General features: G+C 41.1%; 12 protein-coding genes across 37 annotated transcripts; 5 read left to right on the top strand and 7 right to left on the bottom strand.

Annotated features, from left to right (window-relative positions):
• Nucleotides 1-18,447: 18,447 nt before the first annotated feature.
• Nucleotides 18,448-94,414, top strand: scfd2 (sec1 family domain containing 2). The gene is made up of 9 exons (XM_026305230.2): nucleotides 18,448-19,355; nucleotides 19,541-19,709; nucleotides 28,956-29,083; nucleotides 33,812-33,987; nucleotides 54,370-54,664; nucleotides 82,560-82,705; nucleotides 87,002-87,136; nucleotides 90,477-90,596; nucleotides 93,256-94,414. Exons 1-9 carry the CDS (start codon nucleotides 18,542-18,544, stop codon nucleotides 93,346-93,348), a joined length of 2,076 nt encoding a protein of 691 aa, XP_026161015.1. The 5' UTR covers nucleotides 18,448-18,541; the 3' UTR covers nucleotides 93,349-94,414.
• rasl11b (RAS-like, family 11, member B) lies at nucleotides 94,407-96,773 on the bottom strand. The gene is made up of 4 exons (XM_026305231.1): nucleotides 96,503-96,773; nucleotides 96,344-96,400; nucleotides 96,175-96,251; nucleotides 94,407-95,657 (listed from the first exon to the last, which is right to left on the bottom strand). The coding sequence occupies exons 1-4, from the start codon at nucleotides 96,615-96,617 to the stop codon at nucleotides 95,160-95,162; spliced, it is 747 nt and encodes a 248-aa protein (XP_026161016.1). The 5' UTR covers nucleotides 96,618-96,773; the 3' UTR covers nucleotides 94,407-95,159.
• A 12,832-nt stretch (nucleotides 96,774-109,605) lies between these two features.
• usp46 (ubiquitin specific peptidase 46) lies at nucleotides 109,606-120,864 on the top strand. 3 transcript variants are annotated; one of them, XM_026305303.1, is made up of 9 exons: nucleotides 109,606-109,976; nucleotides 112,744-112,824; nucleotides 113,167-113,380; nucleotides 114,365-114,603; nucleotides 115,053-115,129; nucleotides 115,232-115,315; nucleotides 117,032-117,229; nucleotides 118,199-118,277; nucleotides 118,380-120,864. In XM_026305303.1, exons 1-9 carry the CDS (start codon nucleotides 109,941-109,943, stop codon nucleotides 118,479-118,481), a joined length of 1,110 nt encoding a protein of 369 aa, XP_026161088.1. In that variant the 5' UTR covers nucleotides 109,606-109,940; the 3' UTR covers nucleotides 118,482-120,864. The 3 variants fall into 3 exon arrangements, with proteins under 3 accessions (XP_026161088.1, XP_026161089.1, XP_026161087.1); XM_026305304.1 differs by having other exon boundaries at nucleotides 109,936-109,976; nucleotides 113,195-113,380; XM_026305302.1 differs by lacking the exon at nucleotides 109,606-109,976 and having other exon boundaries at nucleotides 112,696-112,824.
• A 12,121-nt stretch (nucleotides 120,865-132,985) lies between these two features.
• Nucleotides 132,986-138,493, bottom strand: spata18 (spermatogenesis associated 18). Its single transcript, XM_026305187.1, has 12 exons — nucleotides 138,229-138,493; nucleotides 136,369-136,474; nucleotides 136,152-136,267; nucleotides 135,852-135,970; nucleotides 135,528-135,623; nucleotides 135,308-135,442; nucleotides 134,949-135,180; nucleotides 134,664-134,822; nucleotides 134,390-134,565; nucleotides 133,991-134,114; nucleotides 133,800-133,874; nucleotides 132,986-133,525 (listed from the first exon to the last, which is right to left on the bottom strand). Exons 1-12 carry the CDS (start codon nucleotides 138,313-138,315, stop codon nucleotides 133,469-133,471), a joined length of 1,482 nt encoding a protein of 493 aa, XP_026160972.1. The 5' UTR covers nucleotides 138,316-138,493; the 3' UTR covers nucleotides 132,986-133,468.
• A 770-nt stretch (nucleotides 138,494-139,263) lies between these two features.
• On the top strand, nucleotides 139,264-142,720 carry sgcb (sarcoglycan, beta (dystrophin-associated glycoprotein)). The gene is made up of 6 exons (XM_026304566.1): nucleotides 139,264-139,298; nucleotides 139,896-140,105; nucleotides 140,197-140,382; nucleotides 140,472-140,663; nucleotides 141,184-141,315; nucleotides 141,461-142,720. The coding sequence occupies exons 1-6, from the start codon at nucleotides 139,284-139,286 to the stop codon at nucleotides 141,659-141,661; spliced, it is 936 nt and encodes a 311-aa protein (XP_026160351.1). The 5' UTR covers nucleotides 139,264-139,283; the 3' UTR covers nucleotides 141,662-142,720.
• Nucleotides 142,721-142,998: 278 nt separating this feature from the next.
• lrrc66 (leucine rich repeat containing 66) lies at nucleotides 142,999-154,713 on the top strand. Of its 2 annotated transcripts, XM_026305214.1 has the most exons (6): nucleotides 142,999-143,101; nucleotides 143,307-143,753; nucleotides 145,057-145,226; nucleotides 145,414-145,747; nucleotides 145,836-151,513; nucleotides 152,135-154,713. In XM_026305214.1, exons 2-6 carry the CDS (start codon nucleotides 143,318-143,320, stop codon nucleotides 154,292-154,294), a joined length of 8,778 nt encoding a protein of 2,925 aa, XP_026160999.1. In that variant the 5' UTR covers nucleotides 142,999-143,101; nucleotides 143,307-143,317; the 3' UTR covers nucleotides 154,295-154,713. The 2 variants fall into 2 exon arrangements, with proteins under 2 accessions (XP_026160999.1, XP_026160998.1); XM_026305213.1 differs by having other exon boundaries at nucleotides 145,836-154,713.
• A 121-nt stretch (nucleotides 154,714-154,834) lies between these two features.
• dcun1d4 (DCN1, defective in cullin neddylation 1, domain containing 4 (S. cerevisiae)) lies at nucleotides 154,835-160,983 on the bottom strand. Of its 2 annotated transcripts, none has more exons than XM_026305260.1 (11): nucleotides 160,871-160,983; nucleotides 159,488-159,558; nucleotides 159,330-159,369; nucleotides 159,090-159,177; nucleotides 158,806-158,894; nucleotides 158,606-158,676; nucleotides 158,145-158,236; nucleotides 157,899-158,007; nucleotides 157,339-157,443; nucleotides 157,082-157,184; nucleotides 154,835-156,948 (listed from the first exon to the last, which is right to left on the bottom strand). In XM_026305260.1, the coding sequence occupies exons 1-11, from the start codon at nucleotides 160,887-160,889 to the stop codon at nucleotides 156,893-156,895; spliced, it is 843 nt and encodes a 280-aa protein (XP_026161045.1). In that variant the 5' UTR covers nucleotides 160,890-160,983; the 3' UTR covers nucleotides 154,835-156,892. The 2 variants fall into 2 exon arrangements, with proteins under 2 accessions (XP_026161045.1, XP_026161046.1); XM_026305261.1 differs by lacking the exon at nucleotides 160,871-160,983 and adding an exon at nucleotides 159,879-160,027.
• A 6,468-nt stretch (nucleotides 160,984-167,451) lies between these two features.
• fryl (furry homolog, like) lies at nucleotides 167,452-227,879 on the top strand. 17 transcript variants are annotated; one of them, XM_026305018.1, is made up of 64 exons: nucleotides 167,452-167,603; nucleotides 171,860-171,929; nucleotides 181,829-181,919; nucleotides 189,619-189,827; nucleotides 190,337-190,390; nucleotides 191,197-191,336; nucleotides 191,450-191,546; nucleotides 192,889-192,968; nucleotides 193,279-193,359; nucleotides 193,492-193,660; nucleotides 194,590-194,682; nucleotides 194,784-194,882; nucleotides 195,145-195,246; nucleotides 197,882-197,926; nucleotides 199,556-199,659; nucleotides 199,798-199,906; nucleotides 200,005-200,091; nucleotides 200,176-200,347; nucleotides 200,477-200,609; nucleotides 200,705-200,812; nucleotides 200,920-201,157; nucleotides 201,267-201,446; nucleotides 201,571-201,657; nucleotides 201,749-202,017; nucleotides 202,320-202,521; nucleotides 202,761-202,885; nucleotides 202,983-203,040; nucleotides 203,136-203,227; nucleotides 203,337-203,509; nucleotides 203,632-203,792; nucleotides 203,899-204,009; nucleotides 205,330-205,484; nucleotides 205,577-205,676; nucleotides 205,793-205,961; nucleotides 206,222-206,487; nucleotides 206,590-206,730; nucleotides 206,822-206,990; nucleotides 207,100-207,184; nucleotides 207,536-207,648; nucleotides 207,736-207,886; nucleotides 207,974-208,077; nucleotides 208,209-208,391; nucleotides 209,237-209,450; nucleotides 209,807-209,928; nucleotides 210,044-210,231; nucleotides 210,665-210,759; nucleotides 210,860-211,455; nucleotides 211,669-211,937; nucleotides 212,014-212,154; nucleotides 212,870-213,070; nucleotides 213,157-213,318; nucleotides 213,867-213,977; nucleotides 214,158-214,334; nucleotides 215,009-215,209; nucleotides 217,081-217,272; nucleotides 218,918-219,339; nucleotides 221,199-221,406; nucleotides 221,568-221,717; nucleotides 221,924-222,022; nucleotides 222,775-222,843; nucleotides 224,029-224,046; nucleotides 224,866-224,976; nucleotides 225,480-225,673; nucleotides 225,901-227,879. In XM_026305018.1, the coding sequence occupies exons 2-64, from the start codon at nucleotides 171,912-171,914 to the stop codon at nucleotides 226,139-226,141; spliced, it is 9,504 nt and encodes a 3,167-aa protein (XP_026160803.1). In that variant the 5' UTR covers nucleotides 167,452-167,603; nucleotides 171,860-171,911; the 3' UTR covers nucleotides 226,142-227,879. The 17 variants fall into 17 exon arrangements, with proteins under 17 accessions (XP_026160803.1, XP_026160806.1, XP_026160807.1 ...); XM_026305015.1 differs by lacking the exons at nucleotides 167,452-167,603; nucleotides 171,860-171,929 and adding exons at nucleotides 176,537-176,676; nucleotides 178,180-178,245; XM_026305017.2 differs by lacking the exons at nucleotides 167,452-167,603; nucleotides 171,860-171,929 and adding exons at nucleotides 176,625-176,682; nucleotides 178,180-178,245.
• Nucleotides 227,880-228,131: 252 nt separating this feature from the next.
• Nucleotides 228,132-229,912, bottom strand: zar1 (zygote arrest 1). Its single transcript, XM_026305233.2, has 4 exons — nucleotides 229,149-229,912; nucleotides 228,783-228,875; nucleotides 228,541-228,615; nucleotides 228,132-228,440 (listed from the first exon to the last, which is right to left on the bottom strand). The coding sequence occupies exons 1-4, from the start codon at nucleotides 229,857-229,859 to the stop codon at nucleotides 228,297-228,299; spliced, it is 1,023 nt and encodes a 340-aa protein (XP_026161018.1). The 5' UTR covers nucleotides 229,860-229,912; the 3' UTR covers nucleotides 228,132-228,296.
• A 593-nt stretch (nucleotides 229,913-230,505) lies between these two features.
• Nucleotides 230,506-232,402, bottom strand: slc10a4 (solute carrier family 10 member 4). The gene is made up of 3 exons (XM_026305283.1): nucleotides 231,876-232,402; nucleotides 231,493-231,703; nucleotides 230,506-231,033 (listed from the first exon to the last, which is right to left on the bottom strand). Exons 1-3 carry the CDS (start codon nucleotides 232,400-232,402, stop codon nucleotides 230,506-230,508), a joined length of 1,266 nt encoding a protein of 421 aa, XP_026161068.1.
• A 2,707-nt stretch (nucleotides 232,403-235,109) lies between these two features.
• On the bottom strand, nucleotides 235,110-251,543 carry slain2 (SLAIN motif family, member 2). Of its 6 annotated transcripts, none has more exons than XM_026304759.2 (10): nucleotides 250,819-251,543; nucleotides 248,187-248,329; nucleotides 243,374-243,541; nucleotides 243,105-243,278; nucleotides 242,658-243,011; nucleotides 242,387-242,536; nucleotides 241,176-241,259; nucleotides 239,371-239,409; nucleotides 238,712-238,919; nucleotides 235,110-236,812 (listed from the first exon to the last, which is right to left on the bottom strand). In XM_026304759.2, exons 1-10 carry the CDS (start codon nucleotides 251,301-251,303, stop codon nucleotides 236,749-236,751), a joined length of 1,869 nt encoding a protein of 622 aa, XP_026160544.1. In that variant the 5' UTR covers nucleotides 251,304-251,543; the 3' UTR covers nucleotides 235,110-236,748. The 6 variants fall into 6 exon arrangements, with proteins under 6 accessions (XP_026160544.1, XP_026160543.1, XP_026160545.1 ...); XM_026304758.2 differs by having other exon boundaries at nucleotides 235,113-236,812; nucleotides 241,176-241,262; XM_026304760.2 differs by lacking the exon at nucleotides 239,371-239,409 and having other exon boundaries at nucleotides 235,113-236,812; nucleotides 241,176-241,262.
• Nucleotides 251,544-251,933: 390 nt separating this feature from the next.
• anapc4 (anaphase promoting complex subunit 4) lies at nucleotides 251,934-260,704 on the bottom strand. The gene is made up of 28 exons (XM_026304757.2): nucleotides 260,460-260,704; nucleotides 258,892-259,007; nucleotides 258,697-258,802; nucleotides 258,466-258,598; nucleotides 258,310-258,384; nucleotides 258,186-258,212; nucleotides 258,028-258,072; nucleotides 257,825-257,909; nucleotides 257,286-257,393; nucleotides 257,016-257,186; nucleotides 256,876-256,940; nucleotides 256,621-256,663; nucleotides 255,331-255,407; nucleotides 255,135-255,235; nucleotides 255,003-255,054; nucleotides 254,857-254,912; nucleotides 254,685-254,731; nucleotides 254,534-254,590; nucleotides 254,387-254,443; nucleotides 254,207-254,300; nucleotides 254,016-254,113; nucleotides 253,489-253,550; nucleotides 253,358-253,396; nucleotides 253,169-253,270; nucleotides 253,019-253,096; nucleotides 252,771-252,917; nucleotides 252,527-252,650; nucleotides 251,934-252,321 (listed from the first exon to the last, which is right to left on the bottom strand). The coding sequence occupies exons 2-28, from the start codon at nucleotides 258,997-258,999 to the stop codon at nucleotides 252,082-252,084; spliced, it is 2,397 nt and encodes a 798-aa protein (XP_026160542.1). The 5' UTR covers nucleotides 259,000-259,007; nucleotides 260,460-260,704; the 3' UTR covers nucleotides 251,934-252,081.
• Between the last annotated feature and the right edge of the window lie 838 nt (nucleotides 260,705-261,542).

The following is a 261,542-nucleotide window of genomic DNA, read 5'->3' as shown; positions in this document are numbered from 1 at the left end:
GACTCCTTCAAATCTGTGGCATCTGTGCCCTGGCTCTGCAGTGTCCCTCTGCTTTGGTCTCTTCTCTCTGCTGAAAAATACCATACACACATGCAGCATATTTTTTTCCATTTGCTATTGATAAAACTGAAGGCTTTTTCATTGCAAAATAATACAAAGGGGAAAAAGAGCGTATTGCACAAAGGAATGAGACTGCAGGTCTTTTTTCCCCTACTCCACTGGGAGAGAGATAAGTCATAACTCAAGGGACCTAAACCTTAACCACAGTGTCTGCTGTTTGCCTGCCTAAGCTTTTGTAGCCTAGACTTTCAGTAACAAAGAGCCCAACACTTGTGTCACAGCATGCCCCTTACATTAAAGCCAGGCAGCAATACTGCAGTATAGTATCCTCTATAAGTTCGAAAAAGCTGTTCACTGTAGGACCTGACTGATTTGTCACCTTTTCTCCCCTTATATACCTTCTAAACCTACACACATGCAAAAACATATTCATGCAGAAGGTAACAGAAGAAGGTAACTATAAAGATTTCACCCAACCATCTTAATATCAAAAAATGTAGTTTTGAATCCAACTAAAAACTGTATAGTACAGTGGTTTCTGCAGTGAGGGCTAAGGGGCCCAGAGGCACCTTAGCTGTCCCAACTTTAATTTAATGTTTCACCACATAAATTAAAAAAAGCAAGGCGACAAAGCAACTGCAATTTTATATTACATTTTCAAATATATGTCAATAGAATAAATTCATAATAAACACTAGGGCTGCACCAAATACTTCAGTAAATCGATGAATTTGATTAGAAAAAATCGTCGAGGCAAAGTATTCGTTTAATTACTATAACTTGCATTATAGGGATCATTGTTCCACACGGACCGTAATCACTGTCGCACAACGCATTTCAGTATCAAAAGTTGGCGTTATGATAGAAACCGTCCGTAAAAGGCAGAAAATGTCCAAAGTTTGGGATCGTTTCAAACGTAAATAAGATGACAACACGGCGTAATGCGTGTATTGTAAAGTAGAACTGGTGAATCACAACACTTCATCAATGCTTCAACATCTGAACAGAAAACATCCGGTTGTGAACAAGACCTGCTCACCCAGCGAAGCCGACACAAGGTATCATCATAAATGTCGTTTACACAATAGTATTTAAAAATGCAAAGGTCAATTTTATCTGATTTCTCGAGTAATCGCTGAAATATTCAGTAGAATACTCGACTCCAAAAATTACTGATAGATGCAGCCTTAATAAACACGGAAATCATCATATTAAAAACCCTATTAAATTTTGCAGTTATGTCGCAACTAAGTCAGCAGTAAACTGCAACATGCTACCTGGAACACAAGTATATATAAGAAAATATGTCACACAATAGATATTTGCAATATATTGGGGAAGTGCCATGGAAAATATTATAGTGCCATGGTTCAAAAACTTTTAGGAACAATGAGTGTCCACCTTTTGTCTTTTGAAGGATGCGATCTGTTACCTGGTCACCTGAAATTCTGAGCCATCAAAATGAGATTTGCCATAACACCATTACATATTACAACTGCTGGTCCCTCAGTTAATGAGTTATGTACTGTTTTTGTACATGACAACTTTTCAGTACTCAGTATTTAATACAGACTTTTCAGTGGAAATGCTATTAAATTCAGCCTCACATATCTCTGCTCTGCCTGCTATTACACAGTGAGAATTAGTTGGTAAGGCTAGCTTGCTCAGTAAGATAATTTCAATAATTTTAATAATACCAGTTTACCCAGGTGAAAACATTGCTGTTACTCCTCTGTGAAATCTGTAATGCAAATATAACTGTTTTTCCCTCTCGTTCTTCCCTTCACCTAAACACGAGCCTCCATGGCACAGCTTGCAGTTTGTAATCTGAGAATAATCAACTTGACCTTAAACAATCATCACCCTGAAGGCACGTCTCTTCATCTCTAAAAGTATTATTATGCTCAAAAAAGGCCATGGGAAAAGTACAGATATAGCACTGCACCACTAACACATACACTCGGCTCACACATGGCTGAAGTAATTATTACCATTCCTTTTACTCAACACAGAAAAGAGAAGAAGCCTTAAGGGCTAAAGCTGTTGCAAGTACAAAGCTACACATATTCAATATTTGGAGACAGCTCTTCTGTTAGCAGCAGGGATTAGGACCTACAATAAGGCCCACATTTGTTCTTGCTCAGAGCCATTAGCTCTAACACAGAAACTTAACACCAACATAACACAGTCAAACAGTTCCCAAAAAGCAGATGTTAATAAGAGAAAAACATAGTATGGAAGCCTCAGGATTTCTTTTCACGCTTTATAATTTTATTCATCAGTAGTGCCCAGCCCTGTCACAGACTTCACAAGATGCCTGAGCCCACTACAGTATAATGATGTCCACTTCATCTCTGCAGTCATTTCACTGAGAACGCCAGATAATTTAATAAGTCTCACTGTGGCACAGTTCAAATGAATGTGCTATCACAATACAAATAGCAGCTGAGTATGGAAGGATAGAATGTAACCTCTAATGACTCGAGGAGCAGGGCACACTGTTATTTCAGATAGATTATGGCAGAGAATTTGGTCGCTCCAAAGAAAAAACTTTGCCTGTGTGGCAGTAAACTAGCTTTTCTGTAAAGGCCTGGGTTTGTCCTGATGAAGATTTTATAATAACCTTTATTCAAGACCAAAATACAACCCAAATAACATCATCTAACCTTGCTTGGCGTTACTGTCTTGCATTCTATGAATTTCCTCTCCTGTTTATACATACTATGGCTTGCTATTTCATAACAATGCACACTTTCTTTTTTCTATACTCTTTTAGGTTTAGTCCCTGAAACTAAGGCTTGTTTGTATTCGATACAAAGATTACTTGAATACTACAGGCCTGAGGTGACTAATAACTAGTTTTGACCACACGTGTAAATCCACTGCGACACTAACCAGAAGAAACAATTTTTCACTCTGCAAGTCTTTTGTATTGTCACCACTGACACCGAATGATCATAAAACTATAAGAAGACACAGAAGTCGATCAGTTTGCTCCAGATGGAATAAATATACTCCTTACAAACCATTATATGCGTAGGTGGGTGGATATAAAACTGAACAGAATTGGAGACTGGGGTCAAGCGAAGCCTAAAGAAGAAAAGACATGGATACTGCAGTGCTTGAGAAACAATAGTGCCCTTGAGAAATGCTACTGGCTGTTAGTGACAGGAAAAGGAGAAGCACATGATGAGGAATATATAGAATTTATATATGTAAAGTAAGGTAAAGTAATGTGTATGTTTAAGGAAAAAGAGAGAAAGTAGCATGCAGGGACAAATAAGCCATGTACAAAGAGACATTAAAATTGATTAGGTACAGACGCCAAGACTAGGACTGGAAAAAATTCATGCATGAAGTTAAGGCAGAAAGACAAAAAGTATGTCACATTCAGGAATAAAAAGTTGGGTAGAGGGAAAATAAAAACAGATGTAGGTGGAAGAATGCACAGAGCCAAAGACAGACCCTGAAGCCAGGATAAAAGTGGCATCAGGCAAAAATAAAACAGCTGAGGAAAATAAAATAAAAGGCAGGTTTTACCATACCCGTCTGCCTAAGGTAGAAGGAAAGTGGCAGTTTGGATCCTGCTATGCATCCTAAATCTAAAACAAAACCTGCAAGGGAGACAGGCGCGTTCCTCCAAATCACAAGGCTGCCATCAAAGTTGCACTGAGGATTATTTTTCAAAACGAAAGGCAGGACTAATGAAACTTATGAATATGTTATTCTCCAGATTCTTATACTAAGGAAAGAAATCACTGTATTGTGCATAAATGCAAATGGAATGAGACTGTTACTCTTGACTGGTGCAAATTCATCTGTAGCTGTAAAATGTTAGTTCCATTCCTCTGCTGTTCAGAATTAGCAATGCCCTCATTTTGTTTCAGTGCATTGTATTACAGCTGCTTTTCTCAATTATCAGTTCCTGCTCCACATTCAGAGTTAGCTAACACCTTTAACACTAAAACTAGCCTTGCAGCATTTTCTAATGAAGCTTTTAGTTTAAGCAGGAAGACAATTATCATTTTAATATGCACATTACACTGGGACTTCCAGTCACTTATTACCCAATGAACTCACTGGATAATGTGTGCAAACCTTTCCGTCAACCAGTATTCAAAAAAGCTGAAGGGTATTCAATTTCAATTTAAACCTCGTCAAATGTGTAAACCAATGCCATGTGTAGGAAATGGACCAAGACAAATTGATTTTGCATATTGCCATTATCTATGCTAGTATGTGCATATGTGCACATGAAAAACACAATAACAGCTACATTTATCATGCACAGATGAGATTTACAGCCAGGGGACAGCCAAGTGTTGACCAAATGGCCAGTCAACCTCTCAGGCTCAACACATTTGGAAAGGTAGAGGAGCAGAGGAAGAGGCTGAAACACAGCATATCACTCACTTTGGATAAACTCAGGGGTGAAAATAGTGGTAAGCTCATGGAATCTATTAGTGGTGGTGGTAAATCGAAGGCATGCGGTCACAACCACAGCTGATAACCAGTAGCTGATGCCTTGAGGGCTGCCCTGGCACGCTCTGCTTGTCTGTGTGTGACTCAGCGCAGGACATGTGGGCTACTAAACTCAGCTCCTACATCAGCAGCACAAAGTTAGTCTCACAATGACCTCGCCAATGAGCAGTAAGGATGGCTAGCAACAGTGCTATGGAAGACTCCATCTGTTTTCTCTCACACATATATATTGTCCACACACACATAAACAATGATTCTCTCCAGTTCCAGTCTAAAAATAGTCCTGAGCACACTCATAAATCAGCGTCGTAGAACACACATAACTTCTACATATGAGAATGCACTGTGTGAAGTGTGATCTCATGGCAAAAACACATTAACAGAGCCCAGAAGGTGTGAGCAGCACACAGTGGACTCTGGCCACAGGAATGGTCCTTTGTGACTGTGGCATTAGAAAGCATCTGCTGTATGTAAATGTCCAAACTGAAGTATTTCTTACTGCACCATATGATATAAATAGCCAAATCTACTGTGCATTCCCTGTGTGCCTGTCACACACATGTGATTCCCGTACATCCTATCTTCTGCAGAAAAGTCTACAGCTTCCAGCTGCCCCCATGTCCCACTTCCCTCATTTGACCCCCGAGACTGTTCTGAGCACCATATACAAACTTGAATCTGCATCTAATGCACACAAATGCGCCAGTAAAAGCACTTTAAGCAGGAATACTGAAAGGCAGAACAATGTGTGAGGATATTTCAGGAGTGCAGTGCAGCAAGAAATACCTCAGTTAGTCATTTTTGCTATTTAGCACTTATTTCCATGGAAGTTAATCAGCAGTGTAGCTCCAACACTAGCTGACACAGGACTTCATTGTTAAGAATGCCATTAAAAGCTTTTGCAGCCAAGTAATCCAAATTTCAATTGTACTGCATGTATTTGTAGTTTTAACTAAATGCACAGTATTCATTAATGCTTACCTCTGTGCCAACTCTGAATGTGAGGCCAGTGCCTTGACCAAGGCCGATGGTAAGAGTCTCCCTGATATCTAACATGTACAGGTTTTAATGAGAAATGCAGAGTGAAATGTCACACTAACCTTTATGAGCCTCAGGTCAACATAGTTGTATGTGAGGAGGATCTACCCATGTGTATTATAGATAATAATTAAATAGACATCTGGCTACTAGTCAACACTGAGTGTTCAGAGAAAATCTAGGACAGGACTTGACTTGGCTTGTGCATGCATGCGACCATGAGTGCTTGAATACAGAAACATCAGCACTCTGGCTGTCAGACTGTAGGCTAGTAGGGTACTATGTGGAAATCAGATCGGTTTATTCTTGAGCCAGAGTGAGGAATGACACATGCACCATGCAGAGGAGCATACACTCAATTATTTCCTGACGGTAACTAGCAAATCCAGCAAGATATTCCCTCATCTGAAATCTAGACTGCAACCTGGCTCATCTCACTGCACCAGAACAACTAAAATAGCTCTGCATATGTTGGCAATAATTTCTCCTGGCCTTGCAATAGTCTTGATTTCTGTCACAATAGCTTTATACTCTTGCAATAGTGTGCATTTTCTTTCAAAAGTCATAGCAGTTTACATTATTAAAGAAATGAGAGAAGCACCACTCTACCTTTTGCCAATTTATATGTTAACAATTGAGGGAAATGTATGTAGGCTTCTCAGACACCTGACTGACCTACATGCTGAGATACAGATAAAATTCTGTTATTCTGAGAACTACATAATTTTTCAAGATCTATAAATCTCTGAGTTAATTTTTAAATGTCCATGTGTCTTGAGAGTTTTGATTCTCTCTCCCTCAAGGCAGGCACTATAAACATCTATCACATATCATTACAGCACCATACCCTGTCCCAGCTGGCAAACAGACTCTTGTGTATCTCACACCACATCCCATCTTGATTCTTTGTTCTTTTTTTGTATTTTCATCTTGCATCTTGTGGCTCTCAGTCATCCCTCCATCCATTATCTATAACACTTATCCTATCAAAGGCTGGAGCCAATCCCAGTTAACTAGGGCATGAGGCAGGGTATGCCTGGAGAAATCACCAGTCTATCAAAAGGCTGACACACCGAGACAAACATTCACATTCGCACCCAAAGCAAATTTGGAGCCACCGGTTCCCTTGGCCACAACCTGCATGTGTTTGGACTGTGGAAGGAAGGTGGAGTACATGGAGAAAACCCACAGACAGTGCTAACCATTGCACCTTGCTGCCCCTGTTTTAGTTCACAGCAAATCAAGTATGGTCACTTTTGAGTGTATAAGATATCAAATGATTCATAATACAACATTTTGAAGATATTTAACGACAGATAACACTTTACTTTAATGCCTAAAGTTTTCCATTCTAAAAGACACAAAAAGGAGTAAGCCAGCTAATTTACAGATGAATCAATCAGTAAAAAACAGGTGGACTGGTCTGCAGCAAGATCAAAGCACTTTTCCAAATGCACAGCTGTGTTTTCCAACTGTTTGAAGTGACTGGCTCATTGTCAAAGCACAGTGTGAGCTTGCCAGCCCATGAGGAACGGATGGAGGGTATATTAGTGATACTATCAGGATCTTCTGCCAGTCCACGTGGCCTGGACACAGACTCACTTCCAATTGAAAACTTCCGAGTGTGCTGAAGGTGAAATGGGTGTGTGTGAAGCTCATCCAGTGGAGCTGCTTCCTATCAGGTGTCAGCCCAAACACACTGCACAGATCCATAATTCCCTGTGTTATGTCAGCATTGGTCAGGCCAGTTTTACTAGCTAGAATTTTTATTTTGGTCTAGCAGAGACACAGATTTAAAGACACCCATGTCTGTGAATGGAGACAGAATGAGTGAATGAAAGAGTGTGTCTGAGAGAGTAAGCATGGGGCTACTGTCAGAGTCCTAATGGGGGATAATAACCATATGCCTAATGGTTCATCAACACACTCTGCATTACTGTATGCTTACACTTAGCGATCTGTGTTTCATCAACATAAACACCGATTATTCTAACTTCATTTGGATATGAAGCACAAGTTCCTTGATGGTAAATAACATGCATTTTAGCTTTGAGAGAGACAGGTCAGGTCCTGAAAGCATAGATGTGTAATGCAATATTCAGATGGGATTGTTGGCAAACATAATCTCAATCCATAGACGTCACCAACTTTAGTTTTATGTGGTTATTTTACTGAATAATGTTTCGAAACTGGCATGTGCATGATCCACATTAAGCAAATACAACCCTGTCACATAACAATGAAATTAAAACAAAGAATGCAACCAAATAAAATGCATAACCGGAGGAGAGTTAAAGACTAAAATCTGCTCAAGATGAAATCAAGTTTCTGGTTTGTTTCCAGCTTGTGCTTCAATATTATCCTTGAATAAAATTCTGCTGTGGCACTGAACCACAGGCTTACTGGCAAGGAGCACAGTGGAAATAAGTCTAAGATTTTATTATGTTATCCTTGATATTTATATGCATAACCTGTGGACTTCATTCTCATTGTGTGAACTAAAGCAAGACTTTACCTGTTTCACAGTTTTTGTCAGCAAGGACATGTTTGACCTTGACAATATGACTTTCTAATTAGCATGTGTATTGCTGTCACCTAAATTTAGGCCACTCGCCAACTGTTGTACGAGAAGTTCAACCCCAGGCCTAACCACTCACACTGTGTAAAACATTAAACACCAAAAAAATGCTTAACGTGACTAGATATAGATTTTAAGCTACCTTGATTCAATCACCTCCAAAATGAAATACACTCGAGCCAGTAACTATCATTCTAGATTTCCTGTGTCTATGTCACAATAAATCCCGTAATCTTTCTACTGGAAAACTTTTTCTATCCCATACAGTTACAGTAGTTTAGGGCTTTGAACAGTATTTCATGATGACTGTACATAGTTTTTATGCTGAACAAATATGTTCAGCAAATATGTTGTGATTCATGTTAAGAGTTTTAAATTATGATTAAGACCTAGACTGGATTTGAGACTGTGAAGGACTGAAAACTGAATGTTTAGTAGCACAACAATAACTCTAATCTCCCTGCAAGGGCATATCATTTGGAAATCAACACAACCCTTGTTCAAATACTAAATATGGATGTTGGGAGCCTTATGGACCATTGGCCCTCCACACTGCATGGGAAGCCAGGGCCCAGGTCATGCCAGAAATACCTGCTGTTCCTAATATCCCAAAGGAAAAGGCTGTACTGCAGTAGTGAGGCAGGGACTACGTAGACACAGCACATGTGTGTCAGAGAAAAGTTAAAAAGGAAATGATTCATAAAGCATACGGGAGATGGCTGGCAGAGTTCATAGGAACAGTAAGTCCCTGAAGGATGTGAGGATTTGGCAGATGGACTGAGATGTGAGAAAAGCCATCTTTTAGGGGAGAGTGCAGAGTGAATTCAGGCACACGTAGACACATCAAATTAGGAGAGAAAGAGGAAGAGTAGGACTGAGAAAAGGGACAGGAGATGGAGGGGCAGGAAGTTAGAGAGACAGACAAACAGATAAATGAATTGAAACAGACTGGATACAGACAGACATCCAAAGTAAACAACATCAGCAACAACCAAAACCAGAGTAGAGCTAAATTCAGGGCTATGTAGAAAAATGGAGGAGCTCCTGATATTCACTGTGCCCCCCTTGTGATCTAGGTGGTGTAAATTAGAGTTGAAATGTGGGAGTTTGCAGACAAGTTGTGACATAGAACGGAAGAGGGGAGTAGGGGATACTTGGATACTGATAAACAGGAGACTGCAGGCACCAACAAGGTTGCTGTCTTGCTTTCTACCTTATTTGGCCATTGAACAAAGTCAAGATCAGCAGTAGAGCACAGTGTGCAGTGAAAAAAACTAATCCAGCTCAGAATAAAAAACAGTAATGTCAGAAAAAAAAATAATTTTTGGCTGTTCTTTGAAATAGATGATAGGTCTACCTTAGAATTAAAAATAGTAATTAGTTTGTTCAGTATTGTCAGAACTAACACACCTTATTATTAATGATCTGAACTCCAGTCTCTGACTGATGTTTAATTTGTTTCCACACTTTTGTTGAATTTTTTTATTACCTGAGCCTTGCACACCTGCATTTTTCTCTGATGCTATATTACAAGCACTACTTACAAAGCTTTTTGGAACATGCATACTGAATGACAAATTATTAAACTGACCTGGGAGAAGTAGCGACAGGGGAGACAGGTGAGGTGCTTCGTCGGTAAAGTGAAGCTGCATGGAATAAAAGAAAAGGAAATTACTTCAAGTTTCATATGATCCAACCTGAAAACATAAACCTGTTGTAAGAGCTGAGATAACAACTTAATGCTCTTCAAAAGGAGACCATTAATTCAGATAAATTCCAGCCTCTAATCCTTATTTATAGTGATGTGAGGTATTTGTGGTTATCCCCTCAAGCAAAAACACTTAAAATGCATCTTTTTATTCTACTTTAGTTAGTTTTGTTTAGTTAAATTGCCACTGGCAAACAACTACTGTACAACCATCATAAATGATGTTCTTTTCCTGCATATTCTTTGTTCTTTATTCCTTAGTTTGCAATATCTACTTCCCTGTGGACAGCAGTCCGTTTCACCGCCAACTCCACTGCCAAGGAAATGAGCAGACAGATAACATACACACACATCATTTTGGTATCATCAGACATATTTCATTTGGTCATTTGCTGCAGTAACCATAGGAGACCTCCCTCTGTTATCAGTCTGAGAAACTGGAGTTGATCCATAATTTAAAGTAAGGACAGCCTGAGCAAAAGTACAATTCAGGGCAAAAACTCAGGGCTTAATAGCTATTTGTGTATAGCTAGTTACTTTTTATATGCCTAATGTTACTTAATATTGTCTTCTTAAACTACTTGGATGATAACATGAACAAAAAAATATGGTTGCAACTATCTTAGTGGTGCATGAAACTTTGTGTAAAATTGCTATAGAGCAACATGGGATATGTTTTGTGCATTTAGAACATATAGTATGTTACATTCTCCTACAGGCAAATTGAATGCAAATTGAATAAGGTTTCAGTCATTTGCTTTCACTGACCTTTGTAAAATACTAAAAGAAAGACTAAAAACCTAACACTACATGCACTTAAAAATGACATTAGAGTAAAATACATTTGACAGGAGTCATAACACATAAAAACCAAAAGAGAGTCTATGGCAGAGAGAGCTTGTGCAACACAAAACAAATATTTCAGTTGGATAGATATGAAATATTCGATTAATGTGTCAGCATCAATATGGGGAACAAATAACAGGAACACAAGCCAAAAACTCAGAAACATTAGCTATTACCAACAACATAACCTAATAATTTATGGTGCTACTCCTTTTAAGGTAGAGAAATTACCTCAAAATGCCAGGGCGACGAAATGTAACAAGCCCTACTCACTCTTTCCTCACATCAAGAAAACAGATTGAGTTGAATGCCTGAGTGCACATTTAATAGTCCCACTTGTTATATTGTTTTATATATATATATATATATATATATATATATATCTTAGAAGAATCATTCACATCTGGATACCATCCCCTTCTTTTCTTTCCATAAAGACCCCTGACGTGCGACTGGCTTAGAGCACTTTTCAACATCATAAGGAACAAGAAAAATAGATGCAACAAGAGGAAGAATAATAAGAGCTGTTGGAAGTTCAATATTGAATATGAAAAAAGAGCACCAGGCTCCCCTACTTTGTAAGTGAAATGTAGAACCTCTTCCGTCCCTTTCAAATACAAGTCACACAGTGTTCAAGAGGGACTGGAATGCTCACTAAAGCAGTAGCGAGACCTAGTGATACTTACCATTACAAATGTGATGTGATTACAACACTGATTACAACAAACAGATGTATTAAAAGGTGATTTTAAACTGGAACATTTACTCCCCACAGAAAATGCTTGAGAAATGCTATGCATGTTATGTGTACTGTATGCACAAACAGACTCACATGCACACACACACACACACGGCATCAGTGTTAGCGTGAGTAAGTAATTGTTTCTACCTGTGGTGATCTCAAGTGAGTGTTTGATGAGGGCTGGAGTTCTATGCTTGGCAACATATGAGAGAGCTAATGGCTGAGGGTTAATTGCCACCAATTGTGCTTGCGTGGCTTTCTCTCTCATGATAATGTTTCACAGAGCTACAGGCTGGAGGGGTTTAGATGCAGTTGATATTTCACATCAGAACACATGCTGTTGTTTTGCACTACAGTAGAGGCCTGAGTTTTCTTTGTTAGTAAAGGCTACTGTCTCTCCCACTCTCAGGTGCAGTCTTTCAACAATTCTTGCAGGGGACATGGTTGTGTCATTGCCCTGCCACTCACAAAAAAGCATAGCAATCATCTGCAGGACAAATGTTTCCTGAAAAAAATTAAAGGCTGGTTTTCTCACCTAGTCAGAATTGAATTAATTGTGAGTGCTGACATTTGATTCAAATGATCCCTGCAATGATTAGAGCTGCTGAAGTCAGTAGTTCTCATCAGAGGTCCTGATCAAAGTGCATCTGCTAAGAGTATGTTATTTCAGAAAGAAATGTTCATCTGCTCATCTAGTCAATGCATCAATGCTAGACAAAAAGGCACTTGCACAGGCTTTATAGTGCAATGACTGTAATATAGGTGCAGAAGGTCTTAGCTACAGCGCAGAGCAGCAGACAATCTCACCAAAGATGTGAGCTGTGCTGCACTGATAAATGACACAAGTATGACCCTTCAATGACACAGTTCCACTCTTAAATTGGTGTATTTAACTGATGCACATTTGGCATCTAATGTGACCTTAGTGAGAAAGAAACAAAACATTAAAAAGCCCTTCCTTCCCTCTGTTCTATTCTCCAGGGTCAGTCTGTTCAGCACATTTCTCATGCCTCAGCCTGCTGGCCCAGCACTTTTCTTTTTACCAGAGCCTATTTTTATCATATTACACATTTGCATCACCAAAGGAGGTAGAGTCTATAACTTAAACAAGGGGGAGTGGCCTACATAAAAACTATACAAATACACTTCAAAGCTAGAAATGACTGTTCAAAGCTGCAGGATGTTTGATATTTTGATCATATTAACAGAACTGGCCTTAGTTCATCGGGTGGTATGGGTCTCACAGAGGGTGTGAGAAGGGTAAGACAGGGGGCCTAGGCCCACATCTCTATTTTGGAACCTTTGAAGATGAAGATATGGCATGTGCCCAGCTGTGTGCTCCTGTCAGGGAGCCTGCCTTGATTTTTTATCTGTTTCACTACAAAGACCAACAGAAACAGCAACTGATGAGCTCACACCTGGATGGCGCTATAGACACTTGCCTGCTGGAAACCTCTGTCCATACACTGTCTTCAAACAGATGCAAGCACACACACATGCAATCGTCAGTGTTCACCCCTGTTATTCAACTCCGCAGGATTATTTATTGACATTTGTTGCAGCTTCACAAACACACACACATGGTCAGTTAGCCATTAGTCATTTGTGCAGCTGCATGATGCGTGATATGGCCTACAGGGACTTCTCCTGGGGGCCTTTCAACCTGAAATCTCTGTATTCCACTCCACCAGCTGCTTATAAAAACAACTCGTCTGTTCATAATCATAGTGTCAAATGAGAATGAGCAATGTGCATTGATATTTGCTTATTACGCCTGGGTATATTGTGAATAAGCATATATATAAGGTAATTGTGATGTTTTTTTCACTGTGGTTGGGTGACTTACGTGGCAGAGGGATATAAGCAAAGAGAGGATTGAAATTGAATAGAGGGTTCAGCTGATAAAAAGTAATTCTGTCCTCGGGGTACATTTCAGCAACCACCTGCAAAAACATAGCGACAGTATTAATAACTTCACTGACTGTGTCTTTGACTCTCATTCACTCACACACATCACCTGAGCACTGTTCCCTTTACCACTGAGACATCGGTGCCCTTCCACACTGGATCCAGCTTGGCCTTCAGTTACATCACTGGAAAGACTTGAGTTTCTGTTAATCAGATAGTGTATTAAAACATCTATAAATAAATCTGATTAATGCTAAATGATTTGTCACTGTGCTAACAAATGGCAGGTGAATCTTTCTCAAAGATAACTCTTTTTTTCATAATAACCTTAAATGACTGAAATGCACTATATCATTTTAAAAACAGGACAATGGATTTTGCTAATCTTATTTCCCTTATCCCAGCCACAACCCTCTGCACATCCATTAACACGTTAAACCTCCTTATCTGGGTCATCTTGCCTTCTTCACAAAACAGTTACAGTTCTAAACCCCTCCACCCCCACACACAATAAAACATGCGCATACACACACACACACGCACACACACACACACACACGGGACACTAACCCCTTTCTGTCACTATGACTTAATCAACAGTAGAAAGACATATACAGAAAAAAGAGAATAAGGACTGTATCTAATGGCAACTCAGTAGGAAAGTGCTTTGGAGTTCCTTAATGCTTCTTCTCCAGCTTTGCTCACTCCAGCTTTGGAATACATGCCAAATTAAATTTTTAACACAATAACTTTGTAGAAAGAGTGCCCACAAATTTTGATACAGCATAATTTTAAAATAAGAGTAATATTGTGAATAAATCTTACTTAAATCCCAAAGAACAGTTATATCACATGTGCACTGCTCACAGATGACCAGCAATCACTGTATCACATTTTCAAACCCTAATTTGAAGATTTATGCATCAAAGCCTCATTTAGCACACGTCATCACATTATTTTCTGCTGGATAACAGAGCGTGTTTGTCTCTACATGCTACAGTATGACCTGCTAGTTCCCCTCCAGTCCAGCTCTGTCACATATGGAGAGGGAGATGCATGATGCCACACAGCACAAAGATCCACATGACCTCCCCTGAAGGGCAACTTTGCTGACGTAGAGGAGCATCATAAAGGGGAGGATCTTTAATTAAGTGGACAGTTCTGCCAGTTATCTTTAGCTCCACTGATAGGCATTGTCATTGGCCATTAAAACAAAATGGGAGGGAGTTGGTGTAAATGTGTTGTTTTGTAAGTGGAAAAAGTACTGAAACGCATACAACACCTGGTCCATAAATAGAAACAGATATGCATGCTGGGACTGAATGTTTTTGTTTGAACATGACAAGCATCTGCTGCTCGTGAACATATATACATAAATGATGAGAGAGTGTAACTGGGCTGTAAAACACCACGTGGCCCACGCTAACAGCCCTCTCTCCCACAGGCTTCAGCCTGCACTGCTGCTCAAAGTTTCCCCTTAAATGCTTTCTTAATGTAAGGAGACTGGAAACAGAGCAGTTTCACAACACACTGCTGACCCATTTTGATTTTTACCTAAGTACATTTCAGTTATTTTTTTATATTATCATCATGTCAAATTACATTATATTACAGTACATTACAGATAATAAAGTTTCTTTTTTTAATGCAGCTGGTCTTGATGAAATAGATCAGAATATTTATTTTAATCTATTATAATTCAGCATCTTTCATTAGTTGTTATAATCTAAAATTATTATTTGAACAAATAATTTTATAATATGTTTACATTCTTTCTGTAAAACTAATTTTTTTTTTAATTCAACCTTTAACAGATGAACACACGTCTGTGATTACCTCAACCCTTCTGGATTCTATACCATTACATCCTTAATATGCTGAGCCCATCTTAGGTTCACAGAATACAGATGTCATGGCAAAAACACAGAATAAATAGAAACAACCAGCTGTCAACTTCTAGCCCAATGCTGTGGCAATGAATGGCACATAGGGTGGATTAGGTAAAAAATGTTATGTTACAAACCTGGAAGCTAGTATGTATGAAGAAGAACAAGCACAAGAGTCTTCTTCTTCATTTTGAGTGTGCTCAGACTGAACCTAAGTGGAAGAACAACATGTTCTCATTCTGTGTTTTCTAATCTCCTCATTAGTTCTGGTTCAAATTAAAACAACAGCAGTTTTATCTATTGTGATAAATGTTTTCCCTCTGTATTCCAAAAATGGTTGACTAATGTATATAAATAATATCTTACCCTGAATGAAGTGTCAAATTCTCTACTAGCTGCACGGAGTTCCACCTGGTTCTTACAGTAGGTGTTCCAGCTTTCCTCATCAAATCCATAGTTAAAGTAATCAGAGATGTCAGCACCTAAAAGCAAATCACAGCATGCTAATGAACAAGTCAATGAATACACAGTGGCACTGAATTAGTTTCCATATAGAGAAAACCACAGACAGAATTACTAACGTCGACCTGTACCAACTCTGACTTACCAGTTTTCCTCCATGGTTTTTCTTCTGAACACTCTACATTAACATTCAGAGAAGAGGGTCCTTGGATATTGTCCAATACATCCATGTCTCTTCCAATTGTAGTACTAACTGTGAAGCATTTGACATGCTTCAGTGTGTCAGAAACAGTAAGTTCATAAGATCTATAGCTTAAATTAGGCTGAAAATAATTTTCCCACTTTCTTAATAATTAAAAAAGCATGCTTTTGTGAGTACAAGGCCTTATCATTTTTAATGCATTACAAAATAAATACAAAGGCCATTCTACCTTTGTGCTATTGTTGTGTTATATAGTGTTATGTCTTCTGGGCCCTCTTTAAAGGTGTAATAGAACACATACTTACCAACTGCATCCGTCTTCCTTTCCGCATACATTTTCTGATACGCAAGTGTGTGTTCAGGGCTGCAAGGAAAAAAGAAGCACACATATTATCAACACAGTTATCTGAATCATCATGACAATAGCTTGAACTACTGCAGAAATACTGCAGTCTGGCTTGAGTGCTGATAACCTAATTTCAAATAGCTCCTCCATATACATGACACTGCAAGGCAAAATATATCAAAATAAACATTGAAAATATCCGAAGGCTACATTTTAACAAGAATGGTTTCCTGACACATAAAGCACATTCATATTATGCCCAACAGGCAAACAAACACCATAAAAGTCTGAAAGTTTCAACATTGTTTTGACAGAAGTAAACACTCTAATATGCATGGCTGTGTGGTTACAGAAAAATCACTGCATTCATATCAACTGTCATTATCTTCATCATCTTGGACAGCTTTCAAATTGCCCCATAAAACAAAAGAAACACATTAAAATAGAATGTCAAAACACATAAGAGTTTATTTGACAGGTAACAAAAATACATAATAATGTAGATAGTACATAATAATGAGTATTGGCGATATGGGTCTATAGTTATTTTTAGCTCAGCGGTTCTTTCACACTAGTCTGGTCAATTTCAGTCATAGGTTAAGTGCCCACTTTCATATATTTTTAGACAACTATAATTTATTATAAATTCCACAGCTAGTTACTACATTGCACATAGGCAAATGCAATAAAGCCATGTGAAACCAGGTATCTCTTACATTATAGAGATGCTTTGATTTATTTTTTTTGTTTGTTAGAAACTTGCTTTATACAATAACAATACAATTATTAACTGTTCAGTTTCTATTTGAAATGTTGTGGTGGGTTATTCTCACCATTGGACATCCAAGCTTTATGGAAACCAATGACAAAGAGTGTTGTCCATTAATTTGCACATTCGGTTTAAGGCACAAAAGACTAAACTCAAAAATGAAAGCACAAAAAATGATTATAATATATAAGTTTGGGTGTATGTTACAGTAACCTAGTGTAATTGTCAGCTTATGCACTATTTACTCTTGAAGAATGCAGATGTTAGGTATTATCAGTTTTTCGGTTGTGTGAGTGCTTCCTTCGATTCCATTTCTCAGCTCACAAATAAACGCAGCTCACCTAATAGCAGATTTAATGAGCATCAGAATCATCTTCTACATGACTGGCTGCACATTCCAGGCAGCACAGGCAGCACTGTGACACAGCTAATGATCATGGTCATTACTCTCCTTACTATATCTGGATGCATTATTATTGTAATGCAGTTGATCCTAATTGGAAATGAGCATACCATAACAGCTATTTATGCTTTTGTTTACCACTTGCTGGTGACCTGCAATTATTGTGAAAGTCCTAATATAGATCAAACTATTAACTAGATGTATGTTCAGTGAAATAACACTTTCATATAGACTACTGTCTCACATCTTTATTTTATCGTGGTTAGGGGCAGATAGAAATGGTGGTTAGAACCAAATGTAGGCCTATAACATGTATTCCTGTTAAAATTCAAGAGGAAACAGATGGAAACAGATACAGTGGGGCCATAGGCTTTTGTAAGACACATACTTTAGTAGCCTACAGTAGACTATATAATGTATGCATGCAAATGTAATATACATACCTGGATGGGATTAGAGCATTTTCTTTTTCCTTCCTCTCCCTGTCACCTGTGGTGTAAGTTAATGTTAGCTACATGTCATAAATTACTGCAACAGACTAGATACATTTAAAGTAGCTAGATATCTTAACTAACATTCATTTTAATCTGTGTGGTGCATTAAAGGACAGTCACAAAATCCCCTTATATTGGCTGCTGAGCATGCATTAATTAAAATAGCAATAGAATAGTTTAAACTTACACTGCTGCATTTTTTTCCTCGTCTTTAACTTTAGCTTTAACGCTAGCTCGAGTTCGAAGATATTTTAATACAGTAACGATAAATGTAGATATAATGTGAATTTTCAGTGTATTTTTAAGAACTGGGTCTACTATTTGTTGTCTGTTTTCCTTTTTTATAATAACCAAAATCAACTCTAGAGACTTGGCAATAATACTCTAGCTAATCCAAAAAAATCATCGATAACTGACAATAACTAGCGTTAATCTTTCCAGTTGCTGCTTATTGCCTTAGCAACCGCTTGGATGACGTTTATATTCTGCGACGCGCAACCGCCACGTCACCTTTAGGAGCCCTGTGTGTTTGTTATGTTGGAGCCGCTGTAGTGCAGCTGATGTTTTTGGTGTGTTTTTGACTTTGCCGCATTCAGCTGACGCGGATAACTGACAGAATGTTGACGCTGGAGGAGTTTACGCATTTTCCGCTCCAGACTTGGCAGAAGGTTTTCTCCAAGGTAAAGAAAGCTGTTGTTTTTATGGATGACAGGTGTGCAGAGGCTCTCCACTGGGGCGGCGGTGCTGCCGCCTTGTTCGAAGCAGGAGCCAGGAATTTGAAGCAGTTTTCCAGCTTTGAATCCTCCGGTGTCGATGAACCGAAAAGTGTGTTTGTGGTGAGCACTGTGTTGAAGGGGAGAACAGTCGACATCCTTAAAGACATTATATCACTCAATCACTTCAAGTACTGTGTTGTGTTCACCACCGTCTCTCACTCCGTGCACCTCCTTGCCAACAACGTCACGGCAGAAATGGAAGGAAACCCTGTATTTGAGCAGTTTGAAGAAAAACTCTGCGAATGGATGGGAAACATGAACTACACGGCTGAAGTCATGCATGTTCCAGTGGTGTTCGCCCCTGTATCACAGCAGCTGCTCCTCACACCAGTGTTTGCGCATCTGTTCCCCCTGCTCACACCTGACCTGGAGAGAATAAATGCAAAACGACCCGAGAAGAAAAGGTTTGGAACCCTGGCTGATATAGATATGCATTCCCTCCCTGCTGAGCTGCAGATTGAAATCAAATCACTGGCGTCAGCCTTAAATGCAATGTTTGAAGCCACAGGCACCAAGGAAGAGAGCTTTGCTGTGGGTCCCATGAGCCGCATCATAGCAGGGGAACTGGCCGGTCACCCTCAAGCCAAAAATCGCAGAAAGACTGCCCCGCATAAAGCGTCAATCATTTTTGTGGACCGCACAATGGATCTTACAGGTGAATATTATGTGTTATCTCCAATCAGTAGAGTATAGTACAGTACAGTACAGAATAATATGGTATAGTATAGTTTAGTACTCATAACTAAGACTGCTGACCAGTATGTACTATGCAAATGCACATATTAATGTTGATATTCATTATTAGACACAGATTTAATATTTCGTCTTTTTAATTTTCAGGAGCTGTTGGTCACCATGGTGATAACTTGGTGGAGAAAATTCTGACTGTGCTGAAACCCTTACCTGGTCATGTGACAGATGTACAGGTGGACATGCTGGAGCTCACAACTCTACAGCGCACACCACACTCCCAGACCACCCTGGCCCCCGGCTGTCTCGCACAGACCCAGTGAGTCCATAACTGATCACTTACAGCGATAATACTTTTCTATTTAATTGGTGTAAGAGACACATACAGATATTACTCTGATCTTATTTAGAAACATTGCATGAAACATAAACTCCGAACAGTTTTTTTAAAATACCCATTACAAAGACTACCTGATTACCAAGATACCCGAAGGTACATTGTCCATGCGGATGGTAGATAACCCAATAAGATGTGAAAAGGGCAAGGCAACATTTTGTGTAATCTCTTACAAAGGTGTGTTTAGCAATCAAAAGGCCTATATTTATTTGTTTCTCTAGTTGCTGCTGTGTGATTTCATTATCACATCAGTGACATTTTGCTCTCATATAGAGCTTTAAAAATCAGACTTTTCTCTGTGCTTCATAAATAATTACAGTTACATTTATATACTGTTTTTCAAGAAATTAATTCTATCATAATTACCTCCAGAGCTATTTCTTGTGTTTCAGTGTATCTTTTGCACACAAAGAGTCTTAAATTAACAGATTAAATTAACAGGGGCTGCTGTAATTAGAACTACAGGCAGGAATTATGTCTTAGCTAGTCTGCCTTTCTATAAATCATTTTAACACTATGCATACAGGAATTACTTTTTACTAAATGATTCATTTAGAAAGAGCTATTTGAGTAACAAATAGACTGGGAGTCAAATCAGTCTGATGCCAGCCTGATGTGGCCATTATCTATGGAGATTCCATGTTTTCTCTGCGGCTGTGTTTGAATCCTCTGGTTGCTTTGGTTTCCTCCCACAGCCCCAAAACAGGTTAGATGAATTGGAGATTTTAGATGATCCGTTTTTGACAGTACCCATTTTTGATCATCCTAGTGTTTTTTATTTGTCAGAGACAGTGTTCATTTTCTCATCAAAATCCTAAGAGTATTTACTGATGATGTATTTTTCACACTAAAAACAACAAAATAAAAAGCAACATTTAAAAATGTTAAATTTTTTTTTCGTCAATATTAATGTCAAAAATGAACAAAAGTTCCCTCTGCCCCTCTCTTCTTCAAAAGTTGATTGAACTGCTTGTCCTGTTATATCATCTGAATGTGACATTTCTTGACAAAAATACATTTATGAAATAAATTCATCTATAATCAACTGAGGTTTTGACAATTTGACCTTTATAGCTTTTTACACTGGAAGCACATTTATGCTATTCACCCATTCACAGGCTCACTCACACTAATGTCACAGTCATCAGGAGCAACATGGGCTTCTGTGTCCTGCCCAAGGACACTTCAACATACCCAATGAAGAAGCTTCCACATAACAAGATGACAAACCAGGAAATGTAGTAGTACACTGACATTTCTTATAATTGAACATTTAGTGCTGTGGATGTGACTTTAAAGTTTCATTTGATATTGTTTGCATTGGTATGAAAAGAATTCATATATTTCATGTTGGCAGTCAACCATCTATATGTGGTGCATGGGTTTGGAGTGTGAACTGACACATTTGATAGAATAGACTTCTATCTATTACATGAGATGTGCAAAAAAAAAAACACTTTCAGTGAGAATTGGCCTAAATCTTTCAGTTACACTGTATTTTCTTTTCCCCCGCCTTTCAAAAGCAGACTGAAAGGCTAGCACAGTGCTAAATGTCTGTAAGTACTGATAACCAACATCAGAGGAATTCCCATATGCACAGGCACTGGAGCTTTCTTGAAGAACCTAGGAAGATTAAGTGCTCTGGCAAAGAGTGTTTATTTTATGTCAAGTTCTGTTCCCATCCATCAGGATGTGTTTCCCCTAAATGCATTAACCTGAATCTTACTTTATCCTCACCATAACGACCACCTGGGTGGTACGGGGATGGGGATGCTACCTGAGACACACCTAAAACAGTTTTAACGGGGAGAGAGACACATCGTGCCAGGTGAACAGAATTTAACATAACACTGACCCATTCCACCGACTGCCACCACAACTAGACCTGTGGGTACCATTGCTTATCCCCACGTACAAGTGCAGTATACATTTTTACATACTTTTCACCCTTAAGCACAAATACACAGTCACCAGTCAGAGCCACCCACCCACTGTGTGCCACATGACTAGCATTAGATGCCAGTGGTACAGTGAAACTTGCCTCTGGACTTGGCTGTGCGGATGCATGTGTCAGGGGCCTGCGGTAGGGCTGTTGTACATGGCAGGGATTAGTCCTACATCATGTGTTCCACACCCACGTTGCCCCTTCATGTGGTTGAAGGAGGAAAGGACTTTGACTGAGAAGAAGAGTTTTGTGACCGGAGTAGTCATACAGTCTTTTTGACTACACATACGCTGAAGGCAGCTGGGACGTTTCTGTGATAGTTAGGAGTTTCTGTTGTAATGGAACCAAGCTGAGATTTTTTTAGTCAGCACTTTTTTAGACAGTATGTACTGTAGCAGGTAATGTAAGCAAAGTATGGGCAGATTGCATTTATCCTCAACTGCAGGTCTTGGGTGTGGAACACGTAAGCCAGATAGCTATAGTACACCTACAGATTTTATGTCTCAGTCAACCTACTGTAGCTCTTCTGAATATCTCAGCTAGTCTCTGTTCATAGTTGAAATGCCTTATATTGTACAGCCAGTGCAGCAGCAACAAACTTTATCTTTCTATAATAAAGGGTTAAGTGTTTATTGATGGATAAGACGATATATTAAATTTTAGTCAAAGCACCCCACGGAGGGATCAGTGTCTCTGTAGAGATTGACATCACAGCAGCAATGTTTTGCAGTCAGTTTTCCACATCTTTTCACCAAACATGACCAGTCTCAGACAACCCCCTTATCTGACAACATTTAGATGACTGATTCAGATATATAAAGGTTCTTACAGGTGCCACACTTCAAACAGATCAACAAAGAAGTGTAGCTGAAAGTAATAATAATGGTAATGCGCCAGGGCCTGTATTTGTTTGGGGTATGTGTCTGATCAGGGCCAAGATCAGCAGGAGTGTTATTGCCTGTGCTATCGCTGAGCAGATGGCCCAGTTGAGCCTTATCACAGATGCTTAGGAGACTGAAGCACTGCTGAGGCACAGCAGGGAAGAAGCCAAGAGATCTCACTTTATTTAACTGCCTTCAAGTGCACAGCTCACCAAAGGCGACATTTATGTCAGTCACTCTAATACAGGGCTCTGCAGATGCAAGTTTTAGAGGTGTACAGTTCTTAAGTGTTAATCTCTTAGAGATTCAAAAACACAACCTTTCTAAAAGGGATTGTTTGCATTGTATTATGTGAACATTACGAAAAACTAGACCTTCTTGCTCTGTGTGGTTAGATAGTCTATATGATAACTCCACTCCTATTGGAAACACATCTATGAAATTTTGAGCTATTTTTAAAGCTAACCCACAGTGTTTTTTTTTTTTGGTTTTTTTGTGTAGACCAGACCAAGCCTTTAAATATTAGGTGTAAACCTAATTTGGAGCTTTTGTATAATATTTCCCTGACTAATTCCAGGATATTTTCATAGATTGTGTCCACAGTCTGTGGGTGGTTGTTGATTGTAGCTCTCCCAGCAAGACTCCACACTTACTTACTTTGCAATTATTGTCATATTGGCTTTCATAACTATATTTTCCTTATCCTACAACCTGACTTTCACTTTGTGGCTTTAATAATCATGCTAGAGCCAGAGTATGCTAGAGACAGTATACTTACATACACACGCATGCACTTTGCCTGTGGAGGTTTTTTTTTTTTTTCCTTACACCTCTCTTTTACTATGGTATTCCTTTTCAGTCAGTACGTATTACCAGAATGCACAGTTTGCTGTATATATATATATATAGAAGGATGTTGAGTGAAAGTGCCAGTGGAAGTGCTGTTTTGTTTGCCTGTGTATGAGTTTGTGGTCAGGTACCTTCTAGCCCAGTCTGTGTAATTAGCTGTGCCTGGCTGCATAGCCCTTTTGATCTTGAGTAGGACATATGAACCCCATTGGCAGAGGGCACCAAGTTTTCCTCAGTCTCACACTAAATCCTGCAACCCAGTCATCTGGCAGCCTTGGACCTTGATCCTGTGGTGGGGAGTGTATGCATGTGGGCAGACCTGAGTATGGGTGGCCAAGGTGCTCTGGGTCTGCCTGAGGAGCTGCTGAGTTTGAGCCAGGCAGAGTAACCGACCGCGCCCTGCCACGAGAAAACACTGCAAGGCTGCCATGTCCTCAAGTCTGCCCAGCAGATCCAGAATGTGTACCACCAGGAAGGAGGGAAAACACCTATTTCTGTCCCAGCTGGGAAATATGAGCATGAATAAAAAAAAAACATGCATGCTTATTTGAGTTCAGGCTTTATGGGAAAAGCGACAAATAAAAGGCAGAGATAGTAGAGTGTGCACGCAAATGACAGAGAGCTGAGGACAGCTATCTCTGTTTTTACAGCCCAACCATAATTAGGAACGCAGTATCAAAACTGGCCACATTCATTCTATGGTGGTTCCTTATAGAGCAGGGATTGTTTTGCCAATCTGTATTTAGACCGGAAATAGTGTCACAAACAGTTAAAGGAAGAAGTGATTTGTAGGCTAAACAACAACTCTACTACAGAGTTATTTACAGTATAGCTTTGGTTCCCATACAGGCCTGCCTATTGAGTATGCTTTGCAGATGAGGAGGTTTGTTTACAGTGGTTTAAAAGATATTGATCCTGGCCAAACAATGGGTTCCTTCGACTGTATCTTGATGAAAACCTTTTACAGCAACTGGTTTCCATGTTCCACTCCTACTATAGTTGAACATGTCCCTGATGATAAATGTTAGGCTGTGGAGAATAAATTGCAGCACTTACACCATATGGGAAGAGGATGTAGTCATGCCCAGAGAAAATAGCTCTTTCATTTTTAGAATCAAACTTTGACGTGCCTAAGTGAGATTCAATTTTGCTTTTATTTCATGTTAATACTGAATCAAGATGAATCTAGGATAGTCACATTTTGATCTGTAAGACTTTTCTCATCATTTTAAAAAAGGTACAGTTCTCCCCCTGAGCCCTATGTGTCTGTTTTTGCAAGACTAAGACTTTCATCTAGTAATATATCAAGTTGATTCTATCAGACTGCCCTAAGGTCAATGATGGCTTCAGGTCTTCGCAAAATACAGTTGATATCAGGCAAATTTGTGAGTTATGTGTAGGAGATGCAGGAGTTTGGCCATAACTTCAGTGTGCTGACATGTCTTCTCGCCCATCTGTGATGTCTGTTTCTTTTTTTTATACTGCCTCTCTCTGTCTTCTAGCATACAACAGATATTCTTTTGGACCCCACAGTGTATAACTCATGTATCTTACTATCACCTGAACAACTCTGTGTTTCCTTCAACAATGGGATCACGTAACCCATACTATTTTAAACGCTGTCCTTAGTTCTGTCTTTTTACCTCCAGAACGCACCTTTCACTTGGGAAAGTGTAACGGGTCTTTGTGAGCAGCAGCTGGAGCATAATATTATAGGAATGAGGACATTTTGGATAGTCCTCACTTTTTCGGACTCCTGTCTGAGGGTCAAAATTTGGTTTAGGATCAAGATTAGAATTAGATGTAAATAAATAAAGGATTGAGTTTAGGCATTTAATTGTGATGGATCGGTTTAAGGTAAGGGTCTACAGAATGCATTATGTCAGTGAATGTGCTCACAAAGATAGAAGTGCGAGTACATGTACACGTGCACATATGCATGAACATGAAAACTTCTTTCAAAAATAATTAGTGTAGTTTACAATTTTTAATTTGGTAGAATGTTAATGAATGTTCAGTCATCACTGAATGATAGTTGTCCAATGACAGCTACTGCTGCATCTATGTTTGTGTGTTTAACTTTTTTTGTGTATCTCCCCTCCTGTCCTCACTTCCTGGAGAACTCATCTCCCTCATTTTTTCTACATAAATCTGCTGGGTCATTTGTCCCTCTTGGCAGAACACAGAGACTCTCAAGGCCAGGTCTGGTTTTGGTCCACTCCTCCCATGTTATCTGTCTGTGCTACATAAGGATGTTTATAGGAAACTCACCAGTGTTTTTTCCCCTGTTAAATGCTCTCCATAAAGGAATGGGGCTGGCCTTGTACAAATATGCTGCATGTAGGTCTGTACACAGATAATCTGCATCTCCTGTGTTAGGGGAGTCATCCAGTGTTTGATTCCAGTGTTTTATGAGAGTATTAACTGTAGATTTAAAAAAACATATCAAATTATTTTTCATTTAGGGGTAGCCTTGATGTTAAGGCAAAAATCAGGCCAAAAAGTCCACTAAGCCTTTTGCTCTGAGCACATGGTAATAATTGAAGATGACTCAGATGAGCTTATCAACATTTTTGTCATTTTTGTCCTCTCTTCTTGCATCTATTTTATGGAGTCTGGACAATAAAGACTTTTATTGGTAAATTCAAACTGGAAATCATAGAAGTTAATTGGATGTTGCCAGGATTTTGAAAAGCAAGGAGGACATGCTCTCCCCATCCCAGTGGAAATTGCATCTTTAACCATGCAGATACTTTTGGTTTTATATGCAGAGTGTATCATATTTACCTCTGAAATTTTTGCCACCACATCAGTACTTTGGAATTTGAATTCATTTCATTTGTGGTGATCCTTCATTAAAAAAAAACTCCAGAGCAGTATGCCTTCTTACAAACCTTATATATAATACTGAGACCTCAAAGTTTTATTGGAGCTACAGTCTTCAGCAGAAAGATGCTCAGGGCATGTTAAGCGGATTATACAAAGAAACTGGGGCGCTTTCTGGAAAGAGATGCTGCTGCTGAACTTTTACGTTTCATTTTTCAATGCTTTGAGCATCACAAAACAAAATTATATCTTCTGGGTTGCGGTGGCAGCTGAAATCTCTGAAAAACCCATCTCAAGAACTGATCAAATGAAACCAAAACTGCATGGCTAGATACTGCTAGAGGTAAGAAATTTATTTATTTATTTTTTGTAACTAAATTAGCTGAATTTCTAAATACATTTAACCACTCAGCCTGCAGGCGTCATCAATTCTGCGTATGTAGAATGACTCAGGCCTGAATCACACCATGAATACTGACTTTTTCAGTGGGAGTCAGAGTAAAGAAATAACCACAAAAAGGTGTGTGTCCACATACAGAGTCGTGTGCAGTACGTTGATGAGGGAGCCCACAGAATGAGGAGTAAATGTAAGAAACCCTGAGTCAGAATGGTTAGACCCATTCTTTTGTGCTGCATCATTCACTTCCAGGAATACTGTCCCCCTCCTCACCCCCACAGTTATTAATGACTTGGACACAGCTAGAGGTATTTGGCCACTTTTAATAGGTCTTCATTCTTTCACATAGTATGCACGTCTGTCCTTAATTTACAGTATTTGGTGTTTTACTACTTTTTAGTGGTGCAACACTCATTACACATTTAGTGGAATTTAGTTTGAGCACAAACGCCCACACTCTCCAAACACACCCACTCAGTCTGGCCAAGCAAACCAGAGAGGACACTGGTTATGGTGTTCACACAAGTCAGGTGCAAGAGTGCCCCCTTCAGCCTGTGACCAAGCAGACTTTTTCAGAGCCACACTGCACTTAACACTTACAGATGGCCAAACACACGCGCCCCTCATTCCCAGCCCTCCCTCCACTTCCATAGTAGAGTAGTTACTCAACAAGGTTCCTGGCTGGTTATGGAGCCTGTCTCACACCCTGCCAGTATAAACCTCACCCCACAGCCCTCAGCTCTCGGCTTGCACCCCCTGCCTTCGTCTGACCAAATGGCCCAGGGGAGCGGGCCAGAGGAGGAGGGGTGCTGGGTGGGCAAAGAGCCAAATGAGAACCATATTTCCTCCATACTCTACTGAATGACCACATGCATGGATGCACAGGGTTGTGTGCAAACATGTACAGATGTGTGTGCACGTCCTCAAACACACACATGGCTACTCACATATGGTCAGGGCAAGTAACACTGCTGGTATTTCAGCCATGATAAGTATGGGGGACTATTTGGGATTTGCGTAAATGTACACATATTTTATCAAGAGCATGGGAGGTGTTTTTCTAGAAGATTAAGATAAGTGAAGTTTCCAGAAATGACACCAGCTCATGAACTAGTATCTACAGTGTATTACTTCATATTCACATCTTAATCATAAGTTAGGCAAACTAACAGGTTTCTGTTAAGAGCCTTAGACCTTTTTTTTTTTTTTTTTTGTTCCTGTATCCATCTTCATATTAGTCTCTTGTCCTGGGCTGAGTCGTGTTTGCTGGTCTTTGTGTCTGGTTCTACAGCGAAGATGGCGGACATCCCAGTGTGAGCCCCTCTCCTCCCAATCTAGCCTCAGCCCAAGGTCTGGAACAGATTACATCTGATATTAAACACATGGCAGCAGTTAGAAAGGAGAAAAGGCGAGAGAAGAAAAAAACTGGAAAAAAGAAAAGAAAAACAGAGTGGATTTGTCAACGAGCTCCCTCCTATCTCCCCCCTCTCTGTCCTTAGCCCCTTTTGTGTCTTTGTCTCCTTCTCGATTCAGTTTATGGTGATTTCAGTGAATGCAGCAAAGATCATGTCCGCTTTGGGAGTCTAGTTGTCAAAGGCACAGACAGCAGAGATGGCACAGGCCCAGAAAAGTGCCAGTGCCATTAACAAGAGATATAAACTATGATCATAGCTTGAATTCACATACTGTATAGGGCACATTTTATAAGAAAAAGTGTCTGTCTCTATGAAGCCAATGATGATGAAACTTCTGTGACACTCTTTGATTCTTCCATGAAAAGAACTGAAGCTGTTTCCACTGCTCATGGCAGATGGTAATAGTCTTACACACATGCCTTGGCCTCAGTCTCCCATTAGAGATGTGGATCAGTGTGTTTCATAACCTAGTGGATAATGAGACGAGGGATCGCGATGTGCCCTGAGATGGTATCAAGAGAAGCCTTGGTCTCCAGACTCTGCTGCTAACGATGTAAGGACAGTGCTGATCAGTCTAGAGGAATGTTGGCACACAGACTTTCAAGGTGCACTGAGAACATTCCTAGTGTTCCTCCACTAATTTCAGCTTTTTCCTGTGAGGGGTCTCGTAGGGGAGTCACCACTCCCCAGCCAGCCAGCCCTCTATCACTGAGATGAGCACACAGTCACGTCCATGTTGTCGTATTGTGTTTTCACTTGTAGGCCTGCATGCTCTTGAGTTGTTTTGCTTGTTACCCACCTTCTCCTGCAATGTGTTTCCATTAAATTGAACTTTTTGATCGGTCTACCTTTTAGGGCCCCTGAAGCACGGTCATTGTGGGAGGCCTTGCTGAGCAGCAAGCATAAAGAGGGGGTGATGGAAGTCCGTCGCCAACTGGTGGAAACTGCCAGTAAGGAGAAACTTCCAATCAAGATGAGCATGGGTAAGAAACAGAATTCCGCAAAGTTGTAACAAAGTCCAAGTCCATGTTTCCCATTTAAAAAAAAAAAAAAAAAAAAAAAAAAAAAAATCACATATCATACAAAAAATAAAAAATTAATGTATGTGATCTTTCACATCAAGTAAAAACGTGTGTGAATATTTTAATGTTTTAATCTTAATGTTGAGCAGAACCTTAGCGCCTCCTATGGAGATTCATGATCTTTGCCGTGTACTGGCCCATGTGGCCACAGAGGAAATCTGAACCAAATGTTGGCTCTGTGACACACACTCACACACACACGTACACACACACACACACACACACACACACACACACACACACGCACGCTCCATTGCACACACGCTCCTTTTGAAAACTTTTGTTGTTCGTTAATGAAGCAAAGGGAGCTGCAGCGAGGGATAAAAATATGTTTAAGCATGCAAAAATAAAGTCATTACATGCACAAGAATACAGTGCCCCTCATGCACGTTGAACCTTACATTACCTTCTGAATTACATAGGAAATGGATGCACACACACACACAAACACACACACATACATATGCATGTTAGCATCTGGCAGAATAGGGGGTGGGAGTGAATTACAAGAGAGGGTAGTGTGGTCCCTTAGCTCCTATAATCTGTGAGGTAAAGAAGGTCTTGTCTCTTGTAATAAGCAGGTTCTAATGTGTTTGTCTCACACACACACACACACCCTGTCATGCATGTGCATGCACATGGTGGTTTCCTTTTGCACATTTTTGCTAAACAGCAGTCCTTCTAAATTTAGATGGTTGCTAGACTGTGGATTTATTTAGACAAATGGAGGCTAGCAAGAAATGAAGCTGCAGAAATACAACAAAGCAGACAGTAAAAGTGTGAAGAAGGTGTAGCATTAAAACTACTCCACATCTGGTGACTGACACTTTGCTGACTTAACGTCTTCGCTGAGCAAGGGAAGAAGAGAAAAGTGGGGAGAGAGGGGCACTGTCAGACCCCTCACACACTGAACCTTTATACTCCACTGGCAGAGGACCAGACTCTACGAAGCCCCTGTGAGCTCCCAACACACCCCCATACAGTTCCCATCCTGCCCACCAGCCCCACCAGCTGAATTCTCAATCCATCATGCTCTGCTCATATGAGACCAAGTTAAACCCAGTAACACAACACGCTTAGTTTTAATAAGTGCCTGCTTTCATAGTACCCACTCTTGCAGGACAGGATGAAGAGACAGAGTAAAAGTTTCTCAGAGCCTCAGTAGGACCCATCAGTTTTCTCATAACACAATAGGATGATGAAATTCCCTGTGTTTGTGTGTGTGAATACATGTGATTGCGCAGTCATTACTTTTGGTGTTTTACTCTCAGCGGGGAATTAGTTAGATGCCTTTGCTCTCATTGTCCAAAATGTGCATTTATCTGTGCATCTGTGTGTGTGTGTGTATGTGTGTTTCTGCTTGCGGGTCTGCGTGCTTCACAAGGGTATGCAGTTTGTGTAAATATTGTGTTCACTGATATCGCAGTGTAAATGAGATGTGTTGACTTGAGCCTTTCTTCCTGTGGTGTAGGTTTGAGCTTTTAACTGTGAGACTTAAGCAGATGATTGATTCATTATTTCAAGCAGTGAAATTGTGTAATATCACAAAAGTTAAAGTATTCATGTATACAACATGGTCTCTTAAGTTAAGTGACAGCCAATATGTATTTTTGTTAAACTGTAAAAAATTCTTTCACTTCATCTGGTAATTATTTCTGGGGTTTTACCTTAATCTCAGGGATCAAGTCTGTAATTTAGTGGGACAAAATAATCATATCATGGGGCCTAAAATATTTTAGCATGACTTTGTATAAGGAAATTAAATGAAAGTATTGTATGGCCATTTATTTCACTCGAAAACCACAATATTTTACTGTATAAGCAAACGGTCAACCAACGACAACTTTATTAAATGTGATTTGTTGGACATTTCTCATATACACACAGATAAAGCAACAAATCGTCTTATTACTCCTAAATTGAAATAACTGTTATATCATAGGCTGCCTTAAGTAATTCCAAAACCATTCACATGCATTGTTGAACTCAGGCCATTTTTTTTAATATGTAAAAATAAACAGTGTGAAGACAAGAACAGGTCCCTAATCTGATCAGACATTACTTCTAATGATCAAAACCCAGTCCACGGCAGGGTCATTCCAACTGGTCTCTAAAATTTTTCTGTCAGTCTTGAAAGGAGCTTAAACAGGCAACAGGCAACCAAAGTTCCAGGTCTGTCCTCTTCTTGGAGTGCATAAATAAAAGACTGTCAACCTTCCTGTGTCCCCCATCTATGTAGAATTACTTATGAGCCTGTCCAGCCGCTGAGGCACGCAGGCCACCACTCAGCTTCATGCTGACATTAGACATCACTTAGCCTCTGAATAACCCTGCACACCTAGAATGCAAGTCATCTTCCAGTAACAGAACTAAATCATTGTTGGCCCCTGCCCTTTTTTTGCATTGTTCAGGACTTTGATCATGGCTGAACCTCAATTGCCACTTCTGCACATCAGGCTAGAATGGACAGCAGCTCAAGTTGTTTATAGCATGAGACTGAAAATGTGATTTGTTTTATGCCATTAGTACACCCAGAAGAACATTACAGGGGCCAAAAGGTTCACGCTTCTCCACCAGCTTATATACACTGAGTGAAAAAAGCCTGCAGTATTATATATACCTGAACCCTTTGGTTCTGTTGCTGTAGTTATCTTCAGTCAAAGTACAGTTTTAGTTGTAATAACTCTGGACAACATACTGTATTAAATATGTTTAATGTTATATGTGGCATCTGTGGCATTTAAACATGCACTCTAACATAAAAAGCCAAATTTTCAAATTGTGGCTTTAAATGCATTTGGTTTTACTAAAAAAACAAATGAAATCCAGCATGAAAATAATGATTTCATAATTAATTGCACTTTTCTCTTGCATGTGCTGTTGTATTTACTAAATTCTAGTTTAGTGAAAACTAGTTTGAAACCAGAGCTCAGCTGACACAAATTCTCCCTGAGATTCATTTTGCATCTGGCAACAAGATGCCTGAGGAATCACAGAACTGTTCTGAGGGAAGTTTAGTGACATAGATAAGAGCTAAGGCTCAGCCAGGGTTGTTTGATTGTGTAATGGAGAACAGGCTTTTGTGTAGCTTTCTTGTCTTAAGTTCTTTTTTGTGTTTTTTTTTTTGTTTTGTTTTTTTTTTTTCCCCAGTGTCTGACATTTTCTCACCTAGTCTCATCTGGTCTGCCTGAGCTGTAAAGTCTGATTACATTCAGCCTACAGTGCACCATTCTGGGTTGCCTATTCTCGTGTAAGACCATGCTTGGCCCTCGCTATGGATGTATTTCCTGGGTCTGTGCTGAATTATGGTTGGTACATCAGGCTGAATGAACCCTGGTTATACTGCCAAGGATTTTTATGACTGGGTATGTTCACAATAGAGCTTTTCAGGATTTTGAATAACTCTGGACTGAAACTCATTCTTCAAAAACACTGTAGTTTAATTTCAGTAAGAAACCTGATTCTGCTTTTGTAGGCATTTGTTCCATCTTACTCAAAAGTGTGCCACACAACACAGCAACTATTTCAGTTCAGCTTGGAAGGTATTTTCCCAACAGGCCGACTTGCAGTAATCTGTTTTGCTGTCGGGTTTACTTATCGGCTGCTGTTAAAATGAGTTTTTTGTTACTTGCCTCCCTAGATGGTTCACTCCAATTTTCTTTCTGAAAATATTTCAGATCCATAGATGTGTCATCCTGTTTGACAAAATTGAAAAACTGTGTTGTCTTTACATTTTAAGTGCCATGACTTTGTACTGTATTTAGTATTCTGAAGCTTTCTGCTCAATTTTTCGTTCTGCTGTCTGTTTCTGTGCGAGTCATGTGTTTGGCCCTGCTAAAGAAAACATTGGCCATGTAGTCGAACAGGAAATACTCCCACATCTGGTGCTGGTTCAGAACATCAACATGAAGAAGTAGACTTTATGGGGAGTTAATGTGTGCCCCCTCTCTATCCTAGCCTCTGACACAGCTCCTCATACCTCCAGCCTCCCCCCTCACCCTCCCCTGCCCTTACACTCTGCAACACTTTGGCCGGGAAGGGGTAACTGGTGTGTGAGGAGTCTTGCCTCTTTCTGCTGCCTCTGTATATAATCCATGAAAATCTGTCATTTGCACAAGCTGTTAGCAGTGTTCCTGCACCTCAGATGTATATAGACATGCTCAAGCACACACGCACACACACACACACACACACAATGTGATGTTTAGTCACATATTGTCACTCATAAACGTTTACCTTATCCTTCACATATAAAGAATGTTGCTTCCTGACTGGCAGGGCTACACGCACACATTTTGCTCATTAAGATAATACTATAGTCTACTTTGGGATCAGGCATTCCTGTCCGCCCCAAGCTGAGATAATTATTTGAAAGGCTTGAAAGGTTGTCTATTTGTTCTGCTTCCACACTTTATTCTTTGCATCAGGAAGAATAACTGTGTGTGTTCCTTGTAACACTGTAGATTTTTGTTTTTAACAGATGACACACTTTCAAGGCCAAACGGAGTCAGAGTGCATTTGTGGATTATATATTCTGTATGATGTGCCTTGACCAAAAGTGATTGCTGAGTGTGTAATGGCTCACTATTCCTCCCGTGATGATAACAGTAGCTTCTTTCCTGCTTTCAGGCCGGGTTACCCCCGAGCAGCTGTGCTCCTACATGCAGCTGTTCCGGAGCAGTTGGGTGGCGCTAGAGAGACACTGTGGGTTACTCCAGCTGGGCCTGGCCACGGCCCAGACGCTGCGCCACCCCTGCTTGCCTCGCTGGGATTCCTGCCTGGCTTTTGAACGTCTGCTGCTGCAGGTCCGTACTCATCTTACACAAACCTTTTATCCATATGTGTTACAGTTGCTGAAAACTAAAAAGTCTTTCAGTTTCAGAATGGGATATCCATCAGTTAAAAATGTGATGACTGACAGGAGGTCTTTTTGAGCCCTATAACTACAAAACAATGCTTCAGATGCAAGCATGTAAGGAGACCCCCTTTTTTAACACTAAATAATCTAGATCAAATGTACACAAAATTGTAAATTATGTAAATTATACCCTAAATAAAATAAAAGAAAGAATTAAGGACATTTGCTGGTGATTTATCACTAACCTACTAATTATTCTTTCACATCTTTCCCTCCGGTAAATATTTTATTGGCAGTGTTCAGCAGGTAAGTGGGTGCTCGTGGTTTGCTAGATGGTGGCCAAAATGTTGTGTTAAACTGACAGAGACAGGAAAAAACGCAGATTCCTCTCCTTCACAAACAAGGTCAGTTGTGTTTGTAGGGAAAACATTTGGATCCAGTAAACACTGCAGAAAACGCCAGCTTTCCATCATGTTGTTTGGAGGCTTTTTAGTTCAGAGGAGGTCAAGTTTGTGGGGGTGGACAGAGGTGGATGTACACGTGTGTTTGACTGTGGAAAGGTCAGAGGGCAAGTCTGATGGAGAGACAGAGGCAGAATGGATGGGGAGGGAGGGTGAGAATCAATCAAAAACTGGAGCAGATTCAGTTCAGTGGTGCACTGAATGTATTGTGAGCTAACTAATACTAAAGTCATTTCCTTCTCCTTTGACCTCTCTGTTTTCATGTAGTCACTTTATTTTCCTGAAGCTGTAAAGCAAGCAGTAGGACAGCAAAGTATTTAAGAACTTATTAAACTAAATCACGGAAAAATAAAACAAGCTTGCAGCAGTGCCCCATGCCAAATTGGAATTTCAAAACAACCTCATAAACTTTGGTCCTCGGTTGGGGCCATTGCTGCTTTATTAAATAAAGAAAAAATACTTTAAGGCTTATAGTTCTAGTATCTTACTTCATGACTCCACTTTGATCCACTCCGCTGTAGTTGTCTACTATACTGTACCTAGATAATTCGAAGTACGACTCTACTGCCACTCTTCTCATTTCAGTATCATAACACATCCTCAAGTGGAGTCATGTCTTGTTATACTGATGGTGACTGTATAACAGTTGTTATAACAGATTGTTGTTGTATTTAGCATCAGGGTATTATATATAGCACTCAAACCAGGTTCAAAATGGCATTCTTGAAGAATCAGCTCTCACAATCAGGCCTTGAGGGTGTATTAGTATTTGCAAAATAGGCCAGAGTTTTATTGAGGTATTAAGGGAAATGAGTTGTATGTCCTCTGTGCCTCCTCTGTTTATTTAATTTCCATGTGAGGCTTTTGCTTTGGCCCAACATGGACAGAGTGAAGTTAATTACATTACAAAATAACGGGATGAAATTCATTTCAGCTCTGCCTGGTGGTCAGGCCATGTTTGTTCTCCCTGAGTGTGTGCGGGCTGCAGTGGGTACGACCAGGCGGAGCTGGACTCGCCATAGTTGGTGAACAGAGTTCATTCAGACTAACTCCCATGTAGTGCTCTGGGCCTCAGAGTGGGCAGTGGCAGTACTAAGGCAAAGGACCATTGAGTTCAGGGTTTAGCCCAGTTCGTGTCTTTTCCAATGCCTTGTTTGTATAAAATACCATGCAATAGCTACTTTGTGACCTAGACAGCATTTCTTCGGTTGTAAAGTAGTGTTTTGCTCATGAGGTAATGCCTTAATATGCTGTAACACAGGTCCCACTGGAAATGTAATGTGCTTTTGTGGATTCATAATGGCAACCTTTGCTTGAAAAGAAATATACCTGAAACTTGGAGGTTATTAGGACCAAAACACTGATGTGGTTCTAGTGCTTGACATGTTAGTTGGACTGTGATATAGAAGCAGTTATTGTGATACATATTATTTACACTGCTGTAGGATTTATTGCCCCTTCCCCGTAGAACTTATGTTTGTGTGAGATGACTAGATATCTTCCTGGCTGGCACTGCAACCCTACATGCACCTATACCCCACCCTTGCTGCCTTGGACACTGGCCGTCTGGCATCTGACTGGGTTTTGGTCTGAATGGCTCAGATTCAGCAGACTTGGTGCAGCTCCAGCCCGCAGTTACAGAATGTGTATGCTAGACATGCACAGAGCTGGGCAGCGGGTGGCCAAGGCAAAACTCAACAGACTCACTCTTTCACCACTTCCCAGAACATCAGAGACGCACAACACTACCCTCCCATTAAATGAGCCAGAGCCTCTACTTCACCAACCCCAACACGTTGACTTCTCCTGGACATCCCTCCCAGAGAGATAGGTTGCAGCTACAATTTTTGAAATAATAGACATTCTAAGGCCATTATTGTCTCCAGGTTTGCTGTGCAGCCCACTACTGATCAGTCTGTCACATCACGGAACTAAGTAGTGATGACAGCAGTGCAGTAGAGAGAAGCTAACCCCTCTCACCCCAGCCTGTTGCTCCACTCTGCTGGGATTACCAGGGCATGCCTCTGCAAACATTCAAGCTCTGGGTTATTACTAGTCACAGCACTGCTCAGACAGAAAGCTGCACTGGGATGTATGTCCCCAGCTTGCATGGGTCTCACAAACTGCCTGTCTGGTCCCTGCCTCTGTCTCTGCTAAAATATTTTAAAAAGCAAAGTATTTAAGGTATAATCAAGCTATGAATCCAAACTCAATACATTTGACATTAACATAAACAGTAGTAGAATTCCATAACAGATATATATAGTGTGTGTGTGTGTGTGTGTGTGTGTGTGTGTATATATATATGTATGTGTGTGTATATATATATATATATATATATATATACACACACATACATACATACACACACACACACACACACACACACACACACAAAAAAAGAACATTCTCATTATTTAGGTACAGATTAAAAACCCAAATAAGTGCCATTCTGAATACTTCAGCATTTACCAGAATGGACCTGATTTCAAACCGAAAGCCACACTATTTTATCAGGACAACCAGTTGCTGGTTCACTAATTTCTTGATAACTGAGACACAACCATATATCTATATCATCCTTTGTCCAAATTTTCAACCAGGCTAAACATTGTGGACACAATGGACACATTGTATATAGTAATATAGGGTGCTGTGGGTGTCAGACCTAAGGGTCACTATAATGTATTATGTATAATACTATAGTGAATAAAAATGACCTCACTACCAGCTCTCATTTATGTCGTCTACAGTATTTCTCTGGGTCCATTTGGATTTAGTCCAGAAAACTTTTGCCCACATACTCCATTATCCCTCACCATTGTACAGTGTCAATTTGTGCTGGCCTAAATACTCATGATCTTTAACCCCTATCTCCCTGACCAACCTGCAGCAATTCAACATGCAGGTCTGCAGTATATCAGTAGTCTGACACTAAAATCCATGTCATCTCTTCTTATGTAAATCTGTAAGAAGACGCACCAATGCCTAGAATACTTAACACACAGTTATATATGCAACGTCTGGATTATATCATTTCTTATGGCGATAGAGGGAAAATGTTGATATTGGTCCCAAGTAACTTTCATCTTATCTGAGCTGCATGCCACAGACAGTCAAGGGGCTTTAAGCCAGTAATTGGTCTTTCCCCAGGGCAGGGAGCCTGTCCCCACATCCCAGACATTACCCCTGACTCTCCATCTCTGCTGTGTCCCTGATGGCCCCACAGGGTGGAGGGGAATGTTGTTGCTGTACTTACTGAAGTTTGTAACAAAGGGGTGTGAATGACTCTGGGACACTGCCCCAAGATGCCCAGCAATGACCTCCTCGAGTTCCCCACTGTTTAACAGCCTCACATCTGGACTGACCTGGACTGACTGTCTCCACATTCATCCACTTTCAGTACCACATTCTCCCTCATCCAGCCCCTGTCTTTTCTCTCTGTAGCTTACTCCACCCTGGAGCCACACAGATCCGCTCACAGGATGAGCCACAGGAGGTTCAGGATCAGCTCCTGTCTGTCTCTTTACAATCTGTCTTCTGTGTCTGTCCCCTGTTGTCCTCTGTTCATCCCTTTTGTCCAAGTTACACTGTATCCTGTACATGTTTTAAATGTTACTTGTTTACCCTGTATCTCTGTGTTTTCCAAAAATACATGTGCACACAAGTAGTGTCCTGTTCAATATGAACTCCTGCACTCCAGTCCATGCCTTTGTGTTTTAAAGCATAATAAGCTTTCTAAAGCTAGAGGAATATGCAGAGTTGGGAAAAAAATTGGGTTTATCAAAAGAGTGGGTTATTTACCTATCTCTTCCTTCCTGTGTTTAGTTGGAGAGGATTACAGTGGTAGAGAAAAGCAGTGACGGAGTTCATTCCCAGGAAGACCCAGGAATAGCCCCCCATCTCAGGCGCCCTTCCTCTCGCTCCGCCACCTTCCCCTGTACCCTGAGACGGCTGTGTTTACATTGTTCCACACAGCTCAGGCCTAATGTACTATCTGTTTAATAGGCAAAGAGAGGCCTGTTTATAGAGAGAGACCTCTTTAACAGAGGTGATGGGCTGGTAGGCCAGAGGGCAACACAAACTCATCTCACTTCCTGTTATTATTACCTCTTTCTTCTCAGACAGATAGGTGCTTGGCTCACTCTGTTTTCTGCATCACTTATCCTTAATCGTCTCGCCATCCTGCCGGCTATGATTGTGCGCAATCTGTCTAGCCCCGAAAAATCAAGGAACACGCAAACCCTCAATCTAGTTGCTTCATATTAAACCTTACTGGCTGCACTTCTCAGCTCAATAGTAATTTGCATGTGCTGCATTTTAAATGTTCTACTAAGCATCTTTCCACTAAATCTATATCTCAGCCCACTGAGCTGAAACTTTATGGGAATTGCTTTGGTGTTAATAGCTGTAGAATTATAGAGCTACAACTCTGAATGCTAAAGCTGAGGGAGTAAGATGGGCTAATCCGTGCTTAATATACTAAATGTTTTCTGTTTTACGTAAAGAAACCTTTTTCATCTGGTACTGCTCCATATCAAGTCACATTTGGATTCCCTTGCATATGCGCTTTTGCTGATATTTTCTGCATCGGTCTCTATTGTTTACTGTGGCTTTTTCAAATGTTGAGTCAGAACTCCTCGCATCAGGGTATTTTTCATGCAGCCTAGAGTTTTTTTTTTTATCCTCACAAATGTGTGTTTTTGAGGGTTCTGCAGGAGTGTTTTTCACAGACTTAGCCAAACGTTTTCTCACACTTTCTCAAACCCAATTTGCAGAATGAATTGGATGATCTTTCTTGGAGATCATCCACAGTGATCTGTCCACTGAAGGACACTTTTGATATGTCAGAACTCTGTTGTACTGAGCTACATTGTCATCTTTCAGTGTTTGAGTGAGGTGGTCTAGGGAACATGATCAGAGGGGGCTCCTAGAGCTCCCTCTAACACTCTCCATCCCCGGTGAATCAGGTCAGTGTGGTCTGCTGACTTGAGCCCCTGGCGTCAGACTTCATTTGAGCATGCTCCAACAAGACACCACAGACTGGGGAAAATCCCACAGTGCCCAGCATTCACCCTTGGATTGTTAACAAGGAAGGCCATAGAAAAAGCTGACCATTAGGGAAGATGGCGGGGGTTTGCATAGACCCAACAATGACCCAGTGTCCCAGACAGAGCTGGCCAACAAACAACTTCATACCTATATTCCTCTGATTGGCATATGACCTTGTCTGTTAGTGTAACATGTCATGTCTTACTGTTTATATTCCATTTTTTCCATGATGTATTGCATCTTAAAGTGCTGCCAGATGTGCTGGCAGGTAAATGTGTGTGCGGCCATGTGTGCACGCATGCATTCATGCATGTGCATCCTTATATGTGCCCATTCTTGCAACAGTGTCTCAACTTCCTGTTGTTACAAACAGGTTCTCTGTTCCCTGCAGTAAAGCTTCACCTCAGGACAGATTAACTATCAGGTCATTTGTCACTACCTGCTGAGCACAGGCCAGGGAAGGTCACAGCCCACAGGACATGGGACTTTTTGTCTGTTTCTGATCTGAAACAGAGACAGAGACACATTCCAAGACCACTGAGTGTCCTCTGTAAATACTGATTGACACCTTAGTGCCAGATTAAAAGATTTTTAGCCAGACTGAAGATTGTATTGTGATTGGTTAGCTAAGGGCAGCAAGTACATTAGCCACCAGTTGCAGAAGAGCAAACACTAATGCAAAGTTAGCATGTTTTTGCTGCTGCAGATGGCCACATGGCAGTACAGTTTGGCTATGTTTGGTTCACTGATGATGAATGCTCAGCCTTATAAGCCAGTGCACAGTGAACTCTCAGAATTTGTTTGGGTGTTTTCCCACTGGGCTACACATTTGGGGACACAGCAGATTGATAGTGCCCCCTACAGTCAAGGACGGGCAAGATTTGCATTTTATGTCCACAGATGAATGAGGTAAGGTGGGGGAAGTAGGGAGTGACCCCTTTAGGTCTTGAAGAAAAGGTCTGACAATGACTACTCTTTGCTGTAGCATGTAATTGTACCCATCTGAAACCCCAGTCTGCACCTCCTTCTCCACCCCCGTGTTCACTCATGCCCACACCACAGACCACCTTGTTGCCCCAGGGATTCACCCAGTCACCCAAAGGCAACGAGGCTGACCAGTCACCATGGTAACTAAGCAATGAGGGTCAAACCAGGTCAATCAAAGACAGACTCTTGCCACCCTTGCTCTGTCATTAATTACCCACAGTTCCCTGGGGCACTGCACCACGTATAACCACATAGCTGAGCAGGCTGGATCCAAGCGATTTGAGTGTATGATCAGGTGAAGCACACTATTTGTTTCAAATGTGCCTGTGACAGGGTCAGTGTTGTCTTTATTACCAGCTTTGTGACTGTGCCACCTTTGGAGCTTGTGTGTCAAATCGATCTGTCATGTTAGCAACAATAGCTCAAACTTGTTTTATGACCTGTGCAGTGTTACAGAGACCTTTGACTCTAAATGAAGGCTTTATTTCATTAAATGTTTGAAATGTTCAGGCAGAACAGCCTAAGACTAATCCAGCAGCATTGCATTGTTTGATTTGAGCAACCAGAGCGTGAAGGGCCAGTCCACTCTAACTTTAGATGTTTCACTGTTTATAGATTGTGACAACATTAGTTGTATCTGGTTTTGAGCTTAACTTTCAACTTGAGCTGGTATTTGCATTTGTTAGGAGCTATGTGGATGAATCATACATACAGCATCCCTCCTGTTTTTTTCTTTGACAAGGTTGCCTTGTGTTGTTCTTGGAATCATATTGTAAGAGCTAGAAATGAAAGTCATCTGTGGAGGGAGTTTCACAGAACCCACCACTCCGCTTCCCTCATAATGTCATTGGCATAAGGGTGGAAAGAATAGGGGGTCTTTGCTGGGGTCTGGAGCTTCTTGAATATCCTTACTACCATCCTCTTATTTCTTCTCTCCTCTTGTTCTCTCAATGTTTTGGATGTTCATTTCTTACAGCTTTTGTTTTGCGTTGATATATGGAAGTATCATTATAGCTGCCATTTTTGCAGGGCCCTCTTGAAAATGATTTAAACATAATGGAAACTTTGCCTAGTTAGATAAAGGTTCAATAAAAATATCAGTGTAGCCTTTATTTGTGACAGAAGGGTGTATGGTATCTGGTGCAGCATTGAGAAGGACTGTAGCCACATGCCGAAACATCCTGTAGGAGACTAAAACCATCAACAAAATATTTGTAAATGGATTTGTTCGAAATGCCTCAGAACCATAGCCAAAATACTGGATGTGTTTAGTGAAATTATGACAAATGAAGAGCGATTGCCCACATGTTTGCTCCATGCAGCACAGAAAGATGAATTTCGAATGAGCTAAACATGACAAAGTAAATACACAGAATGTGTTAGGGGTTATTGGACAGTGAGCCATTTCAATAGGCTTACAGGGTTTTGTCGAAAAGTTTCCACTGCGTGTTATAATATACACCAGTTAAAGCTAAAACTAAGCTGTTTCAGCCCTCAGTGCTTAATTTTATCCAATAGGAAAACTTGATTCGTAAACATGTGAGAGAAAACCTCACTAATTCCTGTGTTTTCCTGCTCTAGCTTTCATCTGGAGTGAACTCATATGCCCCACTTCTCTTCATCTATTGTTCTAAGCTTGGTGTAGCAGGAGACAGATGTGGGCCTTTTTGGGCCCACTGCTGTTTTCGTGGAAATGGGAAAAGCAATGAAAGTAACCCAAAACAAGCACCATGGCTGAACCGCTAATTATGAGTGGGAGGAGGGATTTTGGGTGGGGGGGTGAAAGGAAAGGGGGTGGTGCAGCTCCTACACCCACCATGTGCCTCCTCACCCCGCCTTCCAAATCTCAAATGTCCTGGTGTCCTGCTCCTTTTTTTTTTTTTTGCTTTTGCTTTTGTTCTAAGTTATTTAAGATGCTACACACTCTCTGTCAGTTTCATGTTTCGAGACGTGACATCTCTGTGTTCTCTGTGCCACGTCTAAATATCAGAGCATCTCACTCCAGGGACGCTGCATGCTTTTGGTGACAGGCTTTTGGGCCTTTTACATGCTATGCATTGTGTGTTTGAAAGGCATAATAAATCACACTGGTTATGATTTCATAAATGTGTGTTCAGTTTGGGTGGCCATGTTTGTGTTAAAACGGTCTTACGCTTTCAACTAAATTTCAGTTGCTTGTTGTGAATATTAGGAGTTGATTGAAGCACTAAATATGAAGCACTGACTCAAATGAAACATTAAACACATACTGCACATCTGGGTGTAAGGATCAGAAGTTCAGATGTCCTCATTCACACTGCTCTAACCACTCTTCCACATCCTGTGCAAAACATAACAATACAGAGGTTAAACTGCAGAATCAAATTTTTATTTTGCAAGTTTGCATTACTCCATTCTGCCGTTAGCTGACTCTGCTTGTATTCTAGTGTCTCTTTTTTTTATTCCTTCAAATAGAACATTTTCTAAACACATATTTGTCAAATATGCCATATGTTATAAAATAAAACAATTTTGTACATGAGTGCTGGTAACAAGTGCAAACGCCCCAAATTACACTAAGTTGCCGTAGACAGTTAAGTAAATCTATTCCAGTACAGATGTCCTGGTAAATTCTGAGCTTATGAAGCTCATCATATTCAGCTTGTACTGAGATTTTGTCAAAGGGGTGCTGACTCAGCTCTGTCCTCATTTTGGAGGCTGTAGGGTGTGGTGATATCGCACTGTGTTAAATTATAGTGAAAGTTGTTTGTATTATTTTGTCCGCTTTCATTAATGTCAGTGAAAGTGCACAAACTATTTTTGAGTAAAGAAGTTTTGCTTCTCATGTGCATAAAAGGTAAATGTTCTTATTCTTTTGTCATCTATATAACTCATGTTTAAAACTACACCTACAGTAAGTCTTCTTGTTGGTTGGGCGGGAAGAAGGTGATTCGTTGGGGTTTATATCGATCAGTCAAACCTTATTTATATAGCAACATGACTGACTTGATGCAAGTAATAAAAAACTTGATAAAGACAAGAAAGAAAATTGCTAAACAAATTTGATTTACTCAAATCTAATGTGCTTTTATTTTGTTTGAGTATTTTCTAATACAGGTCTGCAGCTAATGATATTTTTATTGTTGTTTAATATGATTTTTTTTTTAATTATTTAATTGTTTGGTTTGTAAAAATGAGGAACATAAGGAGATTTATTGCTCACAATTACCCAGAAGTTGAAATGACATCTTTAGACATGTTGTTTAACCGGCAGCAATTCATCACACTGTAGGAGCTGAAAATCCAAAATGTCTGGCATGTTTTCATAAAAAGATCATGTAAACAATTCAATGAAACAATTGACTAATTTTCTGATAAATACCTAATCAAGTAATCAATTAAACAATAAAAGTACAACATTGTCAAAACTGTAGCCTGTTGCTAAAGGTTCATGTATGTCAGATACTTGAGTAAATGCTGTTTCTGCCAGCACTGTCAGTATGAGGCCAGTACAGACTTCTGCAGACAATGCTGGGAAAATTACATATTAAACAATAGAACTAAATGAATAATCTTAGCTAAGTGGTGTACTATGGACACTCCAGCACTTAAACCATCAACACATTGACATTTGTAATCCTCATGAGCGTAGTGGTGTTTAGAAAACTTGCTCTGTGCCAGTGTGATGTGTTTAGTCCTTGTCGTGTAGCAGCGAGTCTCTGTGCTGCATCACAGGACAGACAGACAAGGCATTAGTGATGTGTTTACCATCTGTCCAGGAAGGACATACATGATGGGAGAGGGTGAGGAAGAGAGACATTTTCACGGTGTACAGAGAGACAGGTGGGGGGTGTCTGAGGATTTACCACCAGACATAAACCATTATTTATCAGAGAGGTCAGTCAAACATTGTTGTGTCCTATGTGGCAAACTGTCATTCTTAATGTAGAACAAACCCAAGCGTTGTCAGCGATGCTATCTTGTTAATAATACAAATAATACAAGACCCACCTGGGTCATTGACCCCAAATGTGACTTGGATGTAATTGCATTGGAAACAGCTGCCAACACCCACAAAAAAACGTATTGGCTCCTCATGAATGTTCCCTCATGGAGAAATTTTCCACACAAACAGTCAGGACGTGTGAGAAACGTTGTCAAACTGTTCCCTTCAGTTTTTGATGATCATGCTTTATCTATAAGGTGTACACAGTTTGTGACTGAGGTGGGACAGAGTAGGTTAGAGAACTGGCGTTTACTCAGTCCAGGCCTCTTTTCCTTCACTGTCTCAGCCCCCTGTTGTATAAGACTTTCTCCCAAAACCTCAGTGGAGCCATTATTTGTTTTGTATTATTGTACATGTGCTTTCAATCAGTTTAGACTTTTGTCGAAGATATAAGTTAGGATTTCTTAAAGTTATGATGGTCGTGGAGAGTCTGGTTTTTGGCCACAGGGCGAGAGGAAGAGCGAGGGATGCACTAGGGAATGGGTTAAGAAATTTCTGCAAAGGGAGAGAATAATGGACAGAATGATGTATTGTGTCCAAGATGGGAGTAAAAAAAAAAAAGGTGTTAGGCAGTATTAATGGTTGGAACTTGTCTCGTTGCCCCTCCTGGTAGTGTTTTTAGCTAAGCTGAAGGCTTAAGGCTCTGAGAATGTTTATGCAGTAGAAACCCTGAGTGATGCTCTTTGTATTCTTCTGTTTCGGCCTTTGCACCAAACCACTGTCAGCAGACCAGCGCTGTGTTTTCTTTTCACACGCACACACAGATACTAAAAAACATTCAGCCAAGCACCCAACACATCATCCTGTCTGCTTCCATCCTGACCTCTGTCTCTCTCTCTGCACCATCCCTGTTTGCCACTATTGGTCTTTGCCCTTTTCATGAAATGTGGGTCAGTGCTCAAATGAATTACCGAAAAAGATCCATCCGATATTCAGTGCTAAGAGATGGAAATCTGTTACAGCAGGGCAATGGTGTTAGACATGTAGTCTGGAAGGATTGCTGCATGTCTGGGCTCTCTTTGACTTTAACCTGCATGTTGTGCACAGCCCTCCATGTGACACATCAGTAAACACAAGAATAACACATACACCTTCTCTTGACTGTGTGTGATTCCAGCTGGACTGGATTTACAGTGTTTTGGTGGATACAAGCATTTTTTTTTCAATGCAACATGTTTTAGCAATTGCACGCTAATGTGAATATGTGAAAGAGGACTGTGGAGAATGCCACCCTGTATCAGGTCTTAGATTACTCACAGGAAAAGCATCCTGTTCACAGCCCACTGCTCAGATACACTGAGAGATGAGTCACCGTGCCATTAAGAAAATAATGGAAGAAGTTGGAATTAAACATTTTATCTCCTCTGAACTTTATTTCAGAAAGTCGTCACCACCACCACCACTGCTCCTTACTGTGGCTTCTATCTCCTAACTCTGTTTTCTCCTTTATGTGTAAACCATGGGTTTCCAGTAAAAAACGGATGGGAAACTTTGCCTGTAACTATTTATTATGCGGTCTTCACCCAATAATGTGTTTATTTCATCATTGTGTATGTGCATCATTGTGCATGTGACTGCCACAGACCTTTAATTGATCTCTTTTGGATTTTTAATGCTGCAATGGACTGGTGACCTGTCCAGGGTGTACCCCTGCCTTTCACCCAAAGAGAGCTGAGATAGGCTCTAATGACGTAGCTACGTTTCATGTTAGCCTCCGATAGTTAATCATGCTGATCCTTATTGACTAGTTAATGGAGAATTGGTCTGAGTGTGGCCATCTGAGAACACAGTCACACCACCATCACTGCACTGATATGATCTCTTAGCAGAGCTCTCAATACATTTCCTTCCCATCTTCTCAAAATTTATTCCTGTTTTCTTACTCAGTTTTTTCTGTGTTTTCTTATTTTGAGCATAATTCATCTCTACATCTTCCCAGGTGTGGGTCTGAGCTCAGGGAAATGATTAGAGATTAGTTGTTTTCCATTTCCCCTGTCTGTAATGAGTGTTGTATAAATGTTTGGGGAAGAGCAGCCGTGTGTGGGTGTGTTTGTCAGTGTCGATGATAGCGATAGAGACAGGTTGGCAGGACAGTCCAGATTATGATGTAGACCATATTTACACAGAAAGCACACAAGCAATACACAGACATCCCTTATTAAGTCTCAGCACTTTTTTGCCTTTAGCAAATGTGCACATTATCTCTTTTTTTCATTTACACATAAATACAGTGTTCCACCTTGGCCTCAGTGTTAATGCAAGGGTCCAAAAAGAAGCCTCTATACATTTGTGGTACAAGAATATTAGAGTGTCTCCTCAAACCACACACACTCACACTCAAATGTCCTCCTTTGAGAGACAGAGTGCAATAGCCGTATCCATGAGTAATGACTCACATCAGACTACAATAGTCAGTGGCACAGCACTGTTTATTTACATGTTGTATTCAGACTTCACTACTTAAGTTTGAACCATGACAGGGCTCTGCATCCACTACAGCAGTCTATGATAACACCGTGCCTGTTAAGACATGACTGCATGGGTGGAGAGGAGGTCAACAATGTAGAATTCAGAATTGCACAGCCATGATCTACCTAACATACGACTAACAGTTTAAAAATAGCCAACACTTCAGCTCCTGCCCATTTCCTGTCTATTGAATCCTTCTCCAGGATAGAGGGATGGAGTTTTGTAGAGAAAGAGATGGAGAGATGTGGTTCAGTCAGTGCAGGCTGAGTGCAAGCATCCCAAGGTTCGGTATGGTGCAACAGTGCCCCCTGATGTTTAAGAGTATCCACAATGTGACCCATATGAGAAAACTTAATCTACCTCTTGCAAATCTGCCCATATAAACTTAAAAGTGTATCATCCTTTACATAAAAGAAGCTGAGTGAAGGTTTACAAGCACACTGAATTGCAACCACACATTTACAAGTTTGCATGTAGGCTACTTCCATCCAGTCAAACCAAACTTTTATTTTGAAATAGCCTCCTTTCCTGCTGGTTAAATGTATTCACCGCCACACTTCTGTGCCCTCCCCTCCATGGGTGAGACAGAAACTCGAATCAGATGGACTGTTTTTAATTGTTCACATTACATGCTTCTTCATTAACAAAAAATAGATACAACAAAAAGTGATCTGTCACGTTTGTTTCTGATTGGCTGTGATGACAAAAGAAACTGAGAAACTGGAAAATGTTGAAGCATCTTGTTTTACTTTGAATCCCATTGGATAAATTGTGGTTGTTGCAGTCTGCTTCGTCTAGAAACAGCCTGTTTACCTCAGGATGTTTTCTCCCTGCTGGAGCCTCCTGAGTCAATTAGTAGTGGATGTAATGTACTGTCCTTGGCAGTATTAGAGGTTTGTGTGTGTGTGTGTGTGTGTGTGTGTGTGTGTGTGTGTGTGTGTGTGTGTGTGTGTGTGTGTGTGTGTGTGTGTGTGTGTGTGTGTGTGTGTGTGTGTGTGTGTGTGTGTCTCTGAATGCATATGATTCAGTTTCTCTCAGTGTGAGAAAAGTGCAGGAGGTTTTACATGGCCCTGGGGTTTGTGGCTGCAGAGCAGTTCTCATCTGGTGAATTACGCCATAATCTGTTGCAGCCTATGTGGCAAAAATAAAGCCTCATTAATTCCCTTATGTTTCCAAACACTTGGAGTGTGCTGCCTTAATGCGCGTCTTCACATTAAAGCTCATTTCTGTCTTGCTCATTTTTCCTTCTAGTACAGTACCAGAGGATTTGCAGCCGTGATTGCAGGGGTGTGATAAGCAGGAAGGGTGTCGTGTGCGAGGCAGACAGAGTCCGGCCGCAGTGACCAGCATGTGGCTGACTGGCGGTGGCAGGGCGGAGTGCGAGGACTGTGTGTTTGTGTCTGTGATTGGGTCCCACATCTCCTTGAAATTACAGCCTTGATGCTCTGAGCCAAGCCAATCTTTGACACAGAGAGTTGAAGAGAAAAAAAGAAGATAAAAGACTGAGATGCATGTGGAGGCAGTGGCTTACAGAGGATAAAAGGTGAAATGGAAGGACTGCTATTGAAAGCTGTTGCATGTATTTGCAGAGAGGTGGCTGTCCATCCACTCCTTCTCCAGTAAGATGACCTTCAAGCGTTGCATCTCTGTGTGATTTCTCCATTGATTTCTCTCCAAACAGTCCAGCGTGCAGCTTTGTGACCAGGCTGCTTGTCTGGGCAGAAACAAAACAGACCCACCTCACAGTCTGTGTGATAGTTCAGGGTTAATTCAAAACAAAAGATTAATGTCTTGGTGTTACTGCAAACAAAGCAGACATCAGGCTGATTGAGCTGGATCAGGGGTCCCCTTACCCTTAAACTCTTTTCTGTCTACCATGCTTGTCTCACACTTTACAACTCTCTGTCCAATCAATCACGGAGTCTTGTCTTTCATTATTTTAGTTTTCTTAGTGTTTTATGTGTATGTGTTTTCTGAGCTGGGACATACACTCTATAATTTACTGGGTATCAGTGAATTTGTCGCAATATAAAGTGTTTTTGCTTGGTCGTGCGGACTGTAGTGGCTATAGTTTGTATAAGTTTCAAAATAGAAGAGAGAGAGCAAAGAAATATTTAAACTGCTTTTGTACAAAGCTGAGTGATTTATTGATTTGTGGCCTTCCACTTTCCAGCGTACCGGTTATACTTTGTGTAGGCTTGCTCATCTTTGTGTTTAGTCACATTTCCGCTCCTTGTTAAAGACCTGATATTTTGTCCTCACCTTTCACACAAGACAGAATAATGGTAAGAAAAAGAGAGCCAGATGTAAACTTTATTTTTACGTTCCCGCTCGACTTAAGGCGAATTTCCGTCTTTTAATAAACAGAAATTTTCCGGTGAAACCGTTCTAGGATTCATCACTGTCATCACCACAGGTTACAATGAGCATGTGTCCCCTCTGAGGTACAAATGCACTGACAGGATAGGATAAGGCACACTCATTTCCAGAATGTCTGTCAAAGCGATTATGAGTTTGCTCTTAGTTTTGGTGTTGTTTACATATTCAAAATGCTGCCAGCTTATCTGAGTGTGAAGACATACTTGTTTGTTTTCCAGCTGTTACTACAAATCAATAGTAAGCTTGCTCTACATAATTTAGAGTCAAAGCTTAGTTGATGTCTTCTGACTTTTAGATTTATATATTTTGTTTTTAGAAGTTTGCCTGTATCCCTTCCAGCTTTGCATGTTGTTATTTATGAAAGCAAATTGGATCTGATTATATATTTGCAAATGAAGCACATGTGTGTATTTCCACAAAAATATGTAATTTTTTTTTTTTCTGATGTTACGGTGCTGATGAGCTGTCTGATATCCCTGTACAGTGACTCCTGGCCGGAGTATCTTTGGTTGACTAGAAGAACTGACCTATAACCAACTTTGCTATGCTCCCATGAGGGCCCCACCACCACCAATGCACACCCCTCCCCCTCCCGTCGGGCCCAGAGAAAGGTTCATTGTGCAGGCAGAGAGTGAAGCAAGCGTGGACTGGTTCTGGTTAGTGTGCTGTGCTGCATCTGAAACACTCACCTTCCTTCAGGGTTTGCATCTGGAGTTGGTTTCCTGTTCAGGCTGTGCTGGGCAGGCGGAGTTTGGCCTAGCTCTGTGATTGGGTGAGATTGAGCCTTTATAGACCCCAGGATGGTGGGGATTGCCAAAGAGTAATCTGTCAATCACAGGCATGTAGATTTGAACCAGAACATAATGCAAGAGCGCGGTTATGATTGGTGTAAAGGTTTGAACAACATGCTAGTGATGCCTCACTCTCCTACCAGTAATCCAGTGGCAAAAATCACCATCAGTCAATCTTCAGAGAACAAAGAAGTGTTATGTTCTATAGTTTTACTCAAAGTCAGTTTTTGTTTTGGTAATATGTCATGATGAAAAACTAGTAATCTAGTAATTTAAAGTTATTTTAGTAATTGCAAGCCCTGTCATTAATATTGCTTTGACAGAATAATGCCATTGTTATTCAGTCATTGTGTGTAATGGTCACATTAAAGCATGGTAGCTGGACCAGTGCATTCAGTAATGGTGTGTAATAATAACGTTAGCTTCCTGCTATTACAGCAGTAATGCTGTAGATCATGCCAGGGACTGTCCCTAAATTGGCACAGTTTTTTTTAGACTGGACCCTGAATGCCACGTCAGTTTAGTCTTTATGCCATTGAGAGTATTTATCTTGGGTTTCCTGGTGAAAAATGCTAGATGAATTTTTAGAAGTCAGTGTCGTGAAAAACATACTCAGATCCTTGATACCCTTGGCATTGGTAGCCAAATTAACATGAATGGTCTCTTTTTTCAGAGCATTTTTAGTGAAGTATGAAAAGTATTTTAATGTTGTAGGTGGTACAGATGGCACTTACAGTTTAATTTACTGTAAATATAAATGCTTATTCTGCAAAGTCAGCTACCTCAACAATCAAATAAAATCAATATTAATACATATATAAATAATACCTGAGTGTAATAGTGTGGTTGTGTTTTCCAAGGTGCAATGGAAAGCATGTTGTGTTCAGTCTGTGTGGCAGTGCCATGAGTCGGCCATTGTAGAGTTTAGCTTCAGTGCTGGAAAGACCTTTTAGTCAGTGGGAACCCTCTTCTGTACCAAAGACCTCCATTTCCTGCTGTGGCGCCATGGCGTGCAGCTGACAACAGCTTTTATAGATCTCTTGAAGGGACCCAGTTATAGTGTTATTTCTCCTCTCTCATGTGAAGGCATATACACTTAACTGCACAGTACACAGTTTACATATCGTGGTATGGTGCAAAGTCAGCATAAACCAAAAAAGACAGATGAAAGAAGATTAATAACATTATATTAATTACCTATTTTTATTTTAAAGTTGAGTTTTCCAAATTTAGACTCTACCAAGAATAGGAAAGACCAAAATAAAGAAGTAAAACTAAGTAAAATTATAGAAGTGAGCAACTTTATTAGGTTACAGCTGGTGGCAACTGGGAGTAACCAAGGGATAACACAATGTACACATAACTTGTGCTCACACGAACACCAAAGTTCTAAACGCTAAAAGTTCTAAATGCTGAAAAAGATGATCATTTCAAATTGTATACAGTACTCTGAACTGAATTACCAATCACTTGTAAATAGTCAAATCTCATGATGATTGCAATGATTATAAATGGCCACAGTTTCTGCTTTTAATCAACACCAGCAAGGTAGCAGCAAAATAAAACTGCATAACATAACTTTGATCAAACCAGCAACCCTTTTACAATCTGGCAGACAGGCTGACCAACCTGGAGCCTGTGAAAAAATAGTTTAGACCACATGTTGAGGAACAAAACTGGCTGACGCTTCCAACTAGAAATCTATGCTGTATACAGCTCCTCTTTCAGCTCCTATACTGCCAAAGTCACATGGCACCAGGTACTCCTCAAACTAGCACTTTTCGAAATGAAAATGTAATTACTTGAGAGTGGCATGTTTCTTCAGAACCTAGAGGATCACTTGATTATCCTTATGGGCATGTAGGGACAGAAGTGTATGAAACCATTAGTTCCAAACTGCGAGTTGAAAGAGAAGATGCTTAGACATTTACATTTCAACAAGAAACTGTTAATGCTCTTTGTCTTTCTCTCCTCACTGCTGTCCACCAGCATAATGAGCAAGGAAAAGATCCCAAACATTGTTTGGCAGTTTGAACGAGTACAACTTGGAGAGGTATTTGATTTCACAATGTTTAAGAAGAAAAATGTGTGGTGAGATTGTGTTTGAATGGTCCTTGCAGAAAAGTGGTTGGTGGGGGGTGGGGGGAGTGGAGGCCTTGAGTGAACAAACTCCCGGGAGAGTGGGTTCCTGTGATACCTTGCAGGTTTGGAAGATGTGACAGCTGCAGAGGTCACCTTCAGCAGTGTCTGTTCCTGTCATAACAATCGCTTTAAACTTAGCTTCGTATTTATGGTTCAGGAAATCACTAACGTCAACAGCAAGGGACAGCCATTTTGCCAGAAAGACTGCTCCTCAGCCACCTCTCCATGAGGGATAGTCAGTCAGTTCTGTGGCTTTGGCTTAACATCTTTGGGTCTGATTGTATTGCATCTTTGGCTCAGTCAAGAGTTCTGGGTCAGATACTGGATCCCCCCAGTGGGCCAACCACAAGGTCCAAAGCCCGTCATTCTCAGAGTCTGTTTGTGTTGATGAGTGGAACACAACGCTCTTTACAGAGGAATCCCTCGTTAAAATCAAATCTATCCACAGGGGCATTTGTAGCTCCATTTGACATCATTCTCTTTATACCATCATCTCAAGCTTAATTCATCTTATAATACTTTCTGTATCTTTCTCAACTTCCTTTTTTTTTTTTTTTTTTTACTTTCTCCCTCCCCTCTGTGAACGTCTGTTTTCCCCTTTCAGCAATATTTTTCATTTGATTTTCATGGTGCTCATCGGACAGATTAGATCCACACCCTTGTTTTATATCTATGAGATCACCCTTGTTGTAAGAGTTGCCAGTCAGGTCCTGTGATCTACAGCATGTTGAAGGCCTATTCAGACCTGCTCAGACAAATTCACTAAAACAGATCATTTCACCCAAACATTACCCCAGATGTTGGATTTGTAAATGTGTCTGTGTCTGTGTCTGTGTCTGTGTCTGTGTGTGTGTCTGTGTGTGTGTGTGTGTGTGTGTGTGTGTGTGTGTGTGTGTGTGTGTGTGTGTGTGTGTGTGTGTGTGTGCGCGCGCGCGTTTGTGTAAACATAGAGAAAATAGTTTGTTACCTTTGCAAAATCCAACAAGAGACTGAACAGAATTAAGCATTACCTCAACCATTTACAGAGCTGTAAAATGGAACATTGAGCTCACTCACACTTTAGACTAATGATTAATATCAAATAATGTAAATAGTCCTTGCATCATAATGCATACTGCTCATTTTTCTTTTTTGACTTTATGCCAGCGTACTGCAGAAAATGTTTGGTAGGATGTTCCAACAAAATTAAAACTCATAAATCAGCACTGTTAAATCTGCACCGTGGGCAGTAAGCATGTCAGCAGATTAGCTTGTTAGTATTAACACATTTGGTTACACCACCTTGGTCATGTGACCCTTGTCTGAGTGGTCATTGCACCCTGTCAAGCGTTCTCCTTTGTGAAATAGCCTATTGGATTCCTTGCTGAGAGTGGCACGAGAAGACTGATACCATTTTTATTGAAGGTGGCTATTTAAAATCTGCAAAACAAGTTCTATACATTGGAAATGTTTCAAAGCGTTTCAAACATCAGATATGAGGAGCCAGATAGCAAAAAGCTCAACTGCAGCTGTAGATGACACAGAAGATGGAAAGATGACGTGGTGGTCACAGGACTGATCTGTAGAAACAGTGTTGTAAACCTCACATCAAAACCCAAAGTCTCAAATTGCTTCAAACCAGGTTGAGCCTCAGTGCCAGGAAGTAAAAAAAAAAAAAAAAAAAAAAAAAAACAAAGTTTGTAGTTTGACATGGTGTTATATGTGCTGGACAGTTTTTAGCTATGTGCAATGACATCCTGGAGTCTAGTTTTGAGAAAACCAGCAACAACTAATGAAGTTATTGCAGCTGGTCAGAATATACTCATAAACCCCCTTAACCTCACAACAGATAAAACAGACAAGATATAACATTTTCAGTTTTTAATTTTTGTTCTTAGATTACCATTTCCAGATATGTCAGACTATTCCTTTCGTTAACATTAACAAAGTCATTGGGCATTTTGTGACAGTAAAAGTCTTAAGTTGTTGCACCTGTATTTCCCTTTACAATGTACAAATATTGCTCTTTTCTCTAACTAACCACAGGTTTGTTGTGGAATCTGTGCTTCTTCTCTGCATAACAGGGTCTCGGAGACTCAGATTTCCCTGCTGTGCTGAGGCAGCTGCTGCCCCTGATGAAGCCTCGTGGAGGTGAGTACAGCTCAACCTCGGGGTCGAGGTCCAGAGAGGATGAGTGTGGCCCTGATGAGCTGATACTCCTGCTGGTATACCTGTACTCCTTGGCCAACGAGGCACAGCTGACGGACCAGGATACTGAGGCAGAGGCGCTGGAGAAGCTGGAGAGGGAGCTGATAGGAGCGCTCACACTGGTCATCACCAAAGAGACAGAACTCAGCCCCTTGCTCCAGAAACTCACTGGTGAGATAAAGTTAATGCAATCACAGCTTCATGATTAACTTCCAGGTGCATGCTCACTTTGCCAAATTTGTTGGCGGTGTAAAGGAGAAAAATGAGAGGAAGAAGTGGGAACAGTTGACTGTTTATTTCTGCTTTCCAGTGCTGGCAATGGCAGAATTTTGATCAGACTCTTCACACTCCATCCTTCTCCTGGACTCCTCATATCACACTTTTTCAGGCACACACATAAACACACATTTTTAGTTAGTTTGGCAAGCAGCTACACAAATACTCGAGTGTGGGAATGTTTGAATTTGTGCATTCGGGTATGTGTGAGAGAAAAATAGTGTGGGAGAGAAATTACCCTTCCCTGCAACCTCTATAGCCCCTCTGCCATGACAGTCAGCTTTATCTGTAAAGCATACAGATTTGGGGAAACCCTTGTATTTGTGGTGAAATGCCACAAATAGTGTGTGTGTGTATGGGTACTAGTTTCTTTGGTTCCTCTGGGAGCCTTAGGGCCAGCTCCTAAGATGAATTAACCATGTACCTCCACACCACAGCCAGCTGTACCTCCCAGAGTAATAGCGTCTTTAACCTTGAGCTTGCACACACACAGCCTTCTCCACAGCCACATAGTTCATAATTAGAGCTACTTTTAGTTTTGGCTCACTCTGTACCTTAGCACACACCCTTAAATAATACACTGCTGTTCAGGTTTTCATCTCATATCACACATGGGCCTAAGACTATAAATAGGGTTGGTAAATCAATGCAAAACACTAATAGGTTGTTGATATATCTTGCTCTTTTTTTTTTACACTCCCTGTCTCACTATTTTCTTTCTCATACTCTGTCTCTCTCTTTTCCTGTTCTACTTGGCTAAGTGCAGGCAGGAATTGTGGGGCCTCCTGAGATGTGGCTCATGTTAAAAACCTGACTTGCTGTTATAAACACTTCATTGGAAATTACCCTGTCATGGTGTGCCAGGTGTGTTTTGGACAGGAAAAAAAAAAAAAAATGTCTGCGTGCGTGTGTGTACATGCACACACATTCGTGTCTTGCCCATTCAGAGTAATGGAGAAGTGTGCGCACCTTTCTTTTAACTTTGAGCATATGTATGTGTGAGAGATTTTATGGCAGCCAATGAAGTGCTTGGCTAGAGTAACATGAGGCGGGAGGTCGTCTCTCTCAGCATTCAGAGCAAAACATTGATTGTGATGTTTTCCCCAGTTAAAGGACTCAAATGGAAACCAGACATCGAATGCAACCTGGTCGCCATGAAAACAATGTTTTTACAAATTCTTCCATTTTGTTCCTTCTGGTTACAATAAGCAGCCGGAGCTTAGCTAACACACTGCAGATACACACAGTGTATGCACAAAAGAGATGCAAAAACACTACAATAATATGCACATGCAACAATTCCAGAAACAAAGAGAAGAAATAAGGACAAGTGAGTTTAGGGCAGCACACGGAACATGTCAGGTTAATGCAACACACCCTGAACCCGAAAACTATCTCCTTCTGGGAACTTTTATTTAAATTTAATTTAATTTAGAGTGCATCTTCAGGAAGTGGTGTTCCTTTACTAATTCCTAATGAAGGCCTAAATCTCCATATATAATTAAATATATAGGTTTACTGTTAGGAAAGTCCAGATAATTTACTAAAGCAGCTGGGTAGTAGTGAAACTGTTTTCAGTGTAAGAGTACTGGTTTGGCGAGTCCTGCAGCAGTGGGGCAGTGTCTGTGAGATTGACACCAAATAAACTGCAAGTACCCATGTTTGTCAAGTTGTCTATTAATGTGTACACAGTTTAACTTTCTCACCATTGCATGTGTCTGTGTGTGTAAAATGAACATCCATATTATACATTATATCTGTGTATTGTTGTCTCAGGGCATGGCTGTGATTAAAGAGCTGAACAGTATTTATCCATGAAAATGGTTCCACTTATTGCAGGCTGGGAAATGAGCTCTTAAGCCAAATGCTCCACAGCCAACACCACATGTGGGAAGAGCTGTATTGGTTATGGGCACCGCAGCGGAGGAGGAACAAACAATGGGATTGGTTAAGGAATCTACTTTTCTCCTGATACCTGAAGTCCAGTTGGTTGCTGCCAGGCAGTCTGTGGTGTACATGCGTGGTGTGTGTGTGTGTGTGATGTGTGCAGTTTGTAAATAGCTGTGAGCAGTTACTGTTAATCCCTTGTTCAGTTGTGGCAAAAACTACGCTGGTGCTGGTATGAAAGTAAAAACAAGTGTTCCTCGGACTACTTTAAGGATTTGTTTCCTGACAGCCCTTGTGGATTTTGGTTTTCTTTGGTGCAGAATCAAATCCTCCCTCTTTGTTGTATTTTCTCCGTCTTTTCTCTCAGTATTGGAGTATTGTAGGCCAAGAAAGAAAACAGGCCAGCCCAAATGTTCCTAATTCTTCACCCTAGTAATCCAGCTAGCTGAGGATGATGGATCATAGTTTGACTGTACTTATGTCATTGTGTGGGCGTACTGCTCCACTAGTGAGAATGAGAAATCCCCAGTCCCCCCGGTGGTGTTTACCAGCAGCAGTGACAGAGGAAGGGATGAAGGTCACAAAATAACTTAGAACAAGATCTGAATTTTAACTGGGAGAGCAGTGGGTTTCATGTCATGTACTTCTCTCTGCCCCAGATACACTTGGTTTGATTTGGTTTGTTTTTCATTCTGTCAGTGGGGTGTGCACAGGGCAAGAAAGAGGGGAGCAGTGGGAGTGTCAGACCTCCCCAGTGCCGCTGTTTGGGTTGGCAAGGCAACATGGACTAGTCAAGGGACATGAAGGGGATCATACTGGAGCAACCAACTCTCAGTTTTCCTACTTCTGAATTGTTACTTCTTTTTCTATTTTTAATTTCCTTTTCCATTTCTTTCTTATTCTTCTTCTTTCCTCTATTTTCTCTATTTTCCTCTGAGGCCCCAAAGTACTGAGCTGGTTGTAAGGGGAAGTGGAGCATAAGTTAGTCTAATGATTGCGCCTGATTAAATATATTTCCCCAGTTGCACCATTTATGAAATTAGTCCCAATTATTTTTAATTAGTGGTCTTTCTGTACTTCCTCTTCTGTTACAAAGCCACATACAGACACATACACACTTGCATGTATGTGGTAAAAACCGGAGACCCCAGGGTGAACAAAGCAGCCAGTGGCGTTGTTTCCTCTAGTTCACTTCATCAGATAAGCTGATGACACGGGGCTCAGGCTTTAGTTAACAGAGGTTCATCAGCTCTTCACTGTGGGGGCCAGACAGGCCTGGTTAACAGGCAGGCCCACACACACAGTGGGGATCAGACCCCAGGAATCATGCCCCACCACGTCTGCTCCCAAGTCAGCAGTTAGATTCTGAGTCTCCATCCTGTACTCTTGTTTTCTGCTACAAATCTCATTTTCTACTTTATTCTCCCCTGGGTACTATTGATTTCAGACACAAGGTACAGTGTGAAGTTTTGTTAACAGGTAATAGGCAAGTAAGTAGGCAAGGTCACAAATACAGTTGAACTTGAAATGAATTTGGAAAACTCCCCTCTGATTGGGAAAGAAAGACTGCAGGAGCTAATATGACGGACAGGGCCCTTAACTGCTTTCTTTCTCTACTCCAGTTGTTTTAAACTTTTTTTTGGCTTGTCACAGCTTAAAACGGAGAGACACCTAACTGTGAACCATCACAGATGTGCTTACCACAGAATGAATGTACTGCGTGTATGTTAGTTAGCACCAACCCTGTGTGTGGGAGTGTGTCTGGGCATCTGTTCAGCTCAGCCTTTGACTGAACTCAAAACTCATGAGAAACTCTGGTTCTTTGTGTTATTATCTCAGGTCTTTCTCCTCATCTCACTATGTTCATGAAGGAAATTTATAAAGCCCAGTATAAACACACATTTTACCACTGAGGTATTTTTGCATCGGTTTGCTCTGTCCCATGCTAATTTGCATCTAATCATATCTTTTTACTGACTTTGCATGCAATTGTGCTGCCTCAAAAATGAGCTTTGCATTCTTTCTGAGTACAGAGACTATTTCGCAAGAAAAAAAGAACCCTTTAACACACATCTTGTTTTTGCTGGGGTTAAGTTACAAATGTATTTTTGTTGAGAACCTATTACAAAAGACATGACGTAAGTAAAGGGCAGATACATGCTGTATGATGGATGTTGAATGTTTTGTCGCTGTTAATAGATATAGTAATAGTTTCCTAATAGATATAGGCTGTTAAAGTTCTACAGGTAAAAGAGAAAGTTTGAATAGTGCAATGATTGAGCTTTGAAAAAGCTTATTATTTCGCTTATTATTTAAAATATACACACGCTACAAAAGCTGCTGAACTCACTGTGAGCAACTAGGATATTGACAGTTTTAAACTGCTAGGATGGATGGATGCACGAATGGAGAATTGCACCAAGTAACAAACCTAGATGTGTTCTATCGCTCTAGGCTAGAGGCACAGTAATTACCTGATTTAAAAAAAAATAAAACGCATTTACCTCATCCACATCCAATAACTCTCGCATGCGTCCCCTAGGGGATAGGAGTCAGATTCATCAATTATAGCTTAGTTAAAATTTGTGTAGGCTTAACTCTTTCATCTTGCTGAGTGTCAATGAAACTGAAGAACTGAAACACAGCACAAACTGGGCTGATGTAGCTTGGTGAAAGAGTGGTAAAACCTTAACTCTATAACTTTAGTCTAATTGAGTCATTTTGCTCTAGGTAGTACTGCAGGTAGGTAGTTCTGTGAAGTACTGTACTGTATGCAGCAACAGATAAAGCAATCTGTAGTGTTGTCCCTAGGAGCTAACTATCATCTGTCAGTGTAGTCAGTAGTGGCCATGCTTTGTCAGGTAGATTTCACAGAGCTGGCCCAGAGCGTAGTTTACACCTCTGTCTGCTTTATGGAGTGTGTTAGTGCTCTATGGAGAATTCTTCTGTTCCTTATTTATGACAGGAAATGCACATCATAAAAGGCTCGTAAGCACTTATATCTCTGCTGGGAATTGGGCTTGTAGAATGAAAAAGGACACTATCACAATCCCACACAGTCTTGCAAACACATACAATCGTTGAACAAAGCAAATGCAGAAGTACATACCAGACGCACATACACGGGCCGGCTCCAGAGGGACTCTAACTGAGACAGCGGCCCCTGGCCCTTGCACACGCGTCAGTGCAGGCAGGGGTCACCCTGTGACCCTTGTCAGAGGGTCAGTGGAGGAGTCTACCCGCTTGCCTCCTTCGTCTTCTGCTGGAACAGCATTGGTTCCTTTGGGAAGACGTTACTATGTGTCTACATTCACAGGTTTCTACTTTGCGTTCTGTGCAGCACTTATGCTGAACGAATTTAATGAAGGCAGTTGTGTTTGTTGTCTGTTGTTGTCTGGGTCTCTGTGCTTTTTTCTGATGGCTACAAATGTCTTGTCTCAAACAATATTCATAAATAGGTCTGTGTAGATCTGTGTGTGCATGTGAATCTGTTTTGTACCAGACCCACTTGGTTTTTACAATATATCTTTGTTTTATCTGTTGGTGCGGAAGAACTTGTTTACATTTAGGATTCCAGTCAGCAGTGAAAGATGACCTGTCCTAATGTACCCGCTTTCCTCCCCAAACTGTCCCCTTGCTCTCTTTCCACCTCCTCCCACCCTAATCCCATGCAAGTTCCTTTTTTTTTCTTACAAGAGACTCTGTAACCTTCTTTTACACCATATTCCTCACTGGTTATCCAGCTGCAAACTTGGCAGGATTGGCCATCTATAAAATCTTGTGATGTGGTCATGTTTTTTGAGCTCTACAATAAAAGGCAGCAGATCGGAACTGTATCTGGCATCTACAGCCTCAAACTACCACAGGAACACATTGGTGTTTTCTACGTTAGCACCCTGTACATCAAAACCCTGCTCTCATTCAGTCTGAGGTTCTCCTACTCGGTTCTGAGTTCTCCTGACTGGAGAATTTCTACACGGCCTCAACACCAGATGGAAGCTCTCCTGGCGCTATGAGCTGGCCGGGTCATTTCCTGTCAAGAGGCCTGGTGTTAATCAAGCCAGTGGGAACGCCCTCGACTCCCCTACCTCCTCCTCCTTTTCTTTCTTTTTTTTTTTTTTTTAACAGCCCTTCTCCTTTTACATGCCCTCATCTAGCAGGGAGGCTTAGAAATAGTTTTTTTTTCTCTCACCCTCCATTTTCCCCCTTAGGTTTATGTTCTTTTGTCTTCCATACCTTACCCTCTTTTTGTTTAGTGCATGTCATACTCTGAGTGTCTTTAGGTGGTCATAAATAATGAGGAGATAATGGTCCATGTTATCAAAGTGTCCCTATGCAGGACTGAGGGTCTGGCCAATAGATAGAAGGAGATAGTAAGGAATGAGGAGAAAGGAGCCTTTCTTTACTTGCGGTCTAGTGTCTGGTCACTTTCTGTTGTGTCTGGTGGTGTCTTAAGAAGTGTGATGGACAGAGTCAGAGATAGGCTTATCTCATAGCTCCTCCTACTTGGCTGACCTCCACACTGACCAGACACAGGCCTACTGTCAGAGGGAATGTTTGGACTCCATCCCTCCTGCTACATTTGTCTTACTCACTTAATGGTCAGTGTGCCTCATCTGCAGTGTTTAATGGTGAAACATTGCCTATGCTGTGATTTCTCCATGGGGTAATTTATTTGCAAGGAGGACTCTGGGCTCACTGCTATGTAGTTCATATATCCCATGTTTGGGTTATATGTAAAAACATAATTTAATTGAACAAAGTTCAGTTAAGTTTAATATGAGAAACACTCCAAATATGAGCTGCGGACTCAAACTTGGGGCTAGTTTGGCATGAAAAAATAATATTTCATAGATTTCATTTCAGTGAGTGAGAGGAAATACAGCTATTACTGTTTTTGAAGGCCATGTCTTTGTTTTCCAATCAAGGTCACAAGCTCTGTCCAAACCTATTTATGTGTTCACTAAAGCCAGTTCTTCACATTTAGTCAAAAAATCTCCATTTTCATCTCTGAAACAGTGGGAAGACAATAGTTAAAGTGTCGAGCAAGCAAGCAGTCAGGAAAACCAGTGACTGCTAGCACCCATGTAATAAGCAAGTACAAAAAAGTGTAAAATCTTCATCAGGATTGTTTATTAAAAAAAGACTGACTTTTAGTTCTGTAATCTCAAACAAAAGTTAGCAGTAGTACCAAGTAATCCTAACAAGACAGTAACAAAAGTCCAGCTAGGAGACAGGTGACTATGCATACCGCCTTCAACACAAATCAAAAGTCTTGCCTTAAATTCCAATGACAAACGTAGTTACACTTGCAAACCGAACTACAGCCTCAAAAAATCCCACTGGGTTAAATAGAGAATAGCATTAGACTGTACATTGGTGGACGTGAAAAGAAAACATTGCCAATACAATTCTTGAGTTTGGGGAACAAAACTATCCCAATCAAAGCACTGACACATAGAGACACACACTTATTCTACCTAACTACCTGTGGGAGGAAGCCAGAGTACCAGGAGAAAACCCACACGGGCACAGTGGGAAAATACAGTACCAATGCTTACCACTGTCCACCGTGCTGCCCTTTTAGAATACTTCTACTGGCTTACAGCAATTACTCTAAAGCATTGAGCTTCAATAATCAGCCATGACTGAGTGTCCTGTTATTTTATCCACTTATGGTAGATGAGAATCCCTGCTGTGCTGAATTGGGGAAAATGGTTGGATCACTTATCTTAGTTCTAGAGAACCTATTTCTGCATATTTTGCCTTATCTTCTAATTCTGTCTGCAGGCTGATCCTCTCAGGCTGCCTCTCTTTCTCTTTCTTACACACACACATACTCCACTGTTCTTTGATGTGGACAGCTGCTCGCCGTCTGCACTGCATCTGTGAGCTCTGCGCTATCACATCCAGCTCAGCCCAGTCTGAGTCCAGGTAAACGTCTCTCTCTGATGCGTAGAGATGGGGGGGGGGTAGGATGAATGAACTGGCTCTTATATTGTTTCCTTTGCAGTCTCTCAGGAGGAGCAAAACATTTTGGCAAAGAGAATTGCAGCTGCCATTATCACCACCGTCCACATTGCACGGTCCACTGACTTGTCTTTGGTGACAACTGCCGCAGTGAGACATGCAGCCCCCCAGAAAATTAACACTTTGGAACACACACATATGCAAACTGTGCTTCTTGCCTTAAGGCCACACATCGTGTTGTATACTCCTCCTGTGCTCCGACACCTTCTCTAGTACCCATGACACGGAACACACAAACGCAAGCCTCCACATTAAAAACATTCACTATTTTTGGCCATGCTTTAATTTCCCTCTCTGTACAGTAGCGATAGCAGCGCCTAATAAAATCCACTGTGGTAGATGTGTTCTTTCCAGGTTGGGATGTATGGTTTTAATTTTCTCCTTTTCCTGTTCCCCTCTCAAGACTTTCTCATCACATATTGCTGCTGGAAGTGTTCACAGTTCCTTAGACAGACGTACACAACACTCTGTCCTGTAATGAAACACTCATTTATCCCCAAGTGTTGACAAAGTTACATTAATTGTGCGATTCTCATCTTGGAAATGCATCTCAGTGTGTTAAAAATGCTGTACTGAGACTACTGTTCAGTAATGAATGGATTCTTTTAAGTATTTATAAAAAAGGAATATATAAGCACTCATAGAGCTTTAGTTGATGTGCTATTAGACACACTAATGTGTATTTTATAGGATTACTGTGGAAAGTCCACCCCGTTACCTGTTTACCTGTGCACACACATGGACTAATGCACAAAACAACCATCTGTCTCTCAGGTGGGAGCAGCCACCCTCTGGTAGGCCTCCCTGCATCACTGCACCATTCAAGAGGCTGAGCACACACACACACACACATACAAACACACACATCATACTTCATATTTCAACTTCTGTAAATCGTGTTAAAACTTGCAAGGCTCAAATGTTTTCAGTAGTGATATACTGTGTTGTGGTTCCCGACCCGTCCGGGACAGCCCTCTGTTGAGATGTGTGGGAGCAGATTAGCTTGTTGTGTATTTTGAATGACAGGAGTGTTAAGTTTGTGTGTTTCTGTAGGGCTGATATATATGAAGTGCGTGTTATTAAGAGTGCAGTGTGTTATTTTTGTTACGCTAACCCATTTTAGTAAGCGGTACATCCCTTCAGCAGGGTTATTGTTATTATGGGATATTATGGTACACTGTCAGCCCTCAGGCTTGGATAATATTGTGATTTGACCATTGTGCAGATTACATATTTGTGTGTTTCTGTGTGTGTAGAAGTGTAGAAGAAAAGCAGACAAATACTTTTGAGCCCTACCCTTAAACCCATGGGTGGCGTCGGCATATCGAGGTCAGAAATTATAAGTGGTATGTCTGCTAGTGGACATTATAGTGTTGGCCTCATCCACCCTATAATCCACTTTGATGTGGACCTCGACCCAACCGGGATGTGATGTTTGTGTAGGATGCCTGCCTGGATGGGTAAGTATACAGTGCATATGATGCTGCTTGGTTGTGGGTATCATTGTGAATCCTTGTGCAATTCTGTCCAGCTTGGTGGACTAAAACAGGAAGTAGAGTGGTGATTAAGAAGAAGAGGAGCTTCCTCTGATAGGAGACTTCCTCTGTGTCTGTGGGATTCACCATCTTATCTCACCCCCATGCTCTCTCTGGCAATGACTACCTTCTCTTATTGTTCACTCAGTGTTCCCTTTCAGGGTCACAGAGACACAAAGATATTATACATGTATTTTCTCTTTTACTGCTGCATCTGCCTCTCCTCCAGTGCAATGCAGGTAAAGGGAATTCTCCATGTAGGCTGGCATATGCCTTTACGCAAAGTGGGTTCTGTCCAGCCACTCTTCCATAAAGACCTGATGGAGAGCTGCTAAGGTGTTCATCCTTCCAGCAGGTCCTCCCATCTTTGCATAGGCCTGAAGCTCTGCTGGAGTGACCGGTTCTTGGACACATTCCTGACCAAAGCCCTTCTTGACCAGTTACTCAGTTTGGCTAGGGGTCTGCAGTCCAGTCCACAAGGGCCACCGCCCTCCTTCTTTTCCAACTATCCCTGCCCATTCAGCTTCTGGCAGTTCACATATCCTGCCAAGCTCCGTCTGATGGAGCATGAGATGATCTGCCAGGAATAATGGGACAACTGCCCATATCCAGGTGTGCAAAGCTTGTAGCAACTTCCCCAGGAAGACTCAAAGCTGTAATCACATTGTCATTATGGGTTATTGAGTACAGATTGATGGATGAAACCCATATTTTATCCATGTAAAACTTAATCTACAGCAAGATAAAATGATCAGAAAGTGGAGTACTTTTGGAGAGCTGTATAAAGCATCACGTTCAGTGTTTCAGTTGTTGAGCTGATTGGAGGTTTAATCATTTTTAATAGAATCAAAATATGCATTTTAAATATTTATTACCACTGTAACTTTCCGAACTGCTGAAATGCTAAGGCCCATTGCCTGTAACAGCTGACTGGCAGTAAGCAGTTCTCGTGTGTACATGTTGCTGTAAATGAGCTGAAAAACAGAGGAGTCATGAAGTTCGGTCTGATGTGACTTCTCTTCACTACCTTCTGCTAACTTTGCCAGTGTGAAGCTACTTTTAGCCTTAGGGTGTTTTGGTAATATGACTTCAGCTTGCTATGTAAAGCTTCCCGTAAAGACACTGAGTGTCCACATTACTCTGGAAAAACCACAGAGCACCTTTTATTGAAACCACATTCCACCAAAGAAATATTTCCCCTAAAAAAATCTTCATAGTGAATTCTGTGACACTATGACGTGGTGCCTTTACATTCCTGTTTTCAGTTCCCATGAGGCACTTAACAACTTGAAAAGTGAAAGTCACACTCTTTCCCATGTCAGTGTCCCAGTTACTCTGGAAAATCCACAGGCATCTCTTCAAAAACATTTTCATTTTAACTACTTTCTATTTAAGAAACAAGTGAGGCTCGGTGTGCCTTTCCTTCATGCCCTTCAAAACAGTTTTCATACCTCTGCAGCCTCATCACCCTCCACACTCAGGGACTGAAACAACTTGTCCCTGTAGCTACTGTCCCCTCAGAGCAAAATCAGAAAGTAGCTTCTCTCCTAAGTCGTCAGCGGGGAGGTAATCTTGTCAGAATGGGGCTCAGAGATGAAGCCTAAGTCTTGTTCTCTTTCTTCCCCATAGTTATGGTTTGTGAGCGAAGCCCCACTCAACACCTCATTGCTCTCCTGTGTGGAGAAGACGTGAGTCATTCCGCAACACAATAGCGTGTGTTTGAATGAGCAGATGAGTGTGAGTCACAGTAAAATATACAGGAAGGAAAGAGATGGAACAAAAATGAATCTTTAACATGTGAGCAGTGCGTTGTCATCCACTCTGGCTTTGCTGCGTAGTTCTGTGCTTTTTGGAGAGGAAAGAAAAAACATTCCAGATTAATCAATCTGCGTGTGTATGTGTGTGTGATGTGTGCTGCGCCTCAACATGTGGCTTCAATCTCTGCTTTCTGTTGGGTCCCACCCCTCTTTTACTCTTCACAGAGACTTCTTCGTGGTCAAAAACAAGTCATGTCATACTGAATTTCACATCCAGTTTGTCCTTTCTTTTTTTTTTTAACATCTCTACAGAAAAAGGATCAGATTTGATGGAGGAGTTTTAAATTGGAAAGATTACTGTTAGAAAGCCCAGGTTCGGATGTGTTTGTGTGTGTATGCCGTCGTGCTGTGTTGACAGATGAGCCTATAAACAGACCCAGCATCTCGGATGTCAGTCGAGTTTATTGCTCTGGGTTCAGATCTGGCAGTCTGAGTTGTTTATTTGGCTTTCAGGTATCAAATGAAACCTGCAACTCTCTCTCACAATTGCATGCGTTTTCCCCTGATCTGACTATGTAGTAATACTTTTACAGAGTCAATAAACAGTCATGCATACACTTGTTCACACAAATACACAACTCTTTGACCAGGACGTATAGAAACTAATCTCTCTTTTCTGCTTTCCCACAGACACACACTGACATTTCCCTTTTTTTCCCTTCATGATTCACTTTTTCTGCTCTGTCTCACTTTGACATACACTCTATATACATACACAGGGCTGCTGCGTTCCCATGCTTTGTCTCAGGTCAGCAGCGATAGGTTTCAGAGGTCAAACACAAATCCTCCTGTGCGTAATTCAGGCCAGCAGCACCCAGAGGGTAGAGGCTACACAACCACCTCAACCAGCATGTCACCCGTCCATTGGACGCACACACACACACACACACACACACACATATACAGACTTACACAAACACACAGAGCCACCACCAGCAGCCTCCCCCTCCTCCATCCCTGCAGCCATTATCAAAAGATCTGAACAGCGTCACCAGTATCTCTCTGTCTCCCATGGGAACAGCTGGGCACATAGCACAGTTATCATTCAACAAACACACACATACACTCTCCCTCTCACGCTTTCTCTTCACACATACTCGCTCATATTCTTGCACACACACACACACACACACACACACACACGATATGGAGCAAAGATCAAAGGTTAATCATGTCTTTTCATCAGCTGTGCCACCCTCTCCTCTATCTGTCTTCCTCCTATCTATAATGGTTCTGTTTATGTGTGTGCGTGAGTGTGTGAGGTTGTGTGTACATGTGTATGAGACGTTTGTCTGCGGTTGGGGCAGCATTTCTGTCCTCACTAGTGGATGCTTTGGAAAGGCTCTTTTCTTGCTGGCAGTAAATAAACAGTCCTGTCCTCCTCTTCACATTGTTTTTTCCTATCACTCTCCATCTCCTGGATGTTTTTGTCCTGTGAAGCTAAAGTCTGTGTTTGCGTTAGATGATTTAATGGAAACCAAGTGTTTCTGTTGTAGTTGTACAACTGGCTTTTAAATTGATGTATGCTCCAATAAAGTCTGGGTAATAGAGCCTTTCCATAATTTGATAAGTATGTGAGATTTTAGCTACACATTTGAGACTGAAAATCCTGCTCATGATCTTTTTTCTGTCTTTTGGAGTTGAGAAAGAAATAGAGGGAGAGAACGGGATATTTCAGAGTCAAGCCCCCTTTCCTGAACCCCAACCCTGACTGAGACAGGAAGTGCTTATTCATCCAGGAGGGGTACGTTTACAGAAAACCCTTCCCTGCACTCTCAGATGGAGTTTGACATGGCCATGGGTTCAGGGGCACAAAGTGGCTGTGAAATACAATGCAATTTTATCTTATATTCAAGCATCGAAGGATCGAAGAGTCTAATATGTGGTTTTCTATAGTTCAGAATGAATTCTACAGCTTTAGCAGTGAACCATTGAAAGTTCTCCTGTTCTGTGTGATTTAGGTTTTGGCATTCTGGTTTTTGAGTGTCAGTAATTTTCAGGCATCATAATTATCTCAGTTCATAAGCTGATGTTTCAGAACACTCCTCTGAGTGAGTTTTTAGAACAGCACTACAGGCAGCGTGCGTGTTAAACAAATAGAGAATTAATTATGCATTATCTGGAAAACAGATGAGAATATGTAACTAAGGATATTAATAATTTCCTTCTAGCAGTATATGAATTTATCAAGAGTGGTTTAGAGTTATTACCCATTTGCTTCTCTCTTTTATATTTTTGTAATCGAGGGCATCTGTGCTCAAATTGTAGACATTATACTTCACTGGCTGTTCCTTTAATATGTTGTGCACAAACCACGATGAGCTGCATTCACCAGTGTGTGTTGTGTAGAGGTTCGTTGGTGCATCTGGCTGGATTTCACTGGGAAATGAAGCAGCCTTGGCAGAAGATATTTTGCCATGAGTTACAGCACCCTTGCTCCATAGTTCATTAATGATAACCCCAGCAGTGAGGCTGGCCTGGAGCCTTGTCGCTCCCCCAGCTCTTCATTATACTATGGTGATGTGGGCTTGGAGCAGCCAGGCTAAACTCAGGGCAGTCAGGGCTGCCATGCACATTATCACATTATCATGCTTCCTAGTGTGGGGGACTGAACATTTGCCATCAGGCTTCCAAGTACTTTCACCTACTGATCTGAGACACACTTGTAGAGCATTTTATGTCTTTGGAACCTTGGAAGTTTAAAATGGCAGATTTTTTTTTTAATGTTAATTAAGAAGCTTAAAATACCTCACAATACTTCATAGGCTTTCAGAATCCAGTCAGTTCAGTTGTGAAGAGTAGATCCTTACACACAAAATATTGTCTTAAAAAAACACCACACAGATGCTATGGAGTATGCTTATATTACTGACAAAGTTTTGTCTAGTCGGATAGAACCTTTATGTCGAATCTTATGATTTCTGTTTTCCTCCACATCCTCCTCCAGGAGATAGCTAGCAGCCCCACTCTCCTATGGATGGCTGCTCCTTTTCCCAGCTACAATAGATGTGTGTAACTATGTGTAACATAACAACAACACCTCCAGCTCAAACATATGTTGCATTTGTAGATTTCACAGCAGTTTTAATTATGTCTCCTGATAGAAAAAGTATGAGTAATTAGAAGTGGATCACCATGAAGTTTTGGAGGACACAAACTTCAACTTGGAGTTTATTTTGCCATGGCCAAATGAACAGAGGCTTAAAAGAATAGTTTGACATGTTAGGAAATACAGTACATGTACTGTATGTGTTTTATCACCAAGATTGAACATGCACAAATTCACAAATTTCCTTGTTTTCTAGGAATCCAATTAACTTGTCTTTATTTCAAAGGTTGGCCAATGCAGTTAGGCCTCTGTCTCTCTCAAATGTCAGCCTGTGTTCTGTATGATAGTCTATTAGTTCTATACATGTTATTGCAAAGCAGGTCAAGCCTCTATTTTCAACCATCATTACCTTTTTACAGGGTACAATTTCTGTTGGAGACTCAGCACCTCCCAGTCGTGGTTTGAAAAATGCTATATTTTGACTATTTTATATGTCACACTCCCAGTTTTGGAGACGTGTAAAATCATCTCTTGAGTATTGACTTTAAAGGAGACAGCTATGTTTAACACAAGAGAAAATGCAGGAGATCATAGATTTTGGGTGTCACACTTCAACTATCTTTTCAGGCCATTGTTGGTTGTAGAAAAGAACAAAGCAATAGCAGTGAAGAAGTTATGCGTCTGTACTTTTTTGGTTGTTCCAGCTTAAGTTGCAAGGCACTTTTAATCACATACAATTAAAATATACATTTGTACTTTGCTCTCCAGGAAGTTTTAATCTCTGTTTTTATAGTTCTTGCCATATACTATTAGCTTCAAAAGGTAGCAAAGGAGTACAACCAAGCAGAGGGGAGAAGTAGAAGAAATTTAAAAATGGATAGGAAAACACGCTGAGATAAGAGAAGGAAGGAAACAGTATTTTTTATTAGAAGTTAAGATTTGGTGCCTCACATATGCACCAGAACCTCACTGTATTCACTGTATTTATCTGAGATGGTGAAGGTGAACACAGTATATGTTTTGGGGGGGCTGATACTTGTGTGTAATGTTCAGTAACAGTGTAACAGTGCACCCTACTGACCATGTTGAGAGCAGCTGTGGTGTGCGTGTGTGTGTGTGTGTGTGTGTACATGCACACCATCATTTCACCAGCATTTCCCATACCAAGACGTATCTGGAAACTGCACTTTTGCAGTTTTGTTATTGCTGCAGGAAACCTGTGACAAAGACTAGGTGTTTCTGCCAAGTGAAATATGTTAGCACTTACACAGTATTTGCTTAAGAATTGTTTTTGAGCCTCTGATTTCTTTGTTCAGTATGTAATAATACAACACTAACTCCAGCCACAGCCAAAACACACTGTAGCTGTGCATCCAACTAATGCTATAGACCTGACACAAGCTTACATTTGTGTTAGAGCCTTAATGGTGCCATAGACCCATAAAGGTGCCATAGACACATAATGGTGTACTGATAGCCCAGATATTAGGCGTTGTTCCCCAGGTTGCATTTAAAGTTTTGTGATACCACCGCACCACAAAATTGTAAAAGATGAATTTTGCATAAGTAGAATAATATTAATTATATGATACAGTAGAGATATAGTCCATCATCTTTAGATTATCCTTGTCTTTGTATTTGTTTGTTTCCCGTGTGTGTGTGTGTGTGTGTGTGTGTGTGTGTGTGTGTGTGTGTGTGTGTGTGTGTGTGTGTGTGTGTCTCTTTATGTGTCTGCACATGTGTTTTCATGTGTTCTTGTGGACCAGTGTAGTTTGTAACTCAAGCCCAGCATGTTGCTCCAAGGAACACCACAGATGTTCAGATGGTTCTCCTTGGAAAACAAACAGAGGCCATTTTCTCCAGGACAGAGGGACTGTCAAAATAAGAGCTCTGCAGCCCCCCTCCTCCTAGCCCACTACTAAAATTGTTTTGCAGGATGTTTTTTTACCTGCTTTTGGCTATATTAGGTACAGGTTTCTGCTGCATTCTGTTTTTATGTATGTTTGTACATGTGTCTGGGTCATTCATTATTCCCATGGAGCACAGGGGAGGGGCTTTAAGGGTGATGACTCCTCCGACTGTGAGAGATTTAAAATCCTGAAAAGGGAGGAAGGGATTGGAGAAATCATGGTGGGAGAGCAGGACGCCCCTGCCACCCTTGTCCTCCTCATGCCCTCCTCCATTTGCTCCACCCTTGATTAATGTCTTGCTTCCCACAGTGTATGGCAGAGCTCAATGGGGCCTTGCAGGGCCCCACTTGAAGACCTTATGGAGCCAGTAAAGGAGGCAAAGAAGAGAAACTGCTAGCCTGTTTGGGTTTGCTGCATGTTAAAGTCTCACAATCTGTCTCTTGGCTTTTGTAATGATTACAACATGGGTTGTTTTAACCTGACACATGCATCACTCTTGCGCATAACATGAATGTAAGGCATGAAATGAAAGCACATACTGTCACAAAAAAGGAAAGTCGTTTGTATCAGTGGTGAGAGTAAGAGATGAATGTGACAGAGTCAGAGCAGGGGGGAAGCAAACAAGCTGTTTGAGCTGTGAAATCGAAGAAGATCAAAGTGTCAGCGAGTCATAAATAAATCCTGGTCTCTCCCTGTGGAAAGATGGAGCAGGCGTTACACTGATTCTAACAGCACAGTGGGCTTTGGGAAAACACCAAAGATTCAGCTGTCACCTCTCCGAGTGTGTGCATGCAGCTGTGCGTGGACTTTCATTAACGCAAAGCAGTGCTGGTATGGCCACTCATGAAAACTTGGGAGTTGGTTCACTGAACCCTTATTGGCCAGCACATTTTCCCCAAACTCTATGTTTGTGTGTGTGTTGCAACGTTGGAGACTTGCAGTACTATGAGCTTGTTTCCTCTGGGCCACATGTGCTCGTTGGTGCTGAGCAGACTCCGAGCACAGCAGTAATGTGAAGTCCAGGTGCAGACTCTACCCTCAGGGAGGAAGTCCTTGTTTACTCATGTTTGACCTTGTCTCTGACCTCCCTTGGCTTTAGGCTTTTTGACCCCTTATATGCTGTTGATGTCACAGCTTCAGAAACGATTTTGATTTTGAGATCATACATGCCGATACAGATAGAAAACCAAAAACTCACAGGCTAGTACGAAAACACAGCATTATGTCATCAATGCAGGTGTTTCAACTTTTTTTTTTTTTAATTACAAAATGTGTGTTGGCCAGGGTAAAGGATAGATGTGTGTTCACATGTACATATTGTTCAAAAGTTGAAGAAACTTTTAACAGTTGGAGCCATAAAAACTCAGAAATGTGTAATATAAAATAATTGACTATACATCACTTACACTAACAAATTCTGTACATTTTCTATCAAATCGGCATTAGAGCTCAACATCCAATTATTATGAAAGTCGAAGTCTTAGCCTTCTGCTTGTCATCACCTTCTCCAGCAGTGACAGGTAATTAAAATGTTGTTACCATTGCAGCTTATGCTGTTTGTTGTGATCTGTGAAAATTCAAACATCGTGTCAAGAACATTTCTTTTTATGTGCTGGCTCTGGACTAACATTATCAGCTCTGTCAGCTACAACCTGACAAACCTTTGAGCAGTTTTTATTAACAGAATAATACAGCATCTCTAACCTGTTACAGTTTTGGTGTTTTACGAGACCTCACCATACAATTTCAAATGCTCTGTCCCTCTGCTTGTGTTGTTAATTATGGCAGGGTTGCATCAGTATGCACTCAGTGGGCAGTTTGTTGGGTAGATATATTATACCTCTAAAACAGTTTCAGCACCATTATTATCAACATTATGACCTTTGTGAGGAAGCATTTATGACAGGACTGTTGTATTAGACTGCATCAGTTTGAGATGAGTGTTTCCAAACCGTCTATATTATATTGATTTACACAGATTTAAGTGACTATTAATCGATATTTTTAGAGTAACAATTTGTCAAATGCCCACATGACAACAGTGACAGAAAGGCGTCACTCGTAGTACTGATACTTGAGAACCACCCTCAGATTGAGGTATTATAGTGAGCTTCACCTCATTGATTGGCTGGAAACACCAAAAACTGAGCAAAAAGAATAAATTACATTCCTCAGTTAATCAAGAAACACAATTCTCATGGTGGTGTTGCATCATAATATCGGGTTGTGTAAATAAGCCACTGCTTTGCTCACCATGTCATTGTTGTGTTTATAACTTGTACCTAAGAGGCTAAAAAAAATAGTTATTGCAGGTTTAAAACAACCTAAATGGAATTATTACATCAACACTGAACTCTATTCATTTAACACTTTAGTCCAAAACAGCTTTCGGCTCAGTTCAGTTTGGTCCTTATGATGAATGACTGCGCAGCCTCAGCTACAGTCGCGTGGCACACACATTAATTGTCAGTGGCAGATAAAGCGGTCTTTGGTATGTGCAGCCTTTGACCAACAGAGGGCTCTATAGCAGTGGAAAAAATGTTTACTAGTCTGATAGGAAACCCCTCTAACCTAACAAAGATTTTCCTTATTAGAATTACGCTCACGTGAAGTTTAATTCTGTTTAGACTGGAAGGAGTGTAAGTCCTATCCACTCAGGTGTATTCTGGCTACAACACAAGCTTCCATTATTACACCTCGAGTATTCTGCACTTATTTCACTGTCTGCAATGCCTCTGTTGTCCATTAGGGGGCAGAATAAGCCTACTTTAGCTCACAGTATGCCTCTACTTTAATCTGATGAAAGCACAGACTGGTCCACCACTTTTCTTTGTGTGCAAGAGGGAGCTGCTCAGCACGATCATGGCATGGTATATTTCCACACAGTAACTTATTTAAATGCGATGTCTAATCTCACAGCACAGTCCTACAGTCGAGGTCTTTGTCAGCAGTTTGAGCAGCGCAGATGCTGCCAGCTCCTGCTGGGAGATTAGAACAAGGAAACACTGAGAGCACTTTTTTCTTTGGAGCAGCCTGATGTCTGCAGCCACTGACGCCCAGCCTCTGGAATGATCTTGAATTGAGGAGTGATGAAAACTATCCCTTACCGGCTCAGGCACACACAGACACACACATTCACGCTTGTGTTGGAGTGTGCACAGAGTGTAATCATGAGTGTGCACACAAAAACAGCATATTTCACCATATTAAAGAAAACACATTGTCTGTCCTGGCTTGGTGCGCACACACACACATACACACAAACACTCAGTCATCACAGTGCTAATGACATTCCTTTACACACATGCAGGTATGAATATGCAGCAGCAGGTTGCAGGTTCATCTGGGCTCAGGAGAGAGTTTTTTTTTTTCTGAATTTGAGTGATTTTTGGATATTTTCCAATGTGCATAAATAAGAGATCTATTATTTTATAAGATTATTTGATTAAAATGTTATCTTGTACAAATATTTTTCCAGGGTCAAGGAACTGACACTTATTCTGCTTGGAGCTGGAGTGCAGCACATTTTCAAATATTTCTTGAGTCTTGAGTTTTCACATTTTATTTTTATATATAAGTCACATTCAGTGGTACCACTTAATTCTTTCCTACATATAATAGTGGCTGTATAAAGAGTTTTTTCTTCTTCTTCTTCTTCATTACATAAGATTTTCATGGCTAGCCACTTCAATGATAAAGTACTTTCGGCTCCTGAAATGTAATCAAATCACCCTGAATGTTCATTGTTAAGTAAAACTCTCTTATTTCGCCTAGCAGATAATGCCTGGTGCTCATACATACATACATGCACATGTGTGTATGCTCAAGCATCCCACATGCACAGAGACATACAAAGAGGGAGATGTTTAGAGTTTGAGAAATATGATACTATGCTCATTCAGTGCATTCAGCCTGTGTAAAATTATGAGGTTGCCATGTCAACTACTTTCTCACCCATAGAAACATAAATCCTGCAGCCTGGCCTGATAAGCGTCCTATGACACACTATTTGAACAGAGACACAGCTTTGCTACCAATGTGTTTGAAAGTTTTAGCCCATTAACAACCACATGTTTTTGTACAATTTGATGAGCATTATCAAGTGAGTGGATGTTATAGAGTTGTTCATTTTTGGCTGAAACTTTTCAATCATTAGATTTCTTACATTGCACTATATTTGCAAATACAAAATCTGTGTGAAAAAATGTGAAAACTGTCCTGCGCTGTGACAAAACCTTAGAGAATTGTTACCCAACTCTGCAGTGCTCCTCAGCTCTCCTGACATTTATAGCATCATCCAATTCACTGCTTTGGTTTTAGGCCCCACAACTTTACTGCTTTGGTTTATTCTCACTGCTCACATCAGTGCAGTTTTTGGCCTCAGTAGGCAGGTTGCTGCCACATGAAAAGTAGTATGATAGTGATAATTGGTCTTGCATATGCCAAAGGACCAGAGTGGACTCCAAACATTTCTACTGTTACTCCATACAGTATCTGCTGATTGCACTCAGTGGGAGCCACAGCAGCTTTATATGGTGATGATATATCTGGCATGTGTTTACAGCTCTTTTCCACTGAACCAAACAAAACCAAGCAAAAATCCATTTTAGGTTCAACAACAGAATATGTTTTTTACAATATTTGAGCATTATCAAATGGTGCTATACTGATTCTAATTTTTACAATTTATCTTCATTACTTTTACTCTCAAAGTCTGGACCATGTTAAAATAACAGTAATATAGTTTTGACATAAATGAATGCATACTTGATGTTCATTGTGATGATTAAACAGCTCATGCAAGTTTAAAAAACCTATAATAAAGTTTTTCTTTTGTACAAAAAAAAAAAAAAAATCCAGTAGATTCCAGGAACTGTTATTGAAATTAAGAATAAAATGTAAGAAATGCTGCGGCATGTTGTGCAAAAATGTGGCAAAAAAAAAAACTGTTATAGTCCATCACATCAAGAGACAGTTGTGTTACACCTTCACACTTTTCTGCCATCGTACTTCTTCCAGCACAGAATGATGAATTATTCATTGCAATTTTAGCAAGACATCTGATATCATCCAGACAGTGAAGAAATGCTTTTTATATGCACACAAACACATAGTATGATGGCGATATTTGCATGCATAACTTCTGTATTCAATCAATCCACTGAAATATATTTAGCATTATATGAGAAAATAAGCACCTGGTGTTCCACTGGTTACGTAACTGCTCTGAGCATTTATGAGACAGGAGAGCTAACATACTGAATGTACAGTCGACTGGACAGCTACAGTGGAACTGATGTAAAATAAGGGTTTGTGTAATAGCTCACCATAATATACACACACGGAGTTCTCTTATGCTTCCCTTTGTCATTGATACAAAGATGAGACTCATGGTGCGTTGCGTGCGGAGTTGTAGTTTTGTCTTTGATGTAAGTGGCATTCTCTGCATCTTGGCAGATTTCATTCATTTACATTGAAACCATGTTTGAAACACAGAAAACACCCTGGTCGTGATTTTAGGTCTCTGAAATAAAAAAAGGCATGGTTCTCCTTGCACCTGTACGTGTGTGTGTGTGCGTGCGTGCGTGTAGACAGAGAGACTACCATCTAATCTTCTTCCAAAGACCTTAGGTCAGATGGAGAAATTCATCTGCCCAGATCATTAAGCCTGTGATCTACCTATGTTCACTTCTTTCTTACACACAAATATGCTCAAACAAACATTAAGGGCTCTCTGATCTACTTGCAGTATGGGAACCCAACCAGGTAATCTCTTTCCCTTTAATGATTTATTATACCCAGCCACACCGGCAGAAGCTCCCTTTGGCGGTGACAAGGTGTTTCCCCCTCAGTTTGTGGGTCCTACGCGCCTGTTGTTTGATCTGCTCACACCTGTTAGTAGAACATCTGAGGACCTTGTTGCCAAGCCACTGTGAAGCCCACATGCTCATCCTCCAACACAACCACCCAGTTGACATGAAAGTACTCAGGAGACAGTGTTTCACATGCAGACCCCTCTGTTCTCCACAGTTAACGCTCCCTGTGGCCTACTCCAACCATGACGAGTTTTCTCTATAAGTGGTAGAGCTGGGGCCACACCCTCGGCAGTGTGTGATTAATCACTAAGGACTCAAGCTTAGGATGCTGGCATGCAGTGGCTACTGTGTGTGTGTGCATGTGCGTGCTCTTCTCATTTTACATTTCTTCTTGTCTTCATTCTCAGAAGAATTCATACTTGGCCTCACATTGTGTTCACTCTATTCCAGGAGCTCAGCAAGCTCTCAAAAGGATGGAGGTGTTCGGGTTTAAAGTGACTGCTTGATGGCCTGAGGTGTGTGTTTGTGTAAATCAGCGTAAAGGGCATTGTTCTGCACTTCCTAAAGAGTCTGTGAAGTAGCTCAGATTAACAAGTCTTGTGTTTTCTCTCAAGCGGGCTGCTCTAGAGAGGATTAAGGCTTAACATTGGAATTCAGACAACTACAGGCTTAACTTCTTGGGTGCTGAGACATCAAGCAGCCCTTGGCTACCATTTGCCAGTCACTGAGGATCTGTGACCAAGCATATTTTTTGCACTGTCTGCCATCTTTGGACATAGTTAGCCTTTTTGGCCAATTGAACATGTCAAGCAGGTGTGTAAATGTATTATTCTCACTGTACAAAAGGTCAAACCAAAACTTCAAATACTAGGGGCAACTTTGTATCAGACACCTGTTATATTTTCCTTTATTTATTAATGAAAATATATTTTAATTCGACCTCACATGCAGACCTCACACAGAAAGGCAGTGTGATTGTTCAGACCCTGAACCTTCCTCCTATGAGGAGATAGTGCTAACCACTACCCCACTATGCTGCCTGTACAGATTTCTGCTGGTATAAATGTCCTTTCCTTGTGTTTCTCTATCTCCCTCACTAGTGGTTTCTTTACAGCAATTCGAGGTTTGATGTTCACATGTGTCTACTGCTTGAATTCTGGGAATCGTTGATGTGGGTTCTGATCTGAGGGGCCCTGTGATTCTTCTTTTTAATCTGCAAGTCCATCAGAGTTTAAAAGAGAACGTTTTTAATTTTTTCATTCACTCATTTGGTTTGGCTCTTGAAGTGAACCAAACTCTCTACAACAGTTAAAACATTGTAGAGTTGTATAATGCTATATTTGCATATTTCAGCAGTAGAGCTTCACTTATGTGAGTTTTATGATAGCACCATGCAGAACTGACTTCCCCCTGACCTAGAGATCACAGGGTTGCCATGGTGACAACTAGCATCATGTAAAGGGGAAAGGGGCACAAGAAACATGTAGCAATGAAAATCCACTTCTGCCGATTCTCTTTTTTCATCCCGAGATGCAGTAGCAAAGAGATTTTCATTCCCAGCATTTAACACAGGATTACCACATCTGACATAAACTCTCTGTAAAAATCACTGGTGAGCTGCAGCCTTTCCTCTCTGTGTCCCTCTCCATCTCTCTCCCTCTAAACGTCACGTACTCTCATTCTTTTCTCAGACCAGAATAGCATTTTTGATCAGGTTTCAAAGTAAACCAGGATATTTTTATGTAGTCTCGTTGTCTACATTCCACTGATAAGTACAGCGCGATTAATTTTGGTTGTAGAGTCAGGCATAGTTGAGTTGTCACAGTGTTTTCGGAGGTTGTTGAGGAAACATGCTGTGTTTTTCTAATTTAATGTTCTCTGTGTTCTTCAGCAGTGGCCATATTTCCTGTAAGCACAACAGTGTGGCAGTGGTAAGTGACACAAACGCCTTTCTACTGCCACAAATTTTGGGGATATTTTTTTTTAACTTCTCACATACTTACAGACATTGTTTATTCAGCCTCTTTGCATCCAAGTATTGTGTGTGTGCCCAAAGCCTTTGGAGCACTAGATGTGTATTTATCTGCAGCTGGAACTAACAGATACACCCTTTTCTACTGTATCAGTGATGTTACACTTAAAACGTCAGTGCTCAGCTGTTTTAAAAAGCGTGATGGATTTTATTGTTTGATGGTAAGAAAAATGCAAAAAAAAAAAAAAAGCATGAGACTTACAGTTGCAAGAAAAAGCAATGGCACTGCTAGCAATTTCCTGGTTGTCTGTATAAATTGGTCATGAAATATGATCTTAACTTCACCAAAGTCACAAATTTCAACAAACAGTTATGATCTTTCATGTCTTTATTCAACACAGCCATTAAACAGATAAAGCGAAGATCAAATCATATTTCATGACCAATTTATGCAGAAGGAAAATTCAAAACAGTGCCATTATTTTTTTCTTGCCACTGGTAAGTTTTGAAACAATCATTAAATCCACAGTATTGCTCTAAGCATCTCTGTCACTCAGTTAGAAAGTAAAACTACTGCAGGGGTGAACACTGTAGGATGTGACTGTTAGGTCTTTATATGATAACATTAACTTTCCAGTGTCATATTTAGCTTTTTTGTTTTAGTTCCAGTCCAGCTTCATTTATTAGCGATACATTCCTCTGTGCTTTTCTGGTTGGTTGGTTTCACCTTCTGAGCGTCAGAGGTTGCGTTCACACAACTTAGTAAATATTGCTCACCTACAGCTCTGCCGGATCTAATTAAGAAACCCTCAATCAGCCTTTTCCTGTCCACACTACATTTCTGCTTTCTGCTGCATCCTAATCTGTTTCTGAGCAGCACAGTGCTGAGTCAGTCTTAGACTGTTATTATTTGTAATTATCGTAACAAGTTGGTTACAGTGTGAACTGGGGTTGTTACAGGAAGAAAATGTGCTTGTTTTATAGACAGACATTTATAGTCATTTCTGCTGAGGCATAAGCGCAACTGTTCAAATGACATTTACTTACTCATCACTTCCCATCAGCTTTACAAAAGGTGCAATTATAGAAGGACAAGAAATAGTGGATGCCAGTCAGACAGTTAAATAAGTGTTTATTATGTACTTTATTTGAAGTAACCTGAATTCATCTCACATATTTTGCGTGAGAGACATCAGACAGTGTGTGGTGTGGTGCCGATATGGTGGGTGGTGTGGCAGTGTTGCGTGAGATGAATTCAGACACAGGTGTTCAGCCTTGAAGACACGCTGGCTGTTCCCGGATCAGTACCTGCTCCCGCGCAGGATCTGCTGTACCATGATCAACATCTAAACCACAGACTGCCTCGAGGGGGGGAGCGAGGGTTGGGGGTGTTGGCGCGGCCTCCATCCAACAGCCTGCCACAGCAACAGAGCAAGCCCCAGGCCTGCACTGTATGCTTTGGCAACAAGTCAACCAGCTCTCTCACAGCAGACACACAAACACTCCAACAGATTTACACACCTACTTGTATCTAGCCATTATAATTTATCCAGCCCACTCCCATTCCAGTACACACAAGCACCTAAAATAAGTACACATCCTCAACAATTTCTTCACACAGACAGATAAGTCAGAACTGTCATTAATGTACAGTATATGTCCATGTATTTTCCACATTTTCATATCATAGAGTTCTTTTGACAGTATAAATTCCTAGAGACAAACATCAGTTGTAGTTTGTTTTGCGTTTGGAGGCCTTTCTCCTCTGCGGGTGTCTGGAAAGATAAGACCCACATCTGACTGAACCTTCACGCTCACCTCCGTCAAATAGCCCTGCTGTTTTTCCAAAGAGTTTACCTCACAGCCAGTGCTCCACAGGAGAGCACAGACGCTTTACATTCCTTAACACAGCGACTCAAAACAAAGACTCAGCGTTCTGAATTTGATACCGTGTATGTTGGTAGGAAAGGGAACTAACAGAGATTAAAACCAGACAAATTCTAGCTGCACTGGGTACATTACCTAACTGTACTAACTCTGAAATATGCCTCAGCATATGTAATGTGCCAAATAAAATGAGGCAAACTCTATGCTGGGCTGTTTTCAGTCTTGTGAAAGTTATATCTTGTCTCTGCCATTCAGAGTGGGAACAGTTAGGAATGACATGGTTTTCCTTAGAGTTTACTGTATGTTTTCAGTTCAAGGTGGATCCATATAATATGTGAGCTCATATATTGTTATATAATCTTGTATTCGGGCCTTAATTGACTTTCCGGTGTTTGATGGTAACCCTGTGGTGGTAGAAGTCATTCAAAACCTTTTGAGTCTAGTCTAATCAGTTGCCTGGCAGGTCTGCCTTTAATTAAGAGGCAGATATGTATTCTAGAGAGATGGAAATTTCCTAGTTTGTTAGCATATACTATGTTGTAGAATATATGTCATAAGAAACTGAATTCTACCATTTAGATATATTGATTTTCCTTTTATTTGTTTACAATTTAAATTGTCCAGTTCTTTTTGCCTTGTGAGAAAATACCTGCAAAACTAATGACATTCCCATCTTCCAAATGTTTTATTAAAAATAGACAAAAATATCACTCCAACTTGACTTTTGACTTTTGAAGCCATTTTAATAAACAGTCAATAGTCATAATCTCTTAGCAGCACAAAGTTAAAGTTTGAGATTTTAGCCTCTGAAGCTACAGCCAGCAGTCAGTCATTGTAGCTACGTGCAAGAACCAGACACAAATGAAAGTGTAATAACAACAAATTGCCTTTTTTTTATGGGGATTTTGCACCAGACTGTTACACATTACTGTTCCCATTCTTTGAGCTTTCCAGCCTCTATAGCTGCAGCTTCATATTTAGCTTGTATTGAAGGTATCAATCTTCTCACCTAACTCCAGACAAAGTACAAAATTTAATCAGTTTGGAGAAGAGCAACATTGTCCATCATTCTCACAATCTTTTCTTTCTTTTTTTTGTAATTGAAGAAAAGTGAATAAAGTCTGTCAGAGGCTGAGAATTTGGACGTGTTCCTTGCAATACACAGACTATATCATTACACTACAGGGTAAAAAGCATCTTCTTGGATAGATTTGCTGATACTGTCGCAACGTTAATGATGGAATCATCAATACACCTGTCATAACCTGTGAGCCTTTCAGACGCGACTGTACTGATACAGCATTCAAGTCTCTATCATGTGTAACGCTGCTGACCCTTGTGTTAACAGAAGGCAGCACATCCCTGATGCAGGTGCCAGCTGGCCTTTATCAGTAGTACTATCCTCAGTCCTCACCTGTCTCTGTCCTCTCACTTTCTGTTTACCTTTTCTGTTTTTTCTGCAACCCCCACAGTCTGTCTCATTCTTCCCCTCCTTGCCTCTTGTGCTCTGTCAGTTCAGATTTAATTCACAGCAACTGTCTTTTTCTCTTTGCCTTTCTGTACGAGGAAAGGGGCATTACCTTTTGATTAGGCAGCTCCAATAAAGGAGCTCTTGTCCTTTCACTCCCATGCATTTACCTTGATAAATTGTTTCATTGCACACCCAGCTGAGAAACCTACCAGCAAAAAGCAGCATGAGACTTTTTTTTTTTTTTTTACATCTTTAACTCTGCTCTGGGGTCAATTTTGAAGGAACATGTAGTGTGTGTGACTTGTGTGTGTTAACCTAACGTACAGTTATCTAATTTGCCTCTGTTATGTCACGCTCTTGACGTTCATATGTGGTTTTCATTTAGTAAGAGTGTGTACGTATGTGTGTTTTGCTAGGTTGTGCAAGCCCAGAGGAGCTGACCACAGAGCGAGCCCATTCAGCGGTGGAAGGGATGTTCGAGACCCTCCGGTGTTTGAGTCACACCAGAGATCACCTCAAGCAGCTGCACTCCGTCTACACTGCCAGTGATGGAGTTCACCAGGTCAGAGGAACACATCCACATCCAACACATGCTGTCAACATCGCAACACACACATTAACATGTTAAAATTGTCCATTGCTCACAACAACTTTCTCTATTTTCGTATTCTTGCTGTGGCGGTAACACAGGCAGAGACTCAGTAGAGAACCTGTTTTTTGTTCCCCTCAAGTTACATAGAGCACCCAGAGGGAGTTCACTGTGAGGGCCTCTTCATAAACTGTTTGTGTCTTAGAGCTTATGTAACTTAGAGTGACCTGTCAGCGTACATCTGAACGCTTTGTCCTCATGAAAGGCTCTTACCTTTTATTGCAGACAGCTTCACTACCACTGTCCTTCACTCTGATTGGGTAGCTTTTAGAGAATTATAGGCCAGGAACATGAAGGTGAATGAATTGAAGTTCATGTGAGTTTTTTCCTTTAGAGATCAAAACTTTTAGGCACATACATAAATGTAAATAAAACAGACAGCAAAATGGAACCGTTTTAAAATAAGTGTTGAGCTTCAATTTAAACTGTGTAGGTTGAGGCTTTTATTTTTTCAGTTCATCCGTGTAATCATCCGTTTTAATGCTGCAGCTAATTTGTCATTGCCCCATCTCCATTTCATTGCAGCTGAATGAAAAAAGTTTCTAGCCATCTTTGCTAAAATATAATATCTTTGTGTCTGACCGTGTGGGTGTGAGTGCATGCATGTGAGCGTCAGTGTGTTTTTGTTTGAAACAGAACTGCCTGTCCCCGTTCCTGCTGAATAATGAAAACCTTTCCATTTGAAAGGAGAACAGCATGATATGTTCCTGCTATTGGCAGTTCTAGAGAAACATCAGAAATCCACCAGCCTCTCTCAGCATGCATCCCTTCCACCGATGCAGTCAATAGCTATCGGTCAAGATGTCTTCCTCTCAGTGAAGCTTCTCCCTAAAGTGTAGCACTCTCCTCCCATGGGTTTAGACATAAAGGAGAGGTTTTGGCATCAGTCAGAATCTTGTGCTCTTGCCTTTTTTTTCACTGTCTGTCATGCAAGCTGCTGATTTTATTTCTCACAAAGCCATTAGCCATTAGCTTCAGTAACCAAGCTTTTACTTTTCATTTAAAAAGGCGGATTACATTGATAACGTCAAATGAATGTAGTAATATAAATGAGAATATCAAAGTGTCTGTTGACTCCCTTCTTTTTCTGTTTATTGGGTATCATAATTAATCAGACCAACACACAGCAACACTTGAACGCGTTCACTGTCACATGTGCCCTCGGTGTAGAGCTGCATGAAAATCACAGATTTCCTGAGCACGTCATGCTGTGAGTAGCTGAACGCTGTAGAAGTTCCTGGAAAAAAAAATACATAGACCCCAGCATTTAACAGCTGGGGTCTATGCTTGGTGATGCAACATAGGGATTTAAACAGAAGCTATGTGAGATGTTTACTGTCTTTATGTGTTTCCTCGTAGTGGAACATAATAGCATACATCTGACACTTTTAAACATACGATTTAAATTAATCGACTGGTGGATTTAGTCCCTGGAGCCCTTTTGCTCTGGTTTCAATCATATTTGTACCTTTCTGCCTTAGGAGAATTAACTTCCCTTTATGAAAGCTGGGAGTGGTTCTCAACTCAAACCATAATCTAACCCTTAACTGCCCATCTTATTTGTCATCTTAGCGGTCAGGCGTCAACATGCAAAACCTTTACATACCTCAGCTGACCTTATTCTTGAGCCTTCCAGGACACGTTTTATCTCTTGAGCAGATCGAAGCTGAAGCTGTAGCACCAGAGCTACTGGTATGAAATGCCCATCTCTGATTTCTCACTTTTTAGCAAGAGGCTGAAAACCTTTGTATTTGAGTGTATGTTGATGATTCTACTGATACCTGACCCTGCATAGCAACTTTACACCAATACAATATCTTTTGTTTTAAATTGTTAAATTCTGTCTTCCTTTCATTCTATTCATTTTCATTTTTGTGTGAAACACTTTGTACAAATCTTTAAAAGTGCTATAGAAATAAGCTCTGATTTGATATTTTATCCATATAATGTATTTTCTGAAGGCATCAGTCGTAATCAATTTAATTCTAAGGTGAAGCAAAACTGAAGGGTCAGTTTACCTCTATAGCTTTGTCAAATTTATATTAAAGTTGTAAGTACTAGTTTGACATTTCTTTGTCTAGGCCAGTCACTTCTTTGAGTGTTGTCATGTGTGGCCTAGGGGTAAATTAGCTCCACATAGTTTTGCGATTACAACATGTTGATTAAAATTTAGCACATTGTTTTTAATGTATTTAAATTAGATGCTCAAATATATTTTTCACTGGATGATTTCCCAACACATTCCAGTACCCTGTGTTCATTATTCATCATTCCATGTGTGTTTTTGTTGTTGTCACCGTGTTGTTTTGGAGTATTAATTTATTCATCCACCTCTATGCCAAGAAAAGCCAGCAAGGAAACTGATACTCACGTGTGTGGGGGGTGGGGTGTGTTTCTGTGTGTGTGTGTATCTGTGTGTGTGTGTGTCTGTGTCTGTGTGTGGGTGCGTTGCGTGCAGAGGAATATTTAAGCACTGGCATTATCATATGACAAATTATAATATTGTTTTTATCATGTGGGTGTTTGCTATGGTGATTTAATGGGATTGCTTTTAGCTTTTCGGATGAAAATGTCTCCGTGACTGTGGGTTGAATCGGTTGTTTATACCACTGATGTCGCTGTGTATGTGTGTGCATGCATGTGTCGTTTAGGCAGTGGTGAATCGGTAATGTGTTTACTCAGAGCTTAATTCGCACAGGCTGACCCATGTAAAAAGTCACCTTGGTGGAAGTGAATGTTAGTTTATATAATGTGTGCTTTATGTAACAAGGGCAGCAGGATTTCCCCAGGCCTAATTTGGCTGTTCCTCAGGGAGCATGGGAGTGGGAGGCTGTGAGTCTTTTCTCTCTGACATACACTAATACTCCAGACTGGGGTGAGAGGATGCCTGTGGGCTGAAACACCTGGATGCATTAACGTTTGGACAACATTGTGTGTGTGTGTGTGTGTGTGTGTGTGTGTGTGTGTGTGTGTGTGTGTGTGTGTGTGTGTGTGTGTGTGTGTGTGTGTGTGTGTGTGTATGTGTGTGCTTAATATGTAAATTAACAACTTGGTGGATGTGGGCTTTGCTGGAATGTTCAGACGTTGGCAACATCCAAGGGAAAGGTTTTGATCCTTACCTTGCTTACATTCTGGTATTTACAGTAGCATCTGTGTGTCAAGAAAACAAGCCAGTTTTCCAGTGCTGGAAGATATTGAGGTTATTTTAAGACTTCTGCTATTCAGATTACTCAGATAAAGCTCGTCCATTTTGTTTGGGTTTTTCATTGTTCTCTGAGACAGCAAACTTCACTCCCATGAAAGAAAAAAAAAAAGCTTTAATCCTTGATCCGCACTAGCTTTTAAGTCTATAAATGGTACAGTCTGTCCTGGGTTGCTGGGCAGAAAAGTTTTTTTTTTTTTTCCTTGGATCACCTTTTCGGGAATATTAGAAAGAATTTATGAGGCTTTAGTTGAGGCCGCGGCAGTTTAGCGCCTAGATTAAATTGAAACTCCAGTTTTTCTCTGTCAAGTGCAGCAATTGAAAGTTATTCATTGTTGCGATTGTGAAAGTTAGACGCTCATGACTATGGAGCAAAGAGCCAGGTGCTCCTGACTGTTTTAGTGAAGCAGTTTACATTGTGTGATGGTGTCAACATGTTTATTTTCATAGAAAAACTGATCAGCTCATGCAGGCAAACAAGCTGAAGTGGACTGACTGTCAGCTTTCACTTCCGTGCTTGTCTGACTGTTGCCATCTGGTCCTCGGTTGGTTGGTTTGTACAACTGAAAGCAGCATTTGTCCAAAAATAGTCACAGGACTGTTTAAGACTGGCCGGTTTTGATTCTTGATTTGAGTTATCCTCTTTAACAGCAGCTCATAACTGGTCAAAGTGCTGTTTTTAGCCACATCCAACAGTGCAGAATTTTTTTTGTCTTGGTTGCAGCAGTTCTCAAACTCCACTTTCCAAAGTGACTCATACGTCAGAGGCTTGTTTGGCCATGCAGAGCTGTTTATACCTCCACTTTCTGTCAACACCCACAGCCATTCACACAAACACACAGAGGCTAAACACCTCTTTGTTGCGCATATGCAGATTGTTTACTCTAGAATATGACACTTGACCCATCTTTGTATATAAAAATAAAACAGCTTAGTCAGTGCAGGTATTTTAGGTATTAACTAAAGCTGGTGTTCAAGTCCATTGTTTGGTGTTTGGTGTTTTGCAGGCAACCTATCGTCCTTTTCTGCGACAGATCCTGGAGGAAGTCTTCCACCCTGACAGGCACGAATGCCCTGACATCGAGTACATGTCTGGAGGCCTCACAGACCTGCTGAAGACTGGATTCAGCATGTTCATGAAGGTCAGACACTGATTCCAAGCACACAAACACACAGGCATTTGTATGTTATGGGGTCAACTCTGTCACATCCTCTTAGTCCTACCTTTGCCATCCTTCCATTGTGGACAACAAAGGTCCTTCCTCCATTTGACTTGACCCGATTAGACAGTTTGCTGAAGAGCCTTCCCATGTGTGCACATACAGTATACTGAGACAGTTAATTAAATGCCTTAATGTTTCAGTCACTGTTTATTACAGTGGGCACTGCACACATGTTTGGAAACACTTTCAGGTAATACAGTAGCTGATCCTTTTATAAGGAGATGATAGGAGGAAAAAAAAAAACAATAAACTGGCCATTTGGCCAAGGTTCAGACTTTAAAGCCGTGTCACCAGCTGCTTCTTTTTGCTTCACTTTTAATTCACATTTGTAGAGTGTAATGTGTTTCACTAGATGGGCCTAACAAAAATGGCCCCATCTGGCCAAGACCATGATCAAGGTTTTTTTTTTTTTTTATCACCATATGTGTGACATTTTACAGGTCAGGGTTCATGTAGTGCACATAGTTACCAATGCTGGGTGCTGCATTGCAGATACAGCTGCATTTATCATTAGGCCTCCAGGACATTGAAAATTACTTTTTCTTTTTAATGGTTGGTGTATTTCAAAAATAAATGCATGTCATGCCTCTGGGGTTTTCTAAATATGGGCATAAAATTGGATGAAGCATTTAGGGTGCAGAGCAAAAAAGTCTTTTTTAAAAATTCTAAATAACAATCTTTTTCCCCCCACAACCAAATGCTCTGTATATTTGAAGGATGATTTTTACAGGCTGCTTCCAAACCTCAGGATGGGTGGTGAAGCAGTGTAGTAACTCATAGAGCAAAATAGTAATAGACATGCTCCTGCAAGCACACCTTCCTTGGAAAACCTAGAAATTCTTCTTGTGTACTTTAGGATTATCTTTTGTTGTTTGTCTGCAGTGCCCTGAATTTTAGTTTAATCAGCCCACAAATCATTTTCCCAGTAGTGTTTAAAAGGTTGTTTTTGCTATTGATTTCTTTAGCAAAGACTCAGTTTATCATAAAATCTTACATTTAACCCATTAGTTTGATTTATTGGTGAATTCATTTGATATTTATTTTTCATTTCATTTATTAATTTAGATATTTCAAAAAGTATTTTTGTATAATTGCTCCATGAACATAAACTGTAATCAAACTGATTTTGGCTCAATAATGATAATAATTATCAATGACATGCATATTGACATTACAGGTTCAAAGAGACACATTTATTTTTACGGCAGAATATGATCCTGAGATACATACACTGGCCCTGTTTGTGGTACAGAAAGAGAAATAAATATGCCAGTGGCCAGGCAGTAGAATATATTCATATTTTAATAAAAGGAAGCATCTTAATTATTAATTTAGGCATCCAAACCTGAGTGCATCAGAAGGAGACACAAAGATGTTAATGTTTGGGTTACACTAATATTTTGACTACAGACATGTAGTTTTAGGTTTGTGGATAATGCATATCCACCGCTGCAGATTTCTAACCATGGTCTGATTATCCCACATCTGGGACTCCTTAAACTAATGATTCCCTGAGGGGAGGAATTAGACCAGTTGCATAACCGTGGCCTGGGTTTTACAAAAGTTAGGAAACTTGGCCCAAGAAACACCAAATCAGACAGACTCAACCTATAAAAGTGAATATGGAGCAGTCTATAGGAGCTCAGTGCACACCCTTAATGCAGTGAAACTTCTATTTTTAACCACACAGCCCACTGTGTACTCTACAGTTTATATCATTAAGCACACGGGACCCTGCAGTCTGGATTATGACCCAGTGGGAGCTTGTGCGCTGACGCTTAAACTGTCATCTTAAATTGTCTGTAACCAAAGTGTGTGTGTGTGTGTGTGTGTGTCTGGTGTGCCATGTTTAGTCTTTGCTTACATAGAGTCCCAGTTGAGCTGGTTTGTGTTCCTTCAAATGTTCATTCACCCACAGTTCCTCTGTATGACCAACAGCACAAAATACATGTTTAAAGTCCCCAAATCAGAGAATATCTCACATTCCCACTTGCTTCCTGGAACTATTGATGCTTTGTTCTGGAGGAAATCAAAAACCTTTAGCTTTACATTACATTTACCCTGTACTTGCTCAATGTGTCGCAGGATGTTACTTTTAGAGCTCTGCATGGTCCGACACCAGCCTGGAGCTGATGCAGCCCAGTGTCACCAGTAGGTCTTTAAGGTAGATCAGGTTTGTTGTTTGTTCCTAGCTTTAGATTCAAAACTAACATGAGGTTCAGACCCAAAACAGTAAAAGAGTAAGGTGCTTCCAGTATTGCTGAAGAAAAAGGTTAGCAATTTGCTTCCTTTTAAATGATTTACTGAGTGGAAACTGAGTGGATAATATCTCTAAGACAACCTTTGAGTGCATTTTATCATGCGGACAAAGAATAGTATTTTCTTTTCTTCATTTATGCCTGGCAGCACATTTCAGCTCACACCTCCTCACTCCACACTTCCATAAGCCCCTCCCTCCCCATCTAACTCATGGCAGTACACATGGTTCAGACATTTGTAGCTGCAGTGTGACTCTGGATCCAACAAACAAACAGGTGATGGATCCACTCGCACATGAAGCCGGGCCAGTTTTTAAATTCAACAACATAGCATGTGCAGGATACAGTAGAAAACATTAGTTCACACATTTTATTCAGAAACACATGTTGAATCATCCTTGACACGCTTGAGCCCAGCCTGCTGGTGTTTCACGTGTACAGCCACTCTCCCCTTGGGGTCCGCCCCTGCAGCTCTGATTGCTCGGTTAACATTCACAGGCAACAGATGTGTCCTGATTTCATCTCACCAACCAGGAGCCAGTCACACTCTGCAGAAACACCAGACTTCTAACTACCCTGCTGTTAAATAACATCTTTACATGACAGTTAATCCTGTTTTTTACTGTACCAGCAAGTGTCTAAGTCTGTGGGAGTTCCCTGACGCAGGTGATGTGGTGCATTTATTTCTGTGTCTATATGCACTGTATGATGGTGTGTGTCTGCATATGTCCACGTGTCAGCCATGTCATTACAGGGGTGAGAAGGCATCATCTGTTGAGCTTTGTTGCTGTATTGGAGTCCACTCCCATCAGTATCACCGCCAGCTGAGCAGTAACTGAGCAACGAGACACAGGGAGAGTAATATGGAGAGAGAATGATTAAGTGTTCCCTGGACAAAGTGGGTTGTTTATCACAAACGGTCCTATAATAGGAAACAGGATAAACACTCCAGACAGTCTAAAAATACAATGACCAATCACAATGTCCTGTCTTAACTTCAGGTGAGTCGCCCACATCCCAGTGACAACCCTCTGCTCTTCCTGTTTCTGGTTGGTGGAGTCACACCATCAGAGCTCCGTCTCATAAAAGACGTCGTCGCCGCACACAAACCTGGGACTCAGGTGAGTAAGTGAGAACCCTAAGTGTTTGACTACCAGATAACAAACAAATGGCCATTCCTGCATAAATCACTCTTGTGTCTCCTGCTTGCTGGTAACTTATGTGCAGAACCCACAAGGAGTCATGGAGAAGAAAATGTGCACAGTTTCTTAATCTGAGAACCCAAGTTTCTTATTTGTTTGCAAAAGTCATTTTCATTTCTTCATGACACCTGCAGGGCTTCATGCTCCTTACCACCTTCTACCACTCCTAAAACAAAAAAAAAATCCTGCAAATCAGAAACACAAGGGTCAAATCCTAAACTGCAGCTTTAACTGGGGCAAGGGAAGTCGAATGAAGGGTTTAAATAAACATCAAAAATTCATAGAGAAAGTGTAGGTGAGACTCACCTGGCACTTTCTTTGATAGAGCATGTGACAGCATGCAATGAACATAAACTGTCTCAGACTGTGGCCTAGAGGTGAGGAGCGTCACCTGGGCTTTACGTGTATGTACAGTAACTGCACACATGATGTGTCTGTCAGCCTGTGCCTTCTGGTGGTTTAAGTGCCGATTACATATGCGGTGCCATGTAAAACATGCAGATGAATGCGTTTTTTTCTGAGTGAAACCAGTGCGAGGCAGCAGGAGGTTGAGTAATGTGGGTTTGTCTTAATAAAAGGCTTTGAGAAGGACGCCAGGGGCAATGAAAGGGCTTGCAAGGATCAAAGTCTTCCATCTGTAATCAGGAAAACTGAATAAAGACCCGCTTGTATAATAACTTGCTGGCCCACACACACATCGACCTCAGGAGACGCACAATAAACTTAGCACATACATGCACAATGTACCGTGAATAAGCAAATGTGCGTTTGTGTGTGCATGTGCCTGTGTGCGTGCGCTTGCAATGGCTAATGTCTGTGGACCAGACATTCAGGAAGAGTTGAACACAAACTGCAACGGTTTGGTCTCGCACTGACAGAATTCCTCTGAAGCAGACTCACTCTGCCACTACAAACAGGCCCGGTGCCAATTTTAGGTGCTGACCCAGAGTTAAAACAACACTTCTGCTGAGAAACAGAACTTCTCTGTTATACAACATAAGACAACTGTGGTTCTTAATCCAACCAAAAAATACTAATACTGCATGGTTTAACTAAAGATGTGATATCTTCAGATTCTGCCATTTAGAAACAGAAAATGTTTTTCAGTCTGCATCTAGTGGTGAGTCTGCCTCGAAATAAGCATGTGGTACATGAACATCATATATACCATATGTCAGAGTTGTCTCATTTAGAGAAAACACAGCAATAAATAGAAAGTCATTTCAAATGTGTGGAACGACACTGAAAACCTTTCCCTCGTTGCTTGAGTCACCGCAGAACTTTCCACCTATTTTTCCTGACATTTTTTAAAGGGATACTCATTCTAAAATCTTTTGAACAACAAACCCACAGACGTGATGTAAAAAATTTTGTACTTGTGGTTTACCTCTTTGCATAGAAAAAGGAATGTGCACAGCTCTGATTCCCGACAGTTATGGATGAATTTTAATACCTTTTTCAGAATTTCAGGTCTTATGTAATTTGCAATGGCCCTTTTACATGTTGGTTTCACATCTGAATATGTGTTCAAGTAACTTTTATTTCTGTTTTTAGTAGATGCCATGTACCCAGGACTCTGTTGTTGACTCGATTGTGCAGTTAAAATTGGCCCTAACACTTAGAGAATAGACACTAGAGAATAATAACCATCAGTCTTTTGGTAAATATGTGCATAGATATGATGGAAGCAGTCTGAGAATAGATTTGTAAATGAACATATAGCTACGAATTTCCAGTGCTGACCAGCCGACTCTTACATACAGTTCAGAGTGGTGGGTTAGTGGTTTACTTTAATGTAACTGTGTTGACGTGAAGACCACAGCATTTTAAGGCTAAATATTAAAGTTTTTACAGAGATGTATTTTATTCACCCTATTAAGAACTCTGTAATAAATCGACTATTATTAGTAGTAAGGCAAATAAATACAGTCTGTTATGAAACCTTTTTACACTGGGCTGTATGCAGGAATTCAGAGAGAAGAGATTATGCATCCCACACACTCGTGGTGGGTCAGAATTTAAGGCTTTAAGAAGTCTTTAATTCCATAATTGATGGAGTCTGTGAGAAAGCTGGAAACACTTCTTTCTTGATATCATGACTTTGCAACTCGACTCTTTAACACATCAGGTGCCAAAATGTGGTGTAAGCATTGTGTTTTTTCAACTAATGGTCTTAAAGTGTGTGAATGATGCCATTTACGCCTGTGTCTTGACGATGCAAATCCATCATGAAGTCAACAATGATGCGAGTTCCAGGTCTGGAAATGGATCAATAGCAGCACACAACTTCCATCTCTTATTGCATGAGCTCAAAGGAGACGGTTACACCCAAAAGCTAGATTTTTTTTGGAGTGTCACCAACCATAAAGTATCTTTTGAGATAGTGCCTCACCTAAAGAACAGCCAATAAAAATAAACAAGGCTCAAAGCATAACCTCCTACAATCAAATTGAGGCCACAGCACCTGATTCATGCATGTTGTTGATTGTCACTTCACACACTCCCTCCCCCTGACGTCCATGTCTGCTTCATTTATAAGTGTCGAGTGATTTAATGACTTTATTGTTCTCTGTTCCAGGTGCTGGTCCTGTCTACCAGATTGCTGAGGCCGGCAGATATACCTGAACTCCTCTTCACCACCCAAAGACTGGTACCTGATATCGGTCTATAAAAACCTGACATGCACATGCACACGCATCTCTGCACCTCGCATGTGACGAGACTCTGTGTTAAAAGCTGCAAGTGGAAATCAAAGAAACAAAAAGAAAATGAAGCAACATTCCTACTCTGTTTTGTTGAATAAAATCCTTCAGTGAATCTTAAAGCACTTTTATAAAAGTAGCTACTGTCCTTATTTTTAAAGAAATTGTCCTGTATCATGCTGACACAGTTATTAATTTGCATATGCAGTACCATCAGTTGTTAGTCATTTCATCCAGGCTGCGTTAAAAGCAGGCCATATGTGTGAACTCATTACAAGTGAAGGTGTGAATACGGGAAGGCCTGCTGTTGTGTTGGAAGAGAATACACACTCTCTGTTAGTATCTATTGTCACCTCACCACATCATATGGTGACAAATAGGAGCAGAATAATTAACAAGTCACATCATGCTGTCTGCTAAGGTTTATCATTTGCCTCCACCCTCTCAGGGTCCCCCCCCACACACACACACACTCACCATACTCTTTATTCTACCCAGCATGAGTCACCTCGGCTAGAGCGCAGCAATTTCATCCACCTACACACCTGCATCGGTTCTGAATAACAAGAGTCTCCTATACTTTATCAAACAGAGACAGGGAGTGTTGTGATCTAATTAATCCTGTGTGTTTTGCGGCTCTTCTGACAGATATAAGCGGGGTATTCAGGACTCCCTAATTAAGTTTTGAATTGTAAATAAACAGATTTCTAACCTACACACATTCAAGTTTTAATGAAAGTGCTTAATATTATTCTGATCTCATCTTCTGGGAACTGATGATTCTCAAGAGTCCTTAATAAAACAAGGTCAGCTCTGGGAAAACTATCATGAACTCATCCAGTGCCGTGCCTCCGGCTGTTTCAACAGCTTTTTTGTCAAACTGATTTTCTAGGGTCAAGGATGGAGCTGAGTGCTTTTAGCTTTAAACAGATTTCAGAGTTTTCATTTGCATTGTGCTGGAGACTATTTACCTCCGGTTGTTTCTGCAATCAGATGTACACATGCGAAATAAAGCACAGACAATGCATTTCAAATTCATCATTTTATTGTGAAGAAAATGTGAATTATGGTGGTAACAAATAAATAACATTAGGTCCATTGGCCTATTCCTCTTTTTATAAAGTGCATCAGTGATAATAACACACCACATGCTACATACGACGTCTGCTGCCCCACTACAATCCCCAGAATCCCTCCTCTCCTCACTCTGACAATGATGGATGCTGCAAAAATATATACAGCAGATATTGACATATGAGAGACCAAATACACACACAGACAGCTCCACAGAGCCCTGGCTCAAGTGGCTAGTATATTAATACCCTCCTTTAGCAGTGCCCTGTAGTGGCAGACTGAATATAGAGCTGTCACAATGGGCAGCACAGCTAAAAATAAGCATGAGAGTCCATCAGGCGCTCCATGTTGCCAGGAGAGCTTGATTTTACAGTTTGTGATTTTTATATGCACAGTCTGGAGATCAGTCAGTGTCAGACAGCTGCTTCTGTGTCCTCAGGTCTCTTTTGTACTTCTGTACGTATAAACCTCTTCACTGCTTCTCCTTACAAATGGTATAGGTTAGGACAGACCCCTGAGGGCATTTCCTCTGTTAAGATTTGTCTGCCTCCTGCTATATAGAACCTATCCCTGTTCATCTCCCCATCTTCCTCAGGCAGACTAGAACAGGGCATCTTCCAGTGGAGAAGCATGAATCTTTTCTGCCTTTGTTTCTCTTCCACCAGTTTTCTTTCTCTGGCCACTCTGGACCACTTTCAGCTTGTACTCACACTGAGGTGACAGTCCTGACTTTTGCAGAGAGAGCCTGTTTGAATCTCCTCTTCAGATCTTGCATGTTTGGAGATTTTGGCCTGGGGATGAGGGGCGAGCGCTTCTTCTCTGTTGCAGTGCTGGCAGAGGTGTTTGAAGAGTTGGAGGCAGGGGGTGGCTGCTTGGCTAGCTGGCAGCAGAGCCTGTGGAAAGCCCCATGCACCTGGCTGTAGTCCTCGCTGGCAGACACTTCATAGAAAGAGCAGCCCAGTGTTCCCGCCAGCAACGGGCCCTGCTGAGAGTCGACCCGCCTGAGGTGCAGCAGGTCTGCCTTGTTGGCCAGCAGAATTACTGGAGGCACGTTTGCACCGCCTGCACGGACAACCAGCTGATGCAGCTGATCGATCAGGTCAAAGCTGCGCCGGTCTGTCACAGAGTACACCAGCACTACAGCATCAGCCCATTGGATGGAGCAGGTCACGTGATCAGGGATACTGTCACGATTATCTGTCATCTGGTAAGTAAAAAAGAAGAGACTTGATTAAACCACAGCACAGAGAAACAGTTTAAATAGGTTTTGTGTTTGAAAAATGAATTGAGTCCAGATTAATCATTCCCTGACTTTATGCAACTGATCTCTAGTAATGACTGGAATGCCGACTGAGGGAGACAAGGGCTATAGGGTTACTCCTCCAGAACAGAGAAGCTGTGGGTTACTGCAGAGTCTGGATGTGGATCAGGGTATCATTTACCCTGGACTCAGACATCCATTAGCCTAAATGAGAGATTAGATAGCCCGACTGCAGGGCTCTACAACAGGAGACACACACACACCTGTGATGTTGGACTGGTGCCCAGTCTACAGAAAATTTGATGATCTTAACAGCCAGACAGTAAATTAGATTAGATTTGTATTGAATTAGCTCTGATTTTTTTTTTTTTTTTTTATTAATGTGTGTGTTTAACCCAGGCAGCTCTGTCACCTCAGCATGTGAAAATTCAACTGTAAAAAGAAATCTGGCCCCTCTTACCTCTGCACCTGGGGTGTCCTGAACTTGGATGGTCACTTGCTCTCCGTCCACTTGGACTTCTCTAGAGTATAGATTACCTGCGCACAGAGAGGAGGGAAACGTTTTCAGTATCAGGGATCCGGTTTAGTCTAATTCACCTTAAAAACACAAATATGGCTCAGTAGCTCACCAGCATTTCTCTCATAGTCTCCGATGAAACGCCTTGTTAGGAATCTCACCACCAGCGCTGAAATAAAGAAAAGCGATGCGACAATATTAGACTCCAAATATAACAGAGGATAAAATACATCACCTGGAACTGGCTGTGCGTTTAAACGTATGTTCTCACCTGTTTTCCCAACTCCGCTGCCTCCTATCACTGCTATTTTAATGGCCCGGCAGGGCAGCGAGTACTCAGGTGCTGGATACTCCGCGATGGTCGACATGTTCTGGATGAGACGCATTTTCTTTTTTTCCCGCTTGTCAATTCTGGTCAAAAGGGGGGAAAACAGTCCGGAAGTTCCTAAAGTCTGTAGCTTCAGATACAAACCGTCGAAGTAAATCCCGTGTTGAGTCGAGGTAACAGACCAGGGGGCAGTCCGGGACTGGATCAGACTGGATCAGCGCGCTGACTGGATGCTCCGAGCGGACGCGGCTTTTATAGAGCGCGAGCGGTGGTCAGATCTGATTGGACGCCAATGAGACCCCCCCCCCCCCCTCTCTCTCCCCTCTCTCGTGCTCCCCCACCTACACGTGGATATGCAGGCTCTACACAAGGAGAAACGCTCCTGCAGCAGGTGGGCCCTTCAGCTGTGTCAGAACAGCTTTCTCTTGTCAGGACAAAAGAAAAGATGTTTTTTTTTTTTTTATTTTGGTTCTTTACAGTAACTTGATTCCTGACAAAGAATCATATTCTAATAGAAAACAGCATGAAAGTCATAAAAATATTATTCTCATAACTCATCTTAAATAACACCAGGTCTATTTGTTCAGTCTTCGCGTGCAGTTATCTGAGATGCCTCCTTTCTTCCAGTGCTGTGTTGCAGCTGCTGACCTGTTCAGACATGCCCCTAAACTTGTGAATTCTCCACAAAGGGGGTTAATGACTGCTGATGTTCAAATTCACCCCCCACACACTCACACATACCTTCCAACAAATCATGCAAGTGTTCATGCTGTGACTGTGATAGCTACTGGGCCCTGCACATCCAGAAATGACACAGCAACATTTCAGCTGCTTATCAGCCAGTAGCAACAAAACAGTAACATATTGCAGGAGGCTTTGTTTTTTTTTTTTTTTTTTTTTTTAGGAAAGTAATAATAAAACATTTGTTACTATTTTTCTAAGTATTAGCACATATGAACAAATGACAGTTTAGTTCAGCAGCCACCCTTCAACACTCCTTTCTGATATAACTTGTATCACCTCTTTGTCCCACTTTCTTCTGCCTTCTCCATCATATCCCTCACAAACCTCCCTGTCTTCCATCTGTCATTTGTGCTCATGTGCTCTGAGGTATTTTGGCGTCCAGTCTTTCTGTGATTACGGTCTGGTATGTATTTTTTGATAAGAGCACCGATGACAGGCAGCTGCGCTGAAATATGAAATTAGTGCCCGGGATTCACAAGGAGACACGGTCGTTGGGTGTGTACACATGCACGCACTTTAACCACATCACGCCCGACGCAGTGAACTCCACTTAGGCTGCTTTTTTTTTTTTTTTTTTTTTTATTTGTTACTGCCTTCTTTCTGGCTCACAGAGAGCGAAGGGTTAATCTGATGACTTGCAAACAGGATTCTCAGTAGAGAAGCCCCTGTCTTTTTAAATGAATGTTGTGTGTAAGGTGTGTAATCGAAGCCCACGCTGCAGAATATTTGTAACGCAGGAAGATAAGAGGTATCACTGTTGTGCTCTCCTCCAGGAACCAGGCGAGAAGGCTAATGATGACAGATAACAAAGGGAGGATGCTTGTGGAGCTGTTTCACGCCTGTTATCCTGATGAAGGGCCAGGATTGATACATAAGAGACACTGAATTGGTGAGTGATTCACATCAGCAGTCAAGGCTACTAGTGACTTTAAGCCAGTTATAGTAAATGATCTGAAAAAACAAATACTTTTCACACCATGATGTAGTAGCTTCAATAAACATCACTCTTCCGTCTGCGTAGTTATGCCTTTGGGATGGCGTTGCATTCACTTTCCCTGAGGGAAAGCTGGAGGTAAATTAAAATATCTTTGAGTGAAGGTGAACAATTGCAGCTACAACAGAGCAGAACAAGGCCTGACTTGGGATCAGAGTGTCACTCACACAGAGGTGACAATAGTTGTGGAGAGAGGGTAAAATGGGGGGTAAGCCTTTACCTGGGGTGTGGGCAATTGCCAGGGAGAATTTGCGGAATTGCAAACAGAGGAATGCCGAGTTAATAGGGGGTTGGCCGAGGGGACAAGGGGTACGTGAAATCCACAGGAGGAGGAGGAGGAGGGCATTCACAGAAGGATGTCCTTGTTGACACAGGAGTGAGGACTGATTTCCCAAGCTGGCCTCGCTTTTTTACAGTGGAGCTCAGACAGGGCATACAGCCCTCACTTGCCCTCAGGCCTGAGCCCACAAAGGACAGTCATTTGGGATATCAGAGATACTGGAGCAGTTTAGAGGCTTTCCTGGAGCAAACCTCATAAGCCAGCATCATATGCTGATCAGGATCATGATAGATAATTATCATTCTCGTTGCCTTTAATCATTTTCTGCAAAAGTGATTATTAGGAGCCTTTTTTTACACTCTGGGCTCTTTCCTAACATTTGTACAGTTTTTTCATTATTCATGAAATAACAGAATGTAAAGCATGAATGGTTGTTGTTCACTTTTTTCGGTTGTCCTGCAGGATTTGACTGTATATGCACAAAACAAGTTGAAAAGGCTCATCCATTTACACATCTTTGCTTAGATCTCTTCTCCTACTTGTTTACATCTTCAAGTGTATTTGCATTTCCGATGATGACTGATGGAAATTGAATAGGCCTCCTGGCATATGCAGTGATTGGCCCACACAAAGGAAGAGAGGTTGTTTTTTGTCTTATTGAAATGTAAACTCTCCAAAGATGTTCAACCATTTGCATACTTCTGAATGTCAACAGTGGTAGGGGGATGGCAATGGTGGTTTCAGGGGGTGTTGGGTGCTATGGCACTGGCTCTGAATGACAATTGTACCCCCCTACCTTAGCACACCACCTCCTCTTCATTCTCTCTCTCTCTCTTTAGTGCTCCCTGTACTTCTGTTCATTCCACAGCCGATATCTGGCATTAAACCCTTTAACTGGTTTCCATTCTCATGTCTGAGAATTGATGTGCACGTGTCGATCCCTAAACTGTTTATGTGCCCCAACCTGCATGGCTCTGAGTGAGCATGGGAGAGAAAGACAGAAAACAAAGGTGCTGCAGTAATAACAGAGACTAAGGGTGTTTTTGTCTGGTGTGCATGTGACCATAAACATGTGTGTTTAAGTTAACACCTTAAACTCAAGGATTGTCCAGTTTTCACTGATTAGAAAGTTTCTCACATGCAAAATCTATGTGTAAAATTACAGTTGAACTGTGCATATTTAGTTGTTTGTGAATTAGTAGAAAATGTTGATGTGAGAGCCTAAGGTAAATTTTATTGTTTCGATGATGGAAACTGTTGAGCAAGAAAAGGGGAAGGAGTTTGATGGAGTCTGATGGACAGGCACCTTCTCCATAATAGTTATTAATTTTGGTGCAGCACCTTCTGCAGCTGTGTGTGTGTGTGTACAGTAAATAAGGGTGTCGTCGCCACACATTTGTGGGCAAAACAATAATGATCCATTAGACAGTGGAGATAAAGAGTACTGACCCTGAAAGAAGAAAATACAAAGTTATCAATTCATCCTAAACATGAACGTCAAATGTTTAATTTGTAAAGTAGGAGTGGAAAAATTGAGCCCCTGACTTCAGCTTCATTTTTATGAATCATTAGTGTTCAAGCATCCATGGCAACAAGCACACTCATTTATTTCTACTCAAAATTTCTATATAAAAACCTTGGGAGCCGGGTCCAATGACATAAAATCATCAAGAATATGACAGAGGCACAGGCACACAGGCAGGGGAACAGACCATGTCGGGACACAGGGTTCAGCAACTCCCCCCCCCCCAGGGCCCTGTTTGTCCGTCTGCTTTACTGCCCAGCCTGAACACAGAGAGTTTCAGAGTAAGGCCTCTGTGGTGGTTTAATGTAGACAAACTATTTCCTTGGGGGCTAAATCTGGGCTAGAACTGGATGTGGTTACCAAGTGGTCAAAACGAAGCAGTTGCCAAGCCATTCTGCAGAAACTCTTAATAACACAAAAGTATAAAAAAAATGTATGCATAGTACTGTGTGTACTCTTTAGTAATGTATGACGTTTGGAGTAAAATTGTTTGTGTTTGTACACAGCAAAGCCAAGTAACAAATGATTCAGATATGATTTAAGCTCTAACCCTGGTAGCGCTAAAGTTACTATTTTCATCCACCCCCACCACTTCCACAGTGATTACCCCAGTGAGTTAGCCATTACCAGTTTGTTTTTGGGTTAGTAAGGTCCTCCTCCACCATCCAGCAGGCCCAGTAGGCCATTGTAAGCTCAGTAAGGTGTTATCATGTCCTGGACCTCCATCATCATGGTTACAATAATAAACATAGAGTGTACCAGGTTTAGGCACAACAACTACAGGGTTAGACTTAAGAAAAATCATGGTTAGGGTTTTAAAAGTAACAACACTGATTATCAGTTTGAAACAGCTCTCTCCCATTCCCTGTGTTTTGTCCTCTCACCCATCCACTATGACCTGCACAGTAAATATTAACATGTATTAATGATATGCACCTTCTAGCCTGCTGGTAGGTGCAGTTTGCCCCTACTGCTGAAGCATAATTAGTGGTGCAACAACAACCTATAATGTCCATTCAATTAGGTGATAACGGCTGGAATGACTGCACTCTTTGCTGGCTGTTTCACAGTCGTCAGCGGGACACAGTGACCCACTCAGCTCGTCAGCTCACAAGTAACAAGAGCCCCCAATGAATAGAGTAAAAAGATGACATGCAGCCTGATGCAGGTGCTGAGGTGTTCTGTATATGAGTAAGTAAACACAGAAAAGAGGAGATTACTATGCATATACTTATTCTGATCACGTTTTCAGTCACAGAGACCAGTGGCAGATATCTGTCATTGTTATTATCCTTCCATGACAATTAGCCCACGGTGATTGCCTTAACTTATCTGTCATCCTCCGCTGTCCCACAAGCAGCTTTTCTAATCCACTGTTTTCAAGACCAAATAAAATTTTGTGTGCAAACTGACAGACAAGCTCAGACCTGTCACTACCTCTCCCAGGGAGAATGAACCTGAATACATGGATTAGGCACCTGTGAACACAATCCTGATAGCATAAATATGCACACCTCAACCAATAAAACACACTGAAAAACATTATAACAAGGATCTTCACGTGTTTTTCTGTCTTTGTGGCAACATCCATCAATATACTGCAGACAGGAAGATGAGAGAAGTATATTTAAACACTACAGCAACAAAGAGGTAGTTTTGATTGGTCCTATGATTTGATGTGATGCAAAAAAAAAAAAAAAAAAAAGCACACCATGGTGCTAACTGAAAGAATCAGCTAAAGAAGTTTTTTGTCAGTGAACAGCTGTTGTCCTGTTCTAAGTGTTTTTAGGAGATACAGCATGAGGTGCTTCTCCCAAAAGCACAGAGCTGCTACCAAATCACATGCAGTTGACCTTCACCTTTTTACAAACCTTCTGTGTTTTTTTTAATTTTATTTTGTTAACTGTGAAACTGGTGGTGTGTCATGTTGTTCTCCTTTACTACCCATTAAAACCACTAGGACTACCTATCCAGCCCCCTTCAATCTGTGTACATGCAGACAGACTCATTCAGGAATAGTGGACTCTTTCAAAGGGTTCCTCCAATACCTTCATTATGACTGCGTACGCTCATGATTGAGTACACCACATTCATTCATATGCACATTTACACCCCCATAGATGCCTATGCTTCAGCTTATGTAATTATTCAGCTCGGTCACAGATGTTGCACAAAGAATTAAAACATTTCAGCATGAATGTGTGTATGCCTGATTCAGAGGCAGACTGAGCCGTATCTCCTCCTAGATCCTCAAGGTTATCTGTTTGTACAGTGCCTATTCAGTGTGAAGGCAATTACGTGTGAGTTAGTGAAAGTGCAAAAAATATCTTACCACATATTGTCAGTTCTGAATAAATCACTGAGGTGAAAGACGTGACTGAAGGCATGAGGCTTTTCACAATCATGTGGACATTGTGTGGTAACACTTAACGTAAAAACCTACACGCTGAAGTGATGCGGTAAATCATCTCTGGTTAAGTGTTTAAGTTTTGTTTTCCTAGACGTGATTATCCCGTTTCTTCTTTGCTGAGTTAAAGCTGACTGTGAGGTTTCATGCCTGTGCTTCTACCCAGCCCCACCACTGACAGCACTTGGATGTTGGTTAAGCACACGCTCTGTCTCCCCAGCCTGGCTTTCAGAAACATAATGTCTGCTGCAGGGAGGAGTTGTGGTGTAGCTGGGCCATTAGGATGCCACCAAGTGAGAAAAAAGAAAACAAACGGGCCAAACTGCTCCAGGAAATAATGGAGGATACGTGTCAGTGTTCTTGAAGGGTACACACTGTACTCTACACAAAAACTGGCACCGCACAATGAAAAGAGGAAAAGATGTGCGTCAGATGTCTTGAAGGAAGGAGGACTATAGTGCCTCTCATCTTTCATCAAACTGAATACACTGCCTCCTTACTGCTTCAGACATCACAGCAACACACTGGCTCTGACTGAAAATGACACTTCAAATCCATCCATACATTTTCTATACCCGCTTATTCCTTAACCAGGGTCACAGGGATCTGCTGGAGCCTATCCCAGCTCTCTTGAAAGACAGGGGTCCACCCTGGACAGGTCACCAGTCCATCACAGGGCCACATAGAGACAAACAACCTCACACACTCACACTCACTCCTATGGGCAATTTAGAGTCACCAATCAACCTAACATACATGTTTTTGGACTGTGGGAGGAAACCAGAGTACCTGGAGTAAACCCACGCAAGCACAGGGAGAACATGCAAATTCCACACAGAAAGGCTGGGTTGCGAACCCAGGACCTGCTTGCTGCGAGGCAACAGTGCTAACCACTCAGCCACCAAGCTTTAGATTTCATATATGCACATAATATGTTACAGAGCCTGCAAGGTAGTGGTAGAGTGAATATTACAGTGCTGCTAGTCTTCACTTCTGTGGTTCCATTGCTTTGACGCAGGAGAGGAAAGTCAAGGTGAATGCTCTGATTTTTTTTTTTCTTAGGAAGGTTTTCACTTTCAACTTAGTGTTAGATTTGCTCATTATGGTTTTATGTGGGTGCGTCAGAGAGGTGTTCAGCATCTTGTAGAAAGAGAGATTCAGAAATCGGTGCTGAATCAGTTCCTATAGACAATGCTTACGTCGTGCAGGCCTTGTAGAAGGAATGTGCACAGAACAATGCATTAGGTGCACTCCCAGATTTTGTTAAAGTGCCCGCAAATCCCCGAATTTCTTCTCATCTCATTGATTTTTAAATCTCAATGCAAATTTTAGTGTTTCCATCAACTACTGTTATGCAAGTGGTGGCATTTGGGTGCCTTAAACCATTAGAAGACAGTGCAACAACATAATAAGATAATAAAACAATAAATCACAATGAATTAAAATTATGTGGAAAACATGGATTTTAAATTTCTTTCATGTACTAATTTGAGGAATGTCGCCGTCTCCTCATCAGTCCAAACAGCTTTGAGTTTTTCAGTTAAGACATAGCTAACCCCCTGTCGAGTGCCCTCACTCTTTTAACTGAAAATAAAGTGTGTAAAGAAAGATAAGGGCTACAGTATGTTCACTTTGCAGCCCTTCACCCTCTCAAGCACCTGGCAGAGTAAATTAGTGCAGTTCACAGGACTGGAAAGTAGATCAAGCTCCATTGCTTTTTGAAGCTAACTGTAGACATCCAGTTATACAAACAGGTCTATTGTTATTGACCATGATCAGGACAAGATGCTTCTGAGCCTCTAGAGGAGAAGAACAGCAGCTCAAGGAATTTAAAGCTGCATTAGGGATAAGGAAAATATGCAGGGGATATGGTACAGGCCCATATCTGTGCTGCCTTCCAAAAGGCACAATGATTCTTGATACTACTCATTCCAGGCTATGCAGATGAAGAGGTTTGTGCTAAAATGGTATTTAGCTCTCTCATGTTTCATTCAGTTCCTTTAGTTTTAAATTAGGAGCCTGCTCAGTGTCCTTTTATTGTCCAAATGAACAGTTACAGTCTCTACAGCCATGACCTAACAGCAAAACAGGCCTGGAAATACCACTCTCTTTGTGTACATTGTGTGAAAGGTTCATAAAATGTAGGGCACTGCTTTATATAACCTTACTGCAACTGTTATCCACTGACACTGAAACTGCTGTTATAAACCAGAGTGTTAAAGCTGATTGTTACATAAACATCATCTGTGACCCATCTGGCTGCTATACTTCAATTGGATCATATTAGGAATCACCCACATGATAACACGCACTTCTTGAAATGCACACAAGCACAAAAACAGGCACAGTTTCTAGGGCTGCCTGTATTAGATGTTCACAATGAACTCTTCTGATCCCTGCTTTGTGTTCTGAGAACAATGCACCTGTTGTGCTGCTGTCGCTGTCTGACTCAGCATAGGTTGTGTAGTAGAACAGGTGCATTTTGGTGTAGTTGAGGTGAACCATGAAGAAGGCTGTGAACAGGGTTGTCACCTGAATTATCACTTTTGGGTATGTGTTCGGTTTTGTTCCTGTATAACCTTTACTTCAAGTTTCTGCTTTAGCTCTGACAGTCAGTTGATATATTTGTAGTGAAACCTGAACACATGCAAGTAATGATTTCACCTTCTCAAAAGTGAAGACCTTCTGTTTTTCTTTGTTTTATATCACCGTGAACTGAAAACCCTTTGTTTTCTGACCTTTTAGTTACTTAAAAAAAAAAGAAAAGATTTCAAAGAGTCGCTTTAGGCTCTGGAAAATAGGCATGGGGTAGTGTTTCATGTTTTACTGTTTTACAGTATCAAATCCAAGTAGATTTAAAGTCTCTGTCACGTTACACAATCCCCGTGCAGCTTGAGCAGCTTTGCAGAGAGAAAGATGGGAAAAATCTGAGTGTCCAGATGTGAAAAGCTGCTAGAAACATGTACACAGACTAAAGGCTGTGCTGTAATTGCTACCAAAAGTATATCTTGTAAATACTGACTTGGTACAAAAACAAGTATTTAATATTTTAGATTTTAGGCAATTAAACAGATCTGTTTTCACTTTTACATAAAAGACTCGTTTTTCTGTTGACCGCTGCGAAAAAGGCCACATTAAATCAACTTTGATTCATAGTTAAGAGACAGGAAAGGCGAAAAGAATGCTTTTTATAGGACTAAAGGCTAAATGGTCGACCATTCTAAGAAAAAAGGAACAATGAACAGGGGTATTACATTCTGCGTATTTTCTTGTGTCGTTTAGAAAATGTGACACATTAAAAATGTGCTTATGCCCAAATTATTTCTCTATGTTCCATGCTAAGCCACTAATGACAGAAAACAAACGTCCAGCATGTTGGTGTGAGCCTGTCGCCCATCCATCAAGCACTGAAATGCCGTTACCCAACATGCCCTGATCCTCTGTTTATAGAAGCAAGGGTACTGTAGATGTAAACTAAAGTCCGGATTAGTCTGTTTGGAACAGTGTGTGCCAAAAGGCAATAAATGTACCAAAGCTAGTGTGTATGACTAATAATTCACTCCCCTCGTGTCTTTGCTGTTCCCCTGTCCTGGCCAGCCTCATGCTGTTTTTGTTCTTTCTTTTCTTAAAATAACATAGGTGATGTTTATTTGATCAGATCTAAGTGTTGAAAACGAGCCCCAGGAGTACAGATTGAGGAATGCAACCTAACCTGAATACTAACTCAAGAGGTGGTTTCATCTGATTGGACAAGTTAATCGTGTTTGGAGATCAAGACAGCAATAAACTTTGATTGTGCAAAGAATCTGGACACACTATATGGAGTAATGAATATTACATGAAAAACAACAATTTCACTAACATTGTTTTACATGCAATATATCTCCCAACCACATGCTTGTTTTTTAAGCATTTAAAAGTTCTCACAGTGCTCTTGTACTTATGTTTCAGCTCAACCAATGTTGTTCCTGGTCCTGTAATAAGAAACCAAATTAGGTGTAAATTAAACAAATGCTGTTCTTTATATAGGACATACAACCAAAAATCGGTTATAGGCTGCATTTGTCTTTGAAATGGCCTGCACAAAAAAGACAATGTCAATATCTTACTTCATTTTTATAAAAATTACTAACAACTCCACAGACAGCAGCAAAGCCCCTAAGTCTAAACCCCCTCCTTATCATTTGTGGTGTGGACACTGAACTGGTGCCAGCCTACAAATATCTACAACAGGTTGAACTGGTCACTGAGCACAGATCCATCCATCCATCCCTCACCTCTACCCACTTATTCCTATTTAGGGTCACAGGGATCTGCTGGAGCCTATCCCAGCTCTCTTGAAAGACAGGGGTCCACCCTGGACAGGTCACCAGTCCATCACAGGGCCACATAGAGACAAACAACCACACACACTCACACTCACTCCTATGGGCAATTTAGAGTCACCAATCAACCTGACATACATGTTTTTTAAGTGTGGGAGGAAACAGTTTTATATTGTACTTTTCTGGCACTTGACATCTGTAAAATATGGATTCCAAATTATTGCAATGGGGAGTAGGCGATCACTGTTATTTCTATAGTCACCACAGCACTTTTGCCTCAAAGCAAGAAGGTTCAAGGTTTGAATCCCATATAACCCTGGACCCTTTCTGTGTGGAGATGCACGTTCTCCCTATGTCTGTGAGTTTGGGTTTAGGTTAGTTAGTGACTTTAAATTTCCTGTAGGTATGACTGTGACTGTGATGATTTGTCTGTTTCTGTGTGTCAGCTCTAAGACAGACTGGTGATCTGTCCAGGGGGAACATCCACCCCTCTCACCCAATGTCAGCTTTGGATGTTCAGATATGCAGTATAAAAAAATGGATGGATGCTATAAGTTTTTAACAATGCGCAAAGTGTTTTACATATCATATAATGTGCAGCCATCACAATACATGCAGTCCCAGCCCCTGGGACCTTCGGTATACCTATTGTGGCACTGTGAAAAGGAACAGCTTCTCTGTTGCTGCTTCTAACTCCTGAAAAACAATCTTAAATGATGGTATCTAACACTCATGCTTCAGAAGCTTGAGCCAAATGTCACCAGGCTGCAATGAATCACAGCTGGAGGAGTTTCTTGGCAGTACAGAAATGATGTATAATTCATTTGAATCTCTTTGTAGCAGCTCAACAACAGGAAGGCCATCGGTGCTTTTAATAGTGCGGCCAGCCTCCTTTACTGGAAACATTTACTGAGCTCAAGAATTTTTTTCTCCCTGTGTGTGTGTGTGTGTGTGTGCGTTTGTTTGTCTGTCAGTGTGTAGTAGTGCACATGCACCCTCATGAAAATCCAAACATTCAGCCCCATTTCTGATCTCAAGTGAGGCAAGCAAAGAGCATCCACTAAGGCTCACCTGCTTGCTGTAAAAAAAAAAACAACAACAACAACATAGTGTCACTGCTGTCTAAACACGAAGAGAGAAACACAATTAACAGACTTCATCTTCACTCTTCATCTGAAACCTTGTGTTAGCACATAATCTGCCCTGCTAAACCTGGAAAACAGCTAAAACCGATTTTATCTCATAAAAAAGCCTGAGAATGGATCATCATCTGGACAAACCTAGAGTTGTTTTTGTGCCTGTTTTGGTTTGTGAGTGTCAGTGTCAGTGATTGTGTATGTCATGTTTTTTTTTGTTTTTTTTTTAAGTCTGCATATTATCCATATCCATCAGTGAGGATGCAAAGAGCAGTAATAATGATAATAAGAGCAGTATGAGTCAGGAAAAGGGCAGCTGCAGCCACAGTGCCACTCTATCCTATTAATACAGTTTGGACTGAAATAGTAAGTCTGGGAACATTTTGTATCAAGATCCCACAAGCTACCACTGCATGCAATTGTTTCACTGTCATTCAAACGTATTCAGAAATAAACCTATGAGAACATGCCAGTCAAACATCTCACTAAAGCCATGGTGCATACCAAACGTCTGATCAACAATGAAACTTTCCCATCTTCCCAACCCTGCTGTTTTGATATTTGTTTTTCTGTGAAAAGTTTTATTCTTCTCTCTTTCCCCGTTCCTTTTGAAGTATGTTAATTACAATTATTTGTTGTTTTCCTTTCTTTTTGTTCACATGCAAATGCTAAAGAGATAATGGCCAAGAAATTGTTGTGAAAGCACAAACTAAGCTTGTAGTGAATGAGGGTGCCCTGAGGGCTGGAGGCTCCAGCAGAGCTTTTTAGAGGGGACGTTTACCTTTAAATGTAACCCCGTCAGCCCCTTTATTTTGCTCAACTGATGGGTGGTTGAAGTGAAGAATAATGTGAAATTAAACCATTGGTATTTCTAGGCTACAAAATGTTAAGGTTCCTAACAAGTACCCAACACAATGTTGCCAGAGTGGAAAAGGCTTGGCTCTCAGTTTTGTGTTGTCAAACTATAAATAACAGAAATCCTGCAGTTGACAATGTGTGGTTGTTTCTCAAACGGGGCCCAGTGGAAAACAGTATACAGTTATATGTAGGTTCCAGGGCTTCAAGCTAAGCACTAAATGTCGGGGAAGGTTGGCATCTACAGCTGTGATTGCTTTTTTTTTTTAATAAACCTTTGTGAATTGCAGTACTAAATTGCTGAATTGCCCCTGCAGAGTAACAGATTCACTGTTTTGTTTTTGTTTTAATTCATATGTTTGTTTTTCATATTAATTAACTAAATATTAGCTACAAGGAGTCAAATAATTGATGGTTATTTTTTAAGTTTTTTAAGTTAATAATTTAAATGATTAACCTGACAACTAATTACATTATACCAAGCCAATTTTATATATTAAACAAAATACTCATGATTGACAATAAATTCGCTATCTTATAATTGAGTTTAGGTATTAATATAGAGTTCAGCATTAAGATTTGGTCTCCTTAAAGTGCGTTTCAGAAATGAACTACATTTCCCTAAAGCCAATGCTTCAATTATTTGCAGATGATTGGTTGCAGCTCGGCTAAGATTTACCGTGCAGCTCTACGAATGGCCCTGTAATCATATCAATCAAACACAGAAACTAAGAACCAATCAGCTCTGGAGTTTCCTCTTGGTGGGCGGGACTAAGACGCTTCTTCACACAACAGGATTGTTTCCTGGTCGTTGCTAACAACCTGCTGCCTGCAACTCCGTCTGTCCGCTGTCCGCTCCAGCACAGACGGTTTCCAGCTGCAGAGTTTTTGAGCTGTGCGTGAGGATGAAGCCGGGCCGACACTGACTGCAGCTGGACTCTCAGCTCCGTGTGAGCCGCACGGTGGTCCGTGTCTCCCTGCCTGCTTTGTGGCGCTCGGGGTTGCAGCCTGGCCTCCAGCGGCGGCTGCGAATTAACTTCATTTCTCAACGTGCCCTCGCTCTGAGATCATGATTACTTTATAGAGATGGCGCTGAGGGGGACACTGTGAACTAAATGACTGTCAGAAACATCGCCTCCATTTGTAATATGGTGAGTTAAACTCGATCCGCCTGCGGCCACTGTCATGACCCTGGTGCCCGTATATGATGTTACCCAGACACCCTGCGCAGGCTAAAGGCTCCTTAGGCATGCACGGTAAATCTCCTTTACTTTAGCATGTCCTGGTGCTCAGACAGGCCCAAAGCGTCAAATGAATGCGTCCTGTTTGGTGTTTACACGCCGCTTGTTCCGAGTAGCGTTGATGTTGTGTGTTGCAGCCTGCAGGGACAACACATTGTTCAGTCTGTGTAGCTGTCACCCATGACTGACAGGTGAGTGGAGCAGCGCGCCGCCTTTGACAGCTTGCGTTGTGATTGCATAATGTGCTGCTGCTGCAGAGACCGGTTAACTTCCTGGTAGCCGAGATCAGGGATCTGCAGTAATCTGTGTTCAGATGGGGCTAAGAACAGTAAATGTTCGGGTTTAATACCGTTTGCCTTCCCTGTATTTAGAAGGAAGACTAACGCCTGGGCCTGGCTCCTCTGAGTGGGCACTACACTGAGTTTTTATGCTGTATCCCCTCAGGAGGCATTACACATGTATACAGCCACAGTCTCATTGGACTGTTAGCTTCTACAGTCTGCAGCAGGTTGGATGATAAGACAAAATCACATTTATCCAGTTAGTGCCACTGATGGGGATTATTTTTCATTAGCCGCTCACATGGAGATTGTTTCTTGATGATTTGGTTTTGAGCTCTGGAATAGACCAGATATTCATTTGAATATTTAAAAACCCAAATATTTACATTTAAGAAGCTGTAGGAGCTATTCCTGCAGTTTTGAAGCAGGTCCTACATAGACTTCATCACCTGTTGCCTGCGCTTCCTTCACTCTGTGAGGAGCCAACTCACCCCAGACCGTCTCAGCTGGGTTTATGCTCCTGCTGGATGGCGTGTGCTTGCAGAATGTTGTGGTGGTGGCCATCCTGGTTCAAACAACGTCACCATCAAAGTACCCCCAGAAAGTCTTATTCTTGACAGTGAAATGTGTCTGCTACTTGAACCCTGGGAAGCACCGATGTGGCCTCTGATCTGAGTTCACTGATGATCTCTGAGGCTGCTAACTTTTCCCCAGCAAGGAAACTGCTGCTCTTGCTTTCCTGGGGCAGTCCTCATGAAAGGCTGTTTCATCAGAGCAATTATTGGTTTTATGCGTCTACACTTGAAGAAATGCCCATTGTTAGTATTATATTACAGCTAACTACAGTAAACAAATAGGGCTTTTTACTGTATAGCAGCACTACCAGTTGACTACAGATAAGGCTCACCTGTTAACTGGAAACTCTTCCATGTGAGTACCTCATTAAAGCAGACTGAGATAAAGCCATTAGTATGCAGAACCATTGTCAGTTCAAACAATGGCTCCTTTAAGGAATTTAAATTATGAAGCAGCTTTTTTTAAAGTACTTATTTTTTGCTTGCCTCCCAATTCTCTTATGTGTTATTTACCTTTTTATATTTTTGATATTACCGATCAATGTAGAAAATAATAGGCAGAAGAACCACTGAATGAGGTGTGTTGTGCTGTACTAAAGCATGTTTGTGCAGACAGGAATTCAGATTGAGTGTGAAGGTTATATTGATTTGTTCAAATTGTGTGAGTTACATCTAAGGTAAAAAAAGTTACTTGTTAAAGGCTTTTCTTTCTTTTTGAATGGTCAGGGCACCATTGAAGACATTACGAACGTGAATTATTTTCAATATGTCGGTCAAGGACTTTCACGCAAATGAAAAATAAAATTCTTTTTAAAAACTACAAGGCTGAAAGTTTCCATCTTCAGTCGGTAATAATCATACAAAGCGAGTGGCAGTGGTACACGTGTCATAACTCTTCTTTTTTTTTTTTTTTTTTTTTCCTGTCACCTTTCACATTGTCCTTATCAACACTGTGGATAAATTAGTTTTTCCTTCTAAATAAATAATGCACCTACCTGCTGTTTTTAATGAGGTGCTCATATGTCAAAATGTGGCATCAGGTGTCCGCAGGGTTTGTCTGGATATTCCTACCATCAGTGTTTTGTGTAGATTTTCAGGACACACTTCCCCTCACTTTGCCCGTTCCGCAGTCGTAGTATAAAGGTCAATACTTGAATTACAGGTGAATTATGAGGAAAGAATCCGTTAGCGTGTGGACTATGTGCTGCAGAGTCTCAGAATGGAAGCGGTAAATCAGACAAAGGGGCTTTCACAGTCTGCTTTGACAGAGGGAAATGACAGTCATTGAAAGTCAAAGCCTTCTCCAAACTAAATTGTCTTCTGTGTTCACTCAACAAAGCTGTGGTTCATTTGGTGAAGCTTTGAGCTCTGACAAGTGAAAAGCCTCTGACAAGAGATAAGTGGTCTGTATCAGCAGTAGACTGCAAAAACTCCCCTGACTTTTGACATGGGTCTGCCTGTTTAGACCACTTTCTGCTTTGACGGGGGGGGGGGGGGGGGGGGGGGTTGGGTCTGTAAATGAACATAACTGAGATGAGCAGGGTTTTGTGCATTCTATGGGAAATGGAGACAGATCCTTTTTATTAATTATACATTATTAGAAGGAGGCCTCTTTTTGGTTTTGTTGGTAGCCTGTTGCTGCTCCTGGACTCTACACAATTTCCTTGTCAGTTTGACTATGTACACACTGAGAGGACTAAACAAATTAGGTTTCATCTTTAGACTCTCCTTAACCACAAATATGCAAAAATGTTATATGAGATGATGGTGATGATGATAATCAAATGCACACTGTCATGCTTCCCTTTGTTGTCTTCTCAGGGCACCAATGCCTCTGCTCTGGAGAAGGACATTGGCCCGGAGCAATTCCCCATCAATGAACACTACTTTGGATTGGTCAACGTAAGTATCACTAAATCCTCTCACACATTAACAGAGGTTATTAAAAAAAGAGTGGGGTAAGTTTTTAAACAAGCGTCTGGTGAGTCATGTCCTCTAGTGGACAGTTGGTATTGAAGAGCCAATAACGGGATGTTCTGTTTCCTTCATATGGCATTTACATAAACACAGTTTAACAACCATCTAGATCCAGTGTCTTTCAAGTCTATAAAAACAAGAGATCACTTTGGTATTTTTCCACTAACAAATTTAGGTGGATTATAGCCTGAAAGAAAAATCACAGCGTGACCTCCCCACCCTTTTTTTTGTTTTTTGTCCTTCTCCTCTGGTCCCTTGATTCTTCAGTTTGGAAACACATGTTACTGTAACTCAGTGCTCCAGGCTCTTTACTTCTGCCGACCTTTCCGGGAGAACGTGCTGGCCTACAAAGCCCAGCAGAAGAAGAAAGAGAACCTCCTCACATGCCTGGCTGACCTCTTCCACTCCATCGCCACACAGAAGAAGAAAGTGGGTGTCATCCCACCCAAGAAGTTCATCTCCCGCCTGCGGAAGGAGAACGGTGAGAACTCACGCCTGATGAAAATCCTGATGAAAAGGAAGTCAAGTTTTAGTAAAATAAGAGTCTGATGCGAATATTAAACAAAAACATCTCAATTAATTCAAGCTAAATAAAAGTTTGTGTAGACAGTTTGAGAAAATCAGCATTCTATTTTTAAGCAGAGACCTCTGCATCATGTTCTTTATTTTTATTCATGTCTGTTCTCTCTTCTTTGTCTTTGCCAAATTCATTGCATGCCCCTCTTCACTCACATGTTCATTAGCAGAGAGTGGAGATTTGCGGTTCTGTGTCAGCTTTAATGTTTGAGGTGAAGGGCAGGTGCATGTTGGTGGTAAGGTCATTCAGAGAGTCCAGCTGACAGAAAGGCTGACTGTTCTCTGCTGTTCATATTGAGGAAGCTCTTTATGTGATTGAACAATGCAATCTCTGTTGAGAACCAGCTTTGGTCAGTTGTTTCCTCTCTGGACTTTTTCTTTTCTGCCCCCCCCCCCCCCCCCCCATTCTCAGTTTTCACTGTTCACATGCCGATCAAAACAGAAGTCTGTGTGGATGCTAATATCGTCAGCGTAGCTTGTTGATTTCATTTACTCTTGACACTTCTCAGTCTGGCTCTCATCTGTGTATATATAGATTTAAATATAACCAGCCACAGAGTTGCTTAACTGAGCACAAATACTGAAAACAGAAGGACAGCTAAGCAGGTTATGTCTAAGCTGACTGGATGCTGGCTGTAGTAGAAAAGGTGTGATACAAATATTTTTAACACAGAACTATTAAAATAGGCCTGTTTTAGGCTGAGGTGCTTGGTGCAAATTTCTGATGTGGAGAAATATGTATATTGAATTCACTATGAGCAGGTAACCAGTATTAACTGGCTAAAAGAACCATTAACAGAAGCATTTAACTAGTGCGTCCTCAGTGACTCAGCGTCCTCCTCCTCCTCCTGAGTTCTCACCCTTTATTTTATCTCTGCTCACGCTACAGATTTGTTCGACAACTACATGCAACAGGATGCCCATGAGTTCCTCAACTACCTGCTGAACACAGTAGCCGACATTCTGCAAGAGGAGAAGAAGCAGGAAAAGCAGAACGGACGCCTCAAGAACAACGGTACCGCCGTCACCGCAGAGACCGAGACGGAGAACAAGACAGAACCCACGTGGGTTCACGATATCTTCCAGGGCACACTGACCAATGAGACGCGCTGCCTCAACTGTGAAACGGTGTGTGGCTGTGCTATAGTTGCAGGTTCAGTTCTGTTAGGGGCAGTATTTCTGATGGTGTTATCTATCCACCTGTCACTCTGAATTAGAGGGCTCTCCTGAAAGAGGAGAAAGGGATTCTTTTTCTATGAAGCTGTTGGGAGATCCAAAATAAAGAAATAAAATAGTGAGCTCAGCCTGTGGGTGGTGACCAGCCTCTTTACGTCAGGGCTGCCAAAGGTTTTGTCCTCACAATTGTGAGGGCGTGGAGTGGGACAGGTTGCCCTGAACAACCCCTGCAGACACCAAGGCGCTGCACTGTGCAGAGACAAAAGCCTCTGTGTAATGAGCGTTTCAAAGACTGGCTACATGCGTATTGATGTGGGCGGTGGGTGCTCTGTCACCCACAGCAGGCTGATCAGACAAAATTCTGGTTTATATACCTCAATGTCTGTGCGTCTCTTTGACAGGTAAGCAGCAAAGATGAGGATTTTCTTGATCTTTCTGTGGATGTGGAGCAGAACACGTCAATAACACACTGTCTCAGGTAGCATCTATTTATTTTACATCTCCTCGCAGCTAAAAGGTTTCCTTTTGGTCTGAGTGAAATTGAATAACCAGTTGTCCTGTGGCGTGCTCTCCCCTACAGGGACTTCAGTAACACAGAGACTTTGTGCAGTGAATACAAATACTACTGTGAGACATGCTGCAGCAAGCAGGAAGCACAGAAGCGGTCAGTAAAGCACCAAGATTATTACTCTGTTGTGTCATGATGCCAAACCACACTTCTCTGAGCATGTACAGTGGGTACGGAAAGTATTCAGACCCCTTAAAATTTTTCACTCTTTGTGTCATTGCAGCCATTTGCCAAAATCAAAAAAGTTCATTTTATTTCTCATTAATGTACACTCAGCACCCCATCTTGACAGAAAAAAACAGAAATGTAGAAATTTTTGCTAATTTATTAAAAAAGAAACACTGAAATATCACATCGTCATAAGTATTCAGACCCTTTGCAGTGACACTCATATTTAACTCACATGCTGTCCATTTCTTCTGATCCTGTTTGAGATGGTTCTGCTCCTTCATTGGAGTCCAGCTGTGTTTAATTAAACTGATTGGACTTGATTAGGAAAGGCACACACCTGTCTATATAAGACCTTACAGCTCACAGTGCATGTCAGAGCAAATGAGAATCATGAGGTCAAAGGAACTGTCCAAGGAGCTCAGAGACAGAATTGTGGCAAGGCACAGATCTGGCCAAGGTTACAAAAGAAATTCTGCAGCACTCAAGGTTCCTAAGAGCACAGTGGCCTCCATAATCCTCAAATGGAAAAAGTTTGGGACGACCAGAACTCTTCCTAGACCTGGCCGTCCAGCCAAACTGAGCAATCGTGGGAGAAGAGCCTTGGTGAGAGAGGTAAAGAAGAACCCAAAGATCATTGTGGCTGAGCTCCAGAGATGCAGTAGGGAGAAGGGAGAAAGTTCCACAAAGTCAACTATCACTGCAGCCCTCCACCAGTCGGGGCTTTATGGCAGAGTGGCCTGACGGAAGCCTCTCCTCAGTGCAAGACATATGAAAGCCCGCATAGAGTTTGCCAAAAAACACATGAAGGACTCCCAGACTATGAGAAATGAGATTCTCTGGTCTGATGAGACCAAGATTGAACTTTTTGGTGTTAATTCTAAGCGGTATATGTGGAGAAATTCTGGCACTGCTCATCACCTGCCCAATACAATCCCTACAGTGAAACATGGTGGTGGGAGCATCATGTTGTGGGGGTGTTTTTCAGCTGCAGGGACAGGACGACTGGTTGCAATCGAAGGAAAGATGAATGCGGCCAAGTACAGAGATATCCTGGAAGAAAACCTCTTCCAGAGTGCTCAGGACCTCAGACTGGGCCGAAGCTTCACCTTTCAACAGGACAATGACCCTAAGCACACAGCTAAAATAACAAAGCAGTGGCTTCGGAACAACTCTGTGACCGTTCGTGACTGGCCCAGCCAGAGCCCTGACCTAAACCCAATTGAGCTTCTCTGGAGAGACCTGAAAATGGCTGTCCACCAACGTTCACCATCCAACCTGACAGAACTGGAGAGGATCTGCAAGGAAGAATGGCAGAGGATCCCCAAATCCAAGTGTGAAAAACTTGTTGCATCATTCCCAAGAAGACTCATGGCTGTACTAGCTCAAAAGGGTGCTTCTACTCAATACTGAGCACAGGGTCTGAATACTTATGACCATGTGATATTTCAGTTTTTCTTTTTTAATAAATTAGCAAAAATTTCTACATTTCTGTTTTTTTCTGTCAAGATGGGGTGCTGAGTGTACATTAATGAGAAATAAAATGAACTTTTTTGATTTTGGCAAATGGCTGCAATGACACAAAGAGTGAAAAATTTTAAGGGGTCTGAATACTTTCCATACCCACTGTATGCTTCTCTGCAGGATGCGTGTGAAGAAGCTTCCTATGATCTTGGCACTACACCTGAAGAGGTTTAAGTACATGGAGCAGCTGCACCGCTACACCAAGCTGTCCTACAGAGTGGTGTTCCCCCTGGAGCTCCGTCTGTTCAACACGTCTGGCGATGCTGTCAACCTGGATCGCATGTATGATCTAGTGGCCGTGGTGGTTCACTGTGGCAGGTACAGTATGTTGATTATAGTTCAGAATTAAAGGAGCACACCACCAACTTTTACACGTGAAGCGTCTTTACAGGTATATAAGAAGCAAGCATAAAGGAGGCCCTGTCAGGTTCTAAAACTAGCTCATATGATGTTTTGTTCAGCCACATTGGATGGGAAAAGAGACATCAAGATCATTTATTACAGCTAGACCCTTTATGTGGTCAAACAGCAAACAAAGATATTTCATAATGTTGTACAAATGGGGAAAATAGTCAAAAAGGATGTCTTATTATCAAAAGCTCCCACGATGCATCTGGTTCATCCCAATGTCACATCTATTGTAGCAATGTTTAAAGCCACTTCCATTTGACGAGAGACAAGTTGTATTCAGTGAGTTTTGGTTTTTCTTTTTTCATAGACGCTGCTTGTCTTAGATGAGCGTTTTAGTCATTGTGGTGTCCAGGTGGGAGTTCCACTTGATTTTTTTTTTTTAATATATATATATATATATATATATATTTTGCCCTGTGACAAAAATTGTCATCCAGCAGATGATTTTTTTGAGAGAGCTCTTCACAGAGCTAATAGAAAAAAGGTTAATGTAGGTCATTGATATATAAATTCCCTATATTTGAAGTATAACAACATAATTGAAAAATTTTCCCGTATTTCCAATTTTCTTTTTATTTATGTAAATAAGCTGAATAATTTTAGGTTTTAGACTGTTGGTTGGAAAACACAATAAATTTAAATATATCTCTTTAAGTTCTTGAAAATTGTGATTTTCGGACATGATATAGATAAAATGAGTCATGAAATGGGTCATTGCAGCCCCAAACAGCAGTTTACAGTAAATGTCAGGCAGCTTGACTAATATCAGTTCTTTTCTTTAAAGACACACCTGCCCAGACAAAAGTGAGATGCACTCCAAAGCTTTCTCTGAATATTCCAAGCCTGGAGAGTCACTGTTTGTCTCTGTTTCCTCAGTGGCCCAAATAGAGGTCATTACATCACCATAGTGAAGAGTCATGGCTTCTGGCTGCTGTTTGATGATGACATTGTGGAGGTGCGTCACTCTCAGCTTGTTCTGCTCTGCTTGATGTTCCTTGACTCATATATTATTATCATTTGTGTTATCAGTAAACCACATTTTACTTGTGTTGTACAGAAAATTGATGCCCAGGCAATTGAAGAGTTTTATGGGCTTACCTCAGATATCTCCAAGAACTCTGAGTCGGGATACATCCTCTTCTACCAGTCCAGGGAGTGAGTGGAGCTTCATCACAGGATGAAGATAGAACAGGATTAAATCTTTTGTTTTTTTTTTTTTTTGTTTGTTTTGTTTTGTTTTTTAATATTCAGCCTAACAAATCAGACTCCTGCCATCTCCATCCCATCCTCCAAGTGGGACCTCTTTGATATATGTGCCAATTCTCTGTCCCATTGTCAACCTCTGGGCATAGCTGTACTTCATCTCGCTCTGTAATTTGCTTCTCGTCTTTTCAGTCACCTGCATCTGGACTGCACTTTAAAACAAAAGCAAACACGCTCAACTACGTAGCTGCTGTAAGTAGTCTACATCCACATCAAACCCCACATAGACTAGTGGGAGATGCCTACAGAGATGACTCTCTACCAGGAACGTGATGAGCTGAATTGTCTGGTGCACATACACAATTGTCAAAAGTTGTACTATTTCATTTATATGTATATAAGGTCTTTTTCAGTGACGTGTCAGCCCCTCATCGTTCCTTTTATTTGGGCTCTTTTCCCCATCACTGTCCAGTCTTGTATGTTCATGTCCCTGGTGGATGCATGAAAAGTGAATGGAGACTAATATTGTATACTGCGCAGAGAGATATATGAACATTGTCTGAGCGTTAATTAGTGGACTCACAAGCTTAAACCTACCTAACCTGAGTGTACTAAAACTCGATGCTCTAACACTACACATGAATGGCAAACCCTGCCGTTTTCTCTGCCAGCTGTATCTCCATTCAAATCAGCTGAATCTTTATATTTTTTCTATTAGAACCCCCTATTTATTGAACTTCACATATTTATTACTGTTATTTGTAATACTGGCTGGTAGTTAATGAAGGTATGAGTGCAGTGTGGCTCTTCTGAGAGCTTTGTATTTAGAGACTATATCTAAGCTCACAGTGGAGGACATAGTGTGTGTAATACACGGCTTGATGGGACAGTTAAAATAGTTCTTAACAGGTTAGTTTTGTGATTTGCATGTTAAATGAAAATTTAAGACAGTTTTAACATGATACAAGTGAGACACAACCCACAACTGCCTAATCATTTCATTAATGTGAAAATGGTGCAATACGAGGTGAAATGATCCGATGTGCAATTTCCCAGTAAGACTGACATACACAGCATTTAAATGTTAGTAGTAAATGTGTTTTTTAGTGGCTGATCTCTTTCCAATGCTGTTTGTGTGCATGTGATACCTGACTAAATACCCCTCTTTATCACATGCAGTGCACAGTACGCACTGGGATGTTTGCCGGGATGCTCTTTCACCCTTCTTTTTTGTAACCTTCCACAACATTGTCTTGTTTTCATTCCTAAATTGAACTACACTTAAGTAGTTCTCTCTTGGGTTGTCTCTGACGTTGATGATGTAAATTGTGTCATACATAAGCACATTGTAATCTTAAATCCCATGCAGGTAAATGTCAGGCTTCATTGTTAATTAATACAATATCTCATGTACTGTAGATGTTTTTCCCCAGGGTTTGCCATGCCCTGTACAATACCGCAACATCAAACAGCTTGTTTTCATGTGAATGACATTCCTATTTGCTGCAGATCAGAGGAAATTTCCATTTGAAACACATCTCATTATAAAGAAAGAGGTAGAAATAGGATTGATTTGCTAGCCTAGTGTCTGTGTTTATACAGGCGAGACAGAAATCAAAAGGAACACAGTGAAACTCGGGGAGTTGAATGATGTTTCTGCAGCCTCTTCCTTTTAGTCTGTTACTGTGTGAAGTCATGAAGAACAGGTGCCAAACTGGAGTCTATACTGATCTTGAAAACAGAACATTATTTTCTTTGTAAAGATACAAATGTACATAAATAGTATGTAGAAAAACACTTCTGGGAATAGGCAAATATTTTTTTAAAGTCAAGATCTTTAAATGTAAAGACACTTGTGGCAAAAGGTTTTAGCTTAGCGTTGACCATTTAATGAAACCCTGTCAAGAAATATTGTGCTATTTTACAATCACTCAATTACATAATCCATCAGAATTGTTCAGAAGTGACCATCTGTCATATTATTGCTATTACTGGGATGAACTGAGCCAGGGTAGTAAGCAATAGCAGGAATAATCTGAGACAGTTTAGTTTCGGGTGAGAAGAAATATGTTATCAACACGCTGATCTTCCATTAACCCGTTTGCACTCGCCCTCACTGAAATGCTCAGTTGTTGCACTTGATCTTACTGTGATAGTGTTTTACCTTCGAGGGCTCAGGTACAGAGTCCTGCATCACGTGGGAGCAGACTGAACTTTGGCTGTAAACTGAAAGTGCACTTTAATTAGTGATGAGCTTGAATGCTTTAACATGACGAACCTCAGTCTAACTTGCTCATTTTGAGTTTTTTCTTCTGTTCAATAAAATGACTATCAACATACTTGTGTGACTGCTCCTTTTTATTCACAACACACAAAGGTTTCCTGTTTAGCCAAGCTAGTGGTGATGGAAGTCATCCTTCTGGCCAGGACAGAAAAGAAAATCTTTCCTTCAGTGCTTAGGAGGGAGATGGTGCAGAATTGGCTGAACTCAGAGGAGTCTGCTTCAAAAAGCAGCCCTCTTCTCATTTCCAGGACAAAGGGAGCTTCCATAACCTGTGGCGTAGCTTAGGATATCTCTTGTACACCTTATAGGGTAGGACTTCTGCACGATTACGCAGATCTCTCTCCATGTTTGGTGCTCTAGCGTTGAGATCTTCCTCAGTGGATTCGTGTCTACTGATCCTTGGCCTAATGCCTGTCCCCTGGAGGGATCCAAATGGTTCACTTTGAGAAACTCCTCTATAACTTCCTTGAGGCTGGTCAGGCTCCCAGATCTGCTTCCTCCAACAGGTTCTTTGTGGACCTATATGGGTTCTGGATGAACTGAGTTTGCTTTGTTGCTTATTCCATCGTCAATCGTCAGGACCTTTCAGAGTTTTCCTCCAAGGCTACTGGTCAGGTCTTTGATACCTGCCTTTTCTTCAGCAGTAGCTCTCCTGAACTGCTGGTTGAGGGTCTCAATTTCCTTCCTCAGCTGCATCATCTGTGCTTCCCTCATGTTTAGCTGTTGTTTGTGGGTTCTGTTGCTTTTACCGTCTTCTGTGCCAAACCATTCTCTGGCCATACTGCAGACAATTGTCATGCTGTTGTTTTTCCTCTCTGCCATACCAGCTAGCATGGTTTCTAGAACGCTGTCCAGATCCTGGTCCAATTGGTTCCATCTTTCAACGCCACTCGCTGGGACCACTTTACCTTTTCCCTCGCAGGTTGAGTGCCTGGGATGTCATAGGGAGAGTTCCTCCTGTGGTTTAGGGGTGGGGCAGCCGTCGAGAGATCTCCTGTACTGCGGGGTGTCTCCTGAATGGAGTCCTGTGTCTCACTCAGCATTGCCACTGAGCGCTACACCTGTTTCTCCCCTCTCCCACATTTGGTCCTCAACTGGTATATCTTCCAGCTTTGCTCCTTCCTTGTACTCCAGGACCAACATGAGGCTCCCTCTGCTGCTTCCCCCAACCTGTGGATGGCTGTTTTCCTCTCCCTCCCAGCTATTCCAAAAGTGTGTTTTCCACACTGACTGTGCCGGGAAACCTCTGCAGCCTACTTCAGTGGGGAAAAGCCATGTCTGCCACCCTTTGTCCCTGCATTTTTGGACCAGGTCATGGTGTTTAGTAATTTCCTCCCCAGGTCCACCCTCATCTCCCATGATTGGGCTGTCTGCAAGAGGCCTTAGCTGGTTTTCTTGGGGGCCTGTGGTTTTTTTTCCCCCTGCACATTTACCAACATCTATTGGATAGATTTGTTTGTAAAAAAAAAAATGTACAGGTATTCATGGTCCCCAGAAGGTGTCTCCCAATTTTGAAATCACCTTAGTCTTGCTTGTAGCTCCATTATGAGATTGACCTTTGGCTGTGGTTTGCATTAGAATTTGGTACACACATTTAGCTAGCATTTAGTTCAAGCTACTGCTGTGCTGTGGTACACTCCTATAGTGAGGAAATGGACATTTCTTTAATATACATTCCCATAATCTGTGAGAGCATCCTGACTTTTACAAAAAAAAAAAAAAAGGTTGCTCTCTGAAGAACTGAGGAGAGAAAACATTAACAAAAAGACCTGTACAGCATTCACACTTCAGGACACAGCATTAGACAAGCTTTTTGTTTTAGTGTTCACCAAAAATTAGACAACATGTCTGTCTTCACAGCTGTCAGCTTTGTGTCCTCTCAGTCACCCTGAAACCTCAGCTAATTCCCCAGGAGGAGAAAAATACTTTGGCTGCCAGGCGTCAGACACTGTTCCTTATTCTGTGTTGATACTTCAGCTCTGCCTGCTCTCACTCTGACACAAAGGAAACTCAGGAGCAATTACTTGGCGTCATAAATCTTACACAGACTTGATGCAATTTTATGTAGCTCACAAATTCTCAATGATGATGATGATGGTGGCCTACTTCAGTATTAGGTAATAATAACTGAAAACATTTTTCCTCTCAAAAACTCGCTAAAGCTTATTTTGTATGTCTAGTTCACCTGACCTGCACAGGAATCTGTCTAAAGTACAGAGTCTTTTGTGTTCTAGGCGTTGACCACCATGTCACCTGTGTATACTGGTGAAGGATGGTGACTGCCATCATACAGTCTGTCCTCTGCACTTCAGTCACTGTCTGGTTTAGATCAGCCACCAAACTAGACAAGAACAGACTGCAATGGACAATCCAGTCTGCAGAGAGGATCATCTGGGCGGATCTTCCCTCCATCTAAGACCTGTACCACCACTCCATGGTCAGGAAACGAAAAGGAGGATCTCTGCAGACCCCTCACACACTGGACACCAACTGTTCAGACTCCTCCCCTCTGGTAGGTACTACAGAGCACTGTATGCTAAAACCACCCAGCCAGAGTCACATTCCTTGTTTGTGTGCACAGATGTGGCCAGTGAAGCTGGTTCTGTTCTGGTATTGTGTTACTGTTTGCTACAGCCTTTTATGGGGCATAAATCAAAATATAAAGTACAGTGTTTTTTAGAACACGGGGACCTGGTGTTCTTCTAGCTTGTGTTTCAACAGAAGACTAATTTTCTCAGCATGGTGTCTGAGTGGTTAGCCCTGTTGCCTCACAGCAAGAAGGGCCTGGGTTTGCCCCCCACAGCCCAAAAACATGTATGTCAGGTTGATTGGTGACTCTATAATTGCCCATAGGAGTGAGTGTGAGTGTGTGAGGTTGTTTGTCTCTATGTTGTCTCTATGTGGCCCTGTGATGGACTGGTGACCTGTCCAGGGTGTACCCCTGCCTTTCACCCAAAGAGAGCTGGGATAGGCTCCAGCAGATCCCTGTGACCCTGGTTAGGAATAAGTGGGTATAGGTAATGGATGGCTATAGAAAACATTAACATTTATTTTCCAATCAGCATCAAAAACAAATCCCAGAAAGATTATCCACAGCAGCTCTGTCAGTGTTACTTTCCATAGCTGTCAGTCAAAATGACTACATGGCTGTTTTTTAATGGGGAATCATCATCAGTATCTTCTTTAATTTCTGCCATGCACAGGTAAAAAAAGGAGATACTAATGAGAAGAACAAGTAGCGGGCACAGCAAGTATAAAAATTAAGCCTCTCAATAGACTGACCAGAGTTGGTGATTACTAACACCACCAATGATGACAGTGTAAGCTTCTGGCTGCCACATATCCGCAGCGTCAGGTCCTGACTTTCCTGGACTCACAGGTGGCGTCTCGGCTTTCTGTGTGTGGGGGGTAACCTCTGTGGCTTCACAGCTTCCTCCATGTCAGTCAACAGTTCAGTAAACAGTGAATCTCAGCAAAAGCAGAGGAAACATCACAGTCCCGTTATGAACACCTCAGTGTTTTCTTTAACAGATGATGGAGATGAAACTCCTCCTTTGTTTCAACAATATTCTAGTTTATTTTCACTGAAAATGTTCTTAATAATTGTGGTTATCAAATCCAAGAGAGAGAGAGAGGACAGGCCCATGTTGATAGGCGTTTTTATCATCATCACACAAGTGCTATATTACACATTTGTAATATTAATGTGAAGTATTGGAGCTATATTTGCCAAAAAATCCAAAAGGACCCTAAATAAATAAAAATACACACTCTTTATGTAATTTTAAAGTGAATCAGTATGGTTTTCAAGAATCCAGTGCCTCGCCTATTCTTCTCACTGCGTTTGAAGTGCATCATCATTTCTACTTGCTGAGAGCTTCAAAGGAAAACCTTGAATCATAAATTATTTGAATTACCCCTAATCATAATAATCATCTGAGTCATTAAGTCACCCACATCATCAACACTCATGACTACATGTTGATTAGTACGAAGCCTGCTGCATGTTAGTTTAACCTGTGACTCACAAAGAGCAGTTTATGAACAAAGCTAAAAATATAAAAAGTTGGAAAAAATTATCCAAAATGAGGTGAAAAGTTTGAAATGAAATCCTAAAATTAGACCTTATCATACTGGTGCACATTGATAGTAGGCCTGCTGTACATTTTTGTCTGACTTAGCACACTGACCTGGGTAAGTAGGCTGCAGTACATATATAACAGCAATAATGGAAAACATGTTGGAAAAGTTTTTTCTCCTTTTGTGGTCTGAATTAGCATCCTAAGCAAACATAAAGACACCTGTGGTTAGAATATGGACTGTGTTATACACAGGGTTTCCTATGTGCACTGTAACAGGGGTCAAACGGTTGTTCAGTTCAGTCTGAGGTAAAGGGGTGAATGAGGGTGTGTGTCTGTTCCGGTAATTTGTTGTAAGTTTTAGAAATGAAACCACAGCGATAAAGCAGCAAGTGGTCCCAGATATGATACTGACCCCTTATTATGTTTTTATGAAAAGATCTCGGGCGCTTCTGGGAAACGATACATCTCCCACAGAGAGACGTGCACAACAATAAACTCACACCTAGGTACAAACACACCTAGTGACACAGAAGAAAATGACAGTTTGCTGGTTATTTCACCTCGCCACATTTTAGGAGACCTTCAGTTTATTCCTAGAAATTAAGAAAATGTGACAGAAATACAAGGAACTCTTCTTTAGCAATAATTAGACTATTTGTAAGATACACTAGTATATTTTGTTTTGTTTTCTTACAAGGGCTTTTCTGGAAAACATTGAGTCAGTGTACTTGTTACTCCTGTTCAGTTATTAAAAACCTAGCAGTGGACATGTGTCCAAATTAGATATGTTGTTAGATAGTTTAAATTTATGAATTAATCTTGGCTTTATCTTGATTTGATATGGTCTTGTTTGGCTCTTTATGTATGGCATTGAGGCTAGCCTGAGGAATTTCACACCTTGCTCTAATTTTTAATAAATCTGATCAGTTAAGTAAACAAAAACAAAACAAACCCCCCCCCCAAAAAAAAAACAGCATTTTCCGACCACATCCATTAACTGAGATTACACTGTCCACACTTATTTGTGCTCCAGGTCCCAGGAAAAAAAGTGCCACTCCAAAACCATGTAACAGAATCTTAAGTCCTTAGTCATTTCTATTTTGGTTAGTCTGAAAAACAGGACCAAAATAAACCCACTGTTTCTTCCTAATTATGTTAGCAGAGGTCTAAAAACAGACATTTGTAAATTCTTCTGCAAAGTCTCCAGAGACAGAAGTAACTTTCAGTTAGTTCCTCTGAACCCTTATCTGCTGGTGTCTATTTTGTATGTGCCTTTTTTGTGTACACAGTTCCTCAAAGGACATTGAGTGGCATTACTACTGAGCTTTAACACACCAATACGCCAATAGCAAGCTGAGAGACTCACAATAATACACTCAGGCCTTAGTTTCTGACTTAAATCCCCATCAAGCTTTAATGCGAAGTAGTTATTTAAAATACTACTTTTCTCACAGTTCAAGTATTGGACTGTCTTCATTTACCCCTAACTGGAATATTTACATAATGCATGTCAAATGCCTTCTATACCCACATGTAGTCATCAGTCATCTTAGTTTTAGGCAACAATTGTTTCTGTTGTTCTTTGGTCTAGTTTTCTAACCAACCCCTCACTGTCTGTGTGTTTGTGTATGTGTCTGAGCAGTGGACTGGGATTTGACTGGTCTTCTTTTCTCTGTGACCCCAAAAACAAGCTGGTGACATTCAGAGTGTGTGTTGACTTGGGGAAGCAGAAGATGTTACACAATGTGTCAAACACAAATATCTTTGTATAGAAGCAGCTCTTCCTCAGCATCCCCATTAGTTTATTATTATTTGTATGTCCACAGCCAAGGTTTGTCAGACATTATAGGATGTTTCTGGTACTTCATTTGATTTCAAAATGCTTAACATGCATTATTGTTTAGACTTTAGCCTTATTTTTATTGCTTAGTCAGTCTCAGCTTGGTAGAGTGCCAGGAAGCTCTGTTCTTCTAGCAGCCCACAGTCTAACATCAGACAAACACGTCAATAAACAAACTCAGAATTGCAAAAGTCATTGACGTAAATAAAAAAAGACCTGCTTGGATATTATGGTGGACTCTGTTCCATTGTATAGTACACTGTGCTGTTCATAGCATATCAAGCAATGCAGCCATTTCTGTTCATGATTTGTCTATAAATGTTAATCATTCAGAGGGTGTCCCCAGGATTCAAGTCTGGGACCACTACTTTTTACTATTTATACTGACAATCTTGGTCTTATGTTTTATATAGTATGACTTTGGGGATGCCTTTGTTAATTGCAAATAATTTAAAAGTTGCTCAAATTATTGTGGTTAACAAATTCTAAGAAATAGATTGACCAGCCAGCTCTGACTGTCTTTCAAAATGCAGGGATAGAATGAACCTTCTTGTTATAATGAATTATAATAATAATAACTTTTTAATAATGATTATTCTATGTATAAAATACTGCCATGTGGGTGCACAGATATCTGTAGAGTCCATTCAAGATACCTAAAAAAAATCTGCCAACACGTACATTACACAACATGTAGACACATACTAACACACACATTCACATATTGTTTTCCACTTCAAGTCAACAAACTAGCCCACAGAGTAGATTATATTTGTAACAAAGCAAATAGTGTTTGTTTCCTGTCATACTGAAATTTTCTCTTACTTCGATTCCAGTTGATCAGTACACAGGAAATAACTGTGCCATTAAGGCCTTGTCTTCCATCTAATATCATCCTATTGTCTTCATTACACACAGGATGAGTAGACTTCCTACAAGCATTTCTGACCACATTATCTTCCTTAAGACATTTCCTATTACTTTTTCCACACCACCAAATCAGCTTTGGCCCTTAGTCAGAGACTGCTGATGATGAGAGTCATGACCTGTGACCATGTCCTTTATTTTGGTCAGGAGGAGCTGATATACTGCTTACCTCCACACATACTCTTTCTCTCTGTGTGTCCTTGTTTTTAATGTAGAATTTGACATGTTTGTCTTTCAGACCCTTCTTGAGGAGTGATTGTTGGATGGGAGGGATGGGCATGTGGTAGGTAAGAAGACATTGTTACTAATACTGACTTAACTCACTGAAGTGAATTGTAGTGTTGATCTGCCATCTAGTGGTGAAGTTACAGCACTGTTAAATACACTGAACTGTATTAGACTGCATGATCATCTCTGACAGTGCTGGGCTTAAAAGGTCCAATCCAAACCTATCACATTTTCATATTTGGCCATCCATAATTTTTACAAACAAATACAATTCAACAACACAGTTCTCTCTTACTAAGATGTTATTGTAGTGTCCTACTTGTTCTCTAAGCATTTGTCTTTTTTCTATTATTTGAAAATCAGTGCACAAAAAAAACAACAGTAATAAAAAAAAAAAAAACATTTAAAAGCAGGGCCAGACACACCCAAATACATGTTAGTATGTTCAGCCATTGTAAGTGAAGCTGTAAAGACTCCGGAGGTCAAACCACAGCCACAAGAACGTTTCCATATATTCAATAGCTGTACTAGTTCTCTGAGGTTGTTGTTATTGCAGCTCTCAGAGCCACCAGATCTTTTTCTCAGTCAGTCTTTCTTCTTTTTCCCTCCCTCTAATGTTGAGGGTGGGGGTGTCGAGCACAGAGGCTAGTTGGACGTGTGATTGGCGCCAGTTTGGATTGCCTGTTTTCCGTGAGAGTATTAAATCTAAGCTAAGTGTAACAAGTCCCAGTAGAGCAGTAACCTTTGAAACTCACACCTGCATCTACGGGCGTCTAATCTGCCAGTGCTACAGTTTAATGTAAATGGATGGCTGTTATTCACATGAATCGCATCACATCATCTAGATGTGTTTTATATGGAGCATTCCAGCATTGAAGCAGGGCTCGCTTTGTAAGGACAAGAAGCAGGTTAAGTTCGCCATACTGCACCTCCTGACAAAAGCAAAACATGTAATTACAGTTTGACATCTCTACTTAGCTGCTGTGAGATTTTCCATCTAAAATGTAAATAGATTTCTCTTTGCCAAACCACTGAGTTGATCTCCTCCATCCTCTAGAGAGAGAAAAGGTCATGACAGCCTCTGAGAATTTAATGAAGTGTTAAAAAAGCAGCTCTGTGGAAAACCATGAACCAAGTCACCTCACTCCAGGCCCTGCTTTTGTGTCGCGGCTCTTTCAAGATCATGAAAGGCAGGGCACATGGTTACCACGCCAGGTCTGGACACAGCCTAAGAAACCACCTGTGCTGATTTCATGAGAAAAACACCATTGGAGCCGATCTGAATGTTTTTCTGCACTTCAACTGTAAATCTCCTGTGCGATGTTAGGAAATCACAAGTTCGCAAAACAGACATCACATTTTGTGAGAAACTGATTATTTTGAAAAAGAGTGTATATTCATTGGACTCCCATTCTTGGCTTGTGAGAGCCCAGATGTGCAATGCATGACACGGCAGGAAGAGGAAACAGTCTGGACAAATGTTCGCAATGGGAAAACGAGAGTCCAATTTCGAAGTCGTTTTTCACTATTTGATATGATAGTTGTCATAGAGAAAGGAAGGAAGTATTTATCCGAGGTACCTCTGGCAGACGATTTGGTCACTTGATGTCTGATCTCACTGGAGCTGAGGAGAGGAGCAGCCCCGCCTGTTTGCTCCTCGACATCCTCAACATGAGTCCATGCCTGCAGCAAACCCATGACTATGACCTCATATACTTCATTAGTGCCAAGTAAATCACCCTTGGGAACACCCACAGCTTAGAATTGAAATAAGAAGGGTGGGGTTGGGTTGTCCATGTAGTGCACAATTATTCACACACATTTATACACACATGTATAAAGCTACAGTCATGAGTGTTCTGTTTTTGTTTTTTTTTCTCTACCTCTGCGTTGTCCCTCCTGTCATAAATCGTGAGGTCCTCCTGTGCAAAACCTGTATCCTTCTCCATTCCAGATGCGTATAACCGTCTCTCTGGGCCACAGACACTACTGGATTACAGAGGCCTTGTCGACCTGCAGTGGCTCATTGACTCTTCAGTTGAAGGTTGACTCGATCAGAGAAATAACTGGTAGCAAGTATTCATATTTTGTAGTTTGGTAGCATTCCCCATCTTTTTTTTTCTGCACTGATTTCTTTTATTCCTTTTCCCATTTGTCTATTTTAATATCACCTTTGATTTACATCCTGCAGCCTGGTCACCCATAACCATGTCATCATGTACTTTGATATACAGCTACATTAATATTCCTCCCTCCGGTCTGGCTGTGGAATCAGGGCGGGTACTCATCATCGCTGAAACTCCAAAAACTCAACTCTTGCCAGTACTGAGCACATTAAGAGCCAGAGGAAACATCACACAGTCCAACAGTGCTGAATCAGGCCTCTGCCACCAAACTGGAAACTTAAGCAGCCTTTGCAGGTCTGATTCATTTCAGGGTAAGCTCCAAATACTGCTGTCTCTTTAGTTTGCTACTAGGCGATGGCTAAATCTACATGTATGTTTTGAGGCTTACTGTTCTCTCTCTGAAAGCATTGTCGTCTGTACTGCAGAAACAGTAGAACAGTTTGTGATCTTCTCTCTCATCTCCATGGATCCACAGTCTGGGGTCAGTCTGTCCATAACCACAGTTAACCACGGCACACCTGAGTAAACAAGACCCCCCCCCCTCCATGCTTACAGAAGGAGAACTGATCTGAAACACAGTCTACAGGCGTTCTTCTGGTTATATTATGGTAGCAAGACCTGGCCTGTCTCCCAAGAGCCAGGACCTCTCTGAACCACTGCAGATCAGACAAGACACTCATTGTGTGGGAATGTGATGAGGAGGCATAGTGGAAGTTTCCATGACATAGGTTTCACCATATTCAGCCCATTTTTTTCAATACTGTCTCTAGGTCTCTCTGGACCACCAATGCAAGAGTTAACACAGGATACATTTGAATTTGAATGGCTGCCTCTAAAGAAATAAAGTTAGTGTGGATTCATGTTTACACTGGAACATCACTTAAACCATGACACCTATTATATATTCCCCTTTTAGGGGTCAAACTGTAAGCTGATTTTATGTAAGCCAGCCTTAGCATTCCAAATATTTTATTGTAGACACAAAATCGCACTACAGTACAAGGAGGTTTCTATGGCTGATGCACAGTTAGAAATGCACCAAATAATCTTTAATAATCATCAGTACATAAATACTGTTCAGCTGAGTGTAATCACGATGTTACTAAAATGAATTGATAAAAGGCTAATATAAACAGTAGGCTTAAATGTATCTACAGCTGCGAGCGAAACCTTTAAAACTCTTCTATATCATCTAGAGGAATCAGAGGATATGGAGGCCTGTCAGAATTCAGTTTCTGCTCTACACAACAAATGTCTGATTTCAGATATGGTTTGAAGAGACAACAGTATAATTGTTTTCATGGTGAGGCAGGCTGGTGCAGGACTGGGCAAACCCTGGAGATAACAAGACCTAATTAGATTTCTGAGGATACTAAAGCAATTTATGAAGGCACCATGACTGGGCTGTTGCTGCTGGGAGGCCCTCAAAGACTTCACTGAAATGCAAATGTTCTCTCATACTCGCACAAACGAATGATGCAGAGTGACAGATTTGGCAATGTTCATTTTTTTTAAAAGTCTTTTACTTGGAAATATTTTAGGCTTGAAGCAGTTCTTTGTTTTGGCTTGTTGTGTGTGTGTGTGTGTGTGTGTGTGTGTGTGTGTCTTGTTTTATTGTTGATGTTTACTGTAAAGCATGTGGTCTGAACCAAATGTTTGACATAAATCCACCTTAAGTTCTACAACCATTGTGGCTTTTGTACCTCCTGGGCTTAGTTTGGGGCAGCACAGTGGATGAGTGGTTAGCACTGTTGCCTCACAGCAAGAAGGGCCCAGGTTTGCAACCTGTCAGGGACCTTTCTTTGTGGAGTTTGCATGTTCTCGTGCTTGCGTGGGTTTTCTCTGGGTACTCTGGTTTCCTCTCACAGTCCAAAAACATGTAGGTTAGGTTGATTGGTGATACCCCTGCTTTTCACCCAAAGAGAGCTGGGATAGGCTCCAGCAGATCCCTGTGACCTTGGTTAAGAATAAGCAGGTATGGATAATGGATGGATGGATGGGTTCAGTTAGTTGATGGAATAGTATTGCCATCTATTGTTAAAAGGGGGTAGTAAAACTGCAAATGGAAACTAGGGGAATTATGGAGATCATTGTGGAAAAGTAACTACAGTGGAATCCATCCATCCATTATCTATACTCGCTTATTCCTTAACCAGGGTCACAAGGATCTGCTGGAGCCTATCCCAGCTCTCTTTGGGTGAAAGGCAGGGGTACACCCTGGACAGGTCACCAGTCCATCCAGGGCCACATAGAGACAACAACCTCACACACTCACACTCACTCCTGTGTGTAATTTAGAGTCAACGATCAACCTGACATACATGTTTTTGGACTGTGGGAGGAAACAGGAGTACCTGGAGAAAACCCACGCAAGCACAAGGAGAACATGCAGGACTTGCGAACCCAGGACCTTCTTGCTGTGAGGCAACAGTGCTAACCGCTCAGGCACCGTGCTGCCCACAGTGGAATGCTTGACAGCAACATACAAATACAAGCAATGTTCAGTAATTACAAAAAAGCTTGCTGCAAATGTGTCCCTGGATGCAAATTCTAATTGATGTAATTGCACGACCCACCCTGAATATGGATCCTATATTTTACTGTATAAAAAACACCATAGTCAGTAAAATACATATTCAACACAAAAATGAAAATAGCTTAGAGTTGGAAAGAATATGTTTGTCTTTTATTCTTTCAAAGGACAATCATTGAAGGCACAGTCTAAGAATATATTTATCACACAACACAAATCAATAACAATAAAAACAAATGCTATTAAGACTAAAAATTAGGTACAGAAGCATTGGATATGATAATGTAAGTGGTGATAAACAGGACATATCTGGCATATGCAAAACAGGAGAAATTGTTTTTAAAAAGTCATACATACAGTTTTCAAACTATAAATCAGCAGTAAAAAACTCAACAACCACTAACAATAGAAAACACAATGACCAATATAAATCACTCAAGTATTACAGATGATATTAGCGCCGCTCATTAGCACCATACTGTATGTCCTACAGCACACCTTAACAGATATGTTGAAAAGTAAAGAGAAAGCTGCATGTTGAATATGGGTCCTAAAGTTAGAAAGTGCTACTGTGTGGTTTTTTTTCCCCTGAAAAATGTACTTTTACTTTGTGATCATCACTAAAATACTGTTAGTATTTATCAAAACTATAATCACAGAGTCAATTTAGTAAACTAAAACTGTTCAGTTAGCTGCATACCTCTTTGTTCTCTCTATAATGTGCTGACTTATAGTTACTGTCTCATAAAACTGCCATCTGACATTGTAAACTCTGAACAGACTTTGGTTGGTCCAGCATATCGACTTTTATTGCATTGTTTGGTGGACACATACAGGAGTGTAAACCCAAAGATGAAATCAGAATTGGAAATGCCACAACTGTATTTCAGTGACGTAAAGAACAAGTGTAGATTGCATAGAGGTCACAGGTGGCTCGCTGTGAGGCGTTCAGGAGACAGGCTTCTGTTGCTGTTAAATGCCTAAAAAAAAAGAAAAAAAAAAAAAGATGGTTGTGTTTATATTTACAAGTGTGGAGTAGCTTCAACAAATCCAGTTTAATAAAGCTGAGGTTTTAAAGTACATACCCTTAGGACCACCGATGTGCGTGCATGTTATTACGTGGAAAGAGAATTTGAGTATCTGAGCAGTTTTAGGGCCAGAAAAAATGTTCTGCAAATGCTTTTGTGATTAAACCCCTAAAGTGGTGCCTAGTTTTCTGTGTTTGTTACCCTCTCAGATATCTTAGAGACTTACGAGACTGCGGGTTGGACTGAGCGAACGAGAGCGCACAGGGCTGACACTTCTGCTCCTGCTTCGGCTTCTACTCCACTGCAAGAACAGAAACGTTGTCAATGCGCACACGAGCCTTTCCATGCACGCCCATTAAGCTGCAGAGCAACGTTTGAATGAACTATGATATCTTTGAAGTGTTATAAAGTCACTACCAGAGCGCCTCTTCTGGTCACGGCCTCGCCCTTCACTATTACAACATTTCCTTCCATCAAGGCTGGCCACACGTGGTACATCACCAGAGGAGCAGTGAACTCCGAGTCATAGCTACGACGATACCTACCAGAGAGAGAGAGAGAGAGAGAGAGAGAGAGAGAGAGGGGGAAGACATTAAAAAGAGCTGTGGATGCGTGAATGTTATGTGTGTGGTGAGGGTGACATCTAGTGGCTGAAACATAAAATAACCTAACCTAACAGTTAACTGCATTCAAACCAAATCACAGTTCACTCTCTGAAAGCTTTCATTATGCCCAAACTGCTCTAAAAGAAAAAACAAACAAATGCTAGGTGGCTCTGAATCAGGGTTTAGACACAGTATTGTATGAAGGACTGACTTGCTGTCATTGTAAAGTTCTCCATCACTGGCAAAGGCCAAGTCAAGTGGGGGGTCCAGAGTCTGCATGGCAAAGGACACCCTGCATGCCTCTTTGATCAAAGAGTTGATGAGGACAAAGTCTACTTCTGGTGGGAAAGAGATCCGTGGGTTCACATTCATGGCATTGATCACATCCTGGGGAGATAACGTACGCAGTCACACCGCCTTCCATCATACATAAGTCCATGTGCTCATAACTCTTGCAGAGGATAAATCAGAGAAAAATGACATACATTGACACTGGCCTGTACATCGTAGAGGTCCAAATTTCTGACGATGTAGTCCACAGCTGCATCCTCTAGACTTTCTGGTCCAAAGTGGGATGGGGACAAGGTCTTTCTCACGCGCAACTTGAACTGACGGTAAGCCAGTTTTGCAGTCCTAAAGGACTCCTAAGTAATGAAAACAAAAAATGCACAGCAGACACTGTAAAGTAAATAATTCCTTACACCAGCCTACCGAATACAACCCTCAACAAAATTTCATTTCAGGCGGCTCTAAAATAATTGCAGTCCTACCACGACAGCAATGAATATGATTTTCTGGACCATCTCCAAATCAGCAATGTAACGCCGAAGCATCGTTTGGGCCTCCAGGCGCTCCACAGCATACAGGTCACTAAAGCGAGATATGAGGCGGGCTTGGCGGGAGGAGTTAGTGAGCTGGGCTCTGGTGGGTGACTCACTCCTGATGGGGCTGGAAGAACGGCTCAGCCTGGGCAAAGGGCTCGGAGAACGACTTCTCACCAGCCTGAGAGGTGGGATAAGCGTAGATGGAGGTACACATGAAAACTACATCATCATTTCAAGCCATGGTTCTGCGTAGTGTTGTCAGTGTGCGTGTATATTGCATGGCTGCAGTGTGTGAATGTGAGCACCTCTCCCTTAGCATGGCTTTCTCCGCACTGAGGTAGGACACTTCATCCTTCAGTAAATGAATCTGACGCTCATAATCATCAATATCCTCCAGCTTCCTCTTATAAATCTCCACCTCCTCGTGTGCAGATCGCAAACTGAAAGACACATTTTACATCAACGTACATACACTGTATCGTAAAATGAATAGATGTTTGCCATTTTTTTTACCATATCACTTACTCTGCTTTTAATTGTAATATTTCATCTTCTGTGGCCAACAGAGTGGTTGCTGATTTGCTCTTTGTCTGATCCAGTTCCTTCTGAGCATCAGCCAATCTGTTAAGAAAAGGGAAGTTTCCAAGTATCCTACATGTATTTCAGCACATATAAGTCAGATTTGAAAGAGATAGGAGATAAACAAGATAGGAAATAATGCAACCAACCTTTAAATTGACATAATCTACATAATCTATGCAGGTTGAGCCCAAGCCAGCTGCACCATTGTTCTTCATGTAAGGTTTTGTGCATTTATTAAGACATACTAACTTATGTCTATTGACTCACTCTGCTTTGACGGAGTCCATCTGCAGTCGAGTGGAGCACAGCTGAGTCTCCAGCTTCTGCATGTCATTTTCATGGGAGATAGAGAGCTCCCTGATCCTCCTGTCCTTTTCAGCTGAATCCTGACAACAAATAATATACAGTAACTACAACACCAGAATGCCCCAATAGAAGAAATATGGAATTGTTTAAATATTTGCACATATTTTTTTTCTTTTTTCAAGTAGTTACACTAATGTTATTTTAAAGAATATATCAATTGGACATTCTGTTATTAAGTCTACAGTCTAAACAGATAATCACCTGGATGAGCTGTAGACTGGTGTCATCAGTGACCGATGGCCTTGCCATTGAGAAACAGGTTCCAAGCCATGGCAGCAGACGTGTTTTTAGAGTGTCCACTCCTGCATAGTGTCCGCCTAATTAATGAGGAAATATGTTCAAAACAGTATATGTGGAATAGTTCATTAGTGATAATAAACTGGTTAAGTAGGTACCAGATTTCAAATGTAAATCATACCTTCAGCTGCTGCAAGGTTAAGAATGGCAAACAACTGGCCTTGGATCTTGGCAGTGAGTTCAATCAGCTCACAGCATCTATTCAGATTCTGGTCACAGGAAAGCACCTACAGTATGTGGGTACATATTACATAAAATGGACTGTGAAAAAAGCCAACTTTATTACAAACAGTATCATAGAATGTTTACATGAAAAACTAGAAAGCTGTTAAGATTCGGCACACTTCCTGCCCCCAGCTTTTATTTTGGTGTACTTCCGCTCTTGTTTTGGTTTCCAGTTTTCCGTGCACTTTACATAATTGAGCCAGCTCCGCCTACTCCCACCTGTTTGCTAGCAGTGCTGTCAAGCTACTCTGCATTTTAGGCAAGCAGCAAACTGTTGGTTTGTTGTTGTACATGAACTTATGTATGATGCTTTCCGGGTTGTGTTGTCTCTTAATTATCACATGCTTCCAGTGTTTACTCTTGTGGACTCCGGGCCTGTCTGGACCGCAGGACTCACCTTTAATCGGCCGTAATGTTCTTGCCCATTTCTGGTTAGTGCCTGTCTCAACGTTTCCTGTTTGTCCTGTTGTGCATGAGTTCTGTAGTTGCTCCCTGGGTTTGTTTATGTTCATGTAGCCTATATTCAGTATTTAGCTCCTGTTTGCCAGCCACAGAGTTCAGTACTAGACTACACTAATAGTGGTAATTCAGGGCGGAGCCAGTTATCTTTCCCTTGCTATTGTCTTTACCTGAGCCAGTCGTATTATTTGCGTTGTCAGATTACCTTATTGTACTAGCTTATATCAAAGCTCAGTGGTTCTGTTTGTTGCCTTAGCCGTTCCAGTTACCTGTTTTTTATACTGCCTGTTTTGTTCCCGTCATCCCCGTGTCTTTGTTACAAACCAGTATAGTGACTCTTACAAATTTCCTTGTTTACTTTGTGCCTGCATCGCCCTGACAGGATGTTAATCCAGTTATCGTTCAAATCCTGTTTACTTTTCAACTTAACCTCCTTGTCTGTGACAACGTGACCAAAGCATTTGAAGCTGGAAATGAAGGCAGGCTCTCTTCTTCTATGCTCTAAGCTACACTGTTTGTCATATGACTATTTATATAAGATATGTTGTTACACCTATGTTGTTATACCTTAGTTGTTTTCGATTGTTTAAAAGGTTTTTTTTTTACCAAAATAGTTTTGTTTTCTTTAATCGGACCTTTATTAATGGGATATATATCAGATACCTGAATTAATAAAGTTTGGAATAAACAGGCGACACAACAACACATACAAATTGTGTCGTGGTATGTGTTGTGTCGTGGTATGCCATAAATAAATAAATAAATTTAGGCCATAAATAAATTCAATTATTAACCTCTGATTAATAACTTAACCGATAAACCAATCATCCAGGTCCCTGTGCAATGCACGGTGCAGGAATTTCTACCGGAAGTAATGGGACTTGAACCATCCGAACAGTCGAGTAAGCGATCTTTGGCGTTGTCCAACCGTAGCCATGGCGACTGGCGTGCATAGCAACCAAACTCTGCCACCGGGAAATCAATGTAGGCTAATCTGAAAAAGTGCATTCCTGTGCGGCATTATTTTAATGATGCGCAACCCATCATTAAAATAATACTTGTCATAAATACGACTCAACTTTACGAGTGACAGTGAAAAAAAATAAACACCTGTTGACAGTGATAAACAAACGATGCATCATGTCTAGAGGATGAGCAGCTTTCATGTTGTCTGCAAACGCTTAAAAATGTAGAGTTCAATTCAACGTTATACACAAATTTAATCAGACAGTCATTGTGTGACAGCTGAAGTGGACCGGTCAGATTTAGGTCGGTCATTACTTATTGATAAACTTACATGGTAGTCGTGGTGCCAGATCTCGAGTTTGTCCTGCAAGACGCTAAAGGATGAGGTATTGGTCAGTCTCCTTAAGGTGTCGGCCATGTCCGTCTACGATAACCAGTCCTCGGAGGTCTGAAGGGCTCCAGGAGGGAAACAAAAGCCGGGGGGTTTAGTTCTGTTAGGGCTGTAAAGATTCCTGTCCTGGCAGCGTCCTCCTCCTACGACACAGCTGCCAAGCACCGCCTCAGCTGTGGTAACCAAGTGAGGAGACGAGCGACAACCAAACCACGCAGCGTTTTAATAAATAAATCGGGACGGATAAACTACGAGCACCACTTGGTCTCAGTCCTCTGCAGGTCCTGTAAAATTGTCTTGCTTTCAGGTGACACCAGAGTGAACCCTGTGGGTCAACGACAGATATGCTGTGCTGGATCCAATCCGATTATAATAGAATAAGCTAAATACCAAATGCAGTTATGGTCAGATGATTACAAAACTTTAAACCACGTTAAAGCATTTAATATAACAAGGAAATAACTAAATAAATGACGTATCATTTTTCATTCATCTGCTGCGGTCTGCTTGGGAATTTTAAGGCTTTTCAGCTTTTGCTGTTAATAACAGAAAGTTTTGCTTCTTGTTGGATTATTTATTGATGTATTTTATACAGTAGCCTGCTCTGCAGGGCTGGTAAATACTCAGATTGTCTTGTTAAGCAACACTCGTTAACAATAAGTGTTACCTGTGTTTAATGTTATGCCTGGTCTGTCAGTTTACCTATGGAAAATATGAATGGACATGCTGCTGATTCTATTATAGGAGCCCTCTATCATTGGCTGTTTGATCCTGGAATATACCAACTCTTATTGTCTTCTTCGTCTTTTTTTTTTTTAACATGCTCAATACAAAAACATGTTCTGTTTATCCTGGTTCGTTTAATATAACTCTGTTTTATTCATATTCAATTATCAACCTGGTCGGTAACTCACAACGCAACCGATTTATTTCACCTTCGACTGCTAAAAATGGTATGACCCCGTCATTCTGCAGGCAGGAGAGGGAGGGTCAACATGGCGTCTGAGCAGGTCCGTTATCTTCTATATGTTTTTGTTGTTATTATTATTAATTTCTTATGTTTTCTGCTCCGTTTGTTAGGACAACAACTGTACTCATGTTACCATTTAACCCGCTATAATAAATATAAATGCTATGGGCTTAGTTTTCCGCCCTACGGTGCCTGTAACAATTACTGGCCTGCTGTTCGCTATAATAAGCAACGTTAGTTATATATGGAAATAAAAAATGTTAGCACCGCTGCTGTTTGTCAGTGAAGTCATTACCATAATATAACGAGCACAGACGCAGTAAGATAAGACGCAGTCGACTTTATTTCCATTTTGCTGCTAAAACGAGTGCGGTTTATTTTTAGTCATGGCCACAGACGGGCAGTCGCAGGGCATTTAACTGGGATGCATTCCTGCGCAGAGCACAAGAGACCCCGGCACTGAAGCTGAAGTTTGGTGTGGCTATGAGAAATGATGCTGGGAGAAATAAATGTATTTAAACTGTAAACCTCTGTGTAAACTGTAGTGATTCATTATAGGCCCGAAGCTCCAGTTCAGTTCCAATCTGTCCAAGTGGAGATTTTAGTGTTGTGCCTTAGAAATTGTTTTCTCTTTCAGGAGAGCTCCAATGGGCCAGTGAAGAAGTCTATGCGAGAGAAGGCTATAGAAAGACGCAATATCAACAAAGAGCACAACAGCAATTTCAAAGCAGGCTATGTGCCCATAGAAGAGGAGCGTCTTCATAAGACGGGGCTGAGGGGACGCAAGGGAAACATGGCTGTTTGCATCATCGTCCTCCTCTTCCTCCTCGCCTTAATTAACCTTATTGTGAGTAGGCCACTGAAAACCCGCTATGTGTTGTCGCATGGACTGTCAATCATGGTCTTTTAAATTCTGCAACAACTCAACTCTCTCTCAGATCACACTGGTGATATGGACAGTGATCCGTATCGGCCCGAGTGGGTGCGACAGTATGGAGTTCCATGAGAGCGGCCTGTTGCGCTTCAAACAGAAGGCAGACATGGGGGTCGTTCACCCGCTGCACAAGAGCACAGTAGGAGGCCGAAAGGACCAGGACCTGGTCCTTGTTGGCAACAATAACCCGGTGAGAAATACATCATGCATCCAGTGAACACTGGGCGTTTTAATAGCATAGAAAATGACACACTGTGTTTACTCTTATGTGTGTTCCAGGTTGTGTTTCAGCAAGGTAATACTAAGCTGAGTGTTGAGAAGGACAAGACCTCGGTCGTCAGTGATGTTGGCATATCCTTCACAGACCCCCGTACACAGACTACGTTCTTCAGCACAGACTTTGAAAACCATGAGTTCCATTTGCCCAAAGGAGTCAAAGTCCTCAGTGTCAAAAAGGCATCCACAGAAAGGGTGTGTGTGTGTGTGTTGTTTGTCTGATAGCTGTGGCAAAAAAGTTATTAGGTCAGTAATGCAGAACCAGTGAACAAGTACAATCAATACATAATTCACATAATAAATAAAGTGATATTGCATTTTTAGGAGCTTCTGAACTAATGAATATTCACAGATAACCTAGCTCTTCTCGACCAATGGAAAATATATGAAGTTGAGATTCAGATTCAGTTTTCAACAGAGCAGTGACTGAACATAATCCTTTTGCTTCTGGAGGAGCTTTATGACAAGTATCCCAATGCGCTTGACTGACCCAGCCAAAGATAGCAGCTCATAAATTTATGAATAATAAATAATGTTAAGCGATGTTAAGTTTGCAGGTTCATAAGTTCTAAATCAGCCAGCAATAATCTGAGCAACAACAGCTGATTAAAAAAATCCTATAAGTGCTAAAAGCTAATAAATGGGAAAATAACTCTCAAAACACATACCCTTTGCATACTGTTTGACAAATGTCATCTTTGGTCTCTGATTTTAGATCACCAGTAGTGCTGCATCTGACCTGAACATCAAAGGAGACAGCAAGGCCATCATTCGTGGTAATGAAGGAGTCAACATCATGGGTCGGACTGTTGAGTTTAAAATGGGTGGAGGCATTGAGCTGAGAGCTGTAAGTATGAAATGTGACTTTATGTGTGACTTTTAGTGTCACGATTGGATGGTTAACAATAAGCCGTCTTTTGCAGTAACTGTAGTGTAATACTTAATGTGAATGAGAGCCAAATGATGGGTGTTATGTGTTTTTGTCATTGCAGGAGAACAGCATTGTCCTCAATGGATCAGTGATGTTCAATGCCAGTCGTATCCCTAACTCTGCAGGAGAACTGTATTTTGATGAAGGCCTGGAGAGGTACAAGCTCTGCATGTGTGCAGATGGGACTTTGTTCCGTGTGCAGGTGAAATATCCCAACATGGGCTGTCAGACATCAGACAACCCTTGTAAAAAAGCTCACTAGAACTGGAATCTGCCAAATCTTTCTACTCTGTCACCACTAAAGTCGAATTTGCATTTATAGGACATTCTATAGGAAATTCACCAGAACTCGCACATAATGATACCTCTGAAGTTCATCAGACAAATACTGTATTTCTTATTTTATTTGCCAAACTGGAATGGTGTTATAGATCATTACCACTTGGCCAAAGATATTAACATATCTGTAAAAGCTGAAGTATTTTTGCTCTACGGATTTGACAACATTACATACAGATCATACACACATTTATCATGCATATTTAACGTTGTACTGTGGTTTTACACTGCCCCTTGGTAGCAGTTAGAAGCTACAGTACTTATTTTTTGTCTTGGCGTACAGTATTACCAATATACAAACCTGGCAAACGGATTGTATAAGATTTTAATTGACGTTCATTGTTCCTGGCAGCTCTGTTTGATATTGTTGTTAGTTTCACTTACAAGTGTAAGACACTACAAGGTTATATTGAGTTATGTAAAACTAAATATAATATGTATTACTAACTGTAATACAAAATATACCTTTTAAGCCATCTGTCCAACAGAGTAGGAATCTTTTTGCATATCTTGGACTGTTTATCATGCATGTGCCAATGGATTTACAAGGGAGGATATATGTGTAATATTCTAATTTTGTTGCTTTTTTTAACAGTAAAGTCAGACAATACTGCAAAACTGTTTGCACTAAAATAAACTACAGATCAATGCAAATCTCTTTAAATTTTGATGTTCACGAATGTCTGGAGAGTTTAAATTATCCTTAACTTGGTTTGAAGCCTATATTATGTGGCTTGAATGTTGTGCAATATACTACAAAAGATTTTCCCTTGGATTCTTGTCTTATAACAGTACTGATGTTGAACATTTGTCGATAATATCAGGAGGTTGGTTTCTTAGTATGTTACAGATCTGATGTTTGTTGTGAAAAATTGAAGTGTTTTTGATCCACAAAATGGAGAACAGGAAAGAATGGCAACCAGCCATATTTGAAAAACATATTTAATTGCAGTGTTTGCTTCAATAAAGAAACATATTGGTATGTGAAATGTCTTATCATTGGTTTCAGGCTATGGCTGGAGTGTTTACATGGTCATTTAAAACCATAAAAGTGTACTGTGCCTCATCATGCTGTTTCATTGTCTAATAATGTGAAGCCAGGGCATGGTTCTCTCCACCATAAATTTTTAAGGATCAGTGTTATCTATTACATTTAAAGAGCACAACTGAAGTAAGACATTAACTAGACATGTAAATGATTGAGTGAATCATAGAACGCCATCTCTGAAGAGGTGCGTGTTAAGCGAGATGCAGCAGAATACACTTCAGACTTTGATCAGAAACTGCTGGAGACAGTCAGCGTTAATAAGCTGAATGCACTGGTCACAAGCTTCTGTCAGCTTTGTGAAGAGTGGATAAACAGGTGAGTTGAAGGGTTTTATTGTGTTTTTTTCTATGTGTGACTAAAAAAATCTTAAATTTAGTTGATGAATTTATTTGTGATTAAATTGTTGGTCTTATTGTCTTTAAGCATCAGATGTAATGATTTTACTAAGTGCACAAAATAATTGTATGTTTTTGATATAACACATTCTAAGATTATGGTCATGAGCTATCTGTACTTTCAGGACAAGTTGTGATGGCGGTGGCACGGGGGCCGTCATTGGCTGCTGTGCTGCTCCTTGTCTCCTTGGGTCTCCATTGCTCCTCTCCTGCATCTGCCTGCCCCGAGTCCTGCACCTGTCAGAGAGCTACTGTGTTGAATTGTTCCTCCTCCAACCTCTTCTTGGTGCCCCAACCCATTCAAGACTCTGTCACTGAGCTGGACTTGTCTAATAACCTCCTTAACTCTGTAACACTCCACCTGCCACACCATAACCTCAGGGGCGTATGGCTGGGAAGCAACACTATAACACACTTGTCTCTCTGCATCGGAAGAAACCTGGGAAGACCATCTGTCAGAGATGGACGTCTACATCGCTCGAGACCTTGGAGCAGACGGGGGTGTGTCTCTTGGGCCCCCACCCTGCAAATGCTATCTGTTGAGAGAAATCAGCTACAGCAACTCCCAGAGGGTGAGTCACTGTAATATACTTATACACCCAAATATAAATCACTGTCAGCACAATAGCTCTTCCCTCCAGTGGGCACAAAATAAAAAATGTGTTAGCAAAACCTGTACATTGTCAGGTACCATTATTTCAGGAGACAAATCATGACATATAATTTCATACTTTCCATTTCATATATATATATATATATATATATATATATATATATACACACACATATATATATATATTGTGTGTGTGTGTGTATACAGTAATTATACAGTAATTTCATCTATAATAAGTCATCATAGTTTATAAACAAAAAAAGCAGTTTACCTTTATGTAGCAGTACTTTCATGTGGATTCGTTCTTATCTCATGTATCCTCTGTTACATAAATGTCCCTTGTAAAAAAAGATTTATTGTGTGTGGGTGAAAGGTTTACTTGCACAACATACATGATACACACCTTTAATTGACTTCTGTCATTGAGAAAGTAATTGAGAAATGTCTGTGAGTCACACCTAAAAGATGGGCCCACCCCGCAGGCACATTGTTTACCAAATTCTGCATAAAAAGGTTAATGTGGTTTGAGTTATCTGATATCCTTTATCTTTAGTACTTTGTTCTTGGAAAAGATTAAATATAATGACGCTGCAGACCTGTCAGCCATTCACCGTTTTTATTGGCATTCCACTGGCTCAGATAAAGGTGTAAACATGCAACGTAACTTCTAAGTTTTCCACTACATCGTGTCACTTCATGTCTTTCAAAGGAATACACTTAGTTTGGTTCTTTTTAAAGGCATGTGTGGAAAGGCCATTTACTTAGCAAGGGGTGTGTTGACAGTCATAGACTTCTTTCCTGTTTGGTATTCAGCTCACAAAACCTTCAGTGGCTCTCTAATGAAGCACAGACCCATAGTGTCTTCAGCCCAGCAGTCTCACTGAGTTTGTCTCAGACTAGAGAAAAGTAGGAGACAGGCAGAATTAGCACTACAGAAAGTCTTAGCTCATAATTAGTCATATCACAAGAGTGTGTGCAGCTTAAATAAATGCAAAGAATTTAGATTCATAATCCCTTTAGTTTACATTATTTCATCTTAGCACTGAAACCCCTGCAATACTGCAATCAAATCAACTTCACAGCTAAAAATACATGTTTTTTCATGTTAGAATTCAGAATGAAGAATGCACAGGACTGAGAGGACAGGAGACAAAACAAACCTACTATTATCACTGAAATCCTCTAACATTCCTTTCTTCAGGAGCCACCCCATTGTGATTGTTGTTGAGTTCTAATTACAGTTCTTGTTTTCTGTCATCCAGGGCTGGAAGGTAGTGAGTCCCTGGAGGTTTTGCAGCTCTCCTTCAACAGGATCTCAAGTCTACGACCACAAGACCTTAGTCACCTTCGACAACTGAAAGAGTTAGATCTACGGCATAACCTAATCACAAGTCTTCATCCACAGATGTTCCAGGATTTAGCCCAGCTCAGAGTAAGACTGATGTTTGGAACTCATGTGCCTTGAGAGGATTTTTATCGTGATTTGGCGCTAAGCAAATAAATTGAATTTAATTACGTAGTCATTATTTTCAGGTTTTTTCCCTCATAATTCTTTGGAAAAAATGCAAATTACATATTTCAACATCTGCTGTATGTGTATCTTGTGTTCCCCTGTGAAGGTACTTGATCTGAGCTTCAACAAGTTGACCAGCATCCATCCTCTGATGTACCACTCTCTGCATAACATTGGGACAGATGTAAGGCTGGGGGGGAACAGGTGGCAGTGTGACTGCAGTATACGCAGTCTAAGAAGGCGGATGGCCTATGACAGCAGCAGAGGCTTGCAGACCTGGAGCGTCCTGTGCGCTTCCCCTTCTATCCTCTCAGGCAAAGACCTGCTACAGCTGGAGGAGGATGATTTAAACTGTTTCAGTACGGAAAACAAGCCAGAGCTCCACCGAGATGTGACAGTCTATAGTGGCTCTGACATATTGCTGTCTTGCTCTACACAAGGTAAGAGTATAAATATAACTTAATCTATATGTAAGAATGTAGATCAGTCCAACTGCATGTCAGTGTTGACTTTTTTTTTTTTTTGTAGACTCCACGTGGTGGATGCCTAGCGGTCAAGGGTCCATGAGCCAATCTCATGCTGGTCTGCTCATCAGTGACGTTAAAGAGCGAGACACAGGTCTATATGTGTGTGTGTCTGAAGAACGTGAAGTTGTGTCCGTTTTTAATCTTCAAATCAGTAAAATAGGAGGTGCAAGAAGAAACCCCAGGAGTTTACCCAGAACCCACCGACAAATAATCCCACAAGACTTTCCAAATAGAATTAGTCAAGAAAGGAATCAGCCAGCTGCACAATCTGATTTGACTCTGGCAGTGTGTCTGTCCGTTTTTATCACATTTATGATAGCCTTCATCCTTGGAGTCCTAGCAAGACCTTGTATTGATGTTCTCTGGAGAAGGGTCACTAAAAAGAAAAGCTCCTCCGCAACCGACTCAGCCTCCTCTATTGAAAAAAGACAATATGACAATCAAGCATACTGCAGTGGGGAGGAGTTAGGGGAAGTAGTAACTCACAGAGAAAGGAGAGTCACATTTAGCACTATAGAAGACATTAATGTACAATATTATGATACCATAGTTAGGGATGATCAGGAAAACACCAATAATGATGCAGTTTTTGAAAGCGAAGCAGATGAGGCTAAGGATAAGCATACGGCTGGAAATTCAAGAAGTGACAACGCCTTACAACAGAGCGCTCCAGAGGTTAACCTGAAAGATGGCAGAGAGAATTCAGATGGCGCAGATGCAGACTGCACACATAACATGAAGTTTGAACCCATCCTAGACCCCGCTGAGTTGGAGGAGAGAGGAAGCTTGTCTTCATGTTCAGATTCTTCATTGTCTGACAGAGTACTACACAAGGAGAAAATGACCAAAGGAGAACGCACAATACCCAGGTCTTCTCAGTTGTCAGAGGACTCTGTTCAGCAGAATGCTGAGGTAGTACCACAGTTTTTCCTAGAGGACAGAAGTGAAATTCCTGGATTTTCCTCTGAGCCATTTGCAGATTGGTCACCACATACAAATAAGATAAACCCAGCAGACACTGATCTTTGGCAGGAGAATGAAGAGAAATTTGAATTTAGTGATTCTGTAAGGTCCAGCAGTTTGTCTGGTTCTTTTAATGATTCAAAACAAATTGTGGCACGCACTTTGGGTGAAAAGAAGCAGGGTGATATATCTAGCTCTAGCTCATATGTCAGTGAGGATGAGCCTACACAATACACTGTGAACTCAGACCAGGAGGAGGAGGAGAGATATAGAGGAGATATAGAAAAGAACCACGAAATATCGGAAGTCATGAAACAAAAAGCCATTTTTAAACAGCAGGTCCATGGGTCTTCAATGGAATTCAACCAGAGTGATTATAAACATGACACACAAACGTCTTTAGTAACACAAAAGCATTCATTTTCCTCTCATTCCAGTGATAGTGATGGGGAGCCAATGCACTCCAAAGTCAAACAAAAAACAGACAAAGGACAGGGGAAGGAAGAGCTAAAATATGAATATGACAAACTAAGCAGCAGAATAGTTACAGCAGAGGGGGGCACAAGGGACAAAGTTAATCTAGGTTTTGAGCAAAGTACTCCCATCAAGAGACATTTGCACATCAAAACTCTGTCACCAGCTTCTGATTCATCTTCTGGTAGTGACAGTGAGAAGAAACACCATGCCAAGAAGATGCCAGAGAAGATGGACATTGCAGGACTTCCATTTCAACAATCTTTAACAGTAAGTCCTAATTCTGAAACATGGTTTCCTGCCCTAGATCTTGAGCATATTCCTCACCTTGAAAGGCGTTTGGACATTAAAGTACTGTCCACACTTCCAGATTCATCTTCTAGCAATGACAGTGAGAATGAAATAACAGAACATATAAAGAAGTCAGAACAATGGGCAACATACATACCAAGGCATCTAGATATCAAACCGCCATCATCAGACTCCTCTAATTCATCTTCAAGTTGTGACAGTGAGGATGAAACCTCAAACTGTGTAAAGAAACAAGAGCAAGGAGAGATAAACATGGCAAGGCTTCCAATTAAATCATCTCAAACCATAAGTCCAGACCCAGAAGCACCATGGCCTGCCCTAAATCTTGAGCATGTTCCTCAAATCAAGAGGCGTCTAGATATCAAAGCACCATCACCACCTCCTGATTCATCTTCTAGTAGTGACAGTGAGGATGAAACAACAGGCCACACAGAGGAGCAAAGGCCAGGGAAGGTAGACAGTTCAGGGCATTTGTACCAAGAATCTCCAGCAGCAAGTCATGATTCAGGCACAACCTGGCCTCTCCTTGATCTTGAGCATATTCCCGGCATCAAGAGACGTCTAGATATCAAAGCACCATCACTACCTCCTGATTCATCTTCAAGTAGTGACAGTGAGGATGAAACCACAAACTGTGTAAAGAAACAAGAGCAAGGAGAGATAAACATGGTGAGGCTTCCAATTAAATCATCTGAAACCATAAGTCCAGACCCAGAAGCACCATGGCCTGTCCTAAATCTTGAGCATGTTCCTCACATCAAGAGACGTCTAGATATCAAAGCACCATCACCAGACAGTGATTCATCTCCTAGCAGTGCTAGTGAGGATGAAACAGCTGACCATACACAGAAGCCGAGACCTACTACCGTGGATGTTACCAAGGTTACGTTGCAAAAATCTCAAGCAGTAATTCATGATCCACAGGCAAGGTGGCCTTCACTAGATCTTGAACATATTTCTCACATCAAGAGACGTCTAGATATCAAAGCACCATCACCACCTCCTGATTCATCTTCAAGTAGTGACAGTGAGGATGAAACCACAAACTGTGTAAAGAAACAAGAGCAAGGAGAGATAAACATGGCGAGGCTTCCAATTAAATCATCTCAAACCATAAGTCCAGACCCAGAAGCACCATGGCCTGCCCTAAATCTTGAGCATGTTCCTCACATCAAGAGACGTCTAGATATCAAAGCACCATCACCACCTCCTGATTCATCTTCTAGTAGTGACAGTGAGGATGAAACAACAGGCCACACAGAGGAGCAAAGGCCAGGAAAGGTAGACAGTTCAGGGCATCTGTACCAAGAATCTCCAGCAGCAAGTCATGATTCAGGCACAACGTGGCCTCTCCTTGATCTTGAGCATATTCCCGGCATCAAGAGACGTCTAGATATCAAAGCACCATCACCACCTCCTGATTCATCTTCAAGTAGTGACAGTGAGGATGAAACCACAAACTGTGTAAAGAAACAAGAGCAAGGAGAGATAAACATGGTGAGGCTTCCAATTAAATCATCTCAAACCATAAGTCCAGACCCAGAAGCACAATGGCCTGCCCTAAATCTTGAGCATGTTCCTCACATCAAGAGACGTCTAGATATCAAAGCACCATCACCACCTCCTGATTCATCTTCTAGTAGTGACAGTGAGGATGAAACAACAGGCCACACAGAGGAGCAAAGGCCAGGAAAGGTAGACAGTTCAGGGCATCTGTACCAAGAATCTCCAGCAGCAAGTCATGATTCAGGCACAACGTGGCCTCTCCTTGATCTTGAGCATATTCCCGGCATCAAGAGACGTCTAGATATCAAAGCACCATCACCACCTCCTGATTCATCTTCAAGTAGTGACAGTGAGGATGAAACCACAAACTGTGTAAAGAAACAAGAGCAAGGAGAGATAAACATGGCGAGGCTTCCAATTAAATCATCTCAAACCATAAGTCCAGACCCAGAAGCACCATGGCCTGCCCTAAATCTTGAGCATGTTCCTCACATCAAGAGACGTCTAGATATCAAAGCACCATCACCACCTCCTGATTCATCTTCTAGTAGTGACAGTGAGGATGAAACAACAGGCCACACAGAGGAGCAAAGGCCAGGAAAGGTAGACAGTTCAGGGCATCTGTACCAAGAATCTCCAGCAGCAAGTCATGATTCAGGCACAACGTGGCCTCTCCTTGATCTTGAGCATATTCCCGGCATCAAGAGACGTCTAGATATCAAAGCACCATCACCACCTCCTGATTCATCTTCAAGTAGTGACAGTGAGGATGAAACCACAAACTGTGTAAAGAAACAAGAGCAAGGAGAGATAAACATGGCGAGGCTTCCAATTAAATCATCTCAAACCATAAGTCCAGACCCAGAAGCACCATGGCCTGCCCTAAATCTTGAGCATGTTCCTCACATCAAGAGACGTCTAGATATCAAAGCACCATCACCAGACAGTGATTCATCTCCTAGCAGTGCTAGTGAGGATGAAACAGCTGACCATACACAGAAGCCGAGACCTACTACCGTGGATGTTACCAAGGTTACGTTGCAAAAATCTCAAGCAGTAATTCATGATCCACAGGCAAGGTGGCCTTCACTAGATCTTGAACATATTTCTCACATCAAGAGACGTCTAGATATCAAAGCACCATCACCACCTCCTGATTCATCTTCAAGTAGTGACAGTGAGGATGAAACCACAAACTGTGTAAAGAAACAAGAGCAAGGAGAGATAAACATGGCGAGGCTTCCAATTAAATCATCTCAAACCATAAGTCCAGACCCAGAAGCACCATGGCCTGCCCTAAATCTTGAGCATGTTCCTCACATCAAGAGACGTCTAGATATCAAAGCACCATCACCACCTCCTGATTCATCTTCTAGTAGTGACAGTGAGGATGAAACAACAGGCCACACAGAGGAGCAAAGGCCAGGAAAGGTAGACAGTTCAGGGCATCTGTACCAAGAATCTCCAGCAGCAAGTCATGATTCAGGCACAACGTGGCCTCTCCTTGATCTTGAGCATATTCCCGGCATCAAGAGACGTCTAGATATCAAAGCACCATCACCACCTCCTGATTCATCTTCAAGTAGTGACAGTGAGGATGAAACCACAAACTGTGTAAAGAAACAAGAGCAAGGAGAGATAAACATGGCGAGGCTTCCAATTAAATCATCTCAAACCATAAGTCCAGACCCAGAAGCACCATGGCCTGCCCTAAATCTTGAGCATGTTCCTCACATCAAGAGACGTCTAGATATCAAAGCACCATCACCACCTCCTGATTCATCTTCTAGTAGTGACAGTGAGGATGAAACAACAGGCCACACAGAGGAGCAAAGGCCAGGAAAGGTAGACAGTTCAGGGCATCTGTACCAAGAATCTCCAGCAGCAAGTCATGATTCAGGCACAACGTGGCCTCTCCTTGATCTTGAGCATATTCCCGGCATCAAGAGACGTCTAGATATCAAAGCACCATCACCACCTCCTGATTCATCTTCAAGTAGTGACAGTGAGGATGAAACCACAAACTGTGTAAAGAAACAAGAGCAAGGAGAGATAAACATGGTGAGGCTTCCAATTAAATCATCTCAAACCATAAGTCCAGACCCAGAAGCACAATGGCCTGCCCTAAATCTTGAGCATGTTCCTCACATCAAGAGACGTCTAGATATCAAAGCACCATCACCAGACAGTGATTCATCTCCTAGCAGTGCTAGTGAGGATGAAACAGCTGACCATACACAGAAGCCGAGACCTACTACCGTGGATGTTACCAAGGTTACGTTGCAAAAATCTCAAGCAGTAATTCATGATCCACAGGCAAGGTGGCCTTCACTAGATCTTGAACGTATTTCTCACATCAAGAGGCGTCTGGATATCAAAGCACCATCACCACCTCCTGATTCATCTTCTAGTAGTGACAGTGAGGATGAAACCGCAAACTGTGTAAAGAAACAAGAGCAAGGAGAGATAAACATGGCAAGGCTTCCAATTAAATCATCTCAAACCATAAGTCCAGACCCAGAAGCACCATGGCCTGCCCTAAATCTTGAGCATGTTCCTCACATCAAGAGACGTCTAGATATCAAAGCACCATCACCACCTCCTGATTCATCTTCTAGTAGTGATAGTGAGGATGAAACAACAGGCCACACAGAGGAGCAAAGGCCAGGGAAGGTAGACAGTTCAGGGCATCTGTACCAAGAATCTCCAGCAGCAAGTCATGATTCAGGCACAACCTGGCCTCTCCTTGATCTTGAGCATATTCCCAGCATCAAGAGACGTCTAGATATCAAAGCACCATCACCAGACAGTGATTCATCTCCTAGCAGTGCTAGTGAGGATGAAACAGCTGACCATACACAGAAGCCGAGACCTACTACCGTGGATGTTACCAAGGTTACGTTGCAAAAATCTCAAGCAGTAATTCATGATCCACAGGCAAGGTGGCCTTCACTAGATCTTGAACGTATTTCTCACATCAAGAGGCGTCTGGATATCAAAGCACCATCACCACCTCCTGATTCATCTTCTAGTAGTGACAGTGAGGATGAAACCACAAACTGTGTAAAGAAACAGGAGCAAGGAGAAACCCAGTGGCCTGCTGTAGATCTTGATAAATTTACTTGCATCAAAAGGCGTTTGGATGTCAAAGCCCCATCACCTCCTCCTGATTTGTTATTTAGTGGTGGGAGTAGGGACCATACAGTGGAAGGAAAGAAAAAAGAAGTATACGAAATTGATTCAGGATTGCCCAAAATTAATCTCAGCAATGTCCCTCTTGTCAAAAGACATCTCGATATTAAGGTATGCTCACCTTCAACTGGATTTTCTAGCAGTGATGAGAGTGACAGTGGAACTACAGACCTACCTTTAAAAGTGGAGGGAATGGGGATTACAAATTATCAACCAGGGACAAAACTGTCTGACTTCAGTGGTGTCCTCAGTGTCCCCATGGTCAGGAGGCTCTTAAATATCAAAGCACCAGATCAAAGAGCAGACTCCTGCTCTTCCAACAGTGACAAGGAAAACAGACCTTCAAGTTCCACAGTCAAAGAGGGACAAAAAGGTGAACAACAGACAAAGTTGCATAAGCTGAGTCTGGGTATCCCCCAAAACAACAGCCGACTGGATATCAAAGCAACATTATCAGAACCTCACAGTCCAAAGACAAACAGCCAGATCCAATTAGAAAAGTATACAGTCATTACAGATGACCTTAGGGACAAACTAATAAATGATGAGATCATCAACACACCAGAGATAAACCAAGAGCTTCTGTCACGGTGGGCCACTATGAATCTTGGTGTCTCGCGCTTCAGAAAACGTCTTAAAATCACATCCCATACACATGAAGTACCCAGTCTGCCTTCTTCACCTCCGCCTGACTCGCCCTCCCCTCCCAGCAGTATAGAACATGCAGGTAAAGAATGGAATGTATCATCTCAGCTGCCTGTTGTCACCGACAAGGAAGTATCCCAGAAGCGTACCTCACAGAGTGAAACTGAGGAGGTGAAGAAGAAGGACTCAATGTGGCCTCAGCCGAGTCTTACCAATATCCCCTATGTCAAGAGGGCTTTGGATATCCGAGCACCTGTACAAAGAGAATCATCCTCCAGCAGCAACAGTGAGGATAAGACCATAGAGCACATTGTTCCTGACCTAAGTCTTGGTATCCCACGTATTAAGAGGCGCCTAAATATCAAGGCACCATCACCAGAGCCAAGTGATTCCGCATCTTGCAGTGAGAGCGAAAATGATGTCACAAGATACACTGTAAAACAATCCATCAATAAATCAGTTACATCAGGAATGACAGACGAGTCTCAAATCTCTTACAAACGTCTCATTATGAAAACTTCACTGCCATCAAGTAACTCTTTCTCTCCCAGTGGTCATAGTCAAACTGCAGATCATGCTGAAATGGTAACTGAAAGTCAGTCCCATACTGCAGGACGCCAAAATGCATATTTTTCCCCAGTAAAAATTCCAAATATGAGTTTTGATATAGTAAAGAAAAGCCTTAAGCAGTCCAGATACACAACAGATGACAACCTGCCACCTGAGATAAGGTGGACTGGTGTAGGCCGTCATCTGCCAGACCTTTCCATCTCCGGTCTGGGAAGACAACAGGGTGAAGGCTTATCATCTCCACAGCAGGCTTCACCCGCACAGCCAGAACTTCCTCACTCTGACTCCTCCAACTTCTCCAGTAGTAGAAGTCATGATAGAATAAAACAATTCAGAGAGAAGGCAGATGGAACAGTATCTCTTAGTGCTAAGAGTCTTTCAGTTGCATCCAGCAGAGCTCTTGATGAGTCTCTCAACTCAACTGGCAGCACAAATGAAATTTTTAAGGCCGTATCTGAGCAGACGAGAGAAAGGAAAGGCCTCAGTGCCCTAAGAGCCATGTCATCAGAGAGACAAAAGTGGGACAAAGATGTTGATCATTTAGATAAGAAGATATCTCCTCTATTTGATGACCATGGCCCACAAGATGACCGCACTTTTAACAATCATATGTCTGAGGATATCACACCCCTGGGCAAGCGGCCACTCACTTCAGTAGCTAAGAGAAGAGCTGGAGATTTGTTGTACGGAATTCCCCACTACAGGAGGCATGACTTTGGAGATATTGAACCACCACAAGAGGCTCCACCTCCAATTCCAGAAACACCACCACCAGATGAACCGGTTGGTTTTATATGAGGGTTTATAGAAGGGTGGCTGTGGCTCAGGAGGTAGAGCAGGTCGACTATGAACCCAGAGGGTTGGTGGTTTGATCCTTGGCTTCCCTGGCCCATAGGTCTAAGTGTCCTTGGGCAACACACTGAACCCCAAGTTGCCGCTAGTAGTGTAAAAAGTGCTCTGAGTACACTTGAGTGTAGAAAAGCATTATACAGAGCAATGGTCTTGAACTGTTCTTTATATTAAGCTTGAAATTAAATGTAAATATTAATAATTTACCATGTGAATCTGTTGTATAACAGTATAGTGCATAATGTTTACCTCTAAGGTTAGCATTTCTTCTATAAATCACTTTTAAAAAAATCATGTATTACAAACATGTATCATTATCAATGTTGCAAAGACAGCATTTTAATCTATTGCTTAATAAGAAATTAATAAAATCGTATGTGTGCACAATATTTCGCAGAGATCTATTTGTAGAAATCAGTACATCTAAATAACAGTATAAAGTACTTGATGTTTTCAATGTATTAAGTAAAGAGCCCACATATAAGTGAATAAGTTAATAAACCCTTTTATTTATGTATACAGACATAGGTTATAGTGAAAACAGACATACAGAGACTTACATTGTTTACATACATATATACACTGGGACAAGGCCGTTCATCCTCCTGCACAATGACGGGAGAAAATAAAAACACTGGTTTCTACACAGTATTTGGTAAGCAATCCAGCAACTACCTCAATCTGGGATTTTTATGCTGATGGTTGAGACAAAATGACAAGAGGCTTGACAGTTTCAGCTGCAGTCGTGAGAGCTGATGCATATTATCTCCGTGCCACATTTCAATATGTAATTTGTCTATCAAGACAGTATGGTGCAAAACAAGTTATGCACTTCCAATAAATAAAAACAGATGCTGTATACTGGCTGTAGCTACCTAAAGCTACAGTCAACGACATCCCAGGATGTTTAGGATGGGGGCAAATGCAGGAGGGAACTCCTGTTCCACCGTGAGGTTACAGGTGTGTTCCAGGTCTTAATACACACAATCATGTTGCTCGTCAGAATTAGGATAACATGATCGTGAATATCAAATTAAGCACAACACTTGCACAAATTCCTGTACAAAACAAAAACACGCCTGTAAAACATTTTCAAAAAAATCTCATCCATTCGCAAAAGGCTCTGTTGGAGCATGCATGCAAATATTAAATTTTCTGACGAGTCAGCATCACACCACAGCCAAAGACAAAAATTTATACATGTGTTACAAGAACATTATACTAGGAAAAAGAAGAGCATAGCATCATCACAGAGTTCCAAACTGTCAGTGTCCAATGTTTTGATGAGATCCTACTGGGGCTGGTACAAAGCAATGCTTTCAGCAAACCTACTTTACTACTTGAGCCTAAAGGACCTCGTTCTGAGAAGGTCACTGGTCTTCCACCGTAGTTCTATTAACACTGCCAGTGTTGGGAGAGATGCTACTAGTAAGACCTGAAACTATCAGTGGACTAAGGAAGACAAAACAGATGCCACATATCAAGACAAAATGGACACCAACTAGCTCTATGTCAACTTAGAACACAGCCCAAACAGTTTGAATTCATCCTGAAATTATCCCTGACCACTCGGTGTGTCTGTGTGTGCATGAGCATGTGTGTGTGCGTGTGTGTTGTATGAGTTTTCACGTGTGTGTATATACATTTGGGTTTGTTGGTATGTCTGTGGGACACACAAAGTGACTTCCATGGTTTGAGGCACAATAATACTCTTACCTACACAACGTAGATACATAAATTGGTCATCAGACCAACAAATGCTGTTCAGAGCACTAATGGCTCACCGCTGTACTGTAATAAGAGTTTTTAAGCAGCAATGCTGATTTGTTTGGTGTTATGAGGTCTGAAGCCTTAGCAGGGGATTAGAAATCTGTTAGCATGAGCTGGAACAAAACAGCAGGAGAGAACAAAAACTGGCACAGATCAATAGTAAACAGATCAGGCAGGAGAAACCTGCAATCAACCATTTGACACAGTGTGCTTTTTGAAAAACTATCAAACACAAAATATGACAAACAATAGTTAGTGCCACCTGTCCAGAAAAGCTCAAGTTCATTGCACAGATCTATATTTAAATGTGCCCAGGTCAAAATGACCCTGTTTAAGACTCAGACACAATGTATGAATGGTCACTTCTGTTGGTTTCTCTGTGCTGCAGATAAAGGGTGAGGAGTGGTTCTCCACACAATACCGTTTCACTTCCATCATCCATGTATGATACCATGTTATCCTAACACAGACAGCAATATGACATGTCACAGTGAGAGAGAGCAACGCCACTGGGGATTGCTGCAAGCTTGCCGACTATGCAACTTCGGTAGGGAGCGTAACTCCACAGTGACAGCTCTCTGCCTCCGCGCTCTGGGCAGCATGCACTAAGGCTGCAAACCCAGCACCCCCACCCTAACCCACCCACAGCCCAATCCCCTCCTTTACCAGGAAGCACCCACTGTCACTGCTTTGTCATTTTTGTATTGTTTACTTATTATTTGTTGATTCTCATAGTCGTAGTTGTCACAGTTATATTTTTTCCATTTTGCTCTGCAGCTATGACATCTGTCTTTCCTTGTACCATTCCACAAATTCATCCAACAACACTGGCCCTGGGAAAAAAAAAAAAAGAAAAAAAAAAAAAAAGAGGAAAAGATAGAAATTATAATAAATCAGAAAGTTATTTATGTAACACTAACATGAGGTTATACTGACACTTCGATGTATAGATACATGTTCACTCACAGGCACCATCCTCATCATAGTTACTGAGGTCCAGGTTGATTGTCCGGCTGAACTCTAAAACATTGCACCATTGGTCTTTGTTGATGACTTTGTACTTGGATTGCTGAGAAACAAAACGCAAATGTCTTACATTAATACAGGTCCAAAACCTTTTTCGCTACTACAGCGCTTTTCAAGGTCAAACTGGGCTTTCATACCATTTTCTTATTACTGTATAGTACATCTTTGACATGGTAAAATACTCCACAGACACTTACCTCTAGAAACTGATTAAACACAGGAAACAGAGGCCACGTTTTTCCCAGAAGAAGCCCCAGCATGCACTTGGCTGTGTTTAAGTCCAAACTCCTCTGATCCTTTTCCTGTCCAATCAAAACACACAAGGTTTCATGAAATCAATGCAAAATGTCAAACAGTTTAAACAAATGAGGCTAGCAACATCATTATAGGCAACACTAGCCCCATACACATAGCAGACTGAATTCCTTAACCCACTACTAGTACTGTTAATTAAATATAACACTTATCTCAGTTACTACATCATGTTTTCATTCATGAGCGAGACGCTGGGCTATGTCAATAGGCCTCACACTTGATAAGTGCTTTCCCATTTCAAATCAAAGTGGAAAATGATCTTGACCTACCTGAAACCTCAAGGTTGATCTGTATATTGGCTTGAATAAGACTGTACATGAATTTCAATCAGGTGTACATAGCAAACAACTGCTTGCTATAGGGATTTCACTATATAAGAGACCTGAAGTGGACTTATTTTAGCCATATTTTGTATGTGAGGTTACTTGCAAAACCGACTTACCCGAGCAAAATCAAAGGCATATCTATAAATGAGCTTAAAACTGGTGCTGTCATTCAGGACAGATCTCAGGTAGTCGAGTGAGTTCCTCAACCTCTCTGTAGAGTCGCACCTGATGAGCACAACAGAGAGTCTTATACTGAGAATTAAGGGTACGCTTTAAAAACATGACACTCAATACAAAGAAAACACAGCAAGTTAATCTTGAAAACAACATGACAAAAGACAGAAAGTAGGTAACTGACGTACTGCAGCGAGCCCATGCCCCTCAGCCACTCCTGGAGAGTGAAATATCCCATACTCTGGGCGTCCAGCTTCCAGGCGAGAACCAGCATCACCACCTGGGCACAAACAAGAACCTTTATACCTGTAGTTATCTTTTAATAGACAAGGAGTCAATCTGTCAAACTGACAGGACTATTACATGTCAAACACAGAAAACCGCTGACCTCAAAACCATGCAAAGAATGAGTGAAAATGGTGACCTTAAAACAAACTAGGGATGCACATTTCTTTCATTGCTTGACTGTGCTGTCATTTTTGTAAAACATCCAAAATTATGAGAAATGGCCATGACATGTTACAACATCCAAAAGGGTGTCTCAAAATTACAGTTTGTCTAGCCTTCATAGGGGAAAAAACACGGAGAGACCAAACCGATGTAACCAAACTGCAAGACTGCAAGATCCAAATGCTTAAAACCAGCTTACATTCTCTGGCTCCACGCCGATGTCCTCACAGAACTTCTCCATGCCTTCTGGACCCACCACGTCATCACAACCTATTTTACACAGACAAGTGTGAGGCCACACACAGCACTCATTTGGAGCTAAAAACTTAGCTACAGCACCGATAATCATGTGTTGCTATAGCGATTGATGGCGCAGTACTTTAAAACATAACACCTTACCTGCATATTCGTAGAACCACTCCAAACATCTTTTACTGGAAAACGTCTCCTCCTCACGGATCTGCGACGTTTCGTGTTTTCTGAAAACACTGCGGATGAAAAGATAGTTTCAGTCACACACAGTTTCAAAGTGCGATTTAAAAATACCCACCCTATTACAGGCTTCCAAATGTCAAAATAGTCTTTCTGCAAACATTTCTTTTCAATAAGTAACAACAGGTCAGTGCAACTTATTGCCAGTAAGTTATACTACTCTGCCCTTGTTTAACTAAGGGATGTCACACCTGTCCTGGCGACTTTTCTTGGCTGACATGTCATCTCCAGTAGATGGTCTCCTCTTTTTCCTAGGAGGCATGGCTCTAGAGCAGCAAGCTAGGGAAAGGAGGAGGAAGACAGCATGAAAACTACAGAGAGACGATGCATACCTTTGTACCATCCAATGAAATGCCAGTTCAATTTAAAAAGGCTTTGGCGGCAGCTAAATGCATGACTATCCTTTGCACCGACCAGCTGAAGGATTTTACCTGAGGGGTGGGTGTCCTGTCCAACGTCTTCTGTCAGGTTCTATCAAAACAGACACAAAAATCCATCATGCCTATGAGTGGGACACGTATTACATGGTGCACACACAAAATATATATGGATTTAAACACACACACACAAGCTGCTAATACGTATTTACCAGCCTATGCAAGGTGTGGTGGATCTTATGGATGCTGGCCAGTGTAGTCAAGTGAGAATTCAGCTGAAAATCTGTTTCCACAAAAACATAAAGGTAGCATCAAAACTTTTAAATTAAAGCAGGACGCACAACCTTTCTCCCAGTCAACGTTATGAGCTCGTTACAAGAAGGTGACATCATTGCAGCACCAACAGGAACCCATGAATTAATGTCCGTGTATTTTTAAACCAGTAATCTACTGGGGTCAAATGACTGTAGTCGGATTTCTAGTTCAAGGGTTTACGTTTCATAAAACGACAGAAAAATATCTCACACCGATGAGGGAGCGACTCTACGCATTCCTCGAGAGAGGAAACTTAAAAAAAAAAAAAAATTTGATCGTGCATGCTACCTTCTCGCCAGATGTCATCTATACATCCCGTTCACAAGCTGTAGTAAAAACAGCGATGTTTTTAATGTAGTTCGAGAGGCCAGGACGAGACAAACCAACACACTGCCGAACAAATAGCACTAGCTGCATACCTAAAATAGCAGTGCAGACGCGCAACTTGCACAGAGTTTACAAAGTATCTGGAGAGTTGGGCGCTTGGGCGTTGTAGTCCGTTTACTCCAAAGAGGCCATGAAAGCCTGAGCGCTGCTTAGGTTACAAAACTACAATTCCCAAGTCTTAACAAAACAACTATTTCTTTCAGACCCCTTTACCCCCCCAACATTTCCCTCAACTGATTGAATGCATTTTACGTTGTTTTAAAAAATCTAATATTGTACGCCTCCTGGCATACGGGCATCGGCTGGACGCTTTGCAGCAGCTGAAGTAGGTGTCGCAAAGCCCTACAGCTCTGCTGCAGAAGGCAAAGAAAGATGTTTTACACAACTGCGTCACAATTTTCAATCCCTGTAACAGTCCGCAGTTGGCCAGAAAATTGGCCGATTCGCTATAACATTAGTCTGATGTCAAGTTTGAGTTGAAATGCACAGTGCATGCTCAGTAACGATGAATATAAAGATCACATCGCACCGATTACCATCGAAAACCCCCATGAATTTAGCTAAGGTCGCCTGCGTTCAACTGAGCAAGGCTAAGGCTACACACAAAAAATAACTCCAGGAAAACGGCCGTGTCAAAGGTAAGCTCCTGTGTGTCCAAAACAAGTGAAATTACTCTAGCTATCCTTCCTTTGTTGTCGCCCAAGACTGCACTGGCAAATACAAAGAGACCAGCAAACAGCACGAATTCATGCATCCTCGTCAAATCCTACAGAACCACGGGCTAAATATAGAAGCAGAAACACATGGCGCCTGTTTGCTTGTCTGACAAACTGTGCAGCATCCGTGAAGGGTCGCAATTCGGTGGAGAAAGCCGCTATAGCGTTACTACTTACTTGCCGCATCAGAGTGCATTTTTATGAAACATAGAACTGTCTGTGGGAAGTCCGCAGACCGGCCAATGGGCGGGCCTTATCCGCGTAAACCACGCCCGCGGACGATGATTGAAACTCAGTCTATTAGCTCTCCGCCTTTCGTCGCTGCCGATTGGCTATTCAAGGTGTCATGTCGCGAGTAGGCGGAAGAAGCAATAGATTCCTCCCATGCACAAATGTGATTGGTGAGAGTGCCCAAACAGGCTGCGCTACGCCTGTCATTCATTGGTATAGAGATCTCTACGAGCACGTCAATCATCAAATTTTCCTCGTGCAAGTCTAAAACCAGCCCACGATGGAATCTGATTGGTCAATCCAGTCATAAATTGACTTCCCAGGGTAGCCGCTCTTCATGCTCGTTTGATGTTTAACACCGGCGTGTGCAGGTTGGTGGCGGTGTGTATAACACTGTGGCTTGTGTCTCATTTTAATAACCTACTGACTGCACGTATTTTCTGTATTCCTACGTGACCACAGGGCAGGGAGAAGTCCGGGATGTTAGCAGAGGTCCTGTTCCATATTAGGCTTCAGTCCCTGTATGGATTTTAGCATCCGTCAGGTGACTGGTAATTATAGTTATGTGCCAAAACGAACGGACCCAATTGCCCCCCAAGTTGGTTTTTCAGTAACATTGAGACGAGATGAATTATGTGTAATTGCTCCGCTAGTTAGGTAGGACACAGCGAGTGACCACGCTCGAGTGACCACCGAGACTAGTTAGTGGCACGGGTTGACCAGCGCGTTAAAAAAGACCCACCCTCTAAATGCCTCCATGTTCTGTAGGCTAAATTCATATCACCTTAAATGTGGAGCTGGGCAAACGAGCTGCTGCAAAGACCACATCCGTGTATTTCCTGTATTCATCCAAATTTCTACTGTAACTGTTAGTGCCCCATGGCTTAGAGCTACTTTGCATTAAATCACATGTAACGTAAGTACAGGCCAAAGTACTGTAAATAAGTACAAATTTGGTAGTATTTTACTTGATGTTTCCTGTTTTTACTTTATGATTCTTGATTACAAACAGTGGTGGAAGCAGACATACTTCTTACTTCACTTTATTTATCTGACAGTTACTACTTTGTTATACAATAAAACATACAAAGCATGTTTTTATCTCATCAAACACAATACATTTCTATAGATTTAACCACCCAAAATAATTAACATTAGCTCCACCTGGACCAGCTACAATCAAACAGGTAGTAGCCCTATGGTTTTTAAGTCGTGCAGAATTAAAAACATAGTCCACAGAGTAGAACACACTGCTGGTACATAGTTCCAGTAATTTACCCAAAGAGGGAAGAAGAGGCAGACAGGAAACTAAGCACTGCACCCTGCAGGAAATAGTATCTTGATAGTGAAGAAAATGTCCAATTTAGTAAGAAAGAGTTAGGAAAAGCACTATACAAAGTGATGACAGAAAGGACCGCACCAGGGAAAGATGAAATATGTATATATTACTCAAACTGCATTGAATGTCGTTTTGGAGAGAAGGTTTCATTTGGCTTATGAACTTTCTAACGAGAAGAACTAAAACAGGGTCAGAATGTGCAATATGTGGAAAATGGGACAGCTCAGGGGAGTGTGGTAAGGCAAACTTTATTTTCCATTACGAATAGGGCTATATTTGCAAATATTGCAGATGATGGAGAAAAAGAGACATGTAGGGCACATAGAAAAATGCAAGATGTATCAGTTTGAGATGTGGGAGATAGGATTTTAAAACTTTGGTGAAAAAAAAACTATGTTCTCCACAAGAAAGACAATAATGTGAAATTATATGGAGGGTTGAAAGTTTTGATGTCTTTGAGAATGTTTAAGGATCAGCAACGCAATCCATGCTTGGATATAATACTAGCACAGGCTATTACATTGTACTTGAAAGGCATTAGAGTGTATGGAAATACACATATGGTTTCACCAAAAATAGTTGGTAGTCACCTACTCCATAAATCTGAAAGGTGATAATGATAATCATCCAATAGCGAGAGGTTTGATAACAGATAATTGATCAAAGTAAAAGGATGAAAAATGTAAACATGGCATTTGCGTATTATAGCTGCATAGAATAGTGTTCAGAAGTGTTCAGAATCACAAATATAAAATATACACATTTTCACAGATGGATCAACAGAACCACAGGCACGAGCAGCAGTGGCAGTGTCCAGTCATCAGGCTGAGATCTGTGCCAGAACCAACTGTCTTGGGTGTGCATTCTGTTGTGTGCAATACTCATTGCTTTAAATGGGTTGAAGACAGTATATTAACTAACATAACTAACATTCTGTAATTCATGTTTGTACTTACGGGTATTCTGTTAGCTACAAGTAAAACCATCAGGATCTTCTTTTCTGAAACAATGAGCACACTATTGACTATATTCAGCCAAGCTACAGGACTCATTCATTTAAGGGCCTACACACACAGTTAGTCCATACTGAATCTGAAAAATACATAAAGTATATGGTAGCTAAACAAGCAAGGAGTAGAAGAGCTTGGGAGTCAACAACAAATGGTCAAAATCATAGTAGAAATGCTAAGTGTGGAGGAGAATCAATCAAGAATGGCAGCAGAAATGGGATCATTAGACCAATGGAAGACAAGAAAAAAAGAGGAAAAACAATTAACAAAATGAGAACCACTCTAGACTAAAGGAAAACATCCATTGTAGGTAATAAGGAAGAACAAACTGTGCAACATGTCATACCATCATCCCATGTAGGATAATGGGCGGTTGGCAACCAGCATAAAGGACCGTTACCGCCACCTTCTGGACTGGAGTGGAACAGTAGATCGACGTAAAAAAAAAGTTTATCATTATGACTATTACATTCAAGTCATTCTTCTTCTTCTTGAGTGTGTCCTAACTTCATTTTGTTAAACTCCACCTCATTCCTCCCTGACCTGCCCAGTTTTCTTGCCATTAAGCCTTCTACTGTTCTTCAGTCTCTGCTTTGCTTAATGGGAGGGCAGATCATTTCTGTCTAAGGGTTGTTGATCCAACACGGCACAGTGGCTGAAGACAGAAGGTGGGGCAGCAAAGTGATTTGAAGTCAGGACGAAGAACAAATACCTGCAGCTACATTAGCTGCTTCTTATGTGTTGAACCATTGTAGAAACTTGGAAAGTTATGGCTCGGGGTACAGGTACAATATGGACTTTCAGGTGAGTTGGTAGCCCCAGAAAATACCCTCACCTGGTATTCACATCCCAGACAGTCTCAAGAACAGAGAGCACTTTCTCTGCAGTGGATTCAAGAGAGAACTAGTTCCCAAGCACAGTGTTAAAGGTTCAGTATCTCAGACACTCCTATCGGGATGTGTATGCGGCGTAAAATGCACACATTTTTCGGCCTCAGCAAAGAGACGTATTGGATATCTACCTTAAACTTTTTTGTAATTCTAGCTTTAGGTCATAACTCTATGTAACTATGTATGTATCTATGTGACTCTAATTGCGATGATTATTAGCTGTCATTATTTTGCATGGGACCTGCTGGTAACTTTGGTCTTGAACACAAGTGAGTAAAAGACTTTAAAGACTTTCTGAATTTATAGATTTTATTATTTTGTTAGGTCAGGGGCATATTGTCTAGAAGTGCAGTGCTACATATTCTGTTAAGAAGAGGGTCAGTAATTAGAGGAAGGGCACTTTAATATGACACTTTTATACAACTTCTTCTTTTGTCTTCAAAGTGTCAATATTTTGTGTGACCACCATTATTTTCCAGCACTGTCGTAATCCACTTGGGTATGGAGTTCACCAGAGCTTCACAGGTTGCCACTGGAATCCTCTTCCACTCCTCCATGATGACATCACGGAGGAGTGGATGTTAGAGACCTTGTGCTCCTCCGCCTTCCGTTTGAGGATGCCCCACAGATGCTCAATAGGGTTTAGATCTGGAGACATGCTTGCCCAGTCCATGACCTTTACCCTCAGCTTCTTTATCATGCTCTCCTTCAGTATGTCACAGTACATGTTGGCATTCATGGTTCCTTCAATGAACTGTAGCTTCCCAGTGCCAGCAGCACTAAAGCAGCCCCAGACCATGACACGCCCACCATTGTGCATCATCTTTAGAAGAGGCTTCCTTCTGGGACAACACCCATGCAGACCAATTTGATGCAGAGTGCGGCGTATGGTCTGAGCACTGACAGCCTAGGCCATCTTTATGTAGAGCAACAATTTTTTTTTTCAGATCCTCTGAGAGTTCTTTGCCATGAGGTGCCATGTTGAACTTCCAGTGACCAGTATAAGAGAGTGAGAGCGATAACACCAAATTTAACACACCTGCTCCCCATTCACACCTGAGACCTTCTGTAAGATACTGTAAATAGAGAGCTATTGAAAACACATATAGTTCTGAGGCTATGAGAAAAAATTTAAGTACACAATTTCAATAAGTTTGGTTAGTAACTGATATAAGCTAAAAGTTAAGTACCCACAATATAGTAACTATAGTAAATAGAAAATTGGCAAATATGAATATAAAACACATTTTGCCAGACATGCTACAGTATTTATGAGTTTTTATTTCCTGTTTAGAGTTTTATACATTAACACAATCCAGTTAAATTAGCCTGGAGTGTTCTGTTTTCTTTTTAATGTTTCAGCCACATTGGAAACATTGATGGACTGTCAGTCAGTGTGGATCAATCAGAGGCAGCATTTCTGCTTCTTAAACATAATAAACACTGCATATACGGTACTGTGCAGATGTTTTAGGCACTTTAGATGTTTTAGATTCTTATCACAAAATACCATCAAGTGTCAGATTGATCCCAAGTTCATTGCGCAGCCAAATGTGCAGGACAACAAGTCCATAAAGAACCCACTAGAGTTCATGAAGAACTATTTACAGAGGCAAGAAGAACCAGGAGTTCTGCAGCAGATGGTCTGACCCCACCAGAGCCCTAAGCTCAGCATTTTGGAGTCAGTCTGGGATCACATGAAGAGACATAAACACTGGGACAGCCCGAATCTATAGAAGAACTGCAGCAGCTTCTCCAAGGTGCTGCAAAGTATCAGGAGAAACTTTGTGCAGGTCAAACCATATAGAACTTCTGCTGGTTTAAGGGCAAAGGGGAGTGATGCAAATACTGATTAGATTTAAGTTTGGTTCCACTCACAGCATTTGGTATGAAATAAATTTATATATATATATATATATATATATATATATATATATATATAAACACAATTTAAGTCATTTACATTTAAAGACTCCTTTGTGTGTTTTTAGTGCCTAAAACATCTGCACAGCATTGTGTAGTAATTATCTCAAGTATCTTTTGTAACACACTGCATCATACTCATGCATGTGAAACAATGCACAAAATTGCTGCTAGGGGGAGCTACTACCCTTTAAATCAGATCTTTTGTCATGTATTTCCAGTTTAATCTGAAAAAGTGCCACATTATTTGCAGGAGTACAAAATCTCCTACAGGGATTGCAACATATCATTAAATTGAGATCATTTGGTTTAATCAGTAGCTAAAGAATATTTTTGCAAAACAGTCAAACAGAAAAAGTCTGAAACAAGTAGGCTTTATTGCTGAATCTTAGTTTTTTACATTGAGCAAATCAGGTCATTTTAAAGAATAAATGAATAGATACAGGTAGGTGTGTAAATATCCAAATAATCTCTCTCTATATTGATGTAAACCTACTAAAATTAAGGCTGAGATCTGAGACTGTAATGTATCTATTTATTTATTTTATATTTAGTGTCTGGAATCGCAGCTTGAAGAACAAAAGATGTTTAACCACCAACATTCATGGTCTGGACTGTAAAATCTTTAAAGCCAAAATGATGGATTTTGATTAGATAGATTTTATATTTTTAACAGTTTTTTACATGAAGGTCTGCATCATCATTTTGAATTTATTAGCTTTTGGAGAGGAATTCAGCATGAGCTTTTCCCAGAATGCAATATTATATTTACTTTCTGTTCTTATATTTTCAATATATTTTATTGTTAATGCCTTGTTTTTACTTTTTTTTAAATTTTTATTACTGGATGTCGGCTGTAAATTTCCCTGTTATGGGACAATGATCCTAATTTTTTTCTTTTCTGTTAATTTGTATTATTGAATCCGTGTTCATTACTCTTTGCACTTGCTAGGCATTATATTTTAGACCATATAGGCGTGTGATTTGAGTGCTGTTGTAAAATACATTGTTTTGGAATATCTCTAAACATGTTTATTAACGTGTAGTGTACACGCAAAATAAATGAATGCACGTTGCGTTTTTTTTTTAAGCTTTGGCCCAAACATGTCACCGGTCCACTGTACCTCCGCTCCTCTCATACCTGTCTATCTGTGCATGTGTCGCTGTACGCCGGTAGCGACGAAAACTGGACGCATGTGAATGTCATCTCGAGACGTCACCCAATCAACAGGTCGTTGTCTCGGGATTGCCACGTATTTGGTGAAATAGGAAGCTGTGTTTTACGTAGGCGTATACTATCACAGCCAACCCTGATGAAGGAGGCGGGACAAAGAGGCTACGGTCTGTTCTGACAGTGGAGCTTTCCCAACCGAAACAGGCTGAGAAAAAAAAAATCACACCACTACCCAAATCCTTCCGATGGAGGAGGGCCAGGACGTGGAGGCTTGTTCGGCAAATGCAAAGAACGTCTGCAGGCTAGCGACCTAGCTCAAGTGAAGGGAGAGGACACAAAAGTTGTGAGTAACATCAGCTAAACGAGTATTTAAGTAATTGAGGACACGACCATTGCTGTGTAATGTAGTTAACGTTGGCTTACGTCAATTTCCGTGATTAACTTTGCCGTTGAGGTTAACGTTAGCTTTCCAACTGTGGTATCAAAATCGGCTGCCGGACCATGCTAAAGGACTTTGGCTCCCCTGCTAGTGTGAGTTCACCGCCTAGCTACCGTGCAACTTAAACCGTAAGCACCGACCTGATTCCTGTCGTCCTTAGCCTTATTTTCCTCACTGCCAGACAGCTAGCAGTGGACGTTGCTATCATCCTAACGCTAACGTTAACTCACAGGTGACAACTGGCTGCTCAGCTACATGAAGTTGCTGCTGCTTGCTAGCCTCCTGCTCAACATTAGCTAAGTTAGCACTTGGCTCAGTACAGTGTTAACACCGGGCTAGTTGCTAACCAGAAGCTACCACGAATGTTAGCCAGTTGATTTTTTTTCTTTATATATGTTTTCCCAGAGTGCATTATCAACAAAATAGTTTGTATTGTTTATCTGCAGTATCAGAATACCCCCCCCCCATACACACACACACACACATTTAAAATTGATTTAATGCAGCAGATTTATTTGGGGGCATTGAAGTTAAGTCTGTGCTATGCCGCATATATCTAAAAGTTTACAAGAGCTAAAGTTGAAGGGACAGCATAGTGGTCCTCATGCATTGGCACAACAGTGAGTCATTTTTGCATCAAACACTTCTCTGAAGACTCCATTCTCTCTATGCATAGTGCATCAGACATACAATGAAGCATTTGTTCATTTTCTGTAGAGACCCAAGCAGTGGCACTTGGATACAGGCAGAGAGGAATCTGGTCAGTCTGCTGTGTGGCCGGAGGTGGAGATGGGCAGACCCTTTCAGACAAGACACAGTGACAGAAGAGGAGTCAGTTTGTGTTCACTCAGAGCACAGTTTAAAGGAGAAAGGACTGTGCTCTGAGTAACAAGAGCTTTGTTGTGCATTTTTGCATGAAAAAGTTACAATAAAGTCTAGTAGATGTGCTGTAGGAGCCCACACATGTACAGTTTTTTTTTTCTTTTTTTTGGTTGGGTGTTAAGACAAAATTTAATTTTTGATAAGTTTTTATTTTGCTCCACTTTATTGTCAGTTGGCTGCTAGAGTTTAGCTAAAGTGAAGCTGTTAGGAAAGTGGTGCTGTTAAGAAGTGAGTTTAATCATGTTATATACAGTTCTGTACTAGCGCAGGTGTACTAGGCCACTGGACTTTGCAACCCTCTCATCTGCCAGGATAAGCCTCTGATGGCAGTACAGATGTGTACTGCATTCTCTTGTACACACACAAACTACAGGGAATCTCCTTAGATTGCCATCCATCTGTGATTATCTGAGCCATAATTCCCGTGAATTAGTGTGTTTGGTTTAATCTCGTAAGACATTAATGGCATTGAAGAGTATGGGGATGAAAAACCAAGCTCTGTAAAATGCCCCTGAGGTGGCCCCCTTACTAAGCTGCACTGTGGAGGATTAACTGTTAACTCAGCATTTCAGTGGTCGCTACAAAAACATTCTGCAACACAAAAAAACATTACAGCATTTAAGTTTCTTAATTTTTTTTTCATGCAACAGAACTTGCTTAACTATAATGCAAAAACACGGTTGTTTTGCAGTATTCAGTTTTTTGTGTGTCATATTATCAGCACCCAGCATAAACATTTTCCTTTTCCTAGCCTAGAACTTGGTTCTATGCTGTGTTATCATCTGGAGAGAGCGACAGGTGTCCTTCTTTACATTAGCTTGAAACTTACAATGGCAGAAAATATCTAATTCAAGTCAATTTTTTTCAGCACCTGCTTTTGATGCCCCTTGACTTGACTGAAAAGTTCTGATGTACTAACCAGTTCCTCTGCAAGCAGCCATCTTTATGGTCACATTGGCCTGCACTGCACAGCATTGCACCCCTCTCAAATTGTATCCATAGAGCATTTAAGATCTGAATGGTGTTGTAGTGCTCTTTCATTGTGTTTGAGGGAAATTAATTATTAAATGACTGAAATATTCACTATTCGAACCCAAAATGGGTGGGTGACAAAAATGAAAATAGATTTTCTTTATATTGAACTGCAGCCTACACAAGTGATTGTAATTTATAGATGAGTGATAGTCGGTTATTGTTTTGGAAAATTGCAGTGTCAGTATCTCTCTGACATTTATACAGTAAACTTCAGAAGTTTATTTCTCTTCCAAGTGTGATATTGTTTAAAGCACAACACCACTTACGATTTACATGTGGTTGGCATTGATTGCACTGAAGACTTGGCGTGACGTGGTGTACAATAAGGCCTGAGTCTAGCTAGAAATAACCTATAATTGAGCCCTGCTGAGGAAGATTATCCCTGGCTTTGAGAGAGAGGGTTAGAGCATAATTGATGTTTGGGTCTGCCTTTTCCAAAGAAACCACCCTGTCTTTGCCCTCAAGATGTCCTCAGCTGAATTACTACCATGCCTAGATCCACTGATGGCACATTGATGGCTCATATTTTCTTGTTAACATGATAAAGGTAAGAGGAATATCTGTTCATGCATGCAAAAGGTGTTTGTTTTCATACTTCCCTTTTGCAGTCGGAAGGAGCCAGTAATGTTTCCGCACAAGAAGTAGTGATTACGACAGGCTAGGCCTGTCATTTAGTGTTTTAGAGAACCAAATATAGACTGTGCACTTGTGATTCTTTTGTAAGGTGTATGTGAAAAACTGTACAAAACATTCAGTGGCACAGATTTGTCTCTGTCAGGGTTATCTCCTGTATCTGGGATGGACTATCAGCCTCCTATTTGCCGGAATCCTTGCAGTGTGATGGAGTGCTATTAGGCTCAATGAAATCAAGTTAATGATAGAACAGACCAGGTCTGCCCTGCTGACCTTTAGCTCGTCTTGTGTTGCGGTCACATCAAAATATACAAGGTGTGAACTCCTTAAACTTACACTGATCTGCTCTAATTTGTTAGAAGAATTAGGCAGCTATGTTGAGATGGATCTTTTAGCCCTGCCAGTAGTTAAATATAGCGCAGGAGCTTGGTGTGTGGCTGTATTTGCTACAGCGTTCAGGACGTGCGCAGGGTTTGGCTTACCGTTTTTCTGTGGTCACACTTTTTTTGTTTTTTGGAGTCGCTGAGTTGGAACAGGAAGTCAGATGTATTATTCACAAGCCTGTCAGCATGAGAAGCAAGTGATAGCGTCTGAGAAATTTTTTTTCTGTCGCACTTGTGGTGGGTGGGATGAGTTAAGTGATAGTATGTCAGTGTTGCATGACTTTTAGGCTGTTAAGGGTTGTGTTTTGCCTCTAGCTACACTGACATGTTCTCACCATTTGTCCACAGTGCTAAAGTGGAAGTTCTCACACTTGAGCTTCTCTGGCTGCTGTGTGACTCAGTGGCTTGTTCTTCCTTCCTTTGTTTGATTACATATTGATAATGGCTACAGGTTTTATACTTATGAATTTACGCTTTCACTTATGTTAGTGTAATGTCACTGGCATGACTCTGCCCTTCTCTTTTTAAAAATAAATGTTTTTTAAAACCCTGCACTCCACTCTGAGGCAGAATGATGATGACTGGATATAAGATTACCTGACTATAAAAGGAGCCCTTTTCAGCCACTATGATGATAAACTAGAAGTAAAGTGGAGTTGTGGAGGCTCTCATCACTTATGTAACTTCCTCTTGGATGTAGTGGGTAATCTTCAGATTATTACTCCTTTTAGGAGGAGGTTTTAATCCTGTCCCAGTACAGCACAAACTAAGCTGAAGCCAACTTTGCCGTGACCATGACTGGACTGTCCAGCCGCATACCACCAATTCAGCAATTAGGATACACAGGATGTTGTTCTGTGTCATAGCAAAGCATTACCAAACAAGAGTACAAGACATCAACTTTGAATCAAGTCTATGAAATGTGTGAGGGACTGAAATAAGGTGCGCAGACTGCCATTCCCTCAAGGTGGTTTCCTGTGTTAGCAAGAAAAGTTTAAGGCATGAGTATTGAAAGACAGAATGAATTTTGAAAGAATTGAAATTGAAAACTATTTGCATGGCTGCAGGTTATGCTAATGTTAATGGTTTTCTCACCAGTCAAACTTTAATTAGATCAAATTTCAGGTTCATGGGGAATATTTTTGTGCTTAGAAGTACAATGATGTTGGCTTGTGTTAGATTTGTTTCAACTGCTGTTAAACATAATTTCTGTGCTTTCTATTTCAGATTCTTGTGTAGTGAAACTGTGGATCCCCCTTTCTTTCTCCACTTCCAGCCCATGCTCTATGGCCTTAAGGTACGCCACACAAGTTAAGTTGGTTGTGTTCTTCTGTGTGCTGTGGTTTAGGTCTTACTGCAACTGCATGCTAAGCAGTGTGGGAATGAGCGGTGTGTTGGAGTAATCTCTTTGTTTTGCTGAATTCTGAAAGTAGCACAGCAGATTTTTTTGAGTCTTTTGTAGCATATCTCACACTATCTCTATTTAGGTAGAGTCTAAGTGATACTTACCCTGTGTGTAGCTTACATTATAACTTTTATCAGATGTACAGTATGTTCAACATACTGAGGGAGGCTGGTGGCTCTTCCCTGTTTCACACAAAGCAAAAGCTGTTTTGTATACCTGTGTTTGCATGTAAGTGGGTCAATATTGTGACTTGTTTGTTTTTATAAAAACAACCAATCTCGTAAGATTTTAAAAACATCTGTGTGAAAATCAGTTGATTAGATTAATATCCAATGCAATTAGTTTTCCTCACAAAGGACAGAGTAAAACATTATGCCAGATAAAACTTAAGGAATGGCATGCCTGTCACCATTGGTTAATCATGACAAAAAAAAAAAAACAGGAAGGAAAATACCTCATGTTGATTAATGTCACATTAGAATGACTTTTACCCGAGTTATCTGTCTCTTTCCAAAAGTGACTTTATGTGACTGCTATTCAGGTTGCCGTCAAACTGCCAACACTTTACATTTCTAGTTATCTGTCAGTATCATCGAGTGGCACATTATGTTGGTTGGTTCAGTGCATAAAAGCCCACAGGTAGAATATGTTGTAGTATTGGGCTAGTTATACCGTTGAAGGCTTTTTATGTTTCAGTTTTTGCAGTATCATTTCCCTATCATTTAAGATATCAGATATCATTTAAGTAATCATTAAAAGGTAAATATGTTGTGTGTGATCTCACTAGAGGATTCTTTAAGAACTGCGATATAAGTTTGACTGTAGTGGTCAGACTTGTTTCTTGACGGCCCTCTTGATCTGATGATGTAAAACTTACCAGTGTACACTTCTGAAACTTGGCAAGACTAGAACAAAAAGTTGTACGGACGTAAGCAAGTGCAGTATCTCAGAAACTGTCAGAATGACTATAACTGTTGCAAACGGTTAGTAGCACAGTTTCCATGTTAAAAAGACGTATGCGTGTCTTTCAAGTGGTGCGTTTGTTGTGGTAAACTCTGGTGTACATACATGTACAAAGTAAATATGCAGACAATTTCATTTTGAGTTTATCAGCTGAATCAATAGACAATGCTGTAATTTTCTATAGATAAACTAATGGAATTCAATCATGAACTGTTTTTGAAGAAGGAACAAATTAAATTGTTTATGTCATGTTACCCTTAAAGATATAATTTCGGTAACATGGCACTGGAGACTTAAACTTAAACGCATCTGCAAAAATGTTGCTTTATGACTGCAGGACTCCAGCTTGTCATGGTAGTGTGGGTGCATGCACCATTAGGGGGCAGTGCAACATTGTTATGATGTTCAGTTTACCTGACAGACATGGCCCTGTTTACTGACATCCAGTGGTGGAGTAGCAATTCAGATATATGCATGCCCAGAGTCATCAAAATGACTGTATGGCTTAAATGGCTTGGTGCTGACACCCCCCCCCCCCGTCGCAGACTTCGACTTCTGGACCCCAGCCCGGTAGTTTTCCTGTTTTCTCCTGCTTGAAAGCAGAACAAGCCTGAGACGGGTGGACCTGAGAACGGCATAGGAACGCTGCACATTGTTCCCAGAGCTTCCTCTTCCACATTCCTGGGCTGATTGGGATCTGGGCCTCCCTTGCATGGGTATTGTTCTAATGCAACAGCACCACAGACCTGGCCCCAGCAAACCACAGCCGCCTCAACTGACCATTGTGATGCTCAGGCCGAGTTATGGCTATCTTTGCCTTATCGGTCAGCCTTTCTCTCTGACTCATTCAGTGATTCTTACAAGGATCTGCTGCCTTAACCTCTCAGCATCTTTGCTTAGGCATTATTCTTGCACCATTCCAAAAAATGCCTTACAAGTTCATTTTTTCTTTTTTGTGCTTGATAGATCAAATTTTTTCCATGTTATTGGCCAACATAATAATAGTTGGTGCAATATTGTCCCTGTAACTCTTTTTCCTGTTTTTTCATCATCATTAGAGTCCAGATCACTCAGTGTGGTAGTTTGGATTGAGCTCTGGGTTCTCTCATCATAACTAGAATGAGTTAGGCAATAACAAGTGAGGTCAGACACACATAAATGTTCTTTGCATGCTCAATCTGAAGAAGTGTTTAGCCAGCTCTAACAAGCATATTGGTGATTTGCCATCAGATCCTGCAGAACATCGAGCTTTTTGCTTTTTCCTCAGCAATTTGGAACTTTTCAGTATGTTTCATTAACTTGTTTGCTTTGTGTGTTTTCTACCAGCTGGCCTCCAGAGGGCAGAGTTTTTGTAAACTTGTGGCACTGCATTTATTACTGCATTTTCCCCTCTTTGCTTAATCTTCATTCTCTTTTTGGTGCTAGATTAAAGTAATAAAACTGTACTGTTGTTGTATATTATTTTCAGAAATCACATGGGTAAAATAGAGAGAGGGGATTTTTCTTTTACTTCCCCTCTCTGACTCTTGAGATATATTTGTAAACTGAAACCATTACATCATCTCACTAACATTTTCACATATTGCAGTAAGGGATGTAAGAAGTGCCATACAATACATTTAGCCATAGTGTCTGTACCCTATTAAGTATTTGTCTGTGAAGGAGGTACTTGGGCATGAAGACATGAATTATAGTTGTTTGAGATGTTGTTATATTGTGCTTTCAATATAGTTAATACCTCCTTAACAGCATAATGTTATCCATATTACATGACTTACCAAAACTGTTACAGTCCAAACCACAATGGCTCATATTGAAATATTTACACTAGAATTTAATTAGACAATATGTTGGTCTTTTGATTCTATTTTTTTTTTTTTTTTTGTCTCATCTAGAAATTGCATAGATTACTTCATTTTGTTCTTGGCAAAGCACAAAAGAGTCTAAAAAACTACTGTTTAACTTAACTATTTGTTACATCAGTTTGCAAATGTATGTCTAATATTCTAGCACTGAAACTATTAGTTGATTGATCAAGTTTGGGTGCTCAGTGGAAAAATAATCTGCAGTCATCATTTTGGTAATTGATTAATAATTGAAGTCATAACTAACGGAAATTAGCTCCATATTCTCAGTTGTATTTGCTGTTTTTCTTTGTGAACTTTTTGTTGATTGATCGGCATTGGGTTTTAGAAAATGGATGAGCCTTTTAGTCTTTTCTCACAATCTTAGACCAAACAATTAGAAGAAGAATGCATCAAAGAATGCAGCTTTTATGTTTTTATCTATTTAATTGATTCTGTTGCATTACCTTATTGCTTTATTGTGGTGCATAGTTAATGATGAGTCTGTAGAAAATATATAAAGGTGCTTTAACAGTTTGGTGCACACTGGTGCTACAGTCATCTTTAATTTTTGTGTAGCTTTGTACTTGTACTGAAGACTGACTGTGTTTGTGCTTGGATCGCTTATAAATTTTTTGCACTCAGTCCATGAAAAAAAGCAAATAGTTGATTTCTTTAGTCAGTGAGCTTTTATAAGCGTCAGCACAGTGTAGTCCCTCCTACTCCTCAGCTGGGGATATTTGGAAGGGTCTGAGTTTACTGCAGGTACAGGCTGTGCAGCCAAGCAGAGCACAGCAGTCTGTCATCACCGTTTCACAGACTCCATCACTTTTGCTCTTCCTACTTCTCTTCATTGTAGGTCAGCACAGTCAAGCAGAAGTGACAGGGGGTGGGGGGTGGGGTCTTGTTCTGTGAGTTAGTTAGCAAGGAAGCAAACAAGCATTTGTGCTTGTGTATGAATGCTAACAAGAAACATCATTTTGATAAGGGCTATCAGCAAATGCAGCCAGCTCCATGCAGCTTTCCTATTTCTTATAGTGCCTGTCAATCTTCTTCCTCCTCTCTTGGCGAGCAACACAGGGCAACAGGGTGTGGCTGGTGTCTTCTCTGTTGTGATTGGCTGGTGGCCTAGGCTTGTGTTATCTCCTGTGGAACATGTTTTAGTCCCACCCCAGATAGTGCCTGACACTCAAACATAGCCCTGCCTACTCAAAATTACATCACAACTTATGAAAAGTGCCATGTCTGTTTGCTTTCTTCGTTCACTGCGAGTAGAGAGGTTATGTTGCAGTGTAGGAAGTTTCTCACTCTATTGGCCTGCTACAATAAACAGCTTCTCCTATAGCAGTTAGTCCAGACAAACAGCTTTAGACAGCCTGGCAGGTAGTGTCTGTTCTGTAAGGGCAGCTCTCGGAGCCCACACATACAGACCATCACAGAGTGCATGTATTGCTGCTGTTTATAAGTACAGGGATTCTGCTGTTTACCAGCTTGACTGTAAATGGGGCAGAAGAGGCAAACAGGTAGTACGTATGAGAGAATGGCATGGCAAAGGCTACTGGACTGCGCACCAGAGTTAAAATTGGAATAAGTCTTGTCGAACATGGAATTTCTAAAGAGCCTGGTGCCGGCTGTGATCTCTGGGGAGGGGCCCACCGAGCATGGAGGAGCCTTACCTAGGGAGACAGGTCCACGGCTCCTTCGCATAAAACGAGTGGGCCTGCTTGCCATGGGACAGACCATTGATGAAGATCCAGTAGATCCGGTGATAGAGCTAGATTCAGGGATTCGCTCCTCCAGGCCTCCTCGTGGTAACCGAACCCACCTCAAAGGTACAGGTGACAACTGCATATTAATACAATAGTTAAATGTACTGATTGTGTGTTAATATCTACCAGTTGTACAGTGCTACAGAGTCCTGTGCATACACACACTGGTGTGGGGACTTTCCCTATATTTTACTGGTCCTCATTAAATTTCAGTGACACTTGTTGAATGTTAATGTCACAGCAATGCCTCAGTGCTCCACAATATTTACTGTATATGAAACTACAGAAATATACAGTAAAGGAAATGCGATATATATGGAAAAGTAACAGCATGATATAATTCACACCTTAGTTTGTCAAATGATTTTTTTTTATCAGTTTGAGTATTTGCCAACAGGAGAATGAATAGTCCGTTTCTATCCAATCATATAGGAAACATGTCACTATAAGAAATTAACCTTTCACCCAATTTGTAAATGCATTTGCCCACTGTTCCCATTAACCCAATTACCAGCAGCATCAGGCAGCTGTTTTCAGCAATTAATCTCTGCTTAAATGACCAGACGACAAATTGAACATCGAGCAAACTAAAAACTCAGCAATAGAGAGCAAAGTACAGTTAAAATCGCAGTAGCTTTGGGATTTTCAGGTGTGCATGTAAACTGCAACTACACAGCATTTTCGCTAACATGTTAACAACTTTACATGATAATATACAAAGACTGTGTGTTTGCAAGCTTGCTGTTGAATTTATTAATGCAGCTTTAAATCAGTATCATAGAACCTGTGGTAAATTGAAGTGTCTAACTCTTGTGTGTGGTCCTGTGATAAATATAGTTCATGTAACTTGCAGTTACATGACGTACATGTCCTGCAACACAAGACCATTGTCAAGACTATCATGTGCATATCTTCACAGTTTAGTCGATACAGCCTCACATCATGTTGCCTGATAGGTGTGCTGGTGAATTCAGCGGTATACCATTGCACATAGGGAAAAAAAATGCAAAACTCTAAATGGATATTAGACAGACTCAGTATGCGCAGTATTGGTATTAAGGAATTGTTTAAAGCTGTGTTGGTTCTAAAGCATATATTGTGCTGACATTGCTAATCCCCTGAAGTAGGTCTACTATTGTATGTATGGATACAGTAGTTAAAGGTTTAGTAGATGTGTATACACATACAAATTGTGTGTGTAGGCCAACCTGTTTGCACCAGCAGTGGGGTGATTACTTGTCATCAGTGTATTAGTATGGCTTTTCTGCAGTGCTGCCTGTCAGAGCATGCTTGCTGGCTGGTTACTCATGGCTAAAGCATGACTGAGCTCTCCCTGCTGCTGTACTCACCTGTGCTGTTAGCCAGCTAGCTAAGCTAACCCACAATACACTATAGTTTGGAGTTCTGGTGAGTTGTGAAGAGAAAATAAAGTTATTTTAGTTACTTATGTAACTTGTGTGTTTATGTTTAGATGTTAGAGCGATGTTGAAATTCATACATATAACAGAGAGTCGACTAGATTTGGCCAGTTGCGTTCAATTCTTTCATTTCTTTCTTTCCAACTAGGAAACATCCGTCACATTAGAAAAATCTCCTTTTTACATCATGCTGATGATGGCACAGGTCACAATGGTGAGTTATGTAATGCAAAAACCATAGTTGACAGATATATTAGAATGCTGTGTTCATACCTGGGGATAATTTTGCCCTGTGTTGAAATCAGAGCCAAGTGCCACTCCCCTGCTGCGGAACGCGCATAGCATGAGTTGGCTTTTAAGGTGGTGCAACTCTTTCTTTCTGTCATTTGTCTTTCTTTGCACCCAGTGACATCACCCAGTTGCTGGATGTACAGCTGAGTTTTATGGAAGGTTGTGATTGGGACTGTATTTGGTTACTGGGTGCAGCAGGTTTCCTGTTTGTGATTTGGGAGTGTTTGAAGCATGTGACTGAACATGAATTTGCACTGGAGGGTTGTACTCCTAACTGAAGACATGAATATGATTTCTGTCTGAACAGTCCGTAGGGTGTGTATCCAGACGGTCTGGACAAACTTAGTCATCAGTTTTCTTAAATGGTTATTAGCCAATTGTAGTGAAACAAACCCCATAATGGTGGAGTTAACTGTCCACTTAGTGGGAACATGGTGGCATAGCTGGGAAGACCAATGTCATGAATCATGGTTAGTGTTCTTTTTCTTAACAGCTCTCCCAGTAAATGCTCCTACAAAGTGAACAACTTGAAGACAGTTCATTTGAACAAGTGCTATGAGAAATGAGCTCCAATTCAGTTTTAATTGCTTGGTGAACTACTGTCATTCCATAGAGACTATATGCTTCTAACTTAAGACTTCTAACTTGCCTCTTGCATATGCAAATCTGAAAAATGAGTTTGCTTATTTTTAGCCTGACCAGGAAAAAAATTTTTTGTCCTTGGATTTGAATGTTTCTGTGCTGTTTTTTTTTTTTTTTTTTTTTTTAACAAAAAGCTATAGAGCATTTATATTTAGGAAGTTGACCACTACTAGAAAAATCTAGTCTAACCAGTTGAGGAATAGTTGGCTCCTGACTCAGGGACAGTGTGTGGGATGTGTGGATCCGTGCAGGTTACAGAGTTGTGCTGCATACCCAAACTGCTGTGAGGGATCTAAATAGCGTGTCCTCTGCAGCCCAAGCACCACTAGGGAGGTCAGGGATTGAATTACAGCTCCTATCGATTATTGTTCCCACCACTGCCCTTCAGAGAGGCCAGGACAGGAAATGCATCCTCCACCCTGTGGACTCCTGGGAGGAACGGCTCCCCTATATTGTCTGCAGCCAGGATGACTAACTGTCAGTCACTGCTCCCACTTTGTGAATGGAGCTACTATAACTTGCCCTGTACATTTAGTTTAGATTATTTAATCAGTGAGCTCTTCTTTCCAGGAAGTCCATTATAACGTTATTTGAAGTCCTCGGCTTACGTCAGCTCTGTTGGACAGTAGATCTTGGTCCTAATGTTCCCAGACACATGATGCTGTCAGTTATTACTCTGCATTCCTTAAACAATAAAGCTGGTTTACACAAAACAATCTCTGCAGTAGTCTCTGCATATTTGTATGTTGATTGGTTTTCTGAGAAGGATGATAATATAAACTCTGATTATTTTTCATAAAATGTACACATTCATCTCCTGTGAATCACTGCTGCCTTCCTGCCACAGCTGAAGATTCCTTACTCAAAGCTAGTTTTATACTGAAGTTATTCATTTTTGCAAAATTTTGTAACAAATGCTTATTCATTTTTGGACAGATATGAAGGTGACTAATGAAATATGTTTCCTAAAATTGCCAACTCTTTGTTTAATATAAAAGCTGTTAAACTATATTAGATTGAGATTTCTGTTCATCACCAAAGAAAAGTAACATTGAAATGTCTCTACATAATTTATGCACTGCACATAACTGTATCCAGCACTTCCAAGATGTCTTGAAGTGGAATAGAGCAATATTTAATTGCTGCAAATGTGCAATGGGACTGTAAAGTATTTGTGCTTGTTTATTCCAAGACAGTCTTGCAGTGGAAGACTGCATCAGGGTAGCACCAGCCAGGGCTTGACAAAGCATCTGCTTGTGTTGTTTGTTTGCAGTGAGCTCTGCCTCATTTTGCATAACTTGTGTAGTGGAGGACATGTGACAAAGGGAGAGACTGAGGGCGAGAGAGAAATGAAGACTAAACTAAAAGGACACAAAGAGCATTTGTCTTTCGCAGCCTTCCCCAGTGATGTTCCCCTCTGAATATTTTGCTAGCAAACTTAATCCTGTGCTCAACTACAATTAGCTTGATGTCACTTAGGTCTGTTTTTAAGGCTCTGTGAGGACAGAAAAATTTACTATCCACACAAGATTGTAACATCACATTTGTCAGGTCTGTCTGTCACATTCATGCAAATACTAGTCACTAATGCATTATGTATTGCATTTGTGTATCATGCCATTTGCTATTATGCCTGGTAGCTTTTGGACAGAGCAGTGATGTAATGCATATGACTCCACTGGGTGTGAGCAGTTAGTGTAGCAAATAGATGAGCTGTGATTGGTGTGCCATGGTCTGTGGTTAGAAAGTGGTCAAAAGTTCCAGTAACACAATATTAGGTGTCTGTTTCTGTTAGTTTGAGCTTGTAAAATAATAGTTTAACTTATTCTTTCTGAAGACAGATGGGGAACAGTTCACTTTGTGTTGAAGATGATGATAAAGATGGGGTACATAAAATGTACAAATACTATATTTGTGTTATTTTGGGCCAGAGACCAAAATAGTGTACTCCCATATTCTATGTATCCTCCCTTTTTTCTTTTTCTCTTGCAACCTCCCTTTCTTTCCTTTTTCTCCTACTGCAGTCAGGAATGACGCATCAGTATTGCTGTGGAGCTTACAGGAAGTGTCGTTTTATAGGCGAGTGGAAAGGCAGCACAGTAGCGGCTCTGACATGCGTATGCGTTGCTGAACCACAGCCAGGGAACACTCGCAGCATTTTGATGACATCACCAGCCCCCACACTCTGCTCCCACCTCTCTCTGTTTGCTGTTGAAACAAGCTCTCTCTCACTCAGAGAAATGAGCAGGCTTCAGAAGAACAAGAGCTAGCTGGGGAGAGGAGGGGCTGCTCACAAGCAAATGGAGAGGGAGAGAGCTCTGGGGGGAGGCGCAGGGTGGCTGACAACACTAGCAGGCTAGGAGAGGAGACGGGAATATTGGTGTGCATTGTTAAGACTTCAGTAGTGTACTGTTCTGCTGCTGTTTTCTCTGCCATCAGGAGCAGAAGTTCTCACACAGTTTTGACTCGCCTTTTTGGATTTTTCTGCACTGAAAAGAGGATGAGAGACTGTGAATTGGCAAGCGGGCAGCAGGCACTGGAGTGGAATACTTCTCTAACTAGCAAGGCTATGCTCTCTTCTCCCTTCTCCCAGTCCAGTTATACTCTTCAGTAAACTAGGTGGCAGAGGAAACAAATTGGTAGAACAACTTCTTTCCTCAGCAGCTGCTCTCACTGTCATTCAGGATGCTGCATTTAACTAGCACCTGTGGAGGGTAGAGTTCAAGCAGGGAGCAGTAGAGCTGCAAGTGTTTGAGGTGAAAAGACTTTTATAAAGGTGTATATTTTCAAGAAGAGTGGAATGTTTGGTTTTTGTGAAATGAAAGTGACAGGAGATCTGTAAAAATTTGTGTCTTCTGGTGAAGCCTAATTTGGGAGCCACCATGCTGAGCCTGCAGGATTCGGTCTTCTTTGAGATCAGCATCAAATCTCTCCTGAAGTCTTGGAGTAGCAGCTGTGAGTAACTTTCCAAGCTTACACATGTTTATATATAACAATTTGCCACCAGAAATGTACTACACAGCCAGTCAACTGTGCAAAATTGTATATGAAAGCATGCAGTCATTGCTTGGACATTTCCTGGTTCCTCCCTGTGTAAGAAAAGTTGCTATTAATGCAGTTGCCAGGTGGACCGGTAATGTTTAGTCCAGGTTTAGCCTGGCACATTTGGTTTGCATGCACTTTGCAGTAATTAACCTATTCTCCTTGCTTATCATTTCACTGGCTCCTGGTTGTCCCATTGATAATGTTTCTATTGATGAGTGTCTGCTGATGCAGGTAGATTTGATGTACTGTTTCTTTAAAGGCACTGGCTCCTTCCAGCTTTCTATTACTCTTTCCATCGTTGTTTTTTATATTATAATAAATATCGCTTTCTCCAGTCTGCTTTAGCAGCACTCAACACACTTACACATTACTCCTGTCTTTTTCGCTCATATTTTTATAACCGTCCTCTCCCTTCCCTTTGGGGGAGCTAATATTTCCATACTGTTGATCTGTCTGCCCATATTACATCAGGAATCAAAAAGGTGCTGCTTTTTCAGTGTAATGGTGGACAAAGGTGGATGGCAAGCAGCAGTCTGAGCTGCTTAGCTGCTGCTAACTACACATAGACATTTGCATTTTTGGTAAGGTACATCTTGACTAGACACTTCAAACATTTAAGTGTAAGACATTTAAACTTGAGTGAAACATTTTAAACATGGCTTTCAAAAATAATGGCATGCATGCTTGTGTTTACATTTTAATTCTGGGCTATGGCATAAGGACTTAATAATAGGCATGCTATGGAAATCTTTGTGACTGCATTTGGATGTGTTTTGAATGTGTGTCCAGTATGAAAAACCTTGCTCGAAACAGTTTGAGGCTCAGAGAGCAGGACATTGCCTATAGTATGCCACTCTGCTGTTATTGCAGCCCCTCATCCACACAAACTCTGACCAGCTCTCTTGTCTGAAAGGAGACTGTTTAATTTCCCCTTTTTAGAGCTCAACATAGAGTACAGCAGTTTCAGAGAACATTCAGAACCATTCACTTTTTGGCACTTTAAAAGTATTGAAACTCCTTGCTTTGACATTTTAAATAGTGTTCAGGTACATCTTGTTTGCTCTAATTTTCCTTGTTGTATATAAAAGTAGATTGGAGTCATCACTTTTCATGTACTGTACAGAAAAATCCAGTACAACAGTCCACTTTTAACTCTGATCACAGTGTCCTTTCACAGTGCTGAAAGTTAATAGGTGACTTAAATTATACATCTTGATAAATTAATTATTCAAGTTGAAAATCTTTACTAATGTACTCTATATATAACCTGTTTGGAACAAAATTACATAACAGTGGTCAGTGGAACCCAAAATCATCAACACATGGAGGCTGTATTTAAAATCCCACTGAAAATCAAAGCAAAAAATGGAAATCACAGGCTCATTCAAGTTGCTTCAATTTCATCGCAGCAACTCACAATGTGACTCAGAAGTGTGTATGGCGTCCTGGTACTTCACAGCAGTCAGCATGCTGTTGGCTATGAGATGGAAGTCTGTGCAGCCCTCCAAGCATATGTATTTTCAGACCATCACTGACCCACCACCAAACCAGTCATACTCGATGTTACAGACAGCAAAACGTTCACCATGGCATCTCCAGAGTCACGCCAGTCCCATGTGCTCAGTGTGAACCTGCTCTCATCTGTAAAGAGAATGGGGCACCAGTGGTGAATTTGAGACTTTGCTGGGAGAAAGCTTCGTGTGACTGCATGTATAGATATGCCATGTAGGAGTAACTGGACTACCTGGGCAACTTGACTGCAGGTCCTGCCTCATGCTACCAGTAGAGACAAGGACACAAGCAAAGCACGAAACTTGAGAAGAGTCAGTCAGTAAGGATAAGAAGAGAGCGTTTGTCTGTGGCTACCACATGCAAAACCATTCCCTTTTTTGGTGGTTGTCTTTAAACTGACTTGTGAACTCTAGTGCCAGGTGAGGCAAAGGTTGTCAGAGTACAAACCAGACTTATCACAGGCTTAAGATATTTTATAGATGTTAATGAGAATATCTCATTAGCTTTCCCTGTGTTCTCCCTCAGTTACACATTGGCTTGTTGATAAGGGGATTGGAATGTCATACAAGCATGTTCAGTAAAGGGACAATTTAAGGTTTGTTTTAGATATGTGCAGCATGGTAACTAAGTAACTTCACTGTTTGGATTTTCTCTGGGAACAATATGCAGAACACTACTGATTATATAAGATTATATCAGAGATCTAGTGAGGTCCTAAAGCATTTGTAAAAATGCAGCTGTTTTCTAAACATTTTTTGTTAGTTCTTATTTTATTACTATTATCAAATTATTTGTTAGGTGGGTGAAGCTGGTTAATATGGGGACATATATATTTGACAGTTTTATTATCTCATACAGACTTTGACTAATTACCAGGGTTTCCCATGGTGTATCACGGCAGATGTGGGCTGCCTAAAATAAAGTGCTGCCACTGTTCAGGAGTCAGAATAAATGATTACACGTCAGTGAAATATTTTTAGCAGTAGTTTTAGTTTTAAGAGTGTGCCAATCCATAAAACAGATATATGTTGTTTTTTCATCATTTGAACTTATGGGAGCATGTAACTGTTGGACTGTTCCTTGGGGCATCCACATCATTTTATTTTGCTGCAATTGGAAAGACTTAACCATTTTAAGACCATACCCTGAAGTCCACTCTAATTTTGTAATGTCTAGTAGTGAGCTGTGGTCAGGAGTCTTGAATCAGTTGGGAATGAATTTTATCTTGTGCAATGACATATTTCTCAAACACTTGGAAAGCATTATTTTGAGCGCGGCAACTGTTGTTCTGCAAAAACCTGGATTCTCAATATTTCAGGGTGCTATTTTAAGCAGCCTCATCCTCGGATTACATACACTGAAGTAATCTGGATACCAGAAATTCTGATTCCTAACATTGGAAGAGGTCTTGTACAACATCGCTGTTCATTCACATTCTCAATGCCAACTTCAGCTAAGCTGTGATTCTTACCACTAAAAACAACAATTTTTGAGTAGTATTACTTTTTTAATCAGATTTTTGCAATTTATGCAATACATAAAATTACTTAGAACATCCAGTTTATATAGTGTTTTCAGCAAGATGTGCAGATGGTGAGGTAATACTTTGGCTCTATTGTTGAATCAGTTTTTGACTCATGACAGAGCATGCCTCTTATGCATATTGTTTTTTTAGTTTCCAAGTAGCAATTAGTCTTGCCTTATATCGTTTACATTCTTTTTTTTATTTGAAAGTGGTAATGGTGAGGAGTAAACCAGTAGTAACTCGTCAGAAACTGGGCATGTTGAGACACAATAGCAGAATTGGCACTGCCACACCACATGAACATTGGCAGTGATTCTTTTGTCTCTTGTAAAGAAATGGACGCACTCACGGCCCTGCATACCAACAGTATGTGTGTGTTTGTGCTGTTGTTTCTGGTTGTCCTGACAGGGGAAGTGAGCAGGCGTTTGGGAGGGCTTTATTTTAACTGTGATAAGGTGGAGTCACTGCTCTAATAGTTGTGTAATCCTGCGGTGTGCTCCATTTCCTAAGAACCACCATGAAATTCTGGCAAAGTGTGTTTTCTTATGTAGCACTTCAGCAGCAGCACACTAGTTCTTTCTATCAGAACTGCAATTGCAGTGCTGCTTCTTTTAAGCCAAAATGTGCTAAACCCCTAAGATACTAGTATTTGCTGGTGTAGAATACATTACTTCATTGTAAGACAGAGAAAACCAAAGCATGTTTTAGTTCTTTCAATATTTTTTTTTTTTTTAGTTGTAAATATTTTTGAATGCAGCACTGAAAACATCTAACAATAGAATCAGTCACAGAATAACACTGTGTTCATGAGGTAACTTTGAATTGAGGATGTAATCTTCCCAATTCCAGGAGTGTTTCTGGCTTTCCTTGAAAGGTTCCATGCAAAGCATGTCTGAACTTTTGCATTTACATTTGAATGGGAAGCCAAGGATGACCTTAAGGTCACAATTGAGTCATGAAAGTTTCATTTGGTACTTTTCCTGGACTAAGAAGTTTGGTAACAACTCTGTTTTTCAGTTATTTGTCAGGATTTGTGCAGTGAGGTCAACTTTGGAAGGAAATCATAATTTGGCATGCAACGAATGACTGGCATGTCCCATTGAGAATAAAAGAGGGAGGAAAGGCAGTGCAAAGACTTGGTCTAGCAAAGGATGCCTTTGCGTTTTTTCCCCCCCTCGTTTTGCTGTTAACTGAAAAAGTACAGTGTTGGGGTATTCTTTTCTGTGAACCAGTCAACAATCCAGCTGGCCCAGGGTAGGAGAGAAAAGAATGATGGGAGGTGGGGGGCGGGGGGCAAGGGGGTGCTAGAAACAGCACTGATTGGACATCAGGAGCTGGCTATGTGACGTCCTTGGGGGTGTTGGTGAAACACAGTAAACAAAGAGGGAAATGCTTGAAAGCCTCTCTGTGCTAGTGGACAACATGGCCACAACACAGCAAACACTTGCTATTACGCTGCCTCTGCCATCTCCCTACTTTCTTTTGTTCTGTAGAAAATAGATTATTAATTTATGATTAATCTTAACTAAATTACAGTATTACAATATAAAATGCAGTCTTAAAAGTTTTTCCATTTCATTTTATTTTAATCTGATTGAGAAGAAATGTTTGATATTGATAGATATTACTTAAAGTTACATTTCATTATCATAAGTGATCATGCCATACATTAACAATGTAAAATAAAACAATAAAAACAAACAATAAAAATGGCAAATGTAATGGTGATTTGCCAGACATTTGTTTCTGTTATGATAATGATATATGTTTAGTTCAAGGAATAATTGATCAAATGAGAAAGATTACAATTTGTTGCTTACATTGTGTAGTTTAGTGTCATTTGTAATAACAAATATATTTGTTTTGAGTAGGTGTCTGCTTTCCAGCAGATTCAACACCACAGTTTAATGCAACACCACATTCACCAGCTGGTTTGGAGTATCCAAGTACTCTGAATACCAGACTGTCAGTATCGAGTGTAGAGTGTAACAGTTGAGTATGGCATCACATAAGCATACATTACACGTTTAACATTTTGTTAAACAGAAAGCTTTATATGCTGGGTGTGAATGTTTTTCCTCAAATGAAAAATGTCTTTTTACTGCACTTCTGCTCCTCAGTGGTATTCAAACTATTCAGAATGCACAAATGTTTCTGTGACAACCAGGAAGAAACAGATCAAGGCTTTTCCTGGGAGGGAATGAGGTAAAGGGTCAGTTCACTACTGGCTGTCCACTTGGCTGGACTGGAACCATTGTGGGCTAGAGTGGAAGTGTCCCAGCTGTAATATACATTTCAAGAGCTCTGTTTATTGTTTTGTAGCAACATGGCTTTGAATAGACAGGAACTTGGTTTTCTGAGGTTGTACCAAAACCAAACCTATAAGATTTTCTTATACTATTTGAATAGGATGGCCAAATGATCTTTATGCAAATGTGCAGAGTGTTTTGGGTTCTCCTAATGACCCTAGATTAATTTGTTTGAGAAAGCCAGTCTAAATAATTAGGTAGTTCTGAGGATATTCAGTTTTATAGTTTACTTTTCTCACCATTGAAAGGAAACTGTAAAAAATGATCATTTGATTGTGGTGTTATGTTGAATATACAGCATTTTATGTGATTCAGCTAGATCCATATGATAGAATGAAAAGCCCAGTTGCTTCTTTGCTGCAACAAAATTTGTTAACATTGACAGTTCACCTAGGAATCATGTAATCCTTGGCCACCATGACTAATTTGCATTTGCACCAATGTTTTTCTGTGGTAAAAATCCAAATCCAAAAACAACGTCATCCCTTAAACACTTGGTAGTAGGCTGCATTAAACCTTGGTTGAATGTTTTGCATAAGTGCTGAACCAAGGACATTATTATTTCTACTACATGCGCTAGGGTTGAGTGATTAAAATAATTCACAAAATGTTCCCATGATAATTAAATTAAACTGATGAGTAATTTTTGTGTCTATTCTGCACAATCATTTGATTGGAGCTGACACACATTGGCCCCAAGTGAGGAAGACACACATTTTATTGAAAAGTTTCATAGCGTCAGGTGTCCATTGAGGATATTGTGGGTAAAACCCTGTGATGTGAAAGTGGCTCAGATTTCTAAAGCTGTATAAACACTATATTGGCAACCTGCAGATTAAAGACAGAAAGCACAAAGCCTTTTGGACCATTTGAAAAAGTAAAGCTACCATTCTGGTATACAGACAACCAAACTGCGCTCCTGAACAGCAGCAGTAGCACACAAGCTTTCTAACAAGGCTGTTGTGGTGACGTTATCTTACACCCCAGCAACCCCTGCCTGCATTTCTGTTACCTGATATGCGAAGAGCTCAAAAGGAAGCATGGACACAGAGTACAGTTTCATATTTTATAGATTAGTAGCTATATGATGCCGTTTAGCATGTTGGAAAACACATAGTATGTATTCTTGTGATATAACAAACACCTTGAATGTGTCTCATTCCTTGTTTGTGCTATTAAATGTACATTGAGAATAATCAATATTTATCAAACTGAAAAAATGTATCAGGGTAATATTTTTGGATCATGTATATGTATTTAAACGCAATGAAATTTCATTAGTCAGCGTAATATCTCGCCTTCAATAATATTTATACTTTTTAATGTTGCACACACAAACATTTATCATCTTAAATTTCTTTCTATCAGTTGATATTCAGATTACTGTTCCCTTTAACCTTCTATAAGGCAGATCAAATGAAAAATGTACAGACAGATTTGCTGATAAACCTCCAGACTAAAAAGGACAAAGCATGGCAGATTTGGCAACAATCTCTCAGTAGTGCAAAGACATGCTGTGACTTTTTTTTTTTTAATACCTTGTGCAACTCCTCCGCTTCTACATTCCTACTAAGGACAGCTGTGTTCACCAGAGGTTTCATGACCAGGGCTGACGGTTACTAGCATTGTGCCCTCAACCCAGGAAAGCCTTTCTAGTTTGTTTCTTAGATAAATGAAATGGCCAGTTGTTAAGAAACATCATGCTTATTAGATTTTATTGTGTATTTACATATTGTAGACTTGTACCGACAAATTGTGTCTTGAGACTTTTTAGCGTCAGCTGTTGTTGTTTAATCTCTATGGTGATAAATATTTCAAATAGGTAGAAGATATTTATGATAGACATGAAAGCATTATAACCACTGTTTTAGCTAAAAAGTAGTTAAGAAGTTGAATTAAATGTGCTTTACACTAATTTATAGTACAGTGTGCTTACAGTGCTCCAGCAGTGCTGATTGATGTAGGCAAATATTACAAATCTCAGAAATTTTGATTTGGCCAGTATGGGTTGAGAAAGCTTACCTATAATGACATCATTGGAATGAAATTGAAGTATGTATGTTTGCTCTAGTCAGCACTGGAATATCTGTCATTAGCTCACTTATTAATTCAGTCAGATTGCCTCTTTAGGAAATGTTTGTGCTTTTGTTTGGATTAGAACTACTTCATGACATTGCATACTTTACAGGAGTGTTCTTATGAGTCTGATCCTGCTGCTGGGACTCCCACTGTATTATTTCTTAACCTTTGCCCTCTTTTGCAGCTTCTGCACCAGTCAGCAGCAGCGTGAGTAGACGCCGTGCCCCCACCTCGGTTACTCCCCTCTCGTGGGAGAAACACAACATTGTCGCCATGTCGAGCATCACCATCGACCCCGAGCTCAAGCCCGGGGAGTTTGTCATAAAGAGTCTGTTTGCTGAGTTTGCTGTGCTGGCTGAGAAGAAGATCGAGATGGTGATGGCTGAACCGCTGGTAAGTCCACAGGGGGTAAAAGCTAGCATCAAAAAGACAGGAAATGAAATTCAATACACAGCACATGGTGTGGCACACAGTGCTTAGACAACCCCTTCTCTTTTGCAACTAACTGCCATGCCATTAGTTACTTCAGGAAAAAGTGAAAGATGTGTGGGGAAACAGCAGGCATGTAATCTTTATGTATGGGAGCTCCATGAATGATTGTTTATTATTAACTGGATGGTTTGACTGTCCTTTGACAGTCATCCCCTTTTGTTCAGCTCAGTTTCTTTCCTTTATGTGGGCACTGGTAGGGAAATAATCTCCGGCAGTTTTAACCTCACTCTCATTCAGACCTTTATTCAGTTTATGCACCGACATAAAACTTCACTGTTCTCCCTCTCACTTGCTTAGTCATCATTAGTCCTGTCGCTTCACTGACAGCAGTTTGCTATTATGCAAGCACCAACAGTATGTCTGCTGGGTCAGTAAAACACTTACTGTACTCTTCTCTCTCTCTCTTACAGGAGAAACCCCTGTCCCGATCCCTCCAAAGAGGGGAAGATGCACAATTTGACCAGGTCAGTCCAGCTATAGTCATGGCCAGGAGGTAAAAACTGATAGCACACAGTGTATGGATGTGACACTATCATTTTCCAGGACCAAAATGAGTTCTCTCCCACCTCTGTATGTGTACGCATGTATTTGTATCCCCAGTTCCACCCAATCAATCTCTCACTCAATGGCTCGTCTGTCCCTCATCTGTAGCTGCTGCAGAACTCTATACAATGGACACGCCTGCTGCAGAATGCTTTGTTCAGCACAACACAAAGCCAGTCAGGATGTGGTGCTATAGATCCAGCTGTCCCCATTGTGAATGAGGGAGAGAAAATGAGTGTAGAGAGCTCAAAAGTAAAAGTGCAGAAGTGCTGTGTCATCCTCAGCAGTAAATCAGCATTGGGTGCAGGAGTGTATCTGCCTGGCACCATAAGGGCAGAGTGAGCAGTTGCATAACTCTCCTGCCTAGCATCTATCATCCACCTCTCTCATAATGCTGCACTGGCCCTTAAACACACAAACACATACACGTTAATAGTCGATGCATACTGATGACCACATCTCATGTTTTATGTATTGTCTTAAAACTGATCACTATAATCTTGCTAAAGTGCTGATTTCATGTTTTTTGCATTTACTCATTATTGTGGGATTTACTGCTTTCTCATAAGAATATAGTTTTTATACAGCAACAAACCTCTGGCCTGGACTTCTTGTAGTCTATTTAGGATATTTGACAGGTATAAATATGTGATTGTCTGTCTGAATATGTTGTGTATGTTTACTCTTAATAATATTAATCTAACCTTTGCATGTTATTGGTTCCCAGTTAATAAGCTCTATGAGCTCAATAGCAGAACACTGTTTGCCCTCCCTACTGCGCACACTGTTCGACTGGTACCGCCGACAGAGCGGTACAGAGGACGAGTCTTATGAGTACAGGCCTCGCTCCAGTACCAAATCCAAAGGGTAAGATGGTCATCTTCATTTATTTATTTCATTGTTTTGTCTGTTTTAAGACAAGCTTGGTTTGCAACATCTTTTTTTTTTGACTTTCTTGGGTTTTTATTTTTGCTTTATAGAGATGAACAGCATCGGGATAAAGATTACCTTCTGGAACGGAGAGACTTAGCCATAGATTTCATTTTTTGCTTAGTTTCAGTGGAAGTTCTAAAGCAGGTGAGTTGTCTGTATGTTATTTTACAGCACCTATAAAAAGTATTTGCCAGTTCGGTTGCCAGGGTTATATGATTTCAGAATGTTTACATAAGGAAGAGAAAATGCAGTGCACTTGTTTGTCCTGATATTGTCATTGTCCTATGTACCTAGTCAGTGGTTGTGAATGTCATTAGCTCTTCTATGGTATTATGTGTCTTGTGTTTCCACCGTGCCTTCCTTCTGATAAAGTTGGAGATTTGACTCTATGTTACTGTTGATCTTGAAGTGTTTCTTTGTGAGTGCTGGTATGAATCAATGAAATGTTTCCTTGTATTTGGTTCACACATCATCACAGTTAGACAAATGTTTCTTTGAGCAGATGTTTGGTTACACCTTCTTTACTGTGTAGTAGTGCTTCTGATTCAGTCAACATGTGACCAACAGGTACACCAAGTGGTTACTTCTGTTTGTCCTCAGATTTACCTCTGCAGAAACCTCAGAATCCTTCTTATACTAAACATTCAATTTCGTAGGCTTAAGCACTGAACCAAATTATCTACACTGACAGAATTAAACACTCTACGCAAGCAGATTTATTTATACTACAGCTAACAATCTGGATCAAATGGGCAATTCATTATAGAGTACAACCACATATTGAATACATGTTTGTGGTAGAATACAATGAACACCTCAAATCAGAAGTCCCTGTAATATTTGACAAAACTCTTGCTGTGCTGTCTTAAGAAAGCACAGCACCTAGTTACTTGTAACTAATTACATGTAAGAAAGGAAGTCGAATTCCTCATTTAAATGAGTAGATGTGGCACCTGACATTTCACGTTGTAGTAGTTTTTCTAGATTATCACTTTTTTATGATAACACATTGTAGTTGGAAAACAGAATTGATGCTTTCTACAAGATGGCAAGCAACAAGACAGGAAGCACACTAAAAGAAGCCGTAGCCTAAATATCTGTGCATTTTTCACCAGTGTGCTAATTGTGATGACTTGACCTGAATAAGAATAAAAAGTCTTGTTGATTTGAGTGTGTGAATCTTTGTTGTGCGCTGTGTTTTATGTAATACAGAAATGACGTGCAGTGTTGTTAGTAAGCTCTTTCTCCACAGTGGGACAAAGTAAATAAACAAATGGCTCGAATACCAACTCCCAACCGAGTTTGTTTCTAAAGTCAGCTGTTCAAATCCAAGAAACACTGTGAACTAAAAGCAAGTCCCTAGTGACTAGAGTTATGTTGTCTTTGGCCTTGCTCCTGTAGGGGGGGCAATGAATGGTAGCAATGGAAAAGAATGAAGAATATCAGTGCTTCTAATATGACTAATGATTCCATGTTTATGCCATAGATTCCTCTTCATCCAGTACCAGATGTTTTAGTACATGAAGTTCTAAATCTGGCATTCAAGCACTTTAAACACAAAGAGGGGTAAGTATCTACACTCAGCAGTGACATAAATAAATGCTGATGAGTATACACTGTTGCACTCTCACTTGTGGCTTTGCCTTTGCTGCAGTCTGTGTTTAAATAGACTGGATCTGGAGTCATTGGTCACTTATAAACTGTCTGTACCATTAACACTTTTATTAATGATGATGATATATGAAACAAGAATTGCTTCTTGTTGATCAACTTGATTCAGCCTCAAAACTTTGTTGTATCATCCATGATAAAGTTGCTCTATGTACACAATGTCTTTTATTAACCACATGATGAGATATGCTTCATCAATTTACAGGTATTGTGGCCCCAACACCGGCAATGTCCACATCATTGCAGACTTGTATGCTGAGGTCATTGGGGTTCTTACACAGTCAAAGTAAGCAAGAAAAGTTGTTCTTCTTAGATTTATTCTTTATTAATTGTTTATAACATATCACAGTCACCTCTTAACCTCTCACCTCTTGAGGAGAATGTTTTTTGTAATTGTATATACCATGTGTGTGCTCAGGTTTCAAGCAGTCAGGAAGAAGTTCATCACAGAACTGAAGGAGCTCAGGCAAAAAGAGCAGAGTCCCTATGTAGTCCAGAGCATCATCAGTCTAATCATGGGCATGAAGTTCTTCCGGGTTAAAATGTATCCTGTGGAGGATTTTGAGGCTTCTTTTCAGTTCATGCAGGTAAATTACTCTTTTTACTTTCTTTCATGCATATTTCCTAGAGTACCTAAAGTAAGTGTGGTTGATATGTGTGTTTTCTAAATTGCACCAGACACTGCACCTTTGTTCAGACTCTGCAGCTCTGTGTAGCAGAGGCTTATAAAGCTAGATGAGTAATGGTAAAAGGTTGCCAAGAAGTTAGTGTATGTGTGTTTCAGGCTTTGCTCAGAAATGTGAATGGGGCAGTAGCTTTTTCATTCATCTTTATACAACACATTGTTCTTACTTAAAAGGATTTTTTATATGTGTTAATTAAATATACTGTGGTTTATGTCCACTACTCTGCTTCTGCACATATCATGGTTTCTAGCCAGACAATAATCTTGTAGAGCCTGAGCAGTATAGCATATTTACAGCTTGTATTGATATTTAGGAAATAAAATGCATTACAATTACATTTGTCCCCTGATAAATCAATAAAACTATTAAAACAGTGTTTCTACGCCCCAATGATCAGCCTATGAAATAAAACTGCTGTATGATGCTTTTCTTGTCATGCCAGCTTCAGTCTTTGGTTCTGCATCAGCTATTGTCATACAGTAGTACTACACCATAACAAATGATTCATCATCAATTATGTGGATACAGATATTTGGTAGGTTCAAGAATCTATATAGGCACTGTTTTCTATTCTACAACACTCATTAAAACAGTACAGTGTGTTTCACAACAAAGGGAAATTAGGCAAAGAAGTGGACAAAAACATAAACGGTGCTACTAGAATAAGGATACAAATCTAAAATAGACCAGGACAAGGGTTGGCAGTATGGTTGTCCTAATACTGTGTGTTTATTGGGAGCTGTGTTATCTCCTGCCAGGTTGTGTATGTTTCTATATGTATCCCCTGTATTATACTATACATGCAAGTCTTCTGTGTTCTTTCTTCCCAGGAATGTGCCCAGTATTTCCTGGAAGTCAAGGATAAGGACATAAAGCATGCTTTAGCAGGTCTTTTTGTTGAGATCCTCATCCCTGTCGCAGCTGTGAGTAAAGTTTTTCCAAATAAATTCCACAGTTTTACACTCTGGAGATTAATTAAATTTTGTCAATTTGAGAGCCATGGTAATAACTCGTTCACCCTCAGGCAGTGAAAAATGAAGTCAATGTGCCGTGCCTGAAGAACTTTGTGGAGATGCTGTACCAGACGACATTTGACCTTAGTTCCAGAAAGAAGCACTCCTTGGTAATAAATCTGACGTTTAAGTTTTTTCTCTTTTCCTCCCCACCCTGTGATTCTTTACAGGACAGTTTCTTTACCACTTCCTCCACCTTTTGCATTTCACACTTCCTAAATTATTGCCCTCATCATGGCAAGTCTGTCATGATCATCCAGAGATATTTGACTTATGATTTAATAAATACGTCATCACCTTTAGTCCTTTTCAGACCAGCTCTGAAACTTTGTTCAGACCAGTCTTCGTTCACTGTCTTCATTTTATTCCCAGGCACTGTATCCCCTGGTCACATGCTTGCTGTGTGTTAGTCAGAAGCAGTTCTTCCTCAACAACTGGCACATCTTCCTCCAGAACTGCCTCTCACACCTAAAGGTACTACCCTCCTGAGCCTTTACATTGAATCCACTTCAGAAAGTGTGTATTTTGTAGCTCTAAAGAGTAGTATAATGACCATATTCTGCCGATTAAAGTATCTGAGATGCCATATTTGGCTTGGTAATGTGTAATTCACTTTGAACCTCAGAAGTCTCATGACTCATGTTATGAAACTGAACTGAAATCTTGGTGGCAGTATAAAGTTATATCAATTAAAATCTCAGTCATAGCTTTACTGTTTTCTCATGAACTGAATGTAGCCTTCAACAATTATTACAGTTAAAGGGAAAATGAGGTATTGGTAATATGATACACTACACTAGTTAGTACATGCTTAATACCACAGTTTAAAGAAGTCTTGAAGGGTGTGCTCTGTGGCTCTGTCTAAAGATCATAATGTACTTTCTCTCCATTATCAACAACCAGATCTGGACAGGAATAGCACTTGATTTGCTTTTGCTTAAAATAATTAATCTTAAGATCAGTCCATTTTGAGCAATGGACAAAATTGTCAAATGGACAAAATACAAGGATATAATAAAAGAATATTAGAAAAGAGGTCATTATAATATTAAAATAGTCCAATGTATGGCATCTTTATTATAAATATTCTACACCTCAGGTCGTGCACCTTGTATTTTATGTTCAAGTGCTGTTTTAACTCAGGTCTTTTTACTTGTTGTAAACAAATTATGAACAGATCAAACCTACTTTCCTCCTGTCCCTGACCGTCATGAAGCCAATTCATCCCTGAGGCTGATTGACCAAATCATTGAATGACTGACCAACTCGATTGACTGTCTTTTCCATTCTGCATTGGTTACCCTTTTGTGGCGATTGTATGATCTTGTCGTTGATTAATTTGCGTTTGCGTCTTTGTGATGGTATTTTCCAGTGGTTTTGAATGGCCTTCTGTCTTCTAAGTGATTTCATTCTGTTTCACCATTGTAACTGTTTTAGATTGTGAAAATCATAACTAGTCAGTCTTCTGAGTGGTGACAGTAATTCCTTGATGGTGATAACGTTAATGGGTTTGCGTGATGGCTTGACTGCAGTGAGGATTTCAGTGAGTTAGGGCTTCTTGAGCAATTAGTGATTTTTAACCCTGTGTCCGCTATAAAGGATATTTAATATGATGATTAATTGATAACTAGAGTTGGGCTTCACAGTGAGGTAATCATAATTGCTGGCAATAAGCTTAAATAATAATATAACTTTATTGTGGGGTGGCACAGGTGGGCAGTGGTTAGCAGTGTCACCTTACAGGTTCTGGCTTTGAATCCTGTTTGACCCTGGGGCATTTCTGTGTGGAGTTTGTCTGTTCTTTCTGTGGGTTTTCTCTGGGTTCTCCTGCTTCCTCCAACACTTTGGGGTTAGGTTAATTGGTGCCTCTAAGTTGCCTGTAGGTGCGAGAGTGAGTGATTGTCTGTCTGTGTGTCAGCCCTGTGACAGACTGGTGTTCTGTCCAGGGGTGTACCCAGCCTCTTGCTCAATGTCAGCTGGGATTGACTTCACTTCCTGTGTGACCCTGGACATACCAGGATAAGAGGTAGATGATGGATGGCCATTATTACATTAATAACAAAAATGAATGCGTACTTTAAATATGGAAGGTCTGTGTTTCAAATTGTAAAACAACCTAAACATAATAAAAATGTGTAATCCAACTAAAACAAAACATGCCATAACCATAGAGTTTTTGAGGATGATGGTTTTAGAATTTTTTTTATTTCTCAGAAAACTTGTCTAAACTTGATAAATGACCTAATTTTGACGCCCATCGTGTAAAGATGAGACAAATAAGTTTGGACAGTTAGAAAATGGTTTAGGACCAAGTCAAATATACATATGTTCATTCATTTGACTTAGTCTTGGCACTACAACTTGACTATTATAATTTCTCAAAGCCTTAGTTCTAGTTTATTTTATTTGACTTAAACATGAACTACAGTACAAATAGAGGTAAATACAAGATGCTAAAAACTAATAGAGATTGTCATTTTTACCGTAATTGTGCAGCCCTACTCTAAAGTATGACTCCCACAGGGTTAAAATACACTTTGCGTTTTCAGTGTGATTGACACGGATTTGAATGGACTGCTGACTTGGGTGTTGCTTCTTGTCCATCATGTAGCTGAAACAGGCATTTTTGTTTGGTTATTCATTTTTTTGGTTTGTTTGCTTGCTTTGTACCATTTTTCATTCACGTTTAAATGCCTTTTCGTCTTATATGTGCGTTCCGTTTGTCACTCTTCTGTCTTTCTCAGTCCTACAGTCTGATTTCCAGACCACAGCACACCTTATTTTGCTTTGCTTTTGCACTTGTAAAATAAGATTTTCTCTTTGTTGAAGTTACTTTTTTTTTATATCCCATATCAAACAGAAATGGTCTTGTGGTGTATCCACATATGACACATAAAACAGTTCTATGTTTTGTTTTTGTTTTTTTGAAGAAAAATAAATGTAAAAAATTAGTGTAGTATCACAGACAAGAGTAAAGACACTTTGAACTACGCTTGTTACACATTTAGTTTGTTTTTGTTTTTGCCTTTAACTTGCATGTGTCCCTCCCCAAACCCTGCATTCTTTGTCTCCTGTCATTTGACCTTTTTCTCACATTGACTCGCTCCAGATGCCGTCTAACAACAGCATCCGAAAGCAGATTGAGACACTGCAGGTGAGTTATCTGGTGTCGGTGACTAGCCTGCTGCTCCTTTCCGGTCACCTGATCAGGACATAGGGTAGTACGGTTCCGCCTGCTTGACTAATGGGGTAGTGAGCCGCTCTCTGTTGTCACAGTGAAGTGTTACTCCGTAAAGCTAGTGAAGAGGAATTCATTGCCTTAGGCTTTGTTGTTGAGATGGTTTGTGTATATGAGTAGTGGAGGTACTTTTGTCTGATAAGTTACATACTTAGACCTTTTGCCTGCAGATATGTTTGTGTTGAATAGGGATGTACCATATATTGGTAAACATTTTTATTGGGTCAAAAAAAAAAGATTCAAAACTTTCGTACAGGTTTTCGTACAAAAGGAGCCCAGCAATGTGACTCTTTTCAAATCTAAAAGGTTTGTTATTAGTCATCTAGATTTATCCCTATAGTAGGAAAATTAGATGCTTTGCCAATGCCAAATTTTGCTGTTGACCAAAAATAAATCATAGCAAAATGTCAGTGCATTATTGTTTTTAGAAATTCAGTCTTGTGCATCCATATTACCAGAGGGTCAGAGAAGGTCAAAAAGCATGACAAGATGAATTCATTTGACTGTGATGGAGTGTTGTGCAGTGTGCCCTGCAGTGCTGGCTATAGTGTTGAAATTGTTAAGGTAACTTACTGTATAGTCCAGTACCTGCAACACTGTTGACACGGGGCCTGGGCTGTTAATCCATAGCTTGTGGAGGCATCCTTATTGTATGTGATAGTTTTTTTTAATTCAGTTTGGTAGTCAGTGGGTTTTGCTGTAATTAACACATTTATAAAACATTTTTCAGTCATCTTACGATTTTGTTTTTTTTTTATACTGGGATTTGTGATGTCCGCTAGCCTCCAACATAACTGCAACTTCCTCATTCTGATAAGTCAGGCCACAGTATAATAAGCATTTCCAATTTGCTCCCCCAGTAAAGAATACCTCTGCTAATTAGTAAGCCTGATGATGAGGAGAGTCTCCTTTAGCTATGTCTTCACTGTAAATTGCTAGGTTGGCTGGACAAACTTTAAAACCCCTCACTGATTAACAATGAATCCCCATCAAAGCATGTGGTCAAAAAAAAATGTACATACTGCCATTGTGAAGTGGTAAGATATAAAGATGGAAAAGTACAGGTCATAGGTGTTTAATGCAGTTTGAGCAAATCATTGCTTCAACATAAATCTGTCACATGGAAGTCACTGCACCATGACCACATCACATGGACATGCATCTCAATGATATGGATGTTCAGCGTCTCAGGAGTATTGACTCAATGTCATCTATCCCAGGACACAATTACTTTACAGTTAACTTTAAAATATTTTCACTGTGTTAAAAAGACATGTTTAATTTCCTTTTAGATGACTCCTTGCTGAGAATGACTGTCTCCATACTCTGCATTTCTAACCAGAAAATACTATTAGATTTTACTGTCACTGACAAATAAAGTATATTTTAAGATTTCATAACCCTGAAGCACAGGGATCATCAGACCATGTAGTCTTTCATTTGCCCAGGTGTGATGTGTTTTCCCAGACAGCAGCAAGTGTAACATGGGTAATAAAACTGTCATATTTAAATGGAGAGCTTATAGTATCTCTTTTACATTCGCAGAACAAAGACCCTAAAATGTCCCGTGTAGCGCTCGAGTCACTCTACAGGCTGCTGTGGGTCTACGTTATCAGGATCAAGTGTGAGAGTAATACTGTCACACAGAGGTTAGTGCCGGAGCCACTCAGAAGTTGACCCTTAGGCTGCTCAAGCACACACACACAGTGAAATTGATCATTTAAATAAGCCCCATTGCTCTTTTAACACTACATATTCTTAAAGATTTCCCATATGTTTCCTCTTAGTCGGCTGCTCAGCATTGTTTCAGCACTTTTCCCCAAAGGCTCCCGCAGTGTGGTGCCCAGGGACACACCCCTCAACATCTTTGTCAAGATCATCCAGTTCATAGCACAGGTAAGGTTTGGAGCAAGAAGCGAAACTGGATTTCAGCAGAGCTAAAATTCTGTTTGTGTGTATTTGACTGTTGTTTTTTTTTTTGGCTGTTGCTACAGGAGAGACTGGACTTTGCTATGAAGGAGATTATATATGACCTGCTATGTGTGGGAAAGTCTCAGAAAACCTTTACCATCAATCCAGAGGTAACTATTCAATATGAGTTGCAATGATACAGTTGAAATTTTGGTGGAATCTCTCTCATCCACTCCCTCTATCTGCCCTGCCAGAGAATGAATATTGGTTTGCGTGCCTTCCTGGTGATTGCTGACAGCCTACAGCAGAAAGATGGAGAGCCTCCCATGCCTACAACAGGGATCATCATGCCCTCTGGCAACACCCTGCGTGTCAAAAAGGTCTTCCTCAACACCACTCTCACTGATGAAGAAGCTAAGGTCATAGGTACTGGTTAATTCTTAAAACTTGATATTTGGAACAAGACTTTGGTAATGAATGGGCATTTTAGGACCTGTATTATAAAGTGATTTTTTTTATTGCTGTGAGTGTAATGACTCTCCTGGGTGTTTTCAGGCATGTCATTGTACTACCCACAAGTACGAAAGGCCTTAGATAACATCCTGCGACACCTGGACAAAGAAGTGGGACGCTCCATGAGCATGACCAGTGTACAAATGTCCAACAAGGAGCCTGAAGACATGATCACGTACGTAACCATTCATACATTACTTTGGTGTTACTCTACATGGCTCTGTGTATTTCCAACCTGTAGCAGATACCCATGAGGTGTTTGTGTCACAGGGGAGAGAGGAAGCCAAAGATCGATCTGTTCCGTACGTGTGTGGCTGCCATCCCAAGATTGATACCAGATGGCATGAGCAGACAAGATCTAATAGAGCTTCTAGCCAAGTAATTCACCCTCTCCAACTATACTGCAGACACTCTGTAATCTATTGTAGCTCTGGTGGCTCTCAACACATATTTTAATACTGTTGGCTACTTTTCTCCTTCTCTAGACTAACTATCCACATGGATGAGGAGCTTCGTGGCCTTGCCTTTACTACTCTTCAGGCTCTGATGGTTGATTTCCCAGACTGGCGAGAAGATGTACTCTCAGGCTTTGTATATTTCATTGTCCGAGAGGTGACTGATGTCCACCCCACTTTGTTGGACAATGCTGTTAAGATGTTACTACAGCTCATCAGCCAATGGAGGCAGGCAGTGCAGAGCAGCAATAAGATTCATGATGCACAGGTTGGTCAGCTAAATTGATTTATTTTCTTGTATTTAGTGCTCATTATAGTGTACTTTGTATTAATGTTTTATGCTATGACAATCTTGATTGATTAGCTTTTCTTTTCAGCAGGGCTCAAGCAGTGGTCATTGTCTGTCCCTGGAACGTAATCCTCCTTTAGGTGTGCTGCATGTGGTGGAGGGTTTAGCACTGGTGGTGCTTTGTAGCTGCCGCCCTGCCACACGCAGGCTGGCTGTTAATGTTCTTAAAGAGGTCCGTGCGCTGCACACCGCACTGGGCATTAGCAAGGTAATTATCTTAGACTCATTGTGCATTTTGTTGTGACATACAAACAACATATAATACAGGTATGCAGAGTATTTTTAATTGTAAAACTCTGATTTCTGAAATTTGTTCACCTTCACTCTTTTAGGGGGATGAAGAATTGGCCATTGATGTAATGGATAGATTAAGTGCATCAGTGTTGGAGAGTTTCATTCATCTCACAGGCGCTGATCAGGTATGAACATATTACTTTTCTTATTTTCAGAATCATAACATTTGCACAAAAAATGTCAGGCTGAACTTGTTTTTTGTGTTCGTCTCTGTAGACCAACCTGCTGTATTGTCCCAGTGGGATTGATCTTCAAACTCTTGCTGAGTGGAGCTCATCTCCCATCAGCCACCAGTTTGATGTCGTGAGCCCATCGCACATCTGGGTGTTTGCCCATGTTACTCAGGGCCAGGACCCTTGGGTCATCAGCTTCTCCAGCTACCTGCGGCAGGAGCACCTGCCCAAACATTGCCCCACTGCTGTGAACTATGCCTGGATGTTTGCCTACACCCGCCTGCAGCTACTGTCTCCACAAGTTGACATTAAGTATGTTTCATCAAGCATCTCTGCCTTTCTTTTTGTCTAACTGTATTGGGTTTTCTGTCACTACGGGTGACTTTTTTTTTTTATTGTACATTTCTGTTGTTGCTATTTTACTGTTGACATAGGAAGGTGATAATGTTTTGATAATGATTGTGGATTGATACAAGATAAATAAATGACGAGCGATTAAAGCATGCAATCCTATGTGAGGTTCCCAGTGTATTACTGTACTTTTCTCTGGAGACAAAGTTCAGCGATGTGACGTTATCCTTTTAACCTCTGCCTGTTCCTTTGTTTACCTGCAGTAGTCCCATCAATGCCAAAAAAGTGAACAGTCTGAACAGCAGTGACTCCTACATTGGTCTTTGGAGGAACTATCTGATTCTCTGCTGCAGCTCAGCCTCCTCCTCTATGTGTTCGTCATCTTCCACCTCTGGCTCCGTCCGCTGCTCTCCGCCTGAGACGCTGGCGTCCACACCGGACAGTGGCTACAGTTATGATTCAAAGGTCAGGAGCAGCTGCACAGACAACACTCTATGTGCACACATTTTCAAGGACATTAATTTACAAACATATATATATTGCTATATATGTTGCTCATTTCTGAGTCTTAAAGTTGGGAGGTTTTGCAAAGGCTAATGCAGTGCAATATCATAGAACTGCTGCAACATAGAAACTATGATGACTAGTGAGAAGACAATAATTTTATATTTTACCCATAACATTGCTCTTTATGTGTCTAATAGATTGTTGGCACTCCGTCCCCCTCCTCCCTCTTCAAACACATTGTTCCAATGATGCGCTCTGAGAGCATGGACATCACAGAGTCTCTTGTGTTGGGGCTTGGCAGGACCAACCCCTTGGCCTTCAGGTAAACAGCACCCTAATTGATCCATACACACACACACACACAGACACATATTGGTGTGTGTTTTATACGTGCTTATATATGTGTGTGTAACTTTCAGAGAGTTGATAGAGGAGCTAAATCCCATAATAAAAGAAGCTTTAGAAAGAAGACCTGAAGTAAGTGCTGTTCACTGATAACACTGAAACATCTCAGTGGTTAGTAAAAAAAAAAACAGCATGCTGAAGTTAAATGTTACGTTCTTTTTCTACAGAACATGAAGCGACGCAGGCGTCGTGACATCCTCAGGGTCCAGCTGGTCCGGATATTTGAGCTGCTGGCGGATGCAGGTGTCATCAGTCAGATGTATGTAATCCACAAGTTTATCCCACAACAATGTGATTGAAAAAAGAGTTTGTATGTTCATAGACTTGTTTTGTAAACATAGTGATTTGTCCTTCCTTGTGATTTTCAGAGCCAGTGGAGGGTTAGATGGAGAGAGCCACTCTCTTAACGGCACGCTGCTTGAGTATGTTGATCTGACCAGGCAGCTGCTTGAGGCTGAAAATGACAAGGACTCTGACACACTGAAGGACATCCGTTGTCACTTCAGTGCACTTGTGGCTAATATAATACAGAATGTCCCAGGTATTTAATTTTCCAATCAAGGCTGCTAAAATGTTTGTTTTTTTTTATTTGGAATTAATATTTGACAAAAATTAGAATAATAAAAATATTAAGCACGTATCACTTTCATCACCTGTGCTCAGTACACCAGAGGAGGGCCATCTTCCCCCAGCAGTCACTGAGACATAGTCTGTTCATGCTGTTCAGTCACTGGGCTGGGCCCTTCAGCATCATGTTTACTCCCCTGGATCGCTACAGTGACAGAAATATGCAGATCAACCGCCACCAGTACTGTGCACTAAAGGTACACACAAACACATGTAAAAAGCTAATCAAGAATCAAAATCGTTTTTCTGCATACAATATAATCTATACTTACTGATGATGAAACAGTGTTATCTGTCTTCCAGGCCATGTCTGCAGTATTGTGTTGTGGACCTGTAGCTGACAATGTTGGCCTCTCCTCTGATGGCTATCTATACAAATGGCTGGACAACATACTGGATTCTCAGGACAAGAAGGTAAGAGAGATTTTACCACTTTGACTTACTTTGATTATAACTAGCATTGTCTTTCACAATCTGGCTAGGGCTCAGGTTCAAGTGTGCAGGGGCAAAAGAAAAGTCTCAAATACTCAAAAAAAATTCCAAAAGTGTAATGTAGAAGAGGAAGATAAAAAAGTTATTACAGGAAAAACTAAGTTTAAGGGTTTATTGGGATATATTGGTTTGCCAACAGTGCAGTTCCTCTGTTTTGACCAGAACACTTGTGGAAGCATAGCAGATCTCCAACAAGGTTGTGAAATATGGCTGAATGTGACTGACACGAGACCAATGCTGTATGTGAATATATTGTTTTTAGTGATAGGGCAAGAATAAGTCTTTTGTTGTTGTTTTTTTTTTTTCTGTATTGCAAAATGTCAACACCAACCTGTTGTACTTAGACCCCCATTCCACAGACTCAGGTCCCTAGACCTGTGGACCAGGGAAGCCAAGGGCCGAACCACCAACCCTCTGGTTCATGGTCGACCTGCTCTACCTCCTGAGCCACAACCTCCCCAAATGCAAGCACAAGCTTAGGTTTAGAGTCTATTGGTTCCTAGCTGCGATCATGTCTCACTGCCATAGCACAGAGCTGGCAGGACTGTTGAAGTACAGGCCCAGGTTCTCTCTTTGTCAACAGGGTGTGAGTAGAACGGGAATTAAATGGCATCGGTACTGCCGGTGTTAATGAAGGAGTAATTAGCAGTGGTCCCTCACTCCCAAACTGATACCGTCCTGTTCACGCTGTTGTTGGTCAATTACACTTAACTTCCGTCCCATTCCCGCCCTCTTGGGAATGCCCAAAATTTCGAGGTCGGGAGTAGAGTGAGGGTCTGTGGAATGTGGGTCTCATCAGACATCCTCAGTGTCATTGCTTGCACGTGGACAAAATTGTTGGTACCCTTCCATTAAAGCAAGAAAACCCCACAGTGGTCACTGAAATAACTTGAAACTGACAAAAGTAATAAATTAAAATTTACTGAAAATTGATTAATGAAAATTGGACATTGCTTTTGAATTGTGGTTCAACAGAAGCATTTAAAAAACTTTTTTGAAGTTTTTTTTCTTTGGACCAATCCTCTCTTATAGTTTTTTCCCTTTGCAGTTATTAAATGTGATGGTCTATATTTAGCATTTACAAAATGACATTGAATACTCCATATTAGCAGGCCTTGTGTCAGACATGTGCCCACAATAACTTTAATACTGCATACTAGCAGATGTATATTGAGAAATGAGTAGGTAAAACTTAGCAAGCTAGTGTGGTGGTTCTAACAATTGCTGTGTGGTCTCCTTCAGGTTCACCAGCTGGGTTGTGAGGCTGTGATGCTGCTGCTGGAACTAAATCCAGACCAGAGCAACCTCATGTTCTGGGCTGTGGATCGATGCTACACCGGCTCTCGTCGTGTAGCTGCCGGTTGCTTCAGGGCCATCGCCAATGTCTTTCACAACAGGTGCTGCACATTCCTAGGCTTCATTTTGTGGGGATGTGGGGTCCTCTGGAGCCAACTACTAAATACTGCGTGTGTTTTATGTTTTCTCTTAGGGATTACCAATTTGACACTGTGGTGCTGCTCAACCTGATTTTGTTTAAGGCGGCTGATTCTTCCAGGAACATCTATGAGGTTGCCATGCAACTGTTACAGGTCTGAATTTCTGTCACATAAAACATTAACTCGTGTTCATCTACACTATATAACAGTGTTACATCCACTGTTGTTCCTAATTAAACATAATGTGTTTATTCATCGGAACCTAATAGATCCTGGAACCCAAGCTCTTCCGTTATGCCCACAAGTTGGAGATCCACCGAACAGATGGCATCCTGACCCCTCCCTCACTGCTCCCACACCTCTACTCTGTGTCTTACTACCAGCTGTCTGAGGAGCTCGCAAGGACTTACCCAGAGCTGACTCTCCCCATCTTCTCAGGTTTGCTCCGTTGCAGTTTGTTACAGCAGCTCTTTAAGTAGCTAGGTGCTGTAATATGTAGGGATGTTACATTAACTGTAAGGTCTCGGTTTAATTTCCATGAGTCTGTCGGAATCTGCTCTTTGGTTATTTGAGCAAAATGCTTGAGATTTTCTAAAAGGCCCAATATGGTATATGTAAGCTCAGCTGTGGCAAGATCGAAGGCAACTTGGCTTCATCTCCACAGAATGGTTAAAATGTAATAACCGTCTCCACTTCAGAGGTGAGCCAGCGTATTCAGACAGCGCATCCTGGTGGTCGTCAAGTAATGCTGCACTACCTCCTGCCTTGGATGAACAATGTGGAGTTGGTGGACTTCAAACCAACTGCACGGCGACCGGAGGATTGCGGCAGTGGTGAAGATGATGATGTGCACAACCAGGAGACGATGATGGTCAACAGCCGGCGCTGGCTCCGTGGAGAGGGCTGGGGCTCTCCCCGTGCAACAACCATGGTGCTAAACAACCTCATGTTCATGACAGCTAAGGTGAGACAGCTAATGAACCACATGTACTCTGTCACATCTATGTTCACATGAAAAACAAAATTTTGAAATGTTCACTAATGTGACATGGTTTTATTTTTACAGTATGGTGATGAGTTTGCTTGGTCGGAGATTGAGAATGTATGGATCACATTAGCAGACAGCTGGCCAAAGAACCTCAAAATCATTCTACACTTCCTCATCAGTATGTCAGGAGTCAGCAGTGACCCCAGCCTCTTGCCCTATGTAAGTCACAGCACATTAGATGTTGTACCGCGTCTGTGTCATCCATCACCCATAAGTGGTGTTTCTGACTCTGTTACATGTGTGTCCTCAGGTGAAACGTGTAGTGGTTTACTTGGGCAGAGATAAGACTATGCAGCTGCTGGAGGAGTTGATGTGTGAGCTCGAGTTGACTGATCCTGTTAGCTCAGCTGTCACTCACATGGACAACCCCCCCTATTACCGCATCACCTCCAGTTACAAGATCCCCTCAGTCACCTCAGGTTAATGAGCCCAAGAAATGCAGCAGTTCATTGATTAGGCCATATTGCCAGCGGTACATAATATTCTGTCAATAATTAAATGGTCAGCATTTTGTTTCATTTCTCTCAGGAACATCCTCCAGCAGCAATACAATGGTGCCAGGGAATGACGGTCATCATGACGGCAAGGTCAAAGAGTCAAACGTGGAGGACAGGTAAAAAGCTAAAAAGTTTTAAAAAGCTTCATGGCATAAAGAAAAAAACATTTGCTTTTCACTTTAATATATAGTTTGTCAGTGTTGATATATGCCTTGGCCCTGCCTACTGAAATACAGCGCAGAAATTTAAACTGTCTTGTTAATATGTATGTCATGATTTCTTATATAGAAAACGTTAGAATTTTAAAATGGAAATAAAATGATTTGAGAGGAAAAGATTAATTTTCAATTTTATTTTATAAGAGTTTCAGAAGGTTAAAGCCAGTAGCCAAGGTACTTAACTGAGATTTGTTGCTGATGCACTGCCAGCACTATTAACCTTTTAAATCAAGCGTGTCTGTTCTGCAGTTACACCCACCTGGATATCTACAGTGGTCTGAACAGTAACCTGAACCGGCAACACCACCGTCTTGAATCTCGTTACAGCAGCAGCTCTGGAGGCTCATACGAAGAAGAGAAGAGTAAGAGAACACTTTTTTCACCTCCCACTTAATACTGTTAAGAGCCGTGTTACGGTGACATTTCTAATAATCTTTCCCCTTCTTCAGGTGACTCCATGCCACTCTATGCTAACTGGCGTTTAAAAGTGATGGACCACAACCAGCCAGAGCCACTTCCCTTTCCTCCATCAGGAGGTTGCTGGTCTCCACTGGTGGACTATTTGCCAGAGACGAATGCCCCTGCTGTACCCCTCCATAGGTACAGCAGACACCACCTTTCATTCTGTCTACATTATATATATTACTGTGTTCTTTGCCTAGGCAACACATTTTTCCTGTTTTTCAGGTGTAATATTGCCGTCATCCTACTGACAGATCTTATTGTGGACCATGGGGTGAAGGTGGAGTGGAGTGCCTACCTGCATCTCTTGCTTCATGCGATATTTATAGGTAACATTGTTTTATTCAGCTTATTTGTGTTGGTTTGGATAACTGTATCTTTCTTAGTTAATGTTTTATACTTCCTTAAACCTTTACCTGCTATAGTCACATTATCTAAACTCTTTTCTGGCTTCCTTCAGGGTTTGATCACCAGCACCCAGAGGTCTACGAACACTGCAAACGTCTACTGCTTCACTTGCTCATTGTAGAGGGAGCAAATAGCAACATCCAGTCTGTGGCTATGGTGCTTTTACGCAACAGAGACTACAATGATCCCAGGGTCCTGACTGTGAAGCCAGTAGCTCCAGAGTTCAACCTCACAGGTTAGTTGTGCTTCTCAGTTCAGAGTTGAAAGACAATAAAGGAGCAGGAGTTGAAAGAGTTTGAACTGACTCTCAACCAGCTGTAGGATACTTGTATCTCAGTTTAGGGGCCACAACCTTCAGAGGCTGCATTTAAAGGCTGATTGCATCAGAGTTGCAACAAGGCCATCTCATTTTGAAGGCTCTGTCAAATGTGACCTTCTTTCTCTGCAAAACAAGGACTTCATCTGTTGGCTCCTTCACTGCCCAACATACCCCAACATTCTTTACATGCCAGTGGCGAAAAGCGAAAATGCCCAAGTGCTAAATCAGTAGATCTGGGCTGAGTTCAGTTTTTTTACACAGGTAATGGGGTTTCAACTCAGTCAAATAAATAACAATCCAAAAGTTTAAAGACATGGGGTCTTAATAGTCTCAGGGTGCCTGTGCAGCATTTTATTTTCCTCCAGTCTATAACGGCTACAAAAGAGCGGGTCCTTCAAAGGATGCAGCCTCTGAATTGGGACACACCTAAAGTAATAGAGAAGCATTGCACTTTTTTATTGTATTGCTAATGAAGATCACTTGGTGGCAGCAATGATCAAGCCACACACAGGCTATCCTGGCACAGGACAAGTCCTGGTATAAAAAAAAAAAAAAATCCTTAAAAGCAGTACTGTGATCATTCTAAAAGCCTAGACTAACAATATATAAATATCTGAACACAACTTTGTCACATAAAGGAATCTTGATACCTTTATCGTGTGTTCATATTAATAAAATACAGACATTGTTGTTAGAATCTAATGGAGAATTTCTTGAGTTGACTATAAAGCTCATTGTGTACAGTGTTTACATTATGTCAGTTGCTCCTACAGGAGTGCTGGAGTTTTTGCCAGACTGTCATCCATCACCTATGACAGACTCCGGCCTCAGCTCAAGCTCCACGTCGTCCAGTATAAGTCTTGGGGCAGGGGGCACTGTTCTGTCCCATCTCTCCCCTACACTCCTCAGGGAGGTAGATGTTTCTGCTGAACAGGACGAGAAGTCCAAGGCTCTCATTGAATTCATTACATCAAGGTGAGAAAACCCTGTTTTTGTTAAATATGAGTGGAGGAGTAAGAAAAATAACTTGTACAACCACTTCTTGTAATGAACTAACTTAGCCCACTGTATTATCTCACATGCTTAGTATATATCAGATAGATTTAGATGTTTGATCACACTTGTACCACGTTACTCATTCTGCTTAAATATTTGCTTTCATGCTTCCAGCAGTGTCAGAAAGGATTTGGTATTTTTACATTGCATGGGTTTGATTTTGGGTTGGTGTTAGACTGGCTTCTTTTGTGTGGTGAAAGAACACTTTATTTTTAGGTGTGGTGTAAACCCATAACAGATCACAATACCTGATGTGTTTACTCTTTGCATTGTAGAAAGCGGGGCCCGCTCTGGAACCATGAGGATGTGTCACCCAAAAACCCCAACATTAAGAGCGCTGAGCAGCTGAGTGCTTTTGTCCGACATGTAGTGACAGTCTTCAGACATTCACAGTCAGGTCTGCTTTTTTCATAGCTCATTCATGCCTAATTCTGTTGATTACAGCTGGGGATACAGGTATAGTTTAGATAGGTTTATCATCTTTACCTGTATGTGCGTGTGTATCTTTCCAGGTTTCCAGCTCGAGTCATTACTGAGTGAAGTAGCTCTACGAACAGCTCTGTCTTGTTGTTGTCGCCACTACGCTGGCCGGTCTTTCCAGATTTTCAGAGCACTTAAACAAACTCTGACTCCTGCCACGCTGTCTGACATTCTATCTCGACTGGTAGAGACTGTAGGAGACCCTGGAGAGGAGGCTCAGGTCAGAACATTAAGAAATGTACATGGCCCTGCTTTCCAGTACTGGTCAGCGTACTTAAATTCTGAATGTTCTCAACATTTATCTAGTTTACATCTGATTTGGCCAGTTTTTAATAAAATAACAATTTGTATTCTTACTTGTTACCTGTAGCTATTTTTAAGGTAGCATACCTGGCAACACAAAATGCTTTCCAGTGGTAATTTTTTTTTTTTTTTCTTTTTCTTTTTCTTGTCATTTAGACCCATAGACCCATAGTTTCCACTAGACAATATGTTTTGCCAGAAAACCACTGGTCAATTGAAAGTTTGCTTTATGTCCAGATAACAGGATGCTAAATAGATCACTTGTTCAGTTTGATTTACATGAACTGAGCAATCTGATAAAGCCATTTGTTTTTACTGACAGGCTAACTGCTGGTGTTTTTTCTCTTCAGGGCTTTGTCATAGAACTCCTCCTGACACTGGAGTCGGGCATTGACACGCTAGCAGACACAGTCAAAAACTATGACCTTCTCACTGCCTTAGCACAGTAAGCTCTCCTCCCAATAGTTTCTGTATATTTACTCATTCTTATTTTCCCATGCTCATATTAACTGATTCATTTTTATTTTTTTTTTTTTTTTCCTTAGAACCCCTCCTCGTGATCATTTGCTGGGGCCTAAGTTTGCTGCCAACAGGAAAAGCACAGGACAGCTGAACCTAAACAGTGGGGGTCTGTTTCATTACGCCCATAATCGCAGCAACTCTCTCCGTGCCAGCCTGATGGGTGAACGAAAGGCTGACAAACGCAGGAGCAACACCCTAGATATAGCAGACCGACTTGGTGGTAGCCACGGAAACCTGGCTCGCACGCGGAGTTTATCATCACTTGGTGGAGGAATGGGTTCCGGGGGGGACGCCATTCCTCCCGTGGACCCTTCAAATCTAATGGCGACTGTGTTCTGGATCGCTGCCTCTTTGCTTGAGTCAGACTACGAGTTTGAGTATCTGCTGGCCCTGCGGCTGCTCAACAAGCTGTTGGGCCAGCTGCCTCTGGATCGTGCAGATAGCAGAGAACGTCTGGAGAAGGTCCAGGCCAAGCTGAAGTGGTACAGCTTCCCTGGCCTCCTGCAGCTCTTCTTGAAGGGCTTCACCTCTGCTTCCACTCAGGAACTCACCATCCACCTGCTCAGCAAACTTATCAGTGTCTCCAGACATACACTGGTAGACCCTTCACAAGTGGCAGGTAAACATAATGTAATGTTTTGATCAACACTCATAATGTAAAGCATGAGTGTTGATCAAGAAAATCAACAACATTGTTTGTTCTATTCATGCAATTTATTCATTTTTGTTATTAGTAGTGTTGATAAAGTTGCTTTTTTTTTTTTTTTTTTTGAGAACAGTCACCTAATCATGGGAGCTTTTCGTTGACTGTCTTCCTGGTACATGTCTGCAGGTTTTCCTTTAAACATCCTGTGCCTCCTACCACACCTCATCCAGCACTTTGACAGCCCTACTACTTTCTGTAAGGAGACAGCTGATAAGATAGCCAAGGTGTGCACAGATGAGAAGTCGGCCACGCTCTCGAACCTGGCCCACATGATGAGCCTGTACAGCACACACAGCTATTCTCGTGACTGCAGCAACTGGATCAATGTAGTCTGTCGCTACCTTCACGATGCCTTTGCAGAGATAACCTTGAACTTGGTCACTTACTTGGCTGAGGTATGTAAGCTGAAGATCAAACTTATTGTTGTTAGATGACATCAGTTTTGACAGTGAATGTTTGTTTCTGCCTCAGTTGCTAGAAAAGGGCCTTCCCAGCATGCAGCAGTCTTTACTGCAGATCATCTACAGCCTGCTGAGTCATATTGACCTATCAGCAGCCCCTGTCAAACAGTTCAACCTGGAGATAATGAAAATCATTGGCAAATATGTTCAGGTGAGCCTTCACTCACTTACTGCATAGTTTTGATTAAATATCTCTGTGCCAGTTAAACATCATCAGATATGTTTGTTTCAATTTAAGGTTTCCACTTAGAAGGAAAACAATATATTTAAAAGATTAAATGTGTATAATATTTTACCTTAATATTGGCTGAGAACCTTTCCCTTAAGCCACACTGTGACCTGCCATCTGCGTAAAAATAGTTGTATATTATTACTGTGCAAAGCTAATATTCCCCACAAATATGCTATATATGAATACTCAGTCTCTGGTCTATAAATAGAAGAACAACTAAGAGTAAGAAAGAATACCATATCTTACAGAGTCATTATTTAGATGGCCACAGTTCTTTATGTAAGCATTATACTACTACTGTCCCAGGACCCTATCTCTTTCTCACTTCATATCTACATCTGACATCTCTTATCAATTTACTCTTATTGCCTTTGTACTGCTTACTACCATGTCTTTTGTAGAAGATATTGTAATGGTATGCAGTACCCAGTGTATGTGTAGGAGTTATACTTCTTTGGGATAGACCATATTAAATAAAAAGTTTCAGAGACAGAGTCTGTAGATGTTGTAAGTAGAAGATTATTTAATTTTGGGAGCAGAAACATTTCCATTGACACTGATAGATTCTCTAGAGGCGCCTACACAGCTCCATGATTCCCAAAGGAATCATTGTATTTGTGTATGCATTCTACAGAGCCCACACTGGAAGGAGGCCCAAAACATTCTGAAGCTGGTGGTATCCCGGTCAGCCAGCCTTGTTGTTCCAGATGATGTGCAGCGCTCTTATAGCACAGAATCTTGTGGCTCTCCAGAAATTGCCTTTACACGCATATTCAACAACTCTTCCAAGGAGCTGCCTGGCAAAACTCTGGATTTCCACTTTGACATCTCGGAAGTCAGTGCCCTCCCACTCCATCTTTTTCAAAGTGCATTTATAAAATATTATTTTCTATTGCTAACTAATGATAATTGACTTTACAGACACCAATTATCGGACATAAATATGGCGATCAACGTACTGCAGCTGGACGGAATGGAAAGCCGCAGGTGATTGCTGTGACTAGGAGTACATCCTCCACATCATCAGGGTCCAACTCCAATGGGCTGGTGCCAGTAAGCTGGAAGAGACCTCAACTCTCTCAGGTACCTGTTCAAACAAACACAAGTCATCCAATACTGTACACTAACTCAAATCAGAAGGTGGGAGACAGCACCAACTTAATGTGAAGCTTCAGATCTGAACTATCTTTATGATGTTGCTTGGATTCAGTATATACCCAGAATAACCAATTCAGCCAACTGTACTGGTAATGTTTACAGCAGCTTGATGGATCTCAATCAGAAACAGAATCAGATTGTTTTTTTCAATTTACATGTGGAGCTTTGTGTTTTGAACCCATGCACATATAAATTACTGATTTAACAAACCCTTTTGACAAAATACCACATTTTGGTCACAGCTGACACCTAAATAACAATATATTTTTCACTACTTTTTGTATTTGTCATGGCAGTAGTTTGACAAGTACAAGTTAAGTTGCCCAGTGTGTCAACAAAAGTCATAAAGACAGCCCAATTTCTTTATTTCATTCTTGCTTCCTCACTCCATATAGTACAGTGTGTTTGTCACATGTCACATGTTGTACAGATAGTCCATCCTCTGTCATTTTGTTTATCCATTCTTGTTACAGAGAAGAACCAGAGAGAGGCTGATGAATGTGCTGTCTTTATGTGGCCCAGAGACTGGCATTCCCAAAAATCCATCTGTAAGACTTCTCTCCTACTCTAAAGCCTCAGACAAGGTCTCTGTAATTTCAAGAATACTGCTGTTGTTACCCGTAATTGCTTATCTTCATTAACTTAAGTCTTCGCATAGTTTTTTTTTTTTGTTTGTTTGTTTGTTTGTTTTATTTTTTTAATGCACATATACAACAACTTTATTATTTGTCAACGAAGAATCTCCTTCCTCCCTTCTGATGCAGGTGGTTTTCTCATCCAGTGAGGATCTGGACTCTGCAGATCAGCAGACCAGTCTCATACCCACAGTGGAGGAAGTGGTGAGAGAGGAGGAGATGCAGGGAGAAGACACAGGCAGTGAGCAGCAGTTTGGTGTCTTCAAGGACTTTGACTTCTTAGACGTGGAGTTGGAGGATGCTGAGGTGAGAATGTACAGGACATTTGACACACAACATATCAAGGCTTCTGTGCATGTCTGTAAAGCTGGTAAACAATCCAATAATTTTCTTATTGTGAAATGATAATGCATTAAAGCAAATAAGGAAGAGCTAATAGTGCCTGTGCCTCATTTGATTTTCAAATCTACTTGCATTCTCACATCTGTCAGTCTTCATCTACTACTCTTCACCATTCTATATTTATGTTGTTCGAGTTTAACAACATGAATGTCTTGCTTGTCCAACTTGCATATTATTTGTCCCAACTGTTTTGTAACTGTCTTAAGTCTACTAACACACTTATTCCTTCTCTTCTCTTGCCACAAGGAGTTGCAGGTAAGTCTATGGGCCAGAAAGGTTCTTAGAAATGTTGTTCTCTGCAGTGCTATAGTGTCTGTGTTGTGACCAAGTAAAGTGCTCTGGTACCCTTTGTTTTAAAATCAATGTTCCAGAGGATGTGAACCCTTTTCTTTGATAGTTTTAGAATTTTGGATCATATACCATCCCAAAATGTGAATAAAATCATCTCACCCCTTCACACCTTTGTGAATTTTAAGTAGTGAAATATCAGTATACAGTTTTTGTCTATGTTCGTTGTTCTGTGAAATCTGCCCGAGACCATATTGTTGTTTATATTGTATCTCACTAATGTCCTGTAGGGGGAGAGCATGGACAACTTCAACTGGGGGGTGCGTCGTCGCTCACTGGAGAGCATGGACAAAGGAGACACACCGTCTTTGCAGGAGTGCCAGTACACAGGCAGCACGCCCAGCCTCAACCTCACCAACCATGAGGACACGGATGAATCATCTGAGGAGGAGGTACTGAGCGCTAGCCAGATTCTCACCCGCTCTGGCCTTGTAAGTCTCACTCTGATCAGGGTCACCTCCACCCACCCAACCCACCATACTCCTCACACAGCCCGCTGGCATGATGTGTGTGTGTGTGTGTGTGTGTGTGTGTGTGTGTGTGTGTGTGCGTGTGTGTGTGTGTGTGCGTGTGTGTGCGCGCGCGTGTGTGTGTGTGTGTGTGTGTGTGTGTGTGCACGTGTGCGTGCGCATACTAAGCTGGACCTGCTTCCAGTGTGGACAGGGGGGCTAGATGCTTGCTTCTTCGCTGGTGGTAGATGCCCTCTTCAAACCTCTTCCCAGTTCCCTCTGACTGCTAGATTAATGCTACTGCCCTTTGTTTTATTTTATATATATTATCAATAGGTAAGTACTGTGTAGAAAATTTCTAATTAATTGATTCAATACACATTGAATAAAGGTAAATTGTTAATTTTTTAAGAGAAAAAGATACAATCTTTTTTTTTGTTTGTTTTTAAATGATAGAAAATTTTTGAATGTAAGGACTTGTATACTCATTTGCATTTTTTTAACAGTTTGGCTGCTTGTTTTTAACTTCTCTTTGTTTTGCATTGCAAGCAAGGTTGTATCCAAAGCTGCTAACAATTATTGCATTAATAGAAACGCTGTCTTTCTCTCTTCGTCTGCCCTTCTTGATCTTTGTAGTGCGCAGTGAGAGAATGAGCTTTTGCCTCTAATGGACTTTTGCCCTAAAATAGTTTTTTAGACATCCAGTGTCATATTTGCACTAGAAAAGCAGCATGCAGTGTTTTTGCATCATTGAAACAGAATTTTGGAAAAGATTAATGGGGCTGCACGATATATTGTTCCAGCATAGTCATCGTGATGTCACATCGCAAGACGTGCCATGTTAAGTAGCCATATTACTGAAATGAATACACGACACCAGGCCCAACATGTCTCACTAGTGAACAGTCAACATCTGCTCCTATGGATTGGTGCGGGTGATCAAGCTCAGTCCATGGGGCGAGACATTGGCTAGTTGAGGTGCAGAACATTTCCCTGCTTCTTTTGAGCAAAAGTTAACCCAAACAGAAGAGATAACATTAGACTTTCTCTGGTTGTTTCATGCATGCTTGTCAAATCAATGACAACAATGCAGTCTCGCATAGTTTGAAGCATTTCAAACTATATTGCATTTGTGTACTTGAGTGAAATTCATTTTCACGCCATAATATGCCTGATCCTGCAACATGACTATTGCACATGCACACATCACATTGATGTCACGTGACGATGATGAAACAATATATTGTGCAACCCTAAAGTCAAGTCTAATATACAGTATAATTAATATTATTGGCATGATGTTACCTGATGTTGCCTGAAGTAGTTCTAAATCAGTCAAAAGGAAGACTAAAATTACTAAACCTGCTCTGCTTGACACAAACATGGATAATGTGATTGGTTCAACTGCATATAAAAAGCACTGTAAATCTTTGGTGTTCAACATTATAAAACTGCAAATACTGTAAAGAGTTAGTTCATTATATCCATATTATCTCATTGAATTGTTTTAATATATCAGTTACTAAGTGGCTACATTTGGCTATAACCATATCAGTCCCAGTATAGTTAACAAGAGTTGACTGCATACTAACATTTATAGAACATCATAGAACATTGTACTAACAGTAAGATTAAATAAACATATGTAAACAACTTCTAAAAAAACAATTCCATATTGAGTAATTAAATTCTCCTGTAGTAGATTTTGTTCAGTCTCGATGATGATGATGATGATGTGATAGCTATAGCCCTTAGTGTATGTTTAATAAAGGTTTGCATTAAACTAGATGGTGTGTAAAACAGTCTATATTGTGATTAATCAACTAATAAATCCTAATATTGTCCTTCTCCAGCTCAACAGTGACTCTGCTACAGACGACACAACATCCAACCATGTGGACTCTTTGCAGCAGTCTCAAGAATCGTCCAGCAGTGCTCTGACCGAGGAGGCAACTGTGCTGCCATCACTGCCCCGTCTTCCTCGATTGGAGAGCCCCACTTTGGAGATGGTCCACTCAGACAGTACCAGCAGCCAGCTGCCTGAGGTGCGATCAGTTGGGAGCGGCAATAACCTGTGGTGCTCAGGGGCTTTATAGCCTTTCTTTTCTGTTCAACCTTTATCTGCTTTTGCTGTACTACTTTGCTTGTCTGTCACTGAGGCAGAGGTTCAGCTACCTTCAGGGAGTTTTGAAAGGGCTAAAAGTGCTGCTTCTGTAACTGTCTGCTTACTGCCGTGTGCTGTTTTTGCTGCTTCCGATTCCTCCTACTGCCACTTTGCTTCGTTGCTCTGCTCTGAGTGGTTGCTGAAGGCTAGCTCTTGCTCCTTTGATAGCTATTTGGTGGGGCTTGCTCGTTTGATTTGGGGAGCGATTAAAACTAAAGCTCACCTCAGGTTGGCTGTTACTGCTCACCTTCAATAACACAGCAACATTCCAACTAAAACCTCCATTAAAAACTTGGACACCAGCTCCTTTATCTTCGACAGATGCATGTGTGAGTATGAGTCCATTGCAAGTGGTGTGTTAACTTTAAAAGTGCAGTTAACTGAAGACCAGTGGTGCTGTAGGCAGTTCAGCTCCTTTAGTTTGCTAATTCATTAACATGTCATAGCTTTTATTGTGAAAGGCTATGCTTTACTGTCCACTGTTACTGACATGTATCACTTATGCTAACAATAGGGAGTTTATGTTATGTTGTTTTCAAATGTGAGAATTGTCTTAGCTCATACATATATTTATGTATAGAATACACACAGAGCTGATCTTGCCAGCAGTCTCAATATCATCCCAAGGACATCTCCCCCATCACAACCCCAGCTCTTAGTGTAATGAGCCCTAGATAAAACCATCAATACTCTTAATCATTCCTTCCAGGATGGTCACGACCACTTCTAAAAGCTTTCTGTAATAAAGCTGCTGTCTCTGTGGTGATGTACTGGCTGCCTGCCACACTCAGACTTTTCAATGCATCAGGCAAAAAAAAAAAAAAACAGACAGGATAAAAACAAGTGAGCTTAATTACTACCCCTTCTCTTTGTCGTCCTCCAACATGCACATCCTCTACGTCAGTGCGGTTATAAGGAATTTAGTTGGAGTTTCCTTTGTCTGTGTCAGACACTGGCTGGTTTTCTGCTAATGTAAAAAAAAAAAGGATATATATTCATTTGTGGATGATACTGTTGCTCACTGTTGTTTATTGACAGTCTGAATTTATTATAGTCCTAATACAGCCCATCAATTATGCAGGTGCATTCTGATATAATGTGTATCAGAGCGTATACATGTCATTATTCTGCTATTTTATTGGCCTTTGCTCCCCGTTTCATCATAATACTGCTGTTTTATTATCACTGACGTCACATTTTGAGCAGCATTTCAGCAAACACTGATATTGGCTCCAGTGTATTGATTCTTTTTCTTTAATTTCTCATGAGAGAGATGTTATCCTACAGAGTGCTGTCAAGAGCAGTCTACAAGGACGCTGTAAAAAGCACTTAAACATCCCTCGTTATTGAAACCAAATTATTCTTAAGCATCACTCTTTCAGTCTTAACTCAGACTATATAAAGGTTGAACAGTGAATCTGTTTTCTGCAGCCGCCATGAAGACCAAGTCATTTAGCTGTTGGTTATGATGTTATGATGTACGTTCTGCTGCTCTTGAGTGCCCGTCATCTGGTTTCCTGTTACAGGATGCTGTAAGCATGACAGCAGCAGACGAGCTGAGCAGCAGTGTGAGTGAGGACACTGGGTTTTGCAGTGCCCCCCCTCTGCCTTCTGACCCACCAGAGTTGTGTGACCTCCCAGACTCACAGGATCCTCAAGATTCTCAGGACACAGAGGACCCTCAGGAAGACCTGGATCCAGCCCCCCCTCCCCCGCCAGCCATAGACACCCCACCGGGGTCCCTCTGTGAGGAGGAATCCCAAACAATCCTGCCTTTATCCCTCCCCCTAACTATACCACCAGAGGCAAAGCCAGATCCAGATCCAGACCCAGACCCAGACCCAGATAGCACCTGTGGCTCTGTGTGGGAAGAAGATGTGACTCAAGCTCTGAAGGAACTGGATGAGCGTTGTGAGGAAGAGGAGGCTGACTTCTCTGGCATGTCCAGGTAAGTGGATCATAATTTTATTTTAGGTCAGTACTAAAAATTTAAGGATTAGAGAACATGCTGAATCCATGCCATCTCATGCTTCAATAATTTGTATAACTATAACTGTAAACTAAATACTCACTGGACTCGAGTTCTTAACCCACGTTTAACCAAATGTTTTTAGTTTCCTCCATATTTTACAATTTCTGTCATCAATGATCATTCCAAAGTTTTTCATTTTACATGCATACTTAAAGTCAGAGAACCAAAGCAGGAAATGTGGACACAGTTAACATTAATTTCAAAAGATTTCCTTGTAAACCCAATTCAGGTGAAGCCAAAAAGAAAATCAGTCCCTATCACATTGGATTCAGTGTTTTAGAATTAGAAATAGAGGTCAGAACCTCTAACTTAAAAATGTAATTTTTTTTTTTTTTTTTTTTTTTTTTTTAAGAAAAGTATTATATTAAAGATCAGGGAAAATTAGCAATAGCATGAAATCATGTAGGAAACCATACATTTACTGAGTGAGGCAGTGGTTCAACATCTGTTGATTCAGCACAGCAAGAAATTGATTAACTGATTACATTAAATGTTTGCTTTGTTATTAGCAACAAGTTGCCGTCTCTGAGTTTTTAGAAGACAGGATATATCTCCTTTGCTAATCAGTCGGTTTCTGGGAGAAAACTCTGATTTGAAATGTTAATTTAAGTAAACAGTGTCTTAAAATGAAATCATGATTATTTTCACTGTTTGTGTAATGACGATGATGAATCTGAGTATGGCTGCTTGCAAAGATACGTATTAAAGTATGTCCAACTTCTGTGAGATGAAAGCTTTTCAGATGATATGATGGGTAATTTCTTTGGTATGGCTCCCATGTGGGCTAGGACTCTGAAGGTCTGCCATATGTTGGCTCCAGTCCACTTCTAAACATTCCCTCCTCAAAGTGGGCCAGTTCTGGCTGGAAGACAGAAGTACAGTTGCAGTTTTAAACTAGCTAACTCAAACAGAAGAAAAAATACTGAACAAACATGCGCACACACACACACTCTGCTACTCATTTAGCCTTTTCTACCATAAGTGACTGTAATACTGGTCTCTTACTTAGCCAGGCCACATCTAAAACATATTCAAGTTTGTATGTGGCTAGTCTCTTTGTGTGATTGTCTGAAAACAGCTGGGTAATAAACAGTTTAGTGTTTTTATGTGTATGAGCATCAATGTGAGTGGGAGAGAGTAAGCTAAAAACAGCTCAGCAACACTCTACCACTGAGGCTGGGAGCTGGCTCTGGATTTGCAGAAGTGCATGCATGTGTCAGTGTGTGTAGTGTCTTAGCTTGTATAGAGCTCTCTGCTTTCCTGTGTGGGATGGGAGAGCAGTGCACTAGTGCTGTTAGCAGTTGCAGCACAATCGTGCAGCAGACGAGGGGGAGAGAGTAAGGGAAAAAGGAAGCGATATTTGGGGTGAGGATGAGGACGGAGACTGTGTCCGCTGCGGCTCTTGGCAGTGCAGGCTTTAGATACTTATATTCTGTCTGCTTCTTCAGGCTGTTTGGTCCTACAGGCCTGTGAGTATCTGCTGTATGTGTGTGTATGTGTGTCTGTCTCTGTCTGTCTGAAGAGAGGGAATGTTTACCTGATGCTAAAATGCTAATAGCTAATGTTGTTATTGTGCTCTAGCACTGCAGTAGATTAGAGCTCTCAGTATACTGCAGCAGAGTCTGCAGTGAGTGAGGCAGATACAGCAATGTGAGGTTGTTTACTGGCAGCGAGTGACGACCAGCATGCGTGTGTGTTTACATGTCCTTCAGTAGAGACTGAGGGGAGTTTAAAACATGTTGGGTCGTAGCTTAATGTCCCCATGTGTGTTTCAGTCAAGATGAAGGTGACGCAGACTGCTTCCCAGAGATTCAGGCCTCCCCGCCCCCTTCGCCCTTCCTCTCTGCTATCCTGGCAGCTTTCCAGCCTGTTGTCTATGACAATGAGGAAGATGCTTGGCGTTGCCATGTCAACCAGATGCTGTCAGATACAGATGGCTCCTCTGCTGTTTATACGTTCCACGTGTTCTCTCGACTCTTTCAGGTAACTGCCTACTGATATTTTTTTTGGGGGGGGGGGGGTATTTTTGTCTTCTTTCACTGGCACTAGTACCGTTTTTTTTTTTTTGTTTTGTTTTGTTTTTTTTAAACCAGTGAGCCTTCACATCAGGTTTTATTTTAATTCTCCGTTTTTGCTTAATACAGAACATTCAGAGGAAATTTGGCTCCATTACACATGCATCTGTGCGCTTTCTTGGAGAAAGGCTCCAGCGAATGGGTAATCAGTTCCTCAGCTCCCTGGAAGTCATGACATCTTGCTCCCAGTGCCCCACTGTGCTGCTGGATGCAGAGACGGTGAGGCTGTCCTGCTGTCATTTTAAAAGAACTGTTATAATGCAGTTACAAGAACAAGTAAATTATATTGCAAATAGTGCAGCAAGTTATGCATATGCCTTAATCTGTATGTGTGTCCTGCCATAGGTATTTTTGTGTCATGTACTGTGTCTGTATTGGGTGGCATTGTAGGTTAATGTATGTGGTGTCCTGTCTTGCTGTTGTAGCTGGTCTCTTGTGGGCTGCTGGAGACTCTGAAGTTTAGTGTACTGGAGTTGCAGGAACATCTGGACACCTACAATGCCAAAAGAGAAGCAGCAGAGCTTGTAAGTCACCACGTTGTCGACACCAACCATATCTCCTTTCACATCCTCTGTGGGCCTTTCCCTCAGGCTGCCTTGCCTTCCTTTGTGAAATACCGTTTCAGTAGCTTTGTGTGCGTGCCTCTATGAAAGTGCCTCATAATGCTGCTTCCTCTCCTGAAAGATGAGCTTAGGAAGCACATGTAAATACCGCTCCATAGAAAGCCAGGAGGACATCAAGACAAATAGCTGATGTTGTACAAGATAAGCCCCAGTATGTCTCATCAGCCAGAAACATTGGATCAGTGTTGGCTATGAGTAGATTTAGCTGCCGTTAGTGTCTGAATCACTAGTGACATTCCCCGCTGACGGGATAAAAATAACCCTCATTGCTCCGGTGTAGAAGGCCAGGCAGTAGAAGCTGTGATGGCTGGTAGGATGGATGAAGGGGGAGGGGAATGAAGACACGAGATGAGATTGCAGAAGGTTCTGGGATGTAGAGTCGCTAATTGAATGAGACAGCAGTGGTCCCTGAAGGGCTAGATATAATCCCGTGCTCTGGAACAGACCTTCTTTAATTCGCTAAGTACAGCACTTATTAAATCTCCTCCCTGGCCAGCCTTTATTATATACATGCACAAATGTAGACATATATGTAGAAGGGAAGTAAAAAAACAAAACTGTTGCACTTTTGACCTACCCCTTATATTTATGGGGGGGGTTTTTTCCCCCTCTTGTCTCGTCTCTCACTGGTTTGTGTCATCCTCATCCTCTAGTGGCTGGAGAACTGTAGGAAAACCTTTGGGGACAAAGACTGCAATCAGCGGACTAATACGCATGCACAGGTAGGCTTCATCACATACCTGTTTGAATTATGGGAATGTCATTTGTACGATCAACATGACTTTAGGAATATGGTGCAGAAATCATTTAAGAACGTAACCGAATAGTGATCTGGTGAATTTTGCCTCTGCCTTGAAACTCAAAGTCCAACTGAAATTCATAGCATGAGAGATGTTATATACTGTACCTGGTGAATTCACTGAACCATTTCTTCAAATTAATCTGTTGTAATGCTGTTAGTTTCCCATTTACATAGATGGGGAATCATATGGCTTCACTTTAAGCAGCCTGCTACACATCACTGGTCAACACTCCAAATTAGCTTCCCGGCTAAAGTCTCCTTATCCTGGATCCTGTACCACAAAAGTTTTACTATGTCTTGTGTTTCCCTCCTCGGGCTAGGCCCGCCAGCTGCTTGTCAGTCAAACAGAGACATACCCTTCCAGCTGTGACAAAAAGGAGCATTGCTCATATTTTCCCATAGATTGTTTTTCTTCCTGTCAAAAAACAAACAAACATTGTTTTTGACTGGGGAAAAACAGATGATTAAATGTGATTTCAGTTGGACTTAAAAGGACAACCTGGTAGGTTTGCCTTATACAGAAAGTTGTTGCTTAGCGTGCATAGCAGATAATTAAGTCAGATACAGTGACGAGACATAAGGATTTGATGACAGACATTCAAGTTTTCCACCTGCACTCAGTTGTGTGGAGTCTTTGCATGATATCTTACACCAAATATCTTAGGATTGTAGACACTTTCACTTAGCTTGAGCTCCTTGCACAGATCTGTGGACTTCATGCTCAGTTTTCCTCTGTGGTTTTCAGCCTCAGAACTTTTATCTCAGCTTTAAAACTGTGTCTCCAGGGCAGCACATTCAGAAGTCTTACTCTACTCTCCTTCCCCTCTACTGGACCATATCTTTTCTGTCTGTCTATCATACTGTACTGTAAAGGTTTCTGATACTGCTGCAGTGAGCTCACATGTTTCACCACTGAGCCTTCCCTGACCTGTGTGAGGGGAAGATGATAAAGCACTGGTCCGTGCCCATCAGGTCACTGTGTCTCAGCTGCCATGTTAAAGCTCACTAATTCTTGGTCTTTCTCTCCTTCTGTTTTGTTTGTTGTTTTTTTTGTGTGTGTGTGTGTGTGTGTGTATGTGTGTGACCTGCTCACCCTCTTGCTTAGCACATGGAAAATCTAGCAGTAAGTGGTTCTCATGTTATAGACTCTTTAATAATCATGACATCCAGACAAAACACTGACCATCTCATCTCTGTGTACATACCTGCGCCTCTGATTGCCACAGACTGTGCTCTGCCTCCACCACCTGCCCACTTCTGTATATCTGTTTGTGCCTCGACAAAACCTCCACTCAGCTGCCCCATCCACCCAGTGAAAACGTGCTTCTGCTGTCCTGTATCGCAATATGTTTTATTTCTGTTGCTCCATCCTGACTGTATAATTAAGCATCTTAACCTCTTTGCACTGCACATTGATTCTGTCTGCAGATAGTTGAAGAATTCTACAGTAAGAGTTACTGATGATTGTAGAGGGTGGTGCTTGCTGGGGTCATCAGTAGAACAGGATGGGGAGAAAAATGATGATCTTGTTTTAGATTACTTTCTTTTTTGCATGTTTGTTGTTCCATTCCCATATCTGTTTAAACCACGTTTTCCTGGATCAGCTTCTAAACTCTTAGTAATTGCCCACTTTGTTTGGGGCATTCATCTAGTCAGCCATACCTGGTCACAGTGGCCCATTGGGAGCATTGCTTAAGGTGGTAGTTGATAGTTTTCTGATTGAGATCTCAAGACTAATTCTATTAGTAGACTCATCTCTTGCTCCACGGCCCAAACCGGATGGCACTTTGCTCTAGGCCACGTTAACCATTTCATCAACTCCCACGTCTCTAACCCAGGATATACCCATCTCTCTAATCATATGATCATCGGTGTAATTTCAGTGCAGCCGAAGTGAATGTAAGCTGGCATGTAAACTGCAACTGCTTTTCTGTCTCTGTAGGAGTTGGAGTTATGTCGCAGGCTCTATAAGTTGCACTTTCAGCTACTGCTGCTCTTCCAGGCCTACTGCAAGCTCATCAGCAGGGTGGACACCATCAAGAGAGAGGCAGAGGTGAGGCTGAAACACTTTCAGAGTTGGGGGATTGCTTCAAAATGAGCTGGATGGGCATGTGTACATTTGTTGTAGAGGTCTCTTTATGAAACATGTCTGAAATGTGTTTTACATTTAGAATTATAATTTATACAATTATAGTTTTGCTAGAGAAAGATAGTGTGACCTAGCTTATATTGGTCTTGTCTTTGTGAGGCAAACAACAAAACAACAAAAAATACAGTTCAGTGGCTAAATATCATTGTTTAACCACAGGTTGGATAAATAATCATTGCTGAACCTGAACTGCAGTTGATCCTTGTGTTACATCGCGCTGAGCTTTAATTAGATTGAAGTCCTTAACGAAATTTCAATTTTCTCATATGGAGTGATGGAGTCAGGCTTACTCCAATTAATATTGACTCAGTTATTTTATTTTTCTGATCTCCTGGGAGGATTTTGCACTTGTGTGCTGTGATATTCAGCTCTGGGATGTTAATGATTCTTATGTCTCTGTTTCTAAGGTGACCAACATGTCTGAAGAACTCACTATCCTTGAGAGCTGCTTGAAGGAGGCAGAGACAGGAAGTGATGGCCAAGAGGATGTGTGTATGTCGGACACTGCCCAGGCCAACACAGAGACGGCCATCCAGTCACTGATTGAAACCCTGAGAGCCAGAGACTTCAGCTCGGCCCTCTCACAGGTCAAAGTCTTTAGGTAAGTCCAGAGCAGGTCTGAAATTCAGTCAAATTACACAGTCAAATTACAAGTTTTACTGCAGAAGTTATAAACAGAATTACAAATTTAGGTTCTTATCATTCTACTGACACTTATAGACTTGAAAATATGTGCTTTTCGCTGCTGGGAATATTCTGCATGTTCAAATTTCTGTTGTTCAAAATCTTACCTGCACACACTAATAGCCCAACATCCTTTGTCTTAAGGTCTTTGTGGCCCCATGACATATTCGGCAGCGAGACAGACAATGCAGTCCAGACGCTTCTGCACATCTATTTCCGTCACCAGACGTTGGGCCAGACGGGCTGCTTGGCGGTGGTAGGCCCCAGCAGGGACCTGTCGCAGGCTAGCACCCGCCTCATGGAGCTCAACCTGCAGATCCGTGAAGCTCTGAGCCAGGCGCAGGCCTGCCAGCCCCACACCACCATGGTCAGCACTGGACTGTGAGCCTGTGCACTGCAGGCTGGAAGCCTGGACTAGACTGGACAAATACAACCCCACTCCCCCTCTCCACTCTACACAGACCTCAGCTCAGCTATAGAGAGAAAGTAGACAGTGAGGGGATCAGAGGAGGACGAGAGACTTTACATTAAAGGGCTAAAGGATGTGTGGGAATAACTGTGACTCTTAATATATTGTTCTATGTATGAATGCCTAAAATTAACATCTTTACCCAGACTAAGCCAACTTGCAAAATTCAGTTGCAATAAGTCATGAGCTGGTGAGCCTGGGAAAGAATAAGGAAGGACGCAGTGAGATTAAAACTTTCTTTTTTTTTTTTTTTTTTTTTTTTAATTCTTTTTTGTTTGTCTGCTGGATCCGATCGGACAGGCCTCTCGTACTGACCGGTGGCGGCCTCCGAGTCTGGTCTCAAATAATGTGCTGAAGCATGTAAAGACAGTCCAGAGGAAGTGTCAGATGCGTGAGGACACACCATCAGGATTCATAAGCAAACACCGAAAAAATGTTGAGAAAGTTTTCAAAAGCATGCTTGAAAGTGAAAAGCACTGCAAGAATATTTTTTTGAGAAATGTATTTTTTATTAGAGCTAACATCCTAGGTTGTAAATGTTAGGATATTTAACATGTAATTGTAACCCCGCAGGATATGTTTGCCTTCAGGGAGTGTAAAAAGAGAAATATATGTTTATTGATCTGCTTTGAGAGGAGAGTCCCCTTCAACAGGTCTTTACGCAAAACTTACTCTTTAACCAAATAAGTAGCTGCCTTTAGAGACTCTTGACTGTGTGATATATATTGGATATTCTGGTATACACTCACACAATGCATATAATTGCACACAAGTGCAGACTGGCTACAACTCATTATGGAAACATAACTTATTTTACTCTGTATATATTTTAGAAAATGTATAGTGTAAAACCAGTATTTTTCCCTTGTACTTTTGTGTAATGCACTGTTCATCCAAATAGGATGTATGTATAAAGCTAATGTGATGAGAGAAAGCCACAACCCCATTTGAGTCAGTAATAATCTGCTCCACCTTTTTCATCCACTCACAAACTTCAGAACCCAAAGGCTGCCTCAGTGGTGGTTGGTTATGGTCTTGCAGAGGGGGGGGGGCAGGGCTCATTTGGGACAAGCCATCTGTCTGCATTTGTGATAGAAGTGGCATGGGAGATCTAATGTAGCCCCCCCCCCAACCCACCCTCCAGCTGGACCACACCAAACCAGCCGAGCTACGTCATATGCATTCCTTCTCTCCACTGTGATCTTTTTGTTAGCATGGCACCCCAGCAGAGGCTCTGCTTAAAGCCTCATGAAGTGGAAGATCAAGGTTTGTCCATGTAGACTGATCACATTGCAGAGCAGCACTCGTACTCCATGTTTTTGATGCAGCCTTTCCAAGGAGGAACAGCTGCCATTAAAAGCTGTGCTATGCTTTCAGAATGGCCTTTCTTGCTGCTGTGACTGCAGGACATGAACATTATCTGAATGCTTTCTGGAAATCTTGTCATGGCACATTAATAATCACTGTACTCATTCCTCAGAGAGCCTTTCCCTCTTGCTGGTCTGGTACATTTGAATGCTGTTAATTATTTAATGAATGTTATTTACCTGGAAGATGTTTTAATTTAGAGGTGCATTATATATATATATTTTTCCCCCCTTGGTCACTCACATACCAGCCTTCTCTGGGTAAATAAAAACCTACTCATACAGTATCAGCATTGTTTTCACCTCCATTATTGAACTAACCAGCCACTATCACTACTATCAAAGGTCTATTCTCAAACATACAATATTAGGCATCCTGATGCACACTCTTCGTACTAATACTCTTGAAGTGTACATAGTATTTGTGCACTTCCAATAACAGGACTAGTCTGAGCTTCAAGATCTCAGTACACCATGGTTTACCTGGAAAAATGCAACATTAGAGTGCAAGTTATCCATTTATTACATTGTCAGGCGTGTTGGGTTTGCCAAATTCATCAACACAAAATGCATGAAATAATGTTTTGAAACAGCAAATACAGTTTGAATCCAAGATGCCATTATTGCATCTGCAAAGTGGCTCTGGGCTGAAGGTTCCTCCTCCCCTCCCAGGACTGCTGTGCTACAGGGAGAGAGGCAGCTCCTTAGATGATGTATTTGAAGCTGAAAGTGCTGTCGCAGGAGAGACGCTTGCCTTTGCATCTCCCACACAAGTCCTGTCTGTGGGGCCGTTTGGGATCCACATGGCGCTGTGTTGTTGTACAGGAACAACGTGCTTTGTTGCAATTCTAAAAAAAAAAAAAAAAAAAGGGGGGGGAGAAGGTGACTCAGTTGAACAGTGGCAGACTTCGTGTTTTAATTCAGGAGAAAGGTAGAAAACAGGCTTACGTGACATGTGATGTCCTCGACACGATATGGGTTGAAGTCCTTCATGCATTTCCTACAGTACTGTTTGAAGTACACCTGGAATACACCATTCTGTGTTTAGAGCAGCTGTCCCATACTGTACAGGTTGGCTGAGAGCCAGATATTACTGGCCACAACTATGAGCTTAAAACACAGTTAACTCCTTTAGTGCAATGGGGAGGGGAGTAAATTAAAAAAATTTAAAAAAAAACAAAAAACCTCACCTTATTGGTGCCCTGAACACACCACACATACGCACTCTCCCAGCGCAGATTGCATTCTCTGCAGTGATAATATCCATACTTCTGTTCCAGGAACTGAGGGACAGAAAAGCAACCGGTTTAAGACTTTTTAGGTCACATCAGGAGACTGGCCATTGAATTGGCCATAACCCAGAGTCCATGACCCAAGACATGAGAAAAGTTGTACCCAAGTGTGTTGTAGGATCAGAATCCAAACCCAGACCCAACAACTTACTTTATGATAAACGTCATGTATGTTGCTATTATTCTGATGTTATTGAGTTTCTTATGATCTTTATTCTCCTTCAGACTGAAGATGTGGAGCAGCAGCATTAGGTGTGAACTCACCTGAAACCGCACGCGCGCCTTGCCCTCTGACCCCGCAGCAGCTGGCTGCGCATTTTCGCTCGTCACCTGTTTGGACTTGGTCTTTTTGCGCTGCTCCGGGACTTTCACGGTCTTTCCCTCCTCGCCGGTCTGGTTTTCCTCGCCCGTCTTCCCGTCGCCTTTATCCGCGGAGTCGGGTGCGTCACCGGACAGGTCACCGGTCTGCGCCTCGCTACAGCACACTTCCTTATTGTTGTTGTTGTTGTTGTTGTCGTCCACCAGGAAAGCGGTGACGCTTCTGTAGGCGATGGGTGAATACACGGCGAGGGTGCGCGGGTAGCGCACGGCGCCCGCTGCTTTGGGGCTGTCACCGCCGGGCGTCGCGGGGGGCTCCTGCCTCCTTTTGCGTCTGAAGTCCCGTTTCATGGCCAGGAGTGTCCGCGGGCCGATGGAGCACTGCACCGAGGCGTCTCTCTTCGGGTTCACCTGCACCGCCACATCTTTGGTGTTTGCTTTCCGCAGCCTCGGGGTGAGTTTGGGGTTGATCTGAGATAAGATGGACTTCAGCTGGGCGCGCTGCTGGTTGTTGAAGGCGTCAGACGCGTCCCCGTACTGGGAGAGGTAACTCTCATATTTCCACCTGGCGTCTTTAGACCTGGGGTATCTGCCCGTGTAGGGGTTGTAAGAGGAGTAGAAATAGCTGTCGACTGGTTCGTCACCATACGTTGCCATTTTTTTTTTTTGCTCAACCAGCCAAGGCCTGTAGGTGCAGCTGTTTAAATAGACTGGGCGTCACGTGCGGCCCGTCAGATTACTGATTGCGCTCAGCTGTGGTTCCTTCTCACTCACCAAGAACAACAGACACACGGCGAAGGTACAAGTTTAATTTGGTTCTTTTTTAATTGATACACTTTGTTCTCTTAGCTCTGTCTATTGTCTATGGCGCACGGACACTGCATTGACACTGCGTGGATGGAAACCTGCACATGTATAACTGTGTTGTTTTTCACTCTCTTACACACACACACACACACACACACACACATACATACATATATACATATATATATATATATATATAGTCCCAAAGCAGTGAAACCACCTGCTGTCAGGCTTTGATGTTGCGTTTACTGATAAATGTAATTTTCGCTTTATGTTTACAGCAGCGATGCGTTCAAACGTCTTGTTTTTTTTTTTTTTTTAATCACTGTAAGAGACGTGAGTCATGAATGAAGCTTATGACGTGAAGCACCGGTGTTTCAGCAGCCAGATCAGTGTTAGACATTCAGGATTTCCCTGCGTCAGTGACAGGGATCGAAATGAAGAATCCACCCGCAGATCTTCCCCGCTCCACCACGTCTCTCTTTTGAGTTGTACGTCAGACTGGTGTTGGATCCGGAGGACAGGGGTCCAACATGATGGAGTTTGGGTCGCTCACTGTCACGGCACCATAAGAGGAGTCAAAATCCTCATCATCATTAAACCTTTGATATGTTATGTTCGTGTCCTCGCCGTCCCCCTTGGGATCTGGTTTGTGCAGAACCTCCTTCCTGTAGACCCTGTAGGCCACGATGAAGACCCCGGCCTCGGCTGCCTGGAACAGGGCGTACAGCAGAGGGAACATGTACATCCCTCCCATTAGCTGAGGGGGGAAGGCCAGCTTCAGGATGGCCGTGCACAGCTGCACGTTCTGGCAGCCGGTCTCCAGGGACACTGACCTGCGGCTGTTGGGCGGCAGGTCGAAGAGCACAGCCAGGCCGTACCCCGCAGCGTAGCCGCACAGTGGCATCAGGACTGCCACCATGTAGACGGAGGGCGGGATGGTGGACAGGAGCTCCGGGCCCAGCATCACTCCAGTCAAGATGAAGAGCATCATGAGGGTGACCAGCAGAGACCACAGGGACGCCTGCAGAGACAGGAATTCAGGACGAGGTCAGAATGATTTTTCTGTACATGTGGCAGCGTTTGCATGTCTGAGGGACAATGTGTCGTCAGGGTTACACCTTCTGAGGAAAACCTGGGGTCTTGAGTCAAAAATAAAAACTGAGTCGACTTTTTAAACACATGGGCTGGATTCCGCATCAGTGCGTCTCTGCTGCCTGACGTCACGGCACTGATGTGGAGCTCCCTCACGTGTTGCTTTTATCAGAAATGAGAGGGTGGGGCTCTTCCGGGCACAGTGACTCTGATGTCATTGTTCTTGCGGTCAGCCAGCAGCCCCCACCCTCTTCCACCTAATACCCAACACAGGCCACGTTAGAAAATTACGCAGTGCGCTTTTGCGCAAAGGTGATCGTTAAACACAAGTCCTCTGGGTTCACATGGCACATAAATGGTTCATGCACTAACTGTTAAATTAAATTACCTTTAAAACTATGTCTGCCACGCGTGAGTAGCGGTACCGCAGCATGACTCCTAAACCGATGGGGATGAGAGTGCTGCACAGGGTCAGGATGATGGCCCCGAAGGGCATGAGGTTAACCACGGGTGTGTTGATCCAGGCCCGGCTGTAGATCCACAGACACAGCGGCATCAGCACGAGCGCCAGCAGAGTGGACGATATGGTCATGATGATGCTGGGAAAAGGAGAGAAAACACGCGCTGTTAGAGCAGTGCATGATGGATCTTATTAATCTGTCTCTGACTTTAAGATAAGCATGTGCGTAAAGCTGCCCTTCTTTGCATCATTTTACAGCTCCAACTGACAAACCACTACATCCTGTTTCTGCGTGAGTTCAGCAGATCTACCTTAGATTCATCTCTCCGTGCACCAGCAGGGACATGATGTTTGACAGGTTCCCCCCAGGACAGCAGCCGCACAGGAGAACGGCCATCGCCGCCACATCGTCCAGAGAGAAGGCTAAAGCCAAGAGAAAGGCCACCAAGGGCATGATAACAAACTGGCACACCAGAGCCAGCAGCACCCCGATGGGTCTGCGGACATGTTCCCCGAGCTGGCTGATCTCCACCGTGCAGCCCAGCCCCAGCATAGTGAAGCAAAGGACAAGTCCCACAAATACATTGATTCCGTGACTGAGCGGGGAGTCCCAAAAGGCAGGCATCAGCTGAGGAGGTTCCGTCGGCGCAGCGGCCATAAACTCAGCTCCAGCGACAGTCCTGAAGTCTTTAAGAAAAACGGCACCGTCGGCCACTTCTAATACAGACATGACCGCGTCTTCCGGAGAATCCGCTATTTGCTTCACAGTGTCGGACATAAGAAAGTCTATCAAGTCGGCATGGTGTGAGTCGCCAGCCAGTAGGCTCGAGTTCTCCATCGCGCAACAGGAGGACAGTCTTCACAGAGGGCTCGTGCCTGTACTTGCTCGTGCGTAAAATGAATCCCCTGGTGGCTCACTGTCAATAATAATTAAAAAAAAAAAATTAAAAAAACGGCGGAGGAGTCAGTGGTCGGAGTTGTGACGGTGCCACAGCACTGTCTTAAAGCGACTGGTGCCACGGATAGGCGCACATTGTTGGAGCGCAGTCTGCGCACGGTTTGAAGCTTCAGACAGTGGATGGGCCAATTAATGACGGCCAGACTGTCCTTTTAGACTGCGCCCTACAGATTTAGACGCGTGGAAAATGAAGTACAGCAGTGAAGGCAATAGCCTGCTTGAATGAAAACTGGACTAATCAGTATATTTGCAGCAAACCCGCTTTTCGTCGCGCAGTTTCTTTCATGAAGTACTGAATTACGCACGAGTCCTACTCTAAAACTGTGTTGCCAGGTCTCATATCTGGTTTAATATATGACTCACTTCAGTATTTACACAAATCAGTGACTACAGCTGGAATTAAACTAAAAGCTGTGGCACCGACAATGGCTGAGATGAGTTGACGTTTTCTGGAACTCAGCTTCAGATAACTAGAATTTAAAACACATGAAACTGGTCAGAGCAGTAAATATGCTCATGGTGCAGCCCAGAGTCCTTTAGGGTGGAACATTATTGCTGCATTAACCGCCAAATATATTCTAATAGAAGCTGGTCCTGATGACTTTGACCAATATATTTATTAGTAAGGTGTTTTAAAATTATTTTAATTGAAAAGTTTGACTTGTGTTAAAATGTAATCTTCACAATATTTCATTAAAGCCAAGTATATTTGCTCAGTCTGCTCTCATTCTGCCTTCTGCAGGTCAGACCATGTAGGCAGTATTTGTGAAATGTTGTGGTCTGATGTTGTGACACTTGGTTCTCCACAGTGATAGATTATATCATGTGCAGCATCACTTCACCAGCATTAAGGAGCCTTGTTGTTTGTGGTTGACCACATCTGCTCTTTCTCTGTGTGTGTGTGTGTGTGTCTGCAGCCCACACAATATGCTCCACCGGACAGAAGCTCTGTCACACAGACGAAGCCCAGAGAAGATAAAGGCGCTTGACGTCACATGTCCCTGGAGCACTGAGGCTGGAGTGGCACAGGACAGTCTACACCAGTGGCTCTCATCCGGGAACACACCATGTCCCCTCTTAACCAACAGGTGAGTCCAGGTACATACCGCAGCACCGGTCTGTGTTTGGAATGCATGTGTCACCTTCCCCTCAGTAGCTGAACATAACCCACTGAAGCATTAGTGTGGCTTAGTCTGAACATGAGTTTGATTTTAGAGTAATCTGTCATTTCAGTGAGCAGCTTTTCTAAGTCAATTAATAGTAAAAAAAAAAAAAAAGAGCAGGCTCAAAGCCATTTTTATCAGACAGAGATCTCAAAGTGAAGATCAAGAGCACAGGCCAATATTCAAAGGACACAACTGTGAGTGTGCTTTATGTTTTAAGGCCAGTTATGTTATCAGATTTGAGAAAGCAGCTCTATAGGCTCTATAAAGCGGGTTTGCTAAGTTTGTTAAGTCTGAGGTCAATGTTGAGTTTTCATTTACAGAAGCAGGTGTATCAGTTACTGTAGTAACTCTGTGAAGCTGGTATTTTTCTAAAAAGCCCATCACAATTATTAGTTTTCACACATTTAAATAATTCAGATCATCAAGCAAATGTTAATATTAACCACAGTAAATCCAAAATGCAGTTTTTAAATGATGATTTCATTTATTAAGGGAGAAAAAGTCTCCAAACCTGCATACTGCCCTATACGTTTATAATATACTCACAGTTTTTAGTCTTTGGTCAGTTGGGGTGGAGGTGTTGTGCCTACTGGCAGCAGGAAGGAAGGACCTGTGGTAGAGCTTCATCACACGTTTGGGCAGGAGCAGCCTGTCACTGACAGAGCTGTTCAGTCCTGCAGGAAAGCTAGCTTGGCCAACATCCCCCTGTCTCTCGCCACCTACACTGGGCCCATGGGCCTTTCGAGGCCAGAGCTGGCCCTCTTGATGAGTTTGTCCAGTCTCCCCCGGTTTGTGGTTGAAATGCCAGTATGTAGTAGAATTAATGCCTTAGCATAGTATGACATGAAAATTAGGCCTTAGTGTGTAGTAAAAATCATGACTTATTACTGTATAACATGGAAATAGTGTAGCATACAGCAGGATTCCAGTGCTTTATTTTCTATTACAGAGATTGAAGTCAATGTTCAAACTCCAGCTCTTTCACTTCTGTTACTGAGCTTTTATAGATACATGTGTATTGTAGCATATTAATATTTATTGCTTCACTGGATTAAAATTGAGGCTTTGCTCCTTACCTGCTCATTCCCACAGTGAATCATAGTATTGAGCACCACTAACATTCATTATGCATGAACTTCACTCAGAGGCAATGTGTAGAGTCGACTGAACCCACTGATCAGCTCTGGAATGATAAACTCAATATTTTTGGCTCATTTTGTTAAACCTGCTTTCTGGAGCAGCCTCAGATTGTTGGGTCTCCCTTTTAGAACTAGGTACTTTTAATGGTTTCAGTGCTGAGATTCTGACAAAAACTCCTAAAAAGTGTTTATAGTTTAAGCAGATGTTTACAGATGTTTTGCACATAGCATTTGTGTAAAATGTTGGCCTGTGTTTTTGTTCTAAAAAGTGTATAAAGACAGAACAACTTTTCATCTTTTATTTGAAATGTGACTTTACATAAAGAAACTGAATGTCATGTTTGTGGATATAAAAAAAAGTTCAATAACAAAAACCTTCACACAAAAGGTGTGGTATGTCTTTTTGCAACATTTGTTCTAGCATCCCAATGAATCTGAGCTTTGACAGAGGCACCTCTCGCTTTAATAAATAGTTTCATTTACAGAATGAGTAATTAGCTATAAATATGAAGGCGCATATTATTATTTTAAAGCAATAATATATGGACTGATTCAGTTACAAAAAAACAAACAGGCAAAGCAGATCAGTCGAGCAGAGATGCAAAGTTGCAAAAAATATTTAGAAATCCAGAAACTGGCACAAAATGATACACAAACATGATGTTCAAACGCAAGTGAAACTTTAAATTATAGGCACTAGTTGAAGAACACCCACCACACCAAATACCCGAACACCTTCCCAAACACTGGCACATCTTTTGATTCTTTCTCATAGCACAAGAGGTACAAGCCAGACTAAACCTATTGATCTTCTTCAGGATATTTTTCGTTTTTTTTTTTTTTTTCATGGTATGAATGATACACACTGGCAGATCTGTTGTGGGATTTTGATGAACCACATCAACGTTTTCTTGGTTTCGCTGGATAAACGTATTAATGGGAAAAAATGTTTTTGAGCTCAGGTTTCTCTCGAATTGATTTTCAGATGTTTGTTTCAGGTCAGACATCACTGCAATCTGACCTGAAACAGACCAATCTAAGTACCTCAATGGAAAAGTATATCTCGGTAATATGTGGTACAGGTCAGACCTGAGGCTTTGGCTGAGGCGTCATTACTCACCCAGGTTTCTCTGAAATCCTGATTTGACACTTTGAAAACAAACCAAAAAAAAGGCTTTGGAGACTTAGCTTGCTGTTGAGGTTCGAAATGTACATTTTAAACAACAGAAATCTTAAAACAAAATACTGATATGGATACATGACCATAATCTGCTTAAATAATTTGAATAAATAATTTCCTAAACAAACTTGTGCATACATTCTTGCTGATTTTACAAGAGGAAAGATTCTTAAATGTCATACCCACACCGAGGTGCTTACACTGTTGCAAGACATCAACAATTCTCTAACATTACAGGACAGTTCACCTGCACAGCATCATCATAGAGATCACTCACCAACATCTGTTAAACACAGAGCATAAAGAGAGAAATGTGTGAAAACATTTCAACCTGAGGGCGGTGAAAGAAGAAGAAGAAGAAGAAGAGGGAGCGGGAGGAAAGCTGGGCGATGTAGTGAAATGACTGTCTGACACATGAATGCAGACAAACCAAGGAAGGCAAAATTTCCTCTGCAGTGGAGCTGGACTTGGGCTTCTTTCTTTGGCATTTTCTGGGCCGTCTGCAGTACATGCCTGACCCCTCCAGAGCCAGCCCCCGCAGAGAAACACGATGGGAAGTCTTCTTTGACGTGATGTGGACACTGTCCTCGCCATTTCTTTTTCATCTGATTTGTGTATATTTTGGGACTTAGTCTCTTGTTCTCTTCACTGTAAAAGTTACCTAGGTAGATAAAGTGCCCTGTTATAATGTCTGTCCCCTTGTGTTGTTAGTTTGACTGGAGAGCCCTCTGCTGGCCAGCCTCAGTAACAACCTTCTCTCCAGTTGTCACCTGCACCACTGAAGGTCCGAGGAGCAGGAAGAGATCTGAGAAAAGAAAAAGCCAGTTCAGGGTTGATTTCTGCTTTAATGGTGTCTACAGGAAAATCTGGACGCACATCCTGAAGACCATGTGTTTGGAACATTAATTAAAAGACTCCAAAAGGTTTGTACATGTAAAGTTCACTTTGTAAAATTGTACATTTAGATTTCTGCCTGCCAACTCCATTGTACAGGTTTGTATATTCAGTCTCAGGCTTCCAAAACTTATTGTCATAACCTGTGGGACAAAGGTACTGCAGGGGTGTGTGTGTGTGTGTGCACGTGGTTTACTGACTTTTGACAAGTTGTGTGAGCAGAGCTTTGTAAAACACTGACACAGTCTGTAAGAAACCTCTAATAAACCCAAGGCCAGATAAAGCTACAGGTGGACAGAGCTGAACTTGGCAAATAATGACATTACAGCAGCAACAGTTTAGATAGTCACAAAGTGACTTACTAACTGATTCTGACCATCTAAACTAAATCCAAACTTCAGTTGGCTCTCAGTGCATAGGTGGCTATCACTAACAATGAGTTGCCAGTATAAACCTACCTCTATCCTCCTTTCAGTCTCAACGTGCTGCAGTGACTGTTTTACCTGGCTGTGTTAAGCCGGTGGCTCAGCTGGGATGTCAGTGTCTCCAAGCTTGTAAAAGCTGTTTAGAGTCCCCCGACTGTCAGAACAACTCAGCCAACCATGATGCCGATTGGTCAGAAGGTCAACATGCTGCCCTCTGCTCACAAAACTTGACTAAATGTGTTAACACACACACAGGATTTTTTTTTTTTTTGTCTCACAGATAATGCCTGAAACATAATGCACTAGCTCGCAATCAGGCAGGAACCAAAAGGTACTTCCTTCCAAAGTTAAATTTACAGATAAAACCTTTTTGGGTCTTACTGTGAAAAGAGAAACCAAGCGCCTTGTGCTCACTGTGGCATTTTTTACCTGAGCGGTATCAGCTTTACTGAGCACAAACCTAAGCCCGATCCTTTGCTTTATGTCAGCTGTCACACAAATGTTGTAAAGGGAGCATGATGTACAGGATGATGCACTGTGGAAAGATTTGAAATCAGAAAATAGAAACTGTCCAGTAGCCCATTGTAATGCCTGCACTGTGAGCACTTCATGAGGAAGTAGGAGCAGAGCTACGTCCAATGCTACCAGTTCGAGAGGATACATAAAAAAAAAAGACATTTTACTATAATGTATATAGCACTGAACGGTGTGACTTGAAGTTGTTGCTACTGTGAAGGTTAAAGTTAAGTTATTATACCACTATTCCAGTGCTGCACTAAGCAGAAGTGAGCCATTTAACACATATTTTACTTTGTTTACTGGGTTATTTTGAAAAAAGGAAATGAAAACCAACACAGCACTAAATGGAACTGCCATATAAAAATACTAGTAGTTTGTTTACTTTAGTCTATAAAAAATAATAAACAGCCAATTTCTTCAGGCTTTATCAATCATAAACACTGGATTGATTTGAATAACTGCACTGTACTTACTGTAATGTACTTAAAGTGTGCACTGTACAAATATGTAATCTAAGAAAATACAAGGATTGGATTGGAACGCCATATTGGCAGATGCTAAATATAAAATTACTTGGACTGGGCTCGAGTGATTTAATATTTGTATTATGATCATTGGTTTGACATAATGATAAATGTTTATGAAGGTGATGGATGAGCTATGACATCACTGCTGTGATACTTTATAAGAACCACCAGATGTAAACAATATGCTGTAATGTTTCCATCCTGATGAAGACCCACTGAGCTCAAAACCAACAGGACCGCTTTCATAAGGGCTTTTTACATAATCCTTGTTCAATGAAGGACTTTTCCTTTCACACCTTTTTGGGTCCAATATTCGTAACATGTCTGTGGCGTACATACCGGCGCACAGGCTGGGCCAGTCTGCTGCGGGGCAGAGGAATGCTTCCTCCGGTAGAAGCACTGGGCCGGGGCAAACCACTGCGGGGAGGAGCCAGGGAGCGGGTTGGAGTAGAGGTGGCAGAACTGGGGTTAGGAGTGGCCTTGACAGGCTGCCTCAGGGTCAGTGGGGATGGTGTAGCAGGAGTTCGCAGCTTACTGGGAGAGGGGACTGAGCAGACAGAGCAGGAATATAAATGGATTATCTCAGAGTGAAATTTATAAAAGCATATTTTAGACTATCAGGAGTTTAACAATGAAGTAATGATCAAGGGCACAGTGATGCACGGTAGATCTAAATATGATGCATATATACAAAAATCAATCAAACATGGAAACATATAGGTCTTAACTAACCACATCTAAATAAGTCAAACCTGTTAGGATGTAAATGTAGGATTTAATAACAATTTACTAAAAACATTACTGAATCAATAGCTAAGGCCAAATAACAGTTTGCTACTGTGATTCATGATGTGGTGACAGAATGAGGTGACACACACACACACACACACACACATCATATACTAGTGAAAACCAGCAGCACATGTCAGCACAACATCGATACACCCACAGAGTGGAACCACAGTCACAATAGTTAAAAACCCTCAGTGAATACTCACTAAAATCACCTTCTTCTCCAAAGCAACAGGAGAGTGGGACTAGACAAAGATGAAGACAACAAAGACAGGCCTTAATTCAGTGCAGGGAGGAAGGTGTTGAGGACGGGCTTTAATGTTGTGTCTCTTACAGCTTGTTTGATTTGTTACACTCAGGTTACATGGCCAATATGAGCAATGATCCAACTGGCCACGTGGAAGGTTTCTTGAAAGTGAGCTTTTGACATGATGAATAGAGACACTTCAGCTGTGGACAGTGATGGAACACAGCTGTTGTGTAACAGCTGCTTGAGTCCACAGGTTTAGCAGATCTAGAACTATTGCTAAATATTGCTACTTACTGGTGGTGTTGCACTGGACTACATTATAGAGGTGTGTCTAATATTCTGCCCCATCATATGGGTAAAAAGGCCATTAGAAACACCTATTATGATGCAGTTCAGTAAAACTCCACCTTCAGCTATGACTCTACTAATTAACATATTTCCGAGCTGTTGTGTTTGAATGGCATTAGAGTGTTTTCCTATGAGGAAAGACAGATGAATGACACTGTAAATACTGATACAGCAGCTTCAGAAAGTATTCAGAACCCTGTACTTTTTGCACACTTTACTGTGTCGGACATTTTTGGAACCAGCACATGACAGCCTGCATGTAAAAGACTCTGATGGCATGAGGGAAACTATTCTCTGGTCATATGAGACAAAAACGATTAACCCATAACCGTATAACTCCAAGTACTATGTCTGGTGAGCTACTCCTCACCTGGCTCATACTATCCTTCAGCAGCAGGAACAGGGACACTGGGCAGAACTGAGGGTAGGATGAATGCAGCCAAATGCACAGAGGTCAAAGACTGACAGCACACATTTCATAACAACAACGACCTGAAGCAAACAGGCGAGACAATGCTGGAGTGACGTCAGGACAAGTCCCTGACTATCCTTCAGTGGCCCAGCCAGAGTTCAGACTTAAAGCCCACGGAATCTGTGCAGGGACCTGAAGATGGAAGTTCAGACACTTCCTGTCAGGGCTTGAGTTCATCTCCAAACTGTACAAATCCAGGTGTGAGAAGTCCTACCCAAGAAGACCTGAAGCTGTAACTTCATCAATTTAAATGTGAACATTTTCTAAGAACAATGAAGTGTGCAAAAAGAGAACCGGTCTGAATACTGACATTCTGATTATTACCATGAACCAGCAACAGCAGAAAACACCATTTTGACATTACTGGGTCTATATAATCTTATTTATTATTAAGTTTTTACAGAAATACCTAACAACAGTACCTATGGGAGTTATAAACTTCAAGCTCATCTCAACCACCAACAACCACTCTCCTTCCCTCCAGTGATGGAGAAAACAAAGCTGTCTGAAGCGCTCAATCAATACTGAGGTTTCAATAAATCTGAGTCCATGATGCAGGTTAGTCAGAATACACAGTCTTAAGCTTCTTTCTTTTTCTAAGTTTGATCAATAATGTTTGTATTATAAAAGCAGGTCACTCTACAACTGTGTTTTTAAATAGCCAGGCAGAATGAGAAGTATATCTATTTATCCAAATGTTGCACGACACCTCTCTCTGACGTGGTGAAGTAAGGTCTCAAAACAAGCTGTCAACTTCTGCATGAATTCAACTTCCTCAAACCATTTGGGATCCATATTATATAGTTATTTTATCATTTCCACACTATGTGTATCAGCAGTCTGTACCAGCAGCTGACTGTATACAGTACATCATAAATTGTGCATATATCTGTGTGAGATCGATCCCTCAGATTCCATTTGGTTTGGGAGCAGGCTGTTACCTCGCAGAGCAGTTGGGCTTTGTAGGAGCTGTTTGGGTTTCGGGGAGGAGCGAGAGGGGGTTGAATGTCTTGGGAGTTGAGCTGCTGCTGGAAAACAGGAACATTTTGGCACTGAAGTCAGAGATTTACAATATTACTCTAGAAAAAAGGGGATCCTCAGGTGTTCAAGAGCAAGGTGCAGTTTGGGCCACAAGAGGGCTCTACAGCCAAACATTCACAGGAAGCTTCATTCAAGGTGAAGGAGCAACAGTGCCAGGACAGGATTAACAGCCAGTCCACCAATCTCAGCAGAGAAGAAATACCAAAGAAGTCAGCAAGAGAGAAATTTAGGTGTCTTACATGCCCAGTACAGCCAAAGCTCAGATAAAATAAGCATACAACTATTAGGATAGCAAAACTGCCAGCTGCCTTTTCAAGGTTAACTATACAAATTAAAAATCAGCTATAATGTATAAATGGTCTATGTTGTCTCTTAGAAGCCTGGTTAAAACATGTTAATGAAGTCAGTACATGTTTAACCAGTTGAAACCTGCCCTCTGACCTATCTGCCCATAGTAAAAGAGGAATTCCTGTTTCTGGCTTAACAACAATCCCATTATCTCTATATCCCCTGACGGGATTAAAGCAGGTGGATAGTCTTAAATCACTGAGGTGGGATGGATGCTGAGCTCTGAGGGAACATAAAACTCTTGGACACAAAATGAAAAACAATGTTACTGACACTGATAACAGGAGCCACTCTGGGTTCTCAGTGCTGCTGGTGTCATGCTTTTAACTCTGTAAGATGACTGTGTTTCTTTGAAGTGAAAGTTATGCCAAGACAATAAGAGGAAGGAAGCATGTGAATAAAAGATATTACAAAAAGAAAATGATCAAAGAGGATCCCCAACACCGCAGCCATGGCACTACAAAGCAACGCAGCCCTCATCCTGTAGGTGCAGCCAGAGGAATGAACAAGATAGCTACTCGCACAAAGACCAACAGGAGATTACACACAGCCTGTCATGTTGTCATATTCAGTATACAGTTACTTGGACTGTACACTAGAGATTATTCAGCAGGCAACACAGTGATGATCAGTAATCATTAATGTATCTGACAATCTGATACTGGTAGCAACTGAAGCACAGTTTCATTACAACTTTGGAATTTATGTAATTTTCTGTTGAATTTAATAAAATTGTGATATAAGGGTCAGTCACCATACTCACTTGCAGACTGGCTCTGGTGTCGGGGAGAGCCGCCATTTGGCACTTGTAGGTTAGACTCACAGCTGCGGCTGTTCTTGACGGGCTCTGGAGCCTGGGCCACTGCTGCCGCTGAAGAGCGTGTGAGGTTGGGAAGACTACGACGCAGCTTTTCTACAACAGCAGTACAGGAGAGAGTTAGCTGAAGTAATCTGACAGTGCCCAGAATTATCACAGTCACAAACACTGCTGCTAAAAATCTTGTCATACTTTTTAAAGTAAATACTTTAAATACCTTCATTCTTCACCACACTGGTCTGCAGGTCATGTCCATGGCCTTGCAGCGAGTGGCGAGGCTGCTGCAGGCGGCTGATAATGGGCTGAGGGGAGCCTCGGCTGTGGCTGTAGTCAATAGAACGAGCAGGGGAACGCGAGCGCGGTGAATTCCTGGGGGAGGCGCGTGGAGAGTGTCGAGGGGAGGGGCTGAAGCGGTTGGACGGCAGGTGGAAGGCTGGGTGCACCGCCTCCTCGTCATCCTCTAGACTTTGTGCATCTAACTCCTGGTCACTGAAGGTGCTGCGCCGCAACGAGTGGCAGGAGGAACCCGAGCTCCGTCTGGATGTTGTTGCAGCGTAGTCCTGTCTCAAACCTGACAATAAACAATGGCAGTGTAAAAAAAAAGTGTGTGGTTACAGGTAAAGTGAACAGCACCACCTGCGATCACAGTTGTACAGGTACATACTCTCTTCCTGCATGCGTGCCATTATCTGGACATCAGTGACATCATTGAGCTTGTAAGTAGTCGAGGAGCCCACCGAGTCCTCATCCATTTCTGACGTGCTCAGTTCACTGTCCACTGATGACTGTGGACTAACTGGTGGAGGGTTCTTCTCTGCTGCTGTGTTTCGCTGGTGTGCTGGAGAGAAAACCACTTATGAACATTTAAATGCTGCATATTCAACAACAGTGACAGATATTCTGTAAATGAGTGACCTGTAGAGAGACCCATACCTGCATTCCCAGGCATGAGCTGCTGCCTGACAATGGGCACTCTGCTGGGGGTTGAGGAGGGGGAGTTGAAGCCACTGCTGTAAGGGCTGTTGGCGGTGTTTGTGCTGTATGGGCTTCCATAACCCTGCTGATTGATGGGGCTTCCATAGAAGCTCCTGCGCTTGTTGGCTGTAGATGGAACAGCACATTACTTTCAGTAAACATTAAAAAAAAGGTTGATTTAATAATAATGGTTCCTAGGTCCACAGTTCAAAGTCCTTGGACATTACTCAACATTAGAACAAGAGTAATAGTTTTATGCAGTTTGAAGATCCACTACCACAATATTTATAGAGTTAGAAGCTGATTAACATTAGTCGTGTCATTTTGGTCAGAAAATGTCTATATGCAGCTAATTTGACAACATATTTTACAATGTATTAATTAGGAAGATAACATATACATAAATTCAGCATCATTATGCACTTTCAACAACGGCATCACTAACACCCAAAGTGGGTGTGATGAGTCATTCCAGATTAGTCTTAAATATAATTTTATTTCTGTAGAATACAGAATATATGTTAAATACTTCATTCTGGGGAGTTAGAGTTAAAAGTGTCAGTAGATGATGAAAATAAGGTCAGATAAACTTTTTTAATCCACAAAGGGAAATTCAGGCTGTACCAGATGATCCCCTCTAGAAACACAACAATCCAAAAAAAACAAGATGTTGCACTTGACACTGTGTTGCCTGTCCAGTATATTAATACCATTACCATAGTCATACATGGTAAGCTGTGACTAAACCTAAAGCCATTGGTATTGGACTACAACAGTAGCATTGTCCGCTCATAGCTGGCACCTCTATAAAAGTCTGCAGTGTTCTGGCAGTCTGGTCGAGTCTCTTAAACCATATGCTGAGTGTGGGGCTGACAGAGTTTCTACATCATTAGCTGGGAAAAACACTAAACAATACACGCCATTCAACCCATACGCACAGTTAACAAAAGCACAAAGCGGTTCTCTGTGAAACCCTGCGGAGCAGCAGTCAGAGGCTATAGTCTGCAGAATCCCTGGTCTCCATCATGAGATTAGACTCTGGACAGACTGCTGATCCAGTTTTGTGGTCAGATGGTTGGTGTCTGAGTGCACCTGTGTACCCATCCTTCCATTTCTTTCTTTCTGACCGGATGTGTTTACACAGCTGGGTGGTAACTGGAATAGAGCTTTTTAACATCAGCTTCCCACAGCACTCCCTTCACTTTATTCCTCTCCCACTCTGTCCTGCTGCATTATTTAGAAAATACCATCATGTCCACTCCACTGCCATCTGCTGCTTAAGAATGTCAATGACATAGGTCTGTTAACACTATGCACCTTAAACCATAGGAGGCTTTGTTTCCTACTGAAGAACAGTCAGGTTCATCTGGGCAAACTGCCATTGAGTATCATCCATTATCTTTACCATTTATTCCTATCAATCATAGCAGGGGGCTGGAGCTAATCCAGCTAAAACTGTGGGGTGCAACCTGGACTGATCACAGGGCTGACACGAAGAGACAGACACTCACATTCACACCTACAGCCAATTCAGAGCTACCCTGCCTGTCTTTGGACTGTTAGAGGAAGCCAGAGTAAATTTCAGACAGCCTTGATTAAGTTCAAAATCTTCAGCTACATAGCTGTCAAGCTCCACTGAGTGGTTTTGTGGTTAAAAAAATATCCTGCATGGACGCACCACTGACAATGACAATGACACATTAACAATTTTGTTTATATAGCACTAAATCACAGAGCAAAGCTTTTTACATAGAGGAAAAACCCAACAAATCTCTCTTGAGCAAGCACTTGATGATATCTGTGTTTCTTTATGTACGAAGGAGCAGAAAAGCTCTTTGAAAAGCTTTGATGAAGAAAATCTACCTCTTGGATCTGTCACAGTGGGGCTGCAACTGACATGACCCCAGCTAGGAGTTCTGTGTTAAACAGTGTGAAGGTGGTTGGATGACAGCGTGTCCTGTCAAAGCAATCCCTACCAGCACACTAGAAAGAGACACCAATCTAAAGGGATCTGCAGCACAGGGACCAACTAAAATAGAGCGTCCTCAAAATTCTCATGTCCTCAAAAAAGGGAAGTCATGGGAAGAGAAAAGAAGTGATGTTCCTAACCACTGTGTTTGATGTCATTCTGACATTGTACTTAGAGGATTTTCCATCTTGGCTTGTGAGCTGTGGAAAGTTCAGGGCCGTTTCCACAGCTCAACATGAACCAGTACAACAACATCCTAATAGAAACTGAAGGAAGTGGAAGACAAAGCTTGGTATTGATGTTTGCTTAATAATAAAAAAAGATTTAAAAGAAAGCATGGTTTAAACCAGCTACAGAGCGCTTGGAGCCCATCATGAGAGCAGCTCAAACACAAGCTTTTGTAAGATAAATACCACAAAAGAGAAAAGGGACAAAACTGGCAGAGACATTTAAAAAAGAAGCAAACCAAATGCACAGTATGAGGTTGAAGAAAGGCCAAAGCCTTTATGAGCAGAAATAGGTCAGGTCAGCTGTGTGACTCTGACTTGCATGTGCACTGGATCAGCAGTGCAGGACAGCTGTCAAAGCAGCGCTATGGAAAAATGGGTTCCTTGTAAATCTCTGGCAACATGTGTTTTGACTGCTATCAGACTATCAAGAATAAAGACAAGAGATTTAACTGGTGCAGTCAACTCAGGCAAGTATCACAGCAATCTCCTCCCTGTTGTAAGTTATATAACTGAGGCACGTCATCTGGGAATGTGAGCGAGGGTGTGCACAGAAAAAAGGCTTGGTCACTGCTGATACATTAAACTTAAGGTCAGTGAAAATGTGGCAGTGTTATGTATGTGTGCTCTAGACATTTTCACTCTCATAAGACATGAGGAAGACTTTGCTCAAGTCTACTCAAATCTTCCACAAGTTCAGATTTTTTCCTCTGCAATTCCTTCCACGCAAACTCAACCAACTCCATGGCAACAGGGTTTCCATGCGCCTGTTAGAGACCGGGTGTGAAGGAGAGTAGCCGGGAGCCATGAGGGTGTGTTTGTGGTGAGTCTCTCTTTCACTCACACACACTAACACTCTCAGAATGTGGAGCTGAAGATATATGCTCAAGTTGTCTCTCGATTTTTACAAATATCTTTACTAATGCAGTCACTTCAGTGCATTTGATTTAAATGTTTGCACCACATGGCCAGTGATCACAAGTCTCAACTGAGAATTTCAGTTTTGAAAGGCTTTGTGGAAGTGATGACAACATCACTGCAGACTGAGGAGAGAAGTGAAGACAGTGGGGGAGGGGGGATATCAGTGGCAAGGGAGATCTTCTGGCCTATGGAGGATGACGATATCTTCCTTCCACACCTACAGTGATGATATCACCACTAATGAGAATGCTTTCCACAACCCCACTCAAGTAGTTAGACAGATGGTATTCTTTGGTCATCATAGGTCATCTTAAGAAACAATTACAAGGTCTTCAAGCCCGATGCGCCTTTTCCCTGTTTACATGTTCATAACATAAATCTGATCTGTGCTTTCAGAGGGCCACTATAATTGAACCCCAGTACATTTGGAAGAGGTGTTTGTGTGTCCAGGTGCTTTGATGATTTTGCACAACAGGGCAGAGATTACATTACCCCCCCCCCCCCCCCCCCCCCCCCCCCCCCCACCTATTGCTCAACTCGATCTGTCACATGAGCATACCACTGTCAAAATGGAAATGACCCCTCTCAGTTTAGCTGTGAGGATCTGAGGCCTGTACATGTACTGAGGCTCTAACTATTATTAGTGGCAGTCAAAAGCTCAGAAAACAGACAGAACTATAGATGAGGTAGACCTGAATAGTATTTTGTGCCTGAAAACAAAGGAAAAAAAGTAATGGTTTGTTTATGTACACTTTATAATGTATACAGTTTGAAACTATTTGAATTGATACTAGAAAATGAAGTGAAATCCAGGAAGTATGACTGAGGTATGATGAAGTATGATTTATGAATCCCTTTCACATTAATAGTATTCAAGTTTGTTCGATGAAATGTATAGCTTTGAAAGTCTGACAATCACTTGCCAAACATCCAATCACATTTCTTGAGAAGATACTTCAGGTTGCACTGCACTTTTGCCAGCTCTTCATAAAACCACAGCATCTATTCACTGATTCCCCTTACAAGTACCTGTGTGTAGTTCAGCTCCCCTTTTGGATAAATGGAAGCAGGACCACACAAGGGAACACGTGTGATGAATCATACATCCATCCCTGCTTTGTTTGTAATTAACTGATGTAGTATTGCGTTTTGTTTTTTTGTGTGTGCTTCAACAATCAATAAAGGAAACTTCAGGGCTATCAGAGGGGCTCACTCCCAATAAATTAAGAGCTTTTGTAATAAAAACAACCGTCACAACATTTCTATCCTTCTATTACACAACGAGCATGAAGATCTGGATCAATAATTCTAGATTTGCCTTATATCATGTACAAGTGACCTTTCAAATAATAATAACAGCTTTGCCCAGCTGTGGGAAATCACTGCTGTGCTGTGTATGTTCCACTTTTAACACTGTGCTAGTCAGGATTAAGGAACTGTTTTGTTTTATTGTAGTCAGCAGCAGTTTTATCCAACTATGAGTGCATTCACAGTGAACTAGAATTACTTTTATGCTAAAGATGAAAGCTTCAAATACTGTTATGCAATTAGAAAAATGGATGCAAATGATCAGTAGGACACAGACTGACAAATACAGGGAGGCTTAAAACTGCTGCTGCCATGAGTTAAAACTGTTTATTTCGGTGCTGATTACCTGACATGGTGAGGTCCAGTCTGTGGATCAGGGAGCGCTTGGCTGATTCCATCTCAGGACTGGGGTTGTCCAGAGCTTTGCGACACCATACAATGGGACTTAGAGCTTTTTGTAGGGGACTGTTCAGTTTTGCCTCATATAACCTGGAAAAACAGGAACAGCATATAAAACTGACACAGCTTATTACATAAAGGCAACACACACAGTCATTACACAAATATGAACTGTCTCTTCCAGTAACAGCTGACCATGGGAGCTTACACCTATCACACCTCATATGAGATGCTCGACCTGACAGCTCAGGGAGGAAATAAGATTCGTGGGATACCAAGTGTTTTGGCATTGCTTTATCGCAGAATTCTGCAACAGCAATGACACACAGCATTGACAGGCAAAAAGACATCTCTCATCTTGCTTAGCGAAAAATTACTGTTTGATTCTGATCTATTTCATATTTCAATATCTGAAATCTCACGGCCCATTAATTATTTAAAAATGAAAAATTCCACCAGTTCAAAATGTACAGCCAGGTGACTTGGAAATATCTTTTAGAATCAACAGTATAGTCTTGACTTTTAAAGCCCACATGCTAATTTAGCAGAAAAACAGTGTTCTCTGTGTCTGGGGTCTCCATTAGCAATGTGGACGTTCAGCTGCTGCTGCAGCAAACCTGATGAATGAGCAACTGTTACTTGGCCGAATCATCTTAAAAAAGTCCTTACATTCAGCGCTTAGTCAGCTGCATTGACTGAAACTGTCAAACCCTCCTAATACTCAAAAAAAAAAAAAAAAAAGGGTGACCATTATTATCTGTTTGTCAAACAAGTAGTACAAATGTATGATGTTTCTTTTCGAGAGAGAAGAAGAAAAGAGAAGAGTTTCCCACTCAGAAGAGAAATCTGAGTCAGCAGCTGTGAGCTCTGTTGCAGCCACTGAGGAAGCCTTTTATGATGCGTATGATGTGAAACAGGCGAAGCTAATGCAGAGAAACACAAGTCTGAAATCTGGGACTGCACTTTTTTCATTGTTTATCAACACAACAACCATTATCCACATTTGGTACAACACACAGTCGATCTCCAGCCTACAGACATGACAGCTCTGGCTTCATACAATGATACATGTCATGTCCACATGCAGTATCAGGAGTGTGACAAACACCTACTGATGGGCCGAGCCCTGCGTGAGCAGGCAGCATTTTAAATCCAGTCGGATGCTAATTCAGGGATTACAGGAGTCTATGACAGGAGTTGGCAAGAGCTGCGCACTACAGGGTAATCCCAGATATCAATCTGATCCCCGAGGCAGACAAACAGCCAGGGTATAATGACACTGGCTCTGTTGGGCATGAGTGAACAATGAACATGGTAGTCTGGTGTCGAAGGCTCATGAGCTGACATGGGCACACTGCTGCAAGCAGCGCAGGAAAGACTTGGCACGATTGGTAGAAGAAATAACAAATATTTCATGAATAGAATAGAATTTGTCACAAAACACTGACTGCAAAACATCTTTTACTGCTGTCACATGAGTGTTGGCTTTAACCAAATACAACCTGGCTTTGTAGTAACATTAATAACTCATTTAGCTGCCTCAGGTGCTACACCCTAACACTCCTTATTACAGCGTATTTTTCACAGAAGACAACAATCAAGCAAACCTTCCCTGACAAAGCAGATAACAAGCCCCATGCTGAGCGGAAGACCCATCATTACTGTCATGTCTATTCAGTAGATGATGCTCTCAGAAATAACTACCCCAACAGACCTTCTGTAAACCCGTCTACGTCTGATATCCACGGTGTAACAAAGACCTCTTCAGGTCTCTTTGAGTCAGGATAAGAGGCGAGATTTGGACAGCACCACAGAGTTGATCATATTCTAGACTACAGTTTCAAGGATTACACTACTAATTGTGTCTATGCAAAGCCACCAAACTCCAAAAAAGCATGATTGCTCAGCACTGGAGAAAATAATTGAAAGCATAATGTAGTGGGGGAGACCAACATGAAGTCAAACGCTAATCTTTGTCATTGTCTGTAATCCCTGTAAACACAATGCTACTGATATAGCTTTTATCCCTACATGATGCGCTGACAGTCCTATTTACCCTCTCTTACTCTCTCACTGTTGCAGAGTAGCTGTGTGCCAACTGGTGTGCAGGAGGGACTTCAGAGCAGGAATATAACCATGACTACCTCTCCCACATGACTGCTGGGCAGAGAAACAACTTTCACTTTATATGCGCACCCTGATCACTGGCAAGCCAAGTGATCTGCCACATCACAGCACAAGATGATAGAGGGTCGTCGGGGTCCTGAGTCTGAACCTCAAAGGCTCAGTCTCAATAACACAAATGCACAAGCCAACAGCAAGCTGTGAGGCAACGTATTTGGCACTGGCTTTATGACAAAGCATGTCTATTATGGTCACAAGTATAAGGGCATGGCGGCCAAACATCATCCGTCAGCTGGGGATGCACAGTGAGGCTCTTTCAGATTACTTCAGGCGTTTGTCATGGTAGCCAATGTGTACAACAGCTGCTCCCAGGCAATCACAGCTGTCACCCAGCAGTGAAGACACAAACACGGCCGTAAAGGCAATATTCACCCCAACACAAGCCTGTCACTCACCAGCTGTCCTCGTCTTCGTTTAAACAATCCATGTCTTCCAGATCTAAGATTTCCACCTCATCCAGGATTGACGTCTCCCCTTCATCTGTTAGGCTCCCGGTGGTGTCTGAGTAAAATGAGTTCATGCTGGACATCGAGGTGGCAGCCGATGCCCCGTCACTTTCGTACGCCCTCCTGAAACTGATGCCGTCATAAGACAGTCTGGGGCTCAGACAGCGGTTGTTCTCCAGCAGCCCACCGTAGCCGCCTGTTCCGACGAACCCCACCCCAGGGTAGCCGGCCAACCCGGCTGACATCCCCACTGACAGGGACGACGAGTCGTACCCAGCGCTGAGAGGTCTGTGGTTCCCTGACATCGCTCCGGACGAGGACAACATGGAAGACCTACTCCGGAGCTGTTCATTTTGCTGTTCGAGTTTCTTCACCAAGTCCTGGAGCTTCCGCACCTCCAGGTCCGCGTTGATATTGGAGTTGATATCCTCCATAGTGGCTCCTCAGCCCAACGGAAATATGCGGCGTCTGCGGTATTGTTAGTCGTTTCTCTACCCACAGTCTCTTACTTTTTGCTTACTTTACTGTTGTCTACGTATTCAAAGAAGACACTGTGGTGTTCCGCCGACTTAAAAAGCTCAACATCGTCATCTTCTCCGGTTATCGCTGCTCACGGGCAGGGTCGAGGCCATTTTCAGAAATACTCGTCACCAACTGTGAGAGACCAACAGGCGGCGGACTACATACGTCACTGCGCTCAGTCTCGGGGACGAGCACGTAACCAACACCTATTTCCTCGTGCACACATACTCACAATGGAACAAGCGCGTTTATTGTTATTTTGGCACAGAAACGTGACATTGATGAGATTAGTCCGAGATTTGGAAGCCTGTTTTGATCAACACCGTGGTGTTCTTTATCAGCGCCTGTTTAATCACAGCATTTCAGCCAGCTTCACTAACGTGTCATGAAATTTAAATACAAAAAATACTTTGCTTCCTTAACTTGCTGATTAGGGCTGTGTGCATTATTCAGCTGAATTGTTTTTAGCAGCTGAGCAATGCATTTCCTATTATTTCAGCTTATTAAATATATGCATGAGCAACCCAGTGACTTACACTGCAAAAAGTATTAGAAATAGAGAAAAATAACACTAATACCTGCACAAACCTGTTTAATATACAAACATGTATTTTTCAAAAATGATGCAAAGAATATTTGTAACAAAAAAATGGAGCTGAATCGTATCTAGCATGATTGTTCGTGTCAGTCTTAAGAGACTTCCAAGGCTTCTTCAGACTCCAGATGCTCTTCAATTTTTTGAAACCCATCTCCACCTTCCGCTCCAGCTTCACCTTCAGCCTCCGCACTCTCCTCTCCCTGCCCCTGGCTGCTCATGGTAGTTTCCAGCCCATCCTGGTCAGCACTGGCGTTCTGTGAGTCAGCTCCCTCGTCATCCTCGTCTTCTACATCCATCTCAAAAACACGTATGTGCCTCAGATTGGCACTTAGCTGCCAGGAAAGAAAGAGGGAAATGTTTGGAAAAAGTCTACTACACTCATTCATTGGTATGCCCCTGTTGGCGGAAACTGTTAGAACAAAGAAAATGGATCATAAATTATTGATCACTGAATTAAATATAGCAGCATGGCAGTAAAATCAATTCATACATAATATCCCAAAATAAAATATACTGGCAAGTCTAAATTTAACTTACCACACAGGCCACTTTGCGGATTCCATTGACAGCGACAAACTGAGCCTTCATGTTCTCCAATTCACGCCACTGATTACCCAACACTAGGGCTTGGCATGGGATGGCACTGCTCTGCTGATCCAATCTGATAATACAGGTAACACAGGGACAGGGTTAAATTGATAGTCTTTAAAAACAGGAAAAAAATCCACTAAATTCTGAAATATATATTTTATTTCATGATTGTGAAACAAACTTAACACACCTGAGATTTGACTGCCAGTTGAATTCAGTCTCACAGCTGAGGGTGGAAGCAAGAGGAATCTGGGCCAGGACACGCCAACTGTTGTACCCTGATCCTTCCAAGAGCACGGTTAGCATCTCATCATCATAGAAACGCGCATCCAGGCAGCTGTAAACATAATGAGATCTGAAAACAAAAATCCTGGTAAAACTATCTACTTCCTACTAGTGACATCTTTACTAGCAGAGGACTATGGGCTGGGCACTCACTGGGCTGCAGCATCCTCATCTTCTGCATTGTCAAGACGGTGACTGAGGTCAACTGACATGACACTGTTGGGTATATGTCTGCACAACCAAAACAAACTAGGTCAAATACAGACAAAGAACACACATTTACATGTAACAACAGAAATATACCTGTTTGGATCTGTTCCTTTCCGTAATAGGTACAGCTTGCAGGGTGAGATCTCTGGCATGCAGAACACAACATAATGCATTTTTCCCTTCTTGTCATTCCACCTTTTTGACAAACAAGAAATATCATGAATACATGCCCCAGGCTTTCTGTTACAGATTATTAGAAAACAAATGTTTTTGTTTACGTACAAAGATGGAAGTTCAAAAAGTCGTGGAGTGTTTTCAGAGCTGAAAATTCATTTTGAAAAAAATACAACTTTAATCACATTAATTTTGCCATTTGTCAAATAATGCAGATTATCAGAGACATGAGATTATACCTCTCTGGCACAGTGTACAGGGGCAGGAAGGCAGCCTGTTTTATCGACTTCCCAATTACTTCCTGCATACACATAAACAATTAACATGGAACATGGGAGAATAGTCAAATGGGCTAAAGTTTACATTTAAATCTTTAAAACCACTCCTAAAAGCCAGTATGGTCGTCTTTTACTCAATACTATTCAATTACATTTTGCATTGACAAATAAACTATAATGTGACTACAGGGTGTGTAAATTGCTGCAGGAAGGCATTTGATCTAACTACAGTAAAAAGACAATGCTGTTTATATTCTCTAAGTCTATCTTGAAGCTACATCTGAGACTGTTTCATTTTCCATGAACTAGAGCACAGCTGATTGTAAGCCAGAGTCTCCTAACTGTTCCTAAAAAAAAAAATGGAGAGAGGCCCAGACTTTGAATGTCAGAACTACTGATATTTGTCACTATGTTTCATAATTGTTGTTGTTAGAATGAAACAGATGCAAATCTGAGAATGAGCAAGATGCAAATTACTGAACACTTACTGCAGGTTTCTGTAGACACTGCTCAATCACATTCTCCATCATCCTCTTGACAAAGTGCAAAGACTTTTGTGGATATGATGGAAACAGCAAAGGGCTCTCTAAAAAAAAAAACAACAAATATTTTACCTGTTAATTATGTCTGTTTTTACTCACAGTTCTTCTGCACTTCATACCTAACAATTACAGCCTACCCTTCAGGTGCGAGCTCTCCTGCAAAAACTTCACCCACTGGTTTCCCTTAGTGTTGGGTGGAGACACAAGGTCATCATCCTCATCCTTTAGGTACTGTATATGTATGAAAGAAAAACCTAAGTGTTTGAAGACAGCAGATTCACTCAACACTTAAAATGGCACAAAACAAAACCACTGACCTGACCAACTCGTTCTACATTGAAGTACTTCCCTTTACGATCAAAGAGTTTTTCATTCTGTTAAACCAAAGAGCAACCTTTGTAAAATGCTACATAAATGTTTTAAAAATTAAATTCCCATTACAGTGCTATTAATGTTGAGCTCACCTCACTGAAATGCTCAGACAGGAAGTCGGCAACAAAGGCAATGTCCTTTTGAGTCATCTAATGGATTAACCAACATAAAATAAATAACAATCCTAAAATAATTTCAGCAGCATGTTAAATATTACAACTTCAGCAGTGTGAAGAAACTCACTTTGTTGAGTTCTGGTGGTACATGCTCCTCACACATTCGTAGCATCGCTGTAAAACCACAACAATAATTATAATTGAATATATGGGATGTTGCTAACAACTGCATGCCAAAGGGAAAGAATATCAGACAATATCTGTTGTCTTGTATCAGACAAACTAATTTCTCTTCTTACCTACATACAACCACCGGAAAAAGGCTTTGAAGTTCTTCATACTCTTGTCTATAACCCTAAATAAGAAAATAATGCAGTTTAAATCAACATAATATGGAGTTATTAACAGTATAAGATGCAAATGGATCAGACACTTGTGAACTTACTGCAGAAGTTCATTAGCTTTTAGAGAAAAGGAGCCAACTGCTGTGATAGCACCTGAAACCACAAAACACATATGATTACTGGTGACAAAACACTTCATTTTAAACCATCATGTAGGTAAGGAGATGTGGTACCTTCTATGGCTGTGGAATCCAGACCAAGCGGCTCAAACTTTTGCTTCCACAGGGACATACCTTTCACCTCACTGAGGTGAAACAACAGTGCCTCACAGCCACTGCAAGCAGCACAAGGGATGGACAGGGTTTAACTGAAAAACACTCTGTCAGCAGGCTCAGCAAAACTGATGAGAAATAAATGAATGAAAAAAACCTCTGCAGGTGACTGATCACTAGCTTCTGGATGCTGGAGTATGAGGACTCCATGGACTGGCCAAGCTTCTTCAGGCCCTATGATGGAAAACAATACACACATACAAAAAAAAAAAAATAATTACAAAAAAAAAAAAAAAAAAAAAAAAATCAGATTTTTATCTTGCAGACTCCTGTGAATAAAATAAGCCCACGAACAGGCATGTTTTAGACCTTCGATCAATACGAAAACCAATGGCAGTCACAACACAACACAGGTAAAACCCACCCAAGGTTTCCAGCACTGTGACGCATGTATACTTGCTAAGGGGCGGGGTCTGACAGAACTGTTGCCCTGACAACACTGCTGATACACATGGTGGGCACAACGTACAGGAGGGCAGAGGAGTCATATTTCATATTTCACAGCATGACATCAGGCTCGAGCTACAGTGCTACGTTTGTGACGATGGCTCAGCACAATAAGAAGTTACTGTGCAGATAACAGTTACTGTGTAGTGCTAAGGATGCTAGCGCCTCACGTAGCACATAGGCCTAAACGTGCGCATACGCTACAAGCACGCATGCATGTAGGCCGTTTGTAGTCCAGTAGTCGTAAAACGTGTCTGACTGGCTGACTTTGTCAATTAAATATTAACATCGATTAATAACTTTTCCGCATTGATTCAGAATCGTTTTAAAGTGAATAATGATGCATGGAAAAAAAAGATTATTTTTTCCCCACCCCTACTCTGGACAGTCACCATCCAAACTGACCGAGCATGAGAGGATTCGCAAAGAAAAATGGGGGAAAATCCCACAATCCAGATGTGCAAAGCTTGTTGCGTCGTACCCAAATAGACCCAAGGCTGTAATTGCTGCAAAAAGTGCTTCAAAAGGGTCTGAATTTCAGTTTTTCCTTTTTAATAAATTCACACATATTTCTAAAATTCCGTTTTCACTTGGTCATTATATGTAGATTAATAAGAAAAAATGAATTTAAAAAATTGTAGTATGAGGCTGCAACATCATAAAATTGAAAAAAGTAAAAAGTAAAGGGGGCCTGAATACTTTCTGAATGCACTGTGTGTCTGCACTACAAGAACAGAAATTGTCAGAAAAACAGAAACTGAACTGCAGAAAAACTGAATTTAGAAATTTAGTAAGAGCATTTATATGGGCTTGATCTGTCCAGGGTGTATCCCTGCCTTTCACCCAAAAGAGAGCTGGGATAGGCTCCAGCAGATCCCTGTGACCCTGGTTAGGAATAAGCAGGTATAGATGATGGATGGATGGATTTATATGGGCTCACCTTGACAGTAAGCTGGTTCATGAGAAAAGCCTGTAGTTCAGGGCTGCATGGAAACAGGGAGACAGTGGTAAGAAAAACTTGATTCTTCCCCACAGCCACATGCTGCATGACATGTAATCCAGTTCCCACAAACCAAAATAAAACTGAAAGGCAGTTTACCTATCCCAAGATATTCTGCCACCATCTACAGGTTGCTCCAAGCACTGCAATATGATAATGAGCCACAAATAATGGTAGACTTGACCTTTTTCTCACCTTGATTGACCCCATAGCAAAAGCTCCAGAAACTCATCCTGAACCTGGGTGCTTGTGTTCTTTTCCTAAAAAAGTGGAAAACAAGATATTTGTTGACATTTATTTGGCTCAAATTTAGACCACAATCTACAACTACTAACCTGAACGAACTTGGTGAGTCGAAGATCCATCTGCATGAGGATGTCCTCCCAGGCTTCACACATGCAGGTAAGTGAGAGGTGTAGGTACTGAAGCAGGGTGGAGATGTGGGTGAACTTACGTGCCATCCTGGTCACCTCAGGCAGACAGTCTGACAACAATCCTGTGTCCAGCTGGGTGACAAAGACATCCGTTAAGACAAGAAAATGAAAACTGCATGTTGACGCAAAGAGGTAGACAATGGAAAAAGTTAGTTACTGAGGCCAATTTACCTGAATGTAGCAGATCTCTGGGTTGTTATCAGCAGACCTGACCTCTGTGATGATGGACAGAGACTTGAGATCGCTTGACAGACTCAAGCTGCGACAAGTTCCTGACAACTGTAGTGTAATTAAAGTATGGAAGCAAGGAGCAAGAGTTTAATTACATTTTTGTAACATAATTCAGATTAATTCATTGATATCTAATATTGGATTTTTGCCTCATAGGCACAATTCTTCAGCCTTCAAGTCAGAAATGTAATCTAGAAACATGTAAACCTTTATTAATCTGATTTTTTCACAGCTGATTCTACTACTACAGTAATATTTAATGCCTACATTTGTTATGGTGTTGTTTAGAATAACACTTCGTTGTAAGAAGGTACTACAGTGCAATAAAAACTCCAATAAGTTTTAAATTTAATAGCCAATTTCTGCACATACATTTACTGCAGGCTATAAATTATCTGACTAATAAAAAGTATCTATCATCTATGGAAGCATTTCAGAGGATGCAAGAGACAATTCCTATAAATAAATAAAATACTTACTCCTGTTAGAGTAGCAATCTTGTACATCCCATATGCATAAAGCTCCACAAAACCAGAATCTCCTCCAAGAACTAGTACATTCAGCCTGTTTAAAACAAAACTGGGTCACAAAATAATTTCCAGTCCATTCCATTAATTTAAAACACACACTGCATTAAAAGGACTCTCATTTTTCTGCATGTCACTTGAACATAATCATTTACCTGACTTCTCCCAAGAGATTCATTATTTCATCTGACTTTTCCTCACTGGGAAACAAATATAAAAACACATACAACTACTATTAAAAACAATCAACACATACACACAATCACAGATAAAAAATTGATGATGGTGAGTTACACATTAGGAAGTGCCCAACCTGAAGATCTTTGATGTTGTGCTATAGCTGAAAATAAAAAACAAAAAAAACAACAGTAAATATTATTTAGTTACCTAAAGAGTTACCTTCTTTTAGACTGATGTACAGTTCATTCTACCCTTACCTCTTGGGGAGTGTTGGTAATTTTGGAAGAAACTGTCTGGATTCATCCTCTGAGTTGTAAAAGGAGCTGAGGACACTGAAACATGTGAAAAAGATCAAACATTCAAATTACTCTTGAAATGTAGAAGTTCTTCATGTCAGGTGTGATCACACCTACCTGTTCTCCTCCATCACCTCCATCCAGTGCATGCAGGTTACAGGGTTCTGCACTGGAAACACATGGAGGATCTCTGCTTTCTCAACACCACACAGCACCACCTGCTTGGTGTCTCCCAGGCTGAAGGCCAATACTGAGAAATAAATTATCAATACATGTTTAATACTTCAAAGTCCACATCAACAGGCACATGGTGAAAAAAGGTAAAAGATGCATGCAGTCATTTCTCACTTTTTCCATCAGGTCTCCAGGCAAGTGCGGTGATCTCCTTCCCAGTATACTCACTGGGCGGTAAGCTCCAAACACGCTGAAAACTAGCCAAGCGATGTAGTAGCAACTATGAGGAGACATAAGTCATAAAATTACAAGAAGTTATATTTTCAGTGTTAAAAAAAAAAAAAAAGAAGTAGCTATTTTTGAACTTACTTCTCCAGTTGTGTTGGCCAGGGCAATCAGATCCCGTTTGGGAGACCATGCCATACACAGCACAGGATTAGGAAGTTGTTTTTCTCCCACTTGTCGAAAGGCAGGCATTGTGCGGTCTGGAAAACGTGAGTATATATCATTATGTGAATAACAGAAAGTAAGCTTCAATTTGGACGACTACATTTACTTATGTTCTGCTGTGATGGTGTAATCTTTGGTGTTACTTACACAGCCTTGCTTGTGTCTTTAGACTAAAGTACAGCTGCTGGATCGGCAGTTTATTTAATGTTTGACACCTGATTACTATAGAACTGAACTGATCGATTACACGCAAAAAAATTAATCAGCAGCCATTTTGTTCATCAACTAATCATTTATACAACAAAAATGGCAAACAAATTTGTACTCTTTGATTGCACACTGATTATTCAATATTACATTTCAAACACCTTTTTCTTACAAATTAAGTATTAAGCATAGAAATTATTTATGAGAGTAACCATTGGTTAGAAAAATTGTTTGAATGAATATAATCATCTAACAAAATCTAATATCCAAGCATTTTTGGAGCGGTAATGAAATTCATAATGATAAAGTACATGAACTATACATCGATCAGCCATAAAATGACCAGGAGTCAATGCAGCAGCAGGTTGACACTTGTGTCACTGCAGTTCACTGTACATCTTCTGCAAATGTGTTTGCTTCCATATTTCTACTGTCAGGAAGAGACACACACATTTGTCCACTATTCAGTGAAAAACATCAAAATGAGTGAAAGCTGCAATTATGAGGACAAGTTAGAGATCTTTTTTTTAAAAAACAAATTCAACATCCTCAGCAATCTAGTTGTGATATCATCACTACAGCCACTGAATGTTTCTCTTCACACAGACCAATCTACATAATTTCAAACATTGCAACAAAGTTTAATCGACAGTAGGTCAACCTGGTCATCAGTGAGCCCGGGATTCCCATTACCCTGTCATTTCTTCACTGTTTGTCCTTCCTTAGACAACTTTGGGTCGGGACTAACCACTGCAGACCAGGAACACTCAACAAGATCTGTATTTTGGGAGAAGCTCTGACCCAATCATCTAGCCACCACATTTTGGCCCCTGTTAAAGCCACTCACATCCTTACACTTGCCTGTTTTTCCTGCTTCCAACACATCAATTTTGGTGACTTAAATGTCCACCTGCTGTTAATATACCCAACACACTGGCAGGTGCCACAGTAACAAGATAATCAGTGTTATTCACGTTAGCTGCCAGTGGTCATAATGTTATAGATGATCGGTAAATATTATTAATAATATTAATATGATACAGGACGGCCAAATAAAATACCCTTTCAGACGAGACAACTAAGCCGTATGTCCTTAAACTGTGGGGGAAGACAGAGTACTTGTCTCATTTCATTATACGTTAATGTGTGACTCCCCAGGGTTAAAAATATCACCTGGCCACACGTCACGCAGAAATACAGAAACGCAACTGTCTCGTAAATACAAAGGTTAAAAGATAAGCACAGGTAAATACAGCTAGCTACGACCTAAACCCACTTACCGTCTAACGTTACCGTTAGCAACAGACGTACCAGGGTCGGATTATCGATCGATAATGTTGACAGAAGTCCGAGGCTAATGTACCGTTCAGGTTGTCCAAGCAGAGAAATGTGACTGCAGAAAACCGCAATGGAACATAAATGTGTCAGACACACCGCGCTCAACCCTGCTAAATACTTTATTTAATTTAATGTTGACATTTCTTCAAGACGCCTTCACAATTATAGCGCCATGTTTTCTCTTCGACCAATCATGGTGGAGCAACGGGAAGCGTGAGAAGACAAATTTGCTCAGAAGTAAAACGCGATTCGTAAAAACCAAAAGAAGTCGTGTAACGACGGTAAAAAGGCCCTAATAAGGGTGGGGGCTACATGCAAACGTCACGACAGACCTCAGACCGGCCCTCAGGAATATGACCGCTCAGTTTTTCTGCAGGTGTCATTAGAGGATCGACAGAGGACTGGGCTGACAAGGAAAGAGTGGTCCCGTTAGGTTTTACGTTTCCAGACCATCTTTGCAGTTAGTTGACATGGTGTTTCTACTTGGATGCAACTCCACGTCATTTTTGGGTGGTTTTCACTATCAGGATGTGTAACTGTTATAATTGTAACAACCTGCCCAATACCCTGTGCACTGTATATAAATATTATATTTAAATCAAATGAAATAAAATGTAAATGAGCAATATATGATTTTTTAGATATTTAGAATATTTAGTGATCACTGCCCTCCAATGGTCAAAATGAGAAACTGTCTGCATTTATGGGGCCCAAGACTTGTCAAGCAGCAGTAATGACTGAAATAACATTTTTGTATCTTTTTGTATGTAGAGCAACAGTTCAATCGATGTGTTACATATATAGCATTTCACAGCAAAAGACTTTTGACTTACTCTGCACAGAAGGTCTAGCGGCACTACGGAATATACAAAATGGTCCAGTAATGCATATACCTGTCCATGATTAGTAATAAGAGTCAAGATGCACTGTGCACATGCAATATAAGAGTGCTGAAAATATTCCAGTACTATTCTTACCACACAGACCACAAACACAAGTCCGTCACCACTTAATAATGCAGTTAT

Source organism: Mastacembelus armatus, chromosome 4 (genome assembly GCF_900324485.2).
Source record: "Mastacembelus armatus chromosome 4, fMasArm1.2, whole genome shotgun sequence".
In the NCBI taxonomy this organism is placed as follows: domain Eukaryota; kingdom Metazoa; phylum Chordata; class Actinopteri; order Synbranchiformes; family Mastacembelidae; genus Mastacembelus; species Mastacembelus armatus.
Note: the sequence above shows the minus strand (reverse complement) of the source record. Positions and strands in the feature narration are given on the sequence as shown.

Excerpts from the sequence above, each read along its gene's own strand:
- fryl (XM_026305006.2), top strand. The coding sequence starts at position 176,448 with ATGGAATTTCTAAAGAGCCTGGTGCCGGCTGTGATCTCTGGGGAGGGG. Across the intron at positions 203,228-203,336 it reads GCAGGTGTCATCAGTCAGAT|AGCCAGTGGAGGGTTAGATG; the intron begins GTATGTAATCCA and ends TGTGATTTTCAG. Across the intron at positions 205,962-206,221 it reads GACTCTCCCCATCTTCTCAG|AGGTGAGCCAGCGTATTCAG; the intron begins GTTTGCTCCGTT and ends TCTCCACTTCAG.
- rasl11b (XM_026305231.1), bottom strand. The coding sequence starts at position 96,617 with ATGCGTCTCATCCAGAACATGTCGACCATCGCGGAGTATCCAGCACCT. Across the intron at positions 96,401-96,502 it reads CAGCGGAGTTGGGAAAACAG|CGCTGGTGGTGAGATTCCTA; the intron begins GTGAGAACATAC and ends TCTTTATTTCAG. Across the intron at positions 95,658-96,174 it reads AGGACACCCCAGGTGCAGAG|ATGACAGATAATCGTGACAG; the intron begins GTAAGAGGGGCC and ends TTTACTTACCAG.
- slc10a4 (XM_026305283.1), bottom strand. The coding sequence starts at position 232,402 with ATGGAGAACTCGAGCCTACTGGCTGGCGACTCACACCATGCCGACTTG. Across the intron at positions 231,704-231,875 it reads CACGGAGAGATGAATCTAAG|CATCATCATGACCATATCGT; the intron begins GTAGATCTGCTG and ends TCCTTTTCCCAG. Across the intron at positions 231,034-231,492 it reads TGGCAGACATAGTTTTAAAG|GCGTCCCTGTGGTCTCTGCT; the intron begins GTAATTTAATTT and ends CTGTCTCTGCAG.
- zar1 (XM_026305233.2), bottom strand. The coding sequence starts at position 229,859 with ATGGCAACGTATGGTGACGAACCAGTCGACAGCTATTTCTACTCCTCT. Across the intron at positions 228,876-229,148 it reads AGGCGCGCGTGCGGTTTCAG|TTCCTGGAACAGAAGTATGG; the intron begins GTGAGTTCACAC and ends TCTGTCCCTCAG. Across the intron at positions 228,441-228,540 it reads TCGAGGACATCACATGTCAC|AATTGCAACAAAGCACGTTG; the intron begins GTAAGCCTGTTT and ends TTTTTTTTTTAG.
- scfd2 (XM_026305230.2), top strand. The coding sequence starts at position 18,542 with ATGTTGACGCTGGAGGAGTTTACGCATTTTCCGCTCCAGACTTGGCAG. Across the intron at positions 82,706-87,001 it reads CCAGTGATGGAGTTCACCAG|GCAACCTATCGTCCTTTTCT; the intron begins GTCAGAGGAACA and ends GGTGTTTTGCAG. Across the intron at positions 90,597-93,255 it reads CACACAAACCTGGGACTCAG|GTGCTGGTCCTGTCTACCAG; the intron begins GTGAGTAAGTGA and ends TCTCTGTTCCAG.
- anapc4 (XM_026304757.2), bottom strand. The coding sequence starts at position 258,999 with ATGCCTGCCTTTCGACAAGTGGGAGAAAAACAACTTCCTAATCCTGTG. Across the intron at positions 256,941-257,015 it reads GACTCACCAAGTTCGTTCAG|GAAAAGAACACAAGCACCCA; the intron begins GTTAGTAGTTGT and ends CCACTTTTTTAG. Across the intron at positions 254,591-254,684 it reads TACCACCAGAACTCAACAAA|ATGACTCAAAAGGACATTGC; the intron begins GTGAGTTTCTTC and ends TTAATCCATTAG.
- dcun1d4 (XM_026305260.1), bottom strand. Across the intron at positions 159,370-159,487 it reads ACCACACCTTGCATAGGCTG|AACCTGACAGAAGACGTTGG; the intron begins GTAAATACGTAT and ends CTGTTTTGATAG. Across the intron at positions 158,237-158,605 it reads TCGGCGTGGAGCCAGAGAAT|GTGGTGATGCTGGTTCTCGC; the intron begins GTAAGCTGGTTT and ends GTTTGTGCCCAG.
- usp46 (XM_026305302.1), top strand. The coding sequence starts at position 112,696 with ATGATAATCAAATGCACACTGTCATGCTTCCCTTTGTTGTCTTCTCAG. Across the intron at positions 114,604-115,052 it reads GCTGCCTCAACTGTGAAACG|GTAAGCAGCAAAGATGAGGA; the intron begins GTGTGTGGCTGT and ends TCTCTTTGACAG. Across the intron at positions 115,316-117,031 it reads AAGCAGGAAGCACAGAAGCG|GATGCGTGTGAAGAAGCTTC; the intron begins GTCAGTAAAGCA and ends GCTTCTCTGCAG.
- slain2 (XM_026304758.2), bottom strand. The coding sequence starts at position 251,303 with ATGGAGGATATCAACTCCAATATCAACGCGGACCTGGAGGTGCGGAAG. Across the intron at positions 243,012-243,104 it reads GGCACGCATGCAGGAAGAGA|GTTTGAGACAGGACTACGCT; the intron begins GTATGTACCTGT and ends GTTTATTGTCAG. Across the intron at positions 238,920-239,370 it reads TGGAGAAGAAGGTGATTTTA|TCCCCTCTCCCAGTAAGCTG; the intron begins GTGAGTATTCAC and ends CTGTCTGCTCAG.
- lrrc66 (XM_026305213.1), top strand. The coding sequence starts at position 143,318 with ATGGCGGTGGCACGGGGGCCGTCATTGGCTGCTGTGCTGCTCCTTGTC. Across the intron at positions 143,754-145,056 it reads GCTACAGCAACTCCCAGAGG|GGCTGGAAGGTAGTGAGTCC; the intron begins GTGAGTCACTGT and ends TCTGTCATCCAG. Across the intron at positions 145,748-145,835 it reads GCTGTCTTGCTCTACACAAG|ACTCCACGTGGTGGATGCCT; the intron begins GTAAGAGTATAA and ends TTTTTTTTGTAG.
- sgcb (XM_026304566.1), top strand. Across the intron at positions 140,106-140,196 it reads TCGCCTTAATTAACCTTATT|ATCACACTGGTGATATGGAC; the intron begins GTGAGTAGGCCA and ends ACTCTCTCTCAG. Across the intron at positions 141,316-141,460 it reads GAGGCATTGAGCTGAGAGCT|GAGAACAGCATTGTCCTCAA; the intron begins GTAAGTATGAAA and ends TTGTCATTGCAG.
- spata18 (XM_026305187.1), bottom strand. The coding sequence starts at position 138,315 with ATGGCCGACACCTTAAGGAGACTGACCAATACCTCATCCTTTAGCGTC. Across the intron at positions 136,475-138,228 it reads TCTGGCACCACGACTACCAT|GTGCTTTCCTGTGACCAGAA; the intron begins GTAAGTTTATCA and ends CACATACTGTAG. Across the intron at positions 134,566-134,663 it reads ATGTACAGGCCAGTGTCAAT|GATGTGATCAATGCCATGAA; the intron begins GTATGTCATTTT and ends TTATCTCCCCAG.